The sequence below is a fragment of the Ciconia boyciana genome, chromosome 6, assembly GCF_034638445.1.
Source record: "Ciconia boyciana chromosome 6, ASM3463844v1, whole genome shotgun sequence".
NCBI lineage: Eukaryota > Metazoa > Chordata > Aves > Ciconiiformes > Ciconiidae > Ciconia > Ciconia boyciana.
The window spans coordinates 35174672-35463029 of NC_132939.1; the positions used below are offsets into that span (position 1 = coordinate 35174672).

Genomic DNA, 288358 nt, shown 5'->3' on the forward strand with positions numbered 1-288358 from the left:
AAAGTCTTAGGTTTAGGTCCTTGAGGTCTGAAACAAGCTTTTCATCTCCCAGTAAGCTGCTGCTTGATTTGAATGCAAAACTACAGGCAGGACAAGCATAGGCAGCCAGGCTTGCAACAACTCTCTCAACTTGAAATCTACCATCTTTTATATAGAAATTAAAACAGTAGGTTAAAAAAAAAACAACCCACATACACAAAAAGCTTGTAATACATATTTCGAGAAGGCTCAGTAGCCAAACCTTTTATTACCTAAAAACCCTTCTTCAAAAAAAGTTTAAAACAGTTTGTTAGAGTTGAAGATAATTAAGCCTCTCTAATCCTTGAACTGAGTTTCTCATTTCAGTATTACTGTTGCATGTTGACATAAAAGGCATTCTGAAACTACTTAAAGTAGTTTTACACCTGCACAGCTGATAATCCCTTTTGTGGCATAAGGGGCAAGAATTACATGGTAATACATATCTGGCTGTAGTCAGACTTGCTCCTTAATTGCCTATAAAACATTTATTTCCCCTTTGACATAAATTTACAGTTTTATATTACACAGGAAATTCAATCTGGACACATAAAAAGGCATTAGTTGCCTGTTTTGCATTATTACAGCTCTTCAAAATTCCTTTGGACAAAACACTGTTGTCTGTTACTAAAAGCATCCCATAAAAGATGCTTTAAGCACTAAACCAAAACCTTGTATTCGTCTCGGTAACTGTACAGGATAAGTGCAGGAACCCTGCAGAGGGAAGGAAAAGAGAGAATTTTTAAACTTTGAAACTCCAGGTTCAAAAGCTACAATACCTGTGGCAAATCTTAGCAATAAGCTAACACCAAAGATTCAGTAGTAAAGCAGTAAGTTTTAGTTCCTTTGGCTGTGACTGCAATTTTCCCCTTCATTCTCTTTCCATTTATCTAGCTTCAGTTTTCATTCAATGATCTGAAGGCTTACGGCTAAGCAGTGTTCTGTTTGCAGGCATCAAAGGGGAAAGGAAGACTTTGTCAGGGACTGCATTACATTCACATCCAACATTCTATGGAATATTATTTGTATGTAGTAATTGGGTTCTGTTGCTCACAGCCTTGCAAGCCACAGGAAGAAAAAAAAAAGTTTCACTTGATAGTTAGTTACCTTAGTAAACATTAGCAAGCCTGAAGCAATTTTGGTGCATCTCTAAGAAAAAGGATTCAAAATCAATTTTTAGTCTCATTTAAAGGTTAAGTAGTACCTTCAAGCTGAACATAGGTTTAAAGGAAATGTATTACAAGAAAATGTATTACAAATGAAACCCACAATAGGACATAAATACCCAGGTCTCGCTTAACTGTACCAGTCCATGCAACAGTCAAAAATTTGAGGCTTAAAACTGGATGTGTTTAAATCTAACAGGGAGACTACGAGTTGAACATAAATGTTTTTATGCTTAGAAAACAGAAACAGGCTTTACTGTGCATGTTGGGAGAGCATGCATTGTGTTTGCTTAAAGCTGGGCAATCTGTCAGCTGTGCCAGATTCCCACTGTATTCCTTCAAAGCAGGAGGAATTAAATGTGCCCATGAGTTTTAAAAGGCAAGCCGAGTCCCTCCCATGAGAAAAGAGGGTTACTATGTAGTAGAATAGCAGTATACCTGAATGTATATAGTTGTTTGCTCTTCAATTTTATGAAGAAAGCAGCAAATGAGGTAACAGTGGGAATACATTTTAGGATTTCTTCAAAAGGCTTATAAAAATGAAGAATTTACATGGCCAAAAACTTAAATGTTACCACAATAAGATGACCAATAAACTCTTCCCATAGTACTCAAGGAACTATACACATTTCCTGAATATTTCTTTTTTCCTCAGGGAGAGGGAAAGAGGAGGACAAATTAAGAGCAGCTTGTTTAGTAAAGTTTGAATGCAGAAATAATTGAGGTGTTTTATGTACCTGTAAGAGCTTAACAAATTTACCTCTTTTCCATTTTGATACTGTAAATTTCATCACAAATTGCTTGTAAGTATGAATATCTCTGTTTTGGCCATCGTGACACCAGTTGTCTCACAGTAGCATCAAAGGCTTGTCTATCACCATCAAACTAAGGAAAAAAAATGGCAAGGAACTATGACACAATCTTACATTCTCTCATTAAGGAAATACTTCTCCCGACAGGATTCAGTCTTCTGAACATTGTGTAGTGTCAATGCTCCTTAATTAAACAGGTTTCAAACAGAATTCATATAAACAACATGTGCAACTTGATTTTTTTAAAATTTTTTTAAGAAAATATATTGAGAATTTAGTGATCAGTTTCTAAACACATAGTTTAGTGATAAAAAGGCATAAGCCATGACAAGGGCTCTATCAGTTTTGCAATGCTGGACAGAGTATGAGAACTGTGGTGTAAGGGTGGTCAAGACTGAATGATGCAAGCTGATCATGTGCTTTTTTTTTTTTTTTTAAGTAAAAGGTGATAAAACTATCTCCATGATTTGGATAGACTGGATTAACTAAGTATTTTGAAAATATTTTCAAATGTTTCACTAGGGTCTGATTGCCAGACAAGCACTGCTTCAGAGCAGCAGATGAAAGTATGAAAGTACTAAATCCACTTCCAGGCTGGATGCCATTCTTGAATTAGGTTTTTTTGGGAGGTGGGGAGGCATCCATCTCTCTAATAAGAACTTCTGACTTTAAAGCTACTGCTGTCATTGGAGGAAAGAAAATAATTTTGTCTTTGGTGGTTTTTTTCCCCTCATCAAGCAGTTTGAGTTGTTAAAGGTGTCAGTGTAATACTTATACATCCCCTTTTTATCTTGGCTTCACTAAGAGATGTTTCAGCTACTGTACTCAAAACAATTGCCTCTGTGTTTTGGGTCCTTCATTAACAGCTTCAAGAAATGCCTTTGTTGAAACTGCTATAAATGCTTTTTGGTTTCTGAAAATGAACAGTAAAACTTAATTTCAGTTAACTATTCTTGGGAGAAAAAAAAATCAGAGCTTTGGATTAGGACTTCCTACTGGTATGTCTTGTTTAACATGGGCATTTGACAAAAATATTTTTCTAGCCTCAGTCAAGCTCCGTGGGTAAGAAAAATATCCTTTCAAGTTTTAAAATCTAATTCAAACTCTTCGAAGGAGAAAAACTACAGTGGGTGAGTTTTACATTCTACTTCATTAGGGACAGAATTTATCATCTATTGTTCAATTAGTGTTTTAACGACAATACTTAATTGCTTACCTCTAATGATAAGAAGTGTATCAGACTTGCTTTTGGCAGATCTACCTGTAAAAATACCATCAAGAAATCAATACTTAACAGTTCTTCTGTTATCAATTTGCCAACTAGAGATCAGCTATACTGAAGGGAGTCAGACTTTGATTTCCAAAGAAGCACTTGTGCTGATAGAACTGGGAATTTACCAAGGTTTTAAGCGTTTTAAACGAACTGTTCATGATAGATTCCATTATGGAAAGTTCCAAATAGGCGTAGGCAAATAGGCAGTATGTTTCCTGAAAAGCATATATCATTTTAAAGTCCTTTGACATGGTCAGCAAAATCCAAAAGCTATATACAAACAAAAGCTATGTTGGTTTAAATGTAAGAGCAAATCTAGCAGGAACAAGTTATTAAATCTATGACAGTTGTTAGCGTAAGTACAGCTTAAGAATTTACAACTAAGTATTTGTTAAATTTTGTTCTATGCAACTGTCCACACAGATAACTTTCAAGTATTAAAAGAAACATGCCATGGGCCTTGTTTAACCAGAAATTTGGTATCTCTAAAGTGAGGCTAGTGGCAGTGGTTTGTTCCAGATAGCAACTGCACCATCCAATTCAATTAAGAATTTGAAATTAATTCAGGCTTCTGCCAAATACTTACTGCTAAAATCTCGATCTCACTTGTTTTCTGTTGCAAGCTAGAAATGAATGTCTGAAGTCTTGTTTGCACCTGGCAACAAAAGATGGGCAAAAGTAAAATACACTGTTTCTGTGACAGAGGTTGGGAATGCTTATTTTCTATTTCATAGGTGATGAGAACAGAAGAGGCTGCTTCTAACACAAGATGTAGAACTACATCACATTTAAACTAAAATTCACATTTAATGTAATTTTGGTAACAATTCCACAATAATCCTTGATGAGTAAACAGGAAGGAGACTGGGGCTGAGCCACTCTTGCAGCAATGGTAAAGACTTGATAATACTGGTACTGTACTGAACCAGATAGAACTGCACATTACAATGTGAATTCTCACATATGTAGTAAAAACTGCCTTTCTGTTTCTGGGTGTTAGATAACTTTTCTGAGGAACGTGAGAACCTGTGACTGGATACAGTCAAACATCTCTAGCTGAAGAAGGACAACTGATTTGAAAGCCAAACCAAAGTGCGGGTCATGCCTTAACACTTTTTTCTAGAGCTATCTAGTAATCCTGCAGAGGTAGCACTTTACAAATGCAGTTGCAGCCTTGCACTACATTGTCTTTTGTAAAGAACCTGAAAACAGCAAGTCTGTTTAGCTCAAAGCTCAGAGAATAACATCCACTTCTTTATGTGGGTTCCAAGAACTATTTGTAGGCGGGATTTTTTTGTTGCACACCCAGATTTGGACTGAAAAGGGGGTAAGATTACAGTTGTTTTACCATGTACTCTAAATATCTTGAAGCCATTAATCCTATATGAGCAAACTCTGAAATTTGTTTCTAGCATAATTTAATCTTTTCTACATTATTATATCATCACATTTTAGGCAAGGTTGTTTTTTTTTTTTCAATCTGCAATTTTTTCTTAGGCCTTTAGTTTGAGGCAACATAATGAAATACAGAGTATCTGTTACAGGCATATTACAAATTAAAAGCATGCTGAACTTGCACTTAACATACTTCAACATTTATAAAAAAAAAGGAAAATTCCAGAACCATGGTTCCTACTAAAATAAGATTTCTAATATGTATGTGCAATGATGGCTGAGTCACGATGTCACAGATAATCCCCAAGATCCAAAATGTTGAAAAGGTGGTCTTTGCCTTCAACCTTTTGGGGTGTTCATAGTCTATTTTATGAATAAAGAACAAACAGGATATATTTGTGTAAGATGATAGTGAAAATATTAATTCTACCATTCCTTAAGGATCACATCTTAATACTTATGTGTGTGTACCTGAATTTCTTGACGACGCCTGGCACTGGCAGATAATTTTTCAGGAGCTATAACACTAACATTAGGCACTACAAGAGTTCCATGTGATTCAAATACACCTAAAATGCAAACATATAGTTTTAGATTATATTCTTTCTTTATACAAGAAGCAGCAGGAAACAGAAAATTCACAAATATTAATAAGGTAAGATAGTATAGGGTTTGAAAAGCTGCTAAAACCCCCCAAAGTCAGTCAAGTAGATAGGATAGTGAAACGTGCATGTAAATTCTCAAATGCTCACTTATAACTTTGGAGGACTGGTTGGTAAGACTAAGAAATTTGGTATTTTACATCAGTGTTCCCTGTGTTTTCCTTGACAAAACAAATAAACCCCAGCCCCCAGCTCCCCCAAACAACAGTAATTAAAATTTGAAATGGCTTATTTTGAAATCCAAATTGCCACTTCTGGTAATCACATACACACCCCACCCCCCCTGCAAGCCCCCTTTAAGTTAAGCATGGCCACCTCTGTCCCTCACTGTTGAGCAAGGGGGGGAAAAAGTTCTTCTTTAAAAACAACCACCACCACACACTGTATCAGTGCTTAATAAAATAATTATCAAAAATGCCAAACTTTATCCACACAACAAGTACTTAATATTATTCTTTATATACAAACTTCTATTATCAGACTAAGGAGTGCAAATCTGTAGCTGGAAATGTAAAGGCATTTTCATTTGAAGAAAAAAAAAATCTTAATAGAACAGTCAGTCAATGTACATGGGTCTCAACAGTGTAACAATCACAGGTCATGTCACTTTTCATCAAGATGACATTTAATTTCTCCCCAGCTAGGAAACATTCATGGTTTTTGGCTTTTTCGCCCTCCTGAATCACTGCATCAATGAATGCTTGTATGGGGAATATTCTGTCTGTTGGTCTGAGCACTTATTTTGTTAGTTTGGAAAAAATTTCAGTTTTAGATCACTTGGAACAACATTTGAGATTAGGAGGAGGTGTCTCTAACCACAGGCACTGCTAGAAAACATTTTCTTGCTCTGACTTTGGTAATACTTTTAAAATTGAGATTCCAGCAATATTTCCTTATAAAACAGTTTTTAAGCAGAAAGAGAAACAGTTTGTATGTTCTATAACTAGAGACTAAATACCTGAAATATTAGTAAACGATCCCTTTTGATTTGGTACTGAAAGATTATCTGAGGTTTCTCTAAAAATAAACAAAGACAGTTAGGGAAACAAATTTACAATAATGAAGAAATACTGTAATAAGACATGGTTTCAGATTACCATACAAACATATTTATTGCATTCCAACAGGTAAAGAAATGTATGGATACTTCCCAGCACATATCTGCAGATTAAATTCTATTCTGGAACAGACAGGAAATCATACAAAAATTATATTACAAAAATCAGATCCAGAAGGAATCTTTATGCTTCCTATGGATACAAAAAAAAATGTGCTCCCCATCATGCAGGAGTGATTTAGAGCCTAATACTAGAATATATTATGAGAATATTCTCTCTAAATTATTAATGTAGTCTACAACTTCTTACAGATTTCTATGAGATAATACTAAAGTATCAAAGTAATATTTATACCTGAGATCACACATATTCAAAGACGCTTTCACTAATTAGTTTGGATCCCTTTACTTTCCACATTCAGGATTCATTAACAAAGAAATCTCCCAGTGTTATTACAATCATAGTTGTTGCATTTCTCTGTTTAGTATTACCAAATACGGGTTTTTCTATATTCTTTTCTCAGGAACTAGAAATAAGGTAAACTTTAGAAAGAGTGATTTTCTTTCACAGCCTCCAATGGATCCTGTAGATGCGTAACAAAACACATGAGAACCAGGTTAGTTGTGAAGTTAAATGCCAAGACTGGCTGAGGCCAAAAAAAGGAGAAGAGGTGGGCAGCAGGAGATGTCAACCACCTGCACAAACTACTGCTTGAGTTAAGCATTTCCCAGCTTAACAATTTCCTTTATTGTTAAGTCTATTCAGAAATACTATGGATGTCAAATCTGTTAGTTTCTGAATTCTAGTTAGTGTGACTAAACCATGTCTGTTCCTGCTGCTAGTACATACATACATATATACGTACACACATATAAATGTAAATATATAATTATACACACATCTATAAAGGGATATGTGTGAATAACAAACAGCTATACTGCTTATGCACACAGGTGTGAATGTAGCCTCTCCTGTGATTTCCGTACTAACTTCTACTGGTGACAATAACCACTAATTTCAACAAAGATAGGATGATGGGGTGTTGCTGTGTACCCTGAGTCTTTGCCAGGTGTTACTTTCACTTGTGCCAGCCAAGTGTACAGGTGTGCTACAATTACACCTTCATTTTTACCATATCAACACTGCCTCAGAGTGAAAGGGATTTGCTGCTTTAATTCTTTGATTACACAGTACATTAATGTAATGACTTCTGGTCAGTAACAGGGACTCGCAGGCAGTCCTGCCATACAAACAATACTGGTGTTCTAGTAGCATTTGAGCTGGATAACCGCATGACCTTTTAATTTATGAAGCACTATGGATGTTTGAATGTAACAGCATCTAGGGAAATCAGTCTCTTTCTTAATCTCAGTAAAATTCTATAACCAAACCTTTTGCTTTCTTTTCCCCTCAAAATGAATTCAGCAAAGCTCTTATTCTTTATCAAATAAAATGAAGGTTTAACTGAGCGTATCTTAAAATTATTTCATTATAACAAACATACATTCACTTCTGATTTTTACTATTCACATTGACATGTTATGCTACTTACCTACTACATCTTTCATCACAGATTTTAGTTTTCAGTTTCTGGATCAGGTGATCTACTAAGTCAGATTCTAAAATCCTTTTCTCCGTCTGTCTGTCTTTCTCAAAGGATTTCACCTATGATGTAGTTCAGTGGTTCTTAAGATTGTTGATTCTTAAAATAGCATATGAATAAACTTATCAAATTTAATCAAAACCAAACTAGATTATTCACCCATTAAAGGTGAAGCAGTCAAAGGTAGGAAGCTATCATCATTACCAATCAATCACTACCAATTAAATCTTTGATTAGATTTTTTTTTTCCCCCAACCAAATAATTTCCTCTGCATTCCCAAAGCTTAAACTAGCTTGGCTACTTGTATTTAAATGTGATAATTTTTTAACAGAATGGTTTATAGGTACAAATACCATATTAATAATAGCATATTTGGTTTTAGCCTTTTTTTTAGTTGAGGAATTACATTAGAATAAGGCTTGCCTTTCAGTTTGCAAGAGTTAGACTCAAACATTCAAAATGTAGAATATCTGCTCCATCTTTACTGGGAAGAGATTAATCAGTAGCACCATCATTCAGCTCATTAGCATGTTCTTTGTTGGTTTTGCTTCAATAAAGCCATATTTAAAATAATGCTCTGCAATAGTCTTGTGGAAGACAGTGATGTGTCACATTCTCATCATCAAAATCTACCTGTTCATACTGTTATTGCACAGTTATTTGCTATCTGTTACAGTGACAAGGAGAGTGAATAACAAGTGAAAAATATTTTATAGTAATGCGCATTGGCTAGGTAACACGGTCACACCAGATGCTGCCAAATGGTTACGTTTTTTCAGTCAAAGAACGGATCTTTATTCAAAGAATAATGGTCTTTTTTGTAATGATCCAGAATCAAGAATATTTAAAAACTTTTTAACTTCTAAAAGGTACCAGAACCACAGGCTGCAGAGCACAGAAGGTGGCACTTCATGCTGTGACACAGTCCAGTCTTTCCATCTTAACCTGAGCTTCCAGAGATAAGGAGTGTGGTTCAGACTCTGCTTGTTTGAACTACATGAATTTTTTTTAGATGTATGTTTTAGTTATATTTGTTTTGTAACATGGAAAGCTGTCAACTGGAAAGATCTCTGAGTCAACTAATACATTTTGTAGATTCAAAGAAATTGGAGACAACAGAAGCCTTTTTCCACGTAAAGACACCGATGACTCAAAGTCAAGCAAAGTCTGCACTAATTTTTGGACTTTCCTAGAGGAAAGGAGGCCTGTGAATAACAGCGTTATGGAGGGATAAAAAGCAGGCTTCTTCAGCTACTACTTAGCAACTGAAACTGTGTTTACCTGAATTCCATCTACTTAAATACTTTATCGAAAATAATCATGATCTTAAAAAAAAAAAAATGTAGAACAACAGATTATAAATCTGAAACACCATCAAGCATTCTCTGGTTCCACACTTACCTTCACATGACTTCCTTCTTTATCTGACACAAGAGCCACATACGTAATCCCAGAGCATCTGCAATATTCCTGCAGTTCTTCCTGGGACTAAAATGGAAACAGGGGAAGGGGAATGGGACAGAAATTTGACAGATTATAAAATGATCACTGAAGTAATTCAGGTCTCCTGTCCTTAATTTAAATAACTTGATATGCAGCAGTTACACTGATTATATAAGCTTCTGAGAGAGGAAAACAAGTCCAGGAAGTGAAACTTCATTATGCATATATTTATCCACCTAATGCTCCTTAAAAATTGAAACCTGTCAAAGTCTACACTAGACAGAGAGAATGCCTAGGCCCTGAAGTCCTAGTTCCCGCGTGGAAGGGCTAGCTGGATCTAGAAGTGCAGGGTCTAGATAACTGTAAAAATGTGCAATGTAATGTCAATCAAACTGTTACCACCTCACTGTCTGCAACTTTCAGTAATAGCTCAGTTCTGCATGACTGGTAGTCTGTCATGAAAGCTGACTCCAGCTGGGTTTCATGTAAACCTGAGGCTGACTTACATCATTCTCAGTGCTGAGCTTACTGGAGGGCTTGCTATGTTGACTTAGCAGTGGGTTGCAGGATAGCCTTAGACAGAGGCAAGAACTACCCAAATCTTCATTCCTTAAGAATCGAAAAAAGAAGAGAACCCAGGGTAATCATAGAAAAAGCAAAATGATCTGGATTTTTTTTCAGTTCTGAAGGATTGAAACAGTCAGAAATGTTATGGCAAAAGATTACAAAAAAGTCAGTCAATTAAGTGAGTGAGCTCAAAACTGTCTGCTCTGCAGCACATGACTCAGAATGAGCAACTGCACAGTGTTTCTTTTGTTAGTCACCAACTGGCATACTTAAAGGCGAGCCAGACTCATAATCCTCAGATAACTGCCACCACTATTAAAAGGGACTTCAGCATTGCCATGTAGCTCACTACTTCAGTGAGGTAGTAGCGGCTAAAGGTCTGCTTGGTTTCAACTGGAGAAAAAAGGAGCACAACTCAGCTTGCCACTTTCTCTCCCTCCTACCACTTATCTCTTCAGGGACTACATGGGGACCCCATAGCGTATCTAGTAGCTCAGTTTACTAAACTGTTTTTCTAACAGTAGAATGATGTTAATATTCCCTCTGTGCCTGGTAGTCTTCAGCCATCTGGATATATTTAAAAGTTGATACTATTGTTTTGTTCCAGACATGCCCTTTATTAAGGATTAGCTCTTTAATCCAGGGATCCTACTTGCAGCCCTCATTGAAAGGAAAATTTATTGCCTTCACTGGTACAAAATATGCTTCTACTTTGAAGCATCCTCGCTTCACTTAATTGGAGCTAACTGGCCCCATTTTAAATTCATTAAGTGACTCTCCGCCTTGATATCAACAGGCGTTGGACTCCACACCCAGTGGATAACTGGGGAAGGTCACTTAATTCCTCTGTGCTCTGAGGAGTGCATAAAGATCCTCCGTCGCAGTTTTAAATACTCTGGGAGGTAGAGAGGAAGAATGCTGCAAGGCCAGTGAGACTTTCTTAACATTAATCCATCTGAATAGCACCCTACATGCTCAGTTTTATGAGTCTGTAACTCAATAAAAACTAGAAAAAATTGAAAAAGGATGGTCTCAGGCTGCACTAATCTTAGAGAACAACAATATACTTAACACACAGAGATAGAAATTCTACCTGGGACCAGTCGTACATTATTTCGGCTGGAATTCCTGCAGTCCAGAGTTTCTGAACAATATTGATAGCTCTACCCATTGACATCTGACCAGCACTTACAACCAGCAGGTCACACGAGCTGACAGAAACCTGAAGTGAAAGTAAAAACAAGGGGGACAATATTAGCCACAAGACCACCTTTTCCCCTTCATAAGGCAGTTAAAGTAACAAAGAAGGATAAATATACTAATATTTTTCAAAATGCATCAAGCTGAAAAAAAGGGGTTAGATCCACCTCTTTTTAGAGCCACAATCTACCTAAGCATGTTTGAAAGTCACTGAAGCTTAATCTTTGATGAAAAGCATCTGCACAGCCTCAACTTGCAAAGTATCCTAGCCTATTCTGTCCTTTCCTTCCCACTCTGCTTAGCAAGGTTAATTTATTCTTATAAAGAAAAGTTAATAAAATACACATTCCACAACCAAGTGAAATTGTGTGACACTATGCAAAATAGTCCATTTTAAGTTTCCTTCTATCTCCACCCTCTACACTTTTATAAAGGGAAAAGTGGTAGGGGCAAAGTAATACTCATTAGCTAAATATCCACAGTTGTACTCTTCCATCTGAAACAATTCACAGGCTGAGAAAAATGCCCCATTTAAATTAAAAATAAAAGGGTATAAAGCCTGAAGATCTTATCTTCCCCTAATTCTTATTTTACTAAGTAATTCTATGTAGAGAAACAAGAGGAAAACAGGTCATCTTGGTGTTTGCTGTCTATTTCAGTCTGGTATTATTTTGGAACACATCTGAACATCTTATTTTTTGCCCAGCTGTGGCTACAATTAGGTTACTGAACTGTCAGGAGTAAACAAACAAACAAAATCCCCCACCTCCCAAAAAACAGACTTACAGAATCCTCCACACTGGAAACAGCAGCAGTTATTTTATCTATAGCTATGCTGACTCCAACAGCTGAAGGAACTGGTCCTACCATCTGCGGCCCTCTAAATTGTGGAATCTCAAAACAAGACAAAAACAAAATGGAAGACCCAAATAGTTATCTCTGCAAAATGTCAGAAAGTTTTTTCATTTTTTCATGGTTTTTTAAAAAAAAATCTAAATGCATTAAAAGAGATGAGCACATACCAGATGATCATATCTGCCCCCGGCAGCAAGAATTTCAGGCACAGTTCTTTGTCGTCTTTTCACGTATGCTATAAACTGAAAGATAATACCGTTGTGCTGCTGTATTTTGTAAACTAGTCCCAGATTTATAGAAACCTGTAAAATAAAAATTAATATGTGTATAAGGCCTTTACCAATATTACCGGTTAATATAATTAATTTCCTATTAGCAGTATGGATTGAAAACACTGTTCTCACATAAGGAAGACATATGGAAGCACTCCTTATCTCCAAAACTTTAAAATACAATTAAAAATAAGGAAATGATGCTTTAATCTTAAAGCATCCCAAGAGACCTATAGCACAAAACCCAAACAGCAAGCCTCAAGGAAGGTGGAGGAGAGGAGGCTTTTAGTAGTCATCAGCTTTCTATATTTTTAAAATATTTGTAGTTTGTTTCAAAATTTAAAAAATTCCTTTATGCTCTAGGTAATGCCTTCAATCTTGGTTGGGGGAAAAAAGTCTGTGCGTCATTGGATAGAAATTAAGCCAGAGACTTCTGACTGGAAGAGGTCTTATTCTTAAAATGCATCTTTAAAAAAAAAAAAAAAATTAAAAAAATCAAAAATCAATGCCAGTATTATTACTTGCTAACAAAAGACACTGTGATGTGCTTTTTCTATTCTAAAATATCTTTACTTTGTTTTCTGGCAAATTACAGAGCCCAGCAGCCTATAAATCAATTTATTTATTAGCAGAGTATTTTACAAACCTGAAGTTTTATGCCAAGTTGCTTTAACAGACCAATGATTTCCTCTAAATCCTTCATGCCATGCTTCAACAGCTGAGTGACACCCGGCTTTTGTTTTATCATTGTGTTTAAAAACGGAAATACATTACTTGCTTCTCCCTTCTGCTCAATGAATCTGTAGAGTCGAGAAAGCTAAAAAAAAAAAAAAAAATAAAAAAAAGGTAGCACCACTGACAGGGCTCATAATAGGTCACATCTAAAAAAAAGAAAAATATTTTACTTGGTGCGAGTGAAATATCTGCCTTTTTTGCTTGTTTTGCCCAGCAGCCTATTTTTACCTAGTGAACTGAGGAAAGGAATGGACAGGCACAAGTCTCATCAGGGTGTCCAGAAGTTAACCTCAACTCTTTATGCACATTCATCAACATTTGCAGACTTTTTTTAAGTTTCTCTCAGTTTGTTTTACTAAATACCACTGTACAGTATTCTATTTACCCTTTAATTTTTTCCACAGTCTGAAAAACACGTTTAAAAGAACAAAGAAACTCAGACAGTTGCAATACTGACTTCCAGAGAGAAAAGAGAACAAAATCAGACTGCTTCTGAAGAGACTGATCTATTTTGAATAGCAGATGTAACAGTTTATTTTTCTTACTCTGGTTGATTGAATTGCAAAGTAAATAAAATATTACTGACTTACGGCAAGTTACAAGGAAATTAACACTGAATTAAAATTACTTACACTATTTGATGTGAGAGAAAGATTACAGAATTTGGCTTCTACTTCTCTTTTAGTTAGCTTTTCAGTCTACAAGAGAAACAGGTTTAAACGTATTCAACAACTGAGTTACCAAAAAAACCCAAACTACTATGCTGAGAAGAATTAAAACACAACTTTCCAATACCTTTAATTAAAGGTTGCATTTACAAACTGCAATAATACTGTAACAGAACAAAAACAGTAACTAACACATTTTCCACCAATCTTGTAGTGAGACCATATTCGGCTCGGTTTCAAGAAGCAACAAAAAGTATAAAAATACCAACTTTGTTGAAAAGCATTTCTGCATAAATACTGAAATGCTTATGTAAATTAATAAACGAAAAAAATAAAATGAAAGGAAATAAAAAAGACGTTTTGTTGGGATTTAAACACTACCTTAATTATTCAAATGAATTTCATCTCTTTTCTCTGCTTATAAGGTAGAAAAGACCAACATGATATTAAGATCCATTTTAAAGTTTTTATTGAATAACCTACCAGTTCTTCATTATACAGGTGAATCATTCTCTCATAAATACACATTTAAAAATAATCTTAAAACATCCCAATCTAGAAGCAATAGAAAAGTAATTAATCTAAGTTTACAGCCCAAAGATAGCCAGCCTTTTTATGTATCAACAGGATATTCCTTGTTATGCTGGCAATGGGCTGTTACTCATTGTTAGAGATACCTCCACAAAATAAGATACTCTGCAGTGATGATTACAGAGATTAGATTAATAACTAATATCTTACCACAGCATCATGCAGAATGATGTAGACTTGATTGAGTTTATCCTCTGGTATTCCACAGTGCAAAAGTATAGCTTTCAGTAAGGCAGTGTGGTTCAAGTAAATAGTGTAATTTCTTTCCTAACGAAGGGTAAAGAAAAAAAGGAAGGAAGAAAGAAAAAAGTTTTACTTGCATTCCATTGGGGGGAGGGGAGGGGCAGGGGAAGGTTTCCTAAACATTTAATAATAGTTTAAAACTAACTTCAGGCCTCTCCTTCCACCACCTACCTTCTACCACCTCACCTTCCATCTGTAACTAAAGAATGGCAAGGCTTGTCCCATTCTACAATAATCACTTGCCTGACAGAAGAAAGACGTTATTTCAATGGCACTGTAAAGATTCAATTAATATTTCCTTTGCACACAAACCTATGCTTCATTTTAAGTTTACCTACAAAACATATTTTTTATTTAAATGACAGTGTTCTGTAAGTGACTATCAATAAAATGTGAAAACAGTTCTGTACTTGTTAAGGGTAAAGGAACTATCCTTTTTAAACACATTAGACTAAATATTTACTTAGATTAAAATTTTAGGATGGAAAAGAGAGCAGAGGGGATGATTAGAGAATCTACCTGTAGCACTGAAAACTCTTGAATGATTTCTGAAATGGCATAAATTGTTTCTGCTACAGGCAAAAAGCTATTTCCAGTAGATGTAATGATGTCAAATGCACATTCTAGGAGTTCTTTGGGATGACAGCGGTCTAACCTCCGAGGTCTGAAAACTCGCTCTATACAGTATCTAAAGGAAACATTGAAGAATGAATCAGCATCTTCAGTGGTCACTGTCATAAAGCATGGCACCTGTGCAAAACGCCACCTCTATGTCCCTTACCTTTTCAAGTTTGAGATGTTATTTCTAGCTACAAATCTTGCAAATGGAATCTGAAAAACAAAATACATGAAAATTGTTGAAACAAAACATTGTCTGACTAGGCTCTGAAACTGGAGATGAATTACTACCGTGCAGTAACACTTGTACTCTCACATGTGCAATAATGCCTTAAATATTTGCCACAGCCAAGTAATATTAATCTAATCATCCCTGCTGCAAGTTTTAAATAAGAACACCCCCCCCAAGTCCTAGAAGAGCTTGGAAAGGGAGACAAGGACCTTTCTTAATTACCCTAATGCATGCAAAATGCGTCATAGACTATGAGCATATTAAAATGTACAAGTGGGTATTTTGCTGTTTACATGAAGATACAAAGGACTATTTTTTAATAAGTCTTTGGTCAACACATTTTCCAAAACAAGTAATTCCAACAGAAAGATCAATTTTGTAGATCCTGCACAAATCCTTAACTGTGAATCATATTGTATAGCTTGATGTTATAAATGCAAAGGAAGGGTGAGTCAAACTGACCTTTAATTAATGAAATGGAATACAAAAAGTCAGGTTCTTTAACCATTAATAATAAACAAAAAATATAACTTAAAGCATTTAGGTGTTAAATTAAGTGCAAGGTAATTAATTAGGCTAACATTGCATATAATTGGGTGTTACTGATAGAGGAATCCCAGACAGTAAAATCTGAACTGTGCAAACAGCAATTCCTCTCAAGAGTAGAATGATCCTTGACAACATCTGTTTGAGGAACGTAAAACTGGGCAGACTTTTACCCACATTCTCTATAAAGACATATAAATAAGAAAGGCATGAGAATATTAGAATTTTCACTGGTCGTTGGAAAAGTCTTGTCTCCTATATGCGCAAGAAAAAAAAACCCAAAACCACAAAAACATAAAACAAAACAGCAGTGACATTTATAACATTTATAATATGGCATTCTTTTCACTCATGTTTAAAAAAAAAAACAAAACAAAACAAAAACAAAAAAACAAACACAAAAACCCAGGACTTTTCTCTCTCTCTATTTCTTCCCTATGTGGTCAGGGCTCCATCTGCCAAGACCAGGAGTACAGCATTAAGGAATACAGGAACAGACACTGAAAGATACACTACTTCAGCAGTCAGAAGTATAAGCCTAAATCAAATTTGTGACTAGTGAACCAAAGGTATCTACAAACACCACAGCACTGTTCAAACCCAGCTTTGTCTGCAGATATGATACTACTTACTCTGAGGTCATAAGGAAGCATTACCAGCATCCCACTGTGATCCATGAAATATGAAGCTTCATTATGTTCGTATAGTTTTTTATTTCTGGGCATTAGCAGTGGAGTATGCAGCTTGATGGCTCCTGCACAAAACCAGTAAAATACTATTATCTCCTATTTCAGAAGTAACATCTGCTTTTTACAAGGTCATGAACAACCTTGCAGGGCATGATAGTCTCAACCAATACCTTTTAAATATTACATTATTTTAAGTGCCCTTAATAGACTTCCCTCTTCCACCGTTTAAAGAAAGCCATCAAACAAACTTTGATGTTCTATCTTGCACGCTTCTTGGGGCTCAGCAGGCAGCCCACAGAGAAACAGTGGAGAACTGCTAATTCCACAGCCCCAGCAGAATCCTCACCTTGCCCTCCCTCTTTAAACACCACCTTTCACAAAAGCATGCATACAAAACAGATGAGAAACTCTACAGATACCAGTAGTACTGTTTGGGTCTAGAGGCACTTCCATAGAGAATAAATATTGTTCAGACATGTTGCATCCTGTGTCACAAAAATGTACTAGAAGTGTTTATGGTTCACTTTAAAACCTCATAAATACCTTATTTTCTGGCTATATTTTGCAACCATCTACCTGTATGAATCCAATCTTCACTGAAACCTCACTATTAACCATAATATCACTAATCACTGAAAAATACTTTCCCATTTTAAATTCTCTACTGATCCTCAAACAGCTATTTTATTATAGAAGCTTTACTCATCAATTAGATTTCAACATAAAAATTTAGATCAGGGGAAAAAAAAAGCCCCAAATACAAGGAAATGCTTCTAACCGTTACAGACAGCAGATACAATCTAATGGAAAAAATATATACCCAAAACCCACAGGTTTTTTCCAAAAGAATGAAAACATTTCAATCTCTAAAATGCTGACAAACACTTTCCAAAGTCTGTCAAGCTTTAAATGGGGGGGAAGTAACTTCTCCTTACTTGACTTTGCACTTCTCAGTTTCTCATTCTTTTGTATTGCCAAACTCCGATCGTGCTTAATTTGATTATGAAATATTAGGAAATCTCCTAGTTTCTAGTTTAAAATTATCTATTTTTATATAAAATAGTATCATGAATGCCTATAAAACAATACATTTTATAACATTTCAAATGTGACAGTGTGTGCATAAATTTTCTTCCTCTCTTAAAAACTGATTTTAAGCAAATACTATTACTAATGACTGGATAGAGTCCTGGAAAGAAAAACCTTCAAAGACTATTAAAAACCAGGACACCAGCTCTGGCTCAGGAAGTTCCTGAACAGCAAATTATTGCTAACAGCAGTATCACTGAAAGTACCACTGTACACTTGCTCTGTTTCCACGCTCTTTCTTAGGCCATTCCCATTCTGGCTATGTTCAAAGAAATGTTACGGTGCTAAATGGATGCTTGGTCTTTCACTATAGAGCTATCCTTATACTCAGATCTAGATTTTATGTAACACTCCCTACCTCTAAAAGCTCACACAGACGTACCAGAACAACCAAATGCATTCAAAGATATAATTAAGATTTTCATTGTTCTTTCTGTAGAAAATTATTTGGATTTGAAGGTAAGAGCTATTACTGGCATGCCAAAATAACAGCAAAAAAAAAAGTAAAAATTCAAGTGATATGCAACTACTGAACATACTTTGACTCATGTGATAGCAGTAAAACCATTCCATTCTCTTAAATCCATTCAATCATGAAAAAGGAAATGCATGACTTTTGTAAACACACCCACCGTGTCTTTTAAATATCCGGCTGACAATCTCACATACATGCTGCTGTATCTTGGCTGCCCAAATAGAAAAACTACCCTGAAACCATCACAAATAAAAAGTACATATATAATTCATATGTCACCAACACTTCATGTAATATAGGCAATCATTCCATGTAATACAGGCAATAAGCATTCTGCTATCTCATCCCGCTATAATAAATTGTAATGCTTACATAATAAAAAAAATAACTACAGCTATACAAAGCGTTATTGTACTGTCACCTTGTATTTCTTTAGATTTAGAAAGATTTAAGAGTTGAGAAACCGAGGAGGATTACTTTGATTGCCATGATTAGAAAGGGAAGAAAACAGTCAGAGGCAACACATTCTGTCGGCAATCAGATGCAAGTACCATTAGTTTGACAGAAATTCAGAGTAAAGAAAGTAGTCATCTGGACGTAAGCTTAAAGCTTTAGCTGCTACAATCAAACACTGCTTGTTTCTTCATTGAAGAATGAATGTAAGGTTCAAATGGGAAGTGGTTATTCAAGCCCACATAGTACAGATTGTAACTTTAAATGGGAACTAACACACAGGTTAATCTTAAGAGATAATGCAATTCTCTCAAACATCTTAAGAGTTTACCTGTATAAACTTTTTAAATTAATATCCAACCCAGGAAAAACACCCCCATGTATCCCCTAAACACCTACAAACCTTCAGCATATCACTGTCATAGGTATAGTCTATAGCTGGAGATATACGCTGTGAAAATATCTGACTCATCATAGTCCGGTAGGCCTTTCCATCCACATTTGCTAAGGTATGGTGGAGTACTTCATGGAGTTCAGACTCTTCCATTTGTGGTGGTGGAAGATGTTCACTTTTTAACAGCTCCACAGCTGTGGGTCGTGCTGCAGGATCATGGTTCAGGAGCCATGTAATAACCAATCTCTACAAATTAAATAAAAATTTTATAGTTTAGAAAAATTTTATATATTAGCAGTATTTACAGCAAACTTCTTAGTCACATCACATTAATAAAAAAATTATAAGACTCTACAGGGGACAAAAAAAGCAGGATCTGAATCTTTGGGGTGGATATTCTTTGCTTATTAAATTCTAAATATCTTTTATTGTGTTATTATCTGAATAAAATTTACTAAAACACAAAAATTATTAGAAATGTGCCTCCTGGGATGACAAAATATGTAGTATCCTTTGTTGTTCTATGTTACACTAGCTCTGGCATGTCTTTATCAACAAAGTTAAGAGAAAGCAGAATCATGTGCATAACAACAAATATTTAAGAGTTACAGATATTAAAGAAGGGGGAATCTTCCTGGCATATTTCAGTAAACTGTACAAGATGGAAACATTTTTATGGTACTAGTAACAGGCAAACTGCTGTTTCACATGGGTAACAGACAAAAAGCTAATGCTAATGGTCGACAAGAGTCCACTAGCACAAGGAAAAAAGTTATCTAGATGGTCCAGAAAAGATTACACTGCTCCTTATCACTTCATTTCTCTGCCATGGAGGCATCCATAACAGCTCTTGGCAGGCCTTTTCAAACTCAGAACAGTCAATTTAGCTTGCATACCTCCGTGTTCTGTGACACAGATTTCTTTCAAAAGTTTAAGTTAAGAGTTAAACAATATAGTTGTCATTTGTCTGAGCCTAAAAAGTCAAAATTGTCCCTCAGAGCTTAAAAGGTATGCCAGTGAACTTTGCATTTCTTTATGACTATCCTCAGGGAATTTTGTGGGTAAGTATATTTCCGTGTCAACTTAGTATACTCTTCTGAGACTTTTTTTGTTTTTCCTTACTTTGGTCTAATGTCATGTAATAAGAACTTGGTAGAGATTACTAATTTAAAATGAAGGGGGAAAAAATTATAATTAACGTTTCTTGACAGGGAATACCTAACAGTTAAAATGTCTTCAAAATTACCTGCTTTGCATGCTTGACTTCATCAAAGTCTTTAGGAAATACAATAGTGGGCTACAAAAACAAAAACCACATTTGAATTATAACAGGCCATCCAGCTTGCTCAGGCTAGTCTTATTTTTAAGTTCTACATATTTAAACAGAGAAACTAAGCATTTTTATTGTCCATGGGGGAAAAACAAAGCAAAACAAAACCAAACCAGAAAAAAACCTACACGGTAAATTTAGTTTGAAGAGCTAAAAGGAAAAAGAATGTCACCAAAATGCTTTTATGATGTTTTATACAATGAAGATACAACCCATAATCACAAGCATTTACCAACTACAAATACCAACTGGATCCTGAGAGACACCCACCGGGTCTAAACCTGGGTGTACTAAAGCCACAATGTCTTTATCTGACATTTACACCTCTAATGTTTTGCACTATAAAAATTAATTTCACAGATAGAACACTGACTGATGGGAATACCATTAGGGAATCCACAGTGCATTAAGGGAATGTCAGTACCAGCTCCAATTTTATTCTTCACTTTTCATTACAGATTTTATAAACTTTTTTTTTTAAAGCATTCCCTGTGGAAACATTTTTACTATGTTTAGCATCCTTTTACTTCTCTTAACAAACTATTTGATGCACAGAGTGCACCTTACATACCTTTTATATCTGTGTACTTACTAGTCTTAGCTGACCAAGAACAAAGATCCTTTCTGATGCAGTAATCATGGGATGGTAAGACATTTCAAAGAATATTATGCCCAGGCTGAACAGGTCCACCTTCTAAGGAAGAAAAAAATGGAAACTTAAATGTAATGCCTGTGAATTTTCTGCAGAAGATGACAGCAGAGAAAAAAATAATGTTTTGGTTAAATTTCACAGTACATTACAGCTGGAGAAAGGGGTGGGGCTTTTTGTGGTTTTGTTTGGGGTGGGTTTTTTTGTTGTTGTTGTTTGTTTTGGTTTTTTTTAAAATTGTTTGTTAAATGACACAATGCATTAAGATTTGGTAGACTTCAATGCCTTCTATCATCACAGCACTGCCATGATGTAAAGAACTCCCACTTTGAAAACATTCTTGCTTTGAAATTCACCTCGTCTCTGCATATAAACAGGATCCTCTTTGATGAGAGAATGCACCCCAACCTCCCAAAATCACAGTCGAGGAATCCAGGAGAGCAATATATACTTCTGATGATGACATTTTACCTTAACTAAAGACTGTAAGATTTCTATCCTATTCATTTACCAAGGTCCTTCACGATTACCTGCTTTCAACTTGAAGTCACTAGCACCTAGTCATGGTCACAGCACAGGCAGAAAATCTGACTTGCCCACATGCTTCTATCCTTGGTCTCCTCTCAAAGGATTATCTCTCATTCCCTTGCTTATCACAGCAGTCCCACCACACCCTGCTCCACCTTGAATTCACCTTTTTTGAGCACAAATGACCTAAATTGTACCTGGTACCTTAGATTCCATGCTACCTTTTTATTAAGTCTACTCTAATCATACCTGATTGTATGTAGACTTAGTGCTTCCTTGGACCTCTGGGCTGACATACAGTGCGGTGCCAATCATCCCTGTCAAATTACCTACAAGGCAAAAGATGGAGAGTACTAGTTTCAAGAAAGTGGGAGAGAAATGCACCATCAAAGTCAAGAAAAACACTCACTCATCTTTTGTCCTCATTTCTTCTAGGTTGGAATGCAGTCCTTATTGAGACACACCCAGTCAAGAACAGTTTGCAAAACAGTTCTTACCTTCACATGTCAAGTATCTGTGTCTGTCTATAGTAGCTAAACCTATCTATTGCTTTACAGAATTGTAGTAGGTCAGCACACAAATGATATAACTAAATTTTACTTCCATTACACTAATCTTAAGACACAACGTACTAAAGTTTTCTCAAAACACAAAATTCAGCCTGTTACGGAAGGTGTCAGAAAAGCCCCAACCAAACAAAAATCCCTGAAGTCTTGAAATTGTCCTGCACAAGCAAGAGAACAGAAGTGCAGATGGAACAGGTACACAGGATCTCTATATACCTCACCATGAGAAAAGCACTGATCTATGGCAGAAGGCTAGCAGTGGCAGCAAATTCATTTTTAGATAACAGTAAAAACTGCCAGATTATATATAACATATCTACTCAAAAGTTGGTGGTTGTTTTTTTCCCCCAGTATAAAAGGTTTTATTTTCAAAGAACGAATGGAAGTTCTAACAGAGTATACAAGACTGCAGAATATAAGCGTTTGCTTAAAATCATTTAGAACAAGCTACTATGTAAACTAACCTGATGGGTCAGAAACAGCAGAACTATCCGAGTGATCTTGTTTGGAAACCACCTGAAATCAGGAAAACAGACATACTGTAAATGGCACTTGAAATGCTTCTGTTGGCTTTTCTTGCTTTGGTTGGCAGTACATGGTTTAATTCTAGAACCTTAGAAATAAAAAAGTTTATGGCATTCACAATATATACTCTAATAAGCACTATGCTTTTATGTTTTATTTTCATCTTTCATGTTATTACAACACCAAATTCAAGTTTTTTTCATTCACTTTCAGCTGTACTTACTGCATTTGCTGGATGATCTGTAGCTAAACCAAAATCACCAATTTTGACATGATCATCTGAATCTAAAAAAATGTTCACAGGTTTCAAGTCTCTGTGGATCATTCCCTGTTAGAGCAGGAGAACAAAAAAAAAAAAAAAAAGACCCACAGAATATTAAACAAACAACACAATTCAAAATAAAATTCTATAGTAGACTGGAAAATGGTACTACATACTTTTATTACAGTGGGAAATCTACTGCATTAAGACACTGATGATTAATTTTGAAGTAAGACTATAGCCCAGAAGCTTGAAACAATTTTGAGTGCCACCAGGCACCTAACAAAACGTTTCTAAAGGTGGTCAAAGGTGACAAAGGGAAAAATTTGAAGTGGTCCATATCAAATTCAAGTTTATGACAAGATTTCCTAAACCCCTAGAACAGATTAATAATGGAAAGGGCAAGGAATGAACCTTGCTAATAAACACCCAAAAATGAACAGAATATGAAGAAATTCATACAGAAAGAGGCATAACATAGATATTATGGACAGGTCATTAATTGTCATATTTACTAACCTTTTCATGGATGTAAGCTAACCCATCTAAAATTTCTCGGAAAAGCCTCCAAAGCCGACTGGTGTCTTCATATAATCCTTGGTCAATAGTATCCCTTAATGTACTCTTTTCACAGTACTCCATCTTCAGTTGTGCATATGTAGGGGATGGAGGGAAGAAAGAGCAGTTTTGTCAAGAAAAGAGATCATCAGTGACTTGTACCTGTGTGCATATTAACGCCGGTTCTGTAACACACATTTCAGGAGCAAGTAGTATCACCAAAACGTTCAGCTGTTCAGAATTTTCCTGAGAGCTGCCTTTTAGTTAGAAAACATGTATTCACTTACAGGTCCTATCCCATTTTCTGGGACAATGGTACAAGCTTGTAGAGTAGCATATTCTCTAACATAAATGTTAAAAACAAAATGAAACCAGCTAAGCCATAACGTATGTTTAAGCCAAACTTTAAAGAATCTCTGGCTTTATTGTACTTGGCGTCTTCAACTGCTTATATTATGAATATACATAACACATGCAAACAAACTTATTAAAATCTAATTCCATCTAATTGTATCTTCCTTCCATACAAGCTCTAGCATTAAGTGTGTTACAAAAAATTGCACATCACCACAGAACAGCTAGCTATGATAGCTGACTTCTCCCAGAAACAGTCTAACTCCTAACACAAAAGGAGATGTTACGTTGTCAGTAGTAAAGCCTGAAGCTGCAAACCTGCGGGAATTTTATTTTGTGCCTATTGTTAGGGCCATACAATGGCTTTGCAGATTACTGCTTTCTCTTAACGAAAGCGCATACACAATATAGTGCCTTTGAAGAGAATGAGGAAGTTTTCACATCTGTGAAATACAACTTCCCTCTGAAAGTTAACACAGTATACTTCAACACCACATTGGGAATTAACATAACCAAACTCAAGAACACCAGCTACATCATTAGGGGGTTGGGATAGATATTCTAAGCAAATAACAAGCACAAGACAAAACAATGCCTTGGAAACCATGGACTCAAAAAGGTTGGTTGGTTTGGTTCTTCTAAGGTTAGATCAGGAGTTGCCAACTTTTACTTGTACACAAGCAACAACAATGATCCCATTACATGCTATGGCACTACAAAACTTTGCTCTCTCCAGGCACAACTATAGAGCCTCGTGAGGCATAACAAGCCATGTGCGCTGCACAGTGCCTTCCACCAGTCAAACCTTTCAGAAAACCAGTCTACTGCAAAAACGACATTAAACTTAGTCTGATTTGCATTTTTTAAAGGTCATTACTTTTCTCATGAAAACCAGTAATTAATCTCTGCAGGTTGGAATAAACAGTATCCTTTTATCTGAAAACACAAGCACGTTTCTACCTGAATGTAAAGGTAATGCACTGTCTGAATGACTGGTGTCCTGTCTTCTCCTCCATGGCTATTCTTTTCATTGCCTTCTTCATCCTTTATCACAATAAAAGTAACAGAACAGTTAGCTACAGGAAGCTGTCCAAACTTGTTATGCATACTGCTATTTTTTAATGGCTGGAACGCATTGATGAGAACTCACCCTCTATGGCTAGGTTTGAATAACAGCAAAATAACATATTGACATTTTTGTAGCGCCACTACTTTTAAATAAACTAGAAAAACAGGTTTGACCCAACTCTCATTTTCAAGAGAACGAGTAATATTTTGCCACTATTAGACACTGGAGGAAAAACATTCCAGAAGATCTGGATGAAACCTAAATCTCAAAGTGTGTCACATTTAAAAAAAAATAAAAATTTGAAACTGAAATATACAAAGCTTACTTAATAGAATAATGCAACCCCCACCCCCAACCAACAATTTCGCTACAGTGTATATATATAGTGACAAAAAATGCACTATTATTAAATTATATGTGGAAAGTTTTCTCATGCCAATGTATATTACAACAGAAAGAGGAGGGAGATGAAGCTTTAATAAGAGCATTTTACAGATCATCAGGATTGGCAATGACAGATTCTAGATGCTGTAGAAAACCGTGCATTAGCTTTCTAGTGATACAGTGCACGACTGTGCACAGCAAGTGCCATGATACAAAATCTTAAAATAACTAAAACCTTACACATTATTCTGACTTCCTGTCTCTTTTTGACTGCTGGCAATATGTATTGTCACCACTTTTTGAAAGTTGTTAGTATGAGCAAATATATTGGTTTATATCATCTAAAAAGCAGAACAGAAATTCACCTTTCAGATCATGTGAGGCAATCCACATAGTTAGCTGATAAATCATGTACATACTGAAGCGTTAAACTCGCAATAACCAGGCTCACGACTATAAAGCGCAACTCACATTTAGCTCAATGAACACTATAGGAAACAGAATCCAGATCAGCTGCAGACTGATTTCTACAGAATTCAGGTCATGATGGCACATCATTTACTCTAATGAAATGTAACGTTATACAGTTTTGTACTTATAACAGAAGTGAAACAAAACTTCCCAACTGACCTGTTTGCTTGTCAAAGACTTTTACGATTTTTTAATTTTCACTAGCTTTATCTTTATACTTACTGGAGGATGATCTTTACTGTTTTCATCCTCATTATCAAAAATTATTTCACTTTCAGAATCTGTGGTTGGCCTGTTTAAAAAGAGAAAGAAGGAAAACAAAAAGTTTTGGGTACCAAGAAATATTTGCTAAGAAATCTGGAAACCATTTGTGGAAAAAGAAAATCTAAGCTTCTGCTGAAGATCTTCCAGATGCCATAAACAAAAAAGCAAAACAAAACAAACCCCCAAAAAGTATCCTGCTTGCAAAGCAACACTTCTTTTGACAGTCCAGTCTCTTAAAGAGAAGGTATATATTTGCATCAGTACAATTTAATTTCTATATTCAATAAGCAAAACTGAGGTAAGGTTACTTACTTGCTTAAACCAAAAAGACACCATGAGTGAAAGAACCACTCCATACACAGAGGCAAGTATGGAATATGTCAATAAAAATCAAAACAAAAAAGAAAGGACAAGTAAGGTATTTTTCAGGATTTGTAACCTTTCTGTTACTCTTTATTAAACACTTTACTCTCAAGGTTGGAAAAGACAGTCCAACATAAAGTAAACAGTCATACATTCTGACACAAATGATAAGAAACTTCTAGAAGCCTAAACCAAAATTTTCCTCATACAGTGACAGTTTTTAGCTACAACTTTTCCTCCCCCTGGCTATCTGACTGCTGGCAAATACACTGTTTTTGAACCAGGGGTCAGAACAAAAAAAGCAGTGAACTACTTCTGACAAAAGAAATGAGAATGATAAAAGACACAAACTTGGAAAAACCAATGCTGCTCAATGCAGCTACTTACAAAAATGAGTGTGAGAACACCCCATCGCCATCATCGTCGTCATCACTGGACTCCTGATCAGCTCCACTGAATTTGTTGCTGGAGGATCTTTCACACGAAGTACTCCACTCAACTGAACTTGTCAAAACTGGAGGAGGAGCATTAGCTTCCACATCATTTGTCTCCTCAGTGGTAAGTATGAAGAGACCGGCTTTGGTGGGCATTCTTTTTTCTTCGGTTGTTTCAGATGACACAGTGGGAACAGGACTTTCATGTTTTTCTATCCAAGCATTGTAATACCTCACAATATTCTCATGGTTCAAGCGGGAAACTAATGTTACTTCCCCTTTAATCCTCCGAAATTGCTTGCTAGCAGGGTTTATGCGGATACGTTTCACAGCATAATAGCAACCATCAAGCTTATTTCTCACCTGCAAAATTCAAATAAATCTAAAGTCAAATGCTTATAAATGCTTTACCAAGTAGAGCCAGAAGTAGAATAATTTAATGGAAAAGGAAGTTTTCCTTCCACCTGGGAAATGACTACAATTCAAATGCAAGCTTTCTCATACTGACGGGCTTCTCCCCAGACTCCCAGCAACCTCTTGCAAAACTTATTAGCCTATTCAATTCCAGACAAAAACCACAACACAGGCACAGCACACTAGAAGATAATAAATAAAACCATGCAAGCACTGACTATATTGTTTTGCTTCAGAGAAAACAAACACATCCCCAGAAAGGATTCCATAGAGGGAAATAATTTTTATACCATACCTTGATGACTGCTCCAAAAGCCCCTTTGCCGAGTAATTTTAGCTCTTCAAATTCATTGTAGTAGCGTGAAAATTGTCTCTGTGTTTCCGTGAAGAACGAAGCACTGGATATCTGACTGCTGGGTACAACTGTCTCGATGCAATCTATACCTGCCGAATCTGTAACAAGGATATCGGTCACCTCCACTGGCAGTATGGGGGTATGGGGATAAGGCACAAGGAACTGTCCAATAAGCATCAGGAAGAACATAACACCTAGATAACTTCAAGTGTAACTAAAACCTAAAATACAGAAGTGCTCTGCTCTGTAGAGTTAAGCTCTGGTACAAGCATAAACCTTAACACAGTTTTTAATTACTAACATTAGTTATGCTGGACAAAGAACATAACAAGGGAAGAACTCTCATTGGAACAGCATCTTCCAAGGACAAAGTTAAATCTGACATTTACACCATGCAGGAGGTGGATGAATTTACAGGTTTAATTAAAGCATCAGCTTCTTCTACTGATGAGACAACAGTAGTCAGTCCACCCCAGCTAGTCATTAATATAGAAGTTAAAGACCATACTAGCTTTTTAGTTAATGTAAAACACTTGTGCAGTCTTGTGAAGCTCTAGCACAGCTCAGTTCTTCTGTTACTGCAGGCATGTAGTCCACTTATTTAGCAAAATACGGAAAGAACCAAGTTTCTTACCATCTAGATTTTCTTCAGCTACAGGTATTTTCATTCGTGGAACGTTTATAAAACTATGTTGTAACAACTGCTGAGGAGTCCATCTTTCCTTATCTTCCAAGCAAACACATCTGTTAGCAAACCAAGAGGAGAACTGTTCAAAGACCTATTCCATATCAGGCCTAAATGTTCAGAGGTCTCCTTATATTTAAGAAATTATCACCTTTATCATTCAGATAGGAATCAGAAGCAAAGACAGACTAAATGATTTCCCCACAGTGACACACAAAGTTGGTTGCAGAGCAGAGAAGAAGAGAGCACCAGACCTGTTCTCCTGAATCCCAGATTAGCAGCCTGAGCCATGAGGGAGCAATCACCTCTTCTCTAAAAACTGTAACTAGCAACACAGGGGGATTTAGCTGTTCTTTCAAAAACTGTTCAAGTCTTTACAAAAATAAATAAATAAATAAATCAAAGACAAAAAGATACAGGAAGGCAACAAACATACTTTTCCAGAAAGTCTTGGAAGTCAGCAGGCAAATTGGTAGGAACAGCAACTGGATATTCCTTAGCGACTTGTCCCTGGCTGAGTGAAAGCAGAAGCAAGCCCAGACTCCATACATCTCCTTTTTTTCCAGGTTTGCTGGGAAGACCATCCTCACTAAAACGAACTTTGGTTTGCTCAAAAACATCTGCTTTGCAGATATCAGCTAAGCGCTTGGAAATGCTGTAGTCTGTCACCTTGATGTTTCCTTCAGCATCTACCAGGATACTGGAAGCACAGAGAACTTTGTGCACTACTGAATTAGTGTGCAAGTAGTCGAGAGCTGACAAGATCTGGGTCACATAATGGCGCAACTGCTCAATTGGAACTGGAGTTTCTTTGTGTAAGTATGTAGAAAGGCTGCAACCACTTATGTGCTCCACTAAAATGTCCACCACAATTGAATCCTCCCGTTCTTTAAGGTTCATACATTTATAATGTATTATGTTTGGGTGACTTAGCTTCGTCAGTGAGCTGAACTCTGTTTCTGCACCCTGAAGCTGTTAGAGAAACACAACATAACATGCATTGTGTCATATCTCATGAACACACCACTACTAAAAATATATAACATATACAAAATACATATAAAATATATGACATTCCCACCCTTTTCTGAAAAGAAAGTATTGTACACAAGGGGCAAGAACAACTTTGGTTTCTGCCAGGTAAGCTTGATTCCCTCTTTCTTCAGAATGTTAATAATTTATTATTTTATTTATGCATACTTGCAAATACACTTTCTTGCACTTATATTATTGTAAATGAACTCCTGAATACCTCAATACACCCATCCTCTTCTGTGGTGCAGATACTTTAAACACCAGCATTTTCAAGCTCATCACCACCCTCTCAAGTTTAATATAAACTAGCAGCCTCAAGAAAAGCACTGAACCCCACCTAACCTTTATTAAGCCAAATGCAAAATACGGGCATTACCTGTTTCTTACATTTCTCAATCTTTTCTGTTTCATGTGTTGTAAGAAACCTTCCCATCTTTTTTTGCCAGTGCAGAACCCACTCATATATTAAAACAAAGTCTCCACTGCGAATTTCCAAGGCATTGTAGACTGATTTACCAAGCTGTTCATCCTTGCCTATACATAAAAAGAAAGAAGAAGAACAGGGCTTCTTTTGTTTCGAAGGACTTGACAAGAGCTCCTGCAGATGCTAAATAAACACCAGTAAGCCTGCTTTCTACAATTTCAGAAACACAAACCTACTTACAGCTAAACAATATCCATACCTACACGGTAGGTATGGAAAATATCAGGCCTGATGAGACTGAGTGCTATGTAGCAGTAGTCAAATGAAAGCAATAGCACATTGGCAAAAAACTGCTACACATTTTAAAGAATTTCAGGTTTTAATAAACAGACACTCTTCCTGCTGAGCAAAGGACAAGCTCTACATGCAGTAACATAACTGTTCATCCTCAAACTGCAAAATAATAAAATTCTCTTTGCTGCAGAGACTTTCAGGCTGTTCATCCTGCCACTGAGGAAGTGCTACGTTGAAAACATTTGATGGTCCATTCATATGGGCACTTCATGGAGGCCTTTCAGCTCTGAAAGTCTCCTATCGTTGCCTGTATTTATGTTTTCACTAAAACCACTGCTTTTATGCCATTGCTACCAGCAGCGATGGAAGGAGAGTAAGTATGCATTTCTAACCTTGTGCCTACCACTGGTTTCACAAGTTACTGAAAGCTAAATGACTTCTTGCTTGGTAGCCATGTGTATCTAACAAGCTAGCTATTTAAAAGTAAATAGTTTTCAGTACTATTTTAGTTATGTAGAGAATATAAAATGTTGAGAAAGTGGGAGGCTTTTTTGGTATGGCTATTCAGTTATGTAATTGTATCCGGACAAGCAAATTTTTACTTAAAATAGTTCCAAGAAAATATAAAATATTTACCACAAAGTAACTTTTCCTATCACTCTCTCCCACTCTTGACTGTGACATTTCACGATCCACAACAATATTCTCTCCACCCTTGCTGCTTATACCTGTTAACGTTTAAGTTCTCCCTCTCGAAAAAAAAACCCACCACAGCCCAAACCCCAGTATTTCAAGCTGCAATTGTAACTTCGCTTACCTAGACATTTTCCTTTATGGACAATAAGTTGTCCAGCACCACTTGTGCTGAAGTTCAAAACTTCGTAATTTCCAGGGGACTCTTTGTTATTACTAACATAAAGCTGGCGTTCTCGTCTGCAATGTGAACAGAACATTTTTTCCAACCCAAAAAGATAGTGTTGCAGTCCCTAGTCCCTAAAGATATCAATTCCACAAGAGGATTAGCTTTCAGAGACTTTTGCATCCAATGATAACATCCATTAATTTCAAAGAAACTGAGTTAGTGCAAAGATGTATGTCTGATTAGAAATCCAGCATTTTAGCAGCAACATCATGCTGCACTGGGTCTCTATATTCAAAACCAGGAGTTGAATACACACCTTAAAACTTCCACGTCTTAAGATGACACTCGCAGTTGGGGGGGGAAGGGAAGGATTAAAAAAAGTCAACATACTACAGCTCTGAAAAATATGTAAGTTTGACTTGATTTGCATTCTCTTTCAAAACATTACAAAATGCAATTTTGGATGTTCATTCCAGCTTTAGCTTAATTATTTTTCCTAACTTAAAATAGGTTTCCCATTTGTCTCCTTTACTACTCTAAACACCTCCTTCAAGAAAATGGAAGTTTTGCAAAAACTTTCAAAGCAAGTATGATTAGGGTGTTTTTTCTGACATGCATATATGGAGCTGCACGTGAGATCAGAAAGAACTCAAGACCACTAACCCAAATCGACCTCCATTACTTCTTGGTACAACCTATTTCAAAATTAATAGCAATATCACCACTGCAAGAGTATCCTCCAAATAAATGCAATCTCATAGAGAGATCACAGGAGTATATGAATGGTAATGTAGAAGTTCTTTGAAAATACTTATTTAAAAAAAAAAAAAAGGTAAAAAGCACTACATAGAAAGGAGATGCCACAGGGAACTTCTTACAAGTGTGGTATAAAGAAAAATATACAAAGAAAGCATCTGGCTTTCTGAATTCAAATACGTTTTATAAATGAAATTATTTTAGATTTTAATATTCTAGAAATTTGTGTCCCAATAGCCAAAATTCCAGGCTTCATAAACAGATAAAAATATGGCACCACTCTTCTTGCGAAAACACACTTCAGAAAACTAAATATGTCTGGCTTTTACTTAACTCTACAATCATGGCATCATGAGAAGTTTCAATGTTTCAAAATCCTTTTTGATTATTTTCACCATTGTTAAAATAAGTAACTCTGCCTTTTTGGTTTTTTTTGTTTGTTTGGGTTGGTTTTGTTTTGTTTTTGTTTGTGGTTTTTTTTTTTTTTTAAATAAGGACATATAATGTAAGAATTCATGTGAAAAATTAATGTAAGTCCACTGTATGTGTTCTGCATTAAAGCATAGTAACTAACTTTTGAGACACTTGTCTTGTTCCACAAGCACAGACAGTCTTGTTTTGTTATACTAAGATTAGGAAGAGAGATTTATGGACCATCAAAACACTATACAGAAACAACTGCCAAATATGACTTGGGATAGGCACAAGGAAGAGATGGCAGCAAGACTCAAAGTAGGATAGATCAAAGAAGAACTTCTGCTTCAGGTATCTAGTGTTGCTGATAAATAATGTGAAAACAATTTTGAAGTCTATAGGCAAGAAAAAAAAACAGGAATACACTATTTCCATTAAAATAACAGTCCAAATAACAAGTCGCTGGCACAATCTGAATCAAAACTAGGAAAATTAATACCACGATAGCTCCACTGTCCTTGACAGTTATATCAGCTATGAACACAGGAAAGGGGGAAAAAAAAAAAGAAAATAATAGAAAAACAAAAACCCCAACCTACCTATATCATCACCAATCTTAACCTAGATGAGTTACGTACCAGCTAAAGAACCTTCCAATAACTCTAATCTTCCCTCCAGTAAGTTGCTCTGCAAATGCAATCAGCATTATCCAATTCTCCTACAGGCAACTTTACACTGGTGTATCCCTTCAGCAGATGTTTTGAGATGAACATTAGATTTAATTTATTGTGCTATTCCAAAACCTTCATTAACTGATTTAAAATAATTTTATTCTGCAATTGCCAACATGTTGCATACTTTTAAGAAACTAAGCAAGTCCTGGATATACCTTCCAATGATTGCCAAATACTTTCTAAGTTAAACTAAGGGCCAAGCTGACTCTCTTAATTGGAAAATTCCCAAGTTATCCATAGCACATGATTTAGTTAAACCATACCAAATGAAGAGGAAGGGGGGAATGACACCAAAACAAACAGCTGAGCAACATGGCACATTACTCTCTTGCCTTCAAATTTCACTTTGAAATCTAATGTTTGCACACAAAAAAAAAAAAAAATCCACATGCAAACTGACATACTTACTTTGAACGTCCAGCTGAATTTGGTCGGTGTTTATTGTTCACTTCATTTTCCATACAGCTCCCATTTAAACTGGAAGCAACTCTATATCCTGGAGTATCTCTCCTGTGAGAATTTTCTTGACTTGTCAGAGCAGCTATTTCCAAACGTTCCTATAAATTAGGAAGAACACCAAATAAGTACAGAAACTGCTCCTATCCTCAAAATATGTGAGTACTTGACTATTATTCTATAAAGTCACCTGGATCACAGGAGAAATAGGTTTTCATAATAAATGTACCTATGAGGGTGAGGAAGAAGTGCTGAGATTCAGAAAGTACTTTTCAGCGCTGTCCACGGGCAAGAACGTAAAGATTCTTTACAATGAAACCGGAAACATTACCATACTAGCTTTTTTTCTATGTCTGTTTGAAAATAGCCATCTCAGTACACTTAAGATGCTGATATATTAAACTATTTTCCCTTCAGTTGATTTTACTCCAGAAATAAACCCCACATAATCAAGAACCTATTTTAACCTAGATCTATTAGAAGCACTGGATGAGAAAAGATGTCCAGGACAATTCAGTCATGTAAATCTCTCAAATTTTTATAAGCATATGCTACAGTACTGGGAAGAAGTTATTGCAATGGTTTTTGCATGCCTGCTTGGATAGAATACCTGTTTGGCAATCTCTTTCTTTTTTCTTTCTTCTCTTTTCTCTTCCTCCCTTCTCTGAATCTCATTAAGGATTTCACGTTGCTGAAATGAATTTTGGTGTTGTTAGAGATGAACAGTACATGCAAAGCAACTGTTAATCTTACCCTGGTTTTAAAAAAAAAAAAAAGCTATGATGCTGATTTTTCTAAAGTGTTAAAGAGGACTTGTGGAGGATCTCACAAGAATAAAAAAAATAGAAGTAAAATTAGCTCTCCTGAGGAGGTTAACAGCATCAATTGTATGATACAGGAGAACGGAGTTGTAGACAACAGAACGTTACTTCTACAGACAGACCCAACAATAAAGTTTCATACACAGAGAAGAGAGGAATAAGCTAAAACATTCTTTTAAAAGAAGAGCTATTCTATCCATATTCCCACAGTGTGGGGACTCCACACTACTAGTCTCTGTGAGACTTAGATGAATCCCCTTGTTTCTACTGAAGAATGTGCACGGGTCCAAGGTCTCTTTAGATTAAATTTATTGTGCTCTAGAATTCTGTCATAGCAAACAATCCAGTCACCCTATGGGTGAAGGAAGGTATTACCTATCTGGCTAATACTTCCTAGTTTAAGATGGAACACACTTAACATATACATTCGCTTACACTTTTGTGTAAGGACTTCTTTATAAGTGATTTCGGTAAGATCAGGAATCAACATTTACGTTTGTTTCAGGTATAAATATTTCTCAGGGTTAAAACCACATCATTAAAATATTACAATTGCAGCAGCAGATAGTTCATATAGTACATATTGCTCAACTCATACTGACAGGTCTGACAAGTTAATAATTCATTAAAACCCACTGCTATGCAGGATGATTTACAAAATCATGATTGTTTATGTTATTTTAAGAATATGGGGTTATTCACACTTTAACATCTCTTACCTCCTGCTCCTCTCTTCTCTTAACTTCTTGTGCCCTACGCAATTCCTCCTGAGCCAGTCTTTCTTGTTCTTTTTGATGATTTTTTAGCATTTCTTCATGAAAAGACTTGGAAGGTGGTTTATTATACTCACTGAGAAATGACTGTACATGGTCGGCAAGTTCAAATATCATCACCTGAAAGAAAGTAAGTATGAATGACATGCACAGTTCAAAGAAAAAGTAGATCACATAGTAAAATGATACTCAACTTGAAAAAGCAATACAGCAGCAGCATGACTGCTGATTTTGTTACTTAGCAGGGAGAATTTACCATATTTCAGTATTTTTTGTCAGAACTATTTATTAATAAACTGTAACATGAGAAATCTCTGACCACAGCATCAATCGCAAAAATTACTGAAAGATGGCTAACTTCAAACATTTTCTTTATCTAAACAAATAAAATTAATAAAAAAATCCTTTTCTCATCTTTAGGCATATTTTTCTGTTCACAAAGATATGCGTTTATGACATATGAGCTACAACAGAATAAATCTTTTGCAATTGTCTATTATTGTATCTACTCCTATGAAATAGTTACTTATTTCACTGCTAACTCAAAATCCAATCCTTCCTCTGCAAACTAGCCCCCTCAGTTAGAACTGTAAAGCCACTTAAGGCATTCCACATTCATATAACCACAACTACTAAAATAAGAACGGTATTGAAAACTCAGATGAATTCTGCTACATGGCTTGCAAGGCTGGAACCAATTTTCAGTTACTGTTTACTTGAACTGGGTATGTACTGATGATCTATTGAGTGTCGGGGCTTAAGCTTTCATCGGTCTAGTAGCATCCCTTTATTAATTCAAGCAATCTATAGTTCTAATAGACCCTTATATCTCCAAAATTAAAGAACAGTACATCAGAAAGATGCATCCCAGCAGTCAGCAGCAGCACTGAGCAGGATTTGCATGTATAGGTGGAAAACAGCCAAACTACATTGTATCATCTGCCTGCAACAGGCTGACATTTAGAAGATTCTCAAACACTGAATCCCCTGCTTGAAAGTAAGAATGAAGCCAGGAGGCAATTCAGAAAAGAATAGCACAATATGCATATATCTGACATGTGCAAACTAAAATATCTTTCCCAGGTTACTACTCAGAAGGCAAGGCAATCGTGCATGCACACACATGTACAAAAAAAGGAGGAATCTCAATAATTAAAAAAACACAAACAATCTGCTGTTCGGTTTGACAGGTAACTGAGATATTTTCAAATTTTCCATATTGCAGAATACACTTTAATAAAGAATACCCGTCAAGGCAGAGAGAACAGTTATCTCCCTTTCCCAGCAGAGAAAGTAATGCAGGACTGCATTGTGTATGTCATTCATCAAAAATGTGTATCATATATGTAGCTCACAACTGTATCTACACATTGCTGGAGCAAGCATGATTCTAGCTTTGGAAATTAACATTAGGAAAACCTATGACACATTTGTAGCTCCTTTCAATGAGACCAGAAATCAGACTGGGATTTAAAGCCCTACAGGCCAATAGCTCTCCTGGGGTCAGTTGTGAGCAGACAAAGTATATATCACATGGTTTAGTGGTTACTTCAAGAATTTGAGCCTTGTATTTCCTATCAATTGTCCATAGCACAGTCGTTACAAAAAAGAAAAAAATTCCAGAATACACTGTTAAACCGCTAATTTCCAAAGATACTGAAAAAGTCACGGAAAATCTTGGTTATTGAACAGAACGAACAAAACAGTATCTGGCTAAAACAGTTCTTTTGGAAGTATCTGCAGAAAAATTGGCAATCAAAATAGAAGTACAGTATGCAAATGGAAAAAAGGCTTGATGTGGCAAGACTGAACAACAGGCAACCCCTGCCAAACCTGTAAAGTTGACAGGCTTAGGAAACTGAAAGCAGAATATTATCCCATTTCAGCATATAATAACTTCCACAGCTGTGTATTTCTCACTTTTAAAAAGGCAAATTGAGCGAATCAAATGTATTCATTCACCTGTAACATTTCCAAATAGTGATAAGAAAGATACTGTAAACCCTGCTTTCACCAAGAATTCAATGTTTGCTAGTAATTCTTTGAATCACTTCAGTCCGCAGCAACAATGGAAAGGTATTGTTAATACCACACATACCTGGCAACTTATAAAATCTCTTAAAATAGATACAAGTTCTAAGCTTCACATGATTCTCCATCTTTCCCTTTTTATCTTATTCAAGGGGGAAGTCAAGTATCACTGTTCCTAAACACAGCAGAAAAAAAGGCACAATGGCATGGAGTGACCGTGCTACAGCCACAGAAGTCAATTGTTGAGCTGGTGTTATAACTAAGCTTTCTCGCCCTTCAGTTCAGCATTAGATGAACAAGGTCACACTGAAAAAACTCCCCATGTAATTGCTGTTTGCTTAAATAGGTATAGCCACTTACAATATTCAAATTAATCTGAAAAGCGCAGAAAGCTCTCAGTTTTAGAGTTAGTATTACTTTTCATACTGTGAAATAACTCCGAGAATAACATGAACCTTTAAATCTGCCTTTAAACAGGGATAAAGCTTGCACTATTTATACATGCACTGTATTTTAAGAGTGTGCATATTCCGAACTTTCATTAATTAGCAACATTCTAAGAAAGAAAGTCTCTCCTTCCTTAGGAGCAATGCAACTTATACTTCCAGTGGGGATGCCTTCCATTATATTATACCACACATGTTTTTAGAACTATTTAGGTCCAGAGTATATTTCTCAAGGAAGTGAAAAGCTCTTACCTCTCCGCAGCGCTGTTTTGCCAGTTCAGCTAGTCTGGATTTTAATTCATTTATTTTCTCATTTGACAAGCCTTTTGAATTTTTTAGTTGTATTTCAGGGACACTGAGGGACAGCAACAAAACATAAAAAAGTCCTCATTAGAAAAACTGAGTGTAAGAAGCAACAGAATGTTGATAAAAACAGCGGGTGAGGGAAAAGGAATGGAGTTCATAATCACTTGGCAATTAGTCAATGCTCAAATAAGCAGTACATAAATATTACATCTACAATATAGAATAAAGCCAGAAATACTGTTTTATATTCCCTATATTCCTGGCTGCAGATTACCTGTCAGTTATACTTAACAGAAGAACTGCCAAAGAAACCCTGTGGACTCTTGTAATTCAGCTCTTAACCAGTAATTCACATAACAGTCCTTTAAAAATATTACTAGCATAACATTTAGGTGTTTAAAATCTATTTATCACCATTATACAGGTTACACAAACCTAAAGAAATATATGCAATAAATAAATAACAGCTAAATTTAAGAAATGTTTAAAATAAACAAGTAAAATGTCTGTAGCTATGCTACCTTAAATTAAAAAAAAATTAGAGTGGCTGTTAAGTCCCGTGTTACAGGGTATAAAGCACTTCCCTTGTGTACACTGCTCATGCCACAGCACAAACGGACAGGCTAAAGGAAGTTATGCTTTGGACACAACCAGTGGCATAAGAACTGAACAAAACGGGGCTCAGAGCAACACTTAACCCAGAAATTACTTGCCAACCCAAAATGCTGGGGTGGCCGATCACCTGCAATTCTTTTTACAATTCTCTATGGAGAACTCTTCCAAAAGGCTAATCCATCAGAAAACAGGAACAGCAGATTGCTTTAAAAATGAAGATTCAGTCCCTCTCTCAGCAGGTCATGAGCTGAAAAAGTTTAAAAAGGGCACTAAGACGCTAGCAGGTACACCTGTGTTTACATCTCTCCAAGCTAGAAATTGGGGCTGCAGTCTTGCAATGACAGATGCATCCCTATTATTCTCCATTGCACAAAAGACCGCATCCAATTCAGGTGCCTAGTTTTATAGTTGCCTATTATAAAATACCACAGGCTTAACAAATACTGACATGCAGAAAGCAAGAATAAGAGTGATTAATAAAACCACGTTTTTTTAACTTACACTTTACTATGGAAAACAGAGGAAAATGTTCAGAGAAAAAAGGTTATATTTTAATGTTCACTCACGTATCAGGGTAAGTATGTGGACACTTGACCCACAGATCAACTTTGGCATATACTTCATTATCACCAGTCAATCCCTGAGGATGCAGAACTAAATTAATTTCAGGAGGTTGTTGTACCTAAAATGGAAAACAAAAATTTGTATTTAAAAGGGTTTTTTGGTTTTAATGAAAGCACCCAACTCTCACAACCCATATTATATTGTTTCTTTTGTGTTTGTTTTAGATCACTAAAAAACACCAGTCAGTATTTTATTTTCTGACATGGCAACAGACTGTAACATCACATCTATATACACCTTGTGTGGCCAAACAAATGGATAGTAATTTTTTTGTATTTATATTTTTGGTTTTGGCATAAACCAGAATTTTAAAAAGTATTGCCCTTCCCCCCATCCTGTTCAAGTTGCCTACTCAAAATCAGAATAAAGTAAAACATGTCCACATAAACATTCTAACCCTTTTCTTTTCAATTAGAAAATTAATTTTTTTGGAAAAAAAAAAAAAACCCAGATCTTAGCAACATGACAAAGAGGCAGAAAAATAAGACCACATGGAATAACAAATACAGAAACAGGTTAAGAGATGGTCACTATCCCCTCTATTTTCCCCTTGCGTTTCCAGCAGGGAAAAGAACAGGTCAAGTCAAGAGGATGTCAGGTATGAATTTAATAGGGAGTGAGGTCTGCAACACTTCTGAAAACGCAGCAAATTGCTAACACTGTTCACATCAAACTCCATGAAAAAAAAAAAAGTTATAGGTTGCTGCAAGAATTTTAAGTTCAGATTTATGGCAGAAAAAAAGACAGCTGGGGCTACGATATATTTTGTGGAAACTAAAGACAAAAGAACATAAAAAGAAATGACAGTAGCAGTGAACTTGGGGAACTGAAAAGAACGACCGGTACAGGAAAACTCCAGGTACAGGAAAACAGTGCCACAGATGCAGCTGGAAAAAAAATTATCATTAGATATTGTGGACACGAAAGAGAAATGGAAAAGAGTAGCGAGTACTAGACCTGAGCATTAATTAGTTGTAATTAAAAAACCCAACTATAAAAATGAAAGTATGAAGTTATCATGGTAACAGCCACAGTTGGAGTAAACCACAGCATATAATAAATATGCAAAGATCAGCAACATGTATACCGATGAGATGAATTAATCAAGCAGGTATGCAATTAGTCGGTTAAGGGATGAATTAAGAGGCAATTTTAAAAAAATCTGACAATTAATTAAAATGCAAGTTATATGCACAGCATTAATTATAGTGCGAAAGCATCGATCTAGAGGATTAATTGCAAAGGCAGTCAGTTACACGGAAGTGGGGGAGGACAACGGGCAAACAATAAGAGGCAAGATGCGCCAGGCAAGAAATAGGAGGTCTTGACACCCGCGAGAAAGCACTGACCGCGTCCCCACCGCCCGCCCGCAGCCACCGCGAGCGCCACCACCCAGGCCCGCAAGTAAAAAGGACCCACTCTGCCTCCTGCCGCTTCCTGTCCACCTGGGAGGAAGGAGAACGAGCGGCTCTGGCTCCCCAGCGGTTAATGGGCGCAGGAAGCGCTAAACGAGACCGGCGACGAGGCCCCTGTACCGCCGCGCTCGGAGGGGCCAGGCGAGGGACAGCCCCGCGCCTGCGGACAGCGCGGCCGTGGGCAGGGCGCCCCACGCCCCAGCACCCGCGCAGGCAGCGCGCCGGCCGCGGGAGCCCCGCTCACTACCTTCCAGGCCTGGCTCTGCCGCAGATCCTGGAAGTCGTGCCCGTAAATGGACTCCAGCACCTGGAGCTCGTTCTCCTGCCGCAGCTGGTAGCTCTCCGCCGGCTCCGCGGCTGCCTCCGCCGGCAGCTGCTGTGCGCTGCTCGCCCGGGCCATGTCAGCTCCCCGCGCGGGGGCGGGCGGCAGCCATCGCGGGCGGCCCCGCGGCGCAGCCACCGTGGAAGTGGCGCCGGCCCAACGGCGGCCGCGCTCCGCCGCACCCCGGCACCGCCTCCGCGGCGGCGGGAGGAGGAGCCGGCGGGCAGGGGCCGCCCGGCCCCCCTCGGGGCCTGGTGGTGCGTCCGGTAACGGCGGCTGGGGGGAAAGGGCGAGGCCGGTCCCGCAGCCCTCGCAGGAGCTGTGTGCCGGGGTGCAGCGGGTTGACGGCGGCCTTGGCGCCGCGTTAGCCCCTGCCCTCACAGCTGCGTAGGCCCAGAGCAGCTGTGCCTTATAGAATCATAGAATATCTCAAGTTGCGAGGGACCCGTAAGGATCATCCAGTCCAACTCCCTGCTCCTCGCAGGACTACCTAAAACTGAACCATGTGACTAAAAGCATCGTCCAGATGCTCCTTGAACTCTTGACAGGCTTGATGCCGTGATCACTTCCCTGGGGAGCCTGTTGCAGTGACTGACCACCCTCTTGGTGAAGAACCTTTTCCTAATGTCCAGTCTGAACTTCCCCAAGATATGCATCGAAGTATATCTGCAAATACAGACATACGCACCAAATACAAGTAGTTACTGTGCGGATTTTTTTTATAGACCTTGAGAAAGATTTGCAAAAGGGAAAAAGAACCACAAAATTCAGAATGGATTTCATGTAGAGCTGGGCCAGGATACAAATCCATGTAGAAACTAAAAAAGTTTTTCTGCTGAGGATTGCTTTAGCGACTACTAGGAGGTGGAGTGTGAGCAGCCTTGCTCTCTGGCTGGCTGATCTCCAAACACAAAGTGAGGCCAGACCCTGTGAGCACTCCCTCAGCCTCTGGGTCTCCCTGGGGGGACTTGCCAGAGAGAGGCAGCTGGGGGTTGTCAGGGGAGCGGTGGTAAGCAGGGAAGAAAACGTGCTTTTCTTCAGTCACTTCATGTGGTAACTACTGAACAGAAGGATTGCCACAAGATGATGTAGCCTTTAAAGTTTTGGGATCTTGATGAAAAAACCCTAAGTAAATTCATACATACAAGCTCATCTATTAGGTATGTAATCCCCAGGCAAAGAAAAATGCTGCAGTAGTCTGTAGCTTGCTACCATACACCCATATACTATACTTGGGTGATTTCATTTGTTAGGAAACGTAGGAAACAAGTGTGGTCCACTGAAACTGAATGAACTGAATCTTGGAGTTTTCCTTCTGCCTTAGACCTAGTCATGTTCATACCAGGATCCCCATTAGTTATGTTATCATTCTGCTAAAGATCAAATTCCGTCATCTTAATTGAAAACAAGTAAAGTAAGTTTCAGAGCCATACTTGCATTAGTTTAAATCTCTACTGTCGCAGTAAGATGGGATCAATTTTTCTCTGCTTTTGTAATTGCATGAAAAATCTTCTGATGCTTCTCTTTAACTTACAAGGTTTATATCAATGGAGTTTTGGTGATCTTCACTTTACTCCCTGACCTTCGAGTACAGACTTTTTGTTATAAATAGACCACTTAAGGAGGGACTTACTCTAATGAATAGTTTCTATAGCCCTCAATTTGTCCTTCAGAAATTGAAAACTTGTTACATGCATACTTTTGTTTATCTTTGCATAATTCTTATGGTCCCAGCTGGGATTATAATTTATTTAATAATTGGTAGTTTCATAATGTCATTAGTATCTAACCAAAACCAAATCTTAAACTGTATCACTATTCTGATGCTGTTCTCTGTTCCTTACTATGTCTGGGAATGCCTGGAACGTGCCATTAGCTGTTCATCTTTTTTTTTTGTGGGAAATGCATGATCAAAGCTGTGTAGTGTTTATCTAACAACAACAGAGATCTGCTTTTGCACGGTCAAATGTGACCTGGGGCACTGTAATTGTCCACTAGGTTCTTGCACCTTCTTAGAAGTAACTGCTATATTTGAACCACTGGTGCAGTGGGGTATGCTCATCTATCAATTTGTATAAATAGTCTCTCTGTGTTAAAGACTAGAAACAAAAATTTCTAAGCCCCGGATTTATCTTCTCTCCCTCACAAAGAGACAGGAAGAATTGCCAATATGAAGATATGATGCGGTAAGTAATTAAGAAACTTCAGTAAAATTTTCTTTAACAGAAATTATGGGTTTAGACTTTCCCGCACATGGGAAACTTCTCCCGTGTTACATTGCATAACAAGGGGTGGGTCAGCTAACATTATGTATTGTTAAAGCTGCCTGACTGTTCCTGTTCTTCGTGACTCGGCAAATTTTTAACCAGTTGGGATGAAATGTTCTAGACCAGATGTCTACCTTAGGCTATTTTATTTTTTGCTCTTAATTTCTTCTACAATGATTCATTGTTTCCAAGAAGAAAGCCAGAGAAAAATAACATAATAAAAACATTCTGAGAATTTCTTTTTAAAAGTCTGGTATCCCAGCAGAAGTGTGAAAATTTGATGGGTGAGGGGGAAGAGACAACCTTTTTCAGTGCTGTGGCTTTGCTAGCTAGCCTTGTGAAAACCTGCATAAAGGAAACCAAATTATATTGGGAGGGGGAGAAGAAGTATTCACATGCTCCGCACAGATTTACTGGAGTACAATGAACATCACTGAAGAGTCCACCTGCCCTGAACATGTGCCAGACTGCATCTGGACAGAAGCTTCCCTTTCAAAATTTAAGACAGAATTTAAAACTCTCATGTCCCACAACATTAAAATTTAATTCTAGCCATTAAAATTCAATGATGTGGGATGTGAGAGTGTGCTTTCACTTCCCGCTGTGCATGGCAAGGGGAGGGGAGTCTCCCCAGGTGAAGTGCAGGAGAGAGGGGAAGGGTCCCAGAGAGAGGAGCTGAGGAAATGTGCCACTAGGTGAGGAATGATGCCTTGTTGGTGGCTGGGAGGTGGAAGGGAGCACGTCCGAGTCTGGTTACAGAGACTGGCCAAAACGGCCACAGAGATGTTGGGGGACCAAAAGGAAGAGGAAGCTGATGCAGGAGCGCCAGGAAACAAAGATGAGGGGAAAGCACAGTGGAAGCTGCTGATTATTGCCCGGGGAAAGTGAAAAAAACCTGGGACTGGCTGGACAAGGTGAATGAGTTGGGAGCAGGGGTGAGAGGAAAGGGTAGGCAGGTGAGTGAGCCTGGGGCCAGGCTAGGAGTGGGGAAGAGACATGAATTACTAGAAAGGAGCCTGAAACAATGAGCTGAGAGACTCTCACTCCCAGAGGAGAGGAGGCTGCAAAGGGCAGGGCGCGAACGCAGGGAGGCAGAAGCAGAGGTTGCACCAACAGCCTCCAGGGCCTGCAGTGGGATGGGGTGGTGGCAGTCCCTGCTTCCCTGTGGTCTGCAAATGTCTCTGAACCCACGGCACAGCACTCAGCTCTTTCCTGTATCATCTAAGTTCACAGGAGACAGGACATAGATGACAGAAATACATCTTGTCGGTTTGGGGTCCCTGAAAAAGCCTTGCTTTGCAGGGGTTGTACTCATGGGTAGCTGTTCTTCCAGGGGGCACTTCCAGATTTGCTGGCCAATGGCTGAAAAACCTTTTTTTGGTTGATTTTCAACTAGCTGTCCTAAAATCTTCAAATTAAAGGCAAATGTGCACCTGCTATATGGATGCACACTTTCTGCACAATTAAAACCCAAACTTATTATGCCTATAGGGGAGCTTTCCTGGACAATTAACTATTTTTTTAAAAATGTTTTAACAAATAATATGTATATATATAAGTTAGCACTGTCTTTTGAAATTATGTCTTCAGAGTACGGACCTGTTTTAAAATATCGGTTTAGAAATTCTGGCTTGCCAGCCGGCGGTTACCTCCCGAGGACGAGCTGCGGGCAGAGTGCCGTCCTGCCCGGCTGTGGCTACGCAGCTGCCGCCTCAGGCGCTTCCCGCCTGCCCCAGCAACGCCCGCCCCAGCGCTCCCGAGCAAAATGGCGGCCGTGCAGGCCCCCCCTGAGCGCCGCCGCGGCCACGTGATGGCGGCGCCCCGCGGGAGCGCGGCGGAGGCGGGAGCTCGGAGGCCCGTCCCGCCCCGCCGGGCCACCGCCTCCCGCGGGCGGCGGCGCTTGGCGGCTGTCCGCAGTGTGGAGTGGCGGGGCTGCGGGCAGCGGCAGTGCGGGGCAGGTCGGCGCCCGGGCCGGGATGTTGGCGCCCGTACGAGCAGGGGTATCACCGCCAGCCGCGCTTGGTGCGGGGCGCGCTCACAGGGGGTCACACAGGATCATGCGCAGGCTTTTTGGTTCATTGGAGGCTCGGGTGCCCTCCGCCTCGGAATTCAAAACCAAATTAATTTTCCCCGAGAAATAGCTGGAGTACAGTGGAAGCCATTGAGCAGGCATTTACTTCTCTGGACGCTGTCTAAGGGTCTTCTTGGCGTCCGGTGTCGTGCAGAGCAAGGAGGGACGTGGGAGGCAGCCGTGTCTCACCCCAGGAGGAGTGGGCAGAAGGAGAGAAGAGAGTGCTAGGAGATGTGCCACAGGGAAAGAGATGCCTTTCCTCTCTCAAGGTTGTGAGAAAAGCTAACGCCAAGGCTGAGAATGGAGTGGGGGGACAGAGCTTGTGGTCCATCAAGTTTTCCAAACCGGTTTTAATGTATAGTAAGTCCGTGTGCGTGTGAGCGTGTACGCGGCAGGTGCGAGGTGACCTTCTGGTGGGGTTAGGAGGGTGAGCCGTGGTGTGGACTGTAATTTCCTCATTCACGTTTATTGCAGTAGAACATGCTGAGGAAACGCTGTGGTATTGTGAAGCAAGAAATATGGGACAGCTAATCGCAAGGAGGAGCCTGCTTTATTTTCTGCTTTGCTTTGCTGGCTATTATGATTTACAAGGTAGAAATGTGCTTTCTGGGACACAGAAATGTGATGAAGATGCCTCTGAGTGTCAGAGACGGGACTTCATCCTCAGAAGCGCTTTTTTGCCTGTGGGCTCCATTCAGTCATTAAAGGCAGGGGCTCAATAACCTGTGGTTATTAAGTGGCAGCAAGGAAGGCAGGAGCTTCACCATGGGGTATGACAAAATCTGGATCTCGAGGAACGAAAGTGAGCATGGCCCATACCAGGCTGTCACCAGAGCTCTGGAGATGAGGAATGCCTCGGCTGGGCAGATGGTGTGGCAGGGTGGGAACGGCAGCGAGGCTGGCGCCGCGGAGAGCGAGGGGCACGGCGAAGAGCAGACCTACAGGCATTTCACTACCACCGTGCAAATTGTCATCTTCGTAGGCTCTTTGCTGGGTAAGTGGGTGTTGCTGGAGTTTTTTTGTTGATGTGGTTTGTTTATCCTTATGGACAGGGACTGCAGACCAATTGGTAACTAGCATCATTTGCTGCCTTAGTGACTCTTCTCTTTGCGTTTTACGTCTTCAGGTGTATGATTTCATGTTCCTTGTGGATTTCTGATGTGTAAAGGCTATTACTATAAAAAGTTAGCTATTCATCACAAATGAGAACTGGTACATTAGATGTATGTATCACTTAGTAAACTTTTCTATCAGAATTTAAATGGGCAAAAATTTAATGTGTTCATTATACCCTTATTTTCAACTGTAATGGGATCTGTTCTCTTTACCATAGAAAAGGGTGGGGAGTGTTTTAAACAAGTTTTACTGAATTTCTGTTTCACACTGCAGTAATTCTGCATTTTGTCCTGCAGATTTCAGATGAATCCTTTGGAAGTACTTTATGCTGTAAACATGTATAACCATGTGCAGTCTTGCCTACTTCTTACACTTAAATTAGGAATCATACACTTTAGATATGTGGTAGTAAACGAATAATATATGGCTGTATAACTTTACAAATGTCTGTACATTTGCTTTTTAGGTGCTTATAGTACATTGTTTTGTTAGGAATACATGTGAATTTCTTACAAAAAAAAAAAAGGCATTGGTGAGTCAATTTAGCACTGTTTGGGAGATCAATAAGCTGGATTTCAGTAAAATGCCACTACTATCTAAGTCATTCAAAGGTAGTGACTGGAAATGATGATGAGGCATTTCATACAAGGCTTGACTGAGAAAGTCTCCAGCTCTTTTAGGGGAGTTCAGTAGGACTTGGCTGATGGTCATTGGCTCTTATTATCAAGGCTTTGTTTTTGTTTTTCCTGATCTTGAGTAATGCTAAAATCCATTTCTGTGGTCATGGTAATTAATTCCAATATTGATTTCTTCTTGGTAATATTTAATATCAGTTAAATAATTTCTAAGAAGATGGTAAGGATAGTCTTGGAACAGTGTTGAGCTCTGGGCTCAGTGAGCAATAAACTTACTGGTTATTACTGTAATCACTGAGTCTTTTGGCCTCCATTATTCCTCTGTCCAGTGGGGGTAATCCTCATGGTTCTTGCTTTTTTTCTATTTAGCGCATAGGTAGTGTCGGGAAAGGACTCTCTTTCTCCATATGTTGGATAGTGCCTGGCACAAAATGATAGCCAGCAAATAGTGTCCTAAAAATAACAAATCTGGATGAGAAAAGTCAGAATTTTAGTTCTTTATCTTTTGGGTTTTGACCCTTAAGAGCGTACATTTGGGTCATACGTCCAGACTTACTTTCATGAGCATGGATCCTCAAATTTTATTTGAAGAAGAAAACAGACACTCTCATGTAACCATGCCTTCAGCAGCTAGGAGTTTTTAAAAACCAACCAACCAACCAAAAAATACAATATCTATAAATTTTGCAAGACTGCTGTAAGTCATGGTTTGGCAATTCTGCAATTTTCTTTCGAGAGGTGGACTCTGTGAAAAGATTTGGACCTGTTGTAAGGGGTTTATCTGCAGATTGGATGGCTGATAAAGCTTCTCCAGGCCTATCAAAGAGCAAAACAGGAGAGGAAATCATGTTTTTTTTAAATATGAAAATGCAGTAGTCCTATGACAAATGTTAGCAGTGGGCCTCATGAATTTACAGTGGTGGAAACCAATTTTAACTATTTTTTTGAAACTGCCTTTTTTTCAGTCTCCCTGCTGACCCGAAACACTATTTTAGGAGTGTTTATGACACATGCTATTACAACAGCTGAAAACTTGATAGTCTTTAAATTGTCTTCCCATATCATCCCTATGAATGTACTGCTATTCCCTCTTTACTGAATAGAAGCAAAGCCACAAAGAAGCTGAAGCCCTGATCTCCAGAAGGTCTCAGGGTTTCGGTGCCTGCATGCTCAACCCTCATACGTGCCAGAAGTTTTGCTTGTGCACGTGCTGCACACTATCTCTGCATCAGCAGGGGAGAACAACTTGATATTTACCTCACACTTACACTTGCACAAACACCGTTAATTCAGTTTACCTCTTCATTTTGTCTCTGCCATGGTCCTTAGAGCATGGGCGCCATCCAGGTCTTTTCTCCCTCTGTGAGCCCCTGAGCTGAGCTACAGAATAGCAGTTCTTTGGTCCAGTGAGTCTCAGGTTCCTTATTGCAGAGGGAAAATTAGGACTATCAAATTCCCCTTTGAGGAGAATTAGGACTATTCTTCCCCATAAAGCATGAGATGGGGGGCACTCTCCTCAGAGGTAGGATGCGTGGGTTTGAATCGTTTCTGGTTTAGGAGGATGTACAACTTATAGCTTCCACAGCGTCAGTGCCCTAGCCACTTGCTATTGGATAAAATAGCGCTACCCTTTTAAAAGGAAGAAATGATTTCTGCTTCCAGCTTGAAAGGGAACAAACGTGTATGCCTCAGTCTTGATAATGAATACTGGGGTCTGACATAAGCAGCAGTCTACAGCATGGAGAGGTCCAGGTCCTACAAGAAAGAAGAATCACAGTTGGGGTTGTGAATTTAATTTGGGTTCCTGCTGCGCAGAAAAATGTCATACTGATAGTCAGTTGTGAGAGAGATGTACACTATGTTTTTCTCTTCCATTTAAGACCCATATTTGAGACCTGTGGGGAGACTTGTAACAGTAGGAGAAATTCTTGTGTTAGTTTTCCCCGTGTTGTGAAAGGACAGTGAGTGTTTCATGATACCTGCTAAGGACAAGAAAGAGTTAAAGTGTTCTTCTTTGTGGTTGCTTTACAATACATTGAAAGCACATCCTCAATTTACTTACTTATTTTAGGTAGCAATAACAGTGATACTAGATTATAGAATTTTTGTTTGTCTTTAAAAGGGATTATCTAGTTGTGACAAGCTTGCCAAAGGTTGAAGTTGGATATGACCTCAACATGTACGTCAGAGGATCTAACTGGTAGAACCAACCAGAAGTATCAAGAAGAGGCTTGCTAACTGGCAGATTTTTTTCCTATTTTTTTTTGTCCTAATTTGTAGAAAGTTTTCATTGTTAAAAATTTCTGATTTTGTAAAGAATCAGATTATTCCATGTTTGGAATGGACAAAACATAACTATTAGTCTAAAACTCACTTATAATTTAGGGCGGTTAAAGATGAGAGTTCTTCAGATAACTTAGTCATGAGTTTCTGAGTTAACAAAGCTATAATGTGCTTAAATGCTACAGTTTTAAATAGCTGTTCCTGTGACTTTGAGTCTGTTTGCACAAACTTCCTACTGTTGCTTTTCCACTGCTTGTGTGGAAGTTCTTGCTTAGCAGACTACCTATGATTTTAATTTTCAAGGACTGAGGAATAAAATGGGGTAAACCTGCATCTCTATACTTTGAACCCAACTGGTACTACCCGTTATGCACTCCTTTGGCTGTAGCATACCACGAAGTTTCAGCACAAGACAGGAGGCATTGGAGGGAGGAATTTGGTCAATTTAGTTATCCTAATCAGCAGCTTGGTTTGCCTCTATGAAGGAAAGATTTACATTCAAGGCTTGGAAGCCATTTCTGTCTGTGATGCTTAGCTGAGCGCATGAACTGGGGAATTCTTCTGGGGAGCTTTAGATGCTTTGCACATGTTGATGAACTTATTTACCAAATGCACAAGTTGAGGTACCAAGTATGTATGAGACTAGAAGGCCTTGTTAACGCTGTCTTCCTGTGCAGCTCCATGGCTAGTAATAGCAGTTCTCAGAGTAATGGCATTTCCTAGCCTGTAAGCTATCGACGCAGGGTGGGGCTAGAATAAAACAGTGAAAATGCTTGCCGGTGGTGTTTCTCGTTCCACTGTTTGAACTGTACTTGGATCAGGGAGTGTGAAACATGTTTCAGAAAAAAACCCAAACATGTGGAACATGTTTCAGAAAAAAAAACAAACGTGCTGAACATCAGCAGAAGAACTAGGAAAAGACCCATGCGCTTCATTACCACTTTCCTTTTCTGATCCACACGTGTACTTGGTACTCCCTGAAATCAAGAGAGTGGGTGCCTCAGGAATGCTGGAATGACAAGTGCATGTGTAGAGATGTGTTTCTGGTGTGCGGTCAGGTGAGTTGCACTCAATAGTCTGCTTAGGCCATAGCTGTGCAGGTACAGTATGATTAAATCTGTTGCTTCTAAGAAAAGTTACTATAGGAGAATAGAAGCCAAAATAATTATGCTGCTTCTGTCAACTCTGTCATATGAATGACTGCTTTTTGGACCCCTTAATTGCCCCTAATTGGCTTAGCAAAAGGAAAGCTAATGTGTTGAATTTTGTGTGTAATGCAGCAACTGTCATTACCTTAAATATGAGGGAAAGTGAAAGGCACCAATGGGAAGAACTAGCTGATTTTACTGGCCACTGGAATGATGCAGACAAGACCAGTGTGACGTGAGAAGCAACACATGCTGTCAGTACTGATTCCCTTTGGTTGACTTAACCCTGTGTGGTAAAAGGTGTCAAGAGATTGGAGCTTTGCATGTCCTAACTTGTTTTGAAAGGATGTAGAAGTTGTCAGTGAAAGAACAAGAATGGTAGAGATTTGCTTTGAGATTGATTGCTTCACTTCCACTAATCCTGCACAGATCTATCTGCTCTGCAGTTCCCTGTGTATTCTGCCTGACTCAGGTTAGATAATTTTTTACTGTCTTGTGAGAACTGTAGGAACTGTTTTATTTTGTCTAACCTGTGTTTCAGGCCAGTTCCCTCCACCTATGCCACCAAATGGATGTGGCTAAGATGACGAAGTCAGGATTACTTGTGGAAGTGAATGATGATTTGCACTCATGGTAATACTGGCTAGGGTCCTTAGCTGGCAAATTCAAATGGCTACTATCGAAGGGATGGTGTTGTTCATGTGAAGTTGATAAAAGGAAGGATAAAATAAAATTTAGGTTTAGAACTACTGCCCTGTCAAATTACTAAAGTTTTGAAGATGGAGACCATATTCTCTATTCTCATGATTTTTTTTTGGAATGTTACCCTGTTTGACTGTCTCTGGGTTCTTGTTTCAGAGTCTTTCTACTGAGTCTGTCCACTTCACAATGTTATTCTGCCACCTATTGTCATAGTAGCAGAGTGCCATCAGTGATACAAATTCATAACAAAAGCACAGTTTTTCATGCAATTTCTGAAGTTGCTCCTCTTTGAGCAGGAGTAAAATTCTGCTTGGGATTTTTTTTTTCCTTGAAATAAAAAAAAGAGATTTGATGAGTTTTGCTGATTGTGTAGGGGTTTATTTGGAAGAGGACTGACAAGGACCATTGGAATGGTAGAGAAGGAAAATTTCTTGTGTTTCCATGTCCATGGGAAGTTGGTTCTCTTGGTGGAGAATAGTTAGGCTTCAGCTTTTGCATGATTTGTTGTGATCATAATGGTCAGCATGTCCCAGAGCAATGGAGGCCACTGATGGTTGTGCCCATGACTCTGTCATTGTGCTAGGTTGTCTGTACCTTTGCCATGTATGGATAGGGCTTGTTCTCACAGGGCAAGTACAGAAACCAGGAACTTCAGGAGCCTTTCAAGGGGAGACCAGTTTTTGTTGCCTGCTACTGTGGTGAAGAGAAGACTATGATTTGACTGACTGAGATCAATGGACCAGGAAAGTGAGATTCTGCTGGCTTCCCCCATAGTGACTAATAGACTGAGAGCTACATCTGGCTGTGCAGCTGTATCTGCATTGGCTTTACAGATAAGAGGACCCTAAGGTAAAGACATTTCTGCCATTTGAGAAGCATGCTGCACAGCAATTCTGTTATATTACCCTAGGAAAGTGTTTCTTGGTTTTTGTTTTCCGTTCTCCCCTTTCTGAGACCTGTGTAAACTGGGTGCGTTCTAGATTTTCTCTTGTTTGTTCTCTCATTGTGAAGATTGTATAGTGAGATGGAGCTCACGCAGTGATCTCACTCTTCCATTCTTTGGGGCATATCCCAGGCTGTTTGGGCCTCTAATATACAGAGCATGCTGTGAGGCTTAACTACAGCATGGTAGGACTGCCGCTAGCACTGCAATATGTTTCAGTAACGCACAGCAGAGCAGCCAGGCTGCAAAGGGTGATCACCAATGTTGTTGGTGTTACTCATCGCATGCTCACAGTCAGAAGAAATAGAGGCTTCAGATCTTTCAGTCTGAGGTCAAAGAGGTAGAGCAAAGTTTATAGGTTGTTTTTCATCGGATTTAAGAATTTAAATTTGTAACCTGACATTTATAGTATTTTTTAATTCAGATAATTTCTTCCCTCCACCCCCTCCTCCAGCATGAAAAGAAAACAGCAAAAAGCTCTAGTATATTCTTGGCTGCTATTCAAAAATGAATAAACAGTTTATGAAAATAGAGTATTTGAACATGGTAACTGTGAAAAAAGATTAGCTATTTGATTCAGAAGAATATGGAGTTACTACTTTTACTCTTGTGGCTGTCACTAGTTTGAAAAAGGATACATGTGGACAATGACTTTTAAATAGGCGACAACGTAACTGATGAATAGCAAATCAAAGATGCCTTTTTTTTTTTTAAAGCTTGGGGTGGCATAGGGCTCCTTTTCAAAGCGAGTAAATTTTTAATAGCTTCCTTTTTATCAAAGAATATTCTTGAGATCAGATTTGCAGTGAATATAAGAATAGAGCAATATTGCTCTACAAAGGATATTTTTCTCTTGCCATTAGAGGTAATCAATCTGCAGAGACTAAGTATTACTTTAGCACAGGAACCAGACCTTTGACAGAAGGAAGAGGGAGTATTACTTCTGAGCTTGGGCAGGGAGAGGTCGCTGGAGGTGGCTGCAGCTGCTTTCAGTTGAGTGCAAGCAGTGGGAGGGGATCTTGGAAATGAAGAAGAGGATCTCCAAAGAGCACTTGTAGCCAGCGTGCACAGTGAGCTTAGCTTGAAAGGGAGATAAAATTGAGGGGTGAAATGCAGTGGACAATAGCACCTTCTATTATTCTCAGGAGAAGGGAAAAGAAGACCAGGAATAACAGTTTTGAGGGAGATCAGGATATGGGCTCTGTCACTCTTAACATGGATTTTTCCACAGTTCACTTATTTACATACAAATTTACATACCATTAACTGCAGTTAAATGGGGGAGCTTATAGGAGTTGTGCTTTTACTGACTGAAGCATGGGTGTAGCTGAATGTTTGTGTCATGTTAGGCTTAGGCGAGATTATATCCCGTTATCATGGTTTGTAGTTTCTATTCTTTTCCTGTTTCCCAAGTCTGAGAATTGCATGTGCTCCTGAGGTTATTTGAGTCTGTTCACAATTTTCATTTTAGCCATGTAGATAAAACTACATGAATTTCTCCTTTAAAAAAATCATTCTTTTCAGACATTTAGGAGAAAAACCCCACACTAGACAATTGATGAAAATTATAATGAGAAAGAGGTGTCCTCAGTGCCAGTGTCTACTCCCCAGACTTAATATGCATCTTACAATTAGTAAACAATGCACAGAAAGTATCCCAAATAATTCCAATTCCAGGAAACTTTTCCAGATGTTGTAGATCAGTGCCTTAATTGGGCTTTGGGGAATGAGGCTCTTTGTTACTTGCTCTTTTGTCTTCCCAAACCTGTCCTGTACAGAAAGAAATTTAACTGGAAAGGCTGAGACTGCTCTGATACAGTTTGAACTCTATTCTTGTGGTTATAGCACTTTTTTGGAAGTTGTGGGTTGGAGTGGTTACCTCCTGGTTTCTAACCATCCTGCGATGATATCAAAGGGAGGTGTCCTTTGAAAGAAAACAGCGTGCTTTGAAACAGATACCAGATTTCCAAGTGAAAAGTGAGCCTTCCCAGGGTCCTGCAGGACAAGAAGAGGCAAGGCTTCAGGCTCGCCCCTTTTCCTGAGGATTTCTCCCATGAGCTGTTTGTCTCCAGCCTCTCCCTGCCCTTGAAACTGATTTTCATCTCCCTGTTTTGACATCTGTGCACAGAGTTGTAAAATGGAATTGTTACAGCACCTAATTTATAAAGGCATAGATCCCTTCTGGGATACAATCCTAAAGTAACTGGTGGTCTAGGTAACGTATTGGTAAAGGCAAATGTATACTAGCATAAGGAATAAATATTTGTGTCTTGGAATAGCTACCGGTGAAGATTGCCACAGGCATCTTCTATATAGAACGAAGCAGGGAATCTTGCAGATTAATGGCTAGACTGAGAGAATTTTTAAAGAACAAGGGGCACATCTGCAGTAGCTCCAGCAAAAATTTGTAGCCCTGCCCCCCAAAAGGGTAAAACCATCTGAGGGGAGGGAAGAAAAGGCCTGGGGATGGGAACGATGATGTTTTGTTATTACTGGTGTCACTCTTAGAAAAACTGAAATTGTTTTAGATGAAATCTTCTAAACCAGGCACTTTGCATAGATTAACTTTGTTGCTGATTAGCTGGAATAGTTTAAAGTTTGGCAAAGCAAAAAGTGACTGAAAATCAAGTCTAATAAGAAGCGTCAGGCAGATGTGATGATATGAATGGTAATATTTGCAAGTAATAATAATTGCATAGTAATAACATATTACGGTATCATAACATTACAGTAATAATTTTCCCCTGTACGTTTGTATGGGTGGTTCCAAGCCTCAGGAATAATGGCCCCCACAGCAGTAAGCCCAGTTCAGTTTGCACCCTTGATAAAGTCTGTCTGGAGAGGGTATTACGCTTTTGCTTTTTACGTGTTTTCAGGTGAACTATTCAGCAATTCTCTTTGGAAGAAAAATTGAGTTTGGGGGGCGGGTGCAGAAGAGGGGCTGTGAGAGCCTCTGCCGTCCCCGTTGCTATGGAGACCTGGCCTCTTCCTCTGCCTCAGCAGGGGCGGCTTGCCTGCCTTTGGCTGAGGGGCTGCTCAGACAGATAGCACCGCCGCGTTTTAAAAGAGAGGCACTGGGAAAATAACGGTTTGTCCAGTCTGGAAATGTGTGAGGTGCAGTGATTTATACCTGAAATGCAACTGCCTGATACTCTGGGGATACTGTATGCTAGAGCGTTCCTCAGGCACGTGCTGGGGGGTTAGCCGATGTCTTTAAACATCGTGTGTGTCGAGGATGTTAAACTGATCCCTATTTAGGGTGAAACTGATTGATACCAGTCATTTTACTGTCTGTAGTCCCCGTGTGAACACTTTAATGACAGCTATGAACCAGAGCTGTTTAACTAAGTGACTGGATGTCATATTTTGCTTTTCATTGTGAGTTACATTTGCTCAAATGCCAGCTGGTGTATATATAGCTGACTGTTTTGAACTTCAGTGAAAGTTTAGATACATCAAGATTTTTGTATTGGATATTATGGGCAGTAAGTTAATATTTCAGTCATGAATGAACCCAAGCACTTAGGAAGAATTTAAAATGGTGTTAGTTCTGTTACAGATCTCATTTATTGGCTTGCTATCGAGCAGGCACCATGAGCACTTAAATTAGGTTTTTATTCTTTTCTGTTCATCTTTAATAATTAATTTCTTATTCATGTGGTGATGGAAAAAGTAAGTTTGTCACTTATTGGGAACATTTTTCAAGATCTAGGAAATTGTATACTTTTCTCCCACTCATCCCCAGAAAAGATGCTGCTAAGTGTTTAGGTGTTGCTGAATCCCGTAGGCTCATAGAGATAAGCCTGCTGCAGCTCTGTGTCCTCAGGTCCAGCCATAGCAAGGCTGAGCACACATTCCCAAGAGGCACATATGCACACAATACATATGTACATATATGCATGAGCAGCCACACAGGCTGACACAGAAAGAAAATGCAGCACTCATGCAAACACAGAGAGCACCAATGGCCTCGTCCTCTTCCCCTCTCTGGCTGCTCAGGATGAAAGCCCATTAGTATAAAATACATAAGCATATATACATACGGACATCAGTATGGATCCCTTTGTAGTAGCTGGTCTTAGACACTCAGTTTACCCAGTAGCTGGCCCAGGATCCTCTGGTTTCCCAGTTGCCTCACACACAGACACACAGATGGAGACAGGTCTCTCCAGTTGCTGGCCTGGAACTATGACCTTACCAGTAGCTGACCTCCAAATCCCAAGGTGTCTCCAGTAGCTGGCTTGGACCTGCTGGTCCTTGACTAGCCAACTTTCAGAGCCCTCTTGTGCTCCCTGGTTATCTGGCCTAGACTTATGGCCCCACCAATACTTGTCTCCTAAGAATCTTATCCTACTTGCTGGCTAGTCTGGCTTGATGTTCAGTAGTGATTACACACTGACATACACGCCCACATGAATGCACACTCTCCTGTCTCTCCAGTCGTTGCCACCCTGATGTGTGGGCCCTGATGTCCAATGGTCTGACTCCAGTTACTGCACTTGGACCTCCATAGGCACACAGACCATGCAGTAGAGAGCCCCTCACGCATGAGAAGAGTTAGAAATGGAGTTGAATGAGAAGATGGGATAGACTGTGCATGGCCAGACAAGCGTACTGACCAAATGCCAGTTTATAGATGGCGTTTTTCCCCTTTTCCCTCTAGTCTCCCACACCTGTTCCTCCCCAAACCACCCTGAACTCTCCCTTTATCCACCTTTTTCGCCCTACCATAAACATCCCATAATAAGTTTTGTGCAATCCCAAAATGCTCATCCCCTGCATCCCACAGTGACTCCCTTACCACTGGGCTAAACCCCCTCAGTCTGGAAGGAGACCTGGAGAGCCTCTCCCACAGACTGATGGATGGGGCCACCCCTGGCCCATGGGGTGGAGACTCCCCTGCGACAGCCCCAGGAGGGGTTGGAGCAGGGGCTCCTTTCTCTGAGCAGGTTATTGGGGTTCCCCTGCCTGCTGCTGTGTCTCTTGGCTCCTTCGTCTTCATGGAGGCGAGCCTGTAATCACATTTGCTAAAATAAGCTACAGACTGCACTTCGTCTTGATAATTTGGGTATGATGAGGCTCTGAGACCATACAGTAGATTGTATATGTACTAGTGGCAAAGTCAATGTGAAGTGTTTTGCAGAGAAAAACAAAAGTGGATTTTATATACGTCCTGTATATATTTAAGGAAAAATTCCCAAATGATCAAGATAATGTTTTGTTTTCCTGCTGTACTTATTTTGATCCCTGCCCTGTACCCCCTGAGCCCATCACAGAATTTGTAAATGACTCTACATTCTTGGGTGTCCAGTATAGGTGGTCGCTGGGGCAAGAGCTGAACTGGAAGTCCAAAGACTTGGGACTTCTCTGTGTTATGTTTCCTATACTTGCTGTCTCAATATCTAACAAGGAAGGAGTTCTCAAAACGTTCTGAGAGTGGGCTAGGTACTGCTAGAAAGTTTGCAAACGACAGGAATACCAGTGAAACAATTATTGTATTGTATTGTACCTTCATTTCACTGCTGATTAAGTGCTATCCCTGTAGGAAGTACAGCCTCTTGCCTTCTGAACAGTACTGTTACATGTAAACCTTTTTTATTTTTAGCATCTTTAAATTAGATTTAGCAGCTGGAAGCAGGGACAAGAATTGGTGCCTTGTAGTCAGCCAGCTTCCATAGAAACATTGCTATAAGGAGAATATCCTGAATTGGAAGGCTGGCTGGATAAGAAGCCTCATAACCTCTCATGGTAAGGCATTAGATCAGCCAGACAATGCAAATGGCAATTATTGTAGCAATAAAAGCGGTAGTGAAGCTGAAATGGTGATGGCAGGGAGAGCTCTGATTGTCTTATTCTTTGCTCATGGTCTTTTGCTGTTGTTGGGGATTGCTGGGAAATTGCTGGGGACTGCTGCCTTTTTAAATGATTTATTAGTTATGATATTCAACACTGTAATTTACATTATTCTCCACCATGAATAGTCTGGCTTACTTCCTGACAAATATGGTCCTTCCTTCTGTTCTGCCAGTTCTCTTGGGAGGGAATAAAAGCCTGTAATTTTTTGGGGACAGAGACTCTGGTTTTAGTCTGCTTTTTTCTACCACCTTTGACGTACTCTCCTGTCTGTCAAAGCAATTCCATGCAAGAACTCAACAATTTATTCCAGAAGACTGATAAAATACGAAGTGATCTTGCTTCTCGTTCAACCTCTTGTATCTTTCTCTACATACCTTGTATCTTTCTCTACATACCTCTCTACATCACTTGGCTTGTGTTCAGACCCCAGAAGACCTTACTTTTGTTGTGTATCGGTATTTCTTACGGCGTAACTGGATCATTTCTCTGATACTGTAGAACAAACAACAAAGTCAGTCATACAAGGGGCTAAAATACATTTTCTACTGCTATTGCCTGAATTAATTAGAAAAAGTGGAAAATATTGAGTTAGGGTGGTTTTTGTTGTTGTTTCAATTTAATATCTGTAGTTTTAAGGAGCATCTAGAACAGCGGGTAGTCTGAATCACCTTTTCTGTTTGTTGTATTAGGATGTTTATTTCCCTTAGCCTTTTCAAGAGGAGCATTAGCTACAACCCCTTTGGGACTGTGTCAGTCTGAATCAGGTGCTCCTTTGTGCCTTTTGGCTTTCCCCAGCTTTTAGTTTAAATGTTTTCCTGCAATTTTCAGCCTGACTCCACTTTGGTTAAGGTACAGCCAGCCTGTCCTTCTTCTACAGGTCTGTCTTGTCCCGAAAGCTACCCCATTTCTTAATGTATCTAAAACGCCCTTCTCAGCATCACCATCTCATTCATGCATTGAGACTCCAGATCTCTGCCTGCCCTTAGCATATAGAGCTCTTAATTAAGTCTCTTAATGACAGTGGTTATGAAGGTCCTGGGCTTCAGTATCCTGGCTGATCACCTAAACTGAGCCTCCAGAACGTCCCGCTGACACTTCCCTGTGTTGCCGGTATTGATACAGACTGACCATTGACCTTGTTCCTCCTTGTGAGCTATTGGGAGATCCCAGGAGGTCCACTCCCTTTGCACCTGGCAGGCAAGTTACCGTGCAGTCTTTCCTCTCCGATGTCTCAAAGCCAGCTAGCTCTGTGCCTAGTAAAGCAACCTCCCGCCACTGCTGTTTCCTGTCCTTGGAGTCTTTTCTACTGCAGGTGCATCCAGTATGCAAGAGGACGCTCTTGCCCAGATGGATACTGTCCTTCCCTGAGACTCGCGTCCCCAGCAGAAGAGCTGCTGCAGTGGAGGTGAGACTATGCAGCAGTGTCCCTGTAGGCCTCATCTGGGACCTGTTTATTTCTCTTAGCTGTTCCAGTTTAGCCATTCCCACCTGAAGAGGATGAGGGCCAGGAACTCATAGAATCATAGAATCATTAAGGTTGGAAAAGACCTCTAAGATCATCAAGTCCAACCATCAATCCAACACCTCCATGCCTACTAAACCGTGTCCCGAAGTGCCATGTCTACATGTTTTTTGAACTCCTCCAGGGAGGGTGACTCCACCACCTCTCTGGGCAGCCTGTTCCAATGCTTGACCACCCTTTCAGTGAAGAAATTTTTCCTAATATCTTATCTAAACCTCTCCTGATGCAACTCCTTGTACTGTGCTCACACACGCACACAAAAAACCTGCCCCTGAATAGGTAATCACATGTGCTGCACTCCGGTCAGTAGCACTACCTGTTCCTGGACTTTGACTGGCACAGTGAGCTTAACGTGTTAGTTTTTTTAAAAGTTTTATTAGTTTAGCTTGTCTTTTGCTTCAGTGACTAAGATTGCTGTCCTCCTACTGTACTGTACCCTTTTTAAGAGGCTTAGTAGCGAAGTAAGATGTAGCCTATATGAGATAAACTGAGGAGTGCGTGCATGCACGTGTGGGTGAGCATGTGTGGAGAAGCAAGCTCATCTGTACCTTTGCCAGTGCAGGCTCCCAGTGCACTCTTCTGTCTTGGCTACCCCTGTTCACTACGCTCCTCTGGTTATTTAGCTTCTGCCTTTTGTCCTGTTGTCGCCTCCACCCCAGGTATGCTCAGCCCCCTTGTCAGGATCAAGGGACCACCTTGCAGATCTCTTTGCATCCCACCCTCTCACATCCTCCACAGCAGTCGCGTGGCAAACACTCAGAGCAGACTCAACAAACTCCCACTTACCCAAAGCACGTGGCCACCAGAGGAAGCAGGCCAGCCCCAAACTCACCAATCTTGCTTGCCTTCCCACTGTTCCTGTCTTTCCTGGGCAAAACAGCTCTGACACCTGCCCTGTTTGACTGGCCTTTGTTTGCTACATGTACTCCCACCACAGAGAGAGAAGCATTCATCATATTTTGTTTAGGGTGCACAAATACCCTGTGATGGCTGGATGTAGCATCCATCTGTTTTTTGCAGATACATCGTGTCTCCATCTTGTGTAGGTTAAGTCTGGGAAACTACACATGTGTACAGTAACACTGTGTATATGGCTACTAATCATCAGGAAATTGTAGTGGGATGTTGCCACATATACCACTCTTTAACATGTCCTTTTTTTTTGGAGCATGTTTTAAAAGATACAGTTCTTATTTTGCCTGCTTCACTCAAACATTGATGCATTAATTGAAAAAGGGAACATTGCAAGGAACATCATGTACAGGTCAGCAGAATTACTATAATACTCACAGAAAAAGCTGCAGAACTCGATAGTGTATTACAGAATGTTCTTTTACTTCACTTATAAAAATTTTTATCTATTATCCTTATTTTCATCCAGTACAGTTCTCTAGTGTTGATGCTAGATTTGGCTAAGTTCAGTATTCTATGTCTGCAATTTGATTTGAAAAAAGAAATAAATTGCCACCACACTAAAAATTTTCTGATTGTAACAAGCCTCTGTAATAGGACAGCAAAGACATCCTTTTGTTTTATTCAGTTTTTAAAACACAGCAGGCAGAAGAAAAGAATCTGGTTAAAGGAGATACTAAAACACCCATGCAGCTGGCAAAGGCTGATACTGCATGATGTGGTACCAGCCTTTGGAGACTTATTTTGATTATTTTAAGCATTTAAGAAAGTAAAATTGCACTTCAGGTTCCAAAGGAGCTGAAAAATACTGAACTACTCTTTGGATTCTGTTTCTCCAGTGATTTCTTAGAGCATAATGTGGACAGATCCAAATATGTAGCTGTCTCAGAATACCTTATATTTGCTGGGGCTAATCCAATGGTCAGAGGTGATTGCTTTGTGACCGAAAACGCAGGTTACATGGTCAAAGACATTTCTATGTGATAGGGTCTAAAACAAATTATATGTGGAAATGTCTAGGAAGGGCAAATAGAGCCCTAGAGCCTCTGGCATCTATATACGCTGCCAGTAAGTGGTCTTTTCTTCATTTAAGATCATTTAGAGAGCTAACAAAGATGGTAGCTATTTGCATAGTAGTCTGTTAACAATGTTACAATTACATGTATCTGAGCATCACTGATGAAGTGTTAACAGTCTCTGTCCATACATTCTACTATTTTCAGAGAGCAGGTAACTTCACAGTCCTGAGAATCTGATATCTGAAAGAGAACTTCTTTGATTTTTGTTTGGAGGGGTGGAGGGAGACCTGGTTCAGGTCTGTCCCTAGGTGAATTAGGGTGAGTTAGGCTGCTTGCAGGCTGTCTGCAGGGCTTCCCTGTGGACTGGGAGACAGGCAGGCCTTGAGTCTGCTTCAGTCTTTGGTCAAGGCCATCGTCACATATGGTATGGTCATATCTATCCGATAATACTGGTATGGAAGAATGAGACTGCTCCTTTTTTAAATTGTTGAAAACTGACTCTATAGGCTTTCTGTGCTGTATATCCAGCTTTAGTGCAAAAGTAGATTATCTCTGAGACTGGTGTGGCAACTTGGGCTGTGATGGCTGTCTTATGTTGCTGCAGGGTAGAAGGAACTTGTAAACCCAAGCAATAAGAATAGCTTGAACAGGAACTGATTCTACACACATCATACTGCAAGTGAATGGCTCTATGCAGTCTGTGTTGGAGCCTCAGGTGGCAAAAATGCTATTGCATTTCCATATATTCTCAGTTGCTTGCATAAAGTATAGCATGATCAATATACAGTAGCAGCAGCTCTTTAAATAAAGTAATTTTTGTTTATTTGTTTGCTTTTAAGGAATAGCATTTCTCAAATATCTTTGTTTTATTTTAGACATGGACTTGATGTGTTTGGCTTTACCACTGACTTACCCAAGCACGCTAAAGAAGAACCTGCTTTTGCTGTGCAACAAATGAAATCTGTTTATCTAGCCATCTTTTAAAGATGGGTTTTCTGGGAGAGATAGCAAATTATCCCAACAGGCCAGCCTTCCTGTTTAAAAAAAACCAAACAGTATCCATCTTTGTACACATTTTTGCTTTGCTAAGTAATAGGTGAGATTACTTACCTAATACATTATCTCTCATATCTAAGAGCAAAGCTTTTATCTGGTGTCTCTTCTTATTCAGGCAATACACTAGCTAATTTATACGTTATCATTTGTAAGCCGTGTTTACATACAAACTTGCATTCGTTTGCATAAACCTGCTTTAAATGATCACTCTTATTCAGTATCAGCACTTCTGTTCAGATTAAAATGAAATTAATGTTCAAGTGGCCTTTTGCACCTGGTACTGGACTATCAGCCATCCTGTGCTGAGGTGACACTTGAATGGAGCTACCACACCCTGGGGACAAGCATATTGGCATAGTGTGCTGAGGTTTTTTGGTGCCCGGCCTTATTAAGTGACAGGTGCTTTAACCACTTAGTTTAATCTGATAGCACAATCATTTCTCTTGAGCTTTGATACTTTTATAATTAAACTTGTTTAACATCTTTAATGTCACACACACAAGTGATTGCCACCAATGGAAAAAATCTCCTCTTCTTTCCCCCGCCTTCTCCAACCTCTTGTTTTGTAGCCTTCAGTTTAACACTGGGGGAAGAAAAAGACTTGGTGAATATCGAAGCAGGTAATAGCTGTTTAAATATCTGATGAGCATCTCCCAATCATATATGTACACAAAGCTTAGCAATGAATGATGTGCAGCTCTTACACCTTTTGAGGTGTGCTCCAGGCAGTGCTGAGTGTCATAAGTGTGTGTGGGAAACGGGGCATTGGAGTGGGTCCTGCTGAAAAGTACTGTTCTTGCTAGGGAAAAGCATAGTGAAAGTTATCATCAGCCTCATCATCTTCACCATCACCACCTGCTGCACTGGCAAGGACACCAAGGGGAGGACATTTGTCTTGAGACCCCATTGCTTCCCCTCCCTGTCACCATGGGGCAGAGTTTTTCCTATTTCTCTTCTCTCGCACTTTCTCTCCTATGTTTTCTTAATCTCTAAATTAACTTTGAAGTCCATGTATGCCATCAGCTATGGACCCCATGAATAAATTTTTGGGCATTTAAGCCAGTGTCAACATCCTTTGGGCAATGAATGGGAAGTGCTCAGACAGCACAGTTTCTGAATGTATTTCTGGTCTCTCATTCTAGCCAGTGGCCAGGCTCAGACTAGTCAAGATTATGTAACTTTGCTTTTTGCCATAACAATTTACTTCATGTCTATAATGCTTATAATTTATAGAGTGGTTTTGTTAGCTATGCCTTGAACTAATTTACTGTTCTTCTTCCTTGGCTTAATAATTTTAGTTAAGTATTAAACTCGAGATAAGCTTGTATTGTGCATTATGGATCAATATTTGGAATTGTGATTCCCCAGCATTTGGAAGCCTTGAACATGTCTGTATAAATCACTCTTCATTTTGCCTGAAGTTGTCTGAAGAGCTTATTATTTAGATTTCTGAAGTCCAAAGAGCAAAGGAGCTAGAGTAAAAGAAGCTAGAGTATGTGAAGGTAATAGCAGAAGGAGCAATGGTTGTGATGTGCATATATGTCCAAACAGCTGAAATTGTCAGAAATTATGAGTGAGTTCTGGCTGTCTGTCCTGAGAAGCCGTACAGATGGATGTTCACCATCTACTGAATATCAGGCTTAGGGAGTCATCCAGTAGAATCATTATCTGCTCTTGCAAAATTGGGCCATAAGTGACTTCCAAAGGTAATGTGGCTACTTAGGGAACCCTGTGATCTTATCTCAATACTCCTATTTCTCATCTATCATTCTAGTGGCCAGGTTGTACCTTTGGAAGCTCTAGAAATCAAATTTTCATATACTTTAGATTAAAAAAAACCAAACCACACACAAAACCCCCCTCACTTCTATTTTGCTTCAGCTAAGTTATTTTTAAAATAAATTTTGATTTGCAAAATGGTTCACTACATTGGAAGAATCTTAATTAGAAAATCCCTGCTGGCTGTTGAGTGCTTTCAGTTATTCCGATTAATCGGATACTACCACTGTGTGGAATAATTCTGTCATGACTTGGGGAGTCTTTTGAACAATTTGCTGCTGCTCAGGGGTTCCCGAAAGATTGATTATAAACTGAGACCATCACAGGAGCATGCAATAAGGAAAGTAATTCTGTGCTTTTTTAACTCTGACAGTTGCAAGCCTGTAAAGAACTGGAATAAAGACTGAAATCTGACTGTAGATATGGAGGTGAGTTACAGAAAATTACTTTGGTCTATGGAGAAGACAGCAGTCAGACTGAAGAGTTTCCTCACATCTCCTTTTTCCTGTAACCTTTTGACTCTGTTTTGTTGCTAAACCTCCTGAGTGCAATCAGAGATTTTTTTTTTGAGAATTGTCTTTTTGGCATGGTAACTACTGCAACAGCAGCATGTAATAGCAGTCACAGGTACTAGTAGTGTGTTAGTAGTCAGCAGGGAGTATTAAATTATAGACCTGTACTGCAGCAATACTTACGCAAGAAACACATGCTAGAAAGTGCCATATATTTCAGTGAAGCAGTGGGGAACCTTGGTTTGATCTTAAGTATAAATGAGAGCTTTTGATTTGTTGTATTTAACTTTCTTTAATGTTAGGAAACCAGACATAGAGATAGCTACTCCAGCTGGAATAGAGAGGGAGCTTCTCTGGTCAAAGTAAAAAAAGAAGCTATGTGCAGGTTAAGAGTAGATCCTGTGTGAGATACTTGCCATCTTTTTAATGTTCTCTCTCTTAAGGAGGAGGAAGGTGGCAGCACACAATGTTCAGTCTCTTTAACTGGAAAATAAAGTGACATAGGTCTGAGATCCACCCAAGAGACAGGGCAAGAGACAAGAGGCAGGCACACCTGTGGCGTAGCTGATGCCAGGACTGTGTGCCCAGCTCAGAGCTTGAATCCAGATGCTGGAGCCATGGGCAAGGGCTGGGGGTCCCAGCTGAGGTGGGTCAGGGCCCCTAAGGCCCTCATAGTCACCCCGTGTGAAATTTGCTTTTGCACATAATTGTAAAAAGCACGTGTGCAAGATTAATGTTAATACATGACATTATGTCTGTGTGAAGGTATGTCTGTAACCCTACTTTGAGTGTTAGTGGCAGTGGTTAGTGCTTGTCTGAACACCTTTCTGAGAGATAGAGGATGGCCTGCTTTCTGCCTTTCTTGCCCAATCTTGCCCAATCTACATCCCCACTTAAAAAGCTAAGAAAAGTAATAGGTGCGGTAGCTTCCTGAAAACCCATCAGACAGTGCAACCAGATTTGTAATATGCTTCCCTCTCCCTGCTTTGGTCACTCAGGCCCAGTACAGGAAAAAAGTATACTCTGCTCTCTGCAGCATCTTACACCCTCTGGTAACTGGTAAGAGAAAGCAACTGAAATCTCGGTGTGTGGCTGTTAGCACAAGCTGCACTGCCGACCCCAGGGCTGGCACGGCTGGAGAGGTGATGTGGGTGCTGAATCCCCTGTGCATGGGTGAGGAAACCAGCACCTGCGATCTGGCTTGCTTTCTCACTATTTGTCACGGTGAGGGCTGAGAGAGATTTCTGTGCTCTGTTACCTAAGAATCAAAGTCTTACACCGGGTAACAAGTGACACAGAAAGAGTAGTATTATAGTGAGGTGCAGAGAGAAAGGGTGTTGGAGTGGAAGAGGCTCCTTCTGCATAGAAGTATGTGTAGGAGAAAAGTGGATGGGGTTGTTACTTAGAGCCCCAATGTATTGGTGATGTTTCAGCAGGAAAGAGGGAGATTCCTGTATTTTGTTCTGTCTGGAAAAGAAGCATTTTGCTGATTTACTATCAGCTATTACCGTGAATCACTGTCTTAGATAAATAAAGCTGCTGGCCTCCCTATTTTGTGGGATGTTATACCAGATCATATGCTCTTGCATATGTTGATCTAATTTATGCTAAAGGCCTTGGTTACTTTTCATGAAGATTTTCATAGGAAGATTGACAGGGAAGTCAGTCACCAAAGCAAAATGTTTTCAAAATAGAAAAGGTGCTCAAAAGTTACAAATGTGACTTTATAACTGGCTGCCCTTTGATTTGTTTACTGCCACTAACAAGGACAGCAGCCTATATTTGTTGTAACATCTGAGTTCAGGAACTGTTGACAGATCTGAGTTTTCCTTTATGGGTCCAACTTGGACCTCAGAACTGTAACAAACAAAGTATGGGAGTTTGCTTTGGTTTTCCTTGCACAAATGAGTAGGTATCAGGAAACTCAGTGTCATGCCTGGAGCAATGGGACTGCTGTGTCCCATCTGTGTGGACTCAAGGTAGAGTGGAAGTATGCTGAAGTGTTTATCATCCTTTGCATCCAAAGGTATGAAGTCACAGATGTGATTTGTGCTTAGGAAACAAGCATTCAGACCCCTCATGGCTGTTTCTTGCTAAACAAAGTCTTTGTGGCATGTTACAGTACTGAGAGGGCTCATTTTGTAAGGTTCTTTTGTTCCAGCAGATTAATGAAGTTTGGGGTGGCCTAAAGCTTCTAAGAAAAGAAACGTTGGCCTGCCTTTCTAGTGGCGTTAAAACATTTTTCTGCATTTATATGCAGGTTTTTTCATGATAAAGGCAATTTTGTTCTGTAGAAAACATTGTTAAAGCTGTAAATTTGTAAATTTTCAACTTCTCCAGGGTAAAAAAGAGGTTGTCTTTAATCAAGTTAGTTTATTTTCAGTGTCTTATCCTTAGTTCAGTTGAGTTAACATGATTAGAACTAAGCCTCTCTTGGCCCAGTAAATATGGCAAGATTTTATTTTGAAAGGTGCAGAGTGAAGAATATGAGAGATTTCCCTAATATATTTGATTGTTACATGTTCCCCTGTTTTTTTAAAATGTATTTTTTGCTCAAGATCAGAAAAGTGTAAATCAGTTTTGTCCACAAAAAGCAAAATAGAGGACTCCAGATGATCCTGACACTGGTACCAAACAAAAAAAAAAAAGCAATTACACTGGAATTTTACCTCCACTTGCTCTGATTGCAGGCTGTGTGATATTGTGTGGAGCAAGTGCAATGATAATCCAAATAGATAAAATTAAGTTTAAAAGCACATGAGTAAAGGTTTTTAGGTAAATATGCTGGAAAGTGCCTATGAAAATAGCTAAGTACTATTATTCCATCCAGATGAACTGTGTACACACTACAGTGTTGACGCAGTATTTGTCTCAATGACAGCATCATTAGAGTCACAAAAGTTAGCTTTGAAGATTACTTAGTATTCACATTTGTCATAAACTCTGCTTTATTTTTCATTTTGTTTACTTGCATTTCAGTAAATATAAGAAATATCCTCCCAGGGTTGTGCTAAAGCAGATAAAAAAGAGCTCTTGTAAATAATAATACACATCAAAGAGTACTGAACAACTCTCATGTCCACGAGAGGTTTGTCTTTAGCCTGAAAGCTTCTCTTTCTCCCCCCCGCAACTTTTGCAGTTGGTTTAATAAAATATATTGTCTTCCGTACCATCTTTGCCTCTCATTACTTTGCAAAGCTGTGGTTCTTGTGGGTGTTTGTTGTACTGAAATGGTAACTTGAGATTTTTTTCTGCTTCATCCTCTGAAAAGACGCAAAGACCTCACCTGTAGAGCAAGTCCATGAAATGTACGTGACTACTCCAATATAGCTTTAGTAATAGGTACTGAAAATGTATTTGAAAAACCAAACCAAAACAAAACCATGAACTATTCAAATAGGGTAAAAATGGAAAACTAGTAAGTAAATTGAATTAATAATGTTCACACACATAACACTTGGCAGAAAGAGGATACATTTGGAGAAAAAAAATTAGCCACTAATATGTATTGTAGACAACAAACACAGCATGAAAACAGTCTTTGTAAATCTTCGTGTTTTTAAATGTGATAAAGAATTCTTAGAAACAAAAAATTACCCTAAAAGTATGTATGTGGACAAAGAGTAGGAGGCACACATTTCTTCTTCAACATTTGTTCTGTTTCCCAGCAACATGAAATTGGTAAAATAATAAGTTAACAAAACAAAAGTTAGAATAGAGGAAAGGGAATAATTTTAGTGCCAGTTGCATTGAATTACAGTTTTTATGTATTTTCAGAGCAGTGTGAATCCGGTAATTGTATTATCAGTGTTCATCTAAATGTGATGTTTGAAGGAAATAGGAATTTAACCAGATAATGCCTTCTGGTTCCTCTGGTAGGCTGCGGAGAGGAACACTGGGGTATGTTACCACTGATCACACTGAGGTGATGTTAGGTGATGCGAGGAATGAACTGTCAACACAAGAAGGGTCTGCTGGCAGCTTGGGCTAGGTCCTTTGTTGCAGGGAGAATTAAAAATGGTGATCAGATCAATACAGATCAGTCTCTGAGTTTGTGCCTCTGGGAGCCTAAAGCTATACTTCTATACTCCAAGTAGAATTTGAACTTGGCATGTGCAATATGCATACAGGGGGTAGTCTCTTCCTCTCTTCCTTTTTTTCCCCCTTTGTATTTCAGAGAAAAAAACCTGCCTCCCTCTTTTATGGGCGCCATTACTCATTAACCTGATGAAAAGGTTGAAAGAATAGAGGAAAAACTTTCCATCTTCTTCTGTTCAGTTGTCCGTAGCAGGGAGAATTAGAGATGACCTGCAAGTCCTGCTTTCCCATGACTGCTTGTGTCACAATCTTAGCAGGGTTGAGAAGGCAGTAAGGTAGCTTTATGATCATGTTCATCTAAATAAGTATTGGGACAGCCAAATTCATTGATAGTGGCCTGCTTGAAGGATGAAAAGTGGCTTCAGGTCTCAGTTTTGCATTTTGTTTTGGTTTTAGCTTTTCTAAGTAGGTTTATTTATAATGTAAGTCTCCTTGCATGTCCTACAGAGATTCCATCATCTCAGCAAAGGAAAGCTAGTTACGAAATATTTTACAACTAATTCATAAATCATGCAGCCTGGGATCAGTGGAATGACAAAAAGAAGGATATACAAAAATACTTCCCAATTAAGTCTGCTCATTTCCAAGGAATGGAAGTAGTCCTTTGGGTCATTCCTCAATTCTCTTACTGTATGGCATTATAAAATTTATTTTTAGTTTCCATTTTCTTTGCAGAGTATCATTATTATATCAGGTCACATTAAAAACGTATAGCCTTGAGAGAGTAGTGCCTTCCACTGACGTTTGTAAGGGAGTTCTCTGTACGCTAGCAGGCACATCTGTGGTATGTGGTTTCAAAACATTACAGAAGATAAAGCTACATGACTGCCATTAATACTGTAATGAGCCATGTGGCAGAAATCACTGGCCAAGTATTTGGCCTGGAAGAGAGTTGCTTTTCTTTTTTAAAAAAAACAAACCCAGACATATTGCAAATCAGATACAAAATAATTGATGCATTGTTTAGTTTAACCATTTAAACTCAGAAAAGGCTATTGACGTACTGGCAATATTTGCTGCTCTGTACTGCCAGATTAAGACTTGTAAGTAGGTTATTAAATAGCAATTCAATATCAGTAATTATTAATGTATATACAACCCAAACATTAATATTGCATTAATGTTTTTTGCATTTATGTATACACTAGATGCTTTATGAAAAATTTATCTAACTGTCATAGTTGTCACTTACATCTCTCTATTAGCATATTTTACCAATCAAGCTTGAAATGGTAAATTAACTTTTCCATCCTTGAAATACCAGAAGTTTTTGATTTATTTGCTGTTGGAACACTGAGACATGAACAAAAAATGAATATTCTCCACTAAAAATAATGGTATGGGAATCAGGGAAGTACTATGTCATGTAAATTCTGCTTTAGGATACAGGTGAGACACCCTTGCTCTCCTCAGTGTGCAGGTTCTGCTGTGGTCTGTTGAGCTACTCACACAAGCAATGGTAGAATGAGTCAGGGTTTAACAATGTGTCTTTGAGTTCTAGGTAATGGGGTTTTTTTTGCATCATTATAGTGCTAATTTTTGAAGTTAAATTTTTATTGAGTAGGCTCCAGAGGCAATTGTAGACTCTCAGTAAAATGCCGTGTGCTTTTTGTTTTTTCTTTCTTTACTTTCAATCTAGAACATCTACTGTTTTAATTTCAAGTTTGTTACTTTACTGATGAAGTCTTCTTCTACTGTGCTTTTGAAAAGAGTCTTCTTCTGAAGACACTTCTCATAAATCAAAGCTTTTAAAGCAGCGTCATAGTCTGTGGCACTCTTAACAGTGTTAGCATAAAGATCCAAATGGATCATGGATATGGCGCATCCACAGGTTTCTCCGTACATAGGAGTGTGTTGGCAGGACAGGGCAGAGGGTTGTCATATAGCTCCCTGTGCTGAGTATTTTTCTTTTTCTAGGAGAGCACTGGAGTGTTGCAGTCTGTCAGTAATAATTATCTTTAAAAAAAAAAAAAAAAGAAAATGGGATCACCATGATAGAATCTGAAAGAAGTCCATGTGCTAGTTTGCTAAAATGAAGACATCTTAATGAAGACATTTTGGAACACAGGTGGCTATTTTTCCTGCTGTATTTATACCATTTACAAAATAGGAAAGAGGTGTTATTACAATTACGCAATCTAAAATGACCATCACTGTGAAGCCCTGTGTTTGCTTACATTGAACTTGTCCTTAAAGCTTACAGAGTGATTCTAATGTAGTTTTCCCCAGGACACATCTGGTAGCAAACTGTTTAAAACGGTTACTGTCGATGAGTTGCCTCCCACTGGAAAATCAGGAGTTGAGGTAACCTCTGACAGTAGATTGTGCTGTTATTTGAGTGCCTCCTCATTAAGCATTACTTATGCTTGCATTGTCACTTTAACACCTGAACGGCTTATTACAACGTCTCTTAGAAAAAGAGAATTTCTGTAACGTCTTTCTCGTAATTTGTTTTTTAATAAAATGACCTACCCAGATTGAATTGACACAAGAAAAACAACTCATATACATATTCATCAGTTTGTATTTGAGATTCTTTTATAGTTTATTCTTAGTGTAACCACAGTGATTGTTTGCTTTTGGAACTTTAATGACAGTTTGGTAACTTACTTGTGAGTAGTTTTTCTGTTACATGACATTGTGCACCATGTACAATACTGTTTTTTGGGGTTTTTTTAAACAATCCTGTTTTTTTTTCCTTCTGCAGTTCATTTATCATATATTTTTGATGAGATTTGCTTGTTTCCAACACTAGTTTTATGTCTAGTTACTTATTTTAATAAAACAACCCAAATACGTTCCAAATCCAAACAATGCAACTGTGGGGTTTTTAGTTGTGGAAAGATTTTGCATTTGTATTTGTGAATGTATTTATTAAGTTGTTTTTGCAGTCATTGCTGATACAAATGAGTATAATCAGTGAAATAAAAGCTATCTAAAAATTCAAATAATCTTCCTCACAAATGAATAAAAAAGATAAGTTTTGAAGCAAATAAAATTTTGTCCATATAAAAAATAATAATGTGTCATTAAAAAAAGCTACATCTTCTGATAGCTTCTTAAAGTTTTCTTCTGAAAGTTAGCAAAAACAATTCAGTAAGGAACAATTTAGTTTTTCATGTGCAACAGCTCAAATTGACTAAGACCAGAAAAGATGCAGAACTGGTTTGGACTGCCTCTATCTGATGCAGTATTGTTACTGTGGTCTAAGGATATAAGCAAGGTAAAGGTTTCTGAGGAGGAATAATATATTTTATCCTACTGAGCGGTGTAGCTGGAAAAGAGCAGCTACATGAGGTGAGAAACAGACAAAAGAACTGTAAAATTGGGTATTGTGAAATTAAAAAGCCCTAGTAACATAATAGTGTGGTGCCCTTGGAGCAAAGACCAGTTTTTCTTTTAGGATGCTTTAATTGTAGCCTCGATTCTGCTCCCTGGTTAATTCCTGCCAGCTGCGCTGGGCTCTGGGCACGTGTAGCTGCGAGCAGTTGCTGAGACTATGCAACTGAGACCTTGTGAGTATAAGTTCAATATCATTCAAGCCTTTTTTCTTCATTCAAACTCCATCAGTGGGAATTATGTCCAAATTGCAAGGCATTGACATGTTTTGGGATTGGTGTTGGGTAATACCAGTATTACTTAGAAGGAGGTTCCTGTTTAACAAAATAAAAAAGCAAAACTAAATTTAAACTGGTATCTTAAATTCTACAATAATTTAGTGTAACGAAAATTGATGTGAAACCTTATGAAAGGGAAATATTATTTTATTTCTTACACAACACTGATTTCAGCCCTTATTCTCTCCCACATGCTCACAAGCACCTATGTGTGTGTTTAAACAGTCTGAATTACTTGTGTGGAATGGGGAAGATGACAATGAAATGGTTTTTGAACAGGTCTTTTAAACTTCTTAGGATTCAACAGTTACTGCAGGAGGATCTTCTGCCTCAGAGTCCTGCTTACTGTGATTCTTAATTACCCTCTGTAATTCCTTGGCAAGTTTGCTGCACCTTGTCTTTGTTCCATCGTTTTGGGAATCATAATTGCAGTCTGTCTTCCTGCTGAACAGGCAGGAGAGCAGTGACTGTACTGCTGTACTACAACCTCCTTGCCATTCTCCTGTATTACAGCACAAGTCCTCCACTGACAAGTCATCTCTGCTGTGGCCATTTCAGAGCACAGGCCTCCTGGTCTTGATGCAAACAGCACGTTCCTCCCTGTTTACTGGTTTTATTGCTGTCAGTGGTGTCCTTGTTTTATCAATACATGACATTCTTTTAACCCTTGCTTTATTGTTTCTTGTGATACTTTCACACACATTCGCTTCCATTCGTGTTTCATTCAGACTGATCTTAGTATTTCTGTTGCAGATCTCTACGGGCAAATCTCTAAATTCCTCAGAAAAGGATCCACACATTTTTCATGTATTTAGGTCACTAGTTGAAGTATGCTGAACACCTGTAGGTAAATTAACAAGAGCTTTTTCTTTGGCTCTGCTATCTTGGAAGACCTTTTGGATTTGCAATAGCAATTTTCCAGGGACTAGTAAAATATGCAAACTTAATCTTGCTTTTCATATTCACCTTGAAGAGTGCAAAATGTGTCTATGTTTCTTTCTAAGGTAACAAGACTAATTACATAGCTGTTACTTAAAATTGAAAATTTTGCATCCAGGCAGTAGAGTTACAAAGCCGAAGGGGTTTCATCAGTAAATGGACACCTTTTAGTTCCTTCATGGAAGAGCTGAAGTTGCTATAGATTTTTGGCATACATTTTTGTTGCTACTTCATCTGCAGAAGCCAAGAGAAATTGCTGGATTGTTTTTATTTTCTGTTTGTTTGTTTCCATATGGTATAGAGAGATCTGAAACATTTTAACCTGCTGACAGTGGATGATTCAGTCCAAGAGAGGAGCAATTACACAAATGTTTCATGCAAGCATTCCCAACCATTGTGACACGGTAATTTCTGTAGGAAAGCAAAAGGGAAGAAGTGGGTGAGAAATGTAGAAATACAAAAGACAACTGCTGAAATATAAATAATACATGCCTTGGTTTGTAGGGATAGGTGGGTTGAATGTTTAATAAGCAGAGGTCAATGATACAACAACTAACATCTTCATCATTTGTGGATTTACTGCCTGCGTCACAACAAGAAATGTTGCTTTTACAGATGACTGCAGAGAACAGATGCAAAATGCTGGAAAGCTTTGCTAATGAGCATGTATTTGTATATGTGTATAGGAAAACACAGCAAGCTGTAAGTGATTTGATACACCCACTGCTGATTCACCCCAATCAAACAAGTCACTGCCTGTATGCAGTCCTCTTTGGTGGAAGAGGTAGGATATGCATATATGGTTATTTTCTCTCATTTCTTATGGCAGCTGCTGTCTTTTATAGGGTTAGTTGTATGTAACGTGTCTTAGGTTCATTTAATTTTTACATGCATATGGCTAATGCATGGTAGACCTTATCAGGTTATAGATATGTAGCAAGACAATGAAATAATTTTTTAGTGTCAGAAAATAAAACTAGAAACTAATTTTAGGTTACGTTGTTCCGGCTTTGTATCAATTCTTTTCATATTGAAAAATCATATTGAAATCAGTTTGATTTTAATACGTTAATGGACGTCAAAATTCCATATATCAGCAAAAGATTCTCTTCAGCTGCATCTATCAGCAAAACCCAAGTTTAAAATCTTATACTGCATATCGATGATTGGTGAGGGAGTTTGTGTCATCAGCTCATGCTAGGTCATAAGCCCACACTAGTGCAAGGAAACATGGCAAAGTTTTGGCAGTGTTATGGCAGGTTTCAGCATAGAGTATCTTCTGCTGTGCCCATCAACTTATGAAGTCCAAATATGGATGGCTAATTGTATTTCTAACACTAGGGAAGAAAAGGAGACTCACAGTAAAAATGACCATGTTATTTTCCTTTTCCAGTAGGCCAGTCATCTGGATTCTTGGAAGGTTATAAGAAAACTTAAAAATTCTTTCCACACATCAGGGGTGTATTTGGGGTGAATGTTACACAGTTTTACAGCTTGTTTTACCCTCAAAACTATTTTGTTGCTAGAGGGTGTCTAGACCTAGAATTTTTAAAACTTTTCTTATTCTTAACGAAGGTCAAGAAAAAATTCACTATTTCTTCAGTTTGTGTAACTGAATCGGGTTCCCTTTACTTTAGTCAATCCTGGGCACTTGCATATGTCTCTGGATTTTGAGTCATCAGTCCTCATTAGACTACCCATTGGCCTTCCTGAGGAGGTACAAAATGTGGATCAAGCTGAATTTCTGGCTTTTTTTAATAAAAGGGAAGTGGTAAGCAATAATATTAATTTTTCATAGTGTTTTCTGTGAAGGCATTTGAAGGACGAATGATTGTGGCCCATTTCACTAAGCCCAATGCTATTCTGGGTTTAACAATGCTGTCTTGCAGAGAACAGACCTGGGAACAGCAGTGACTCTTGCTGGGAGGATTTTGAGCAAAGAAAAGGGAACTCAGTTATTAAAAGAGTAAAAGAAAGCAGACTGGAGAGTGGACACTACAGGGAGTTCTGTTATAGATGGGGGACTGTAGAAAAATGAGAGAGAGGAAATTTGGGGAGAGTGTCAATCAAAAATAGTTTTTGTAAGTGAAATGCTTGATCAACGAAATCTCAAATTTTACTTCTGAGCTCTGTATGTTTTAAGGAAAAAAAAAACAAACCAAAACCCCACCTCTGGCATTCAGTCAGGCCAGAAATGTCACTGTGATCTTGACAGTGAAGCACCTCGCCTGCCCTGAAGTATCCCATGGGAACACATCTCTTCCCTTTGGAAAGTTGGAATAAATCTGATTTGGCTCTGTAAATTTGTATTTCTTCAGTGAAATCCCTCACTCTGGTAACTAGACAGCATATTTGTCCATGTGATTTTTTTTTTTTTGGATAGTATTTGATTTAGGGTCATACTGATTTTTTCAGTTTATGACTCGTGGTGTTTCAGACATGTGTGTCAAAGTCCTCAGCTCTACTTTCTTCTTCCTAGCGAGTATTGTTTGAGTCCATTCACAGGGCTGGGAGGAGCGGAGAGAACCATTCATTGCAGAGTCAGCTGTGGAGGGAGGGGAAAAAAGCTTGTTTCTAAATATAACGTAAATTAATCCCACTGTGCAGGACATATTAAGCATACGTAATTTCTGTCTGAAGACATCTGTGTATAAAGAAACAAGAGCAAATATGCCCAACTGGTGACCTGGTGAATGGCTGCATGGCAAAACTATATAAAGAATAAAATTTTGTTTCTGATAACCTGGCACTTTGGAGAAAGGGAAGCACAGTCAAACTGATGCAGAAGTGACATCAGACCTTTCTTAGTTGTATAAAGCAAAAAAAGAGTCACAAGACTGTGGGGTAGGCCAGAAAATAATTTCTGCTCTATGAAATAGCTGTTACTATGGTGCCTTACAAACTCTGTAATTTCAGCTGCAACGGAGGATGAAAATTGATGCTAATGGGTAGGAATTTTTTTTTAATCAAGAGTGCAAGATAGCCTCAATTACCAAGGAAAATATAAAGTCTGTCTTCCAACTAGTAGTAATTACCACAGGCTTTTTAAATTGTGCTCCTCTGTTAAGTATCATTCATTTTAAATTGTGTGTATTTCTGCTTTTTTCCTCAATAAATAAGCCAGGGAAAATCAGCTAACCAGTAATTTAGTCAGATTGTCCAGTTGGTTCTATACTATTAGGCAGTATAGATCTCACATATCCACTATACTACAATATGGCACAGCAACTAATTTATTTTATAAGTTTTGTCGAGTGGGCAGCTGGAAAAGTATCAGATACAGAAAAAATAATTTTGCATAAGTACAATGTTGTTGGATCATGTCCGCGTTGTGTTCTGATGTAGTAGCATTTTGTATGCATATGAGGGTGAAGGCAGGAGGGAGTAAGACTCTGACCAGCACAGGAGGTTGTCAGGTCCAGAGTGGAAGATGGAAAGTTGTTCCTGTCTGCTGTGGATGCTGGAGCAGCTTACAGCCCACACCAAATGCTGGAGTTGCTCTGAAAGACATAAGTTTTTCCAAAGCCTCACAAGCGCAAAGCCATCAGTTTCTTCCTGGATCTGATATTGGCATGTCATGCAGAGAGGACAGGGGTCTTGCAGGTTTCTCCTGGAAGAACCTAGTAGGGACTGGGGCTGGCCCTGTAAATGAAGCAAAGTTGAGCCGCATCTGCAATGTGAAAAGTCACATCTTAGCGACCACATCTCCTTAACAGCACCAACATGCCTGCCTATGAATTGCAGGTGCATGTGGGTGAAGTCAGATAAAAAAGGAGCATCTGAAGAGATGTGTCTGGATTTACATAGCAAGGCTACCAACAGAAGTGGCTACTACAGGCTCTCTACAAACAAAGAGGTACTGGCAGATAGCACTGTTATTTAAAAACAAGTCTTAAACGTACTTGCTCCCTGTGTTCAGACTGCTATTTACAATTAGATTCAGTGCAGCGGTCAGGGGAGCTCAAGTAAATTGCTGTGTTGCTTGACATCACCTTGCTTAAGAAATGCTACTATCACATCCCCTCAGTTGTTTCATGACATACAGGTTCAAAATGGCCCTTTTCTGAGTTCTTTATAAAACAAAGGGACAAAAGCTATTCCTCTTGTACCAAGGATGATGAAGAACAGACAGATTGGCTGTTCAGAGAAATTACGAGCTTCACTTGCCCAGGCCTTGTAGTGTTTCGGTAACAACATCGGATTTACTCTCTGAGGGTGACTGGCACAAAGCCTGGTGTAAGAAAGGCCAGATGGTTCACTAGATGTGATACTTGGTTGGCAAAGGAGATGTAAGATCCAGTACTTCTGCTAATGATTTAATGTATACATTGATGATGTGGACATTCAATATTTTTACCTCTTCTGTATCTATTTCCTTCCTCTATAGAAGAGGTAAAAGCATTGGTCCCCATGTCATGGGGGCTCTCATCGTGGTCATGTAAGGTCCTTGGGTTTAAAAATTGTTATATTTTTGAAATAAGTAAAACAAGCTGGTCCCTTAGGCACTGTGATTCAAAAAGTTAATAACTTTGAAAAGATTTATATTCCTGTTATGGCTAGAGCAGTAAATCTGGACATTCTTTTTTCAGGTTTTTAATTTCCTAGGTTAGGTTTTAAAGGTAATGCTATACATTTGTCATATTTTCCTGATATGGGAACAATCCCAGGTCCTGAAGTTGCAGATGCAATATTCTTTAACCTTTTTTCCTTCCAAGTAGCTTGAAGAGTTTCAGGTTCTTTGAGGACATTGGTTTTAAAATAGAGGCAAGGAATTCAGACAAGTCAAGTGTACTTCAGCAAAATAAGCGGGTTTGGTTATTTTCTTGATTGGCTGAAATGATCGTGGCAGCTGTTGAAGGACTGTAGTTTATTGAAAGGGAGAAAATGATTGTTCCTGCCCAGAAATTCTATCCATTTAACGGGACAGTAAGTACAAAAAGTGAGGTGGGAAAAAGTGGCAGTGGGTATGAAGAATTGGAGAATTATCAGTGCAGCACTTTCTTATCTCCCTTCAGATAGGTATAGCTGAAAGAAATACAAGCAGGTATCCAAGACCTTTAGCATGATGCAGTTACTTTAGAATTTGCCTACAGACAATACATTTATAACATACTAAGGACAACAGTAAAAAAAGTCACAAATGGAATTACATTAATGATAATTTCCCATAGTGATTTTGACATTACAAATATCTTCATATCACAGAAGTTATGCTTACTGTAAGAACAATTTTCAATTTCTTCATATATGTTTTCTAACTTTACTCCACCTTCACAACAAGTCACAGTAGCTGCTGCCAGTGGATTGTGTAGGCAGGTGTTGGTCTTGGACTAGTCCTAGGCAAAACCGCAACAAAAGTGAGTGACTTACCTGTTCCTGCAAGAAAATCTTATATTCCCTTTCTGAGACTAAGCTGCTATGAACTATCTCCTTCCCTGAAATCTTTTCTACCTTGTAACTATACACTTTCTTGGAAACAGAAACCATGTACACAAGCATCACACTCTAAATGAAAGGAGTTCAATGTAATTTACATCTATGCTGAAACGCTCTGCAGGTAACTACTCTGTAGTGGGCAAATTTGTGCTTGATGTAGTTCAGTTGAACTGGGTTTGGTGACCAGAGCTGATAAATCTCTTACATAATTATACTTCTAAATCAATACTTATGATGTAAGTAGGAACATGTGAATGAGAATTCTGAGAATAGGAGTGAGAAACATTATCTTAAAGTTAAGGAGATCACCTGTTTTATGAAGGAAGAAAAAGGTTCGGTATACAGCAAACCTTGTTCCAAGGTAGTTCTCTTCCAGCAGACACTTCATCTTGGATATAAACCATTTTGTGGCACAAGTGCACACACTGAAAATGAAAGAAATAAGTTAAATCAACAACTTAAGTTATTGCCCACTCTTTTTAACTGGAGTGCAATCGTTATTTTATCACTGAATTTTGAAGTTGGTACCTAGAATGTTAAAAAAAGGTTTGATTTGGTTTCAGGAAGTTTACTTTTTGGTTTTGTTTTATGGTTTTTTTCATCTATAAAGGCAATTCTGTCAGTCTGATGACTATACTTTTTTAAACTAAAATATACAAGAATTATAAAGAATTACAAGAATTTGGCTCTGCTTGAGCAGGGGTTTGATCCAGATGATCTTCAGCGGTCCCTTCCAGCCTCAACCATTCTGTGATTCTGTGATAAAGTTACGCATTTCTTCAGACTATGTAAGCCAACATGTATCCTGTTCCCTCTGGAGAGGAATAAGTAAACAACATACATTTACATAAGGGTGTTTGATAGCTAGCTATCATGGGTTGCTAAAAATGTGTCCAGTGAACCGCTTTTTGAGTGAGGTTTGTCTTTTAACAGAATAAGTTCCGCGGAAAACACCTGCCTCAAAATAACCTCAGAAAATAATAAAACCTCAGAAAATAATAAAAAAGAGAGAGTTTGAAGGTTGGGAAATGTCATCATCCTGGTGTTTCAACAAGAGAAGTTTTTCCTGTTCATCATGTTGACAGAACCTGTGACTTTTTCAGTTAATTGTTCTTAATGGAAGGTTTTAATGGCTAAAGCCCAGTTTCTAACCTTTTTGCTGCTTCCTGCTTTGTTTTTTTATAAAGAGGGCTGCCAGCTCCTTCCCTGTAACACTGTGCAGAGCGTGGGTGGGGTACGCAGAGGCTCTCTGCTGGAAAGGACGGCATCCTGAGATCCCAAGAACCCCGCTCTGCATGGGAGGGAAATCAGCAAGCAGAGAAGGGCAAGCTGTGAGGAGGGGGATTTTGCTAGAGTGTGGACTTTGTTTTGATTCAATTACGTGCTGATTAATGTTAACAAAAATGTAAGATGAATGTCATACCCAGCTAATGGATTGGGTTCTGTGGGTTAATCGACAAAGAGCAGTGTTTCTTCTTTTTTTTTTCGGGTGACTGCATGGCAAATGCATTTGTTTTAGGTAACGGTCTCTGGTTTCCATGGGGATCATGCTTCTGCTTGTTAAAGGTATTATTAAGAATCTTTCACATAATTTGAATTATTGCTAAGAGCTAGTATTTCAAAACTGGCTCAGCTCTTGATGCCTGCATCAACACTTTGTGTCTGGCAGTGAAATCTGAGGAGGGTAAACTTGGAAGAGGAGCAAAAATATTTTTTGCTGCTTTGAATCAGACTTATGCAGTCTGATAGCATTTCATGCTCAGAGAACATTACTGCTTGCAGATGCGGTGAACTTGAAACACTATAAAGGCTTGAAAGATGTCTGGGCAGTATGCTGTGTTGGACTGTTGTATTTACTTTCTCAGTGTACTTCTGTGCTGTGTGGCTGCTTATCTGTGATATTTCTCAATTAAAAACAGATGTAGGGGATGACTGGAAACAACCACCCTTTCAATCTGAATACTGTGGAATTGGTATATAGTACCTGGAGATTTTATTGAATGTTGATAGTTGTGATAATATAAGAGGATAAAATGAACTGTTTGACCTTGTTTGGCAGGCTTTATACATGTGTTTGTTTCTAACGTGAAAAGAGCTGCTTCTCATGCAGTGGTTACCTATAATATTTCCTATTCCTCTTTTTTACTTGGAGAAATTTTCAAAGGCACAGACAAGCTGGATACTTACCTCCTGCTCATTCAGTCTGTGTACTGACAAGGTTGTCAACTAATGTCAGGTGTAGTAAGGGTTTTATGTAGACATAGCTCATTCTCTGAGAAGACCGAAGATATGCTTTTCCTTTTTAAATGAAAAACACTTCATTTTTTTCCTTTAGTGGTGGAATTCTGTACAACCAGTATGGGATATGCTTTGTCACATGTGATTGTTTATAAGTGACACTCATGTCCCAGGCAGTATTGACTTACAGGAAACAGCAAGATGCTATGTTTTCCAGCTGCTTGTTCACTCCAACTTTCCCTGCATGCCTCCCAGCTAACCAATACAATCCCGTTATGAAGTCTGAATCCAAGGTTATGTAGCCCTAGACCAGTTATCCAGCAGAAACACCTCAGAAACTAACCCATAGTAGAAAATCACAGCTTTGCCCACTGTGAGGATGTGCAACAGCCTAGTACAGTTGTAAGCCAAGGAGAATACTGGTGTTAGACTAGTTCAACAGTGAATGACTAATACATACAGAACAGAAAAGTGCCTCTAGACATTGTGAAAAGATTCAGAGCACAATTGCTATAATCCTTGTTGTATTACCTTGTTGCCTGGAACATTGTTATCCTCTTCCATGGAAAGGAGTTGCTGGGGAAAGGTGAGGAGCAGTAAAATGGGAAATGCAGTTTTGTTCTGAAGCTTCTTAATATTTAATGCTGTGCAAAGTTTCTGGTGTAATTTTTTCTCTGAGTGGGTGGCTTTGAGATGCATGAAGGGAAATACTTGATTTGAAGGCATCAGCAGAAAGAGCTACCAAGTCTATACTGCAGCTAATCTGGTTCGTCAGAGCAGCTTATTAATATACAAGTTACTCATAGTTGCAAGTGGAAAAAGAATGTTTCCCTGAGGGATATTCACTCTCTAATTTTCCAGTGTCCCAAGTAGACACTTCTGTCTCTTTATCCTTTTTTCCCCTTTCAGGCTCTGACTTTATTTTGTCTGTCTAAAGAGTTCTTCCTCACCACAGAACCAATATTTTTTTTACACTTTGTTCTTTCCACTTCCATTTAGGATTAGTCAGCACCAGAACTAATTTCATTTCCTTGTGACTCTCTGATGAGTAAATGACAATAGGACATAATTTGTAGAAGTAATTGAACAGTTGAGAATCTGGAGTCTTGAATGAAGCTCCTTTGTAGGACCCTGAAGAATATCTCAGGAGTTCTGTAGCAGCTTCTGAAGTATTAATGAAAAACCCTCTGATTTCTTTTATTTTTCCATTCTTCATTTATATTCATTCTAATGGAGGTGAAACTTGCTTTGGAAGTAAGGTTATAAAATCAATGCAATTCAAACTAGATGAAAGATTTAAATTAAAAAAAAAACAAACAACCCCCCAGCTTCTCCCCTACTCCATGGCATTGTAATAATATATTATTACTATGTGATAAGTACTTCTTTAATAACTGGAGAGTTAGAGATATTTTTGAAAGCAAGCGGTTTGACTGACTGAATATCTCCTAGCAACTTGGAAAACTTTAAATACAACTGATTGAATGCTGCCTGTGGAATATATTGTCAAGCCCAAAGCACCTGCCAAAACCAGATGATGATTCCATTCTTTAGAACACATCAGATAGTAAATACGTAACTCAGTATTTTGTCAGCTACCAAAAAGGAATTTGCATAAGACATGACACAATATATAGAAAATTGAATTCCAAATGATATTCAAGTGCTGCAGACTTAAATAGTACGTCTGTGAGGGAGATTTTAAAGTTAATACTGCATGCTTCTATTGAAACGGTGTTTTATCAAGAAGCTAAACTTGACTTTCTGGAATTTCTTGGTACTTGCCACTTAGTATACACATTGGCCATGTGAACAAGAATACGATCTTGCTGGCATTTTATGTGGGCAACTGTAGGAAAACTCTGCTCGGCAAATAAAAGCTTGGGGGTTTTTTATTGGTTAGAGGAAAAATCAAGCCAAAGAATGGTAGTGTCAACAGAGGGAAGTGTGGTGGACTGCAGCTGCCTTTTCATATCTCAATCAGCAGCTTAAGACGCTGTTTTCTCATTGTGTATATTTGTAGGTACCCTACAAAAACACTAAAAAATCTGACTGCCTTATAAATCAATTACACTTTAACTCAAAAGAGCTTCTGGTAAATGTCAACAATATATAGGATCAACAACATGTGGTTGTTGATATAGTCTGCAGTAAGAGCAACTTAACTTTTCTTGGAGGTAGGAAGCTAAACTCTGCATGCTGCCCAGCTGCAGCAGAGTAAATGGAGTTGTCTTGACAAGCAGTATTTTTATGCTGGTAGCTGTGCTTTGGTTGATCTGGTGGTACTGCACAGTACGTCTCCAGGACAAATAAAGGAGAACCACATTTTATTAAGATGATACTGGCTTTTACCATGTAGTTACTATTAGTGCAAAACAACTAGCTCACACACGAGCTGTGTGCTGGGCACAGCTGCATAATTTGGCCAATGCTGAGAATTTTACTAATTCACTAATACCTGTCATTCAGGACAATTTTTGCGTGGTGCACAGTGAACTGGATAACAAAGAATGATTGCAGTATTTCTTCAGTATGAAAATTTGAACATCGTTTAATCAGTCTCATGCACTGAACGATTACATTTTATTTTTGTCTTGGATTTGCCGTCTGGTAAGATGATTTAATGACTGTCTATTGCTTAGTGTCTTATGGAAAGAGACTAATAAAGTACATTAGAATTGATTGTAGGGGATAGTATCCCCTACAAGGGGATAGTATCATCAAAAGATATGTGCTCCACTAGAGATTTTTCTCCATTAAAACCACTGTGAAGAATTACTAGAGGGAGTTGTATAAAGTATGTTTGCTTTCATTTCTTTGTCGGATCGTTTCATAAAAGGGTGAATGCTTTCTGAAAATAACTCTGATGCCTTGTAAGTTTACAGAAAACCTTGTGAAACCCCTGCGAAAACTTTGCATGTTTTTGTGCTGTTTTTATGATGTTTATGTGACAAACATTTAGCTGAAACATTAGGCATCTTTCAGTTTCAATTGGACAACTTGCTTAGAAATATATGATCTGCACGTATCTTTAAAAGCGTGTCCTTCTAATTTGCTCTCGTCACCTTGCACATTCATCTGCTGCCTTCCAGTTTTAACACACTTTGAAAGTTTCTATTTCCTATTGTTGTCAGTGAGTCTTCAAATGCTCTGTCTGAAGACGGCACTAAAAACTTCAAGTGGTAGGTGCTGGAGCCTGAGCCAAAATGGTGTCTGTACAGGCATGGGTGGAAAGCCGCGACCAGATTACATGATGTAGAATGTGTGTGCCCCACTAGGCTGTGCTAGCAGAGATCCTCCTGCCTCCTTAGCTCTGCACTAGTACATCTCCATCTGCTTGGGTACCACAGAAAGTGTCTGCCACAGTGTCTGATCAGCGTAAGAGTTTGCTGCCACTTGTGTATCACCTGCCCTGGGAGGGTAAAGCCAGAGCCAAGAAGACGGGGAGCAAAGAAACCAAAAGAACGGGCTGTCTGCTAACTGCCCTCTCCCTCCTTAACATCACTCCCCTCTGCCTGTATAGACACGGGGGGAAAGGGACTTCTCACTCTGAGCAGACCAAGGCAGAACAAGAAAGAGCTATCGCTGAGCCAATGTGTGGTGTGGTTTCATGTATGTTGGGTCTGTGGAGCTGAGTGCACTCCAGGCGGTTTGCAGCAAGTGGTTAAGTACAGATGTGTGATTTCCACCGCCAGCCATCCTGGGCTGACCTGTCTTTGGGAGTCCTTCTGTGTGCTTAAAATGCACTTTGAGCAAATAAGCATTTCTGTGGTCATGTAGTGGGTGTCTGCATTTCCTTTACCTATAGTATTGCCTTTAACTTTTATTAATTGGAAGTGACCAAACCTTTGAGGATTGTGGGTGTTTTATGACATTCAAGATAAGACTTTAATATTAAATTCATCTTCATTTTTGCACAGGTCTAGTAAGCCTATTTTTTTCCTGGTAGCACTCTGGTTTTTTAATTAAAAAAAAGAAAGCAAACATCTTGCTAAAGACAGGTTTTTAAAGGAGAGATCAAATCCTATATTCTGAGAGTGAGTTTTCTGACATCTATGATGCATTAGAAGGGGTCCAGAGCTCCATGCAGTAAGAACAGATTGCTTCATTTACTCTTGTGCTGTTGCTGTGTGACTTAGACTCATAGGGAAATTTGCAATGGAAATTTTGTTTCTATGATATGACATTTCTTTCTGAGATCTGGGTAGAGTAAGATACAGTGATAGGGAAAAATAGTGTCTGAGCTAATGCTGGTTTCTCTCTGTACTTCTGCTCCACTGCCATCCATTCGCCGTATTTGAAACAAATGTGTAGGGCTTGAATATCCAAAACAGTGGGCCGCATTCTGTGTGTACTTTTGTGAAGTTATGTGCACCAAATCTTTTTTTTTTTTTTGCCTGTCCCATCTTCTGGATGTGGCTTCACACAGGCCCATCTGTGCCCTTGAAGTGGCCAGTGGAAAGAAGAGCGAGCTGCTGTGATCCACTTACACACAAACAGATTAAAACAATATGTTTATGTTTACTTACAGTGTATTTTTATCTTTAAAAAACAATTATGTACTAGTTAATAAATATGAGGGCTTTAGCAAATTTCTATATTTGAGTACTCAGGAGATGGCTCATTTAATGCAGGGGTCAACATAAACATCTAAAAACATGGTCTGGATAGCCTGCTTAAGTATTTGCCTCTGAGATTCCCTAATTCATTCATTACTGGATGCTGCGAGGAGATAGCTGGGGAGTAATTGTTTTCAGTCAACTGATTTATAAAGGCACTAGCCATTACTCAGACTTTTTAGTTTGGGCAGTATGGTGGTTCAAATCAGTGACTCGTGGCAAACTCCAAACAAGTACTTTTATTTGCAGTACTAGGGAACATTCAAATCTGTTAAAATTATTGCTGTTGGGTTTTGGGGTGGTTGTTTGGTTGGGTTTTTTTTTTCTTTGTTTATCCTTCCTGTCTCTACTCACAGGTAACATCATGGTGCTGTGGTCAACTTGCAGAACATCGGTACTTAAATCTGTAACAAACCGATTTATTAAGAATTTGGCCTGCTCGGGGATCTGTGCCAGCCTAGTCTGTGTGCCTTTTGACATTGCTCTTAGTGCCAGTCCACACTGCTGCTGGTGGATCTATACGATGCTCTTCTGCAGAATCGCCAAGTTTCTGCACAAAGTCTTCTGCTCAGTGACCATCCTTAGTTTTCCAGCCATTGCTCTTGACAGGTAAGAGAGAAAATTTGCCAGGATCCTTGATTTTTCTTTCTTCTTTCTCCCTTTGAAACCCTTTTCTTCCTTTCATATTAGTCTTGTAAATGCTGTTTAGTGTTGCCTTACACCATTACATGAACTGCTCTAGTTCCAGTGCTTTGCTCACAGTGTACAGCTTCTTTCCAGAATGTACTGCGATACATACTCATCTTTGTAACATTGAAAACCTTTGTTTTTCAGGTTACTCTGATATCTCTGAACATTTATAAAGGACTTTGAGTCTATAGATTTATCTTCAGAGAAGTTTTTATCCTTTCTTTCTTCTTGTTAATGATTTTTGTTCAGTAATGGAACTTGAAGCCAGACAACGTCAGACTATAGACAAGGTGCACATTTTTAACTGTGGAAGTTGAAAGCCATTGCCTGTTGGAAGAATTTAACAATGCCTGAGGTAGATTGTCCATCAATTTAAAATTTCAAATATAGATTTGTTTTAAACAAACCCAAACTATTAATACAACCAGAATTAATTCAGAGAGGTTTTGTATGTAGAAGGTCAGTTAAAACAGAAGTGGCCCTTTGGACTGCCTGAGTTTTTGGATTCCATTCATTTTGCTTATCATTAGCAGTCACTGATCCCACCTAAATGCACAGCTCTATCATCTTGACAGTGACTGTAAGTTAGATATTTTTAAGGAAGGGTAGGTACTGGTTTAATACAGTTTACATTACTGAAACAGTGGATTTATACATGTTGGACAAAATTATTGTTAGTCTGTTATCATGTCTCACCACAGAATACGTAAGCTCTACAAAAACAAACTGTATACCTGATAAAGTGATACGTCTCTTACTTTAATGTTAATGTCTTGATAAATGCAGTATCACTATTTGTAATGCACACCAGTGTTGCCACTGGAGCAGCATATCATTTGCCCTTCACCAGTAAAACTTGTGATCTTCCTCACAAAAAGCAAAACTGCTACCACTTATAATGATAAGCGTAAAAGGATAGGTGTCTCATGAAAAGTCTGTGAACTTAGAAGTCTACAGTAGTAAGCAAACAATGAAACAGTGCCTGAAATTTGAAGTGCGTGTCAGAGATGCACTTTTTTTTTTTAATGCATACAGAACGTTCAGTGTTTGACTACTCTTTTGCTCAGGGCCTTGCCAACCAGAGCTTGTGCAAAACAAAACTCCATTGTACTTCCAGTAGATGGGTACATGTAATTTGTGACCAACAGCTTTTTCCAAATATCCAGAGGAAAAATCTATCATAAAGCAGCTTTTCAGATTAACTATGAGTCTGGCTTTTCAATGCGACATATCTATGCCTCCATCATGTTTTCTGAAATTTTGTGCTGTGTGCAATATACTGTCCAGTGTACAAGTAAGTAAATGGTGAAATCTTCAAAATAGTGTTCATGCACATCAGCCAAAGTGATATAGTCCCAATTATTGAAAGAATTGTTCACCACCAGTAATGTGATCCTGAAGTTTGAATATTCAAATTTTTTTTCTACAGACAGATGTGCAAAGGCAGACCCTTGGGTTTTTTTTTTTCTCTTATAAGCAGGTAGTCAGTTGGCAACCCAGTTAGGGATTTGGGGCATTATGCTCAGACAGCTCCTGAGAGGCTTCGCATAAGCACTATGCTCATTGTAGGCTTCACCCTTTGCATTGTATCAGTTCTATTTTTTAATTTTCTTTTTTTTTTGACAGGTACTACTCTGTTTTATACCCTCTGGAAAGAAAAATATCTGATGCAAAATCCCGAGACCTGGTTATCTATATCTGGGCCCATGCAATAGTGGCCAGCATTCCAGTATTTGCTGTGACCAATGTGTCTGATATTTATGCCATGTCCACCTGTTCTGAATCTTGGAGTTACTCTCTTGGGCACCTGATATACGTCATCATCTATAACATCACCACTGTGATTGTACCAGTGGCTGTGGTATTTCTCTTTATGATTCTTATTCGCAGGGCACTGAGTGCCAGCCAGAAGAAAAAAGTCATCATAGCTGCCTTAAGGACCCCTCAGAATACAATTTCTATCCCTTATGCCTCCCAGCGAGAAGCTGAGCTTCATGCCATGCTGCTTTCCATGGTTATGATATTTATTTTCTGCAGCGTCCCTTATGTGACTTTGGTGATTTACCGCACCATACTCAATATTTCAGATATTTCAGTTTTCTTGCTCCTCACTGCCATTTGGTTGCCCAAGGTCTCTTTGCTGGCCAATCCTTTGTTATTTTTAACTGTTAACAAATCAGTACGGAAGTGCGTAGTGGGGACAATAGTACAGCTGCACCGAAGGTATAGCAGGAGAAACATTGTCAGCTCAGGTGGTGTTGCAGATGCTAATCTGGAGCCCAGTGTCCGTTCGGGGAGCCAGCTTCTGGAGATGTTTCATATCGGGCAACAACAAATCTTCAGGCCAACGGAAGATGAGGAGAATGAGACCAAATCCATTGGCTCTGGTGATTTTCAGCAGAAAGAAATTCCTACCACCAGTTTAGAGGTAGGAGAGACTTTGGTTCACAAATTTATACCACAGACGATTGCAGACTCTGCAGCTCAGGTGGCACCAGCTGTGCCCACAGAAGCTGATATGGTAAATGCCAAGTATTCCATGCAGTTTGGTTTTGGACCTTTTGAGCTGCCTCCACAGTGGCTGTCAGAAAACCGAAACAGTAAGAAGCGGCTCCTGCCTCCTTTGGGGAATACCCCTGAAGAGCTAATCCAGACAAAACAGCCTAAGTGTAAAGCAGAAAGAAAAATCAGCAGAAACAATAAAGTCAGTATCTTTCCCAAGGTGGATTCTTAGTAAGAGCAGGAGCTTTAAGTGACGGAGGAAGGTCACCTTCTATATTATATGTGTGATCCCATGGATCTTTGTTATGCTGAAATTTGTTACAGGCTGATTTTTTTGTGCCAAATGTAATTTAAGCAAACGAACAAAGAAAACGGAAACATATATACAAGTATTCTTTATTAATTTGTTTTCATGAAAATAAGATATCAAAAGATGGTGATTCTTAGTTTTATCTGTGAAATCCCTACAATGATACCTGCCTGATTAACTTTCAAAAAGTACACATGGCTTTGGCAACACTTTATATGTCTGAAGTATGGAAATACAGCAGTCAGTTTGCTGGAAAACCTCATGTTGTATTAAAATGGACTGGGTATCAAAGTAACTTAGTAGGAAAGGCTATAGGGAGCAGAAGACTTGCAAAATGGGTAAGTCCTAACCTCCTGTAAATGGACACAGCAAGGTACTGGACATTTCATTAATGAATTAAGATGGACTACTAAGTATATCTATTTTCTGTTAAGCCCATTTCTTAAATCAGTGTTAAAAATAAAACTTGCTGGACTTTTTGCACAAATTAGTTACCAAGTATCTGCCAAACATCTAAAATTTTAAAAACCTAAACCACTATTTTTTGGCTTAAAACTTCAGCAAAGCCAAGGATACCCAAATCGTCATGTGTGTCAAACCTGAGAAAGACCTTTGTTTTAAAAAAACATGTATTATTGTAGTTTTAAGTAAAAACTGGATTGGAGACCATGCAGGACAAATCCTGACTCCAGTAAACAAGTATGTATGTGCCAAGGGCATAAATAGAACACTTTGGTCTTGTGATAAAGGGCATATACAAATGTCCCAACAGTGTAATGTATGTATTGTGTAAGTAACCAAGGGGTCAACCTTAAAATAGACTCATCTGCTGGTGCACTCTGATGTTTCCTTATGGGAAAGCTAGCAAATGAAAGAAATGGGTCAGAAATGCTAGTAGCCTTGTACTGCACTGTGGAGTGAGGAAGCTGATAACAGACCCCAAAAGGCAAGGTTTGTTAATACCATTGCTCTACTATTGTCAGAGGTAAGGAGGTTTTCCTTCTACCTTCGCAGATAGAGATACCAACCATCCTACGCCACTCGTCTCACAGACTAGACCAACCAGTATATGAACATGAGACTTTCAAATCTGGTGCCTAATTCCTGAGTGAATCAGAGTCATGCCATCCCTGGTATCAGCACACCAGCCTTTCTATGAGAGTTCAGGCATTGTACTGCAGCTTGCCCCCTGCATCATCACAGGCATATTGTCTCGTTTATACTGAGTGTGAATTTTAAACTATATCAGTCTGTTAGATGACCTGAAACTGTTGTAACCCTGGCATTTTAATCATTGTTCAGTTGCAAGTTGTCTTTCCTTCTGCCTTATCTGCATTCACTGTTGTCTCTGTGGATAGTTTCTTAAAAGCACAATCTAGTAACATCTGTGTACTCCTTGTGGTTCTCCTGTACTTTAGCCCTTTGGTGCATGCTGAACCTTTACCTGTAGTTACTGCCTGTTTATGAAAGTACTTTTCTTTAAAGCATACTTTTAAAAGGACAAGGTGAAGAATCTTGCCAAGTTCACAGTAACTTACTAAATCCAACCAGTTAATGTTAAAAGCGAGAAAAAATTCTGCTGAAGCAGAATTTGGAGATGTACCTGTTCTTCCTTTGACATGTTTGAAGAAAGTCAGCAGCTTCCGATGGCTCCAAGGTGGTGGATTTCTACAAGGCATTAAAAGCAAATGTTTTAATAAAAATGTATTGAAAAAAAAGTTTATAAGTTACTGTGTAGATTATGTTTTTCTCCATTTCCTCTTTGGTTTCAGTGCTCTTCAGTTCTTGCTAGTTGAAGAACTTCTCAGCTTGGGAGTGAGGAGCAGTCTTCAGTGTGTCCAGATGGGTGGTGGGAACCCCAGCTGCCCTGCTTCTTAGATACAGAGATGAGAAGGCAGACATAGCTTGCCTGAAATCAGACAGAAGAAATATTCCAGGAAAAGGTGTTCTCTTCTGAGAAGTACCATAGCAGACATTTTTTTAAAGTGTTGATAAAAAGTAATTTGAGTGGGTTTTTTTCCAAAGTTAGTGAAAGAAGAGATGCCATTCAAAAAATCCTGAAAACCTCAAAAGCAAAGTATGAGTTATAGATTCCTTATGAATGTTGGTTAAATTTAATATGTATGGCCCACTTACATATAGATACTGGTCAAAGTATCTGTGATTAATGAATGTGTTTTTTGATTTAATGATTTTGAATTAATGAATGGATAAATGGTTACTCAGATCTGAACTCCCTTTGAGGAAAGCAAACTTAGTCTTAGTTTTGCCCCTGTCAACTCTCATGCTGAATGAAATGCCAATGATAAATTCACAGAGCCAAACTGCATAGAATTTAGTTTTATCATATCTGGAAAGCAAGGGGTTTGTGGTGGTTTTTGACTGTTGAGATAAAAATATCTTTTTCTTTCAAAGAGAACACATGTAAAAACTTGCTTGTATTTTTTTAGCAGATTGTATCTGAAGACATTGAAACCTTTCACCAAGAAATTAACTAAGGTGGTTTTCCATACCTGAAGAATTATTTGGGAACGTTTTATTTTAGTCCCTCTTTCAACAGTTTATCCATGTGAATGTTTAAGGAAAGTGGAAAAAATACAAAAAAGCATGTCTTTGCATAGAAAAAAAAAATCTGTGTAAAATTCATAATACAGCCTCTGTGCTAGAATTGTCACCAAAACCCAGTAATTCAGGAGATTCTTTATGCAAGATGGAATATTTGACTTGTAGAGCTTGATTTTTAACTTCATCTAAGACAGTGGTAACTTTGAGTCATTACTGCTGTCTGTCGGCTTGTTGTTCAAATGATTTCTACTGGGCAAAATGTTCTCCAGCATCCAGTATGAAAAAAAAAAATCAAGACTTGTTTTCCTCTTTATCATAATGTTAAAGATAAGTAAAAGGGGGTTTTTGTTATGATGATTGTTTTTAACCACCACAAGTGTTGGTTAATTTTTCTCTCCAGATTATTGATGAAAGAAAGTGAAGTAAAAAGCAAAACTGTGTGAATTGAAGAAGTGAAAGCTTGGGGTAATGAGGCCTCTGCAAATAGATTTAAAGGATAAATCTTACTACTGGAGAATAAATTTGGAGGAAGGAAAGTTAAAACTCATTATTCTGGCACTTAGGGGGGAAAAACAGAAAATGGAGCTCGTATTAAACCTTTAAAAAGGAGGAAAAGACTATGGGGACAATGCCAATTTACTGTTCCTAGGTATCCTCAAGAAATAGTTAAATTCAAACAAACATCATGTAAAAATTAAAAAAAGAAAAAACCGCACACAGTCCTTCAGCACCAAATAATGCTGTATTGGTTAGCTACTTGGCAACAATGTATTTTGCACAACAGGATGAACTTCCAGAGAAAAGCAGTTGTTTTTTAGAAACTCCCCAATAATTCTACTCTATAACAGATGTAATTGTTATTAAGCTGCAGTAATTTAATGAATGCATTTGTTCTGGTTTTAAAAATAAAATACACCTATAGATAACGTTTTGCAGAAAAGGCTGGCTGGATTTCTGTAGCGAGTTTTCTTCTATTTTCCTCCCTGTTTCCTGGGAAAATATTCCTGTATCAGTGGGTTGTATCTTGAAGAACGGAGAGGAAAAGTCAGGCTGTGGTTCCAGATCAGTAGGACTGAGACTTAGCAGCTGGTTCTAGCTAAACAGGAGCTGTCCCATAAGCTGCTGTGAAGGTAACCAGCTCTGGAGGTGATTACATGTCCACCAGAACTCAGGTAGTTCCTCTCGTTCATGTCACCTGACCTTGCACTGCATAATTTGATAAAGAATGTAAACCTAAAAAAAAAAGCAAAATCCCTGCCTTCTAATCTTACTTGATATAAGTTACTGTGTAATTGTGCTTTAACCTTTGCAGGAGTCAGTATGAGATAATCAATGGTTTTCATTGGTTGTTTTTTTTTTTTTTTTTGGCCATAAAGGACTCCTCCCCCCCCAAAGATATGGTTGAAGTCATTGCTTTCAAACTTAAAACATTCTTACGTCTTCAAAAGACTGCTTCTTATTTTAGTTGAAGTGACTTTCTCTGTGCAAAGTAGGGATATTAGCAGGATTTCTAAACGAGTTATAATGATGTCTTTGACTATCAAACTGGGGCCACAAGGTTAGTCACTGCAATCTTTGGTAATCTGTAATTCAAGGACAGTTTAGGAAAACACAACACAACAAAACAAAACACATCTTGTAGAAAATCACAGAACACCAGATGCAGATGCACTCACAAGCAAGTCGATTCTCTCCTCCCCTGGAGGACATAGAGGGGGAACAGCAGGAACCAGCCCAAAGCGATCTTCGTTCCAGGACTATTTTTAAGCTGCTAAACCAGCCAAAGGTGGTGAAGAGTACGCAGAGGCTGATTTTTATGACTGCTTTCTTCAGGGACAACAATACAAGACTGGGATGCAGAAGCATTCTGGATCTCAGTGAAAGCCCCTCAGCACATGCATAGGAGCAGTTCGCTTGTTTCTTCTGAGGAGAAAGTGGACACTTTTTTAAAGAAAGCATAAGAAATATCAAGTCAGATCCAATTCCTGAATACACATTTGTTAATGCAAACCAGGGTTTCTCTACACAGCTGTTCTTTTGCATCCTGAGGTTCCCTATGGCTAAACGTAACGCACTGAGATGGTGACTTACTCCAAAAACTCCTTTGTGCACAGTACTTACCTAAGCAGTATTCTTCTTCTTTGCCTCAATTTTCTGGAAGACTAAACCCTCTACTTTTTGTCTGGATCATATCCTAAGCCATGGAAGAAGGTCCTTAGACACCCGTAGGATCTCATTCTTCTGGTCCCCTTGCACCTGTTCGGTAGCAAACTCCAACACACTGCACCTCATGGCACTGAGACATTCCAGCACAACACAGTCCATTTTGATCTCCTGCTTCCTGAACTCCGTTGTTTGCCAGCAGCAGAAGGTGTGGCAGCATGGAAGACAGTCTTGTCGAGGCAGGACCTTTCCCAATGCAGGTCAAAGAATGAAAACCTGGCTTTATTAAACACAATGGAAGCTTTACCATTGACTCTGGACTTAGCATTTTAGTTCAGCCTTTCCTCCTTGGCTGACAGATTACTATGCTGTATCACTATTGCTGATGCAGCACACTGCAGAACTCTACTCATCCTCACTGAGGGTTTCTGGAAAAGTTGGAATATGGCCCAAAATTCCTGGCTTTTTGCCCTTGACTTGGTACGCACCAATCAAAAGATATTAATACATTATCTATTTGTCCTTTGCAAGAAAAGGGTCTGTTTATTCCCCTAACATTTAGGGGAATTAATATAATGAAAATTAGCTGTGCTTGTCCTGATCTGAGTACTAGAACTGTTACAGTCTACCTTAAAAATATTGCCTGTGGTAAAGGAAAGCTACTTCAGGCGAGTACACAGAAGAGTATTAAAAATATCAAAGACAAATAACTAATAAGCATTAAACAAAGTCTTCATAATTTGCCCTCCAACCTGTATGAGACAAAGTGTTTTGGCCACCTATTTATGTATTAAAACACTGTTCAGCAGAGGAGTATGAAGATAAGCAGTAGTAACGGGAACAAGTTCCCCCTATTTTTCCCCCTCATGTATGTTTCTTCTTGACTGGATTAGGGAGAAAAGGATAAATGAATTCTGTTACTATGGTGACTGTGTTCTGAGTATCAAGACAGCTTGTCTAAATGTGTCTTCATCATGTTGTAACCTATCTTTTAGGATGAAAAGCACATCTTGGAGTGCTTTTCTTGCTGTACCCTTCTTAGACACAAGAGCTTTCTCTAATTCAACCTTTTTTTTTTTTAATCATCATACTCCAGAGAAGTATCTGGTTTATCATGGAACAAAACTGACCTATTCCCAGAAAGGCAAAAAAGGAAATCGCACACTTTGTTCTGCTTTTCTAGTTCAAACTTCATTATAAGTACACCTGCCACCTGTAGCAATATTTGAGATTCTGTAATATTTAATGATGTTTACAAAGTTCAGTCCTCTTACTGAAGACTCCTATGGCCTGATCTGCAGGATTGGAGGTGAACTCTATGAACCTCTTCTTTTCCTCTCTGGGTCTTCTAGGACACATAACACTCACAGATTGTAAGATCAACTGTGGTTTGCAATATCCCTGCTAAGCCATTATTATTAACCCTCAGGTGTGACAGCCTCATTGAAAACCTTCACTGATTCTACATGGAGAAGCAGCAGTTCCTGCACCACTTTCAAAGGAGTCTTATGTCCATTTTTTACCAAACGCAGAGCTGGACACTCTCCTTTCATGAGCTCTTCTGAGGTTGTAGGCAGTCTGTAATATGGGAAGCTGATAGCAAGTCAAATTCTGTCAGCTGTTAAGCATATACACTCTACTGTAGAAAGAAATAAATATTGGGGAATTTATGCCTAGCTGCTTTCCAAATCTCATTATTCAAAGCTAATATAATTCCTAGTACAGCAAAAGCCAGATTTTAGTTTAGCTAGTTCTGAACTAGATTGTCCATTCTACTGCTTTCTCATTGTCATTACTGGCCTTAAATACTCAACTTGTGGATGTAACCATTCAATCTTCTATTTTCGCTTCAAATCATGATGTGCACCATCTGGAAAGCACCGCACATTCCAAACACCACTATGGTATTGCATTAGCAACCACAGGATTTACGTTAGAATTTTAACATACCTGGAGCTCAGCATGCTTAGGAAGGAGGCTAAAATACACATGGTTCACTAGTGTATTTTCTGTATTTGTCTTCAGCTCTTAACTGTAAACCACATTGCATTGTTACTACACTAACTACCAGGAAAAATTGTTGTTCTCTTAATGGCACTTCCAGGAATATGACAGTAAAATGCCATACACTATAAGCATCAATAAAAACTCTTCTGCAGACAGCAAATACATGCCCCCAAAGTAACATTTATTTTGGCAGAAAAATTTGTCAGTCAAAGTCTTACTTTGAACAAGATGCAATTTGTTTCTTCTAAATTTTTGCCACCAGTGAAAACCTGATTTTTACTTATGTGGATATCAAAGAAAGTTGTAGAGGCCAGTAACTGCCTCTACAGTTTTTACAAGTTAATCAGAACACAGGAATTAATCCTCACATCCTACTTAAATGTAGAAAAGAAATAGAAAGGGATGGGACTAGGCAGGTAATTAGACTCCCCTTATTAATTAAATTCCTTATTAACAGGTGAATACTCAGGTAAAAAAATGATGACCACGGTATTAGTTTTAATGAGTTTATTTAAAAGTCACTCAACTATCCTTGTTTACAAGTGAACATGACACAATTTATGCAGGAGACTAGACAAACAGACCACCAAAAGAAACAATGATAATTAACAGCATAGATATATTGTTTAAAAGGCTCAATACAATAACTTTTTTCTGTTGGATTACACTTCAAAAACTATTCTTTTACTAAAGTGAGAAAGACAGCGCCTATAAGAATTATGCTGTCGTGAAAATGGTTGCAACTCACGTCTACAACACCCTAGCTATCAGGTTTGGACGCCGACTCTAAAGGAAAGCCCTCTTACTGAGCCCCGCACACCCCCGACTTGGGGCCGGGGCCGGGGCGCAGGGCGCAGGCCTCCGCACCACCGGCCGGGGACGCGAGCACCCACCGCTTCTCACCGACATTTTGGAAAATGCAAGTTTTAAGCTCCGTATCCGCATGCCACTTACTCCGCTGACAGCACACACTTGCTAGAAGCGACCCATCTTTTAAGACGCCGTTCCCGTTGTGCGTGCTCAGCGGCGCGCGCCCCCGGGCCCAGACAGCTGAGGGCCTCGGCGGCCGCACGCATCAGCGCCAGGGAAGGACGAGCCTCCCCCGGACACCGCCACCCGCCGGCGGGACGCCCACCGCCACCGCGTGTCCCGGTGACCGTCTCAGCCGCGCTCACAGACCGGCTCTCTCTTTCCCACTCCTCGGCGCTGCCCACCGCAGCCCGGCCCCGCCACCCAGACACGGGCACTCCAGCAGCAGCGCCGCGGTCCCGCCGCCGCGGCAACGCGCCCAGCACAGCCCAACTATCTGCGGGGGGGAAGGGTGGAGAAGGACGCTCTCCATTCAGCATTTCTCTCTACCCGGACGGAGAAGACAGGCTTCAGTGGGGTTATCAGGGGCTTAGACTTCGTGAGCAAGTGAGAGCTCGATTATATTTGCACCTCTGAGAACAGGCTAAGAACAGCTCCTCCACCATTACCCCCGTCCCGGTGGTGGTACTGCCCCAATTTACGAGGGGAATCCTGCAATTATCGCGAGACTTCGGTGAGCTGGTCGTCATGGGAACGGCGGCAACGGCGGCAGTGAAGCCTCCGCTGGCTCCCGCGCTGCCGCCCTCCCGCGGTAAGGACGGGGCGGCCACGGGGTGCCGGGCCCTGGCGGGGGTGCCGGCCACAGGCGCTCCCGCCGGCCACAGGCGCTCCCGGGCGGGGAGGGCTCAGCCCCGCCGCCCTCTTTCAGGCGGGGCTATCAGAGCTGCCGCTCTGCCGGGCAGCAGTCCCGTCAGGGCAGCGCCCGGGGCTCCTCTTGCGAGCAAGGGAAGGGGCTTCCTCTCTGTCTGTTGAAACCTCTTGTAAGATTATTTTTTGTTAGTTTGTATGTTTGGTTTTTTGTTCCGGAATCCTTCGGGTCTCAGCTGTTGATTATCTTTGGCTGCTTCTTTTATGTTCTTTTGGGTCTTTTGCACTTGCTTTTCCACCCGCCCCGGGAAAGTGACAGGAGCTCTTAAAAAGCCCTCAGACGTTGTGGAACACCCGCCGATGGCAGAGGCCTAGAGGTGGCCAGAACCCGTCAGAGGGTCGGTGGGCTTCCAGGCTGGCCCTTGCCGGCAGTTGAGTGAGCGGGCGCGGGCGGCGGCGCTTGGAGGCCGTTGCGGAGCAGCTCCCGGGGCCGCCGCCGCCGCCGCGGGCGTCCGCCAGCACCTCCCGGTGCTGTAACTGCATCCGTCCTGGCTGCGAGTGGTAAACGGTGTGAAGGGGCCTCTTCACGGAATGAGCCTGAGCTTCACGAGTTGAAATGAATGAACGAACGTACGTTTCTCTTCTTCGTCTCTGCCCGCTTCTTTGTACTGTGTCATGATGTTGTGGACCTGTGTACGGGACTCACGTTTGTCCTGTTTCTTGTGCTGAAATAAAAAGTTGTATTCGCTTGGGCCTTCTGGAAATTTCCAGTGCATATCACACACTCAGATACGTAATTCCTGTGAATTCATGCAGTTTTTGCAGAGAACCGTGCATTTCTATTGTTTAAACTCAAAATTGAATTGGGACTGGGAATGTGATCATTTGGATTTGGGAACTCGCCCCATTTGGAACTACTGAATATAAAAAGCTTTTGGCTGCTTTATTTGATATGTTCAAGATGCCTATAAAATACCCTCATTCCTTTGTTGATGCTAACTTTGCTAGTCCCATGTTTTAAAAAAAAAAAAGAAAAAAAATAGAGCCATGACTTTTCCTTTGTTGTGAGACTACTTTTAAGATTTAATCAATTTGAAGTCTCTTTGACAGTAAGCACATTTGAATGCTTTGATTGGCTTGATGATATAAATATATATTTGTACATATATTAAAAAGTGAGTGGCTAGCTAGTCTATAGTGGAAAGACCTCTCAAGACTGAATTGCGAGAAAGGATTTGAAACTTGTTTAATCTACATCTGAAATATTACTGTGCTTGTGTTGCTTTATTATGACACTGACAGTTTGAAAGGCTGTTTTTGGGTTTTTCCCAATTTTAGGTCACAATGGATATTACAATGGGGAGCTTGGATAAAATTTCAAGGCCTGCATCTAGCTCAAGGGCTTATCCTAATTGTAGATCTTTAAGTACATCTATGGAGTTATTAACACCAGAGCCACGTTTGCCAAAGGTAATTATTTTCCCCTTCAGCAGGTTAGAAACTCTATGCATAATTCTTCTTAGTACAATGCCAAAGAAATAAGATTCTGCTTTTTTAGCTTCATATAGAGTTTTGGGCTCCGCAGGTGTGGTAAGGGGTTATGTGAAAGTTCATGAATGGGGGCTGCTCCTTATGCATGCATGGAATGTTGTCTAATTTTATTTTTCTGAATATGTGTTACTTTTATATTTGCCACAAAAAGGGCTATTCAGCACTACAACATGGAAAACTTGGTTGTCTTCTTTATATTTAATCAGATTATTAAATAAATTCTATTTTAAGGAAAAACATTTGAAATTCTGGCAACAATGTGTAGATACACAGCTGTAGGCTGTTGATGCATGAGCCAGTATGTGCGTAGTTTCACTTCCATCCCATTTGTGCTTTTAAATTCGAGTTCGAATAAAAATTATTTTGCTTATTAAAAGGAAGCATTTGAGCAATCCTTACAAGTTGCATTTTTGACTACAAGGCTCTATCAGGGTATGTTTGAGTCAAGTTTAAAAAAAATTCATAGTATTCCAAGAAATATTTCAGCTCCAGGGATTCAACAAAGTTCGTTGGAAGTAGGTGTTCATCCATCCTCTGAAAAAATTAATATTGGGGTTTAACTTAATTTTGGGAATGGGATATGGTTGTTGGGATGTAGGAACTGGGACTTGAGAATTAGAGATTTAGATTGATTTACTTAGATTAGTCCAATTGTATTGTGCCTCTGTTCACTTGTCTGTAGAATGGGATCATACCTAGATGCTTCACAGAAGTATTAAAATATTTTTTTACAGGTTCACAGTCAGGTATTAAGGTTAACATCAGATAACTCTGAATCAAAGTTCTGACCTGTACATCATAGGCTATTGCATGAAAATTGCAGTCTCTTGAGACTGGTGAATTAAGCATAAGCTTTTCAGCCCTTCAAAGACTATAAAAAACTATAGTATGAGCAAGAGATTTGGATGCTACCTGGTGCAGAGCACCCACAGTGGCAGGAAATGGATGAGGCTGTTGTACACACAGACTCTTAACTGGTTGGCTGTACCCTCTGCTGCAGAATAAATGGCATAAACCTTTAGAATAATTTCCTAGCCTGGCAATCCCAAATCTGGCAGTCTGTGGAATGATGATCTTGAGAATCAATGTGATATCTAAGAAACAGAACTCTGTATCAGATCTGAAAATGGTTATTTTATTTAAGAAGTAGTCTGCAGTCTTGTATAGAATTGTTGTTAGCCTTTGTGATAGTATGTGATTATTGTGATTATCTTTTTCTTCCCCCCAAGGATTTCTGTTTTTATGTTAGTAATTAATTTGCATTTCATAGATTGATTCACTGGTCAGTTTGGCTGGTAGTCATCAAAGAGGCAGTCTAGAAGACTGCTGTCCAGAAGAAAACAAAGGTGATGACAGAGAGAAATCTGATGTCAAGGAAGTAAGAACAGATCAGCAAACCACAGTGGAGAGTACGACCTTTCTTCAGAAGCGTATACTGAATCCCAACGAGTTGTCAGGTGTGGGAATGACTAACACTTTCTTGTGTTGTGGCTAGACCAAATATCATGTTTGTATAGTTTGGGTAAAATTCTATTGGTGGAGGGAAAAGAAGATGCAAATAGGTAAAATTAGAAGAGAAGGAGGTGTCAAAAATCATACCTTCACTTCTCTTCATTATTTTGAATCCATCTTTGAAGGAAATATAGTGGTAATGGCAGTGATAACACAGGGTATGTCTTGTGGCATCTAAGCTGTGACCTGCATCTTGGTGATAGCCTAAAAGATCAGGAGAAACCATCTGCATGTGTTCCATGGAACCATGTTAGAAAGTGTTTTCAGTAAGGTGTTTTTATCAAACTCTTCAGAGAGATCATGATCATTTGTTAGAAACTTTGTATCCTAATAATGGTCCACCAGTCCAAAAAATTGGAAATTATGGTTGTAAATTATAGTATTTAACAACTGAACAATGCTAATACTAATAACATACTTTAAATACAAATATGCAATATCTCATTTTAATGAAAGCACTTGTAGAAGTGCTTCAGATGCCATTGTTTTGCCATTCTATAAATGGTAATAAATTAACTTTCTAGAGTTCCGACTACTTAAAAATAGAGAATTGAAGGTATAAAAATAGAGAATGTGAAGCAGGAAGTTTGGATACCTTCTTCAAGTTTAGATAGATTTCATGACAGAATTGAGTTCAAAAGAAATCCCTTGATTCCTGCTCCTATGTTTAACATGAGTGCTGGTGTACTAGTACATACCATTTTTTAAACCAGTAGTCCACTGCAGAGCCTCTGTGGGGAATCCCTAACTGACAAAAATGTTTTTTGGTGTCTTAATTGTAAACATTTCAAATAGTATATTAAAAACTTTATTTCACATCTATTTTATTGTGAAATACTTCTTCTGTGTTTTTCAGGATGTATCTCTAATTCAGATTCTGGAGATGATAGCACTGAAACACAGACTTTGAAATTCTGTGAACCTTCCCAAGAAAAACTAAGTAATGCAAAAGCAGGTATTACTTTTCAGGTGTATAAAGTGAACAGTGCAATAAAACTTTTTTTTTCCTTGTTAATGCTTCTAGGAGGGTTTGGGATCATAGTGCATTTGTGTGTATATTATATAGTTATAAAGAAATATTACAAATTGAAAATGTATATGCATTGTGGTATTCAAGAGGTGTTGGATGAATTCTTTATTTCAAGATTATTTTATTACAGGATATTCACTTTCTTTAATGATATGATAGTATTTGAGTTATACATACAGATTTGGTCAATCTAGTAAGGCAGAAACCAGTGATGATTCTATCTAGTGCAGCAGTGCTGGTCATCGAACATAATATTCATTTCTTCAGAACAGAAATAGGATAGAACACAACTTCAAAGCTTCAGTCAGTAGTTTTAGGTCCAAATCCATCTGCTGGGTTCAGGCTAGTTGAAATAAGTCCTCTTTTTTTATCTTCTGTCCTTGGGACTTCCCTGGAGCTCAGTTAGATTTTTATAGCTCTCTGCTTGTTGGAACTCTTTTTTTCTCTTTTTATGGCACAAAGTACACTGATGCATCACAGTAAATGCTTGGGATCAGTGGATGTGTAAAGCATTTGACCTCAAAAGATTAGAAAATGAAAAAGTATTGCAGGACTCCAAAACTTGGAAGTCTGTGGGCTAGGGATAGTTTTACAAATGTTTCCTCTACTATGGAACAAGTGTTTCCTCTTGCTATGGAAGCTAAGTTTGACTAGAGAAGAGGGCAGAGCATGAGGATGCTATAGGAAGGGGAAAAGCTAAAAGTGATCAGAAATTGTAATCTGCATCTTTAGGAAAAAAAGACACAATGCAGAAATCTATTTTAATTAGATAATGTTAGTTTCCATAATGTTTCACCATCTCTATTTTTCAAAACAACATTTTTCTACAACCAGTATCAGAATCTGGTTTGGCTGAGATATAAGTCAAGACTGAAACTTCTATAACATTTAGAAGTAGAGATATTACAGAGTGTCTCTTAACCCCAGAATTATTGATTTTAATGAATGACATTTCAACATGTATTCTACTAGTCAGCCTGAAGAAATAATTTTTTATTTTTAAGCTTATTTGTCTGTGATTTTTGCTGATACGGTGGAGATGATGTCATTCTTCCATTATAAATTTGAATCGAATCACTTACCCAAAATGGGGGGCTCTTCCTCCCCCTCACCCCCATATCCAACTGCTATAGCTAAGAGTTTGATTCAGTGTTCTGTTACAAAGACTTCTAAATTTTTCCCTGCTACAAACAGGTTTAGAAATGAATATGAATATGATATATATGCTTGAGAATAATTGTACTCCTGTCTATGCTTGTTATCAAATTACTTGTACTGCTTTTTAGGTTTTTTTTAAAGTTGAAATGCTTCAAGCTAACATTAATTTTAAATCTATTCTACAGCAAACTCTTCCAACTTGGAAGATTCTGAAGAAACAGACGTAGATCCTCAGATGCAAGCAGCTATAAAGAAAATGAATAAACTTGACGCAATACTGGCAAAAAAACATTTTAAGGAGAGAGCAATTAAAAAACAAGGCAAAGAAATGAGGGCAAAGCTCTGGGAAGAACTTCAGGTTAGAAGTATTCTGCTTATTTTGTAAATAGTGTATCTTAGAGTGCTGTCTTACAGAATTATCATATTTCAGATGCATTCTTTTATTAAATAACTCACAGTTGGCTGATTAAAGTGAAGAAATTGATCTTAAAAAGTAACTTTGAATAGGTTTTAATATATATTGGCTAGGCAGGCTTTGAAAGAAGGCTGTGGTCCTTAAAAATTGGTATGACCAATAGCCAAATATACAGCTCTCCAGGTATGGGTTACTAGCAGTCTTATGCTTGAGCTCGCTACTTGCAGGTATGATAAGGCGTGACAAGAGGTAACATCTGTGAACCCAGACCTAAAAGAGTTTATTCTGCTCTAGTGTGACCGTTCTTAGGCCCATCTCTTTCAGTACTGTCTATTATTGAAGAAGTTAGAGATGCCCCCTGAAGAAGGCACGAGAACATTACAGCACAAATTCCCTCACGTTATTCTTATCCTGGTCTCTAGCAGTTAAATGTCACTTTAAGCCTTGAAACATGAGATTTAGTATTTCCTCTACGGTTAAGTATTGTATAATTTACATGAACGCAAATGTCAGTTGCTAAAAAGACATGATTGCAGTTGGTTTGACTGCATCATAATTTCAGTGGATTTGGATTGAGAGCTATATACACAATACAGAACTTCTTTGTCTTGTGAAATGTATCTCCATGTAAGACACAATATATAAGAGGCTTTAAAGTTCCACCATGCCTTTATCATAACTTTAGGAGATGTTAAGATGGCCTCAAGAAGAAAGCAAAGTGGTAAGTAAATGTTGCCACTGAACAAGGAATTTTTAATAGGGTCCTAAGTTCATTAGACCTGATAAGCAGACACCGTATTTTGTTTTAAAGTGTTTACTTTAAAGTAAATATATGCATGTATCTGTATATTTATGCTTTATTTATTTTGAATAGTCTATCAGTACCACTGGAAGCCATGAGGAGATGGAAAACACAAAACTTTTTTTAGCTTTGATCTCATCGTGGCAGGGTACAGCTGGTAAGTAAGAAAGAGAAGTAAATACCTTGATGTAATTATCCTATATTTTGATTAATAGTTATATTTTTGTTGGATACTATAAAAATAAAGCTTTCAAACCCTTACAATAAAATAATATTTGCATGCAAAAGTACATCAAGGGAATATTTGAAAAATTAACTGAAATATTTTTTGCATTATGACAAATGTAGAAGTTGTACTTTAACATTAATTTTGTTTATAGAAAATGTATTTTTTCAAAGAACTGGCTACTCTAGAAGGGTAGAAATCCAGGATAAGTAAAGCTTGCATTTTTCAAGTTGATGGCAAACACAGATGATTTCAGAAAGGACGCATGACTGATAACACTGGTAAATTAAAGCAATGATAGCAGGTATAGGGAAAACGAAGAGTGGAAACCTGCTGAAAAACTTGGATCTCTTTACCATTTTGGAACATCTGGGCAATAAGCAAGGAATTCAAAATTGCTTTGGTAAACAAACAAAATAATGAAGTTACCAATGTGTGGTTACTGGTGGTCTTAGTGAGAGAGTTCACCAGGCTGGAGTACTTGGTGTAGGAAGGGCAGGCAGTTAAAAAAGATTAGGCCTAAAAACGTTGCTTAGAAGCTCTAGGGATATGGGCCCTGCCACACGTATATCTTGGAGAAAATTGTCATGTGGGAGTGGAAGAGAGAATGGGAAGGAAGCAATGGCAATGCCATGGTAAGGATCTCATCATATGACAGGTCCAGAGGGAGGGAAATCCTGAGTCTTTTTAGGAATTGTTAACAGAAGAACCAAAAGAATGGGACCAAATTATGATACTAAGTATTGAGTTATATGTTGGAAAACGATACAGGAAGATGCATGCACAGCCCAGCTCTTGGAACATGGTCCAAAAGGGAGTATGGGTCATTTACATTAAATTTGATACTGATTATGTTACATTTAATTCACTTCTAAAAGAATTTAAGATTCTGAATGTGAGAGATAATTTGATTAAAAGGCATCATCACATAATATAGAGTGGGATTCTAAGGAAAAGGTGTGAATATGAAACATGAGCTTAGTTTTTTTTAATTGGCTTTTTTCCTGAGAATTCTAGGGAAGAAAATTTAGGATAGATGGCAATTTTAAAAAGTGAAACTGTGTTAAAGGTGTGCTAGCAGACTATTCTCAGGAAGAAAAGACCAGGAAGTCCGATAAGATAATTTCCGAGTTTCATCATGATATGACAATGAAGACAAAAATATTCAAAGTGAAAATGAACACACTGATAAGAATAAGCGTTTGCATTTTAGTCTTTTAGTAAAAATCACTTCCATCTTAAGAAGCATTTAACGCACCACATTCTATAGCTGCATTAAAAGTAGATAAATGACTAAGGAAAGATTGAGTTCTTTAACAGGAAAGGTAAACAAATAGTTAATGATATAGAGAAATGTGGAATGTGATACATAACAAAAAAAGACTAACTATGATCCAAATTACAATGAATACCAATAATGTAAAACTATAGGTAGAATAGGGAAAGAAAAGTTAAAAAACTATTTAGAAATGTTTTCTCTACTGAGTCAGAAGGACACAATTCTGTTGGAGTTCTAAAGCAAGTGGTTGAAGCACATTCTGAAGTATTGGTAGTTTTCTTCAAGAATGCACAGAGGATGTGCATGCTCTCAGGGATCTGGAATAAGAAAATATTGGGTATTTTAAAATGTCCTCCTTTTTCTTTCTGTGGCTAGACTCTTACTGGTGGAGACACTGGAACAAACTGTAGGGATTCTGCTCACAATGTCTTTATTGGGAGGGGCAGGGGGAACAAAACCAGACTGAATTTGTCAAGAATATACCACATCAAAACTGCTCGAGAGTGGTTTTAAAAAATTTGCTGTTTGAATACTCTGTCTCGGTGCTTGAGTTCTCAGAGTTGTGTCAATCATATGCACATTTTGCATCCTGTCCTTCATCTGTATACCTTGGTTGAAAGAGTTTCTTGGTTCAAAGGAAACAGAATTGTGGTGCATCCTGTCTTTTTTCTTGTTGGGGAGAGAACAAGGATTTGAGGTCTGAATGGTTATTGCTGAGGAAAATTCTGAGCTTGAATGTTGGAATTATGTGCATAATAATGGTAGCAATGTGTAGTTAAAACATTTCAACAAAACGCGTTATTACAAGCTAACCTGCATTTATTTCTATGCTAAAGTTTGGGTTATTAAGGGAAGAACACAGTTTGATACGGGTGATATTTAAAAAGTCTCCAGTAGATGTCAGGATATAGTAAAAAAACAGTAGGCAAGCAAGACTATATGGTTGTTAATGAACTCCATGCTTTAATTCCTCTTTTATTTCAAACATAATTCCTTTCTGTAGAGATCACATGCATCATATGGGTTCTGGTGTTAGCCGTACTGGCAAAACTGCATAGTTTAGATTTATATTTTTCCTCCAGCTTGATCTTTATCTTGAATTTTCTGTGACATGCTAGTGCCTTACTCTTCAGGTCTTATTTACTTATTTATTTAAATGAGTGCCCTGATAGCTGCCCTGGTTGATACTGAAATGGAATGCAATTCATATATTTTGCTTTTCAGACCTTGAATTTGATAAAGAGCTCTATTAAATAAATTATATAGGGGAGCTATTTAGTTATAGCTTTTAATGTGGCTGTGAAATCAAACACAAGTTCTGGGTACAAAATCATTAATAACTTATGTGTCCCAGCCTCTCAGGAATAAAAAAACCTCTGACATGGTCATGGCAGAAATGTAAATCAGGATTAATTAAACAGCCTTAAATTCATTTCCCTGTGCTCTGTGTAACAAAATCATACTTTCAGTTGAGTGCATGAAACTTCATTATTGCAGGATGTTGGTTGTTTTTTTCGTTGTGAAAAACACTTTTTTCTAGACTATACCCTTGACCTAAGCCACTTGGAAGTTAATAATTCATGCACAGGCAGACACCAACTGTGAAAATCTGGATACTTTATTCTCATTTAAACTTCTACATGACTTGCCACATGGTGTCTGCAGAGGCTTTTGAACTTTAGGGCCTTGGGCTGTATCTTCTGTAATGTAATTATTTGTCTTGTATGGGCAGTAGTTGTTAAAAACAAAACCACAGCCATATGAAACAGCACAATTATTCATGAGGCACACCTTACACTTTTTCCCTTTCTTTATTTTTTGAGAAATATGGTGGTGATGTAATTTATCCAAGTAAATTTCTTTAACTTTCATGTGTGAGATCTTATAGTATGATACACATGAAACTAGATCTTCTTTAAATACATTTCAATGCAATTTTACTGAAAAAATTCTTTGCAGATCCCTCCCATGCTAAAGAAGATGAAATATGTACTTCAGTATTTCACACACAGATTAATCTAGAAGATTATGATTGCCATAAACCCCAACATAATCAGGGTAAGCTTTATTAATTGTATACTTTGTATTTCTAGATGTGGCAAAACAACAGGTACAATGGGTGGGTAATGAAGACTTGGACTCTGTGGCTAGGGCAATGAAATCAGGAAAAGCAAGGTTGCTTAGTGGAATGGCAACAGTTCTAATTTTTTCACAAACGATGAAGGAGAATAATTTTGTTTGTACTTATCTAAAACATTTTACTCAACATGCTAAGAAAATCTTTACTTTCAGGTTTATAAAACTTTTTTTCTTTCATTGCAAAATGATGAGGTGTGTGACTGATTAATTGTAAAATGTATCACTGGTTCTTCATGGAAATTCTTTAAAAACTTGTCTTTGCCGTTATTCTAAGGTACTGTAACTTTCATTAATAGGCTTATATTCAAGAAACCATCTAAAAATTAAAAGTGGTGCTGTATACAGTTTCAACTGTTCTGTAATTTTTTTGTTTTCAGGAGAAATTCTGTGGATGTTGTGACAAACCTAAATCTTCAGACAACTCATTTTATATTTTGTTACACTGATCATTGTAAATGCTGCGTTGCTTTTATGGATTATGTACTTTCTGGCAAAAATCAAACATCTGTGCTGATTATTCTAGACATCACTTTGTTTATGTGCACTGAATAGAGGTGTCAAATGCTGGTAGTAGTGTAATGTGTCCAACACTTCAAAATAAATGGAATCGTGCTTTTGTGCCTCTGTTCTTTCCCTATTTGAAATTTAAATTTGTACGGTTGAGTAACTTCTCACATGTGTTGTGACATAAGAAGAATAGCTTCAGCTGCCTTTGCTATCAGCTGCAATTGTTTATTTCTTTGTCATCTACCATTCTATGTAAACAGGTGGAATCTTATCTTCCTGGTGACTGCCTAAGATGACAAGGATATTATAAATGGGTGTTTCTCAAGGTTGGACCATTGATGGCAGCAGAATCTCTGCACTTTTTTTGAATGTGACTGCATGTTTTAACTTTTCAAACCTGGACCTCACCTCCCTTATCATTTTATCACTTGTCTTAGTCCACCAGTATGTGACCTGAACTTTGTGTTACTAAATGTTTCTTCACACTAGGTTGGAACAGTGCTGTGCTTTTGATTTCTCTGTCTTCCTACCATGTGTCTTCATTCCTCCCTTAAAATGAAGCTTGACCCTCATGTTTCCACCTTCACACTTTCTCAGTTGTGCTGAAGTGTCCTTGAATAGCAATGGCAGGTTTCATTACCAGTATTCAGGACAGCAATGACTTCTAAAGCTGCCAGTACAGGTATAGTTGGGAGTTGCTGTTGCTTGCACTATTTTGAGATGTTCTACATTCTTTTAGTTTGGGAACATGTGAAATAGAGATCACTTACAACTTATGAGCAATAAATTACTTAAATGACTTTTTCTGCTGGAGGCTTTTCATATGGTTTCTGAATAGCTAAGACTTACTGTTTTGGTTGCTTTTGGATTTCTGTGCAACAGTTGTCATAAAGGCAGACCCTGAACAAGAGGGGCTTAACTTGTGAAGAATGTATGTATTAGTTTTATAATATTACCTTAGCAGTCTTATCAAGATTTGTACCAAATCTTTGAAATTTCTATCAAATCTACTAAAACTTGTATGCAAAATTTGTTGAGCTGCAGTCTCTTTTACTTACCCATGGCAATCTTCAGTGTATTACTTGTCGCAGTGATCCATGTCGGTCCCTTCTTTACTTGAATGTTCTGAGGTGTTCTGTATGATGGCTCCCTCTCAAAAATGCTTATTCTACAGTTAGAGAAAGATCTAGCTTAAAAGTAATGTTTCATATATGTTGCGTCTTATGTTGGTGTTTGGTGTGTTTTGCTCGTTTCAGGATACAACTTGTCATGTTTATATTGATTGGTAAATTCTTATATGATCCAGTTCCTTGATATATTCAAGATGTTACCTGGTAATGTTAAAGATAGTTTGGGATGCTTTCAGTAAACAGTTGTGCATTTGAACTGTGACAGGGTTTTCTTGGTTAGATCTAACACCTCAGTCCTTTAAGGTTTACTTGCAATTTGAGAGTAAGTCTGATTGGTGAGAATGTTGCGCAGTTTTTTTGTCCACAGTGTGTAAAAGGATGCACAGAATTTATTTTGTATCTTTGGGAGTTTGCTTTCAATCTACTCAGTCTGAAAAAGAGTTACTTCCATGTAAATATCCGTAGCCTATCTTCTGTTATCTAACATGTTAAATAGATTTTTTTTTTTTTTTGTAGACAAATAGCCCACCCATTTTTCAAATCTCTACTTTCCAGAAAAGCTAAAAGTACCATACCTACCTTTGAAGTAGTTTTTGAGACTTAGAAGTTGGTTGTATTTGCTTAGGCTTGTTATTTAATATGATAAATATTTGCTGTTCATAAAGGAATTGCTGTTTTAAAACTGGTAAAAGTCTTTGAAAAATGGAATATGTGCCCATTTTTGTATGATGGATGTCAGAATATCATGCGGCTGTTTGTTTAATAGCTTTAGAGCTCTACGACGAGTTTTATTTTTAAACAAAATTTGTTTTATAAGCCATGTTATAATAATATCAACTATATCATCTGTTCTTCAGCTGTTTTATTTTAAAAAATGTACTTGATATGTCTCCAAATAGTTCTGTGGTTTTCAAAAAAATTATTGTCTGGTTTTGTACTGATGATAAAACTGAAACAATGATAGAGTTCGAAGGAATGCCGTGGCTTTTAAAGCTGCCATGTTTAACATTTTTGAGGTCAGAAATCTAAAAGTATTTTAGCCTTCCCAACGTTGAATGATCTCATATAAAAAAAGCTTAAAACTGAGATTAGATTTTGACAATAGTTATATTTTAAATATAGCAGTATAGTTTAAATAAATAATGAAAACAAAAGTTTGTCTATCCACTTTATATGTTTGTTAAAGTTTTAAATGGGATTGCTGTTGTTATAGCTCTCATTGAATCAGAAAAGGAATGATCATAACTTAGCAACTTTTCTTCCTCAAACTTCAGATTATCCAAGTGAAATAGAAACAAATGAATTTCTTAATCAAGCAGAAAAAATGCATAGCAAAAGTAAAAACAATCAGGATTTCATTAAAAAGAACATTGAGGTAAGCATTAGAGCATAAAATCATTAACATTAACTAAAAAAAAGTATATAAGTACTTCTGGAGACAGTTGGGTTTCTTTATCAGGAACATTAAAAGCTAATTAGGCATAAATGAAAAAAATCTTCCTGTTCAACATTGTTATTATGGCAGAGTACTGTATAAGATAGTTCTCATCTTGGATGCTTATATTGGTGGGGATAATACTGCTTCTATGTATTTTCTAAAGAGTACTGGAAATTAAATTGTTCTGTTTGTGCCTGGACATAGCTTGTTTTGGGGACAAATATTTCCAAAGACTTTCTTTAAATGTATTTACTGTTAAGTTAAAGGAAGACGTTTATCAAGTCATATCAAAGACTGTTATAAGATTATAAATTTATTATATGTAGGCTGCTAGATTTTTCTGTCAGAGTGATAATTTGTATTATGGCAATAAGCAAGATTTGGATGTTAATTTCACAGTTCAAAAACTTAGTTTTGGTGCTGTTTGACTTAATGGAGTTCTAAAGTTTGTTTATTTTTTCTTTTTGTAAATATTTCAGCTAGCAAAGGATTCAGGAAACCAGATTGTTATGCTTGAGGGAGAAAGGAAAAGGTTAATTGAACTATTGAAAGATACAGAAGATGGAATTGAATTGCCAGATTTTGAGGTATGGCAACTTTAATTTGTACTGTCTGGCTGTATTTGACTTATTTGTACAGTAAATCTAAATTTGATTTGGTTTTAGTGTTACCATGAAGTAACCTACTGAGATATGAGAGAAATTTGGACAAATCCAATTGGCTTTGTCTCCAAGAATGGCTTTTCTTTGGCTTCTTTCTTAATTTTACTAACACTTGGACATGCCTGGCCCCAGAAAAACAGCAGAACTTAAAAGAAAAGTTAGACACAGGTGCAAGGAGCCTTAGAAGCACACTCAGAGAAGAAGATGACCTATTTTCTCTGCATAAAATGTGAAGCTGCTGCCTGTCAATCTAAGTGGCTAGTGCTGTAGTCTCTGGTAGAAGGGCCAGCAACTACTTCAAAAAAACTCCCAAGAGTTTTTTTTGAGGACGTGAACTTCAGAATGCAGCAGTTGGGGAAATACACATTGATGAAGCCTATGTGTCCATTTAGAAAGATAGCATGACATCTTTGTGTGGCTTCCAGCTCATTCTGAAAAGTATACAGCTAAAGTCTGCTTAAGTATACTGCAGTGGATAGCAAGCGCTGAAGTAGATAGAAATACCTCTCCTCATGGAGAGTAAAAAAGTGTTTGATTGTCCCACCAGTCACTGTTTCTAGGAGAGTCCATGCCACAAAATGATTCCCAGTAACATGAAGATGTCAAATAGTCTTTTGATCTCCCAGTTGCTAGGAGACAGCCTTTATTTCTTACTACTTTGAGGGGAATGTTGCAGTGAAGGAGTTCTCAGGGGCTGTGTTGTTTTACAGGAGTAATCATAAGGCTGCTAGGAGGGGAAGATAAAATTTTGTTTAAAAAATGAATCATACTAGGAACTTACAGTACTTTTCAACTATATGTGGTATTAAATACGCTAAAGATATGTGTTTTCATAGAATGAACATCCTCAAACTATGTAAACTTGATATAACACTTCAAGAAAACTGCATTTTAATAAATAAGACGAAATATTGGGAAAATGCTTGCTTTGTGTAAAGAAATTAGGTGACCTTTCTAATTTGTTTTACATTAAAATGTACATTATGTTGTCTGTAGTAATGTTACCAACTTTTTCACAACATCTGTAAGTATACACTGAATGACAGTACCTAAGAATAAAGATGTGAACTTTGTGTAGAATGAACAAAATATATCCAAGGTCCAGTTTCTGTTTAATTTATACAGCTAAAAATGATCTGGAGTAAATTATTTTTCAGTAGGTTAAATAACTTGTGTGAGAGAAAGAAACAAAAGCAAATGCAATGTATTGTTTTTTTATTATTCTCTCTTCCCATATTCTACTTCAAGTTATTTTCTAATAAGGTGGTGAAGACATCCAAGAGGTGATGCTCTTCATTACTCTTTTCTAAAAATGTGTCTAAAATCCGTCTTTATAAATTACTGTTTCAGGATATGGGGTAAGGAGTGAGTTCAGGATTTTCTTCATCTGAACCCAAACTGGTTATGGAAACAAAGAACTAACCTATCCATGGTTTGTGACATTAAACAAATCTGTAATTTACCCAACTTCACTGTCATTTCTAGGTCAAAACTCTTTTGGTCTGTGGTCCAAAACTTTTCTCTTTACTCTAGGGAAACTAGTAAATATACGCTATGTTTTGGCATTTTCAGAGCTTTGTGGGGCAAATATAAGTGAAGTAGTCCATATCAGTCAGGTAAACCTGATGGACAAATGACTGAGATTATATAAATGTGCAGTATTTTAACAGTAACTATTCTTTCACAATTAGTAAGCTAAAGCACAGAAAGCAGAAGCACAGAAAACATAACCTTTGCTGGTCATTGATATGCAAAGGTTTAAAACTATCAGCCACACTCAGTGCTTGTGTTCATGAGACGAAAAACTTCGACTTCTGTAAAATTGCACCAGTTTTCCTGTTGACCTGACATTTGTTCCCTCGCTTTACATAGAAAGCTTGTTTAATTTTTTTAGACATGAACACCGAGCTTGCAGATTGACTTATTTATCTGCGTAAATTACTCATCAGTTAATGACGTTGCACAGAGATGTTTGACTTAGCTGACATAGGTTAGCATTAAAAAATGCAGTGGAAGACTCTTTGGTCTAATGTTGATCTACTGGTTAAGAGAGTTGATTTTTATTGTACTTTTAATTTGTTTGCATATTAGAAGAACAAAGTTAAAGCTCACTAGATCATTATTTAATTAATCTTTTGTCTGTGCATTTAGGAAAAGATTCAAGGTATTCTATTAGATATGCTTGCAACAGGTTTGGCATTATAATCCCACGTAAGGGTGACAAAATGTTCACTTCATGCAGCCTTTGAATAGGAAGAAACTGTAGGGAGAGGGTTGTAGGGTTTTTGTTTGTTTTTGTTTTTCTCCTCTTGTTGGAAGGGTTGGTGTTTGATTAACAATACCATCTCTTCTGTTCTTCTTTCCTGAATAAGGACATGTTTCAATTTGAGGAGGTGGTCCTTCATTTGATAAACCTCAGCATTTAAAGATGTGAAGATGTTTTAAACAGCCTTCTGTTAGTAAACGTCATAGCTTTCTAACCTAGAGAACAGTGGCTGTTTTTAGAATTTATTATTTTACTGATTGCAAAAGTCTTCTCTCACAATATGTAGTTATTGGGTTTTCTTTTTCTTTAAGCTAGTGTCCTTCACAAAATGTAGCTTTTATGCAGAATAGCTAATGCAAATTCTGACTAGCAATGTGTACCTTTTTTCCACCAATTCTCAAAGCATCAAGGCAATGGAAAAGTATAACATTTTCCCAAATTCTGCATTTGGCACAAGTTACTATCATGTGGGCATGATCTCTATAGAGATTTTAGTATTTATATCTGATATTAAATAGATCACTAACAGGACATGTGTTGCTGTATGTTCTTGATACAATGGACAAGAATGGAAATAGTAATTTGTGGGTTAGTCTAGTCTGTAATAGATCATCTCTTTAAAGAAAACAGCTCCTAAATCTGCCAAAGTAGAATAAAATAAAGGATATGTAGTTACTTAAACCTGTCTAGTCTGGAGATGGATTCTTCCTCTCCCACATTTGAATTATATTATGGGTGAGGCGTTTCCTGTGGCTGCTTTATAACAAAGATCATGAGGAAATTATCAGCTAATGAGTAATCTAGACTGCTTCAAACTGGCCCAGGTAACTGTCCAGCTGATGACCACTTTAATCTTATTTCATTCTGACTTTTAAAAAGCTGTTGCAACCACATTGGCTAATGTAATGTTTTGGAGGTTATCAATCATGGCTATGCTGTATGAATTCTTCTGCATAGTGTAATGTGGATTAGATAACTTCATTTGACTCGTACTACTAAATATGTCAAATATCCAAACAGCACTTCTCACTTTTTTAAAAAACTGTTTTATGAGTATTTAAAATATTTTAGAAGTACATATTCATGCTAATCTAATTGTCAAAGCTGCAGGAGTATAATTTGTTTCAGATGTTCCACAGTAATAAGCACTGACTGTGCTGTTATAAAAGTATTGTTCTGAGTTAACGCACAGGAAACATTGACAGGACAGAAGCTTATTTTCCAAGCAAAGCCATCCTGAAAATACAAAAGAGAATGTGTGAGTCCATTTAACCCTGGAGTAAAGCCACTAATGGAGTGATTTGGATACTTGGAGCATGGGATATGAGACCATGGAATAAAGACACTAAGCTGTAGCTAATGAGCCTAGTTGCAGCTCAAATGACTCCTATAGAGTCAATTCTGTGTGTTTGCGCTGTGCTCTTCAGTGTCTGTGAGTAGGGGGTGGTTAACGTGGCACAAGTGTGGTACCATGTTGGATACTTATGATGGTCACTGTCGCACCTGAACAGATGCTTCCACAAAGCTGGCAAGCTTCGAGACATTTCTGAGTGGCTCTTCTGGAATCAGGTCATGTCTGGTCAGGCTTGCTAGTTGTGTCATCATACTTGTATGAGAAAGCATTAGAAGAACTGATTTTGTTTCACAAAAGAGATGAGTTTTTTTTTTCCCCCCTTTAAATTTAGTATGGAGGTAATTTATGACAGTTGTTTGGGGTATGCTTTTTTTCTTTTTGCAACCAATGTGCCTTAGGGTAATGGGGATGAACCAGGGATCACCTCATAGCAGTGGTATTGTAATTGGAAGCTGATATTTCCTCCTCTTGCGTGGATGCGGCTGCTTGAATAGCCAGAGGACTAATCTGGAAGCTGTAAAGGAGTGGTGGACATGAATCCCTTGCAAGGCAGATGTTGAAATCTTACGGCAGGTGCTGGCCCTCTTCTGTTAGGAAAAAGAAAGGAAAACAGCAATACACTCATGCCCTCCCCCACGTCCCTGCCCTGCCATTCTAAGGTCCTACCTGATATTTCTTTGGGGTCAGGTCAGAGATGTAATCTGCTAGTGTCATTCCCAGTGAATGGTGGTTATGCAGACTTGGCTTCCCTGAGTGTTAGATAGGAGTGCCATGTTGTGGTGGAGAACCTGCATCTGTTTGTGAATATGAGCTCATTTGTTTGGGTTAAGTGGGCCAAGCTCACTCATAATATGCAACCGTCTGTACTAGGAGCACATATTCATATTGGTTAGTCAGGTGTTACTGCTATCAAGAGGAAAAAGTAATGTAAATCATGATCACTCTGTCTCTCCCAGTGTTTCTGTGATAACATACTGGGGCTCTAGAAGGGCAGCAGCTACTCATCTCAGAGCAGTTCCTTTACTTTCCTATGGATGCCTTGTTTTCTTGTCTGGTGATGCATTGCAAGTGTCACATTACATCTCATACCCTTATTTTGAGATTTGGCTCCAGGTGGTTTCTGCCCTAGCATCAACCTCTGCAGTTTCATTCCAAGCCTGGTTTTGGTCAGGTTTTTTCTCTTTTTGACTCATCAGATGGAAAGTGGTTGTCCTTTTAGACATAGCTGCTGATTGTATTTCCTTCTTTGACTTGTACAGGAGTCTGTTGCTTCCACTTCCTTCAGAGGACAACAGAGAGTAGTGTATTGTGTTCCACTTTATTTGGACTTGTAACGTGCTGCTGTGCAGGTGTGATTGAGTGTGTACCAGAACAGATGTCTCGCTGCATTTGCTGCCAGACTTTGAGATGCAAGTTCATTGGGGGAGTTTGACAAGATGTGTTCAGTGTAGTTGAGAATGTCTCATTTTTATGCCTGTTGACTTGCATTTGTCTTTTTTAAAAGCAAAAAATACCTTGCTGTCTCAAGTTTGCTATATTGTCAACTCTCTGTACAGTTCCTTGGACCTATGCTGTAATATGATGTCTCCAGAATAAGTGTGCAAACAAGGAGTGCTGAGACCCAAGGCATAACAGAAGTGATTTAGGATGATGTTGAGGATAGTTCTAGTGCAGTTTGAGGGCTGTGCTTTTCCACTTCAATATTAGCATTGAAAATGTGAGCTTAGAGCATGTCCTTTGTGTTTTCTGTCTTAGGACTGGTGGATCTGCATCTGCCAGATGCTTTCTTCTTCATCTCTATCATCTGCACTGTCTTGCAAAGGAGCACAACACTCCTAAAATTGATTTTCATGTCAGTGGCATCATAAAGTGATGCTTACTGTGCAGCACTGGACAGCAAGATCTATATGCAAGTTAGACCGTGACAATAAATTATTCCTTCAAAAGGGAGCTGAGACTGTTATATTGAACAAATACAGAAACTGCAACAAGGGAAGAGTTTGCATCCATGGAAGGGAGCTGTGGTAGGCATGGCATGGCATAGCATGGTATGAGACTATTTGACTAACTTGGCTAAGAGGCTATAAAGCGAGATGCATCATTAAGGAAAAGGGGTTAGCTATCCAAAGTGCTTCTCTTGGGCGTAAAGAGAACTTGATCAAGGGAGTTGTATAACCTTCAGAAGAATGGATAGGGAACATGGAAGCTGTGTGATTGCTCTTTTGCCAGCTGGCATGGAGGTGAGGCATCTGGCTTTAAGCAATTTTATTTCAGGGCTTCTGAGTGAGGACACAGGCTTTGGACTTTTATAGAAATAAGTAAAATAATAACAGAAGTCTGTTTAGGTTAACACAACACCTTTTTTGCTATTATATTTTAACAATATATGTAGATACATGCGCTTTCTAAAAATAAAATTAAATATTTATTTTTTTAAGTCCATTTAAGTTGCTGCTTGGTTATATTTAAAAATGAAAAATGTATGCCTCTAATTGTTCTGTCTATATTTGCTTTTGAGTGTGCTTGGTGCATGAATATTGGCAGATTTCAGCTATATACCGAGATGGATGAAAACTTACATTTTATTCTTAAGTATGGCTTATTTGAAAAATAAATACACTAATGTGTAACTGCCTTTAAAGTCTGTTTCTTTTGGGAATGAGGATTAAATATTTTCTGTATCTTTCAATAGGAGGGTGTATCTGACTGGGTAGCACGGGGAGAAGGGTACACACCTGAACCAATGGAATTTCATCACCTAAATGAGATAGACATTAAGCTTCAAGTACTACTATCTGATGGGGTTTTTTCTGCGATTTCCAGCTCTTGCGCAAAACCTCCAAGCCAGATTTATCAGGTATATTACGGAACAGAGTTTATGTTGTAGGTTTGTTGTTTGAAGTGTGTGTTGAGATCTGTTGTAAATGAAAATACAGCATGCATCCATATTTGTATTTTTTGCATTTTTCTTTAGTTATTTTCTATTTGTTTTCAAAGTATATGTGTTAAAGAATGAAGTGAAATCTTTGGCTATAGAAATCGTACAGAAAAATAGTATGTTGCTATTTTGAGTGGTATATAATTCAAGGACTGTCTTGTTTTTAACATTTGTTGATTCCACACTTTCAACAAGAAATTTCATATGCAGGAATTGGTAACTCCAACATTTTTAACTGCATGAGGGCCTCAGTGGTTTTGTCAGCATAGTAACACATTACCCATGATAATTCATCTTGGGGAATTAGAATTAGATTCCTTCTTATCTCAGGATGCCAAAACTGCCTCTTCATTTATGATCTGAAAGATAAAGCAATTATCAATAAGCAATGTTAAAAGACTGTAGAAAATCGATTTAAGTTGTATGTCCCTTGTTTTTAATGGCCTTTGTCTTTTTCCCTTGCCAGCAGTATTAAGAACCTTTGGGATCTCAGCCTTGAGAAATGGTTGTTTGAATTTTGTACATAGAAGACTCCAATTTATCCCATACCCCAGTAATGTTGCCCCTGATATAATGGGGGAAATACAACATAAAATACCATAATTCCTATTTTGCACTAATTTGCACAAAACTTGTTTACTTCTGTAAGATTTACAGTTTTTAGCCAGAACGGGTATATCAGAGGCCCTGTAAGAGTGTACGTTGGCAAAACTATGTTTTTAGTTACCAATGTACAAGAAATAGCTCTTTGAATGGCTAAAATAACTATGGGATTTTTTTCTTTTTCTAAACAGCACTTTAATGTCATTTTTTGTATTGACTTCTTTCTGAACTTCAGGTTTTGTTTTACCTATAGTAGTATTTTCTGTTGCTCTGACATTTCCAGAGGAGTGGCATTTTGATGTTGATCATTTACCAACTGGGGTTTAAAGTGTGAAACAGCGACTCCCTCTATAGAATGAATAATCACTTACGCAAATGCAGTTGTTACCCAATAATTTCAGGTTCACGGACCTGAGCTTGCCAATGATTGCTGGATCTTGTGTTCACTGTTATGAGACATCAGACTCAAGTTAGTGCGACTGCCTATGATAATGAACACACTGGGAATGTTTGTCTAAGTGGTTGTTGCTGCTTACTTTTCAGGTAAAAGCTCGGAAGTATTTGAATACAAATTTGCGTTTATGTGTATGCTTATTGAAGAGTAATGCATTATCTTTTTGAATAATATTAAACTTAACAACCAAAACCAGATAGTTAATTCCATAAATTACCCTTCATTAGTGAAAAAGCAAGATGCCCTTCAACTTTGTTTTGCAGAATAGAAAAGGTTTTTAGACATTGTAGTTGCAGGAAACACTTACAGGATTCCATTTGTCGTTTTTTGTTTTGTTCAGATAAATTTAAACATGTGAGCCATTTCAATGAAAGCTACCAAAGCATGGGACTATTTAAAGGTGGCTTTATAAATGTAGAGAAAGAGCTAAACAGAATAAATATAAGTTGAAGTAAGCAGGAGGCTTTAGTTATTTAAAACTGGGCTTAGAAGGACACGTTGCATAAATCCAAAACTAATTAAGAAAAAATCACAACAAAACAAACAACAAGAGCAAAGCATCCCACTCTGCAGCTAGCTAATTCCAGAAGTGTCTTGATTTCCAGGTGCCTTCCCAAAATCCCCTAGGTGCCTTCATTCCTGCTTCTCTGCGTGTCCAGAGCTGCTGCTCTCAGCAGAGGACAGGGTGTCTAGTGGCTGCCTTAGTTGCATTGTGATCCAGACTTTAGACAAATCAATGTTAAGTTCTTCATGAAGCCTGATTTGATAGGTGCAATCTGATTGTATCTGGCGCTGTGACATGACTGGGCTTGTTTATATTTACATAGAATTTCAGCTGCTAAATTTTTTTTAATGGGAAGTGGAGGAGACAATAGTTGTCTCAACTTTCAGGAACTTGACTGCTTACTGTGGAAGCTTCATACCAGGTCTAGCCTTTAGTCCTATGTTCTTGGTTATGGTTATTTTTGTTTTGGTAGGTAAATAATCACTCTTCAATTCATACGTAGAGCAATAACAAGAGGTCAAGTTCTGAATTTGGTTATGCGAGTTCATTCTCAACACATTTTGTTTTCAAAGTCCTTTAACAGTTGCTTTTTCAAAAAAACAGGAAGTAACATGCAGCAGTAGCTGAGAAATTAGTGAGTATTTTGAGTTTAGAGAGCTTCCTGTCAAAAGACATGAAAAATGACTTTTTTTTTACAAGTAGTTGTTCTAAGTTCATTGCTGCTCATGGTCTTTTTAAAACAGCCTTGTTTATCACGATCAATATCCCTTAATATTGTTATAAACTGGAAGTTTTAATGAATTTGCTTTTTAAAAAACTTGTTATTATTCTTGAAGCATCAGTTCTGATATCAGAAAACAGGTGGGTCACAGAGCAATATCAGAATTCTTTGTACTGAATGTCTTTTGGAACCTGATCAAAGGCAACTGATACCTACACAGAAAGGGTCTGAAGAAATTAATTGAATTATGCTTTTGCTAAAAGAAGATCTTGTTTTGTGATATGTTAGCATGAATGCCACATGCAAGACAAAGGCAGAGGGAGAGTCGAGTATGGTATAATGCATTAGTGATGGGCAACATAGGTAAAAATTGTTAGTGTGTAAATCATCTGCTTGGATTTTCATTTAGCATTTTAGCAGTAATTAAGAGTTGCATATCATAAAGCTGCACATTCTTTTCTTCCAAGAATTGCATTAGATACAACTTTCAAAATGCAAACACTTAATCACCACTGGCTCAATGGGAGAGCTGCTTTTTGCCACTGGTAGATACTTTGGCAGGATATAGGATCTATGCTCTGACTCTGAAATCTTTAACAACTGGCTTCAATTATCCTACAGTACCATAGCTGAGCTGTTACAGAGGAGCATACAGATTCATCTTTTTGTGCAATGAGTCCAGCTGGATTCAGAATGCTTTTCCATGACTAATGTTCTCTTTTACATGGAAATGTTTCTCATCAGAACTGTATTTCTCTCTGAAACATTTCTTTGTTCTGGTGCCAACTTAATTAAATACTTAAAAATGCTTCTATCTTACTTAATATTTTTGGGAAGAGCAAATAAGTTGAATGTAATCCTGGAAGAGACAGCAAAATGGTAGGATGAAGAATATGAAGTGTAAGACTGTGTGATGAGTACAGTTACCAGCTTGAAAAACTGGAAAACTACCTGAAAATAAAAGGAAATGGAGATAGTGTTTAAAGAAACAATAATATCTGTCTGCTTGATTGTCTTATAAAGATAATTACTTTAATGTTGTGTATTACCTTGATGAGTTCTTTCATACCTGATTGGGTTTCTTTTATCAGAAAAATATTCCATTTTTCAATTATAGCAGTAGACCATAGTTAATAGTTTTTTAAACTAAATAAATACTCAAGATGATAAAAAATTCTGAAGATACACTAATGTTTCAATTAATAAACTCTTTGATAGCCTATACTCTATGCCTGTACTTCACCAAAACAGATGATTTTGACAGGTATCTCTGTTTCAGGGCATGGTTAGAAGCAGGTTAATAAGCTGATCAGCCAGTTCTGTGGCTCAAGAAGATTGTATGACACTAATAGCTTTCATTAGGTGGGATTTTGTTTTTATTTATTTATAGAATTTTGGAGAAAAGGGTGTGCAACAAATAGTTTTAGCCATTTCAAATACTGGATATTTCTGTTTTGCATTACGATCGTTACAGCTTTGGCTGTTGCTAAGTACTTATATCTTTCCTTGTGTAACATATCTAACAGTTCTATTTTCTACCTTATCTTTAAGATTTTTAGATCTTATGAATCTCAAATGGACTTCCAGTACCTACACGTGCTATATAATTGAAACATAAAATGTTTTGAAGCATTTGAAACATTGACAATAAAATGTTTTCTGTGATATAACACTTCCTGTGTTTATTTCATGATATCTTGAGAAAAATATTAAAAAATTAGTAAGTAGGGAAAAGTCTTAACTTTGCTCATGTGGTGTGAGTTCTGATCAGTTACTATTCAGGGATGAGAGAAATGAGACTGTAAGAACTGCTTTCTGTGAAAGCAGCAGCTTAATGCTCCACAGTGGTCAGATATCAAACAGACTATTAGGAACAATTATGAAAGGAATACAGGATGAAGCAGAAAATATCAGTGTGCTGCTGTACACATCTGTAGTGCACCATATAGCTTGACTATTGTGCAGTTGTGGTCCCCACATCTCATAACCAGTACAGAAAAAATGGAAAACTGGTTACCAGAATGCTCAGAAGTGTAGAATGGTTTCTATGCAAGGAGTGACTTACACAGAGACATTCTTCAGTTTGGAAAAAAGGATTAAGAGGGAATGTGTTTGAAGTGTGCAAAATCATGCTGATCAGAGAGAGAGTAAATAGCATCTCATCTAAATAGAATTATATCAGTTGTGGATGTTGACATTGGAGAAATATTGAAACAAGTACTTTTTACTTCTGTTTTCTGGCAAATGTTCATAGTTCAAGTTTTATTCAGCACTCTCTGGTAAGAATTGTTTAGCTATCATGGTAGAGAAGTTTATGGAGAGGTTTTAGTCATCATGTTTATCTGAGTTAAGAATTTCTTTTGATAGAACAATATTGTCTTACTAGAGAAGCAACCAGGCTTAAAATCATACTGAGTGTGATAAAAGGAAAAGTAACTTATGATACATAGTTTTCCTAAAGTTTGAAGAGGTTGCTCATAAGTGTTTGCAGCAGCTGAGCTGTCTGTAAAATGAAATGTATGCCTGACTATTTGAAAGACTAGGACAGAGATCTGCATAAAGCTTTGCTTCAGAAGTATGTGTGGAAAAGAAAGTAAAAAATTAGAAGGTAGTAACTTTTTTGATTTTGTGACTCCTCTCACTGTCACCTTTTTAAATCTAGCTGGTATTGCAGCAATAATATTTTCAGAGATGCTGTTTGCAGTTTGAGGTCTGTTCTTCATTGAAGGCTGAGTTCATATAAAAATATCAACAAGTAGTCCATGCATACAACCCCTGAAATAAAATACTGGGAATTGTAATATAGTATTTAGTGACTTCTCAGTACCACTAGTTGCATACTCTTATATGTGTATTCATAACACTGCTTTTTGAAACAAATCATAACTGCAGCTCTGATCCATGCTGAGCACTAACTGCTCACAGGGCAATGTCTGTATATGCACAGATCAAAAGATTGGATTTAGAAATGTAACTGCAAAAATAGGTATAACTTTTTTTTTTTTAAAGAAAAAGAAATATGTTGCCATCATCTTCCTCCCTGCCCTTCCTTGAACAATTTCACTTGCGTTAAAATCGCTGGAAGAACAAAGCCATGTAAAAGCAGTTCCTCTTATTAGAGGGAGCTTCAGTTGTTATACTTCGAGCTGGTTTGCCAGCTCTATATTTATGTTGCAGATATAAAGGTCATATCCTTGTTTCATGTATTAATAAACACAAGTTAAATAAGTCCTTTGGTTTTTTATGTTCTGTATAGATGTCAGTCTTTTCTTGCCATTGGGCATCATATTTAATTAAAAAACCTCTCTCTGTATTTACAAGCCTAGCTTTAGACACTCAATATTAAGAATTTGGCTTTAGGTGGCCTACCTTAAACTTCACTCCAGTTTGGAGAGATTCTAGTTATTAACAGATGGTGCTGTTTATCTCTCTCTCTGTTATAGGAAAATTTACTAGCATTGCGGTACTCCCAACTATTGCTGATAGTAAATATATGTTCAAAGATTTGTACTGCATTAAAATAAGTTTATTTTCAGGCAACTAATAGTTTGGTTTAAATGTCAGAACTCATAGATTTGTTTGATGTTTAGAAAAAGTTGTTTACAGATGCTCGCAATTTTTTATATATTGTGGTTGAGAAATTTTCCGTTGAATGTTAAATTGCAAAGGTTGTTTTTCTTCCCAATTAGACACGCTACTTAATTCTTTTCCTTGTCTGTGTTTATTAAGATTGCTTGAGCTGCTTCTGAAAATAAGAATGAATAGAGTATGTTTTTATTAAATGGTTGCTCGTGTTCCTTTGGGTTGAATTGACTAACAGGGAGGTTTTTGGTTGTTTTTTTCCCCTCTACCATTATTCAGATTCCTTGGGTTCTTCTATAGGATCTTTGGTGTGCAAGAGAAAGCCCTGTTTTTTTCCAATTACAACATAACTTTGCTTTTTTGCCAATACTTGTAATTCTTAATGATCTAAATTATGTGTAATATTGAACCTTGAATGTATTCAGGACTGATACAAACTTCAGAATCTGATCCAAAGCTACTGAAGGATGTGAGAATGTGTAACTCAAATCTTTAATAATGGTTGTGCATCTAACTCCAACTTACAGAGAGAGGGTTATTTCTCATTTACTGTGATATCTAGTAAACAAAACCTACAGTCATTTCAGTTCAGTTCTTCCTTTCCCTTCTGGCCTAACTGATCCCAGTATGGTTAATAGGAGCAAGCTTTGAACCCTTCATTCAGTCTCCCTGATTCTCAGTGCATTTTTATTGTTGTAGTAGAATTTGAGCATCAAAGTATTAGCTCTGGAGACTAAGAAATTAGTCTTAAAATGCAAAGGGGAATAATTCTTTTACTGGAGTAAGTCCAGCCTGATGATTAGCTATTGTATTTGTATTTGAAAATGTGCATAATGAAAATTATGCATTTGCCAAATTTGAAATTGACACATTATTCTAAACATTTCAATGTTTTGCTGATAGAAATCAAAAGAATGTTCGTCTGGCTTTGAAGCAATATAAAGTAATGTGTTTAATTTCTACCTATTCTTCCTTTTGTCAGGAGTCTCTGGTTTATGCAAACAGAAGCCTAGAAGCAGTTCCAGGTGAAAAGGTTCTGCGAGACAATAAGGAACAACGTGATCAACAAAATCGCCTGAAAGAAATAGATCATCAGCTGAAATCCCTAGAGAGAAATCTTGTAAGTCTCCTATTTTTGTCGTATTTTTTTTCCCCCTCAGTTTGAAAACTTTGGAGTTTATCATTCTGTGTGTCCTAAAATAAAATCAAATTCTGCAACCTTGTGTAAATTCCTGAAGGAATCCTCAAAGAAATATACAAGCAAAAGTCTCAAATAATTTTTCTTAATCTGGGAAACATATTTTTCAGTCGTAATGCATGTTTCCTATTAACATAGTGTCTTTCAAAGTGAAAGAAATTATTCTCATCTCTTCCTCCCCAGAAGGGGATAGCATAAAGAATCATATATAAATACATCCTAAAAGGATTTTTTTATGGCTCATATAATTCATTGTTCTTTGAAGGACCAGGTCTGGTGGGAATGTTGTATACACTAAGTTATTGTGTAATTTAGTTTTGCTGAATTCATTTAGTGTATTTTTGTAATTTAATTTTCATTTAATACATGAATTTCATAGGTGCAAGGACCTTTAGGAGCATGTAAGTAAAATGGTAGTAAAAAATCATTATTGTTTTAGAGTAAGGACATCACATCTCATCCTTATTGCTGCTTTGAGAAAAGGCAACTTAAAATCCACGAGGATCCTATTGTTAACCTAGTAGGCAGAGATTATGTTTATTTCTAAGTCATAGAGCTAGGACTGACAAATGAAAACTTACGTGCCTCTCTCAAGTAATATATTACTATTCTTTTCTCTTTCAGTGAAATTTATTACATTATTCTCAAGTTACAATATGGAAATTTAACTAAAAACTAGTGACAGGGGAACCTCAAGGACTTCAGGAATCTTTTACTCGTTTTTAAATATACACTGTAAACGTGCTGTTTGATCTGTGCTGAAAGAGCTACAAAGCAGCCTATACAGAGGAGAACTAGGGAGAAAATATGTAAAACATCAAAAAACAGATTAATTCAAAAGGAGAGTCCTAAGATGATACAGTTATCACTTGTTTAGCCTGAAAGCCAATGTTGGTATTTGGTTTTACGTTATATCTCTCATAGATCTTCTTAAGAGCACAGGAAGAAAATATATCCATCCCCCCCCCCCCCCGCTCCCCTAACTTATGTACATAACTTTGAAGGTTTGCCTTGCTCAGGTGAAGTCAGGAATGAAACTGCTGAAGACTCAAAAGAACATTATTGCATTACTGACCTGGCAGTAGAGGTTAAAACCTGGCTATATATGCATATTTTTAAGATTTTTAACATCTTTGTTTAGTGTTGTTTTTCTGCTTTGAGATGAGAAAGCTTTTGTTTCTCCATAGAATGTGCTATGTGGAGAAGACAAACTACTACAGTAGCGTACAAGAGACTGAAGTGAGATGACAGCTGGCATGGGTAACCTCATGAAGCTGGATTTTTACTAGCAAACCCCAAGTATTTTGGTACATTAGCAAGAGGCATCAGTATAGGTAATTGACATAAGAGGTGACCAAATGAAGGTGGTGGTGACTGGGAATAGTAAGCATGGATTTACCAAGGGTAAGTCATGCTTGACCAACCTCATTGCCGCCTTTGATGAAATGACTAGATCTGCTCTGTAAGCTGGAGGTCAGGGCTGCCACTCACTGGGAGTTAGGCTGGAGGAGTGGGCTGACAGGAACCATATGAAATTCATCAAGGACAAATGTAGAGTTCTGCATTAGAGAGGAATAACTCCCTCTAGCAGTGCAAGGTGGAGCCTGGCTGACCAGGGAGCAGCCCTGCTGAAAAGGACCTGGCATTATTGTGGACAACAGACTACACATGAGCCAGCAGTGTGCCCTGCAGTGGTGAAGGTTAACAGGGTACTTGGCTGTGTCAGCATGAGCATAGCCAATAGATTAAGGGAAGTAATTACTCCCATTTACCTGGTACTCATTAGACTGTGTCTAGAGTATTGCATCCAGTTTGGGGCTCCCCAGTAAAGAAAGGTGTTGACACACCTGAGCAAGTTCAGCAGCGGGCCACCAAGATGATTTGGGGCTAAAGCACTTGACCTGTGAGGCTGAGAAGACTTGGTTTGTTTAACCTGGAGAAGAGGTGGCTCAGGTGGACCTAACAGTAGCTTTACAATAGCAAACAGGATGTTATAGAGAAGACAGAGCTGTAGTATCTTTACTGAGTTACATGGTGGGCTAACAAGAGACAATATTCATAAATTGAAACAGGGAGGTGCCAACTGGATTTAAAGGGGAAAAAAAATATCTCAGGGTAATTAAGAATAGGAAGCAGGTTGCATGGAAAGATTGTGAAATCTCAATCCCTGAAAATTGTACAGACTTGGCTGGACAAAGCCGTAAGGCATTTGATCTGATCTCACAGCTGACCCTGCTTTGAGCAAGAGGTTGGACTAGAGACCTCCTGACACGCCCCCCCCTCCCCAGTCTGGTTATTTTTTGATTCTACAAGGAAAAGGATCAAGAATTTTTATGCATTTCTCAGGTGGTAATCTTTCTTTGTTATTGCTACATTGAAGGAAAATTAGTAATTTTTCATGGCTGGGTGTTGTAGACATTTGTTTCTTGTGTGTAGCTGACTTTAGTGTTTTTCATGTAGTCATAAAAACATTAATATATGAGTTTGTTGTGTCAGACCAAAAATCCATGTAGTCTACCTTTATCTTGTGGAGGTCTTTATTCAGTAGTAGGCTTACCTTCTGCAGTAATCAGAGTTAGGACAAATACTGTTCCAGCTACCTTTTATCGCCCTCAAAAAGGGATCTCCAGTGCAGATCAAAAGCTTTGTGATTCAGATAGCAGCAATAACCGCAGTGGTATAATCTCAATTACTGATAGCACTGTCACTACAGTTGCAAAAACTTCAGCCACTATCTATGTATGCAGGGTTTATGCTGGCAGTGCTGGAACTGCACGGCCATTATGATTAGACTTCTAGCAGGTTTAAAGCTAATTTGGATACAACTACATAACTATGTGCCGTCCAGTCTTTGGTTTGAAAAAAAAAAAAAAAGGCTAATTGACACATTCTTCCTGATGTCAGTTAATTTTACATACTTAATGGAGTATAGGGACAAAGAATTCAGACAAGGAGATAGTGATCGCTTTAGAGGCTGCTCACTTGTTTGTGTGTGTGTGTGTGTGAGACTACAGTAGGCAGCATATTTAGCTCTTATCTGTTCACAGTGCCAAAACAATAGTAGAACTTCCATTTTAATACACTTCTCTATTGTGTTAGGCAGTTAAAAGATGGGAGGCAAATAGCTGGAGGAATTCTGTGGAACTTCAGTATATTGAATAGGTTAATGGGTAAACAGATAAAATAAGTGTGCATATTTTCATCTTTTCCTAGTCATTGACCTTTATATCACTTTTTGTCACTACTGACCTTGTTCATGAAGCAAACACAATCTGAGGAAGTGCGTCTGGGAACTGTGTGATAGTCTACAGCAGGCCTGGGAAATGCAGTGGGCTGCTGACTCATTCAAATATTTTGTGTATAAATGGGTCAGTTCCAAGTCTTGGTTGAGTTATAGCAGTATTGTTTGGTATCACATTACACGCAGACTTGCAACATACCACACATTTTTCCTTGGCTAGACTGTGTATATTTAGAACTCTAAATCAATAGACTGTAATGTTAATTTACAGTGTTTATAAACATAGAATATGTCCTCTGTACCAATGCGTAACTCATGGCCAGACTAGCATTGCTGTGTGCTATGCAGCACCTGGTAAGGCTTCTTCAGGTAGACATACTGTGTCTTCTTATCCGTTGCTGCTCTGTAGCATGACTCTGAGATCATAGCATATGGATATGAAATATTTGTGCATTAGGTCCTCTGCGAGATACTTTGGTTGCCACTGTAAATAAAGAAGTATTCAACTCTGAATGAAAGCAGGTTTTTCCTTCTAACAGTAAAGTAAAATATATAGAAAATGTACACTTTTTTGTGTGAACAAAGAACAGCCTTCAGGAAATACTGCTTTTTAGTTTTGTGTCCTTGATACCTTCTAATCTTATTTCTGGAAAATACAGTTATTATTAGAGAAGACTGGAAAAAACAGCATGGTATCTCCTTCTGATACAACATACATAATTGAATCAAATTTTTCTTATTTGGTGTGGGAATGTCTAAAAATCAGGTAACTCTTGCGCAATGTGGATTGGGCGCCTTGTTTCTATAGCAAAGTAATATTCTAGCCATCAATTCTGTAACAATGTTAGCAGCAAAACTGCTCTCTGCCAGGAAACTGCATGATGAAAAGCTAAACTGGATGCTGGGGTTGAGGGGGGCCGTACGTAGATGGCATGTTTCCAGAATAATTTAATTATTTCTGGAAATACTGTTCGTTATTCAATAGGTGGCACTCTTCACTGTATGTCAGAGGAAGAATGCCTAGGCATCGTTCTAGGGGATATTATTACTGGTGAAAACGTTGTCATTTCTGTGGTATAAAATACAGGTTGTGAGAGATTGCCTCTCAGTTTTGGCAAGATTCCAGGTGTGCAGCTTTTAACTTTCAGTTATTCTTCTAGCTTAGCTAATTAAATTGTCTGTTTAAAATTCACATTGCATTTAAATTTCTCTGTTACTCTTTCCTAAACCACTGTAATTCTCTGTGTAAAATTGGAAATAAATTCTCTGCTCTGAGTAGAGGAGGTGATTTGTCAGCAGTTAGGAATGTTATTTCTGAGTGCATGGTTATACTGGGCTTTATAATTTTAAAATATAGTATTTTACAAATTTAATGTCTGAGACATGACTTTTTAAAATGTATTTTAAAAAAATCGCTCAGATAAAATCTTTTCTTGTTGTTGTTGTTTCTTTTGTTTGTTTGTTTTTGTTTCCTAGGTGGAAATTATGGATAGTTTAACTAAGCAGAATTTAGCTCTGTGTGTTAGGGAGTAACTTACAGTAGGTATAAAGGTAAATTTATTAATATTTTTTTGTGTGTGTGTATAGTAGAATGCTGTATTTCTTCCACTACTGAAAATGAATTATTCAAATGGATTTGTATAATGATAGCTTTACTCTGACCTTCTCTTCAAGGGGGAGGAATACATTCATCATATTTACGGAGCAGACTATTTAGTAGGTGCTGGCTTCTGAAATTTTAACATTTATGGATTCCTCCACTACACCTTACCTCATGTGCTGTGATACTTCATGGTTTCAGCTAAGTCGGGGACTGAGCACACAAAACAAGGCTGGAAAAGAAGACTTTAATGTACTTTACAATCGATATGAAAAACAGAAAAATGTGCTAAGTATAATGCTTGAAGTAATGAAATGAAGGGCTTTGGAATCTGAGTTCCTCCTTTATTTTGAAAAAATTGTCCCCAGTGAATTAATATACCAAAGAATGTATTGTATGCATTGTTGAAATGCATTGTGAAATTTCAATCCAACTGAAATGTATCTGTACTGTGTTTTCTGGGCCCTTGCTGAATTTCTTTTAGGTTTTAGTTTGACCTTAGTTCACTTGTTCTTCATTTGAAACCATGGCTGACTCTCTCCACATTCTTTCATCTTTCAGTTTCCTGGAAACCATTGAGCTTATCTTTGTTTTGTGAATTGCATTGTTAACTGCTGCTTCAAAAAAAAATGTTCAGCTGCCAAATGCGTGTTGCTGAGCATTAATGAAAAGAATTTTATATAGAAAAAATAATAAATGTAGTTATTTTTCAGTTGTGGCTTCTACTAGTTGGCCGTTTGCAATAATCCAGTAGCATGTTTGATGTGTTGAATTTCTTCATGGCAGATGGTAGGTTAAAATGCACATCCAGGCAAGCTGTTAAGTAAGATAGTTTCACCTTTGCTGGCTATATCTGTGTTTATTTCAAATGTCTTACACTGGAAGCTGATTCTTTCCTGCCAAAATTTAGCCACAGATGCCTGTTTGGGGATTTTGGTTAAATATATAAATTAAAAAATACTTCAAATGCATATTGAATATATATGCATATAATTGTGTGTGTACACACACATATATATAAATAGTGTTACCTCTTAGCATGACTGAGATACTGGTACCTACTTTTAAAAAAAGTCTGATAACTTGCAGTAAGTACTTTTAAAACACAAGCTAAATCTAGTTTGCCTAGTCTTAAATTTAAATTTATCATCAGATGTCCATACATCTTTAGGAATTATTTTTTCACAAGTTTATGCAATTTAGTGGCCAAACACAATACGTGATTGTTAATTATTGAGGTCTTTTATATAAAATAATATGAAATTACACACATTCTGTTATCTGAATAGCTGAACTTTGCAGGAAGGTGAGCAATTGGTGTAGATGGTGAAGAATAAAAATACAAAACCAGTAAATATATCAATGCTGTCAAGAGCTTTGATTACCTGCAGGAGCTTACTCCAAAAGGCACGATTCTTATCTTCTTGATGTGGAGTAATGTTCTGAGGTTTCCTCCCCCACAGATATACAAAATAAATTATTGTTTAGTGCCGGAGAAAGTCTCGCAAAGCATTTCATGGTTTACCCTGCATCAGGATGATGAGGCATTTTGTTGTTATACATAATTTTATTCCAGCTTTTTCCCTGAAACGGATTGAATTCAATGCACCTGATCCTGAGTCTGTATTAGGCAACTTCCAGAAAAGAATAATTTGTTCCTGACTTCTACCATAACTCCTTTCTTCCCCTTTAAAGAGAAGAAGAGGGCAAGATAAAGTCCTGCCATGTATTTGGAGAGTAATTTGTCGACTGGACAATCCTGTAATATGGTTTTCAATCACGGTGGCTGCAGAAATGAATTGCTAATACTTTTGACCACAGGAACATAGCCATATTTTTTACTACTTTGTGCATTGATAGTCCTTCTAGGTTCTTCTGATACGCTGTGCAGTAACATATAAATAGCAAACATCTTTATTTCAGTTCACATAATATCATGTAGTGGCTGGTTTCTGAATACGCATATCTGTGTCCATAAAAGTAGAACTTTTTAAATAAAATATTTTCATAACACATTTGGTGCATTTCATTGCACCAAATAAAGGGGAAAAGAACAACTTATCTAAATAAGGTTGAGATGTACCACTTTCTACATTATTCCTTCAGAAAGTATCTACCAGGTCCTCAAGTTGCTTGCCAAGTTGTTGCCAAGCTTCAGACAGATCTTGTTTGTTCAAGTTTTACAATAATTTGTTCTTATTACATGATTCTACAAAATTGTTTCAGAATGAAATGTGGTAGCATTTCCACCTGGGAGAAAATATTGGTGTGAAAACCTTATTTTCTTCATTTAACAACTACTACACACATGAAGAGAGCAATAAGATTAGTAGCAGATTGATAAAATTTAAATATTTCACTCACATGATTAAAATAAATTTCCTATTTATTGATTGTTTTTCACAGTACTGTGGACAAGAATGAAGCAGCTGCTAAAAGTAGATTTCAAATTATAATAAATAATTTGAAAACTATAAATTACATTAAGACTTAATATAATTTAATAATTTTTAATACATGTTATTTTTTAATACTAAATTATATCAAAATATTAATCAGTTAAAATAATAATGATGCTTCTAGTTTATATGGAAAATTATTAAGATAATATTTATGTAGATGCTGGAGCCAGTTAAATTGAACTACATCCATGATGGTAACTGCCATCATGCCATCTTGATTCATAAGTATTAGTTATGCATTGATACTGCCTATGAGAAATCACTGCTGGAATTTGATACCTGCAATGAGACCTGTTTTAAACATAATAGGTTTCTAGTTAAGAATGATCACATTCTCTGTCAATTCAATGTGCTGATCCTCCTTCTCCCGGAATGTAGAGAGTTTCCAGTTAAGACAATGACTCTGCTAATCATTTGCCCCTGAACATGTAGGAGAAAACTGAGAAACGTCTCCCTTCTTGTACTTCTCTCAGCTAATTTTGAACAAAGGAAGCCCTTTGTCTTCCCCCCCCCCCCCCCAACCACTTTATTTGTTCCCATTCTCTTTCCCAATGTCTTGCCTATGATCTCATTTTCTTCTGTAGAGTTGAGCTTTCTCATCTTTTTTTTCTCCTATATCATCTTAAAATAACAAACAAACCATCTTTGACTACCCACCCATCTCTAAATTAATGTAGTACTATTTATAGTCATTGTTTGATCTCCTTTAGTTTTGTGTCTCTAACATGATTTAAGCTTAACTGGAACTGCACTACTTTCTTAATTGTCTTTATTTATAAACGGCATTTGACACCATCAAACGGATTCTTATTGGAAATGTGTTTTGTCTTAGATGATGACAGAATTCATGAAAACTGATTTGCTTCTATGCTCTTATTATTCGTTCAGTATATCCTTTGTCACACCCTCTGACCTCAACAAATACAATATAACAGTGTTCTTGTATTTGCTTATTACTTTTTTTACTATGCCATCCTTTTATCTGCCCCCTGACCTCTCTCACCAGCATGTCTAAAACAGGTTGCATGTATCCACTTGCAAGGCCCTTTTCCATTCCTTCTTAACTCCCCTTTCTCTCAACCTGTCATCTTTAGTTCATGGTTGAGATAAATACATGGCTTCAAAGCAGGACAGTGCCCTTCATCACCCGGTTGTTATATTTTCAAACAATTCCATATTGCTCTGCTTCCCTCATGCCTAAAGCCTTTTCACACACTTTCCAGTGAATTGATGAGAATTGTATTTCTGGTTTAAGACAGTCAAGCATATTGATCAGTGGAGTTTCAGTGTTTTCCTGGTACTTGACTACCTGTGTATATGTAGCTTTTGTATGGATATACTTACAAATTTGTTTGGGATTTTCTTTTCTCCTTTCTCTTCATGAGTTTGTACAACATCTAGCACCACCGTTCAATGCAATGACTATGGTTTCTAGCTGTGGTGGTATTAAAATAATGATTAACAAATTCTCTGGTTTGTACAGATGTCCACAGCATAAAATTGTCATCATTGAAGTGTGCGTGCCCTTTTGAGGCAAGGAGAAGGTGTTTACTTGTGGTTAGACATCTCTATGGCAAACTTAGGAGTTCCTCATTCCTTGCTGCCAGTTAGCACTGTTCTTTAATCTCTGTAAGAAAGAAGCCTTGTTTTTCTTGGCCTGCTTGCACACTGTGCACTGAAGAGGAATAGTCAGGGAAAAGGCTCTGTTTCTCTGCAAGTGTTGTAGGGGAAGGCTATGTTTCTACTTTGCCCTAAGATGCCACATTCAAAAAGGTGTAGTTTATCCTTTATGGGTGAGTATTAACATCTTGATCTTTTGATGAGTACCATACAAGTGCATCTTTCTATCTTAGGGTTGACCATTATGTAATTTAGAGTCTGCAGTAAATGTCAACATAGACATTTTTTGGCTGTAAATTTATCTTATATATGTGTGTCTGTATGTCTGCATGTACAAACTGTGTAGCAGAGCTTTAATCTTTTCTTGAGACACTTTAACTTGTTAGGCCAGGATGGATGTGTAATCAAACAACATCTCTCAAAGTGGAGGATGTAAAGTACATAGCAGATGCATAGGGTGCTGATACGCTTGTAAACTACATCAAACTATTTGACAGCCACATGGAGCTCCTAAGCCAAAAACATCTTAAATGTCCTAGCAGGATGTGACTTTTATTATAAATATTTGTAATATTAGTGTTGACATGTCATGTATTTCAGTTTAAGCTATACAATCATTTATGCATTTTCACCTATAAAAGGCAATAGTATTAAAGAAAAAAGTTATTTTCAGTATGATTCGTAACAGTATACAAATTCCATTAAATCTATAAATAAGATGGATATTACAATTCATATAGTAATACAAACTGATGGCATACTGTGATAAATCTGATAATCAGAGGTTTACGACAAAGCTTAGTTGAAAGCTAGAAGTATTTTTGATGGATTTTTGGCTTCTAGAAACAGTTTCCTGAGGTGACAACAGCAGTATTTCTAGCATGAATGCAATAATTTTCTTTTCAGAAACACTGTAATCCTGTTTACAGAGTCAAACAAAGTTGGTTTGAGAAAAGCTTTGAAAGTTTTGTCTCATTGATCTAAATAGTCTAATTACACACCATATTTTTTAGTTAAGCTGCACAGTGCAGGCCAGTATCAAAAAATACTTAGGAAGTTGGGATGTCCCTTTTCCAGAAAATCTTCACTTAAAATATTCCCTCTCATTAGAATCTGAAGAGCTAAGGGCATATAAACTTTTGATGGAAAAATTACGTAGATACCTAACATACTGCTGCTGAGTATTCATACTGGTTGCCAGTTTGGCAGAGGTGGGCATCTTGTGGCCTATCTCATGCATAAGTCAGTTTTTTAATTCCCAGACTGAGCTTTGTCTATGGGCTCTGTTTGCTGGACATGCTCGGAGCATGCCAACCCAAGCAGCCATAAGTACAAAGCATGTTACCAGCCATGATCAAGATTATGCCCGTTTTCTTTCAGAAACACAACCTAGGAAGTTCGCATCTGTCTTAGAGTACTTCTCCGCTTTCTTCAGCCTCAACAATTTCATCCCAGTACCTTTGTCTCCATTTTCCTTCACATAAGGGAGTGACCCAACCCCTACATCATTCTTTTGTAAGTTTGAGAGGAGGAAGGACATAATCTCTCCAGTGGTGAAATTAAGATATTCATCCCGGAACACAAAATCAGGGCCAAACCAGCATAAATTAGAAGGACGATATTTCTCTAGCCCAGTGATGGGCAGGATGCTCCTCTGGAAGAGAAGAAGGTTCTGAGCACTGCTTGTACAGACTTTGATTCTCTCATGCAAAATGCATAAACAAATTATTGTGTGGGGACTAGGAACTTCCTTTTTGCAGATGACAGTCTAGATCTAGATGAATGATTTCTAACACCATGAATTTTGTTTTTCCTAGTGCTTTGTTTCAGGGCTATGGTAAAGAGAGTTTTTATTCAGACTTGCCTATATCCTTGTCATCGAGGTCTCCCCTCATAAAAAGGGGAAGTAGGCTGAGACTTAGAAATCACTTTCTGGGCATGTACTTTTGTAATGATGAAGGGCAAGTGTAATTGTCATCACACAAACTGATTGTGTGTACCTAACAGGCATGGCCACATACTTTGTGATAAATCCTAATCTTTAACACAGTCCTCTGATTCTGAAAGAAGCAGGGTTGTGGGTACTTCTCTTTGGCTCTTTTCTGTTGTCTGATTTAGTTTTAGTTTTGATTTCCCCTTCCCCCATTATCTCTTCATTTTGGCACTGTTCTGCTTACAAATATTGAGAAATGTACATTGGTACATAATACTGCATGATAGTGATCCTTCTTTACAAGTTTTCGCTTCTAGAGTACTTATTTATGGAGATATGCTTACTAAATGGTGTGTTACCTTTAGTTTCACCTATTCACGTAGTACCTAAAAAAAGAAGCCCATTACAATAAGTTGACATTGGAAGACTGAAGATACTGACTGGACTTTAAGAAATGTTTTCCTCTCCTTCTTAATATGACCCATTTTTATTTTTCTACTTGGTAATTATATTTAGGAGAGAATAGGTTTATTTGAATTCCTTCCATAGAAGTCATCCCATACTTTTAAATTATTCCTTCAAGAGTACTTGTACTATATCTTCACAGGCTCTTTTTTTTAAAAAAAAAAAAAAAAAATTTAAAGAGTAAACCAAATAATGTAGTCAGTTCTTTTTCCCAAATACAAAATTAAACACACCTCCATATCAAGAATCTCCCTTTGTTTGTCCTCTGTGACTGCCCTTTTTTTTAGAGCACCTCCATATTATTCATGTGGTTGTCTTAATTTTCTGACGTGCAGGGGGCTCCCCATCCCTTTCTGGTGGGTTCTAGTTGTCATTCATACCTTGGTCATATAGTCTTTTCTGCCTGGACTATTGATAGTCTTTGGTTAGAGGGTATATATTTTTCTTCTGAGTGAATTTATCTTCTTTAATGCCTTATTGCAAAGTAGTGTAATTATACTGTGGTGTATAGATATTTGTATGTATCGAACACTAAACAATATGTGTTGCTAAGAAGAGTATTTAACTTTAAATGTTCTGAATAGTTTCACTTTTTGTTATGTTCATGGGAAAAAAGATTAAAACTGGATAACTGCTTATACAAACATGAACGTGTGGTTGTAGCAGACCTTTTTTCTTCCTAGCTGCTTTTCTTTCTGTAAATCAAAGCTTTCCTTCAAAGAAATCTCAAGGAAAAGTGGTGTCTCTCAGCAGGGAGTCTTCATTCTACAGGAAACAAACATTTTGTGCCTGTCCTCTGCTATTGGCTTAAGTGTAATAGAAGCTTATTAAGAGAGTGCTGGAAGCTCCTGGTTTGTGAGGAGCAGTCTACAGGACTTCACCCTTTTTGTTGAAGCCATGTGTAGTATTTTCTCAATTTCATAGAATCTTCTTATTGAAGAAGCTCTTGCCAATGCAGGTTTTCGCAGTTAGTGCTCTTTCTATTAAAGATTCATATATTAGGATAAGAAAGTTTGCATATAAATATAGCACATTTTACAAGTTTTTGGATTTATCAGATATTTAACAGGTATGCCTGTGTAATTGGGAAAGTAATTAGAGTTGTTTATTGCTAGAATTGTCACTCATATGCAATATCTTGTACTAATTTTTCAAGATAATTGATTGGGGAAATAAGATCCAGTATAAATACTGACAAGTGTTTTTATTACTAGTATTTTTAGGGGCAAAGCTAGAAAGCAGTAATGAGGGAAGTGTCTTCAAAGTGATAGCAACAAGCAGCTAAGAATTCTTAGTGTAATAAAGGAGCAAAAGAACAGTGACCTTTTTGGTATTATTATATGAAGGTATTATTTGGTATTATTATATAAAGGAAGTCATTGTGGCCTATGTTTGTAAGAGTAATTTCAAGTACAGTGAGGTAATGGATTCAGGGTACTTTCTCAGAAAAGCAGGTCTTTAACTTGAACTTATATAATAATAATAAAAAACTTGAATTATGTGAATTCAAGAAATGGCAAAAGTAAGTCTTATATAGAATGTAGAGAGTATGGTCTGATTTGTGAAGAAAGATTAGAAATAATAATTATGCATATATTAATCAAACTCTTTACGAATGATACACATAGAGTGTAACCTGTAATTAGATCAGGAGTATAGATATGAAGCATGGAGAGAAATAAGTGGTGTGTAATGAATTCATGCAACCAATCATTATGCAAACAAACATCTTTCCAGCTGTAAATATTAAGAAAACTGAATTCTCACTGTTTGAAATTATTGTATGAGTAACTGATAGCTGCTTTATTCTGTCTCATTACCAAGTGACTTCCAGTGACTGTCTAGTTTCTGAAGGTGAAGCAGTGTTGCTTGTTTTGAATGGGTACACCTATCAAATAATTTTTGATTGGAGGAGGAGGAGGGAGGATTTGTGCCATGTGAATTAATCTTTTAGTATAAGTTCCGATACAGAAATGGCCTTTTAACTTTTCTTTGTATTATTTGTTTTTCAATTACCTGTACTTCCTTATCTGACAATTTGTTTCTTAAACCTTTATAGTAGAATGTTTCTGGGTTTTTTTTATGAAGCTTTGGTACTGAAGCTAGGAGTTTCAGGTGCAATACATTAAAGCTAAAAAAATAAAGCATAGTATTGGAAGCTGAATTGATAACATCAGCAGGAAAATCAGTGGCAAATTTAGATTCCTTATGTTAATTACATGTTTTTATTCTCATAAAAATTAACAGAAGATAAATTAGATTGAATTTGTTCTATTATTACATGCTATAGGAATTGCATTTTTTTTAATGCAAAGGTTGCTTAATAAGTGGATGTTCTTAGTAGGAAAAGTAATATCTGTATCTTGCTTGTTTTAATACCAGGGGTTCACAACAGAATTTAGTTACAGAGAAAAGTGAGTGAGCAAATCTTTTAATTAACCTCCATGATTATGCACCATGCCCTCTTCATTAAATAGATCTAACAGGGAGAAAAGCCAGTTGTTTCTAATAATTTTCTAGTGCTTTTGTGGTTTGTATACTTCAGTGTTCTGAAGGTCGGATAGAACTACCAGACCATAAAATCCAGCCAGCGAGAGATCTGGAGCTAAGAGAGCTCAAGGATTTATTAAGTGATGTGAAACTCTATTGTTTTGTGCATGTGTTACATAATTGCTGTCAATGCAAGGCTGTTAAAATTCCCTGCTAGTAATAACACAAATACCATTTTATAGCTTCAAGAGGAGATAAAAGAAGTTTCTTAGTCAGCACTTCAACAATATCACAGCACATGTCAGTTTTATTATTCTGGGGCCTTCAGTTTTGGCAGATGCTCTCCATTCTGGCTGTGGTAATTACCATATAAATTAAGCAGTGAAATAAGCTGAGTGCAGCCTTATCCCTGCTGCCTGTAACCAGGTTGCAAGTACCACAGTGTGAAACAGGCATAATTCAGGCTGATTATATTTAGAAGGCCACATTTTGAAATGCTGGGCCTTTATCTCTATTCATGTCAATTTTAAAAGTAAATTGAAGCTGTTTAGTTGCTGTGCAAACAGAAGGATCATTCTTTCTCCGCAAGGTACTCTCCATAATAGCATTCCAGGAATTAGTTTAATCCATCCAGGTTTGATTCATAGCCACTAATTATATTTCAGCATACATTCTAATGCTTCAAATTATATGTGTCCTTACTTTAATGAGTTGTAACTAGTCCTTAAATTGGGAGCTTTGCACTTTTATACCTAACAGGCTTTACTTTGAATTTTATGGGATTAAACCACTATGGAAAGTCTAGGAAAGTGAGCTGAAATGAGTGGATTTGTTTTCTTTTGCTTTGTGTTTTTTTTCAAATTCAGTTAATTCTGCTCATTTGGGAAGCCTTGGAAATTTTTAAATCGAGTCCAAATGCAAATTCCTCAGATGATAGTGATAAACCAGCCATTTTCCTCGATGTGATAAGTAACTGCATGTGTCAACAGTGGGCAAAGAAAATAAAGACGATGTGCACGACTGATGCTTTTTAAAATCAGAAAAATTGTGTTGGAAAATAAAAGCCTCAAAAGAAAAATAGTGTGTTATGTCATTATTTTTTTTTTCTGGTATTGCATTACAGAAGTCAAAGCATTTTAGAGAACTGGATACGTTATGAATGGTGCAGTGGACACAAAGAAACATAGCCAGGATCTCAGTGAGCTGGTGACAAAGTCGCTGATGTAACTGCAATCTTTTGATTTAAATTCTTCTTTTAAATTTGGTGTCATGGAAAGAAAGAGAGCAGAAACTCGAGCCATCAGTGTTAGGCTACAGTTAATTATCTTTTGCTTTACTAGACTATTTTCTCTATAGATAAAATGTGAACCTGCAAAACTGTTTGCTGCTTCAGAGATAACTTCTGATCTTTTAATAAGATGGAAAGTAAAATTAGGGATTTTGATTCTTGTGCTTACTTTTCACCTCTGAGGGATAAGTTACAAGATATTATTTGAAGTTATTACATTTATAAAAAGTGTCTTTATTATATTCAAAACAGAATAAAATTAGAGTTCCTATCTCCTCAATTTTCAAGGTACTTTTGGAATAAAACTTGTTTTCCCTCTTTTGATGATTTTCTTTGAGTATAGGACTTGGATTTCCTTTAACATTCTTGACATGGAATGGCAGTGTGAGCAGTGAAACAGAACTGAAATAGGATTTTTAATCTTTAAATATCAGAATTGTGTTTAACTATAGTAGAAATAAACACCAATTCCAGAACCAATTCCAGTTCAACTAATTTTATTATTCCTACTTAAACTCCTCTTTGGTGTCAGGTATTTCTTTTTCTGCCAGTTGTATGTTGTCTTGTCTTTCCTTTCCTGCTTGTCTTGTCTTTCCTTTCCTGCTTGTCTTTCCTGCATTGCTCAACAGTTGACTGACTTATTTTTCTAACTGACAATTTAGGTAGTTTCATGCAGCACTTCAATGTCCTTTAGAAACAAAGGTGCTACATAAAAATAAGCTGTTATTTGAATAGCTTGATTTTGAATTGTTAAATATTTGAATTGTTAAATATTAGGGAAATCTTTGTGAGCATATTGAATACATTTTGATATAGTTAAACAAGGAGAAGAGGCACCTCCAATCTACCAGACAGATGGTACATGACATTAAATGACTTTTTCTGTTTTGGAGAATCCTATCTTTTTCTCATTTTTTGTAAGCCCTTTCTGAGGAGAAGAGAAAATTAGATAAACCATTTCAATAATTATTTTCTGTAGGTGTATCTGCTCTATATATTGTGATTAATTCTTACTATATAATTACCTTCATTAGGGCTCTTTTGTATTTGCATTTTCTTAGAGATTAAATCAATTAAGACATGCTGTAATCCCACAGAATCTTTAGAGAATTCATGGAGGAGTGGTCATAGAGATCTGCCTGGGCAGAGTAATTTTGAAATTTAATGCTGAAGTTACTACTTGGTTTTGATACTCAGACCTTTCAGTAAATGCTCAGTTTAGCAGCCATGCCTGGAATGTCTGGTTTGGTAAGACCTGCACGAAAGTATTTTCTGTGGTTGACAGAAATGATGTGAGAACACAGCTAGCAGTGGATAAAAACAATTAATTGATGCTGAGAATATGGGAAGGGAAGACCTTGGTTAACCATTAGAGATGTGTCACAGTTAAAGTTTGATACACTGTTGAGCTTGCTTCACAAGCAAATACATAAAATAAAACAACTCCAAGCTACTAATTATATTATACTACTTGACTTATTATTTGGATTTTTGCCAGGTAGAAAATGATTAGGCTAAATCTTACTTGTACTTTCACAGTTGACCTCCCTGTAATTCCATGGAGGGGAAAAAAAACCCAAACCCAAAACCCATGGGAAATAATACTTCATGGGGAAAAATGTGTTTGAGTATTGGCAAACTTAATATTGCTTGTGGAAAAACTGCATTCCACCACCATCCTTCACTCTTAAATGTTATTAATTCACAACTTTACTTGTCATTCCTTTACCAAAAATACTTGTAAATACAAGTAAAATACTTATTACACGTGGCACTGAGTATTTGAACCGGGTAACCAAGACATTGGTAGAATCTATTACAGTAACTCCAGAGACTGGATTATTTGGAAAGTGCTCTTGACAGCTTTAGCTGTTGCTTTTCCATCTCCACTGTCTCTCAGGCTTTCTATTTGTATTCTCTTTATTATTATTTGTAGTACTTCTCTTTGCATCTCATAGTGTGCAAGTGGACTCACCATGCTAAGCAAGGCAATGGTAGATCTTAGCACCTACTTGTAGAGTTAGGATGCTACCACCTATGGTTCTGTGCTGTTACTCTTATGTTTAGTCAGTTTTGAATATGGAGTAATACTGTATACTTTCATAAATTCCATTGAGCACGCAAATAACCTGAAACAAATTTCACTGTGAGGACAACAGATTTTAATGTGCAATTTTAATCTTGATTTATCATTTTCCCTCATTTTGTTTCTAGAACACAGCACACAGCAAACACTTTCTAATGCAGTTTGTTCTTAATCTTTTCCATTTTAAACCATTTCTGTGGTTTACCTAGTAATAGCTTATTTGAAACTATGAGCTGACAGGTGATGTGCAAATTCACTAACTATATAAACTTTAAGGTTAGGTTAAATTAAGTAGTGTTGATATACACTTTTGGTACAGGATACCAGAATCTCATGCAGAAATACAGTGAACTCATTTATGTTTTGATGAAGCCTAGAGAGAACAGTCAAGTTATGTGTTAATTCGTCTGCATACATCTTTAGGCCTTACTAGGTCATTTTTCACTAAAAAGGAAAAATTGCTGCCTTCAAAAAGCCTACACTCCTCTTCTAAATGTGACCAAATGTGATGTAGACAAAAGGAAACAAACTGTACGAAGTAAAGACGGGAATGACTTTGAGCTCTTTAATACCATGAAACTGCTAATGTCTTTAATTAAAGTTTTAAAAGAGGGTAGAAGCAAGTAAAACAATATAGTATAAGAACAATATAATGTGCAAGATTGAAAAATTGTGCCCATTCGTGCAGATTTTATGGTATAGCAAGCTAAATTTTGAATTTAGTGATTTTAACAATTGGTCTGGCTGAACTAGCTAAACATTGTCTATAGGACAGCATTTCAAGTGCAGTCTAATTAATCATTAACACAACTTTGTGAAATGAATGCCCCCTGCAATGAGTTTTCTTCATTTACACAACAGCCTGTTGTCAGCCACAGCTGAAAATTGTAGGTAGTTTCTGCTTTGAAGCAAAACATTCAATTCTTGGTTACTTGTTATTGCAAGAAAAAAGAGAAAAAATGTCTTAATCACACTTAAAGATTAATTTGGACTGAAATTGCAGGAATGTTCTTTGAATCATTCTTGCATAGCTGTCTAGTGTAAAATGCTTTAAAGTAGCTAACATGCATATTTCAACTTGGTGAACTAGTATTACATTGGCACAAAAAAATGCAGTCTGTAAATAATTAAACTGATTAAAACAAGAATAAACTAGATTTCTTTTAGTACTGAGATCATACTTTTGAAAGCTGATGTTCTCTCAGCCTTTTGAGTTTCTTTTTGTCAAGAAAAGGGAAGTCTGCCCAAAGTTCTCTGTACTGCCAGATTCTTCACAGAATCCCTATGTACAGAAAGCGAAGTGGCTTATGCATATTGCTCTACTCTGAAGGTTTTAACTCTAGATGCGGAGTTAGGCAGGTGTCAGATAAGTTCAGAGAGGGAGATTCCTTGCATAAGATCATTTATAAGTCCATATATTAATTTTTTCCATAGGTAATTAAGATTTTTTTTCCTGAATGATCTGGTAATTCATATTCTATTAAAACAATACATAAGTGCTTAAATCATTACAAGAATGATCACTATAGAAAATCTTGATGTTATATAAACAAGTGCACAATGCAAGAAAGTAGGATTCATTTAGTTTAATGTAGCCATAGTCCTGTATGTGGATTCATGTGCTGTCTGTGAATGCTGTTTGTGCTTGGGCATCAGGTTGCCTAAGAGGTACATTTAAAAAAAAGAAAAACCAAACCTCATGCAGTTTCATAGTTTATACTTGATATACTTAAGGGACCAGCTAAAGTCTAAGTCAATTTAAGGTTCTAAGCTAAAGCTAGTGATAATCTATTGTCATTAATGCCATTAATAACATTAAAAAGTCTGGTAGACTGATTTTTTACCAATTTACCTTCTGAAGAACTAGAGAGCTGTCCTTTCATTTTGAGCAGAATACTGTTGTTCTATATTTTGAGTACATTATTGCTTGGATAAAATAACAACTCTTTCATTCTGAGGCCCATCTAGTTTCAAGGAATGTCATTTATGTGGTAATTTCCTTCAGCATTTATTGCCTGTCTAAATCTTGAATGAATCAAATGGAATATATTACCTGTGGCATAGATTTTAAAATAAGATCATCTTGAATATCTCTTTGGAGGGGAGGATATAGCCTGATACTCTGCTGCTTCTCATGCTTTCTTAAAACTTTGTAAATTAGACATTCAGAATTACTGCTTCTTTTGAAAACCAATAATTTTATTTAGATATAAACATACATGCATAATAATCTTTACAGGTAAACTAGCTAATTGTTTAATGAGCTATAATCTTTATGGGTTTTGGAACAGAGTTTATCATCAATGTTCAAGCTGGAGAATCAAGAGCCTTATTCTTTGTTATGTTCTGGTATTGATGTGACTGAGAAAGAGTGGAATATCTATTTGAACAAAAAGATTCCAAACCAAATTAATTTTCTTGAAAACGTTTATCTTCTTCCGCTTTGTAGATATTTTGTGTTTGAGCACAGTAGTTTTTGCAATGAATTCTGGAATAGAAAACTAGCGATAATAGAAACAGTGGCCTTGTATCTTGGACTTCTCTAGTGACCTGATAATATACAAGTTGTTCAAAACATTTATCTAAACATCACAAATATTTTAGTTCAACATAGAAAGTATCAGATACATAGCTTTGAAATAAACTGAAATAACTTAAAAAAAAAAAAGGTTCTTCTTCCATGTAGTATGGTTTTGACTAAGAAGGTTTTCATAGAATCATAGAATCATTTGGGTTGGAAAAGACCCTTAAAATCATTGAGTTCAACCGCAAACCTAACACTGCCAAGTCCCACTAAGCCGTGTCCCTAAGTGCCACATCTACATGTCTTTTAAATACCCCCAGGGATGGTGACTCCACCACTTCCCTGGGCAGCCTGTTCCAATGCTTGATAACCCCTTCGGTGAAGAAATTTTTCCTAATATCTGACTTAAATGTCTCCTGGCACAACTTGAGGCCATTTCCTCTCGTCCTTTCACTTGTCACTTGGGAGAAGAAACCTGCGCCCACCTCACTACAACCTCCTTTCAGGTAGCTGTAGAGAGCAATAAGGTCTCCCCTCAGCCTCCTTTTCTCCAGGCTAAACAACCCCAGTTCCCTCAGCTGCTCCTCACAAGACTTCTGCTCTGGACCCTTCACCTGGTTCCTTGCTCTTTGATTCTGAATGACTTCTCTTAAACAGTAAAGTTATCAATAAAATAAAATACTTACTGTGATAAGTCAAAAGGTGTATGTAGTGTTTGAACATTAATAATACCTCAGTTGTGCAAAGCAGTAAGGAAAAAGAACTAGCCATTCAAAATATAATACTTAGGCTGAAACAGCGTTACAATACAGAACACAATGAATTATGTATATTTAGCTCAGTACAGTATCTATTTTGTATCTTTTAATTTTTTCAGAGTTAATACTTAGGTTACTTAGGTTACTGTTTTTGTTGGAAAAAGGGAATATGGGTGACAAAACTATTAAAGCTATCATTATATAGAAGATGTTAGAAATAGTTTTCCTCTCGGGTTGCCATAATTCTCTTTTCATTCTGACAGATTTATCAGAACCATTCCTATAAAGATATAGTAGTAGGAAATGTCCTAGGCTTATTTTCTGTGGAAGCGATAACAATGTATACAAGTCACAAACATGTTATTCTTATGTTATTGTTTATAAAAGCAGGATGATAGTTTGGCTCGGGGGTGTGAAATGTCAATAGTTCATCTCTAGCTTTTGGCATCCTTTAATTATGGCTATGGTTTATTGACATATATCTGCACAACACAGTCTTTAATAAAATGGGAAACCTTGCTATAAGTGGGGTTTTGTTAGTGTGACAAGTAGACTAAACAGTGAAGGAGATTAAGTGTTAAGAATTCATACTGGATTTCAAAGTGTTTTACTTCAGAGAAATGTTATTGAGTTCTCTTTCATATCATATATGAAAGACATATAATGATATATAATGATATTTCTAGACATAACTTTTTTCTCACTTTTGTTTTCAATTGTTTTCTTTCTTCAGAACAAACATAATAGCTCTGTTTAAAATATGTGGTCAGTATTTGTGTATTTGGATGCTTCTGTGGTGTAGATTAAGTTTCATAGATGTTTCCATGATGTACTTGCATTTACTGTGAAGCGGTAAAATGAGTGGTTTTGTTTGTCATAATTATGTGCACATGCTTAAGATTGTTCAAGCACACATAGAAAATTTTACTTATTTCATATTTTAAGGTTTGTCATTCTTTCTTCACTACTTAAATCAATATTATAAAGTCTGATCCCACAGGTCCATGCTTGTAATATGAATTCAAAGAAATATTTATGATTTAATTTAGTCCTGTGTGTATTTAGGATTAGGCCTGTAATTTGCATTACTGGAAATTATGAAAGTGACAGAAAAATACATAATTCATTATTGTGGCCTATGCCTAGGAGAAAATTTTTAAAAGTAATTCAACAAAAGGTTTAGACCATTTCAGAGATTGCTTAATGTAGCAAAAATACATACTTCTAGGAGAAAAGTGCAATTTTCTGGTTCCATAGAGTAAGTGGAATACTTTGATTTTTAGATTTTCTTTATGACAATAACTTAATCATGAGCTTGCTCCTGTTACACTAAAAACTGGACAGAAATATTATGACGGTCCTATGTGTGAAGTTTGAGTTCTGTGTGATTTTTAAATTATCATTAGATGAGCTTTGTACACATACATGTGTATTTAGATGTGTATGCTAGCTTAGAATGCTGTCTTGCCTAGTCAGGCAACAGAAACCAGGGCTGAATTTTCAAAACACTATCATACCACTAAACTGTGCATACAGCACATATGCTGTGTGCAGAGACATTTTCTCATGCGAAATAATGTTTGCATATGTAGTTACTGCTTTTAACGTAGTAACGTGGAGATTTGCATTCACAATAGGAAAGTGCCCCTTCTGTATACATAACAAATTAGATGCATAACTCTAATCATGTGAAAAGAGTTTTTGCATGACCAGATGAGACATTGCAAGGTAGCTATAGCCCCCTGAGATGGCTGACTGTGAAAACAGCCAGTGAAAACAGTGAAAAAGACAGTGAAAACAGGATAGATATTCCTTTGTTTCTGTTTTGGTAGTTGTCTGTTATATTTGGTCATTTTGTAAATCTGACTTTAAAAAGTTTGTTTTATCTCTTTAGTGGTCAAGGAGTATCAGTCTTCTGATATGTAAATCATATCATTGCTTAAGCAATGGTTCATATGCATAAATTTTGTATAAAGGAATAAGAAACTTTTTTGCTATAGGGGTATTTTTTGGCTGGATGTGGTTTCTACCTATACTGTTTAGATGTACTATTACTGATCTACTTTAAGACCAACTATTTTCTCCTTTTATGGGAAACAGATGGAATGTCTGGAATTCCACTTACAAAAAGGAATCTGTATCCTGCTGAGTAATAGCAGGACGGTTGTCTTTTCTTTTTTTTTTTTTTTTTTTCCTAACTGCAGATGTAAAATTCAATACCAAAGGCACGCAAAATATTGAAGGTGATTTACTGCTAAGATTTAATATTGTTTCTTAAATTACATAGCTATAAGGAGTATATCTGTCTGCAGGATTAATTTCATGAGATGTAGCTTAATCTTTTGTTGGAGAAATATATTTTTAAAAAGAAGAAATAAAAGTCATAAATTTAAATCTTTCAATTGCTCATATTATTAGCACTTTTTATTTTGTGTATTTATTGCTGTTTATAAGCATTTGTTACATGCATGTGTACTTCCTCTGACTTTAGCAAGTTTAGGTACACAATGCAAATACAATTCCAACACATTGCTGAATGTGTTTTGCTTATGTTGATGACAGCGGAAACTGGAGATGCTCAGAAACTTGTTGAAAGATATAGGTTTATTGTATTCTTAAGAAATTTAAATACAATATTCTTAAGACTTAAATATCACACACTTACGAAACTGCAATGAGCCAAAAATGTAGGTCCACTTGCATCACTAACAGTAATATAAATAAGCAGTGCATATAACCTCTTCTTACAAACTAGACATGTATCATTATTTTAAGGAGATGATAGTTTATATTTACCCAGCAAAATCCCTGTCATCTTTTTCATTGATAGCATTTTGTTGGTATTATTTCCTGGTTTTCAGCTTTCTCTCAGAAGAAAAATGTGGTATTTAGATGAAGATGCTGAAAATAATACATTAAAAGAACGCCAAGCCATTATTCAGTGTGAAGCAGATATTCTGTGGTGAAAGAGCAATTACCCTGTAGTTAATACTTCAAAGTCACGTGGATTTTGAATAAAATTAATATGAACTCTGTGACTGCATCCCCTGGATTTTAAAATTTTAGCACATAATTGTAATTTTTATAATGAATTTAACTCTTAATTTTCTTCTTTAATAAAATACTTGGGTTGGCAGGTGGAAGTGATATGACCAGTTTTTATGTTACTAACATTAAAAATATTTATTTGAACACCATTTTTATGTTGTCAGATACCCAATTTTAAATATGAAGTCCTATATAAAAACTTTTGAGCACTTGTTTGGCTTTTTTAATATTAACGACAAATAGAGACAGAAAATAAGGCAGATGAGTTGTTGACTACTGTTCAGAAGTACACCATATAAATGCACAGTCCATATTTTTTTTTTAAATTTAGAAGGAAATCTTCAGAAGTAGTTTAGGTTTTGGATAAGCACGGGAATACTCACTCTCATTTTCTTCTACAACCCTCTGGTTGTAGAAATTGCAGTGCTAATCTGTTAAGGACATCTAGCAGTTGGGAAAATCGCAGGTCCCTAGGAAATAGAGTTAGCAAATGCATTTTTTTTTTCCATGTTGGGAGAACTTTCAAATTTACAATATTATTAGTTGTAAACTCTGGGTACAAAGTACTAGTATAGGATCACGATACACTGCAATGCATGTTGTGTCAAATTTTGAATAACATTTGAGTACATAAGCACTCCGTCTTCTATTATTGTTCATATTTTTAGGAATCCTTTTAATAACATCTGGAATTTTTACAAACATCAGGAGAAAAAGTGTGGGAGAGCAATACTTAACTTGCGCCAATTATATGTCTAAAGTCAAACACTTCATGACTGAATAAGTAGCAATGAGGTGTATGCACTGTTTCAAAGGAGGAAATATTTCTGGGGCTGGAGATTTTTTAGAGTGATTAAAACATACAGCTCATGCTGAAGTCATTGGAATATGGTTGCCTAATTAGTTTTTATAAATCTTATTGTATAGGGTTAAAATACTTGGTTTCTAGATCTGTTTCTTTGTGTAATTGATAATGATGATTCTATTAGGACTACCTTACTGAGTCGTCTAGACCCCTATACTCAAGTCAGAACATGGGTACTTAACTGGTTACCAGTTTGCCTCCTTTTTGTAGTTTGATTTATTGCCCTTTGATAGCTTCCATAGATTTTTGGTTTTGGCTTTTTAGACTATTTCAGGGAAATAAGTTTATTTCACTACTTTATTTCTGTGTTTAAATAATGAGTATATTGCCATGTCAGTAAATCATGCTCAATAAATTCAAGTGGTTAAAGTCCAGAAGGAGGAGTACTATGTAGGTGCTCTTAAATAAAGAATAAGACTTTTGGAGAGAATGCTGTCATATTGGGGGGAAAAAAAACCCCCAAACAACCCACCACATTTTCTCTTAACTAGTTCTCTGTGGCTGAGGGCACATTCTTACTGAACATTTTAGAAGTCATTCTAGGTATGAAATGTCTATGAGAAGTTTGTGATTGGAAGTCATCCAAGAAACACTGTGCCATAAAGGAAGCCTGAATAAATATAGTTATATTACTGGCTTTGATTATTAAATATAACATTATCATGTTAAAAGCATTGTAATACTAGCCAGAGTGAAAGGGGATACAAATACAACTCTATCCATTTGTCCTATTATTTCTTATCCTGGTAGAGCACACTAGTTAACAAGAGGCTCAGAGCATTCATTTGGTGTAGGTGACACCATTATAGGGAACATTCAGCATTCATACTGTTTTCTGAAAGTTTGTTTTTTGCTGCTTGTTTTTAGCGTGACTTGCCTTTTTTTTTTTAGTGCAGGGTTGCCTCTTGCGCTTTGTCTTTTTTCCCACAGGTGATTTCAGGTGGTAAAGTAGAATGGCAATGGATGAGGTGAGCAGAGCTGTGGCTTCTGATTCATGGCTCTTGATGGAATTTTTAGGCAAATCAACTGTTTTGATGAAGTGGAAAATAGTTTTTGGTGTGTGTGTGTCCCCTTCTCAAATTTGAGTTGTGTAATATTTCTTAGTATTTCCCACATCAACTTCTGTTTGCCTATTCTGATATCATTCTTTTCCTCTTCACCTCTTTCTCTGCTTTCCCCACAATAGCGATGGTCTCTTTTGAGTTGTTATCAAACTGTTATGATGGTTACAACTCACTCATTCCTTCATTTCTTACAATATCTTTCCATCATTAGCAGTGTCTCATGCTTTGTGTTGTCTCCTTTAGTTTCTGTAGCTTCCCTCTTTGATCCCTGCGTGCCCCTTCTCGTCCATGTCTCCTGCAAGAAACTTCTGATTTCTAGCCACTGTAGAAACTAGCCTTTGTAGAGAAGATAGAGAGGGGAGTGTAAGAATAGATGAGCAAAGTATAGAATCTTCTTTGAGCTCTTTTTCTCCCTGTGTTGCAGAGAAGGAGACAGAATCAGAATGGGAAATACTTTCCCTACTCTCACTACCTTCTTAAAAGCACTTTTTTCCCAGTAGGGAAACAGTTTGACAATCTGTACCCAGACCAAATGAGCAGGCCTGATTAGGTTTTCCAAGCAATTAGAAAAATAAGTGTTAGAATTCTGTTTCAAAGATTTGGATCTTCAAATCAGCATCTAGATTAATTACAAATCGGGAATAAAAGATCATAATCTATTTTATGAAAAGGTTTGCTTTGTGCAATGATTTTTATAAATATTGCTCTCAAAATTTCTGACTGCCATTCAACTGGATGATTTTCTTAATTGTCATTGACATTGGAGATCTTTATATTTATTTGAAATTGTAAATTACAACATATTTGTGGGTGTGGTAAAAAGGGAAAGAGAGTTAACTGAAGGCTTGAAATAAAAAAATCTGTTTAAAAATAGAAGTTGTTATTACTGAATCCTTCAACAAGGTATAAAAGCGTTCATATCTAATAAATCAGAGCCATTATCTATTACAACCGTATTTTATATAATTGGTTTGCTACTGGATTTCTGAGAATAGTAGAATACTCTTTCTGCAATTCTTGAAATTTAAAATCTCCCCTTCAGGTCAATCCAAGCACACCACTTTCCATGCTTCTTTAAAACACAGCACAAATCCCTGTTTGGTTAAAGCTCCACTGAGGCTGTATACATTTATTCCACTTGTAGTCTGTAAAGCTTTTAAATTCAAGAACCTTTTAGTTGCCATTAGTGAGACTGGATTCAAAACCAGGTGGCAGAGATGAATAGACAATGTCTGTGAACAATGCTTTGTTGAATTCCACATCACAATACCTACCCTGATGAGATTCTTTTCTTCATACTGAAATAAGAATTAAATAGCGCACAGTGGATCACTGAATAATGCTTTAAGAAATATTAAAAAAAATATATGTGAAGTTATTCTTTTGGTATCTTTGTCTGTTTCTTTGTTGTCTAAACTCAAACTGTTTTTAATCCTTTAATCCCTGTTGTTTCTTGCATTATTGCTCTCAATGCACCATACATTGTTATTTCTGCCCAACTTCCCTTCAATGAGAAAGGCTTGGTCCATTGTCACTTCTAACTTCATATTGTGGGGAAGTATTGTGAGTATCGACTACAGAGATTTTTTTTTATTTGGAGTACTACTGTGATTATTAATATAGCTGTATTTTTTCTTGCTTCTCTTCAGTCTTTATGAGCATGAACCTGCGACTGGGTACTGAAATTGGTATTTGTCCTGAATGCTCGCCTCTCTAGAATATGTGACTCTGGGGGAGGAAAATTCCTCTACTGTGACATCAGTTAATGGCATTGTGTTGTATAGTAAGCATGAATGGCAGAAATCCAGCCAGTCAGAGGAGGCATGTAACTTCAGGTTCTTTTGTTGTGATAGTCAGAGTTGGTTTAAACTGGATATAAAGCTTTGGTTAGTGCATAAAATTCCATCACTTTAGAAAATGAAATATGATTTAGCCACTAATTGGAGATGGGAGGGGATATGGACACTTTCTTGAGAGTCTAGATTTTACATAGTCATAGGCTCCTAGCTTGGGTAATGTATTTCCAGAGAACAGGATGAAACTGGGAAGCATTTTTTACGTAGGTGACCTTCTTCTGTTTGTAGTGATTATAAAGTACAGTATAAAAAGTGTTCGTGTCAAGTTTTAAGATGATGCCAAATGGGGGGGAGGGGGAGCGCGACACCAGTCAATACACTTGAGAGCAGGGCTGCCATCCAGAGAAACTCCAGCAAGCTGGAGGAATGGGCCAACAGAAACTTCATTAAATTCAGCAGGGGTAAAAGCAAAGTCCTTCACCTGGGAAAGAACTGCCAACATCAGTACAGGCTGGGGCGCTACCGGCTGGGAAGCAGCTCCACTGAAAAGGACCTGGGGGTCCTGGTGGACAGGGGGGTCAAGCTGCACGGGAGCCAGCAGTGTGCCTTGGCAGCAAAGAAGGCCAACAGCATCCTGGACTGTATTCACAAGAGAAGAGCCAGGAGGGTGAGAGAAGTGATCAGCACCTTGGCTCAACACTTGTTAGACCACATCTAGATTTTCTGTACAGTTCTGGATGCCCCAGTTCAGGAAAGATCACTAAACTGCAACACAGAGAAATCTGGGGGCTGGAGGACTTGCCTTGTGAGGAGAGGCTGAGGTAACTGGTCTTGTTTAGCTTGAAGAAGAGCTGGCTACTGATAGCAACCTTGGAACACCTTTGAGAATCCAAGGCTCTTCATGGTGGTAGGACAAGAGACCATGGGCATACTGTGAAACAAGAGATTCAGACTGGATGAAAAAAAGAGCTTTTTCATAATGAAATCAGTCAAGTGGTGGAACAGGTTGCCCAGAGAGGTGGTGCCATCTCCATCCTTGGAGGTTTTCATGTCCCAGCTGGGTAAAACCCTGAGTAACCTGGTCAAAATTTCCATTTGAGCCAGAGCAAAGGAGAAAGATGGTTCTGGATATCCTGAGGAGTAACTGAGGGCTAACAGACCACCTCTGCTAGCTAGATGAAGATCAAGTCAAATTGAGAGCTCCTCTAATATGACAAAGCTAAAATCAGAAGCAAGAGGTTAGGGCTCTGAGTATATATTAAATGCAACTGAGGAACTGAAGAATCACTTCCATAATTGTCTTCGATTTGCCTTTTGGAGTATTTAGTTCTTCATATGTTCACATCATCTGAATATGAATAAATGGGTAGTCTTAAAATCCATTGACTAACTAAACATTTGAAGTTCTTCAACTTATTTCTGAAATGAAAGTTCATTTCTTTATCTACTTATTTGGAGGTTTCATTTGATATGACAGTAATTTTAACATCAGGTTTGTTTATAATAATTGTTAAATTCTCTGCATATGATTACTTAATATTTTCTTGTTTAAAATGATTTATTTTAATTTTCTGTCTTGTTTTTGTATTTATAAACACTGAGAGCATTGTCTACTACCACTTATGTTACTGTCCACTTTACAGATTTTTGCTTCTCCAACTTTGGGCAAATTTCCTTCTTTTTTGAGGGCAAACTTGAATGAAATGTATTGCTGCATTTCAGCATGTTCACTGGAAGTTGGGAATACTTCACATGCAATTGTTGCCTTCTCCCAGAAATAATTCTTATTACTCTAAATTTCTACATCTTAAATTAAGGGGAGATGTATTTACAAGGTGTCAGTCCACCATGGTACTTCATTTTGTGTTTTGCAAAGAAAAAGCTTCGTGTTTGAATGCTTGCCCATTTATCTCTCAATAAATAGTTGCTGAGGAATGCTGCAAGGCTCTGCAGGTTTTTTTAAAAAAAAGTAAGAGATTGAAACCTGTATTGGGTATTCTCCAATTATAATCCACTCTTACCTTATTTAAACTCAAATCAAACTTGCTGGTTGCCCTGCCTAGTGGCTGTCAACCTAGGGCATTATGAAGGTGAAAACATTTCTAGCAAATGAGAGCCAAGTTGGATAGGAATGGCTTTCCTCACGTTACTGCATTCATATGTTTATCAATGTTTTTTATATATAAAGATTTACCCCCTTCCTCCAATTTATAATACAATTAATAAAGCCCTACTGACCTCTATTTTGCTTAGGCTTAATGCTTGGCACTTTTAAATCACTTTTACTGTCTCTTACCACGTTTAACAAAAAAAGAAACCAACCACTAAACGTAACCCTTCACAGATGTTAGCAGGGTTATAGCACAGTTGTTTTAATAGAGCACAGCAACAGCTTTGTTGCAGGAAATGAGGGCAAATATCTCTTCCAGTGGAAACTATGGGAAGAATTTAAATAGAAAGAATATTACCCAAACTAGAATTTGGTTTTTTAGGTGGTAAACCTAAAACCTGTATGCTTAAAGTGCTAAGGGATCTCTCTAGCACAGCTGTTAAAAAACCCAATTTTAGGTCTCTTTCCAAATAAGGCTGGTCATATTATAGAACCTCTGTATGTCTCTGTAGGACAAAGACCCATTCAAAAAGTCAGCTAGGTCATGAACCAGGAGTTAATCAGATCTCTCTTGTACAAATTCTGAGTTGAAGTTGATTCTGCTTATAGCATGCAAGATCACACAGATGGTAGGTTTCTTTTCTGCTGTATTTATGTCAAGTGATATTAAATCTTTGAATTTGAATATTCCCTCTGATGGTATCCTCAGGTTTGTGATATCCATCTTTAACTTACTTTTGGAAAAAAATTCCAGTATAATTTACTATCACTTCAACCATTTAGTCTTTCTAACTATTTTGGCATCTTTCTCATTAGTAATAGGTGATGTGAGTGTTAGTGCAGAAAAAGCCAAGGTATGGCTGATGTTTTAAAAAGAAGTTTAAAATAAACTGCCAAATTTTAACACATTTTTGAACATGACAAAGTGGTACATTTGTTAAAATATTAATTCTGATTTATTCTTCTGTATTCCTACTAATTAGTGAGAGAGTTACAAGGGGAATTAGGTTGCAATATATTCATGAGTACATCCACTGCCACAGTATATTCAAAACCCAAAGATTCCAGCTGGTTAGAAAAGTTTGCAATATCAGCATTAACAGGAAAAACTAGCCACTGCAATTTCTGATCTCATCAGAAGGCAGATTGTATTCCACCTCTAATTAACCACCTGTTGAGATTAAGAATAGGTATGCTGTCCAGGCAGGAAGTGAAGATGAAAACCCAGCATTTGAGAAAGAGGAGTTATACCTCACCAAACACTGTGAAGATCTTGAATCTGCATTGCAGAGGCACCAACAGGTAGTGGTAGTTGATGGTTCCATCCTGAGAGCAGTTAGCAGTGCTCTCACCAGCCTAAGGTACTTGTCTGGCAGGTGAACTGCTGCTTTCTAGGATTTTTGATGTGAGGTATTGCTGAAAGGCTGTTGAGAGTCATCAGATGACCCCTGCTCTATGCTTATCCATATAGGTTGCTGTTGCCAAGAGTGCTTTTAATTTTTGACCATAGGATGATGTTTCACAAGCTACTCATAAAGTAATGAGGGGCAGAATGAGCGATGGAAGTCCACAGGTAAACAGAAATGGCAACTTGGGAATTGGTCGAGAAATGAGAGTGGGTATGTTTCTTGAGAACTGTTGGGGTGGGGGGGTGCAGGAGCAATACGGTAGGTAGGTGGATGTTAGGTAAGTGTACTGTTGCAAGAATAATGCTGAATAAATAATATAATAGGAAGTCTTAATACATCATTAAGGTATGTGACAGAATTGATATGATTTAGTGAGAATTCATATGAGTGGAATATTACTATAATGGGGTATAGCCTTTTCAAAGACAGGCCAAAGAATCAGGAGGAAAAAGCATATGTATCAAAAATTTAGAGGAAACTGGAGTTATTGAATGATCTGGTAAATTCTGAAGGGAAAACAAGATAAAGTCAAAATGAGCAGACCACCACAGAAGATGAATAAATGGATGCAGCATTTTGTGAGCAGTTAGCAAAACAATCTAGAATTTGGTGGTATGGAGAAATTTTTAATTACCCAGCTATCCTTTGAGAAAGGTATAATAGAGTAAGTTTAACAAGCATTCACTGGTGACTTTTTTTTTTCTTTTAGTAATGTCATAGTTCTTTTTTGTTTGGGGTTTTGTTTTGTTTTTTTTTTTTATAAGGAAAAAGAAAGCAACCTGCTGGAAAGTTTCTATAGATGTAATTTTAAATAGTGAGAAACCAGCTAGGAATGGGTAAGTGAAAGGCAACTTGATTGATGTGACAGTGAAATGATAGTACTCACAATGTTTAGCAAAGAAAACAAATAGAAACAGTGGATGTCAAGAAGCAGACTCTGAGAACTAATAGAACTAAAGATCTCAGGAGAATAAGGATTGAAAGGAAAGCTTTTTAAAAAACAACAACCCTCCCACCCCCCCTAACTTTCAAACTCATTTGAGAATGGAAAGGTCACAAGTGAAGGTAATCCAATTGAAAAGGAAGAATTGGGACTCACTTGTTGACTTCAAACACACTAAGATAGCATATAAAAAAGACTAATAATGTTGCATTAGTAAGGGTGAATATAAAAGAAAACATCAGTTTAGAGAGATAATTATTTCAAAAAGAGTAAGGCGCATATGAGCTAAAATGAGCAAGATATGTCAAGGAAAGCAACATGTATGTTAGAAATTCCTTGCACTAAAAGGAGGATCAATATCCACCATTCAGTAAAGATCTCTTTAAAGTCTCTTTAAAGTCGCGCTGAGGACAAAGTTTGTAACGCTTTTTTTTTACATCAGTCTTTGCTAAAAAATTTGTCTACAAGTGCTAACCTTACTATTTCTAGTATCAGTGGACTAGCATCTCTATCCATAACTAAAAAATCCGGGGTAGATTCTGTACATAGACTGGGTGTTTTCAAATTATCTGTTTGAAGGACCTCATCAAACTCAAATTACTGCATGAAGAAATCTCAGAAATATTTATAGTCAGAATTAAAGATGGCCACAAGAGTGGTTACTGAGAGACTGGAAATGGCAAAAGTGGCGCTTTTTTAAAAAATAAGGAAAAAATAACAAGGATGCAACAGCAAACAGATTTGTCAAGAAAAATAATATCAAGACAAAGGACTTCTTCCTATGACCGGGTATCAGACAGAGGCCATCTAGATAGAAACAATAGATTGAAGTTGGGTTCAAATCTATTTACACAAGCAGGCTAGAAATATTAATGGTTCACTGGCAGAATGTGAGTGAAATGTGGCTCTGGAGGGCTTTGTCTGTGGCTCAGTTTTATTCCAAATTTTCATTTATGACCTGGAAATTGAAATGAGCACTATGCTTATTAATTTTTGGTAGCATGACGTTGACAGACATGTCAATGTCCTAAAAAATGAGGATTGTATAGAAATGGTCTAAAAAAAGTTAGGATGCAGTTCAACAAGGTGCTGTGATTAGAAATAACAGCACAAATACAAAGGAGAATAACCGTTTAGGTGGAAAGTTTCTCAGGTTTATAGCATATCATGAACTGCATGAGTTATATCATGTTGCAAAAAATGTGAAACATCATACTGTGGTGTATAAAAATTAAGATATATTTCTGCTCTATGCAGGTTTGTTAGGTCTCAGTTGGAATCCCACATTCTGTTACGTGAACCTTAGTAAAAGAGCTGTGGACCATTTGCTGAGAGTGCAGAGGAGAGCATCAAACAATGGGTAGATGCCTAGATCACAGACCTAGAAAATACCTAAATCAATATGGAAAGAATAGGGGTGAGTTGGAATGAATGAGAGAACTCTTGGGAGGATGTGGTAACAGTCTTCAAGTATGCGCTTCTGCAAAGTGGGAGGGAAGAAATTGTTTCTATAGTGAAAAAACAAAAGAGTAATTGTGCTTGATTTGAAGAAGAAAAAATCCAGATTAAATATTAAGAAAACAATAAATAGCTAGGGTTTTTATGTAACCTCCATCCACTAGAGGCCTGAAAAGAGATAAGACAAAAGTGGTATTGGAAATGGCATGAGGATAATTAAATATTTCTGGAGGGCTTGGAATAGGTGATCTCTTGCAGTGATTTTTTATGTTTGTTTTCAAAATGTCTAATTTTCTATATGGGCAAAAGGAGATGTCACAAAATTTCTTACAAGTTAGAGCTAGGTGCACTCACAACATGGCAGACAATAGTAATAGGGAAACTGCAATCCTCAAAGGAATTTGTTATTATAAGACCTGGAGTGGATATGCCACGTAAGATTTATTATGGGGAGGCTACAGTTCCCTTAGATTGTCAGTACATCTGTACCTGTAAAATGCTGAATACAAACTATTGTACATCTGAAGGCAATCCAATAACAGTCATCTGTGAAATGTGTGTAAAACATCCTCAGGTAGTAAAGAAGAGAATTAAGATAAGCATTCTTTCACTAAAAGAAGATAGATCAACATGTACTGTGTAATGTAATTTATTTTTTATGGTGTGTTAACAGTCCGTATAACATTGCTAAGTAAATGTTTTCCTTTATGTTCTTTACCTTTTATTCAATTTCAAATTCTGTTGCATTTGAAAGCATTAAGTATGGATTTGATTCTTTGAGCAGTCATGAAGCCTCAATAAAAGTTAAAAATGCTTCGCATCTCAGGATATGCAGTATTAACTTAACCTGAGACCTGGAATTGGTTTCATAACGTGAACACCTTATTGTTATATAATGAATCACTGAGGAAAAAATGTAACCCTGGTACAGAACAGTATTTCCCAATTCATTAAATTTCTCATTGTCAAAGAAAACTCATAGAATTAGTAATCAGTGAGAGAAACTTCCCATTTTTGTAGTAATATTTAAGGAGACAGGGAGAAAAGCAATAGGGACAATGACTTTGAAGAAGTCAATTGAGTAGTAGTGTTAATTTATAGTTTCGTGAATAAAATTAGAGCTTTCAGCCAAAGTTGAGAGGCTTAAAATAATCTTTGAGCTATATGATTCACTTGGATTTCATGATGGGATATAGCAGGCATCAATTTAGTTTTATTGCGCAGATGTCATATGTCTAGACTCTTTTACTAGAAATCTCTGGAGTTTTCCTAACTTGCAATCTGGGGCTTGTTCTTTGAGGTTGAAGAAAGAAACACTGTGAACTGGAGGAGGTTGCGGCTCTTAAGTCACTTGCCTGACACTGTGGGAACAGACATGATATTTATCACAAATCCATTAAGTGCTTGGTAAATTAGCTGCCCTTAAAACCATCTGGAGGAAAAAAAAAAAAAAAAGTATATTTGAGGGTAGCGATCAGCAAGACTGGCAGAGAGGCCTCATTGTCCCGAGAAGGCTGGGAGATAAAGCAGAAGTATGCAATTTCTGTATGGATTAATGCAACAGTAAGAATATGAGTAATGTATCGCTCTGTGCCATCTCTCGCTCTAGAGAGTCCAGAAGTATGGCTACAGCAGTCGTACTAGAACTGATAACGGAGCTGTCATTAGAATGGATTCACCATGGACTGCAAATGCTGTCTGGGAGATCCTGAATAGATTCCATAATAGCTGGCCCAAGTTGAGTTCTCTGTTGCCGTGGTTTTCCTGCTAACAGCTGTTTTCAAGATAGATTGTATATGGCTTGACAAACAGCAGCCATCCCGTTGGATGGCAGTCCAGACACAACTTTAGACTTGCATATGCATTTGATATATTTGACACAGAGCAGTTTTGTACTAAAAAGTTCTTGGTAAATGTTTAACTTGACAACAAATTGCAGTGTAAAACTCAGATGAATTTCATCCATTCTTTCATGTACTTAAAATTTAAGTTATCTGTCTGGTTTTTTTGAAGCTTTGTTTTGCTAGCCATCTTATGTAATGCAACAATTGGCTGATGATTTTGGTTTTTTAGAGTAGTCGAGCAAATAGTAACTTTAGCAAGCCCAGAAAAGGATGTAAATGTTTGTGAACAATGTGTTGTTAAAATGTTATGATGATTTACTGAGACTGTTAAAGGAAAATTAACTTGGTGCTAGGAGATGAAATGTGAGATAGTCTTCCTTGTGCTCATTGATGGTGGCACATATTGTTTCAGTTTTTTAAGGAAGAGCTTTAAAATCCTGTGTTGGTTAAGCGTATTAAATTCCTGGCATTGTGTGAATTTTTTTCAGACACTCCTTTGTAAGTATTTCAAGTTTATTGTACTTTAACTAGAATCAGAATGCAATTGGTGGAAACTAGTTCACAAATAATGCTTCACAAGCATTATTTTCATATCTTTTCTTGCAGAAAAAAAAAAGAGATGGGTACAAATTGAAATACAAGATGTTCCTTTTCTTTTAAACATAAGGGGAAAAAAAAACCAACCTGTAAGAGTGACTGAACACTGGAACAGGTGGCTAAGAGGTTGTGGAGTCTCCATCCTGAAAGGGAGTCAGAACCTGACTGGACGCAGCCCTGAGCAACCTACTCTAGTTGACTTCGCTTTGAGCAGGGTGTTAAGACTAGGCAATCTCCAGAGAGATTGCCAAGAGTCTTCCAACTTCAGCTATGCAATGATTCTGTGATCTATATCTGATAAAATGTATTCATATCTTTGAAGAAATCTGACTAAATATTTGATGTCTACTTACATTAGCTTCTTTGAAACAAATGATTTTTGTATTTCTCTATTTTTTTATACTTTTTAATTATTTTATTGGACATACTATATTGGTTGACTGTTTCATGCTGAATAAAAACAGACAAGCCCAGTATTTTTAATGTTTATCAAGAAAGGAGGAAATGCTTTAAAAGCATTAATATGAGGCTTTTGGTTACCATGTGTAGGAACAGCATACTTCACATCTTTTTTCTACAAATTACGTAATGGTAGTGTCTAATGATAGTAATCCTTGACTTTTGGGATAAGGTGCATGTCTGCAAATTGTAAGAGTGGAATTTTGTCTAGATATGTTTATCTTTTGGGGGGCAAATACCCTAGGTAAAAGTGCTAGAGGCTATATAGGAAACCTAAAGGTCTTGTGTTTTACAGGAAAAAAATCCTATCAAGCAGGGAAATACAAGTAGGTATGCTTTACAAGAATTTCTCTTATATGCAGATGTCAAGGGAGGTGATGAGTAGAAGGGTCAAACTACAGTGGGCCACTCTGTAATGGTTCTGAATGGCCTTGCTGCCGAGCAACCCCTTGAACAAGCCAAAGTTAGAAAGGAAAGGAAGTTTTTTAAAACCTTTTGCCCTTTACCTTCCATAGGCTGTGAGTTCCTTGATGCTATTAAAAGATCCATCATATAATCTCACATCTGGATATTGTCTGTGGCTCCACTCAAGCTCCTTGTAGTTATATGACAGAAATACTGAAATATGCAGGTGCAAAGAGCATGTCAATATGCCATGGCATTATGCCAATATGCCATGTTCAAAATGTAATGTTCTCTTCAGATAGTACTGTAAAATGTGCAAGCTAATTGCATTCAGAAAGCTACCTTTGGCACTCATCTTTAGGAATGGTTTTAGTATGTTTAGTAATGCTCTAATTTTAATTACAGTTCTGTACTTTTATGGTGTCAGACATACTGTGCAATAGGGGCTGTGTAGATAGTTGGCAATTGTAGGATATATAGCAGTCAGGATTAAATAGCAATAAAGGATTCACTGAACTACACTAACAAATCAGATGTGACTACAGTCTGTGTCACTGCATATGCAGAGATTAGAAGATGCGTGCTGATGAATAGGATGTAGTCCATTTGCTTATGTTATTTTTCTTTGTGTGAGGTAAGTGAAGAGAAAATGATAGTATAACTATATGGACCTAAATTATATGAAATATTTTATGAAGCCAGTAATAATTGAGGAGGTTGAATTAAACATTCCTTCATTTTTATGATGTATGTTACCTCTCATTTTTAGCTCTGTTCATCAGTGTTTTCCTCTTTCCATTATTTTTAGTAATCTTACCATTATATGGTTCTCAATAAAATATTTTGCTTTAATGTTCAAGAAATGTAACATTTAATCACTTGCAGTGTCCTACTGTTTCTAATTTCTGTTTTCAGAAGAAATATAGAATGCAGTTTTCATTGTTTGACTTTTTTTGTGCTTACCTTTCTCAAACTCTTTTTTTTTTTTTGCTGTAATCTCAATTTTGCAATCACTTGTGTAAATAAAACCACAGCATTGTGTGAAGTGATTTGTAGGTCTGAGTTCTCATTCTGAGTGTATACAATATTGCACAGCTTGCCCATATTAGTATTCATGCTTGCCATCATATAATATTTTTTATTCAAGGAACTCAGAGCTCTCCAGTCAAGCTTTTTGACTGAACCTTAAATAGTAATTTTTGTCCCTTAAATAGTAATTTTTTTCAGATAGATAAAATGAGATACAGTAAATGGCTGAACAGAAAAACTTTAATAGAAAAGTCAGGAATGGAAAGTGGATGGTAAACATAATTTACCCTTTTATGAGTACAGTATCTTTGGTCTTTACTTCATGCATGACAGAAACTGTATATAGAACTTTTAGTAGCAATTGAAGTTTAGCATGTTAAACTCCTCTTGTTTAATTTGTCGCAGCTTCAGAATAGCCACAGCTGTTTTTTAAATTTAGGATCAGGTTCACTTTTGTGTTAGGACAAGAGATTGAATAAGATGGATTGTTAGTTCCCTGACTCTCAAACTGTTCTTGTCCCAAGAACTGTTGGCACCTTTTATGCAGTGCTCTAACTTCAGACAGGCATGGCTTTATACTGTAGCTATAACTAGACGTAAATGCTCGAAGCAGGGCAAGGCTTTCTGTCCCCTCTTTGTTACACTATGTCCCTTTTTGCATAGGCAGTAGAGTACTTGGCCCTTGGGGCTGTCCAAAAGCCAGAAGATTCCCTCCTGGTAGAACTCTCAACCAAGTACTGCTCATCGGACATAAAGAGGCTTCATTTGGAGAAGGGAAGCTGTCCTTTTAGTTCTTATCCCATTATATTTGTTGTATTAACAAATATCCACCACTCCTTTTTTTTTTTTTTTCCCCCAGAATAACCTTTTAAAGTTTTCAGCATAACTTTTTTCCTGTGTCATGAGAAAAATAAATCTTAAGTTCCTCATTATAGAAATTATTAGAATTCTTTGATGAGTCTTGTTATTATTCCCGGATGTTTTTAAAAGACGGAGTTTTTTCCATATGGTTCATTTCATGAACATATGGGTCTGTTTTGTGGTTTTGGGAGATACGGTGATCCAGATTTTCTCTGCATGTCCTAGAGTCAAATACTGGGATTTTAAAAAATTATATAATTGACTACCTAATACTGCATAATAGGAATTTGCATTATATGCATCCACTTGACTTACTAACTTATTCTTAATTCTTTATTATTTTGTACTGTTTTCATTTGCAGCCTCTTCCTGTGCCCATCCTGATATTTCTGGGTTTGTGAATAAGCCAGTAAATGATTAAATTAATTCATTAGGGTGCGTGGTGGGTATATGCATACATACTTGCACACCCTCACCCCCACTCCACATATATAGATATAAATCAAGAGAGTGAGAGAGACTTAAATCACTGATTCCTTTTCATTAGTGAGACTTGTTTGGTTGGTTGGTTTTTTAAACAAGATGTGAATTTCTATGAAGTAGGCCCTAGGAACATCATGAGAGAAAGATGGGTACAATGGCTTAGCTAACGCTCTGCCCTCCCACCTTGGGCAAGTCAGGTAAAGCTGTATTGAGTGAATGTATGTTAATTCCTGGGCTTTCTCTGCAGTTCAGGGTGAGGATTATGGGGTTTAGAATAATATTCAGAGCAGCGAGTTTACTGAGCTGGGAACTGCCTAAGGCTAACTTATTAGAGCAAAAAAGTCCCCAGAACCCAAACCTGTCTGGACTCTCACCCTTTCCAGAGCTTAGGTATTTTATGTGGGCTCCAGTCAGGTGCCTTTGTCTTCTTAAGATCTAAAACCTAGAGGAACTTTGTAAAGCTAGGCACACTTAAAACATTTTTGTTTCAAACAAGGAAGAGCTCTTCTAATTACTCCATATATCTGATGGTTCAAACATTTGCCTAGCAAGGGTAGAACTAAATTTAGTTCTTTGTAAGCCCGCTGTCTCAAACTACATCTGTGATCTTCTAAGAGAAAACCATCCATCCTCAATAAGCTATAGAATAGATTCAGTGCAGTACTATTCATGGCTGTCGTTGCAACTGGGCTCTATTATGTGAGGAGAGCCAAGCCAAAGAGAGCATGCCTGAAAAGGTGCAAAATGTTATGACCTAGTGCTTAGCACATCCAGCTCTGAGCAGGGAGACTGAAGTACCTTAATGCCCTTTCCCAAGAGTGACTTGAGGAAAAAATACAAAAATACTTAAGTCATTTCCCTCCCCTTGTTATTCTCTCCGTACCCCATTTTATGGCTTTTTAGCATGGGGACTCACAGCTTATTGCTTCCACTAGCCAATATTAAACTGGCTAGTTTAATATTGGCTAGTCACATAAAACTACAAATGAATGACCCATGTAAGGAATATACTTCCAATAATGCATAAAGTAAAACATAGACTGCATCAAATGCATCAGGTGCATTAAAAGAATTCCCGTATGTACTTAGTACTGTAAGGGGATACATGCATGAACAGATTCCACAAGGCAAGAAAAAGTTGGTTGTGTCTCCTGCCAGGCAGACCAGTGAGATCCACAACAATTCATTCTTAAAATTCCAGAAGGAATGGATTTCTGATGTCTCTGAAAAGGATAGAATATCATTGTGTGGCTCAGAACCATGATGTGTCTTTCTTCAATTAAAACTCATCCATTTTAGCAGTTAGATATAGCTCTCAAATTGTGCCATCCAGGCTGGTATACATACATGTAATCACATTGTAGAGGCTATACTACTACACAGCATCATCCTTCCAGATTGCAGCTGTATCCAGTCTTGGTATTTATGTAGATTTGTGTCTCTAACAACAACAGGGTAGACATTTATGTATGTTTTTATTATCGTCATTAGCATAAAAATAATCAGATACTTAGGACTTCTATCTCTTCTAGTATGCTCTTATTGCATCTTATGCAGTATAATAGTGCTAGAAACTGCTGCTAAACTATGTGTTTTCAGAAGTGTATATCTTTCTGTGAACATCTGTTATACTTGTCTTAGCTCGATCTATGAACTGTGTTTCAATCAGATCCTTCGTACGTTTAACTGGAATAATTTGCCTATCTATCCTGAAACTCCTTTAAAACTTTGAAATATTAATAAGCTTAATGGAAACACATGTTAACCTAAGCAGTGAGGGTCCTTGGTTAAAGAAGTTACGACTTTTAAATATTTGTCCTCCACCCTAAGCTTCTACTTTTTGTTTCAAAAAATATGATCTGTTCTTTTCTCGATGTGTTTCAACAGGAACTCTCTATCTGAATTAGCCTAATGAATAAGGAGCTTTCTGCGAACTGCCTAGAAGATGCACACAAAAACTTGACTGTGTCATTGCCTACTGATTCAGTAGCTGTGATTCCACATAACTGAGAGTAGTGTAGTGTCCTCTAAAACCAACAATGTCATCATTAATTCATCAGAAACACAGCTGTGAACTTTGGTTGGTTTTTTTTACCAAAGCAACCAGGCAAAAACATTCCAATGTGCAGTAAAGAAAGTTCCAAGCAACTGGGGTGCACAGCGCTTTGTGTTTAAGCCATTGACCTTGTAATGTGATCACACAGACTTTTTGTAAATTAATCTTTCAGATCTTATGAGTGACATGTGAACTTTGACTTCATGGGCAAAAGACAGACTCCAGCTCCAGTAGAGTCACCTGTATCCCAAATGCATGATAAATTTACATAACTTTCTTTTGAAAAACCTGAGTCTTTTGGTGCTTTTATGTCTTTTAGTAGGGAAATATTAGACTTTTTTTTCCTTTTTGTGCAGTGGTCTACATCATTGAGTATAAATGGGATTGTCCCAAGCTTCATTTAGATACATATTTTAGCTATTCCTATAGCAATTATACCTTTCAAACTGCAAAACATTAACTTTTCTGTGAGCTGCACACAGCTGTACTATTTTACATTTTGGTAATTTGTTTGTTGTTTCTAGAATTGTATTAATTTCCTTAAAAGTAAAATTTCTCAGAATCAGTGTTTACGCAGCTGTCTTGAAATACATTTTACATACAAGCATGTTCGACAGAAAATGGGTGAAAAATTCAAACACTAAAATATTCCTGTATCATCAAGACATTATTTTTTAAACAGTGAGTCTTTTTACTATAAAGCCCTTAGATTTCTACATGAGCATAATTATTTTTTGTCCCTGGTGCAGGAAAGCTGGTATGCTTATGCTTAGTAGATGCTATTTCGGCTGTCTGGTTTCCTGTACATCTGTCACTTGGCTTGTGGCATTCTCTTTGGTGATGAGAAGTAAGTACAGGAGCCTGCCCAGTGCAGTTGTGTGACCTGTCGAATGCCATCATTGCTTCTAGTTACAAACACTCTTATTATAAAACACTTAGCCATCTCTTATTTACCAGGCATGGGTTTACCAGGAGATGAGTAAGTGGAGGGAGGGAAACACGCATACTACAATGTTGCATTATGTACCTATTGACCCATAGCTTCCATAGTCAAATCAACCTACTGTCTCTGTAAAGTGAGTAAAGGCTTGCTTTTTATCTGTATGCAGATACATAGACCTGTGCTTCTGATTACACAAACCAGGATAATAACAATAAGGAACTGCAACATTTTGAATGCATGTGCTTTTCTAGGTGTCTCTGTTCTGGAGCATGAGAAAGGATCTGCGACTGAGAAAAAGAACAGCAGAAGATGCTGAAAGGGGTTTTTATTTCTAAGGCCTAGAGAATTAAAAACTATCATAAATTTAGTGGCAGAAAGTAACTGTGAGGTTTTTCCTCATCCCCCCCAGAAGAAAAAGAAGGAGGCTGGCTCTCCTACCCGGTCTTATAATGCTTATACTGTTTCTAGTTTGGCAAGGACATAAAATGCATGGATTTTAGTTATAATAATAGAAGAAATTTATCATGCCAGTAGGACTATGGTCATTGGTACTGTTGCACATTAACTATATGTGTTAGACAAGCCTGAGGAAAAACTATAAGGGTTTTAATAAATGATCAAAACTAAGGTTTACTTTAACAACTAGACCTGCTGAAGAGTGACCTTTGTAGTTAGACAAAAAATGAATAATATTATCATTTCACACTTCTAATTTTTTAAAAAACAGCTGTCAAACATCAAGTAATAAAAATTGTTTTAATAACAACTTGTTGTATCTCAGTCTTAGCTTTTTTTGTTGTTACGTGGTAAATGTAAATTTTCTGGTAATGTGTATTTGAATATTTCAAGGTCGAACTCCTGTTCTTGTACTTACTGAAAGGATCCGCCCCCCTTCCTCAAAATCGAGAACGGGTGCAGGCAGGCTTGAAACTCCAAATAAAATGTTTTCCCTGGGGCAATATTGTTCATCGCATTCTTACTAAAGGCTTTCAGTTTTTTGTTTTGAATGGAAATAGAAGAGCCAGATGCAGGTATCTCATTTCAAAATACCCTTCCATTCTTTAGAAAAGAAAAAGATTCTTCATTATTCTCTTTCTTTTTTAAAAATGTTTTTTCAGCACTCCATAAAATATATGCCCACATTGACAAGTACAGCTGCAACCTGATGTTCCCAATAGAAAAGTTGCACTTGCTCTGTGGCAACAAGCCCCACGAACACAAAAAGTAGATCAAATTCTTTATCAGTTCTTTCTCTGCCCTCTCATAAGCAGAGACTGAGATGCGTCAAAACTGTCCCTACCCTTACTCATTTATCTATACTCATGTACAGTGATTTTTCTCTAAAAGGCAATGACAATTTAATAGATTTTAGATGGGATGTTCCTTAGTGTAATTATTCATGCTGTGAATTGAAAGGGTCAGAAACATTTCATGAGCAGTACATGGGAACCTGATTTTTTTTCTTTTTTTAGGAGACTTAACAGTCCTGCCATTGTGAGGTAGGATTCCATATTTACAATTCACATAACTACAAATATTGCCAACTTCTCTTTCTTTTTTCCCCAAGTTGTGTAATTTTTGTTACTGTTAAAGCTCTAGATTTTTGCAGTGCCATGATTGCACTAGAATCTTTGCTCCTATTAAAAAAGAGACAAACCCAAGCCTTTCTTTAAACCTGTAGCAATTAAAAGATCAAAACAAGAAGAAATTACAGTTTCAGATGTACTAGGCCTGGTATTTTCGGAGAGGTGTCCTGGCTCTCAGTGTTTGAGTGCTTGCATTTTCCAATACATGGCAATACTGTACAAGCTTTTATTGAGGTTGTAGGATGAAGTACAACAACAAGACAATGAAAGCTAAGCCAGTGTGATACATTACGGGTCTTGTTGTTGAAAACTAGGTGTCTTTACAATTCTGTACTTTGACATATTTCTCAGAAACGTGTTTCTGAAAAGTAGTGCCTTATATACCTTTTTCTAATCCTCTGTGATTTACCAAATTTATGTTGTAATACGGATCTCTACTTCTTCCCATTTATTCTCTTTTTGCTTAGTATCCTTTGAATTGTGTTGTCAGAAAGGTTTCAATTTTAAAACAATAATTTGTAAGCAAAACTCGAAATGTTTTTTTCTTTAGATGTTAGCTGGGTTGAATTACAATCTGAAGTGCCGGTGTCTCTCTGCCACCTGTGTGGACCTTGGGAACTACAGTTAACAGCAGTACTTGGCTGAGGCTCTTGGTTTAGGTGGCATGAATATGAAACAAAGAGAGGAACTCTATTATCTGTATTTAATGCAGAGTCAAAAAGTCTGTAAGAAAACCACATTTATAAAAGAAACTGTGTGCTTTTTTTCTTAATTTGGATGATTGAGATTGTACACTACCTGTATTACTTCACTAGAGAACACTGCGGGTTTATTATTCCGCATACAGCAGAACTTCCTTCCTAACATACTTCTGCTATTGGGAGGGGATATTTCCATCTCCAAAATATATATCACAGGTGAGGTTTACCATATACATATATATGTTATATGGAAGAAGTCAGTATTCAGAGGTGTGTGTTGCGATTGGTACACAGGGCCAATTAGTAAGACTCAGTTTAAAAGATACCCCTAAAGAATATCAAGAAATATGGTCTGAACTCCTAGAATACATAAACTATTATTTTGTTCTTTTTTTAAGCTTCTGCCTACAGCTGCTTTTGGTGAGTCTTCGTGGCTCACTGCTCCTTGGGCCAGTCCTTATTTTTAGCGAGACTAAACTACACCTAACTACGTAGGTCATCTAGATCATGTGTTTGTGGCTTCCCTGTTTTCCTTCTTATTGGATGGAGGCATTTTGTTAGTTTTATTGGTGTTTTAGCACTTGCAGTGAAGTTTCTTACGTTATGAAGAAAAAAATCTCCGTGACCTTAGTTTTATTACTGTTTATATTTTCTGTTCCCTGAATAGATTGTGGACCCGTAATATTCTTAAAATCTTAAAAGATACTTTGTTGCAGAGTTTTAAAAGGTCTATAATAAGTTAGTGAGGTACCATTATGCTACACTGTATCTATTTCTTGGAAAAATAAAAGCCTACATGACCAAAAGGAGAAAAATAAATGGGTTTTTGTAACAGAAAACAGCTGCAACCACATCAAGGCATTTTTGTCTACTCTACTGGCTTTGCTGAAAATTAAAGCCACAACTTAATAATATTCAAGGAAGATAGTTCTATGGAATAAAATCTGCTAAATGCTTAATAACAAACAGTTAAAAACACAAAACAGGATACTTAGGAAACTGTTTTTGAATGCTAAATAGCCTAGATTGCAGAAGTTCTGCTTCTTCAGTAGAGGCTAGAAAATGAAAGTCTTATTCAGAATGATGGATTGAAATACCAGATCAGGAATTTGTGTCTTATGTTTTCACACATATGTTCAGTGTGTTCAAATAAAACCAGCTTGCTTTCTAACCTAAGAATACTGGAAAGTGTAGGAAATCAAGTGCTCTAAAACCAGGGAGCTATCCATTTGTTGAGGAAGATTTTAGAAATGAGAGAAAAAATTATACAGTGACTCATATATAGTACAATGCTGAGTTTTTTCTATCTACAAATGCATTAGATTAGATGAGCTAAATGTTGAACTAATCTGAAGTTAGAAGAGCTGAATTCTTGCAAAACATCTGTTGACAGCCTCGGAGTAGATGGATTTTAAATTCAATGTGATTTAAATCAGAGACTTTAATCATAGTTTAGTATTTAAATCAAGGGGGGGTTACATCATGATTCATGCAGCTTTTAAAATTCCTAAACTTTTAAATTATTTTTCTATAGAATGGTTGACTCTTATTGTTTAGTGACTACTAGTATATGTTAAATATGCCCATTACATTGTCCGTACCTCTTTGCCCTAGCCAAGAAAATATACTCTATGCACATTTAATTACACAGTTTAATGTATGTTTACTTAGAATAGTAATTCTTACCTTTTGTTCTATTAAAGATACTGAATACAATTTTTTCCTTTGTTGATTCCTGCTTACTAGAAATTTATGCCCTGCTGCTTATGATGGAAGCTGGAGTATAATTCAGTAGCAAGACAACAGTGCTTAAAAACTATTGAAACTTAACTAATGAAGTTTTTTATTATACAACATATACAAAAGTCAAATATGCTATACAATTACAGCCAGGATTTGGATCTTAGGGCAAGAGGTATGAGAACCCTACAAATATTGCTTGCAGTTAGGGAGGAGAATAGAATAACATTATAACATTTTAGGATATCTCTTGGACAGAACCAGATTTCATTATGATGTGGGAAATGTTTTTAAAAAAATAAATAGCCCTGTTTAAAGCTGCTTGCTTTCTTGTTAAAAGGAAGTATTACCTGCAGTTAGTGGATTGATCCTATTGCTTGAAAAGTCTCCATGATTTTAGAATACTACATCTCTTCTTGCATTTGTTTTTATTTGTCATCAGAAGACCAAAACTAGTTGCTTGCTCTTCCAGCTCATTTGGCTTCTCAAATTCATATGAAACAGGATTGAGCTAAAGAAAACAGAGTAAATTCAAATGCATAAAATATCTCTTAGTACCTCTGAAAGAGACTATAATTATCAAAATTTGGCTTATCGATTCATTGATCTCGGCAGACTCAGCTACTGAGGTAGTAACAATTCCCAGTCACTAATGAAACTGTCTTTATGACTTGTTTTTGTTTGAATATAATTTTTTATTTAATGTATAATAGTTTATGTTTTAGGAAGGTCAGACTTTACCAGATTTAGCCATAGTTTGACACTCACCAGTATTTTAGGAAAGATTAGTTAAATAGGAAAAATAGCTCTAATTTAATTCAAAATTATTTCTATTATCCTTTATTTGCTTTTGTATTTAGGTATTATACACAATACATTCAGAATTTCCTTTGATATTCCTTTGTCAACCACTTGTTTTGTTGTGTAAAACCTACTATTTATCAGTTAATTGGGTAATAAAATATAGGAGGTTTTGTAACAGTTTTACTGTTTTGTAACAGTAAATCAAAACTCACTTTGCTTTCCTTTTTAACATGATGCATAAGTCTTATGTTATATTAGCTCCTAAAATGACAGAAAAAGCCAGCATGCTAATGGAAATACTGATTTTAATGAGTTATATTTGATATTTTAACTGCTTAGGTTTGAATCCAGTACTGTTTAGGTTATAAAGGTTACAAATACTATATTTGGTTCAGTTAATGAAAATGGAGCTTCAAAGTCATAATCTTCCTCTAATGCATATATGCATATATAGGCAATTGAGAAAAATAATTATGTAGAGTAACCTTCAATTACTTTAAAAGTATTAATTTTTTAGTAATACATACATGCCTGATAGGAATGTTAGAAACTTCAGACCTGTGTGACATTTTCAAATTTTGTTAAAACTTTGGTGAGGACATACAAATTTAGATTTTGGTGTCCATGGGTGAAAACTTCATTGCTAATATGCAGGCACCTAGAAGATGTTATATAACCTGTAGATCAAAACTGCCATGAAATGAAGCTAAAATTGAAAGTAAGCTTCAGAAAAGGAAAGGTAAAAAGTATGACTTGTAGCAATTCAGAGATAAAGCTTTTTGGATCTTTACAAGTTATAAAATTATTTCCATATGCTTCCAAGAAGAAATTCATGCTTACAGCCATCGAAACCTCTTCATTATATCCTAGTGTAGTACCATGCAAACTCTGCAGCTGCAAGTAATGTAGCTTAGCATCTATGGTACCAACTGAGAAGAAAATGATTGTAAAAGATATTTTAGCTTCCTTTTTTTTCCTAATTCTGTCAGCTCCGGCAACCAGTTGCTTTCTCTTTCTAAAGTCTACAGGGTGTGGCATAGCTGATGAAGCAGTTTTTCATTATTTGCACATTCAAACCGCAAGCAATTGACTGGATATTTTTGAGAAAGATAAAATAAAAACAAGTATTATTCCTCTTTGTAATGACTAAAATATGCATGTTTAAATTAGTTTTGCCTGCAAGAACTTGTCATAATTATTTTTACTTGTATAACCTGTAGGCTATCTTAAAAATCACAGAGAAATGAACTGCTGCAATTACCATGTCTCTTTTTCACAATTTTCACCTACTTTTCTTTGTGTCTCTTGCCTAGATATTTCTGTCCTTTCTGCCTTCTGTCTCGCAGCAGCAGCAGCTACAGAAAATTGACTACCAGACCTTTTCATTCTGCCCTTACACAAACAGAAAGAGTGGAAAAAATAAAGAGAAGGGAAAATGTAACTAACAGAAGGAAAGATAGCAGAAGGAGGAAAAGAGCAAAAGCAGGAGATTTTCTCCTATGGCTCAGGAATCCTGTTCATTCTTAAAGATTTATGTCTTTCCTGAAACAGTACAGAATTCCCCAAACCCACCCAAACTAGACATAAGCACAGGACCACCAGATGGTTAATCATGATTGTACCAGAAGGAGCTCTTAATTTCTGAATCCATTCTTTAGCTTCCAGTCTTAACTTTAACACCATCAAATCAATACACATTACTGTCCTCCCCAGAAACACGCTCACTGAGTTGTAAGCATGGTTTTGATCTACTCTAGTTACATTTTCTCTCATTACATTCTGAAATAACTCTTCTGAAATAGCTTTACAGAGGAAATATTAACTTTTTTCTTTCACAGTCTTTAAGCTCTTTCTCATAACATAGTGTTTTTAAAACAAGCAAGCAAGCGCTAAAAGCCGAAACATGATGTGCTGGACACTTAAGAATTTCTTTGTAAAAGTGGATGTATGGGTCTCTGTACTGGGTCTGGCTGGGTTGGAGTTAATTTTCTTCATAGCAGCTGGTATGGTGCTCTGTTTTGGATTTGTGACCAAAACAATGCTGATGATAACACACCCATGTTTCAGCTGTTGCTGAGCAGTATTTGCACAGCATCAGGGCCTTCTCTGCCCCCCCAGTGAATAGATTGGGGATGTGCAGTACGCTGGGAGGGGACACAACGAGGTAGATGACCCAAACTAACCAAAGAGATGTTCCCTGCCATATAACATCATGCACAGCAATAAAAAGGGAAAAGAGGGGGTTCTAGAAAGTTACCCATCTTTTGCTCAGGAACTGGCTGGGCATTGGTCTACCCATGGGAGATGGTGAGTGATTGCCTTTGGATCACTTGTTTTGTTTTCTTTCTCTCTTCTTTCCCATCTCCTTTGCTTATTAAACAATTTTTATCTTGATCCACAAGTTTTATTGCTTTTACTCTTCCTTTCCTCTTCCCCTGTCCCACCTGGGCATGGGGGTGGGGACTGAGCAAGCAGCTGTGTGGTGCTTATCTGCCTACTGGGGTTAACCCACAACAATCTCATAAGGACATATTCCCATAATTTAAATTAGTTTTCAAGTTATGGACATCAACCCTGACTTCTGTGGTGCAAAAGAACTTCGAGCTTTTAGCATTTCTGGAAATTGTAAGAAGCTCTTTCACAGTGACGTGATGTGTCTGGTTTTGTATGCAGCATATTAATAGTATTCCACAGTAGCCCTGACCAGTACTGTGCATAGACAAGTGCATGGTGCTTCGGTGTGATGCATAAAGGTGAGACCTTGGAGCTGATGGTGCATGTTGAGTTGAGTCCTGTGGAGATACAAGGCAAGGATTGCCTTTTCAAAGCACAATAGAGCTGTTTGAGAAACTATTAATAAGTTGTGAAATAACTAAAACTTACAAAACCTTCCTGTGCTGATTAGTCAAAAATCTGAATGTTGTCTCAATAGATCAGTGTACTCTTAAAATTGAGTTTTTTCATCAGGAAGAGCACCGTTACTTTAGAATTGACTGATGCAGTCCTACACATCAGTAAAAATGTAAGTAAATTAGAGCATCACAGTAAATTGTTTCAAGCAAATAAAGTTTCATGAGAACTGTTGATTGTAATACTTTCAGATTAAGCAACAAAGTATACATGTTTATAGACATGCCAGCTACATGAGTCCTTAAATAGTCCTAGCGTATTCATTTACTGTGTGTCGTTTTATGATTATTTACTATAATTGGAAATAATTCTGACATTCTCCCCATGATTATTTACTATAATTAGAAATAATCCTGACATATTAGCTTTCTCCCCATGCTAAAATCTGATAAGGTCTTTCAGTGTTAGTCTGTTTCTCTTACTGTGTAGATGTGGAAAACAAGCCTAAAGCTTTGAACTTGCAAGCCTGTAGTCGCAGCAGGTCTGTCCACAGTGACCTACAAGTTTGCATTCCTACCACATGCAGTAAGGTCTTCTCTATAGACCCATGTCACCGAGGAATTCAGCAAGGAACAAGAAATCTTCAGCCAGAGAAGGGCCACAAGTGTGTGAAAAACTAGCCACACATAAACAGTAAAGGTCATTAGCAGGCTCTTAAACTCCTGGCTAGGAATTAGTTTTTTGGATCATTAACAGTAAAAAGCCTAGGAAATGAATAGGACTCGGTGTCCTATTAAAAATTAGCCAGAACAATTAAAAGCTTTTCTAATTTCTAATGGGAACCAGACCTAATAGCTCAAGCGGGCTGTTTCTGCATTTTGAATTACATTAATTTTATATCCTTGTATTTTTAAAGAAATATCTTGAAGTATTTTTCTGTATAGGAGTTGTAAATTATTTACAGTGAGGGCAGTGAAAGCTTGGGAGAAGCAGAATCTAGTGTCTCCCTAAGACTGTGTTACTAATTCCAAGTCTTGTGACTGTAACTAGTACAGTTAGCTGTGACAGGATTTCTTCTGGTGTGTGCAAATGTATACTTTGCAAATTCCTAATACAGTTGCTGTATTATGCAATCCCATGAGTTAAAATGCTCATTTGGTTGCAAATGCACAGCCTTTTTTGGTGTGAGGTGTCTCTCCTTAGGGTATTACATGTTTCCCTAAACTTGGTTTTCTGATTTCAACAGCAGCCTTTCTGCTTTCATTTCAATGTAAATTTCTTCCTGCTGAGTGGATGACTGATGGCTATTTAAGAGCTATCTTCTCTTCTACTGTATATTTTTCCTTAACCCTAAAATGACTTTGGCACAAGAAAATTGCCAACAGTGAGCCTTCAGTATTTTAAAATGTAATTTTTTGAGAGGTACATTAAATACTTTCTCTTTCCTTATCTTTGCATCCTTGCAAGGATGTCTTACAAAACAATCCAAAGGGGGGAAGAGATAAAGAAAGAACAAAAATAAGTTATGTTTTACACTGTCTGCTTTGCCTGCACGCCTGCCACTCTGGAGGAAAACAAGCCCACAAGTTACCAAACTTCTTCACTCTATAGCTGTTATACTCATTTCCCTCCCCATTTGCCTTAGGCTCTAAATCTCCCCACCTAGCCCTCTGGTAATCATCAAGGTAATCTATGAAGTAATTGTCAATACTAACCATATGATTTTCCTGAAAGGAAAAAAAGAAAAAATTAAGTTTGGACAAGGAAAAGTAGATTGCAGCTAAATGGGGTGGGAATGGGGGAATAAAAGGACAAAAGAAAGGCAGTGTTGTCTCACAAACGGACTTCTTACCCGGTGTGCAACACCCAATACGCTCATAGAGCTGAGATGATCTGTTTATTTCAAGTTTTGCACAAGACCGGGTGCTAGGTGGTAGCTCCACCGGATAACTGTTGATAAATGACTTTATTCAGTACAGGCTATTAAGAGAACGCCAATGTGAATATAATACTCCAGTTTTGCTGGTCAGGAAGCCCTGAACACAGAGTATCGGTTGGTACAGGATTTAAGATAAATTAACCGGATTACAGTTGATGTGCATCCAGTAGTTCCAAATCCATACACTCTGTTATCATCAATACCTGAGAATAACGTATATTTTACAATACTGGATCTGAAGGATGCTTTCTTTTGTATACCTCTGGAAGAAGAAAGTCAGAAATTGTTCATGTTCAAAGGGAAAGTCCAATCACTGGAAGAAAAGTCCAGCTCTGCTGGACTCATGCTACCCCAGGGATTTAAGAACAGCCCTACCTTGTTTGGTAATGTACTAGCTAAAGAACTAGAAGACTGGCAAGGTGAACATCCTTCTGTTACTTTACTACAGTATGTAGATGATATATTAATAGGGACTGCCTCAGAACAAGAATGCAAAAGAACCACTATTGATCTGTTAAATTTCTTGGGACTTGCTGGGTACAGAGTATCACAAAAGTAAGCCCAGATTGTGCAAACAACTGTGGAATACCTGGGTTTTGAAGTTTCACGGGGCGAAAGACCTGTTAATACATCAGCACAAAAGGCTGAGATTGTTGCACTAACCAGAGCACTGGAATTGTCTGAAAATATGAAAGTAAACATATATATGGACTCAAAATATGCCTTTGGAGTGATACATGCCCATGGAGCCATATGGAAAGAAAGAAGATTGTTATCTTCCCAAGGAACTCCAATTAAACATGGACAGGCAATTTTAAATTTATTACAGGCCATTCTGAAGCCAAAGGAAGTGTCTGTAACGCAAGGTAAAGCCCATCAGAAAGGGCAAACATATTATTAGTGGAAATCGAAAAGCTGACGAGGCAGCAAAAAGGGCAGCTTGCACAGATTCTAAGGTGGGGGCTTTAATTCCCACTGGAAGAATTTTACTAGAGCCTCCAACATATTCGGAAAAGGGCAATCAATTAGCAAAACTTTTAAACTGTACCAAAACCCAGGATGGATGGTGGACAACTGATACTGGACAAATAATAGTCACAGCCCCACTAATGAGGGAATTAATAAAGAAGACTCATCAAGAAACCCATATGGGAGCAGATGCAGTAATAGCAGACATCATACGATATGCCATAGGACCAAGAATGCAAAAATTAGCTAATGCTATTGTAAAGCATACTCCAAGAACAATCCAAAAATACAGAAGATACCTTCTCCAGGACAGGTTAAAGGGGAACAAACTCCAGGGGAGTACTGGCAAATGGATTTCTCTGAGTTACTGTGCTGGTTTTGGCTGGGATAGAGTTAATTTTCTTTGTAGTAGCTAGTATGGGGCTATGTTTTGGATTTGTGCTGGAAACAGTGGTGATACCACACTGATGTTTTAGTTGTTGCTAAGTAATGTTTGCACTAGTCAAGGACTTTTCAGCTTCCCATGCTCTGCCAGGTGCACAAGGAGTTGGGAGGGGACACAGCCAGGACAGCTGACCCCAGCTGGCCAAAGGGCTATTCCATACCATATGGCGTCATGTTCAGTATATAAAGCTGGGGAAGAAGAAGGAAGGAGGGGACGTTCGGAGTGCTGGTGTTTGTCTTCCCAAGTAACCATTACGCGTGATGCAGCCCTGCTTTCCTGGAGATGGCTGAACACCTGCCTGCCCATGGGAAGTAGTGAATTAGTTCCTTGCTTTGCTTTGCCTGCGCGTGTGGCTTTTGCTTTCCCTATTAAACTGTCTTTATCTCAACCCACCAGTTTTCTCACTTTTACCCTGCTGATTCTCTCCCCCATCCCACCAGGGGGGAGTGAGCAAGCGGCTGTGTGGGGCTTAGTTGCCAGCTGGGGTTAAACCACAACAGTTACCTAGGTGTAATCAATTTAAATACTTGTTGGTATTAGTGGGTACCTTTTCTGGATGGCCAGAAGCTTTTCCTTGCTGAACCAACAAAGCTAGAGAGGTAGTTAGAATACTGTTGAAAGAAATAATCCCTAGATTTGGTATCCCTGAAGGAATAGCTTCAGATAACAGGCACCATTTTATTGCTAAAACTGTACAAGAAGTTGCTAAGTTTTTACAATTTGATTGGAATTTACATACTCCGTGGAGATCGCAATCCAGTGGGGTAGTAGAGCGGATGAATCAAACTTGAAAGAGACAAATTTTGAAATTATGCCAGGAAACTCAAATGAAATGGATAGAAGTTCTACCTATAGCATTGCTAAGAATCAGGATTACTCCTAGATTTGGGGAAGGGGTTAGTCCTTTTGAAATTCTGTATGGTAAACCATATCCTGTAAATAAATTAACAGGAAGGAGTGATCAAATGCATGTCAGTGGAGACCAAGCACTGACTGAATATTTGCTGTCCTTGGGGCATACTTTATCTTCCCTTCACTGGTACCTGAATGAGAGAACACCTGTTCCGCTAGACACTCCAGTACATACCTTTCAACCAGGAGACCAAGCCTCTGTCTGAACCTGGAAAGATGAACCTTTGAAAGAATGCTGGAAGGGACCATATTTAGTGTTACTAATTACCCCCACCGCTATTAAAATAAAAGGAATAGATTCTTGGATTCACTACACGCGGGTGAAAACCTCCCATCCGAAAGAGTGGACATTGAGAGAAACAGCACCTTTGAAATTGAAGCTGGCTTGGAATTAAATGAACTGCACTTGGACTCAGATAGAATTCATAGCCCATATAAATTGTGTTCAAAGGGAATTATTTCTGTATTTTCTTATAATATTGGGAACAATGATATTATTAACATATCTTTGTAAATATACTGAATTCTTTAAGCTAGAGAGTGAAGGAAATAGAGGGAATGATATCCCTCTTCTGCCTAATGATATTTCTATGCAAAATAGAATGGCCTTAGACATGCTCCTGACTTCACAAGGAGGAGTCTGTACAATGTTAAACACTGGTTGTTGTGTTTACGTTGACCAGAGTGGACGAATCTTGACCGATCTAAACGAAATTTGGCAACAAACTAAAATTTTACATGAAATTCAAAAGGATGATACTTCCTTAGGATTTGAAGAGACCTGGAGATGGATGACCACTTAGTTCCCTGATTTGAGACCGTGGGTAAAGAGGTTGTTGGGCATAATACTGATTGGATTAAGCATCTTTGTATGTCTGTATGTGTTACTACAATGCACCTGCAGATGTTGCTTACCATTCGCTAAGCAACCTGAGGAGAAAGTGAGACTTATCTAAGAAATATTCTTAGATAGTCTCAAAGGGGGGAATTGTAGTCAGATTCAGTGTTATACAGGTATACGTGGAAGGTCGGTCTGATCTAAATTTTTAGGTGTGAGAAGTATACTAGAGCTGGTGGAAGGCCAAGACTTACGTAAAGTTTATAAGGGGGATTCAGACCAGGATGTGGAATGTCTAATCAAAAATTATTGTCCTTGGGAGTGAAACACATCCTGGAGAAATATGTAAGCTAATTAAGATGTTTTGGGAGCAATCTGAAACTACTAGTAGAAGTGTGATAAGAAGCACCCTCATGCAAACTATCCTCATTATAATACTAAAAATCACACCCCTTGAGCTGGAGACCCCAGCCCAAGCAGAGACCCCTCACCTTTGGGCATGCATAGAATGTTGAAGTGGTACTGTAGCTTTAGGAAAGAGATGAGAAAATGTAGACCAATAGAAAACTGCTTTGCATAATTACTTATGCATATGTATAACTAGACTGTATAAATGAACGAGCGATGTGCTAGCTTTGTGGAGCTACCACCTAGCACCCGGTCTTGTGCAAAACTTGAAATAAACTGATATCTCGGCTCTGTGTGCATATTGGGTGTTGCACACCGGGTAACAAACTCTGTTTGTGAGACAGCAGCAGGACAAGATGATCTTCCTCACTATGTTCATTTTGTACTCAGTCATTCATTTACACCAGATGCAGAATTCCTTTCTGCAGTGAGTGAATTGCCCTGTCATTAACATAAAATTAGCTCCAAATGATCTTGGCCAAGAGCTTTGAAATATGTTAGTATACAACCACACACTCAAAAACATGTGGGAATCCATGTGGGTTTCCAGATGTGAGAATCTTCTGTGATACAAATATAGTTGTGTTTACGTAGCGTAATATTCTGCTCTGTGGATATACTCCAGATGCAGCTGTGCTACCAGTAGTGGTATAACTATGTTACTGTGGTGCTCTGCTTGAGTGAATGCATCTTGTTTCTTCAAGTGAGTCCATTCTAGTAATGACTACTTGTAAACAGACATTGTCCTGCAAGTTAAAATACTCCTTCAAAGAAATGTAAGGAACTCAGCGCGGGCTAGTAGATTAGATCGAGAGTGAAAATTTGAACAATTCCATGTTCCATTTTTGATTTGTCCTGTGTTTTGCTACTAATTGTTTTTCCCTGTCTGACTTATCTTTCATCAGTGAGCACTTTCTGCACTAGGATTAAAATTTAAAAGCCTGAGAAAAGTTTGAAGAGGTCATAATTTTTTCTTTGTTATCTAAATAAGTGCTTAAGGTTGTGGTTTGATTTCAGTTATATTATTAAAAGAACATTGATTGATACCAGGATTAGCTGAATCTCAATATAATTACCTGATTTTATGTTCATCTAACTAAGGCTGTCTACACACAATGGCAGTCTGTCAATGCTCTTTTTTTTGTTTGTTTAAAAGCCCCCCTTAACATCCCAATTTCTTTAATGCAGTTGTGTAGGAACTGTATGTGCAGGAAGCGAACTCAAAGTGTCTTTGGGAAGGAAACTGGTCTGTGCAGCAAAGGACTAGTAGGTTGAATAAATCCATAAAACTGCGTTTAAGTACATCAGCTAGTGCCTGAACTGTAATCAGTCTATAGTAGTGGTTATTAGCTATTATTAATGTTTGAACATGTAGATACAGAATGGTGACTGAAAGTAACCTAAAATGTCTTTCTTGTTCACTTTGTAGTGTCACCTTGTAATTTTTAATAGCCACAACAAGTTTTACAAAGAAAAACTATTTCCTGACTGAGTGAAAACTGTCCCCATTCATGAACATCAATAATCAGTTTTCAGGAGTAATCCGTACACCCTGTGCTACTTAGGCTGCGATCTCATCATGTCATATACATCAAACAGCGTCATATCACTCCTGTAGTTGAATAAGATAACTTCAGGGGAAAAAAAATCAGCTAGACATCTGATATTGATCTTTCCTCTGAAGTAACACTAGCTCCATGCTCTAGCACAATGTAAAGTAAATTCTGTGTAATAGTCATTACATAGTGAATAAAATTGTTGTTTGACATAAATCACTGCAGCCTTAGGGAGTTCATCAGATTGTCAACTGATCCTTTATCTCTTGGAGGTTGGGTAAAACCGAGGTTTTGATTGTAGAAAGCATCTTTTTCCATTAAATGTTGCATAGTATCTATAACATTTATAATATGTATTATTATATCTCCTATATTTCATATTTTATGGCAAATGTATTATGCATATCTAAAATATGTCTTGTACTTTTCATTATAATCTTTAAATTGTCAGGGAGTATTGTGCTTCTCTATTACCAAGGAGCATTAAGGATTGTAAAGGCTAGAAATAACTCCCCATTGCAAACCTCTCTAAGCAAAATATCCTTTGCTATTCTTCACCATTACCAGCTAATATCAGTCATTATCTTTAATATCAAATTTTAAGAAATGTCCAGTAAAGGAAACCTGCATGATAAAAATGATGGGAGTGTGCCACTGTCTGAATAAGAAATTGACTGAAAAGATACATCTGTGAGCTATCCAAGCAGTGACAGTTTGTAGAAAGCAGTAAAACTGTCGTACAGAAGATGGGGCTTTCTTCTGTCACGTGGCATGGGACACGCTTGACGTGGTAGGTCTTGTAGATGAGTAACTGATGTGCTTTTTGTCACATGGTTGAGAGAGGCTATGTTGCATTTCTGCAGTGAGAGGCTGGGAAAACTTCAGTCAATATGTGACAACCTTTGTGGGCTGGTGCTGTCCAAAACCATTTTTGACCCCAGTTGCATCGCCCCAACATCTGAAAGTCTTTTAGCGATGTGCTGTTTTGCTTTCAGTAACTAAAATCTTAAAGTGGGTGTGTCTGTATGTATACACAACAAACCAAGATATATGAAAAAGTATGTGCTTTGGTAATGAAAAAGCAGTGATATCTAGTGGAAGACTAAGCAAAATCAAAGCCTCTCAGTGCCTTTTGGACATGAGACTTCTTTCCTAACTTTCAGCATCTAATCTATCTAGAACTTGGTGAAGATGTTACATAAATGATGTGATTATGTAAATGTATATTTAAATTCAGTTTGAACTGAAAAATGTTTATATCAGTTTAAGAGTTCTGCCAGTGCTTTTGTATCTCTCAAACTGTTTTATGGCGCTGCTTTTCATTAATTATATTTTGACAGAAGAAATTCTTGCCCTTTTTATTTTCAGACTGAGGAACAAACGGGCCTCTCTGAAGAGCAGCTTAAGACCCTTCTGGAAGAATGTATGCAGCCTCAGAGAACAATAAGCAACGTTACCATGCCAAAGTCTCAGGAATCTCTTTCTTGTGGATTAAGTCCCCCTTGTTACACAAGTCAAGACTCCACTCTTCACTCCACATCTACTCTTTCCAAAATGTTAGTTGAAGACCATATTGTAGGGATGTTAACGGCTCAGGAAAAGGCTGGACTCGAAGACAAAAGCTTATGTGTTAATGCAGAGAGTGAAATCCCTGGCTACTATATCAGCAAAGCATTGGCTGATAGTCCCTTATCAAAGGATTCACTGGCCCAAACAGAGGAACCTGATGACCTAGAAGGTTTACAGAAGATGGGAGATAAGAGTATTACTGAAGGTTACTTTATGTCAAGAGCACTCAACACAAAAAGGTTGAAGAAACCTTCTTTCTTGGGTGAACCATTATATTGCATCAGCATGAACAATGAGCCATCCACAGAGGCTGACATTCTCAGCATACCACTGCAAACCAAAGGAGGTGAGACTCTTAACAACCCTTTAGAATAGGCTTTTGATTATGATGAAAAAAACCAAGCAGGTTCTCACCAAAGGTATGCAGCAATACACACTGATTATTATGGTGGGGCAAGGATGTACTTTTATAAAACATAAAACTGTGCCAAAAATAATACACACAAAATAACAGAATGTTTATTAAAATTCTTGCCCTGACATAATTGACTATAAGACTAGGACTCTTACAAAATATAATATTGATGTTGATTAATTCTGTCAACTGGAAAACAGTGTTAACAACACATATGGATTATCTTTTTGGTAGTAGAAAGTCATGTTCACTGTTAGGTGGAGAGCAAATATTCTCCCAGTAGTTGGTATAACAATTCACACAAAAATCCAAGTGTTTCTTGAATGTTTTTAATAAGGTAAACTTGGTAGTATAGAAACAAACATGACCCAGCTATATTAAAAATAATAAATTGCTTTTAGGGAGCTCAAATTTACACATAGAAGATAACAAACTGAATAAATGTTGCATAATTTCTATAAATTACTTTTAGTTCCGTAGAAGAAAGAATAGGCTTTAACCAGCAAAAAATTAAATTCAACCTATCTGCTATTATAAAAAGATTTTTGAAACATCTCTATTTTTCATGTCCTTTACTTGAATGCAATTACATAGTGATATTGTAATCTAAATCTACATTTAGATTTTTAGCCTAAGACCACTTTTTCTGGAAAGCAAACTGTTCAAATAAGCCAGATTTTAGGTAGGTACATCTACATCTTTCACTTCTTTCATAAAAGTTGTGACAGTGTGAAGTTGTTTGTGATTAAAGTGCTATAGTTTAGTTGTATTAGAAATCAATAAATTTTGCTAGGTTTGTCAAGCTAGATCTTTGTTATACTGGTAAGCTGAATTTGGAGAAACATTTTTTCACATTCATTGGTAATTTAGAAGAACATCTTATTACGTCTTTACTAAGTTACCATTTCTTAATTATGATCACAACTGTTTCTTTGATTGTTTGTACTTAACCTTTCTACAGTGAAGGGAATGTTCATTTAAAAAAAAAAAAAATTTAAATTTAAAGTGATTCCACCTATCAGAAAGCAAGAAGGCTTGTTATTGCTGTTTTTACACTGCCAGACAAACCTGGTATCCAGACTCACCTGCCATATTTGCCCTTTATGAGATTTAGGCCATAGCTGCAATAGGAAGAAAATAGAAATACAATACCTGTAGAAAAGGTTGGGTGGGGTTTTTTTGGTAGGTTAGTTTTCAGCTAACTTCACATGCCAGCTTTGCTCATCATGTAGATGCAAGCATCAGAAGAGTGGAGCAAGGGAAGAAGGAAGTGGTCTGCCCCAGAGGAGGGTGGGGTGGCAGTGGTGGTGATGGGGAACACCACAGAGAACCACCTCTGCCAGGGGCAACCTGATCTCATGCAGGATTAACATGACTACATACTACACCACCAGTCTTCTTCAGCAACCGACAGTGAGAAAAACTCAAGTTCGACTTGCTGCCTTCACATGAATTAAAGTTCACCTTTAGTCTGAACCAATGTAGTACAGTCAGAGTCAAGTGTGACTCAGCCCCAACTACCGTCTCTCTTTATTAGTGTATTTTAAGATGGGATGTGTTAAATCAAGCAAAACATCATGCACTGTAGCCACTATGTAGTGAAGTGAGCAGGTAATTGTTCATACCTGTTGCGGTAGACATAGTCACTATGAGGTAATTTTATTGCACAAGAGAGAAAGGAGACTTCAGCTAGTAAGTAAATTTCCATGTGGGACATTTCATGGTAAAAGTCTTTAAAGTGAATGTGTTAACCTTTATCACAGAATGAATAAGGTGTTTCGATGATCTGTTTTCAGTAGTGGCTGAGTAATGTTCAACCATATAGACCTCAAATCTGTATGGTTAATAAACATCTTGTATTTATGGCCATTTTGCTTACCAAATATTTTTGGGGGGACGGGGCGGGGGGGACGGGGAAGTGTTCTGAATTTTCAGAGTCTCTAAATATTTTCATTTTTACTAAAAACCTAAAAATAAAACCAAGGATATCATTACAGATATCATTACCTCATCAGGCTTTGAGTCTTTGTGTCAGTGTCTGATTTTTAAAAATGGTGTGAGCAGGTAAACTTTAGGCACAATAAAAGTAAGTAAGTGCAAAATAAAACCCACGTCAGAGGTTAGTAATTGTTTTTACATTAGTGCCAAATATTTTGCAGTTATCCATAAGTTTAATTATATTCAGATTTATTGTATTCCATTAATATTACTCTAATGCTAAAACATGTCCAAAATTAGCATTTAAATAGACGGCAGTCCATTCTTATTATTTTTGTCAATGTACTGCTTATGAGAAAGTGTAAGCATAAACCAGAAAACCCTGATACCTTTCCATGGAATTAGTTACCCATAAAGGTGACTCAGTTCCGTCTTAAGCAATTACTCCTGGCCCTAAGCCAAAGGTGGTGATTTTTATCAAATTTGTAAAGTTGCCTGATGTATTCTATAGGTGAGCTTGTTGTTAGTTCAGACATGATTAGATGTGCTAATTGTATGGAGGAATGGAGATCCCAGTGGAGTCCAGTTTAAGGCAAATACATCTGCAGATGAAGGCGTCAGCTGTATTTTTATTTTCAGGAGACATTTACATAGTTGAGCTTGGTTATGGTCTTAATTCTAAAGGACATTTAGACATATTTGCATAATCTTCTGTAAACAGTTTCATTTTCTGGCCTGCTACACATGGTTTAAACTCTGTAGTGCTGTGTAAGCAAACAAAACTGTGTTTGTGTGAAACGGGCTTAGCAGAATTTCGGTTTCGCAGTTATGGTACTGTAGTCTGTGATATAGATTTACTGTAATACATTGTTTAAGGAAAGCATAATTATTAACATAATTCATATATATATATTTTTTTAATATATATATATATCTGAAGGAAACTCTCATGTGCCTTCAGAGATAAGTAATTCCTGCTTCTTGGAAGAAGCAGTAATTTGCGTCAGAATCATACGCATGTAAATATAGGTGATGTTTACTGAGATAAACAGAAGCCAGACTTACCCATATATGGATATGAAAAGGTTCTTATTTCTCAGTTGTATGAGCCAATTGGTAATTAATTCCAGCTCTTTTTCTTTTTTTTGGCTGTATTAAGTTTTAAGTAGAAGTTGTATCACAAACCGCTGTTGCTTTTTCCTCTTGCAAATAATATTGTGCTTGCAGCAGTTCAGCATATGATTCTTTTCTTTTTTACAGATGATATGAAGATTGAACGTTGAGGGGAGAGTAATTATATGCTTCTTTACACAACGGTTTTTCGAAAATGTGGTTTTCAGACACTCTGAAGGCAATGAATTGCCATCATTGAAAACTGTTCCATGAGGTGATTTATTCTTAAGAGATAATTATTATTATCATTATCATATATTGTTGCAGTTTGATTTCAAAATAAACTCTTGGACTTCATTAAATTTCCTGGAAGTGTTCTATCTAATAAATAAATGTACATATGCATTTGTGTAGCTGTGTGTCTGGTAGACGTGCGTGTCTTTGTGAAAAATATAAATTACAACTTGCAAAGTTCCATTTCTACTGATGAGACTTTATTAGAACGGATGTGAAACGTATATAAGAATTTTATCTTTCCTCCTTTACACACACTCTACTTTTTTCATGAAGTTAGCTAAAACCTAACCTCCATTATCCCAGGACAGTTTGCTGGAGCTTGCAGCCTGTCTGACTGCTGAGCCCTGACTCAGTGCAGGACCCAAATACATACGCAATCTTCTGCCCCGGGGCTGTCCGCTGCGCTGCTGGTTTGATCGAAGGTAAAGACTTGCACAAGTCCTCTGCTGGATCAGAGCATCTGCACCAGTCTCTCAGCTGCGTCCGATTCTTCATCCTGCGAAGAGTGCACCCATACAGCAAACAATCTTACCCTCTGGTTAAGAAGTGTAACGAAGTGATGAAAGATCGCAGTCCCTTGTGAAGGCTTGGTGCGAATAAAAGTGGAGTTCAGAAGTTTGCCCTAGCCCTTACTGGATTGTGAAACCTTACAGTAATGGCTAGCTGGGGGGAGGGTAATACAGCTGGTTTGTGTTTGAGATAATAATAAAAATTCATTACAAGTTTTTGCTTGTCTACTCTTTAACTACTGTTTCTCCTGAATTTTATACTTATTTACTAAGCTGATGGTTAGTTTTTCATTTCATGCACTGTAGTGTCGGAATAAGAAGAAATTATTAAAAAAACATGGTTCTCTTTTAAAGGCTTTTTTTGGGGGGGAGGGAGAGATATTCTAGCAAAGAAAACTCAATAGATTTTCCCACTGCCAAGCTCTCATTTGACACAAGCTAAAAGGACAAATTCTTTCTCAGCTACTATACTAGCCATTTAACATTCAACAAGAAAAGACGTATGGATACAATGTTAACTAGACAATGGCTGCGTTATGGCATAGGGTTTGCCTGAACTAATCTGAATATTTAAGTTAATGCACATATTGGCCAGATTTTAATCTCATTTATGGAGTTGCCAGTCTGAGTGGCTGTACACTCCTGAGGAAGTGGTAATCGTGTGGATATAAGAGAGATCAGAATCTAACCTACTTTTGTTTAATTAAAAATGCAAATGGAACACTATATTTGTGATAAGCAAGTGCTATTTATTGTTTTATTTTCTGATATTTTTACTGGTTTTGCAACAGCAGTAACAAATCCATGGATACTGGGTGTTCTGCGTAGTCCCATTGCTCTGCATAGGATTGCTGTAAGCACATTGCATGGAGCTTTGCAGATCTCACCTAGATGTATTTCTCATCTTCCTTAAAAATTTTAAGTCTGTGTCATAATTTCTGTACCATAAATGTAATCAAAGCAATACTGACAAAGTTTTTTCAAGAGTATTTTCTGTGGCCATATGATATCCGTACAGGACTGTCCACTGGCTGTGATCTTTCCACAGTCCCGTTATTTTCGCATGGAATTCATGTTTTATAGAGCCCTTCTCAAAAACAGTGTTGAAGTGCTTGGATAGTTTTTGAAGAAAACTGAGTTCTGTTTCAAGTTTATATGTAGAATTTCTACAATGTATATTAAGAGAAATAATTAATTCTTACTTTTCTGGTGTATTTTGTTATCTTAAATCTCTCACTGTTATGAAAAAGCTTTTCCTAGCACCCTCAAGGAAGAGCCTGTTGCTGACTAAGCCTTACAATATTCCTGAAGCCACTAATACAACTTTTTATTCACATCTGGCATTTCAGGGATAAGCAGGCAAGTTTGAATGACTATTAACTTGAAGAGTATATTCCGACAGGAACTCTATTACTTCACTTCAGGTCTTGGGAAGTGCCGAGCACCCTGCACCAGTTGTAGTCACTGCAAACCACAGGGACCTAGTGGTTTCCAAAGGTGCTTAGGGTCAGTACTCAAACTCAGAGACTGTGTCAAAAATTAGTGACCTAATATTTATCTGTGCTTGGTTTCTACTGCATTATATTAAATAACAGGTTCTTGGGGAAGATTTTATTTCTTGCTTGATGTTACAGGTGAAATATCAATTCAAGCTCTCCTTTATTTATTGATTTTCAGTTTTAAGTAAAACTGTAGGAAATAAAATTATTTTGTAAAGCATGTTTATTGGTACGAGGTACAGAATAACAGAGATATTATATAAAATATAATGACAAGGTCATTTCCTGAGACTTCATCAATATCAGGGTAAAAGGAAAGCTGAGCGCAGGAGAGGATTCATGGGTTTTTCTTTGTTTTTCCAGTGTCTCTTTGTTGTGACCTGCAATAACCCCTCCGTCGAGCTTGCCACTGGAATTCCAGCTGCACTGGAATGTGGCGGCTTCTCCTCAGGGAGTGATGCAGCAGTGGTGATTAAGATATTTAAACGATTTTTCATTTCAGACTAACGCAGGATTTGGAAACAGGTTTTCCAAAATACATACTTTCAGTCAGCGTAAGTTGTATTTGGTAAAAAAGTCTGACAACTAGCTTCTTTACAGTCTTTCCTAGCTCTGTTCATCCCAAAACACAGCGGAGCACAGGAGACTGATTTTGAAAGGTATTGTTCTGACTTTGGGCTTTGAGATCTGTTTTATATTGAGGAATAAGAAATTTTGTGTGTGCATGTAGGTTTGTGCTGTTTTGTGCTCCTTATTTCCCACTATGATTTTACAGCACATGATGATAGAGAATTTTGTTCCAAAAATTTAATATTGGTGAAAGCAACATACCTATGAAGAGAAAATTTTGGTGTGCTTGCATCTATTCGCAGAGCCATATATGACCAAACCATTCTGCCATTGTCACTGAGACTCCTCAGTAATATACATACATACAGTGCTGATGTTCATGGGGGCCAGTGCTCAGCTCTTGATCCTGATTTACTCCAGTGGGTATGTTTCGATGCTGCATGGTTTGCCCTTTTAAATTACAAACTCCATAGCGTTTTCCTCTGAAAGAGGAACATAAGGGCGATTCAATCATTTTCATGAACCATATCTGTATATATATAAGTATATATAAATTATATGTATTAATTTCATATATCATATATAATATAGACTATAAATAAATATATTTGAATAGGATGATTTAAAGAACTATACTGTTGATTTCAGTATACTGTAATGGTACGAGAAGTTCAGTCCACATTTAGATTTATTATGCAGGTTTAGAGCAGTTGAGGGTCTTTTCCATTTCAAAGAGAAGTGACAGACTAAATATCCTGATTTTTTTTTTTTTAAAGTTTGTTGACCATAGACAACAATGATAAAAGGAGTGAAGTTATTCTTATATGTCCAGAATTCAAGTTTAACTTAAAGTAATTCTATCAAGGGGTGAAAAAACTTCCAGCTTCACCATAAAAAAAAAGAAAAAGAAGAGGAAAACACCCCACAAAAATTCTCAGCCAGATGCTTTTTTCCCAAGCCAGATGACGGCTGGTGTCTGCTTTGGGGATCTGTAGTGCATGTTTTCCCTCTCACTTCCCGAGCAGAACTCCTGCAGGGTGAGTGGACGTGCTGAGCACAGAGTGAAAATAGGCTGTGCAAAAATGATCTGCTGCATAGATCAGAGAGGAAAGGGCTGCTTAAACGTGTCATCAGAGTAGCAAGGACTAGTCTAGAAGTGTGCAAAACTATGCCACTAATTCATGGGCTAGAAAGGGTGCAATTTTACCTCCCAGTCAGGGAGGGATAGGTGAGAGGCTGTTGTTTGCAGCTCAGTTTTGGTAATTTCAATGATAAGAATTTTTAGATGTTATTAAACCCCCCTATTTTCTAGATAAAATTTCAGCAAATAATATGAGAATGCCCCTCTTCTCTTTGGTTCGCTTCTTAGAAAGCCTTTCTAACCACAGCTTTAAATGAGATCTCTCTTTTGCTTTTTAGGTGCAAAATCCGCTGCACTCTTTGCAGTTCCAAGAGTGCTTCCTCCCCCAGTTACAACAAAAGAGCCCCACCTCTGGGAATCTCACAGTTTGAAGGGTAGACAAGGTGGTTTGGCAGATGCTTGGGAAGTTGTTAAATTAGGAAGGTTTTTGAAATCTAGGAAAAATAATAACTGTGATTTCTTTTTTTTTTTTTATTTTCAACAGATTTATTTATTGAGAAATAATTGCTCTTTTATTTGTAGCTAGATTTAAAGGTCAGGAAAGCTGTTTCCTTTTTAAACAGAATAGAGGCGCTTGAATACTACTAATGCTATAACCTACAGTTATCCAATTATACGTTTCATTGAGGGATTGGCTGGAATCCAGGTGCAGTAGTTAGAATAAAAGGCTCCCTGTCATTTAAGTCTATGTGAAATCGTTCACTGCTTGCAACTGAATCTGCAGTACCTTATCTATTATGCTTTAAAAAAAAAAAAGGCAAACTGGAATGCTTACAAGTGTGTATTAATTTCTAGAGTGCTCAAGTGCATGAATACTTTTGATTTACAGGCAGGTATTCTGTATTTAGAACTTTTTTTTTCCCCCCACTTAAAAATGTGCTATCTTCTTGGGGAAATACTGTTCAATGGCATTATTTTCCTATTGTTTGCTTTGTGTATTTGGTATGCATAGTTTTGGTGGGAAGGGCATTGCCAGAGGCATTCTACCCTAATGTTACAATAACACTAAAATGGTCTCTCCATACGCATTTTGTGAGTGGAGTCAGCAAGGGAGACTGACACAGTATCCAAGCAGCACTCAGTTTAGCTCTTGTATGTGTTGCCTAGGCTAGCAGTTCTTGACTTTGAAAGCAGTTGAAAAATTAAAGACAAATGATGGCTGGGATTTGTCTAAATTTGAAAATCCAAGTTTCTCTGTGGTAGTTGCCTAATTTTATGGATTTCCTATGGAAGATTTTATCTTTAAGACTTTCTTGCCAAACATTTTTCTCTAATGAGGTCTCTTCCTCTTGTCATAACTCTGCTTAAATATTCATACAACTTTGTGCACCTGTTCTTTCTCTCTTGGAAAAGATGAGAAATAAGAGCTAGAAATCCCCTTGTGGTTATATTAAGATGCTCTCTTCTATAATCTCAGCAATTCTTTCCAAAATGAATTTATGTTGAAAATCAACCAATTACTGTACTACAGGTTTCACTACAAAATCATGGCAATAGCAGTAAAAAGTGCAATGTTGTCATTAAGATGCAGATCTTGCTACAGTTATCTCAGTCTTTATCTCCGCAGGTTATCAATATCTACAGGTTAAACTACTACACCTCTTGAACACAGGTTTCATGCAGATGACCACTTGAAAACTTAAGCTACTGTATTTGCATGGGCTCTGAGAGGAGCGTGCTATGGTTAAGAAAACATTGCACTCTCTGCAGTAGCATGAAACTCAAAGATTATTTGTGCAAAAAAGTTGGCCAAGTACCCAATAACACTAGAAGTGGCATGCATTAGTTGGTACACTTAAGTGTCCCACTGATGAGTCTCCAGGGAGCTGGGAACAGCATATTTCCTGCAGGCTTTACCTACGGAGTTTTTCCCCTGTGGAGCGTGGCCATTTTCCATACTCTTCCTGTTTAGTTTTTCTTTGACAGTTGGTTTTTTTGGGGAAGTATAGGCCTAACTTAGCTCATCTATAGCTCTTTCTTGTGTCCTATTGTATTCAACACTCCCCAGGTAACAAGTGGGTGCACTTAACCTATGGGTTAACATAAGGCATATGGCTTGCCTTTATTATTCTAAGGCATGTATCATCCCCAATTCAGATGCTACACTGATATAAGCTACATAAATGCATGCAATACATTAGCACAAAACTTTGGCTTGGGCTCAGACAAGGTCATTGGAATGGGCTGCCAAGGCTATCTTCCCCCACATCAGCAGCAGTTCTCTTCTTTAAACTTCTGGATAGACCTACATATAGCCATATATAGATATATCTGTTCATATAACTGATTGGCTTTCTAAATCCAGAGTATCTCATTCTTCCTGCAAGTACAGTAAAGAGAGATTTCTCCAGGTGGGAACTTTCTTTGCTTTTTGTAGTTCTTGCTCTTCTTAGTGCCCCTGGGAGGCAAGAAGAGAATTTGAGACCAGAACTGCAGGACATTTGGTACAGCAGGCCCAGATGGGTTACACTGATGGTACACTCCCACAAGAGACTACCACGTCTCACTCCAGAGAAGCGAAGCAGACAATCCTGTAACTGGTTAGGGCAGAAATTCAGCAGCCACTCATATTTTGGAAGGAACAGGTCAGGAGTTCTTTGTCTTTTTTCTCCTTGTTCTCAGTGGGATAAAATAAAATATACAGGACTGTCCTCAAAAGTTTAGTGACAGAAAAATAGGAAAAAACTTCATAGAACAGGACTCTTCATCCTCAGGAAAAGTAGATGTAGAGATTAATTTTGTATACCTGCAGGACCTCCTAAATACACTTCTCATGAGGATTAACACTCCTAATATAGCACCTGGCTTTGGTAAAGGGCTCATGAGACAACAAACTGCTGCTGTAAGTAAAGACTGAGCAACTCATCTTAACTGCTCTTCTTTTTAGCAGCACGTTCCAGCAGTTGACACAGTGCCACATCATCAGCTTTTTGATCACACTAGCAGTCTCAGTCTAGAATAGATATTAACAGATATTGATCTGCCCCTGCAGATAGCCATCATGCTGTCTCTTTTCACGTGAAAGAAAGAAAGAGGTAGGCCTGGCTGGGGATGATTGAAATCCCTTAAAGATTGTTTCACCTTGTGGCTGCATGAAAGGCAGCATGGCTGTGTCTACACTTACAGAAGTCTTCAGTGAAACCTTCAGAATCAAACGTGCTACCAGAATCCATGCTACCTAACTGTAGACAAGTGTTATACCTGGGGTGAAAGCTCAGGTGCATCCCCTCAGCATAGTTTGAATGTATTTTAATGTAAAGACTGTAGAGATGTCTTGCTTTTAAGCCAAATTTGACATGAGTAATATATCAGTGATCCACAGAATTATTACAAAGCATGAATAAAACTAGAACACAAAGGTGTAAATATAAATGTCCATGGTGGTTTATTGTTCTTTGTATGTAAGAAGCTTTATTGTACACCTTACACAACTTTAAAATGGAAAATGGTTAAAAATGTTTAAAAAGCATTTTCTTAGAAAATTATGCTAGCAAAAACATTGGGAGGAGGGAAGCAAAAAATCTTCAGTTCAGTGTGCAAACATTTTATAAAAATAGAAATACTAACTCTACAGGTAGCATTTCATGATAAATTATTTAAATAGCATATCTACACAATTATGTGATTAACTATTACAATGGCAATGAGAAAAATAATTTATAAAAATACAAGCAATGGTATACAAGATGACAGGAAAAAATATAACACAACATCAGAAATTGTATTTGACTTTTTTCCAATGCCATTTCCTTACTGGGAATACATTTTCTGCAAAGAAGTTTTGACTATGTACAGCATTAACTTTAGTACTACAGTAGCTTTAAAGTTTGTTAGACATTTGAACTCTGCTTAATCCAAAGGTTTTTCTCAGTCACACAACAATGAGGTAATATTTGTACGTAAAACTTTCACTGTGTTCATTTCTTTTCCTTTTTTGAAAAGACAAGGAAATATTATAGGTATAAGGATGCTGCCCCTTCTGTTGGGGAAAACAGTCTTTTAATGTACATCAAGCCCTCTCCCTCTTTTGCAAGGAGCTTCTGAAATTCCATCTAGTCCATGAAGAATTCCATCTTTTGTAGCTGCACATTACTAGTGACAATAATTAGTGTGCAGCAGCACAAACAGCCGGTTTGAATGGTTACTGATTGTGCCTCTCTCTGCAATCACCTCAGGGCAGGTATTCTGGTTTTGTGTCAGGCCCACTGACCAGTGGTAAAGCACTGCAGACATTTCCCAGCACTAAATAACCGCTAAGATGGTAAATGGCATTCCCTCTTCTCTAGCACTATGGATGAGACAGGAACTGCTACCATCTAAAGGAACTTGGGTTTTAGCACTGCAGAACAGTTGCCTGCCAGGCTACCGATGGCCTTGCACAAAGAAAGGAAAAGCCAACATTGAGCTCAGACTGAGAAAAACAAACATCCCATTCCCCACCCCACTACTTCTCCCTGCACCTCAAAGCCTTTATGGGAAAACCGTTCTTTGTAACAAATACATCACCACTATCTGCTCCAGACAAGATTTTTTTCCCAACTAAAACCCCTCTAGGTTCAATATAGAACAGAGTTAATAAATAATCTGTATTTACAATCTTACAGTCATGAAGACTTGTAACAATGATTAAGTGGATAGTCTTGACGCATTTCTTGTTTTAATCAATAATTCCTCAGTCATAACATCAAAGATAGGTAAAAATAAATATTTTACAATTTCAGTATTTTATCTACAGGCCCCTTCCCCTCCCCTCCAAAGAAGCGAGGGGTTTAAAGCATCTATGGCATGTAGAAAAGGAATGTTTTCATTACTATTATTTTTGTGCCTTTTTAACCATAAAAAGTGAAGCACATGCTGGTTTCCTGAAGGACAGCACAATGCTAGCTGAGATGGCGGTGCTTTCTGGCACCATATCCGAAAGAAAACATGTAAAGGTAAGAAAGATCTGCATCTAATCAGGAAAAAACAGAATCTACTTGTAAATCCCAGTTCTCCCAAAGCTGGTATGATCCAGTGTGCCAGTTTTTATCTTCTTTGCCCCACCCACCATGGAAATCAGTTTTAGGATATCTGTTTTGTCCTGTGTAATAGAGCAGCTGATCTAGCTCACCACAAATAGAACAAGGCTGTGTTTTCATCTGAAAGATATGACTTATAAAATGATAATCATTTCTCCAAGTTAAATGGATGTAAACCAAGGTAGCGCAGCCCTCATTAAAAAAATTCCTCTCCCCCATAGACAAAAAAAGACTTAAGAGTTCACCCTCCCACCCAAAAACCCTTTTCCCCACACAATGAAAGGTCTTCAGTTTAAGTAGTCCACAGCACATCCAAAGATGTTCTTTTTACAAAATGCTACTCCATGGGACCTCCAGTTAGAGAGGCAGTGACACTGCACTGTGATAAACAGCAAACAAATGTCTTTCCTACTGAAAGAAGTGTTCTTGTTCAGTGAAGACAATTCTCATTTGCAAGACACATTTGTTTCCTTCCACTTCAGCAGAGGTCAGATACCAAGGATGTTCTCACTTTCATTCTCTCAAAAGCATTCTCTTGAGGCAGGTCATGTGTTTCGAGTCCACATTTACGCAGAAAGAAGAAAGGAAGGAATGATATAATGGTCCCAGGATTTGTAAGGCTAAACGTTTCAGAAGGTGCAATACCAGCATTTTTAAATAGTCTCTGGATCCAATAACCTTGTGATTATGGATCTGTGAATAAAAAAATTAAGATATTTAAATATTTCTGTGTATTATGCATAATTGTCTAAGCCATTAATGCCTAGAGACATTTGTAAAGAACATATTGGTAAAGAAAACAGAGTGCTTAGGTACTTTCTTGAATTAGACTTCAGAATCTAGTCTATGTAACCATTGCATAATGAAGTCACAATTTAAGAAGACTAGGGCACCTGGAACTGGTCATATGCACTTACCTCCACTGAACTGCAAGAGTGCAGTATATGGACAGCCTTCTACTTTGCTTACTTTTAAGCAAATCAGTTTTTTGCATGTCAAACACTACTCTTGCTTGCTAAAGTCAAGATTTTGCATTTTCACCTTGGACTTTGTCAGCTGTATTGAATCCTTCTGGTCAGCATTTTAAAGGAGATTCAAGATATATTTCCTATCTGGAACTTAATATGGATTTCTGATACTTTGAAATAACAGTATAGAAATATACTTAGATTTTATACATTTAAACTTTTAACTGTGAAGAGTTTATCAAGAAGGTGTCCTGTTTCTGCCTGCAGAACTCACTTGAGATTGAGCCATGAAAGATGATGAGTGAACTTCCCCTCTTAGCTCTTATTTCTTAATCCATTCTATTTTTCTTGAGAGCAGCTTTTTCAAATCAATTCATTTATATAGGATCTCTTAAATACAATGTCTTCCTTACCTCTGCATTCATATTTAAGATCTGAGAAGAACACCATTTCTTGAGAGAAGACAAATAATCCTAGCCGACCACCAGCATAGGTTTTATCATAGATTGGTCCTGAGTCTGCCATGATTTTCTTCCCTTCATACATTACAACCCTACAAAGAGACAATAGGTCAGCCATCTTTGACAAGCTTCTGCTAGGTTAATTTTTACAGATATCTGCTTTCCTTGTGATAATTACTTCAGGTAAAAGATGATGCTCACCTGATGTAACCAGTCTTTGGTCTATGGCTAAGACGCCATCTGTATGCAGTGAAGTCTTTCCAGCCTATGTGACGAGGGTCATGCCACAGAGTTCTCACCTATGAAAGAACATTTTATTAGCCAAAGGCCTGAGAAAACAACCATTATTTTGACATGAAGGTGCCTCGACAGTCATCATTTTGACTAGTAAAGGCTTAAAGTAAGTCATTAGGCTCTGTAATGGTGTCTTTTGAAGTCAACTGCATTTAAATTGACTTTTAAATAAGTAAATAGGAAACTACTCCACAATTCCAGAAACAATTGATTCACTGGTGCTGGAAAGCCTGTCCGCAGCATGCAATCCTGTTAATTTCATAGAATATTTTGCATGACTGGGGATAATTAAAGAGTTATTGGTCTTTGCCAAGAAGACTATACCATTCTGATCAGCATGTACAGACCTTCTGTAAGTGTCTAAATTGTTGGAAGAACAGCCTGCCTTACAGTGCAGAAGAGTAGGTTAAAGTGCCACTCTTACCTGGCCAGGAGTGTTTCCTGTGTGCCACAGAGCATTACGAAGGTGTTCTCCTGGACCGGTGGTGGAATTCACAACTTTGATGGAGAGACCCGAGTAGCCTTGAGCTTTGGTTGGTGTGGAGTCCCAATAAGACTGGGTGATCTGCTTCCACATGACGACATAGAAACGACTGCTAGATTGGTAGCCAAATACAAAGCCAGCATAATCATCATCCCTTTCTGTATTGATGAAGAAGGTGCCACTGAAGTCCACAGCATTGAATTCATCAAAACCTATGGGGGCATTAAAGGAGAAAGTTTTAGGTGCTGCTCTTCTGCGATTCTTAAACAACTCCTTAATAGTTTCTCAGGTTCTCCTCCTCCCCCCACCTAAAAACAAACAGTGTAATGCCTGTTAGATTTAAAGGTTTCCCCTTACCGACTGCAAGGCCAGGGTCGCAGTTGACTGTCTGAACCAGTTCTTTACCCTGGTGACGAACAACCCAGTTTGGATCGTTTTGGGATGTTCCTTTGGGATCCAGGGGAATCATCTGAAATCTTCGGAAGTCAGTCTCACTAATGTCCACATTTTCAGGGCAGATATCATCAATGTCTGGCACACTGTCTTGGTCAAAGTCATCTTTGCAAGCATCTCCACGTCCATCACCTGCAGGACACAAGTAATTTCACCATTATATCACCATTGCTGTTTGCTTCTGAGTCTTACAACTTAGAGTTGAAGTCTTAATTGCAGATCTCTGACTGCCCAGGTACTTCTGGCAGACATACTACAGAAGCCACAACAGCTCCTGTATAAATGCCCTTTCACTTCAGCCTGATAGTGACTTAGGAATTAGCTGGATATGTGGTCATTTTTACATTGCTCCTTACTCCTGAGGAGCACTATAACAACAGTACAGACATTCTATCTTTTTGTTACTTGGAAGTTTTGTCCAGCCTTAGTGTGGAAAAAAAATGCAGCATCAAACTATTGGAAGATACTCTTAAAGCGTTACTATGATACTGGTCATCTTACCATCAGAATCAGCTTGATCAGGGTTGGCAACCAATCTGCAGTTATCTTTGTCATCAGGGATACCATCATTGTCATCATCATGGTCACAGGCATCACCTTTTCCATCCTTGTCATGGTCAGCTTGATTGGCATTGGGCACATAGGGGCAGTTATCAAGATTATTTTGATGGCCATCTTCATCTATGTCCTGGTTGTTGTCGCATTGATCACCTATGCGGTCAGAATCAGTGTCTTCCTAAGAAAGGGAAGAAAAAAAAAAGAACATTTTAAAAAGCCACTTAAAAAAAGGCTGAAATAGGAGTCTTAATAGCTAGAATTAATTGGGATTTCTGCTTGCTTTAGCAAGAGCCAAGATAGATGTAGTGCGGTATTAGGATTAATACATGCTTAAGGCTGCCTGTACTAACTGCTTTTGGACTGCTTTAGTGTTGCCCTGGTTTTAGTTTGAATCTAGAGCAGCAGAAAGCAGCGTGGTCATCAACTTCTCTTCTCCCTTCTGCCGTGTGACTATTCTGTCACTAGTCTACCATACTGGACACAGGGTACTTTACCTCCCACCTTCTCTGGCAGCTCCCTGGTTCCAAGGGCCAGATAAGGGTAGGATTACTTTGTACCTAGCCAGTAGAAACTGTAACATTAAAACATAGTCTAACAAGTCTTGGTTTTACAGCTTCCACACCATATCATAATTTTCTTGATCATAAAAGCCTATAATGCTCTTCATGTCCCTTGACTTAGTCAAGACAATTATTCCCTTAGTGGTCAAAGACTGCATGAACTACTGTGCCTGCTGATCACATATTTTAGCCAGTCATTTGCTTAGTCAGCTTCTGAAATAAGAAAGACCATCCAGTCATCCCTGAGGCTGCCTCAAGGTTTAGTCTAGTAGTCTTGTCAACACTGGTGGATGACCCTGGGTGTTGGTGTAGACAGAAGGCATACCACAGTTTGAATAGCTATTAATTCTGCTGTTTGAAATCTAATATCTATGCTTCTAGAACTTGATTAGAAAAGTGTTTGAAAACCCATTGGAGTCTTATATTAAGATTTCAAAGTGTTAAGAGAAACACTGCCTGAAAGGATCTTCAGGCACTTTCCAGCCTCAGGTGGGGAAGCAGTAAAGCAAGCGACAAAGACTAAGGAATTTTGTATTATCTGTTTAAGTCCTTCAAGTAACACTGCTTTTAGGCTACATGACCATACTACACTAGATTCCACTGATTTGCAACAGCTTTTCTAACCCTTCAAACATTCCAGTTATGTCCCTGAAGCTATTAAACTTAGACTTGTACTTGACAGGATAGCACAGGCTTTATCTACTTCTGCCTTCAAACATTTTTGAACGAGTAAGTTGTGTGAGAGGCTGGATCCCCATAGATTTTTATGAAGGGGAGTTTTAAAAATGTCAGAATACACCTTTTCCTTAGAGAAAAGCAACCTGTCCTGCCTTCAACTTACTGGTAGGAAAATTATCTTTTTAAATGCAGTTGTTTTGCACTTAAGGACAAAGACTAAAGAGTGACTTTGTGGTTAAGTGAACACAGCACTACAGGCTATGAAGAAGGTAGTTCCTACCTTCCTAGGTTTCATACAGTGCTTCCAGGAATTTCATATCCTCACTATGAGAATCACCACAACTGACAAACCTGAGAAATGTTTAGGAGACTGCTACATGCAGTAGTCTCTCAGATCTTCACTAGAGTTACTTTTCAGAAAATACCTAGCAGCTGTTTGAACTGTGAGGGCATGTTATTTGATATACAGGCACCATTTGGCAAATTAATATGAATGATTTGTGACAAGTCAAATTTAAGCTGTAATTTGTTCTTCAAATATTTTCTACAATATGCAACATACTATATTTTATAATACCAGTCTTCTATTTATATAATGCAAATCCCCTACCTGGTCAGGATTGTGTTCCAGTGGACAGTTATCACACTGATCTCCAACACCATCCAAGTCTGTATCCCTCTGGTCTACATTGTAGACATATTGGCAGTTGTCCCTTTCATTAAGGACCCCTGCAAAATTAAGGAGAGTTCATGAATGAAAGTCAGACACCTGAACGCTGCAAAGGACTGTATAAAGCCACCACACACTTCTTGAGATATTTTTGAAGGCATTTTGAGCAGCATTTGAAAGCTTTGAAACTTGACTCATCACTAGCTCTGCCACATGCTTCTGTTCCTACTGCCTGCAAGAATAGAGCTAGAATTTAACTGTGCCAAAGTGTGTATATTTAAAAGCAAATCTCCATCAGCTATAACTGTTACTTCAGTAGTCTTTATGCCCTGAAACCACCAGAGGAGAACTTGTGCGTCCAGGGATGAAATTCTGGTAGGAAATCAGTGGTACATTGGGTACATTTGATTAATCTGTGATTAGAAAACCATCTAAAGGAGTGATTAGAGGCCACCTACCATCTCCATCAATATCCACTGCACATGCATCTCCTTCTCCATTGTTGTCAGTGTCAGTTTGATCAGGGTTGTGATTGTAGGGGCAGTTATCACAGCGGTCACCAACATCATCCCTGTCATAGTCATACTGCTGTGGGTTGTAGATGAATGGACAGTTGTCCTGCAAGAGCGAGAAAGAAGTCAAGCTTTAAAAAGAGGCAAGTTAAAGCTTTAACCAGATTCTGCTTATGCTTGTACCGCTTATGAAAGGCAGGGATGCAGTTAAAACTGGAATGTTTCTATCTCAAAACACCCCGTTGCTTGCACAAGTGTAGGAATGGCTGAATAAAAATGAAGGTTCACTTCCAAAGCTCAACCAGCTGCAGAAAGTTTGTCTGCATAGTTATGCATATCTAAAGGTTTCTAGGATAGCTGTCAGTACCAGCAATTTCCTATGGTCCTCTCAAGATCAAGGTCAGAAGCTAGACCCCAGCCTTAGGAAGGGGAATGGGAGAGCTACATTCTCAAATGGTGTTCTTTTGTGTTGTCTTACCCGGTCATCAGGAATACCATCATCGTCGTCATCATTGTCACAGGCATCACCAATCCCATCCTTATCATAGTCTTCCTGCCCAGAGTTGGGCAGATTAGGGCAGTTATCCTAGAAAGGAGAAAGTACACAGATGTGTTCACTCCTGGCATGATTACAATAGGGATTTTAGCAGGTAAGATCTAACCATTAGGCAAAAATCATAATGCCTCAAATCAGGTAGGCATTATCTTACTGTAATTCTCTCAATTTTAGCTAGTCATTACTGTGAAGATAAGTCTTAGAAAACCATAGTTCAAATAATTTTTAAAGCAAAGATGTGGCAGCTTTTGAGAATTTTATCCTCTTTTTCTTGCCCTGGAGATAGATATCTGTCAGAGCAAAGCTGATATAGGTACAGCCTAAACTAGAGTCTTCCTAGAAGATTTATAACAAACACTTATAATTGTGTCAGGCTTCATTTTTTTCCATGTTGCAGGAATATCTAAAGCAACAGCAAGAGCCTCCTAGCAATACCTTGACAATGGTATCCCTAAACAGAGGGGTATTTTACCAGTTTTATTTGCAGAAAGGATAGTTTAATAGCTCTAACTAGATACTTGCTTTATACCTCAAACCTAACATATTTTGTATATTTCTCAGATACAGGCTGTTACAACACTAGATGGGAAAACAGGATAAACTTACTTTTTTACAGTGGTAAGTGGCATTTGCAACACAAACAAGGTTCTCATTTGGCCATCCATCCAAGTCAGTATCTTCTCCACAGATTATGCCATTGCCAGCATAGCCTGGTTTACATTCACAGCGATACATGGGGTCACTGAAGTGGCCAAGGTAATTGCATTTGGCATTCTTGTTGCAGTCATGTGTTCCATCTGTGCATGGATTACGTGGCTTGCAGACCTAGAAGACCACACAGAAATTAAATCCACTGGAAACATCTTTTTATCCCTCATTTTTCTGCAGAGATTCAAATAAAACATGGAGAATGCATGCTTGTTTTGATCAGAGATCCTTCAGTCAGAAAAAAAGGAAAAGCCTCATACATTACTTTCTTCCACTCTCCAACTCCAGTAGCAGTCTTAGCACTAATTATTATTTTTCTTGTTCAAACCTTATTTATTTTCAAATGGAACCAAGCACTAAAATATCTAAGGCACATATTATTGGATCATAAGTGAATACTGATTAAATTACTCTCCTAGAATTATGTATAATATCCATGGCTGAGGAGGACAGTGATTTTTAAAAGTCATTTTGAACTCCAATAGAAACTGCTTAATGCTCCTCCTGTTCTGAATCACAGAGGATGGTGTTTTATTAAATGTACCAAGTCCTTCTTCCCTGAAATACATAGGTGCTTTCTGTTGTTTAGAAACTTTGTGAGATTTCATAACCCAGAACAGTTCTCAAGTTGACAATACCTGTTTGTTAGCCATGGCATCCTCAACACTGCGACCGAATGGCTGTGTCCCAGTGAAACGTGGTGGACAAGGCAGACAGTTGTACCCAGGTTCAGTATTCTCACACCTGTGCACACCGTTGAAGACAAAGCAGGCATCAGGAACCTCTTTGCACTGAAATACAAGTTTGAGATAGAGGAGAACAACAGTTAGCATTAAGACACCGGGATTTTATTCTCCTTTCCCATTTTCTTTCACTCCCTTTCAAGGAACAAACTCTAGTCTTCTTACCTCATCAATATCTTGGCAGTGGACACCATCACCATGGTAGCCAGCAGGACAGGCACCACACTTCCAGGAACCATCAGGGGAGCTGGTACATGTAGTCCCCGCAAAGCAGGGATTAGACAGACACCCATCTGAGAAACAAATGAGAAAGTGTTAAGATGAGGGACACTTACCATGCTGCTACAGTATTGTATTTGGCCGATATGCTGGTTTAAAATTCTAGCAACTTGTGTTTTACAGACTTATGTCAAATTTCTTAATCAGTATTTTTGAGATTGTCCACAACCTTCAGATGTTTATGGGAAAATGGACTCACCAATTGGACAGTCCTGTTTGTTGCAGACCTGAGTCCCTGTAGCTTCACCTACGCAAGTCTTCCCACCATACTGAGGCTCAGGATTATTGCAGAGACGGCTACGTTTTTGAAGTCCTCCTCCACATGTCACTGTGCAAGCATCCCATGGAGACCATGGTCCCCAGTTGCCATTAACTAAAGGGAGACAGAAGTTAGAAGACACGTATAGCTTTAAATTCAGTGGTACAACTGGTTTCTACCTAAGGCCTATTTTGTAGTGAGAGCACTTGAGACATCCTTCAGGCACAAATGACAGAATTAACAGACTCCATGGAAGAGCCATAGAAAACAGTTTAGTTTTATCAAAAACTAACCTGTGAGGTTTTACCTAGCCCACCTCTAATTTTAAAGAGAGAAGATTATATAGCAACTACTCAGGAGGTTCACTGTTTAAGCTACCAAATAGTAGCTACCACCTGGACATACTTACTTGGGCAAGGATCTTTCTGGCAGGATTTGTTTTCTCTCGCCTCACCCTCACAAGGTTTGCCATTCAGCTGTGGTACTGGAGAGTTGCAGAGACGAATTCTAGTGATGATGCCCGTGCCACAAGTGACAGAACATGATGACCATGGTGACCAGTGACTCCAGCCACCATCCTGTTTAACTACAAGAGAGAGATGTCTGTTATTAATAGAGTTTCTGAAGAACAGACTTCAGCTGCACAGCACGTAGGATATAGCCAGTACCAGAACTGTACCAAAGACTCCATACATATTGGATAGGCTCAGCACCGTCACAGATCAAGTCGTTTTGTCACTAGAGAAATTGCATACCTAAACTGGCCTCAAATTTTGTCCTGGGAGCAGTGCCCAAACATGCTTATTTACTGCATTAGCTATCTGCTCCCCTTTACCTGATTAATACAAGTCCTTAAAGCTAGAAGCCAACGCTCCATCCCAGTGCGAGAGCTACATGGTAATCTTTGCTGTTAACATTAAGCCAATAAAAGCGGCCTGTGTTTTATTACCAGTGTGAGTAGATTAAGTACTTACATCTCTTATCGCACTCCTGAAGGTGGCAAGTCCGAGTCTGTACAGAAGACCCTTCACAGCGGTTATTGAGACTGTCACAGGATCGCCCTCTCTGCTGAATCCCATTCCCACAGGTCACAGAACATGAAGTCCATTCAGACCAAGGAGACCATCCATCATCTGCATAGTCGCTAGCTGCAGAGGGATACAGCTTTGTTACAGCTCTGAATAAGTCTCCAGGTACATGTTTTTCCATAGTCTTTTCTCCCACTCCTCTCTCCACAAAAAAGGACACAACTGTCCTCAAAACCCACATGCATCTTCCTTTCTTGTGCAAGATAAAGGCCATGAACTCAAATGTTTCAGTGCTCACATGCATCACCTAAGTGATTAATGTCAAAGAGGCATCAGGCTAACCTTACTCCAGTCATGCAGGGTTATATCCAGTTGTGGTATACTTTAGAGCAGCATGTGTCTAGTTAGATGAAGCCAACTGCTATAGAAGTGTGAAGGTATTAAGTACTTACGCCAGCATCGGGGGCAGCACTCCCCATCAGGCACAGTGGCATTGGAACAAGGCATGAGAGGACAGGACACTTTCCGGCATATGGTGGCAGAGTTCTATAAAGAATTGTGAGAATTGCAATAAGCAAGTGGAATATAAGCAATGTCTGGAGTCTGCTTAAATGATAAAGAGATCTTTTCTGCAGCACTTAAAGACTCAACAGCACATCTAAAGCAGAGACCCTTGTATTTAGAGCTAATACAGCCCAAGGGTAGTCCCAGGTATTATTAGTCAAGCTTCACCTCATTCCCATTCTCACCCATTATTTTTCAGTCAAGAGCGGAAGTATTTTGGTTTTGCAGAAGTTGATCAGGAGTAGCTACCAGATGCTGGCTAAAGTAAAAGACTATCACGTGATACCCAAAGTATAAGGTCAGACTTCAAGGGAATGAAACAAGAATGAGAAGCCAACTTTCTTCTCAGTTAATATGGATTTAAGCTGATTATGTGGTAAAGATAAAATGGGTTTAGTGGACTCTGCTCAAGAGCCATGAAATCTATAACTTATACTTAGAGGTCTTTGATCTTTAAGCCAAGCAGGCAGGGTAAGAACACCCACCTCCAATCTCAATGACAGCTAAAGGGCAGCCTGTAGTTTTGCTTCTTGAAGGTAGCAGCTTGGTTGGAAGAATGCTCTTATGATTACTATTTTAATCTCCCCAAGCGAACGACTACATTAAGGCAATTACAGCTAACATTGAGTAAGAGGGTTGGTAGGAAAAAGGCAAATGCAGAAGTCACAGTATCATTTGCTGACTACAAGACAGAAACATGTAGAGACCTGTAGAAGCAGATGCAGAACTTGGTGAGACACCTTGGACTGCATGCGTACAAATACTCAGCATTTAGTTTCTACGCAGTAGCAGGGTAGTTAACCCACTCTTTGGTAGACTGGTACTCCAAGATGCTTTTGCTAAGGCATACTTACAGTTAAAGGAAGCAAACAGAGTTTAAAGAAACTCTGAAACTGTGTGTTTTGGTGTACTTTTACAACATTCTGCAGAAGCAGAACACAAAGCATAAATATCCTGCCAGGTGATCCTGGGATTTCAACAGCTAAACTGAAATCTGGAAGGGATTGCTGTTCCATATAATCTGTAACAGCTAATGGGACACAGCTAGAAGCATTTGTTAGATAAAGAAAAACCCTGTAAGTTTAAGAGCCTTTACTGAGTACTAGACTGTCTTTTCCTACTAAGCTAGCAGGAGGTTCAGTGAGGACAGAAGGTGGATCTAAAGTATTCCAGGGAGCAAAGCTGACAGGACTACAAATTTGTTCTATCAATGCTGACTTTTAGTTTACTCATGGACTTATGTAAAGAATACAGGCATTCCCCAAATTAAGGAACTAGAAGTGTGTTAACAGCTGTGTCAGAGTGATGTTTTGTATAATTTTCTAAAACACTACTGTTGTAACACTATGAAATTTATACCAGAGATCTAGTAGGATGAAATAAACTGAATAATTCTCTGGCTACTGTAGTATGCCCAGTTCTTTGTAGGATTCACTCTAACAAAGACTGCCATTTAGAAATATCTGTTAATTTCAACTCATGAATTTATATACTGAGGATTTATGAATCTGAGGAATCTTACCTGGCAGGTACATTCAGTGCAGCTGTCAATAGTCCACTCTTCTTTATTTTTGTGCAAGATTCCGTTATGAATGCATACTCCAGGAGTGATCTGGACCACTTTGGCAATGAGTTCATTTTCTTCGGTCTTGGGGGGGAGGGAGAGGAGGCAGGGGAGAGAAGCAGAGAGAAGATATTTAGAAGTTAATACAGAAAACACTCTTTTCCACAAAAGTCAGAGTAAAGTTATTACTGTTTATCCAGGCTCTCAAAGGGCAGCTTATCATTCATCCACTAAGTGCCAGTTAATGAAAGGTATCATGAATTTAACCAACACTCACCACTTTGCGAACTCTGTCTTGAAGTGTTGTAACCATGGACCGGAGCCCTTGCAGTTCCACAAACATATTTGTTAGCTCATCACAGGAAAAACCACAGACTGCTTGGATGTCCTTTGTTTTATGGCCAATGTAATTAGTGCGGATAGCTGGGCTGGAACCATTGATGGGGTTGTCCAAAGTAATGATCGCACTAGTGGCTAAGAGACAAAAACACACATAAAGCAAATGCATTTTTTACCATGTGCATTTATCATTCCAGGGTAACACCTGCTAAACAGCTGCCACCAGATTCATTAGGGTGCCTGCGGAAGTATAATCTTATTTCTTATGCAATGTGGATTTGCATGTCAGCATACTTCCGAGTTCTGTTTCAACTTGTCTTTCTAACATAATGAGAAATCTTATTTTTAATAGGTCATTGGATTCAGAAGATCGCAAACTTACAGCTGGAGCAGCCTTTGTTCCTCAGGATAGTGTCCAGAGTTGTTCCAAACACAAACCGCACATTCTGCAGTAGTCCCTGTGGACAGAGGAAGAATTACAGCTACTTGCAGCGACTGCAAGGGAAGGAAGTACAACTTGCATGGAGAGAGAGCTTGTAGGCACTTAAGGTCACATAAGATCATTAAGAATAATTTCATGACAGACAGATGGCAAAGTGAAACACATTGCTTTATTCTCCTTAATGATAACAAGCCCTGCTTCCTAACATTCTCATTCTTTACCACAAGGACCTGGCAACTCTCCAGGCAGGAAGGAAAAAACCATGAATTTCTGAATCTTGTATAAGCAGCTGAGCAATGACACTACAACTACCTGTTTGGAAGCTTCAGTGCCTTCTTAGTGCTGCAAGAGTTCTATCCCTGCAAATCTAATGCTTCACCCTTCAGTCTCCATTATTAAAGTTTTGTAGATTTACAGGTGGTCCGTATCAGATGTACACAAACTAGTCAGTGGTGGAACAGTTTCTCCCTATTACCCATGTCTTTGTAGCTATTTAGGCTGGTTGAGTAGCTAATGCACCTTCAAGGCAGATGACTGAAAATACTAGGCAAAAACATAAGTGAAAGTCTTACCTGGAAGTTGTCATTGACTCCCCCTTTGGCAATACGGAGCCTGGCACTGCTAGCCAGGTCCCTAGTGAAGATGTTCTGGATGGGGATGTCCAGTTCAGCATTCTCCATTTTCTCACACCCCACGTAGAGCTGAGCCCGGTCCTCCTGCACAAACAGGGTGATATTCTTCCAATGTCCTGTAGCTAGCAAGGCATCCTCTACTGACACTAACTGCTGCTTGCCATCACCAGAAAGGCTCAGGTCCAGGGTGCCTGCCTTGCCATTTGATACTAGACTGAAGACATGACCAGAGCCATCTTTCTGTTCCACAGACAGCAGCGTGCCTCTACTCTTCTTGGCTTGCCGGAGAGTGGCCAGGAGGATGAAGCCCTTCTCAGCATGGATGGCATCTAATAAGTCTTGGAACTTGGAGTCAGGAACAGCAGGGATGCGACTGGCATCTTCAATGCGGTAAGCGGGGCTGGAGGATTCTGGTCCCTTCACCAGGTGCACCCCGGGTGCCCGGCGCCCAGCTCCCTTCCGAATGAAGCCGATGAGTTCAAAGAGATCAAAGACGCTGTTATCATCACTCCTGGACTCTGCAGAAAGATCAGAACAAGCTTCATGAGCAAGGGACAGAAGAGGGTGAGTAGGTGCCTATCTCCTAGAACTGCTTAACGTATTCGCTCGTGGTGCACATCGTGCAAGGTACATTAGAGCACAGACAGTAGCTCTGATGGTACGGCAGTCCCACCAGGAGCTGCAGTGCAGCAGTACACGTGCATTCTTGTACAGGAGCAGTCGGCACAGGAGTGCCAGGTACCTGCTGAGTGACACACAAAGGTAGCAGCTGTTCCGGCACCTCATTAGACTCTAGCAGAAGAGAAATGGACAGCAGAAGCCCATATGGAAATACTCCTATGCTAGGATACAACAAAGTGAGCTTGCTTAGTCCAGCTGGGTGACAGCAAGCACAGTAGCAGCTTCTCTATAGCACCGCAATAGCAGCCTACTGCTACACTCCTTCTTCAGCCAGTTCCTACATCACATTCCCCCTTTCCTCTGCCCAACACAGAGGAGGACAAGCTATGCACTGAAGTCCTGGAGACTCTGCATTTCTATTTCTGAAGGTTACACAAATTCCACACCAGATAAAGTTTCCTGTTCCCAGCTAGCTGATGCTCAGGTTAAAAAGTTTTTGTTCAGTGAAAGTTTTGGCACTCTTCACCACTGAGCACAGTTCAGTTGCCTAAACAGACACCAAGAAATGTTTTCTCTTCCCCCCCCCCCTTCCCTGACTGCTCCGAGTACCAGCACAGAGCTGGTCTTACCTGCAGTGCGCTTGGCCTCCGAGACACCGAGCATGAGGAGGAAGAAGAGAACAGTCGCTGGCCCCATGGCAAAGGTCTGTCTCTGAACCAGCCTGGGGACAGGCACAAGGAAGAAGGTCACCGCGCTGCCGTCGCACCCAGGACCCGCCGCCCGGCTCACCGGCCCCAGCGGCTCCCGAGGCTCCCCGGCGGCGGGAAGGCTGCGCAGCGGGAGGCAGCGGGGCGCGGGCAGGTGCCCCCCGCCCCCCTCGGAGGGGACAGCGAGCGCGGCGGGAGCGGCTTCAGCACTTACCTCCGGGGAGAGCGATCCGGGCGGGCAGCGCCGGTCTCCCGCGCCTCCGCGTACCGGCGACTAATATCCTCGGGCAGCCCTCGACTTGTCCCGGCGAGGGAGGGCGGGCGAGCAGCGGCGCCTCGTCGGGGCGGGCGGAGCGGTGGGTCCCGGGCGCGGCGGCGGGCGGCGAGCGGCGGGAGCAGCGCTGCCGGGGCACTGCGGGCGCCGGGCGCCGCGCGCGCCTTTAAAGGGTGGCTCGCATTCCTCGGCGCGCGGCGGGCCAATCAGCGGCGGCGGGGCAGGAAGCGGGAGGCGGGTGCCGGGTGGCCCCGCGGCCAGAGACAACTTTCCACAGGGGCCGGGGGCGGGGACGGGCCCGCTGCCGCTGCCGCCGCCGCCGCCGCCGCGCCCCGCCGGCCGGGGGAGCGGGCGGCCGCCGCGCCACTGCTGACGGGCGGCGCCGCGCCCGGCTGCGCCGCGTGGGGGCGCCCCGCGAGCTCGTACGGCGGTTGTCCGGCAGGGCCCGCGCGCCGCTCCTCGGCCCCGCGCCGGGCGCGACGCCGCCGGCTGCCCGTCGCCTCCCCGCCAGCCGCGGGGAGCCGCGGCGAGGCCGTCGGGGGCCCTTGTCCCCCGAACCTGCGGTGAACCGCGTCTGGCACCCGTTCCGGGCCTGCCCCGCTGCCCGCCCGGCGTCCCGGGCCTGCCCTCCGGCCCCTTGTCTCCCGGCCGGTCGCGCTGCCCTTAGCCCCGCGCTGAGGGGTAAGGGTGTCCTGGCCGTGCCGTGTCCGCCAGCCCACCGTACCCCTGCGGCCGGCGGGCACCCCGGGAGGAGCGCTTGAGGGGGCGCAGCCCGCCGCAGGTGTCTGCGGGCGGCCCGCTGGGACGTAGAGGAGAGGGGTGCCTAAACGCCACTACCTCCGGCTGTCTGGAGTCACTTAATTAAAGCAATCTTCACTTAATTAACTTAATTCACTTAATGAAAAGCTTCTCTTCCTGCCCACTGGTCGCAATGCACAGCACTCGGGACATTGGGTCCACAAAAGGGGGAATAACGTAAGTCCTCGTTAGCTCTTTCTGTCCACCCTTGGAAAGAACGCGGGCCGGGTGGCGTGGGGGAAGAGAGGGGAACGATGGCGGGTGAGGAGGGCAGGCTGGAGGAACCGGGGGGCCTGGCGCCTTCTCCTTCCCACTCCCCCTCTCCTTGTCACTATAGAAGAGTGCAAGGGAATGACCCTTGGTTAACAACTTCGCTTCAGGAATGAAATGACTAACACTGTACTGCAGCTAAGAATCTCCCGTAGTGGCTTTGTTTAATGAACAAAATGACTAATGCTGCTTCAGCCCAGAATTTCCCATGTAATCCGGATTTCAGGTAAGAGGAAAGCTTGTAAGGGTTAAAAAGGCAGGTTCTCTACGTCGTGTCATACTCTGTATGACCAAAAGTGACTTGAGTGTGTGAAACAGCTCTGAAGTAATTGAATTCCAAAAATGGTTAATTCCTCTGCATTCCCCGGCCTTTGTATGCTTGGCATGTGCTCCTGTGGAAAGCTGAGTGTCAGTGAACGAGAAGGATCTCGTCAGGCAATTGCGTGTGCTTGGAGTGAGCTTGGCAACCCTGAGCAGTGACTGAGTTGGACTCTAAACTGAACTGTGTAAAACACATCAGGCAATCGGACTGGCTAATGTATGAGGAGGCATTGCTGCTCTACAGATTATCCCAGGAAATGCTTTGGGAAATTCTTGACCCAAAGAATGAGATAGCTGCAGAATTGTGTATATTAGGGTAAAGCCAAAATGATTGTCTGCCCTTTTAACTTAAGAGATAGAGTATACCATCTGAAGTAGGCCTCTTTATTGTATAATGATTCATAGAAGAAAAACCTCAAGTGTCTCAAGATAAAAAACTGAGAGAGAAGAGAGATGATGGTAACAATGAGAGCCCTGCCAGGAAAAAAAAAATCAGCAAGAGAGAGAGCAAGCAAGAAAGAGACACTGACTGCTCCTACCTGGACAGGTTTAATTGACAGGTAGTTGTAATTCTTAGTGGTCAGCCCACTAAGCCCTTTATATACCAGTGAGTTTCTCTGATGGATTGTCTCATGGAAGCCAAAGGGGCTTGCTGCTCATATGAGCTTGTGTCTTGGAGCCTGGGGTGTTACGATCAAGCTTTTCTTCATGTGGCAGTAAGTCAAGCCGAGGTTAGATTTGAAAGACAGTGAGAGAACCTCTAAAGTGGTTTTACATTAAGTGAGGAGATTGAGGCCAGCAACCAGGAACCGTCGACTTAAAAATGAAAAATAATGTCCAAAATTTGTCTCTTATTTCATCCAAAGGTGTGTGGATGAATCTGTAATCTTTTGTCAGAATACACCTGCTTGATGGGTATTGTGAGATTTTGTAATTTGGACCCATCTTTAAAATGTAAATAATGCCTTTAAAACATGAATTCAACTTTGAACTATCTGATTACACCAGAAATACACCACAATGATTGAGGTCAAAATCTGACCGATAATTTCAGCATGCCCTACACTTCTAGGTTCAAATTCTTATCACAGTGTGTAAACCTAGCTTTGTTGACTTCTGTGGAGCTAATACCAGTTTACACCCTTATAGCTGATGCTGGAATTTGACACTTAGATCTGCTCTTGTAGGCAAGATATGACTGACTTGTTGAAACACTTTTAGTGGAATTTACCTGTTGTCATTTGGATGTGTTCAAGAATGTGAGCTCTGTTAAAACTGGTAGCCGGGTCTTGGGAGTGCACGGATATTTTATGTGATTAATCCGTCATTCACTTTCTTGCCATGAATCCTGGAGTCAGATCCTTTCCTTACTTTCTCTTGAGTTCAGGGTCCTTTTATATTTTCATTGAATATTCATTGCAGAATATACTTACAAGTCCAAAGCTTCTTAGTATTACTTCATTTGAGATTGTAAAAAATAGTAGTTGGAAAAAAGTAATGGATATACAGTAAGTATTCGGGAGAACACTGATAATGGTTTCACTTCTGTGAGTGTAAATGTGGTCTCACTCCGTTGTAGTCATTGGCTCCGACTTAGTTAATATGTTCACGATACCCTCAGAATTTGAATAATTAATTTCTGTTGCAGTACCATTAATTTAATTAGTGATATATGCAGAATTAATTTGGACTCTTGCAGTTATTGTACACAGAATGATTTTGCTTACTGCATAAAGCCTTCAGTGAAAAATGTCAGAGCTTTTTATAAACTCTTTATTGACTTAAACAGATTAATTTGTGTGAACTTTTCTCTAGTTAAGACCTTCTGTCTAGAATCTCTTTATAATGTTATCCCCTAGCACACAGAAAGAGATTTTTTTCTTTTCATTTAAAGTTACATAAATAGAAAAAAGAATCTTAATAATCTATGCTGAAACTATAATTTAGGGGTAATAGGGCAGACAATGTACATTGGAATGATGCTACTGAAATGCATGATATTAAAACAATTCACACCAGTTTATCTGCTATGTTTTAGTCACATAGCAGGAAAGCTTTAAAAATATACAATATACCTTTTTATAAAGATATAAAGTATATGAATATAAACATAAATATATAAAATATCAACTTCATGGCACAGCATTGAAGATAAGAGAGCTGGGTTGTTTATTATTATCATTTTACAATTTAGCAAAGATCTAAAAAGTTTTTGTGATGCACAAAATTCTTTTGGCTTGTTTTTGGTGGAATTAATTTTTGCCTACTATCTGAAAGGTAGACTTTTAGTCCAGGTTTGCTGCTTAGGTCCTTCCTCTGTTAAATAGAATCTTCAGAAGATCTCATTTATTTTAAGACGATATAAATCCCCTCCTAGAGGTGCTTTGTGCTTCCTAAAGAAACAGCTAACCAGTTTAGTTTTAGTGGCTAAAGTCAGGTGAGGAGGATCTCACCATGGACGACCTGTGGCGTATCCTCTGTAGGCATTTATTGTGCTGTCACTAAGGAAGCTAATGGTTAGCTCCCAGAGGAGATAGATACCTGTTGGAGGAGTGCAGATTTGAATGCAGGGCATAACCCTTTCCCTCTGGGGTGGAATCCATGACATTGTTGTTCAGCAAATCTATGTCATGTCTGTGAAAGAGTCACTCGACATAAATTACAGTTAAAAAATATGTTGGTGCATACGTGCTTGACAAGGATACCCTGCTTACCGGTGTTCTTTCTTTGCAAGCATATTCCCTATGCAAACCAGGGCTGTAAGCTGCCTGCATACACAAATTGGATTGGATACTTTTTGTCTTTGAAGTTCTTGCATCAAATGCAGACCTGTTCCCATATCAAAAAATGTGTGGGAAATAGCAGTGTCTGATTAATGGATAGCTAGCTTACTGAGCTGAGCCTTAACTCCTTAATAAGCAGAGATATTTGTAGCTGAATTTCTTCTGAATTATAATGGGCGTGCAGTACATTTGTTTACTATTAGTGAGATTTTGGGGTTGGCAAAAGGTACTCCAGTTTGATGAGAAGAATATTCTTTAGAGGAATTAACTGTAGCGATGCGATTTTCTTACAGGAGTTGCATACAGATTTGTACTACTGTAATACCAGAGAAAAAGTGAAGCTGTTCCATAATTTTTAAGCCTTTTTTCCTTAGAAGGAAGAAGCATATATTTTTAAGAAATAGTTAGAATTTGCAGTATGAAGCAAAAAATATTCCCCCCACTCTATTCCCAAAACTAAAAACGTTTACTGTACTTCAAAGTTCAAGTGGGTTTCCTTTGTCTATGAAGGAATAAAGAGGAAAAAACCTAGTATTCCCTACCAAAAGGCTTTTTCATGTAGTTCCTTTGTCAGCAGTGGATCAAAGGTAACCTTATATATAGGCACCCCGTCTCTGCCTCAGTAAAGTACTTCTAGTGAGTGAATCATTAGAGCATGTATTCAAATTCGAGCGCGTGGTAGAGTTTCCTCAGTTTTCATTAGAATTCAGAGCATACTTGTGGACATGCATTTTCAAATGTTTTACTCAGCAGAGGTGAGCGTAAGTACGTATGTTTGTACGTTTATATACTGGGACCTTTGATCCCATGAAGTGAATGAAAGCTGCTCGTTTGCATCCGTTAGCAGTCTGTGTCCCAGTGTGTTTTTGTGTGTTGTAAACAAGCAGCTGCAGAGCTTATATTCCTCTCAAGATAATCACAGATGAAGTGAAAAAGAGACTTAAGTTTATGTTCACCTATCAAACAGAGAATCTCTCATCTCCAGCATTAACTTCGTATTACACAATCAGGCAAGATTCGATTATACACAAGACAGAACATATACATTTTACCACAACATGAAACCACATTTGAACAAAATGCCATATCATATACAAACCTTTACTCTGTTCTTTTCTTCTTTTAATTAGGCAGAAGCAATCAATTATTCATGGGTCCAATATAGCACTCTTAATAATGCCATTACTTAATATTGCATAATATCTTTTAAGCAGCAGGGAACAAGGTATTGAAAGATCTGTGCAATACGTAGCTGTGTGTTGCTGGCAGTCATGTGGTACAGAAAGTGAATAATAGGTATATTAAAAAAGGACTGTGCTGTCATTACACAACTTGAGAGATATGCATTTAAAATAACTAACAGGAGTGATGAATAGACAGTAATGTGCTCCTGAGAAGGAAGATTAACTTTGTGCCAGGAAGTGATGTGCCTGGGAGTTTCTTAAAGGCCAATTGCTTAAAATGTAGTGTCTAGAAGGGACTGAAATATAAAATAAAAAGCCTGTTTTGTAATTTCCAAAGTCCTCTCCATGTTATCACAACATATGTAGCTGTCTGCTTTTTTCTACTTTCACGAAAAGCATCCTATATTACAGTTTATCTGTGTTATGAACTTGGTCTAGGTTAACAAGATAAGGCAAATGCTGAACTTCACTGTTGAGCTGTAAAATAAAAAGTACTGGCATTTAGTCATTCCCTTATTCTGCAGAAGTGTCTGCAGCAGTTTGACGCAGCAGCTGTTGCACAATGTGCATGTACAGAGTAACAGCAGACACTTTAGGAATAACACAGACTGGAAGAGATTCTATTTCATGTTGAGGAAGGAGACTGAATAACAAAATTGCCTGGTATAGTTATTTGCAGGCTTTTATTACAAACAATGCCTTGGGGGCAGGGAAGTAAGATGCCTTGCCAAGAAATTATTTTGAGCAAACAGAGTGATCTATGAAGTTTATGACTAAGAATCCTTGACACGCCCCAGTTGAAACTCCCATGCAGTCTGCTACTTAATGGAACTGCAAGCTGCATAATGTACATACATAAGATGAAAAGTGCATAGAAAATATGGGCACATTTCTTGCAATTTCAGATTGTGTCTAGCCTTTTCTTTGTCCCAGAGGTCATAACAGCAGTGTTGAATCCTGCAAAGCCTTTCTCATTCCTGCAATTTTTAGATACATCATTAGCCCCATTGACTTGCTTAAATGAATAAGGACTACTAGATGAATAAAGTTCTTCAGGATCAGGTTCTTACACTGCTTTATTAGAAGTGCAGCCTGCTGTGACTCATGCCTTCTAAATTCTAATCACATATAGCATAATACCTATAGCAATGACAGTCATCTTCCAAATTGTGTCACATTAATTACTATTGGCAATGGGAGGAAATATTGAGAAAGTTGTCTTTGCAGTTTGTTTGATACCATGGTGTTGCCTAGCTGCACAGCATGTGGAGTAGAGTAAGCTGTTCTGGAGAGAGTCATCCAGGAGATAAACAAATGTGATGTGTAGCACATACCTCCCTCTCTCCCCTGAAAAAATAAAACTGATCTTTCCCACTATCCAGTCACCTCTACATTCACTGAAACAAAACTTCTTAGAATATCTGAAATAGGACAATCTGGCAACTCCCAGTAACATTAGAGAAACCAAATAATTTGATCTTTAGTGAGGAAAACTTCCTATGGCTCTTTTGAGGCTAAAGGCTTGGTCTACAAAAAAGAACTAAAGCACAAGCACTGCTCTACAACAATTCTGCCTAGGGACGCTTTCACTCAATATTAGGAAAGTCCTCTAGGAAATGACTGTGGGACATGTGGGCCCTAAATGCACAGCCTAGCTATTCTTTTATAGCCTCTTTTTGTTAGCAAGCACCTCAGTCTAACAAACACGGCAGTGGAAATAGTTGCTACGACCTGAGAACGTAGACATCCAAATTACTTTATCTTTGATTTGAATGAAGTGGAGTTAGTAGGAGTAGATTTTTTTGCCTCATTTTGTAAGGAAATGAGGCATGTGTGGTCACAGTCTATGTCTGTTTGGCTACATCTGTGTAACAGACTGCTCTCTTCCCCCCCACCCGATAACTTTAAATCTGTTTTCAAACACAGTCAAACACAAATTTGACAGAGGAGCAGAAATCTTAAGGAAGTTCTAATGAGTCACATGAAAATTGGCAGCTGGGTAAAGAAAGACAACCCAAATTACACAGGTAAAGGTGTCAGTCAGCTGCTTCTATGAACCAGTCAGCTGCCAGATGGCCAGTCAGCTGCTCCATCCATGCTTTTTATTTGCACGCACTCTTAACCAGCCCCAATGTTTTGCTTCTTTATTCCCAGATGCAGATGAAGTAAGCTGGGAACTGAGGACATAGAGTAGATAGATGAGGTTGTCAATATGAGGAGGAACTGGGGCTGTCAAATGGCATCTCAGAGCACAGAGAGCTAGAGAGGTGAGATGAGAAGATATGCAACATGGCATACAAGTACAAAGAAACCCAAACTACTACTTGTTTTTGTAAAAATTCTGTGTTGTAGACAGTATTCTAGTATGATAGTAGCAATGCAAGGGAAAATAGAAAAATGGGGTTGAGATCTCAGATGATTGTCTGTCTAATCCAGTCTTCTACAATAAACCAGGCTCAAGTGTAGCAGGTCATCCCAAAGAGATAATTGCCCAACCTGGTTTTGTAAACTTTTTGTTCAGTAAAATTCGACAGCTTCCCCACGCAGTTTGCTTACACCTCTCTACTTGTAGAGGTGCTATCATAATACGTTTTTCTTTATTGCAAATTGCTCTGATTTCTTCTTGTCCTTCCTTCAGTGGACGTAGAGAGAGATTGATTACTGTCCCCTTACAAGCAATCTTTCATGCATGAAAGCCTGCTATCATGTCTCCCCTCAGTCTTCTAGACTAAACAAACCCAATTTCTTAAATCTCTCTTCGTAGGTTATATTTTCTGAACCTCTTCTTCTCCACTTTGGACTTTATCCAGCTTTTCTTCAGCTTTTTGAAAAGCATGGTAACAAAAACTCTTATGCAATGCAATGTTCCAGCTGAAATCTTAATAAGACTTAGTGAAGAAAAATAATCACTGTCTTTTATATAGAATATTCCTGGTGGCATATGCTGGCATGACAGTGGTCTACTTTTTCTTTCCTTTAATTTTAGTTTTGCAACAGTGTCATATCATTAATCTGTATTCTGCCTGTGGTTTAATACAGGCCTCAAGTCTTGTCAATGTTTTTTGTTGTCTTGCCAGTTATTTTCACATTGTATTTCATTTCTTGTTCCTAAGTACAGGACTTGGTCTTCACTGTGATGAATTTCACCTTAGCTATTTTGCATACAAGACTGTTTACAGGCTAGAGCTCTTTGTATCTGAACATGGTTTTAGCCAACTTTGCCAAGGTAGCCAACTTGGCCAAGGTAAGTGAAGACCAAGAATCTGATATACCTGCACAGAGCAAGCCAGGAAAGCTTATCTTCAGTTTTGAAATTATTATCAGTATTACAGCATTTATTACAGAAGTATTCAAGAATATTCTTTAAATATTTGTGGAGAGTTATATTGTTCAGTTGCAGGGGTGGAAATTAGAGGCATGAAGGTTTTGACAGTAACATTTTAAAAAACAGCCAGTGCAGGTTTTGTGTTCCCGCAAAACAGCCTTAGATGTATCAGCCAAATGTAAGTGATTTGCTTCCTAAGAATAAGCCTGATTTCCTGCAATGATGAAGGCATCCAAACTTGCAGGCTGTTTGGAAAATTTTGACCAAAGGAACCTATCTGAAAACATCAAGCCAAGGCAGAAACTGGAATGTAATTTGAGTGTCTGTATCTACGAGTGCACACTATCTGATGTCTTGGCAAAGGGTCTGAAGTAAAATATACAGCCTTGCAGCTATGCTTATTAACTCAGGCACAGCACTAACCGGCAGTGTCTCTATACCACAGCTGGTGCATGTCTAGCTGGCTCAGTCTATGAGTGGAGTTAACACAAGACTATCTATCTCCATTGTCCATTTAGGCAAACACTGAATCTTTGTTTTCAGTCTTATCCTCAATGGGTAGATGAAGCACTGTACTGCCTCACACTGGCAGCCTAATATTTTTCACGAGTGGTAAATATCAAGATTTGAGGATACCAACTGCAATTTTCTCTTAGGAGCCTTTACCTACCTGAAATTTCCCTGTGCAGAGTGGTGCTAAATGTACTTATTAAAAGAGCTGATTCATCAATGCAGACATATTCCTGTAGATTGCTAACTGTTGCATGCATGTGTGCACATCCAGTATCCTTGCTCACATGCTCAGGCATGTACAGATTTAAAAGGCATCGGTCTTGATCCAAAGTGCCTGTCCTTTTTGGACATTTTTAATTCTTTCTTTCTGCTTTTCTCTCTCATCACTGAATTTACTTCTTAAGAAACGACTGTAGGAACTGTTTGAATTCCAGTATACATATTTTCCTCTTACGGCCCTTCCTACAAGCATACTCCATATGCTAAGAGCCCTAAAAACCAAATACTGGCTTTGTGGCTGTGAACAACTTTTTTGCCACGCTAAAGAGAGAATATTTTTTAACATACAGATGCAAGAAAACCAGAACTGCTAGAACATATTTCAGAACATGAACAATAGTCACAAGCCAGGGATAAAGCCTCCAATTCACTTGCAGAAACATAAGCAGATAAAATATGTATATATTGCATTTAATAAAGTATATATCCTCAGGGAGAGATAAACAGAGTATTTCTGCTTTTAGATAAAAATAGACAAAAATATTAAAATCAGGAAGACATTTAGTTTCTGGGGTTAATAAATCTGCGTGTAGCTTTTCAGTTCGTCATATGCTAGAACCCCCCCTTGTATTGCTGAATAAATCAGTCTGTGTTGCTTTGTGTTTGACAAGATGTTTATTTCTGAGCCATATACTCTGAGCCATGATACTCCATACAAAATAACCACTCTATGAACAAGTAGGAAGTCATGTTTAATCAGAGCTTTCAGGAGACAGAAACTAAAAAGGCAGTGGAATGTGTGATTGGCATGAAAAAGCAGGCATTTTCCTTCGTGCCTTCCTTTTTTCTCTGTTGGAAGATGTTATTTGAGGTCAGATAGCCCATGCAGGCTGAAGAAAAAAAAGCCCATAAATCCAAGCCCCATTGCCTATGATACGTTAAGGAAAGGCATGTTTGTGAAGAAATTCTCTGAGCAGCTCGGGTCTCTGGATTTTGGAAGCAAGCAACTAAATAGATGAACTTAAACTGGAAACAGGGAATTCTGCACACCTTTTTGCACCCCATCTTGCGTGACCATAACGTTGTGAGAGAGGATTAGCTTTAACAAATTAGAATGTGATAGTAGCCAGATGTTGCTGTACCAGTTATGACCATGATTTTGGGACCTGACCCTGAATGAGCTAGCTGCTATAGACTACATCATGATCTGCATGTTTTTCAGGCATAGTAGATGGTCAGTCAAAACACTCTTTTTCTTCTTTAATGACATCCTTATTAAGGGGAACAGATTGCTAGCCACATCTTATTCTGATGAGAAGTTTTCTTCATTCAAAAAAGACATTCTGTGTCTTGAACGTCTTCATATATAAACAAGATACTGAGTATATTAATAGGTTAAAGAGGACTGTATAACTGAATGCACACAACTGAAATGCAGAAAGTATGTATATAAAGGTTATGGGGTTTTTAACTGGCATACCACTTGGAACCACAAAAGGGAAATTTTGACAGTATTTATAAGGCGCACATTGATACATTTATGGGGGGAATGCTAACTCATGTGTGGTAATTCATCTGCTTTTAGAGCTTGTTGGCTTATTACTTTCTCCCTGTAAACGATGCTTTAAGAACACTAGCTTGTAGTTGTTTCATCATACAAGGATGTTAGCGACACCAAGAGTATTTTCATTTATTACCTTTTCATAGTTAAAGCATTTTTATAATTGCAAAACTCCTCTTTAATTACCATTGTTTTTTCTACAGTGGGAAGCTCACCCTGTTTTGGAATGTCGGTTTTGTACTTAATTCTTTGCCTTCCCAGCTTGTGTAATTCTGCATAGGCAATTATTAAAATGTAAACTTGTCTGGTAGCAAAACAACCACAGAGGTTTCCCCATAAAGATAAGTAACTGTAGAGTCAGGTAGGAAATGAAAAATTTGAACTTGAGTGGGAAAAAGGAAGAGAAGAGAACATTTGTGGGAACATTTGGTGGGAATACAAAGGATGAACAGCCTACACATCTGGGCCTTGCCATTCACTTGCCTTGCCTGCCATGTAGCAAGCCAAATCAGGTTTCCATACCTTACATCACCCATCTGTTCAATGAGAACCATAGCACAAACAGGATAGTCATGAAATATATATAGCATATCAAAGATATGATGCTGTTGTGAATTCAAAGAGTTTGAAAAAAATGTACCTCTGTCAAATAATACATTGCTTTTACAGATTCCACCAGACTTCTATTTACCCATTTCAGTCAAAAGCCAGCAGGAAAAAGAGTGTAATGAGTTGTACTAGTTCTTTACAAAACTGCTTTAAAAAACAATGCTGTTGGCATTGGAAGAGGTGAGGAGGCTTCAGCTGAACTGCATTAGCAAAGTTTAAACCTTATGCAGGTGTCTGGAGTGAGGTAAGGAGACATGGCCAAGAACTGAAGCCTCAGGGAAGTTTCTGGAGGGTGGGATATTGAAGATGACTCTGAGAGCAGGACTAGGTAGAAGAGGGCTGGGCCTTTTTTTTTTTATTTTTTTAAATTTTTTAAAAATTTGTATGTAAGCTCTTTTGTGCTTTGAAATGCTTTATATCTCTTGCACAAAAACCTTGCAAAGGGAAATACTTTTGATTAAGGATTTGACAATAATGATGGGCCTGCTGCTTTTTGCACGCTTCATATTTTTAAGGCAGAAATTAGTTGCTATCCTTGGTCCAGAATTTAACTGGGTCTTTTGCAGGCTTCTGATTCTGCATTCTCTGCTCAGCGTCTTGCTGGGGTCCATTTAAACAGTATAACCTAGCTCTAACTGCCAGGCTACTAACAGTCCCCCTCCTGGGGTATATCTTTAGGGGTATAGAGAGTTACCAATGAGGACAGGAATAGCAAGTTGTTATGAACAGCCTGGACTCTGATTCTGAATGACCGTCTGAACCATGCTTACAGGGGCTCATTGTTATTGTCTCCTCCTTTCTGAGTGTTCATATAGGATGTGAGGCTAAGAAAATCACAGGGAGTGATACTGGAGTGTTAATCTAGTAAGACCAGAAAGCTGATATGTGTGGGTATAGTGAACTTTTTTGGCCTGATGATCAAGTGACAGAATTAACTTTTTTCCTGTGATTTGTATTTTGCTTTGGGTTATGTTCTGTTTCCAAGTTTTCAGTGAGAAAGGCATTTGTTCATCAGAGCTTAGTTTTTGGCTGGAAATGGAACTCATTATTGAAATTCTAGCAAAGAGTATGGCTAGATGTATGATGGAAAACCGTAGTCATTGGTGTGACCAATTTGTCTGAAAACCTACCACACAACAGTGAGTGATGTACAGTGGGGTCTGGAGTGAGACACTGTACACCCTAAACTCATAAAAAGCTTTAATATTCTCATGAACATTAGGTAAATGATCTCATGATCATTAGGTAAAAAGGAGTATCTGCAGCCATATGGCATGGGATTATATAAGTTTATTATATAAAGAAATGCACAAGGAAAATGAGGTAACTTTTTTCTGAAGGATAAGCTTTGCAGCTACTGTCAGAGCTATATTGTTGCTCTCTTCTGGTCCATTCATGCCTACAGTCATAGGCTTTATTTAATTTATTGAAGCTATGAGCAAATATACATGTTTTCTCAGGATTTGCAACCAAACTGAATGCATTCCCAAGAGTTCCCAAGAGGTTTCACGTCTAAAATATTCACGTAAATCTCCAGTCATGGGAATGCTTAACCAAAATACTGTAAAGGCCATTTTACTAAGGAAAAAACCAAAGTAAACTCATTTTGTGTACTGGAGATTCCTCGCAGTGATGAGAGTTGGCACATGCAATGGTGTTAGGAAAGGAAAACAAGCATGCACAATATAAAGTATTTAGAATGACTAGGCTTTTCATTTTGTTTATCATTTCAAAGATTAGCTAATCTCTGTACAGAGAGGAAAAAAAATAGAAAAGAGAAGCCATAGTTTTGTTATAAAATTGTTTCAGGAAAACCAACTACTTTAAATTTTCTTCCTTTCTGTGCATGAGTACAAATAAATGCCTGGCTGTATAGGTAGTCTGGGAGTGGTACAAGTACAGCATGTGCTTATAGGGTGTGCATGGTACAAATGCACTTTAAGAACTGTCTATAGACACAGTATTAATTTAATGAATACTGTCAGCTAGAGTGTTAAGTGCAGTCTGCTTACTGAAACATTTGGAATCTGCACTGCTGAGAATGTGACCTAAAAAAGTTGCCTTTAGACTTTTATATAACCTCATCTTGACCTGGCTGCATTTCAGCTGAAGTTTTCAACAGTCAGTAACTTACACTCTTTCATGTGAGCAGCAGGGAAGACTTCAGACTGAGGGACAGCAAGTAGAGAAATTAATTGTCTAAAAAAGAGAGGAGGAAAAGGATGGAATGAGGAAAACATGACAACAGAATTGCTGTGAAACTTGGTGACGATGACAGTAAGATTATTCTTATTGTTTGGTTTTACCCCGGGCCCCATAAAACTTTAATCCAGTCATGTGGGGAAAGGAAAGTAGATTACTGTAGAAATTATTCATACAAAAGAACATACACTAGAACATGCTTTCCTAGCAAAAGAGTTTGGGATCAGCACTGAGAATGTGCAGAATGGGAACAAATATTTGTTTTTGAAAAGATCTCAGAAAGAAATACAAAATAATCCTCTTGAGACGGGAGGGGTATCACGGACAGTATGAGTGTGTCATACCATATAAAGAGTAGAGTGGTTACTTGTGTGTTGCAATGGCCAGAATAACGAATAGTTGCTATGTTGCTAGAGAACAATACTGGTTATTTTTCCTCTGGTGGTGGTCTTTTTTTTTTTTTTTATTATTTTTTTCTGTCAGGTTTAGAATCTGGTACTATCTCTGATAATTTGTTTGAGGGGTAAATGTAGCTGCAAAGAGCAAGACTCTTTGCAGTTGTATGAAATCCTTAACAGGTTTTTCTACAAAAAACCTTAACCAACCCAGCTTTTCATTTTGGCACAGATGCAATCATTAATTGGGTTTTGTTGCTGTTAGTAAATTGAGCAAGATAGCATTATGCTTTTTGAGCCAAGGTTATTGTTCCAAATAAAAGTCTGTTTTGAAGTTCCATTTGGGTCAGAAGTTGGTATCCATTCAAAGGAGATGGGAACACATAAAATGAGAAAAGATAGTAAAATTCTTTAAAATGCTTGAATCATCTTGGGCTCACAAAGGGTTTGTGTAGGTGAAACCTCCTCCAATTTTTTCACCTGTACCTTTCGGTATAAGAAAGCTTCAAACATTGCTCGACCTTGTTTTTTGGTGGCATTTTGCTGGAGCATTGATGGTCTAATGTGACTTATGGCTTTAATCCAATGACTTGCAGAAGCATGTAGAAACTGAAGGTCAACATATTTTTTGGAGATGGAAATTTTGGCTCTGAAGTCCTTCTAGGTAGTTTTGGCACATGTTCCCTGTGGTCTAGAGTGCCACACTTACTTATGTGTTATTTGTATGTCCTGGACATAAATGACCAGACTTGTATACTGTCCCCAAGGGAGGCCTTTGCCATGTCTTTTACAATGTCATTGACCTTGCTTAGCTAGAAATAAACTGACAAATACACACTGACACTCATAATTATTTAAAATGATATGACTTATCACTCAATGTGGCAAAGAGAATTAGTCTTTTAATTTTTTCTCCAGCCATGTACTTTTTGATCACCTTGTGATGGGATAGTCAAAGGTCAAAATGCCATCCTTCAATTCAGTCATCGTATTGCCACTGGAAAATCTCCTTGCAATAAAGGACTCTTCCTAACTGCTGCTTACTCAGAAATTTCTTAATGTGTTAACACCAGCAAGTGCTCCTTGTAAGTATCTTCTGTATGTGAATTAACAAGATGTCTTAATCTCTTTCCTAGTCAGGATTTTAGAGAAGGGGCCCATGTGACACTGAGCATTTATACTTTAAGTGTCTGAAAATTACATGCAACTTCTGTCATTAAGAAACTTGGCTTCTATCCCTGTTAAAGGAAGTGATATATTCTGATGATAGACTCAAAAGAAATATGACCTCAGCTAGGTATTTGCTATTTACGTAGACAGGGAAGACTGATGCAGGATCTTACACTGGTCAAAATTAGGTTTAAAGAATTAGGATCACAAAATGCCATGCGTGAAGTAAAGGTTTTCTTGGTGAGGTGCCAAAGATGTCATGGCTGAGATTCCCAGAAAAAGGTGAAATTCAGTCCTGTGGCATTTTGTTCTGTTTTCAGTGTATACAGGTTTTATGATGAAATTTCTGGGGCCACAAAGTTTCTGTATTCCAGAATTCTTCAAGACATGTGTGTTCTTTCACACACACACGTATGCGCACACACATATCCATACCCTCCAGAAGAATCAACACAGCATGTCATCAGCCTGTCAGGATTACATTCATTAGATGTTAATTTTTGTTCCTGACCTCTACCCACCCCCTCTTCTTTAATTTTCATTGTGAAGAAGCAGCTGTGATGGTGGGGTTATTCCTGGATTAGTTGAGCTCTTTAACATATTGTCTATGGCTTTGTTTACCTCGCAAGAATCATTGAGCCTGAGCTGAGTCCCGTAGCAGTGTCACAGAGCACAATGGCCTGGCATGAGCAGTAGGCACAAAAACTCAGGACTATTAGCCTGGCATAGGGAATGGCAATGGGGAAATGCTGCTGGCAGGTTGAGCTGGCAAGAGATTGAGAGCTGCTGCCAAAAAAACAGCAGGGACCAATTTCTGCAAAAGATCAGAATGGCCTGCCTGAGGAAACTACTGTGTCCATCTATCCTGTGATAGATACTAGGAGTGATCTCAAAATCTAGTCCAATTGGTTTTGAAGAGCAGAAGAAAATAGCTCTTCAAGTTGCACTGTCCAATTGTGGACCTGGATAACAGGAGAAATAGTCTTCAGCACAACAGAGATCAATCTAAAGCTCTTTACTTAGGTGATCCTCCTCCTGTTCTGCCAGTTCCCAGCTCCTGGGCCTGGAGGACATCACTGAAGATTTAGATCATGGACAGTTTTCACTGTGGAGACCTCGGTATGGAGTGAGGTTTATGTTTTAAGTTCCAATAGCAACTGCAGAAATATGGATGTCTATTTGGCACATTTATCCCATTTCTGTTCTGGGCTGTGGTATAAATTTATCCTTGGGCTGAATCATTGCCCATACTCATAGTGTGGTTCTTGATCCTTTTTTTTTTTTTTCTTTTTTTCTTCACTGGGAACTGTGCAAAAGGCCTACAGTTCGGAGTCAGGATCTTGCATCTTCCCTCCCTAATGTCCTTGAATGCTTACTCTGAGAGCTGTGATTTGTGAGCTAATTTAAAGTTAGATTTTAATGTTTAAATTTACAACCAACCTCCCCCTCAAAATAGCCACTTGCAGTCATGACTAAGAGCCTCATATCAGCCTATTGTTTTTTATCTTGGGAAGTGAAAATACCGATTCCTAGCATGGGAGATGGCAATTGTTAGTTATGCACTGAATTTTCTTTCATTCTTCTCCCTCCAAATGTCATAGAAACCAAACTTATTTCATTTTGTCCCAATGCGGATTTTTTTCTGAGAGGCTATTTGGATTTGACTGTGACCACAGTACTCTTGGCAGGCTTATAATAGACCTATAAACTCCCCAGTTGTAAGCGGCTGTTGGATGAAAGCGTTAGTTTAAAGAATAGTTTCAGGGTATTCGTAGAAAATTCTGAAAGTCATCTTACCCAGCAGATTTTCACACAGTGGGTTTTGCATCACTGTCACAGTTTCCCCCATGATTTCCCCATATAATCCATTTGAGTATGAATGTTATTAACGTATCTTTGTTTATAATTGTCTTCAAGGCAAAAATGTGGAAGGATTGCAATTCCAGAATGTTTTAAATCCAAATAACATGACCAAAGAAAAGTCTGGAAAACAAGGGGGAAAATCAACACTGAGGAAAAAAAGAAGGCTGCTAGCAAGATGAGGAAGGGGACTGCACCTCCCAGAGCTTTTGCTGAGCCCTACCAGTCCCAGCCTGCTCCTCTGGGCTTCTCCAACATGACTTCTTGCTGATACGCAAGTCTGGAGGGAGGGTGAGGAGTATTTGAAGCATGGAGAGGAATTTGTCTGGATTCAAAGCCACTCACAGCCACTGGAAGTCTCCCACTGGCTTCAATGAAGCTCCTGAGTGAACCTTCACTTCCAAACAGAATAAATGGCTTTGTTTTAGGCTAGCACGTTGTAGTGGATCACTCATCCCTTTGTTGCAGTGTGCACAGCAGAACTGTTTGTTCCAGAAATGAGCCTAAATCCTAAATGCCAGATCCAGATTCAGCCTTTCCTGAAGTTCACGGGTGTTCCTGTCCAGCAGCTGCACCAAATCCCTGCCCTCTTGCCATAACCAGTATCTGTCCCCCTCTGTCTCTGGAGGAGCAATGCTATTGACTAGCACTGCCATTGTGCACATCACAGAAAGCTAACAAACTCAGAAGTCAAATTTTAAAAAGTCTTAATTTTGCCCAAGAAAATGAAACTGAAAAACACACTTCACCCCCTCTTCTCCTGGCCAAAAAAATCTAATTATGAACTGCTGTCTCAAATTTATTTCAATTCTGTGCAAGTGACTTTACCAGGCAGGACTTTGGGGCGTTTTCAGTTTGCAGGCTAGTTGTTTACTAAATCTTACAGTGTTTGCCTTTTCCTTGAGAACAAGCTAAAGCTGGGAGTGTGAGTGTGCTGGGAGATTTAGTGCATCTGGCAGCTGCAAAATAATGATTCTCAGCCAATGTGTTTATGAAAGAACAAGGTGAAGAAAAAGTTACAAAGTATATAGTAATAAACAGCATGGTTCCAGTGTTGTCCTTTTCCAAGCAACTGTTACAGTATATGGCATTAGTGAACAAACCTTAGATTGGTATTAAACTTTCACAAAAGGTTTGACAGAGCTCTGCCTCTTCTTGCACTCTTCTGACCTTACATGTAGCTGGCTTGATTCATGTCTTGCTCATTTGCGATTTCCCTCTGTGAGATCAACATTTTTTATCATCAGCAACTAGCTTACATATTTCAGCGAAATCTGCTAATTTTGCTTCTTGGCAAAGTAACAGAAAATTGGCCTCAGAATTTATGAAGAGCTGGAAGAGATAACATTTTTGTGTGACAGGATCAGGGCACATTGTCCCTTTGAGCTAAGTCATTCAGTGGTGGAAATATAGCCTGGCCCGTCTACACCGACACGTCTCCTGTGCCAATTTTGTATGCAGGTACCAAAGTCAAAGCAAAAGCTTGATTTCCAAACAAAACCAAAGAAAACATTCATCTTGTAAACCTGCAGTGAGCCATCAGCATCTTCCAGGCACTTCAGTCAGACTCCGAAGGGAACCACGTCCTTCTGGCTTCAGGCATTTCTCTCTTCCCCACAGCTTCCCTTTCCTTGCTCATCAGTTGGACAGACTTCCCTGAGTTTTCACAAAGTCAAACTCACACACCCCTAGGAAGAGGGGCTGGGAGAAAGCATTTGCACATAATAGTCCATTGGTAGTTTAGTCGCTGATGTGGTATAGGGACAAGAAATGATGCTATTGACAATAGCATGTGATTGATAGAATTTATTTTTTCATTTGCTTTTCATTTATGCAATGTGGCCAGATGTAGCTAGGACAGATCCCTTACAAATCATCAGTAAATTAGTGTCTACACCAAACAGTGGCTGAAGGTTTAAATAATCTAGCACACTGCTCTGAAATGTTGCTTATCATGTTTTTCTTTCACAGCTTTTGTGGTACCCTTCAGGTTAGGGTTAGATTACTCACTCAGGATATTTTTTCTGCTTCCCAATCTATGGTATGTGTCTGCTTACTTTTAAATAAATGCTAAAGCTGTTAATGATCAGTCAGACACCAGTGCAAAAGTTCAAGTCCTGAAATGTCCATTCCTTTCTCTCTGTCTATTGTCACTTTAAGTGGACTGAGGAAGCCTGTAGTTTGTTACTGCTGTTTCTGAGTGAGACTTTAAAAGTCTAAATGCATTCAGATGTGTTGAGTAAGGCTCAGAAGAAATGTTGTCCTGACAGTATTTTAGATGGAAGCTATTTTAAAGTTAATTTCCTTTCAGTATCAGGCTCTTTGGCTTGTCAAGGTTAAATGTGTATACATTGACATGTATGATATGGGATTGTCGTGTTTCTGCGGTCTCATCCAGAACTGAAATGACCATATGCTTCAGCTGTAGCATTATGCCCAAGTATTAGCGAGGTACTTTGGTACAGAGAGGATTATTGGGAAATTATGAACTCATTGCAAAATCTCTGCAGGTATAAGAAGTAAAAGAAATCTATGAAAGATTAATTAATATTATTCCATTCTGATATATGTAATTTAACTAACATTGTTTTATATCCTGGAGGCAAAAATATTTTTCTTTCTGTGTCATATAAAAGGCCTTCCAGAATGGATTAATGCAAGTCTTCAGTACATATTCATGAATCCTTGCTCCCCAAAGAGCTAATGAACTGATTTCTGGTTTACATTCTCTCTGTATGACAGCAACATTTGAACTACATCACATTGAAAATGCAAGAGTCATAGAAATGACAGATGGAAATTACTTACTAGATCTCTGAGTTCTTCCATTAGCATGGCACAAGGTCATCCTTCAACATGTCACCATAATGCTGAGATAATTCATTTTCTCCCCTTTAGGATACTACTTTATATATAAAAAAAATCAGACAATGAATTCTTCCCTAAAGCTCAACAGGTGTCCCTGAAGTCTGGTACTCCCTTGAGTAGGACAAGCCTTTGGAAAACGAAATGAACACAACAAAACTAAGCTTTCCTAAAACAGGAGGTTTTCAACAAGTCTGATGACTAAAAGAACCTTCCCTAAACCCCCAGAGATCCTTCTGCCTGCCAAAAATCCTCCCACCTCAGCTTCCCACAAACTTAAAGTAGCAAATAATTTAAAAATTGTTTTCCATGAGAAACTTTTCTGATTTACTTAAATGTTGCAGAACCAAATACTCCTCCATTTGAAGTATCTTTTGAAGGGACACATGAAAATGTTTTCTATTAAAGATCCATGCTAAATGGATTGTTATGCCTACTTTCCGGCACGATGCAGAGTCTTACTTGCTTCTGTTGTTACTTTTAAACTTCCTAATTCTATAAAATGTGAAAATTCAAGACCATTTATTATTATATGCCTGAGACTGAAAATGCATAGGCATGACTTCACCTTTGAATACTGTATGGTTTAAAGCAAACGTTCTAAAAATAATTTAACTTTGCCCTCTGAAAATCATTAATGACCTTCAATTCCAGATGAGTGATTCAGTTAGCAATGTTGGAGACCACAGGTATGAAACCAAAATGGAGTAGGAATCCAGTGAGTGCTGCCCTATCCATTGACACTGCCTTATACCAGTGCCTCTTGTAGGGCTAACACGTTTTTCCCTTGGTGCTAAAACATTTTTTCTTCTGATTTTAAACAAAAGTATGATCTCAATTATTTGGCAAGTCCTTAAAGATGTTATTCTGCACTTAATAAGGAGAGGGTAATAATTCTGGTGATTTTTTTCCGCAGTTTACCATTACTAACTTCTGAGCATAATCCCTGCATGAAATGTTAAGGCTCAGTAGAATGCATCCTTTTTCAATACTACTGTGTCATGGAAAATGCTGTTACTGTGCATTGTTAGGCAGTGCTTCCATCTTCCATACCATCTTGTCTGCCTCTCACAGCTTAATGAATCGATTCCTGAATGATTTAAAGACACTTTATAGAAGAGCCTGTGCCATCTTGGAAGAAATGCAAATTGATTGTATCAACACAGTTATTTTGTCATAATTGGTGATATGCTCAAAATTACTTTTAGAAAATTGAAAAAAACTATCTGTAGATCTTCCTCACTACTCAGCTCAGATCTAATTTCAGAAACATTTTCTAAAAGTGATCCAGAATAATTTTGAACAAGTGAAGAATCACTGAAATCGGCATGATAAATGCTATTGGAAAACGAATATGTTTTGAGCTAAACTAGATTCCCGCCCCCCACCCCCGCGAAGGACAGAAAAACATAGTGCAAGAAAATGAGGCTGTTTGCCTTTTTAGCATTCCATTGTCTGTAGAGCATGGCAGTAATCTGATATACAGCTGACCTAGTCCCATGCTACCGTATAGGGCTTGATGGAACTGCAGTTCAAGGCTCTGCTCTTTGCTCCCAGGCTGGCTTTGTGCTCAGTCTCTTGGTGCTCTGCGTTACATCCTTAGCCAATTCAGCAGCAGTATTACACATGCTCACGAGGGAATCTCTGTGCAGCCTTTCTTGCTAGGAAGGGTAGGCTGCCTCATATGAGACCTTGCATGTGGGAGGAGTACACAAAAGAATAGGATGATTCAGAGTCCTTAGAGAAGCAAAATGTAACAGCAGACTGATTGTTGGAGCTCTGTCTGGGCAAACTGGGCTTGATTCCTGATATGGCAGTGCAAAACCATAGCCAGCTTGTTGATGATCTTCCCATCAGACTTGCATTTGACTTCCAGCCTTTACAGTGCTAAGAGGCTGTAGGGTTGTCTTTGTTGGAGGAGATGAAAACAAACAAGCCAATTCCAAGTTTTGGTTCAATCCAATTGCCATAGTAGCTGCTTGTTTTTATTTTAAAAGGTTTGGCTTGGTAGTGTCTTTTTTCTTTCTTCCTCCCCCCTTTTTTTTAAATAAGTATTAATAGGGCATGTAAATATTTCCATGTACTGCTTTGGCATTTGTAGTTCAACCTCAGCCCTTGTGTCAGCTTACGCTTCCAAGACATGAATATCTGCACTATCATAAGAAAGGAGGTGAGGTTACAGGTTTCCTTGAGGACATGCAACATCAGGAGGCTCATGAAAAGTTCCCACAGGAATTTCAAGAAATCGCAACCCTTTTCTGGCTCAGTAAAGTCCTGCTTGTGCTTGAGTCAACCCAATCTTTTGTAAGGCCTCATATTTCTGGAAAAGCTATCTTTTCCAGAATGAACAACATCTGCTTGCACCAGTGCCCATTTTCTGTAAAGAACTTCTGGTTGTTTTATGGCTTTCCCATATATATCCCATGTCTAAAGCAGAAGGATGACTGGAGGTATCCCAGTGTCTGTCACACAGTATGTTAACACCAGAAAGCTACATGATTTCAGCAGAGGAGATATAGGAACTTTAGATCAAGTTGTATTACTGGAATAACCATTATAGATGTTATAATTGTTTTCATAGGTATATAGAAAAATTAAGTGCAGATATATTTTTCTATATTTGTCACCATTTGCTCCATTAAATCAGGCTATAGCATCAGGTGAGTCAATATTTTCATTGTTATTTTAATCAGAATATGTTCATATAAATAAATAAGCCAAGATACTCTTTCCCTTGTAGTGGATCTTGGTTCCTGCAGTTTCCACTGAGACTCCAGTTGAGTCAGTAAAGCGTATACCACCAATACTACAGTTTTGCATACGGATTTAATTTTGAGGCTTAATATGGAGAGTGAGTGATATGACTATTTAGTCTTTTCTGAGTTGGTAACTTATTTAAGGCAGGAGATGCTTTTTGTGTTCCCTGAAATAGTAATTGTGGGACCAACCAGTGCATTGTGATTCTCCAATTTTTAAAATATCAGGGTAATTTAAGATTTTGTATTAGATAATGCTGGAACCTCTTAGTTTTATCTTCATTTTATGTGAATATTCCTCGTAGTGATGCTAGATGTTTTAGGGGGTCCAGTCAGATCCAGTGGTCTGGATCTACATTAATTAAATACTCCCACCCACAAACTAAAAACTATGAAAAAGCTATACAAAGAATTCAAAAAATAAGAGAGTGACAACCTAGACAATGGTAGCACCAATATTGGGTTTAGCATATGAGTAAATATTTGCTGAAGAAAAATTCCCCTACATTTGTTCTCATTGATTTTTGCCTGTTTTGAGCCAAAGACTTAAAGTCCATTGGCTTTGATGTTTGCTGTATCACAGACCTTGGCGTTACTAATTCCTTGATGCCATGGGAAAGTACCTGCCTGTCAGAGGTGGAATTTTACCTGCTGGTAAAGAGTCTCCAGGGTATGTTCTGGGCTCCCTCAGGTACCCTGACCCAGCTCTTTTCCTTGTCCTAAAGCAAGCAGTTGATGCCAGAAGAGAAAGCATCAGGAGAACACAAAACTTTTAACTCAGGTGTCTTCTGAAATATCAACTTTCATCCAGGGCAGTCTTTGGGGATCTCGCATACGGAACTTCTGAATAAGCACAAGCAAATTTTAATAAAGGAAGACATTTAATGGCCGTTATGGTATGAATAATGTTTTTTCCCTTGGGGTAGATCTGTTATCACCAAATGGTAGAAAAGAGACTAGTTATCGATCTCACTAGAGATGGCTGCACAAGCCCTCATTTGAATGGACAGCATCCCGGGAGGTGATGTAATTCTGAACTGCCTCGAGTTGTTGCAAATACGTTAAATAGGAGGCTGAACAGGCCAATACAAATCCTTCTTCACCCCAAGGTTCAAAGTCTTAGAGGAGCAGAATACAACTGTAGCCAATGACTGGCTGGCTGGAGAAGGAGCCCTCAGAGTCTGTAACATCAGCACCATCACACCATCAGCAGCCAGAACTCCAGTTTGAGAACCAGGTGTAGTACAAGGTCAAGAAGGCAAAGTTTAGGGCAGAAGCAGTGCATAGGGTGGTGTTAATGAGCTGATGCATCAACTCAATGGATAGCTAAGGAGTTCCACAAGGAGGTCTGCCTGTTCCTGCCTTCTACCCCAGAGATTTACTTGCAAGGAGTACAGTCAGCTTTGCATGTTCTTAGACATATTATGGACTTGGAGAGACATGAAGATAGTGGATTCGAACTCAGCGGCATTGTTGTGTTTTTCTGGCAAGTCTTTTCTTAATCAGTATAAATGATTTCCATCTACAGCAGAATTGAATCCAGACCAGAACAGAGGATCTCAGTCTGCTCATTCTGTGGGAGGGCTCAGATTGGGATGTGGCTCCAGCCTTTTTGGCTTAAACCCATTTTTTGTCTGTGTTGTGGTTTTATGAGTTGATATAGCAAATATGTGACATTTGCTCTCCTTTTTCTTCTCTTGGAGTTTTTAGAGAGACGAGAGTTCCCGCTGTAGTATAAGGCAGAAAACAACTGAAGAAGTCTGAATAATAATGGGCATTCTGTGCAGAAATCTCCATGCCTGGAGACCAACAATTATTTGCAGCCTCCTAAAGGTTAAGGATGTGATGGATGTTAATGCATAGACATTTGTGGTTGTTCATGAGACAGTCCCTTTTGGGGAAGAGCAGAGACACAAATGTCATTTTCCCCAGTGGATGTTACCAAGCTAAGAAGTCCCTTTCTATATCTCAGGAGTTTCTAAAAGGACTCCATTACTAGCACAAAGAAGCAGTCTTACTAAAGAGTCTCATTACAGTAATATGAAAGATCAGATTGAGTTCAGACAAGTTCTTTCTGGTAGTTATTTGGAAACATGAAAATGTTGTCTAAAAAGGAAGTTTAAAGATTGGACACACAGTCCTGGTGTTTTTAGTCAGATCGAGATCTGACTTTGATATTACAAGTTTAGTGCTTAGAGACCCCTGATACCATCCCTCCATCTGGGACAGCACGATCTCTTTAAAAATACATTTGCTAGGCAACATATCCATCTGCTCACGACTGCAGAGAGGAAATAGTTTGGATTCTGGAGAAAAGCTTCAAATACGAAAAGCAGCAGGTAGACTACTGATGTGTTAGGAAATTGTCAGTATTGCATTGTAAGTGGGATTCATCACATCCAGTTTTAGGCAACTGTAAGTTAGGCATCTAATCTAATCCAGTTGCCTGGGCATCTCTTCTATACAGTAGAGAGACATGGACACTTCCAGCAACTCATCTCTTTGAAAGATAGTGCCTAGGATAGCTGGAAGGATTCACTTGCTGGGTGGTCCTGTCTCTTTCCAGGGGTTATAGAGGTAACGTGGAAAACTAATATGGGCTAGACACCTAGATTTTAGATTAACTGAATTCCTCCCTATATTTCTTCCCATTGTGGTGTGGAGAGGTAGTGCCTCAGCTGATACAGATGCTGTGGAATGTATTAAGTTGAATGAAGCTGGTCAGGAGTGGTGGTCTAATCATTTGTGCATCAAAGTCTGCGACACTGTATATTTCACTTAAAAAGTCAGAACAGGTAAGCAAACAGTGCCATACTAAAGCATGAAACACACTCCTGTCTGAGCAACTGGAACATTATCTGACCACTTAAAATTCCTCAGAGCTGTGCAGCTGTTACAAGTGTAATGGTTAAAAGCAGTCCCATGTCCTTTAAGACTAACAGGTTTAGATATCTTGATTTCTAAAACTGCCTACAATACTTTTGTGTTATGCTTTTGATGGGTTCTATGTTTGTTGAACTTGTAATATTGTCACCCATGTCACCTTGGTGGACACTAATTGTCATAAGTCACCAACTTCAGGGCCTATCCACAGCATTGTCTCAATAAACAGGGCATTTATGTAGAGCTTAGGCCTTTATGCTGGGCCTTTGTGTAGCTTTGGAAGGTAAGGAACAAGAAAAGATGGATACTGAAGAGACTGATTTTTTTTACTTTTTTGTATTTCTTAGTAATAAGCAACAGGTGAGAATTCATCCCTTCCTTTCTCCCCAGGGTATTTGAAATATAAACAGAATCAACTTTTTGCAGAATACTTTTCTCTGTTGTTTTATTTCCTTCATGAGATGTCAGAAGCAATTAAAAAGAAGAGAAGTTGGAACAGTTCCCTTTTGGCCAGAGCCAACTTCACTCATGCTACAGTGACCTGGCTCTAACTGATACTTCCTTTGCTGCCAAATATTCCAGATAGGCATCTAAATTCAGTAAAGAAGTACTACAGTGTGTGTATAAGCCTCTTACATGCTGCTGGTGCATCTGCTCTGTTTTACCTGCTAAAAATGACAGCAGCATTGAACTGCTGCAGTTCAAAGTCTTGTCAACACTGTAGCACTCAGAACCTGTCTTACGAAGATATTATGCAAAATGCAAAGAAATAACGCTCAGCTACATATGTCAACCTTCAAACCTCTACCAGTCTTCATACACTTGCATATATCTCCTTGATCCGTAGTCATGTTCTGAGAATGGGATTGAGCTGTGTTGCATATTTTACATTATGTTTAAGCTAAGGAAACCATTTTTCCCTCATCTTGATTGCTTGTATTCTTAGAACGGGGTTTGAAAGGCAGTGGATAAACATGCACTGATAATTTTGCACTTAGATTTCTGTGTATACTGTCCTGTGTATACTGTGTATACTGTCAGAATCCTGTCCGCACATCCTGCTGCCATTGGCATATATGAGTTAAATATTATCTGCTATGCTTAGGCAAGTAAAGTTTCCTGCTGGCAAAGGCAGGAATTTGAGGTAGAAAGTAAAATTTCTCAGGTAAAACTAAGGGTAATTTTGGTGAATGCTTTGAAGTCCCTTGGCAAGCACTGTGGTACAGAGTTTGTTACATCCAGATGGCTGGTATTATAGCATAAAAACTGAGATAAATATACCCCAATTTAAAAGGAATAGATGATTCTAAATGCACTTAGATAGCTCACCAGTGTCAAGGGAAAGCTTCCAAATACAAAATATCCAACTGGGTAAGGTAGGAAATTACAGTGATGCATTGTCATGTTACCAATTTTTTCCCTAGAAAATACTTTGCATTTCCTCCTATAAAGTTGATGATATAGCTTGGCCTTCACCAAGGAGATTGCTTTTAGACACCAGTTTTGTCTGTATGGAGAAAATACTGATGTGACAGACCTGTCAAACTGAATCTAACCAAATTTTCCTCTACGAATATCAGCATGCTTTAGCTGACCTCAGCAGAACAGTATGGATTCTTACCAACAGCAGACATGGTGCATTCTTGAGAATATCCCTTAGTTCAACTTGGTTTTATCCAGAAGCCTAAATGCTGGATCGGTTTGCTGGAAGCCATCTAAAGAGCTCTTACATCTTCAGGTACCATACAGAGCTCCCTGTTTATCACTCAGCACTTTTACTATAGGCTAGCCAAAGACTAGCCAAGCTTGTACTTGTTTTGTGCACTTCCCCCTCAACTAATTTCTTAATGTTTTTTCTGTGAAGACCAGGACTTGGTAAATACTAGCATGTGGCATGTTCTATAGCTGGATCTGTGTTGCCACCTCTGCAGTACATCTCCATGATAGATGCCTCAACTGTTATATCTCAGCTATGTGGTAGCTAGGCAGAATTTCAAGGCAGAAAGAGTTACATGCAGATGTCTGTGGAAAGATGGTAATGCACTGCTTGCTGTCACTGGAGAGTTCTCAGTCTTATGTACATATTTCAGAGGTAGGTACTTCCCTTTAGAGAATTTCCAGTAGGGAAGAGACAACAAGCCTACAATTATTTCTGTTTTAATTTATTATTTAAACAAGTGTTTCTGATGCAGATGTAATTTCTCAATTTGTGATTTATTATTTCACCTGTCTTTAAATAAGAATGCCAGCATATTGCCACTGGGAGAATCGAGGTGTCTTGTTTAATTTTAATTTGTACAGCGTGCTAGCTTTGGTAGCCTCCACTGAAAGGCTTTTGGCTTTCCACAGTAATATTTTGCCATAACTACCAGGCACATCTATGTCTTCTATAGGAGCTGGAATTTAGGAATAGCAGTACTTTTCCCTTTGTCTAGTGGCCCAGATGGTACAGGCAGCTATTTTTCCCTGTACTGAATTTTTACATTTGGTGCTGAAACTGAGCACCTCTTCATGCCCACTTGCCCCTTAAAATAAGGCTTATGATAAAGATTTACATGATGGATAAGTGAGGGCATTCTGAAAGTGATTTATTTTCATGCCTGGAAGAACATGACACATCCACAGGTTAGCTACTAATCTACTGATTTTTATGCAGAACTCCCTTTTGCCCATATGTCAACACTGTTAGAGTTATGAAGTTGAATACCTGTTAGGAAGCACCAGAGCTTAGGTTGGCTCTTTATTCTTACTTTGTGCTTTTTTTTGGCATATGCATTTCCAAAGTTTTTCATAATTGTTAATTATCCTTTAATTTTACTGCTAACAAAATAATAAATAAAAAGTACTTGAATAACATTGCAGGGAAGAAAATATCCAATGCTATTTCTGAAGCAAATACGAATAGATATTATCTTAGCTCAGGGTATACTCTTCCAGTAGCTGATAAAGAAAGGAATTTTCCTCCTTTCCATAATGGAAAACATCATTGTTAGTTCTGAATTTGGTCAGAGCTGGTTTTTATTTTCTTACTAAAATGCTCATTAAATATAATTTTATAAAACTATAAATTCTGATTTTGATTAAATGGAAGCCGTTCTTTTTTCAGCTTAGTTTGTACTTTTTAGCTTTCACAACAGAAAATATTTCCTTGGTTTCTCACATAATTTTGAGGAAAATTATCTTTTCCAGACAGATGTTTTGAGAGCTCCAAAAGGATCAAAAAATGACCAGAATGTCCCTTAAAGTGTTTGGATTCCAGAATGGTGCTACACAATTACTATGTTATTACCACTTTACAAAAAGATAGTATTTGTTGAAAATTGCTCCTATGTAGCATTTTAAAGCTGCTAGATTTGAAGATTTTTTATAACATAAAGGATGTACCTGCATATGTTACTTAATCTGCAGGAGGGCATTACCACAGTAACACAAGTATACAAAAAAGTAAGAGTAGCATGTGAAGTAACTTAAAAAAAGAGAGCAAGAGTGTCTTGTCCCACCTTTCACTTTAAAGTGTAATAGCCAAAGGATAGGTACACAGTAAAATAATATATGTCAAAAGTACTTTTGGCATCTGTTCTTTATTGATGAGAATAATATTTATTACCATCTGGATTTCCTAATTCATTTTTCTGATACTGCTTATCTGGGGTTGCCATAGGACACAAACAGCTGGATTAAATTCCATCATGTTGTGTCACTGTGACTCATTTATTTTTTGTTATCTGTGAAAATTTCTTGTTGTAAATAACGTCTCAGTCTTTCCCCTTCTGAAATACTTTGCTTTCTTGCAGAACTAGTATGGTCTGTCTTTCTGTCTGTATTCCTCTCTATCTCTCGCCTTTCTATGTTCCTTCTTTTTGTTATTTTCCTCTCTCTCAGATTCCCTCTCCCTTTTCCTCTTTTTCTCTCCTGTTTCTTAGCTCAGCAAATGCTAAGTAGCTTTATAGATATGTTTTAACCTCATCTGTCGGATCTAAACATATGTTTAATATTGCCCAAATAATAATAATAATAACACATTTTGTAATGTGAGAGGTTAGTTAAACTTCATTTAAGCTTCCCAACTGATATTTCAGCCCACTTAATTCAGAAACTTTGACCTGATGACATTGGGACAGGGCTTTATGGCTGATTCCCTGGAACTATATAGCTACATGAACATATAAGGGATGGAACATTTTATGGTTATTAGGATGCCTAATGTATTGGCTGTCTTCAAGCTTTTGTAGAGTGTCTGAAGCCCAATAGTCCTGTATAAGATTGTAGTACCTACATGCAAAAGAAATAATTGCAGAAATGTGATTTATGAGTCAAATATGAAGAGTCATAATGAATGCTATCTTGACTATATTTCTTCTCTACTAGGCCAACATCAATGATTGCTGTTTTAAAAAACTGTTTTATTCTAGAACTAAATCATACACACAGCACTTCCTTTGAAACTGTGGTAGGTTTTTTTTTGCAAACTGGATATTTTAGGAGTATCAATTCCGATGTAGCTGGAAGTCTTTCAAAAATGTAGATTCAAATCTGCCTCAGATTTTGGGTCAGACCACAGTGTGGCCATTTTGTGCATATTTATTTGAAAAATGCTATTTTTTTTCATTGCCAATGGCAAAAGCTAAAAGGAGATTCCTTGTCTGTTTCATGAGAGGGGACTTCTGACAATGAAAATGGTTATTGTTCCACTGCAGGATCTTAGTCTTGCACAGATATTTTGCTTTCAAAGGTTTTACTCAAATTTTATATATTTTTAATCTTGCAAAGCAGCATGCAACATGTTGCTGCAAACATAATAGATACTATTCTAATCACTCAGGACTACTGTTTTAATATACGATTGAGTAAAGAGACATTCCTTTAGGTCAGCTACTACAAAACAGGGGGGAAGACTCTGAATTTGGGGCAGAAATCCTTGACTGCAGTTTGACTCTTATCCACACCTGAAGAGGTCCAGCTTTTCTGTGGTGCTCTAAAATCCATCTGAATGTCATCTAACCTTCCCTGTACTTCTCCCAAAGGTATGTCTCTGGAAATGACCCATATAGGCATAAATGCACCTATTGCAAAGGAACGGATCCGGTAGCTCTGCAAGGTGCTTCTGTATGGGCTGTGATGGGAGCTGGGTGTTACCGCAGCATCGTAAGGGCATCGAGTTAAATATGTAATCATGGAGGGGGAGCAGAATGCAGGACTAGCTCTGGTGCTGTTTATGGAGGTCAAAGCTGAGGCACAGAGGATGTGGACATATTCTGGGCAAAGCCAACCTGACTCTCTCTAAGTGTCTAGGGAAGAGATGGAGGAACTGACTGGGGAGACAAACAGATCTAGAGAGATAGATGTTGTTGGTATGTCAACAAGAACAAACTGGCATTATCTAGGTCATTGTAAAGGGATCAATAACCTTATATTGGGTGAGAGAACAGTCACTGCATCCTAGGTGCAAGCCAGGAAGGATTTATCTTGGGAACAAATAAATGTAAGCATGCATGCAGGAGGTGGTATTAGTGTAGTCTACTGCATGTACGGAAAACTGGTATTAAAGATGCAAACTAATTCTGTCATCAACTGTGGAAGCGGAAAGGAAAATGAGGACTTGTGAAAATACATGCACTCCATGCTGCTTCTTAAGCTAGCGCTAGTGTTACAGTGTTTTCAGAAGCAGCCAACAATTCTAAAAAATATAACTGGCCTAGGAGATGTTTCCTGCATGGGTTATGACAATATTTAGTGCAGAGAATTTGCAAAGCCTCTTGAAAATATGAGTACAGCATCTGGCTACCATGGATGGAAAAGGGGAAGGAGTGTTGCAAACGCACATCAATGGTGGTACTTTGCAGCTTCATCCTAGTTTAGAATCATAGAATAGTTTAGTTTGGAAAAGACCCTTAAGATCATCAAGTCCAACTGTTAACCTAGCACTGCCAAGTCCACCCCTAAACCATGTCCCTAAGCACCACATCTACTCGTCTTTTAAATACCTCCAGGGATGGTGACTCAACCACTTCCCTGGGCAGCCTGTTCCAATACTTGATAACCCTTTCAGTGAAGTAAAATTTCCTAATATCCAATCGAAACCTCCCCTGGTGCAACCTGAGACCATTCCCTCTCATTCTATCACTTGTTACCTGGGAGAAGAGACCAACCCCCACTTCGCTACAACCTCCTTTCAGGTAGTTGTAGAGAGCAATAAGGTCTCCCCTCAGCCTCCTTTTCTCCAGGCTAAACAACCCCAGTTCCCTCAGCCGCTCCTCACAAGACTTCTGCTCCAGACCCTTCACCAGCTTTGTTGCCCTTCTCTGGACATGCTCCAGCACCTCCATGTCTCTCTTGTAGTGAGGGGCCCAAAACTGAACACAGTATTCGAGGTGCAGCCTCACCAGTGCCAAGTACAGGGGGACGATCACTTCCCTAGTCCTGCTGGCCACAGTATTTTTGATACAAGCCAGGATGCCATTGGCCTTCTTGGCCACCTGGGCACACTGCCAGATCATATTCAGGCGGCTGTCGACCAACACTCCCAGGTCCTTTTCTGCCAGGCAGCTTTCCAGCCACTCTTCCTCAAGCCTGTAGCGTTGCATGGGGTTGTTGTGACCCAAGTGCAGGACCTTGCACTTAGCCATGTTGAATCTCATACAATTGGCCTTGGCCCATCAATCCAGCCTGTCCAGGTCCCTCTGTAGAGCCTTCCTACCCTCAAGCAGATCAACACTCCCACCCAACTTGGTGTTGTCTGCAAACTTACTGAGGGTGCACTCAATCCCTTCATCCAGATCATTGATAAAGATATTAAAGAGAACTGGCCTCAATACTGAGCCCTGGGGAACACCACTTGTGACTGGCTGCCAACTGGATTTAACACCATTCACCACCACTCTTTGGGCCTGGCCATCCAGCCAGTTTTTTACCCAGCGAAGTGTACCCCCGTCCAAGCCATGAGCAGACAGTTTCTCCAGGAGAATGCGTGGGAAACAGTGTCAAAGGCTTTACTAAAGTCTAGGTAGACAACATCCACAGCCTTTCCCTCATCCACTAAGCAGGTCACCTTGTCATAGAAGGAGATCAGGTTGGTCAAGCAGGACCTGCCTTTCATAAACCCATGCTGACTGGGCCTGAGCACCTGCTTGTCCTGTACATGCCGTGCGATGGCACTCAAGATGATCTGCTCCATAACCTTTCCCAGCACTGAGGTCAGGCTGACAAGCCTGTAGTTCCCCGGATCCTCCTTCTGGCCCTTCTTGTAGATGGGTGTCACATTTGCTAACCTCCAGTCAACCGTGACCTCCCCAGTTAGCCAGGACTGCTGGTAAATGATGGAGAGTGGCTTGGTGGGCACTTCTGCCAGCTCCCTCAGTACCCTTGGGTGGATCCCATCCGGCCCCATAGACTTGTGAGAGTCTAAGTGGTGTAGCAGGTCACTAACCATTTCCCCTTGGATTACGGGGGCTTCATTCTGCTCCCTGTCCCTGTCTTCCAGCTCCGGGGGCTGGGTGTCTGGAGAACAGCTGGTCTTACTAGTAAAGACTGAGGCAAAGAAGGCATTAAGTACCTCAGCCTTTTCCTCATCCTTTGTCACTATGTTTTCCCCCTACATCCAATAAAGGATGGAGATTCTCCTTAGCCTTCCTTGTGTTGCTAATATATTTATAGAAACATTTTTTATTGTCTTTTACGGCAGTAGCCAGATTAAGTTCTAGCTGGGCTTTGGCCCTTCTAATTTTCCCCCTGCATGACCTCACGACCTCTTTGTAGTCCTCCTGAGTTGCCTGCTCCTTCTTCCAAAGGTCATAAACTCTCCTTTTTTTCCTGAGTTCTAGCCAAAGCTCTCTGTTCAGCCAGGCCGGTCTTCTTTCCCACCGGCTTGTCTTCTGGCACATGGGGACGGCCTGCTCCTGCACCTTTAAGATTTCCTTCTTGAAGAATGTCCAGCCTTCCTGGACTCCTTTGCCCTTCAGGGCTGCCTCCCAAGGGACTCTGTCAACCAGGCTCCTAAACAGGCTGAAGTCTGCCCTCTGGAAGTCCAAGGAGGCAGTTCTGCTGACTCCCCTCCTTACTTCTCCAAGAATCGAAAACTCTATCATTTTGTCATCGCTATGCCCAAGAGAGCCTCCAGCCATCACATCACCCACAAGTCCTTCTCTGTTCACAAGCAACAGGTCCAGTGGGGCACCTTCCCTAGTTGGCTCACTCACCAGCTGTGTTATCTTCCACACACTGCAGGAACCTCCTAGACTCTTTCTGCTCTGCTGTATTGTATTTCCAGCAGACATCTGGTAAGCTGAAGTCCCCCATGAGAACAAGGGCTATTGATTGTGAGACTTCTCCCAGATGCTTATAGAATATTTCATCTGCCTCTTCATCCTGGTTGGGTGGTCTATAACAGACTCCCACCATGATATCTGCCTTGTTGGCCTTTCCCCTGATTCCTACCCATAAACACTCAACCCTATTGTCACCATCATTAAGCTCTAGACAATCAAAACACTCCCTAACATCATCCTGTTCAGCATCCTGTTTATACTGGCCTGAATTTTATTCCACTCCTGGGTAATGATGCTAGAGAACATCTCATGAAACAGGAACTTGAATCACTCTGTCAGGTTTCTCAGCAGTGTAAACTTCCCCTTTGTCGTGCTCTCACTGGTTGCTTACTATCCCATTCAGTCCTTAATCCCCTCATAATTCACAAGATGATGAAGTAGCTCCTTGTAGAATGATGCTTTCCTATTGGCCATTTTGTTCTGCTTGGCTCTCTAACAGGTGATGTCACATGAGGAGAATCTGGAACTGGAAAATTTAAATAAAATTCATTATAGTGCTTCATTAGAAAAACAAAACCGGATTGAGGTTAGGTTGTTAAATGGTATAAACTGAGCTACAATCTACAGTATACAGTCTTCTCCTGTATACACAATCTACATTATACAAGACCTTTTTTGTTTTGCTGCTCCACTCAGATGTTAATGATACTTATCCCATTGACCATAGACATGCATGCATTTGAGAACCTGAGAACCATGCTGATTTGATGATTTTTGAGTTGGGATTTTTTTTTGTGTGTTGAGGTTTGGGTTTTTTTGGAGGGGTTTTGTGCTAATTGAAAGAGCAGATATTTCTTCTAACTAAAATTATCAAGTTTTGAGTTGATAGAACTAGAAGAAAACATTTATTGACAGTCAGTCAGACATGTGGCTGCCCAGGTTCTTTCAAAAAAATTTATCTTTCCCCAAAAGATATACACATATAAATAGTGAAAGGAGCAGTGACTGGCCAAAGCAGGTGCACGTACAAATTTTATCTTTATGGTATATTCTAAGAGGTACTGAAATATGCCTTTATCACTGTGGTTACAAAGATGAGGGGAAGGTTGTTTATTGGTTAGGGTTACCTTTGGCTATTTCTGAGAGTCAGCAAAGTAAATAGAAGGGACGATTAATATGCTCCCATAACAAGTTTACTACATAAGGCCATGGCAAGAATTCACAGTCACTTCTTAGGACAGATGTTCATTGTAAGCATTGTAAGCCAAGCAATGGCTACTCAATATTTTTTCAATGAAATACGTTCTTTATATTTCTCTGGCATCCCTCCCCACCAACTCATTTTACTTTTTAACCCTGTCACTGATTGTTCTTACTTGTATTTAATTTTTTCTGAGATCCAAGGTTTTTTTATGTGTTTTTACTGATCCTAATATTTTTGGTGCTGCTTAGTGAACTCCTCTACAACAAATGAAAAGTATTCGAAAGAAAGAAAGGAAGGACTTTTTTTCCTGGGGTATCATTACAGTAGCAGTCATAGTCAGAGGCCAGTCTCTCTGCAGCCTCTCTTGAAGCCTGGGACAAGGCTGCTGAGAGGATCCCACAGTGGAGGCAGAGCTGGGATGCTGAGGAGAGCACTCTGCTGTCACCACAGTGTGTCCTGCTTGACATTAGAACAAACATAGCAAGGGGTAAGAATTTTACTCAGGAGCTGCAGAGATCTGTAGTTAACATGAGTGTTTCTATGTACTGAGGAGTACCTATCTGCATAAGGGATAGAAACAGACACCTCAGCATTTATGCAGTTTGGCAGCCAACAGAAGTAAACATAATGTCTTATTTCTTTGATTTCAAAAAGAGAGAAATATATTCTACAGGGTTCTAAGGCCTACATTCTGCTACATCTAAGCTCTGCATTAAGTTTTAAATGCTACTTGTCTTTACAGTCTGAGTACAACCCTTGAACTATGTTTGACATCCTTCTCTTTGAGTGTCAGGTGCGCTGGTCCCTACCTATGCGATGACTGGAAGAGCAGGCAGCACAGAGGGAAATGCCACTGAGCAGACTGGTATAATATTTCTTTTAAGCCTTACTTAATGAGAAAACTTGTCTCACAAATTAAGCTTGGAGGAAAAGCAAGAATTAAGCCTTTCTTTTAGCTTTATGACATAACTTAGTAAAATAAGCACAAAAGCAAGTGTTCAATTGTCTTTAGAATTTCTTTTACTACTTGTAAAGGTATAATTTCCCGTCCTGTATCATGTCACAAAACAAAGCCAAGTTCAGATAAGGAGTTATTAAACACTGAATTTTCCTCTTATTAAAAACTGAGCAGAATGAATTACAAGGGACTTTCCATAATGACAGGCTAAGGACATGCTCTGAACTCCTTGTGTGGGATCTTGGCAGAGATTTTCCAGGAGTGCTTCTGTGAACTAATTCTGTTCTTCCATGAGAGTATGTAGAATCAGGAAAGGAAATGTACAGGAGTCAATTGTGTGCAAAAATAGCAGTAGAGGCTGTTGCAAAGAAGATTTCTTCCCTAGTGTTGGTGTATTGTAACTACACTTGACGTGCCAGATTTATTCCTGCTGGAAATTAGTTGGAATATTCTGTCAAATCATTTTAGTGTCAAGTCACATAGGGATTTTAATATCAAATTCTAAAGTGCTTGAAGACTTTAGGGAGAAAGGTACTGTATCTTCTAAATACCAACTAGTTGTACTATTCTGAGTTTATTTCAGAAGTTCTTGTCAGAGCCTTAGTGATTAAAACCTCACCTTGATACCAGGTTCTACTTCCATGATGACACCAGGGCGACAACAGCAGCAGTACTTTCTGATGGATGAGCAAAATCAAACGAAATAGCATCCAACATAAGAACTGACACCCCCCCCCAAAAAAAAAAAAAAAGAGAGAAAAAAAACCTTGCTGCTTTTTTTCCTAGGCTTTCAAAAGCATGATTGACCTTTTTTTGTTTTCTTTTCAAATGGAACTATTAGATGTGCTGAGCTAGCATGAAAACATTGCTTCTATTATTATTTCTAGGTTCACTTTGCAAGGTTCCTATCTCACGAAAGGGCATTATTATCACATTGGATTTGTTGGGCTCTGCTTGGAACTCCCAGCCATGAACCAAACACAAAGATCTTACAATGTAGTTGAGACAGCAGCAAATAGAAGATGACAAAAATGACCCTAGCTTTGGGTAGCAAAAATTACTTTTGGAGTTCAAAGCTCCACTATGCTTTTCTGTCTGCTTGTTGCAGTTCAGACATTCCCCTTCTACCAATGTGTGCTTGTGACTGTACTGTTGCTCCCACTTGCCCTGCATCTGCTTGTTTTGGCAGTTTTGACGGCAGAGAATGCCGGGCCTCTTTCATGTGGTTTGTGTCACATGTGCTGCTGTGCGAGACACGCGTGGCTCTTTGGGAGCATTCGCCGCTTGCTGCTTCGCATGCTCTCTTGTACGCTTCCTCTGCAGATGGCTCTCCTGGCTCCCATGGACCGTATGTTTTTTCAGTTTCTTTTAATGTGTGTACACTCACCCCATGCAGTTCCAATGAAGTATGTGTTGTTTATTTCCTCTGCTGTCCAGCTCTGAAGGTTTAGATCTAGGGAGGCAATCACTGACACTAAGTGCAAGAACAATCCTTAACACAACCTATTCTTTTCCTGGGATGCTTATTCTTCTCTCTCTTGGAAGTGTGGAAGTCTCCACTTCTTCTGTTTTTAATCCTGTAGTGACTAATTTTAGCTATCTTGCCACCAGGCATCCGTTGTCCGTGGAGGGAGGCGGATGAGATATCCTCCCAAGGCAGGCATCTAAGATAGGTGGACTGAGTTGCCTCTCTCAGATGACTTTCGTTTCTCTCCCCATTGACGCAGAGGAAGCCTAGATGACAAACCTACGCTAATTGGCCCACTTTGAGATAGTAATATCTAGGTGAGATATATCCCTTTGCAGGGACCCAGCCTTCATAGTGGTATGCACGAATGCTATATGCTTGCAAACTGCTGGCTGGGATTTTTTTCATCAGCTAATCCTCTTATCATCACTTTCCATACTGCCTTACCCATCAGGACAGAGTGGAGAGCTGACTGTCAGCAGAGGGGCATGTGAGTATAAAAAATAAGGACTAAGAGCTTCCTTCCAAGTGGGTCAGTTCCAGACTCCCGCAAGGCATTTCTTCACTATATGAAACAGAGTAACAGAGTGGCCTAGGTAAGAAGGGCAGGGTATTGGTGAGAAAGCAGGGCAAAAAAACCCAAACCTGATAAACAGAAAAACCCTGGAACAGCAGGAGGAAAAACATCTGATGCAGAATATTTCAAATGCAGGTGGGAGATTTAGCAAATCCCTATAGTCAGGACTAGAAGTGGAAGCTGAGAAAGGTCAGGCTTTTTACAATGTTAGTGGTCCCCTTGACTTACTTCCTGAAAAAGCTGAATGTGTGCCATATGCTTTACTTATACCAAGAGCTATTCATTCCCCATCAAGACTGATGTTTTTATTAACAACTTTGCTGTTTTCGTTCAAGAGCAAAACTATCAGAACCCAGATACCAATGGTAAGTTTAAAGCATTTCTGCTGATTCATGAGATTTCTCCACAAATTGTTTTCAGAATTTGTACCACTTCTATATTTACAGGTGTGCATTAGGTAAACTAACCAGCCACATATGTGAGAAAGAAGGCTTCCTCACATCAGATTTTGGTAGAGCTGTTAAAATATTCCAGATTTTTACATCCTGAAATAGTATTGAATAGATCAAATAGAACAGTAGCAGCAGCAAGATTTTTATTTTGGCTGTTGTCCAGCAGTAAGAAAAATCATATAGATACAGACTACTTCTCATTTTCCTTGGGTTTAGCAAGCTGATCCTGTGTATGAAGTATGTATGATAGTCCCATCACATGCCAGTGGGATCTGCACATGGACCAACTGCACAATCTGTTCCCACATGTAGGGCGCAAGGGCTAGAGAAACACTGGCATTGCCCTAACTCTGCAAATCCATAATTCTTGCAACATAAGGCAAAGAGCACGAGGCAATAAATGTGGGTCTGTGAGATGTGGGAGAAACGACAGGCTTGGAAAGGTGGTTTCTATCATTGCTCTGGTAAGAGAGCAACAATAGTAAGAGAGGTATGATATGTAAGGGCAGACTTACACTGCTTCATTTCCAGTTTGGTCTGTATCCATCTCTTAGGAGTTTCCTGTACGAAGCTGTTGAAAAAAAATCCTGCATAGTGTGAATTATATGTAAGGATCCAGTCCTATGCTCATGCAGCATCCTGTTGTAGTCACTGGAAGTCAAGCCTGTAAAAGAGGCAAGACTGGGCATGTAATCTCCCTTTAAAAAATGCTCTTTCTTTCCCTGAAAATTGATTAAAAATAAAATAAAAACTAGTGTTCTTTGCCACTGGCATCAGCTCTACAGGGCATCAAAGCAACTGACTGCTCGTAATCTCTAGACATTTCCTGACTGACTGCAAAGGTCATCTTGGAGTGAGCTGGGGAAACTGAAAAAGAGTTATCTGAAGGCCAAATAAGGTGAAAGTTGCTGTGGCTAAAGTTCAAGTTTATTTACACAGAATAAAAAAAGAGAAGTGAAAAGTTTGCTGACTTACTTTTATTTTAGAAGCTTTGGAGCAGTTTGTGTAGAACAGAATGAAAGGTAAAAAAAAGAAGTGGAATATACAGTGATATAATAGAAATAGCAGTTAATGATTGTCACTGGCAATTTTTTGTTATTTATCTCGTTCTAACCCAGACAGCGATATCCGTGATGTTGCTGTTATTTTCTATCTTAAGAAATCTTTGTGGTTGGGACGTTCTCTGTCTTTCCTCTCAGAAAAATTGCTTAGCACAGTCTTGCCACTATGGAAAGAATATAAAAGCTCTGTACAAGCAGTGAAATGAAGGAAGTACAGTTTCATGTAGGTTTATGTTCTAGTTTATGTTTATAACCTAATCCTCAACACCAAAATAATCTTAGATTCTCCTGCATTCCTTACAGCGTCCCACAGACTAGTGACAGCAAGCGTGCTGCATATTTGGGTCTCAAACCCTCTGCTGACTGGCTCATTATCTGCTGCCAACCAGAATACAAAATAGCTGAATTCTGCTTGCCGGTCTCTCCCAGGGTACTATTTTGAGTCTCTCTCTTCTATCCACTTTAATGAATTTTGTAAAAAGTCGCCTGTCTTTAAGATGTCCACTCCAAGTTCAAACTTGCCTGAAGATGGCCAGGAGGATCAAAAGAACCTGGGGTGAGTGCAGACAGACAGTGAAATATCTTGATCACTTAGTTATCCCTTCTCTAGAAAACCAGACCAAAGATAATGTCAGGTTATTGTTCACTCTGGAGATTATTGGTTAGCTGTGGCTATTGATAGAAAACAATTCATGAGCATTCATCAACCTGTCATAACCACTAAGCAAGATTAAACCAATAGGTTGATTTAAATCTCAAAATTATAAATTTTATTCTTTATAAATAGCATTGAACCTTATGCTTGCTTCCACAGATGCCCAGCAATTCCCTTGCTAATAGCTTGTTAGTCACGCCTTGGTCCCTGTTTGTTGGAAGCAACATGTTCTCGTGAACAAGATGCTGGAACGGACCCAAGAGCTCTGGATTAGATTTCCAGCTCTGTCTCCTGTGATCACTCTTGGTCTGTTTTCCTTCTTTTGACTGCTAAAATCACCATGCTTGTGTCATACATAGGGGGCCCCCAGTCTCACCTTGAAGCTTACTTGTATCACACTTACATTGCAAGTTTGCAGGTGATCTTGACCATGGGTTACAGGGAATTTCAGTAGATACTGCTAATGAGCTTGAACATTCTGTCAATCATTCTTGGGCCACAAATCAATCCAGTCTTCCTGTTGCAGAGACTCCTGTTCTCTGCAGTGATATAATTGTCTATATATGAAAAAAAAGGATGAAGTTTTAATTTTTAAAAGCTAATGTCCCAGGATGATACTAAAATGAATAAACACAAATATAACCAAAACATTCCAAAGTTTGTAAACTTTCACTAGAATATAGTGTTGTTGTTCTGGTTTAATAGACGATAAATAACAAAAGCGTCCTTGCATTGAAACATACATGATAATACAAATAAGACTGATAAAATTTCTGTATTTTATTGACTATTTATTTATTTTTTAACATGGATCAGCTATAAAGGAGAACAGGACTCCAGTGTTCCTGTATGTTTGTTTTGACTACTGTGGTAACTACAATTTAAACTGTCACCTTAGGAGAAAACCTGTTTTGAGTCTTCAGGGAAGGAAAGTTCAGCAGTTTGTTTTCACACAGGAGATTACTCTTCTAAGGGATAGTATTAGTATCAAGAACCCTAATTGCTGGATAATTCCTTATTTCATTATGACTTACTTTGTAGGTTTTTTGGATTCTGTCTAGAAATAATCCTCAAATTTAATTGTGATTTGGAGCCAGAACTGATAAAAAGGGACACACTAAAGATAGTTCAGATAAGATATACTGGTGAAAACAGTTTCCTCTGTAGCGCAGCAGCATGCAGTAGTCACAGCAAAGCTTCCATTGGCATAATCATTAATATTAAAAAAACCTGTTTGTATTGTAGGTTGGACACATTAATATCTTAGGACTGAACATATAGCACCAGATATTCAAAACTCTTGTTCAGCTTATTTATATTAATTGATTGATGCTGCACTCTTGTAACAGTGATCACGAAAAAAATTCATAGCGTTGCATGAAACTGATTGCAACAAAGAATCTAACACACTACTATGCTACAGGCCTCACAGAACTGCTAAAATCTGGCACCACTTGGGTCCCTGCTTTATTAAATGTTTTACAAACCCAAGAAATTAAATAGTCCCTGTCTTAAGAGCCCTCTAATCTAAGCAGTTACACCGGCATGGATGACGTTCTTCCTGGAATGCCACATGGCTTGATTACACAAGTGTGTAACATAGCCCTTTCCTACACATATGCTTGTGCTCCATTGAGACACCTTTGGCAGAAAAGAAAGTGTCAAGGACACAAGAGACACATCTTCTTGCCAGACATTCTTAGTTTTTCTCCTACTGCTTCCAACCCCGTTTCCGTTAACTGAGATAAAACAGTGGTAAATGATATCTTTGCGCAAATGTAATAGATGACTGGATATTGCTAAGAACTTGAACTCTACTCGTCAAAAACAACCAGAACCACAGAGGAGCACAGAAGGGATCTTGCTCTGCTGACTGTGATTTCATCCTGCAAACAACGAGCCTTACGTAGGTTCTTCATGTGATTTTAGTCCTGTTTCCTGCTGGCCAGCTTGCTATGAACAGGCTGATTTTTCTGAATTTGTGAACTGTTTGCAGCTATTGAACAAAGACTGCATCCAGTACTAAAGAGAGACTTCAGATGAATATTCACCTACTTATGTGACACCCATAGCCGGTGGGTTCTTTAGGAGCTGCTTACAACAGCTATTCATTCACTATTTACCATATGAGTTGCAGGTTTGACTGGCAAAGGTGTAAGGTATGGTAATGGAGCTTCAGCATTTACAGCATATGTCTTGCCCTTACCCTGTTGACCAAAGAAGTGAAGAGAAATATGAAGGAGGAGTGACAGAGCTTTCATTTAAGCTTATTCATGTCAGACCATGCCAGTCACAGCTGCCAGACTGTTCTGAAAACATTAAGCGAGAGAGAGACTGAAAGTGAGTTATCCATGTTGTTGCATCATTGCATGTCTAGGAATGGCAAGCTTTTGAATTCCAGGAAACCATTTTATGTTACATCAAAATAGCAGTGTTTAGAGAGTTTAACAAAAGGGTTGGGTTTTTTGTTTTGTTTTGTTTTAAATCTTTATAAAGAGAATGCAAAATATCTGGGCTCAGGGCTAAGGTGAAAGAAGGTGTTGAGAATATGCTTCAGGAGGAAATACAAATGGAAGGAAATCTCTGATCTTATTTCTGTTGATAGAAAGCAGGACCAAACCCGTTATCTGAATTGTATAAATGTGAGGAAAAAAACATGGTAGTAAGCACAAAGAATGAATGAGTAGGTCTATTGAGATTGCTAAGGTCTAGTGTTTCTTCAAAGTTAAACAATTTGTAGCAAGAACAGCAGTGAGGATTTTTCTTTCTCTGTAGTTCAATGAAATAGCAAGAGAAGGCTCAAAGATGCCTCTGTCATCCAGGATTCCCATCTTGTGTCACTTTTAACTGGCAAGTAGCTGGTAGAAAAGGGAAGGCTATGAGAAAGCAGTGAAGAAGGGAATGGTGAAAGAAATAAGTAGAAAGGCTAAAAAAGGAGAGGAGGGGATTAAAAGATAGATGGAAAAGGGGAAAAAGATGGATCAAATCAAAAAAGACTAGCAGATGGAGCCCCAGCAACACTGGCCTGCTAAAGCACCCATGTTTTCTAAAGCTATTTTCATCAGCATGCTGAGCTTGCATCTTGTCTTGTGTGGTCCTAACAGCTTTTGAATTGTTTCTCGGGGACTTGGAGGCTTTCTATAGAGCTCAGTGGAACCACGGGAATAGACACTAGCTGAAGGCCCCTCCCATGAATTCTCAAACATCTGATCACTAGGATTTAATTCTGAGAAGTTATTACAACAGGAAAGTATGCTTCAGAGTCCTCTGGTTCCTTACAGGGACATTACTAAAATATTATGTGCATGGGCAGAACTCAAGACAGAAACAGGTCATATCTGTAGAAGGTATTTAGTTCTATACGCCCTTGCTTAAGCTTGTAGTATGCTGTTGCAAAATTGCATATAAGAGAAAAGCACTTTTCACTATAATGCACATAGTAACAGCACGCCAACAAATGGTATAAACAGTGCAGGTGGCAAAGCCCTACCCTAGTTAGTGTTAAAGATACACAGTGCCCCAAGAGCAGGATTGCTGTACCAAATGTCAATGTCTATGATATATTAAGTCATTTTGGGAAAACAAAAGAGCACCTCTCTAACAGGTACAGATGCAAACACATGCAAAAATCCCTCTTAGAACTAACAATCCTCTGAGCCCTTCCTTCACTCTACCCCAAGGCCCCTTTTGACCTCCAGACTGGTGAAAATGGCTTTTTCCCTTGGTTTAATACAATGAATGCAGAACAGATGGCAATCATGAGCCCAGTCATGGGCTTTGATTCCTACTGATCTCTACTTTTTATCCTTTGTCTATTTTACATTCATGAGTGGCTTGCACAAATTTTGCCCAAGTATTCTTTTTATTGTATAAAATGATAAGTAAGGATAAATCACAGCAGGGAGAGAATTTTGCCTGATTTAAGGCTCTATTTTCCATACCAAAGACAGAAATGGCAGAATTTAATAAATACTGGTGATTTCACATGAGTTCCTGTCTCTGACTAAATTTTTGTGGCTGGCTGTTGCACAGGTGTTGTGCATGCAGTGAGTGGCAAGGGAAGGGCTAAGTGGTGAGCCTTGAGGGTCCCACGCTGGCTACTGTGATTGCTGTGGGGGCCAGAGGGAGCTGATCCTGGTGGGAGCAGGTGTGGCTGTGCTTAGAGAGGTGACTTACTGCCTTCTCCAGCAGCGAGAACAGCCAGTGCTTAGGAGAGCTTCTCTCTGGGTGAGCTGAAGTGGGACCTTGTTTCTGGGGGAAAGAGGAAGCTTAGCCACACCTGGAAGTCTCCAAGAACATCTGTGTCTTCTGAGGTCCTACCCCGCAGCACAGGGTGAGTGGAAAGTCTGCAGACATGCTTTCAACTGAGCCATAGGTGGACTGGAGTAGCTTTGCTCATCCCTCATGTTTCCTGGTTGTGGAAAAATGAAACTTGTTATGTGACTCTCTCTTGGTAGGAGGCAGATGGACTTGTGTGTAGAAGTGGAGGAATCCAAGCAGTTGCAGTCAGCCCAAGTAATTGAACAGAGCCCAGCTTTGGAGGAAACTTGTGGGACTCTTACGTCAGGTACTGTGCTGGAGCTGGGCTGCAGTAACTGCAGGCTACGTGTCTCACAACTGTAGTAATTGGGAACCGGCTGTCTGACCTGTTACTGCTTGCAGGTACAACTAGTTCAGGCTCTGCCACATATTCTGCTAGGGGCTCAGCAGAGCTGAAAACAACTGGTATCTGCTTTTTCAGGTAGGCGTATGGGGCAAGAAGTCGCAGTCCTAGTTCGAACTTGAAGTCGGAGTGGGGGGGAACAGCAAATTACTCTGGAAGAAAAAGGTAAAACTCTGGTAATAAACTTTGGGGCCTATTGTTGTCTGAGGGTGGACCTGTGCACGTTTGGCTGTGAATCCACAGGTGTATAGCAGGGTGTTAGGAGTTGGTACTCGGAATACAAAGAACGTGGTTCTCTGTAGGACCAATATGAATCTTATTGTTAATTACTGATGGCTTTTTTGTTTTGGAGTCTTTGTCACAAGTCTTTTATGAGCTTGATTTCAGAGGAGATAAGGATACAGAGTGTGACCAAATTGAGCTGTACTTCCAAGACACTCTTGCATGCTTTGCTGTCTTGGATATTCCACCTCACTCATGTACCAGAGCAGAATGGCTGCTGTACAGCAGAGAAGCATTGCTGCCTCTGGAGAGAGGTCATGGTTCTCACTTTTACTCTAAATGTTTACATATATATATATGTGTGTTGGTAGCTAATAGCGCTTCTTACTTCAGCTTCCTCCCCCTGGCAGGCTGCTGTTTGGTCCTCCCAAAGCTGTCTCTTGTGCAGGCTGAACAAGGCCCGTTCCCTCAGCGTCTCCTCGCTGGGCAAGTGCTCCAGCCTCCAACCATCTTGGTGGCTCTCTGCTGAACTCTCTGCAGTTTATTGATGTCTTTCATACACCGTGGGGCCTGGAACTGGATGCAGGATCTAGATATGGTCTAACAAGTGCTCTGAGTAGAGGGAGTGATCATTTCCCTTGGTCTTCTGGCTCTGCTCCTGTGAATACGGCCCAGGATGCTGTTGGCCTTCTCTGCTGGCAGGGCACACTGCTAGCACATGTGCTGCTTGACCCCCCTCCCTGTCTACCAGGTCCTTTTCAGCAGTGCTGGTTCCCAGTCAGTCAGTCTCTGCCTCCATTGGTGCAAGAGTCTCTTCCTTCCCAGCTGCCGGTCTTTCCATTTGTCCTTGTTGAATTTTATGAAGTTTCTGTCAGTTCTTTCCTCCAGCCTGCTGAGGTCTCTCTGGATGGAAGCCCTGCCCTCAAGTGTGTTGACTGGTTTCCGCCAGTTTGGTGCCATCTGCAAACTTGACAAAAACCCATTTGTTCCATTGTGTCCTCCAGTTTGTTGATGAAGATGTTAAACAGGATGATCCCAGGATAGACCCCTGCTGTTCACCCATCTAGCCATCCACTTATTCAGACAGTAATGTCCCTACTTGTGCCCAAGAATATTGTGAGAGAGAGTGCTTGAAAGCCTTGATAAAGTTGAGGTAACTGACATCCTCTGCTCCCCCTCATCCACAAATCCAGTCATCTTATCATAGAAGACAATCAGATGGGTCAGGCATTATTCACCATTGGTAAATCCATGCCTTTGCCTCTTCACAAGTAGAAGCAGTCATTGCTTGCATGAAACACCCACTCCAAGTAACCAAAGGGAGTTTATACCAGTTTTATGAGAGGAGAGAAGCTGCTTTTTATGTATCTTAAACTGCTCAGTCACTTCAGTGATGTGATTGTCCTGTGATGATTGTTCATAAAGTTATAAATATCCTGTAGGGAGCTGTTTCAGGCTTACTACAGATTCAGGCAGACGCTAATGAATTGGTTACCTGCATTCATAGCAGTAAGCTATGAAAAAGACCTTAAGGTTTGGATTTTGGGCACAAGTGGAGTCAAGCGCTAGATAACATTTTGCCAGACTGCTCTGAAAACAATGGTTTTACCGCTTTTTTTTTTTTTTTTTGAAGAGTGGAAATAACTCCTCTTTAACAAGTAGAAGGCGGCTTTGGTATTTTCAGGGAAATGGTATGTAAGTACATGCAAGAGAAATAGAGGTTTATTTATGCTATTGCATAACCTGACAAGCTTTGTGGTTAGATACCCTATTTCTGTTCATTATTAGACTGGAATGTGATGTGCTAACCAGAAAGTAATCATCTTCTGCCCAAAAAGCTTTCTGGGAGTTTGAACTGTGCCAATTTACTTCCTCCATGGTTCTCATCATTCAGGTATCTGTGTGCTAAGTGAAGTAAATAGACACTTCACAGATTTTGGAAGGTCCTCTCTTCACTCGACATAAAGCCTTGAAACTGTGACTCGCTAAATTAAAGAGAGTACTCAGTCAGATGCACTGAATGGCATCCAAACGAGGCAGTTCTTGCTTCACAGAAAAGTGCATGAACAGAAGTTAATGTATTTAAACCTTCATAAAGCATGTAATAGGAATGCTAAGGAGCAGAAAGAGGAGCGCTTCAGGGACAAATACATGATCTATCTAGGTTTGGGATGTATATGCTAAGTAACCTATCACGTGCCACATGTCCTGAAGCAGCCCTACAGTGTTTTTTCTCTAACGAGTGCTTTATTGAAGTTGTCCTTTGCTTTCAGCTTTGTGACTGCCAGCTTGTCTCCTCTTCCCAAACATCACATTCTGGCAGCTTTTGTATCTCTGCACAAAGGTTGCAGCAACTTTGATTCCATGTCCTCGACCACAGTCTGCCATCTTGTATGGTCCCTTCAGCATCCAGCCTGAAGGAACTCATGGAGGAACAGGCATAATAACCAGTGATACTACTTCTAAAAAATCCTTTCTATTAATGCTCTTTCCCCCATGTTTTCTGTAAGTTGCATGACTTCTCTAGATCATGTTTTGGAGTAGATGCTGTGTGATGTTTTTCTCCCCCTTCTAGTTCTTTCTTTCCTGCTTAAAAACGTGAAGAAAAAAGTACCCTCTCATGTACTTTTAAGGAATGTTTTATCTTACTGGACTTGTGGTTACATCTGTCTCTGTAGATACAGAGAAAGGAGCAAGACAAAGCAACAGGGACTTGTAAGGACAAAACCCAAGTGTTTCCAGGGTTGTAAGAACAAATCTGATGAAAATTGCTAGTGAGCCCCAACTGTGGAGGAGAAACTGCAAAAATCCAATAGTTGCAGTGGCAGGAAGCCTGAAACTTCAAGCTAGAATTCTCTCTAATGCAAAATTGCCCCCCCCCCCCCCTTTTTTTTTTTTTGTTAGCACCTCTTCAAGTCAAAGTACAGCATTAGGTAGGGCTCCACAAGAGAACCTGCCAGTCTTCAGTGGCTGAGTGTTATCTATAGATATATGGGTATATAGATATTTTTAGAAATAAAATGGTTTTAATCCAAAGTGAAAGTTCACACCCTCTTTCTTTAAAAAATGAACTCTGAAAACTTGTCATAACACGATTGATATTTTCATTATGTTTGCTTCACCTATTAGTTTGAGAACTGCCAGTACCCTGCTCTAGGATTTAAATAAAATCTGTAGTCTGGACATAGTAGTCTGGAAAGGAAAACAGATAATTAGGAGACAGAAGGAGAATTGGTAAGAATCCTGTCTGGAGAGGAAAAAAACAGGAGAGGAAGGGGTATACTTGGGTATTGATTTGAGAGGCTTACGGTGTGAACAACCAGTAATGAATTTTGTGTGTGTGTGTTGTCTAATTCACTAGTGGAATTTGTCATACCTTGTTTCTCGTACGTGAATGTCTCTTTCACAGGTTCAGATTTCCAGTATGATTTTAATTAGCATAGTAAAATTTCAGTGAGGTTGCACAGTTTTGAAGTCCATAACTTCTCAGTACTGTTCACCCCTGCTGTGTTGAATAGCTTGGGTATCATACTGTAATAAAGTGTAATGGGGGTTGCTTATTTACTTTCTTTGTCTTTTGAAGTAGATAACAGTTGCATAGTAGATGAATATTCAGCATGGGTTGATTGTTTCTGCATAGCATTAAAACAGCAGCCCACTGGAATATATTATTAGAATGTCCTTCTTAATATTTAGCACAGCAGAATGTGATTAAACACTGCATTTATTATGATAATGACCAAAGAGTGAAAATTATATGCTGTATTATAGACTTTCATTTTTACAAATTGCAAGCTCTTGATTTCATTTTTGATGTTTTTGTCATTTGTTCCCTTTTGGAATCATTTGATCGTCATGACGCATATATCCTGAGCTTCCTTGCTTCACTATTTTAAGTGTCGCATAGTCAAGAAGAAGCCTTAAGAGACACATATACTCTGGGACAGAATATTTAAAAATCTCATTAAGACATCAGTTCCTTAAAAAAAAAAAAAAAATTAAAAAAATTCTTTCTCTTGGCCCAAATCCATGGCAATATTTGCCCTGCAGTACACACTGAAGTGTTAGTCTTTGTACGTGTGAAATTGGTGAGGTCTCAAGCACTGGAATGAATTAGTGTAGTACGCATAGCGACATTCCTTTCATCAGAGAGTGGGCAGCAGCCTGGAAAACTTGATGAGTTAAAGGGGAAGCATGTATGGGAGCATGTTGCACGTCATAGGAAGTTACAGCCCATGTTTCTACATATAAGGCCACAGTTCCGGTGGAAGCAGAGTATCTGCAGAAAAACATCACAAAAAAAAAACCCCCATCATTGAATCTTTGAACATTCCCAGATTACATCTGTACATTTTCCAACAAACAATTGGCCTACATGTTTCCCTGAAATACGGAGATTCTTTGATTGTGCAGTCATGCCTTGGCTGATGGGAGGCTTCCTGTGAAATCTGTAAATCATCAGTACTGAGATAATTTAAATAATCTTTTTAGGTTTTCTTTTTGTTAGCTATGTAAAAATATGTGTTCTCCCAAACAGGACATGTCCCTAGAGCATTAATGCATTTATATACAATGTTACAGCTGTTGCACTGGATCGGAAATGGTTAGTGACTGAGGAACTGGCAAGAATAAAAGGAGAACAGTGATGGTTTGGTGACTGCTTGTTATTTATAAGTAGCAGCTGCATTTCCTTTTCCTTCAGTTATATGTGTTGTTTTCCAAATGAACTAGTTAAATCCCATCTTACCCATCTGATGATCTTAAAGGTTTTTTTCCTAGAGCTCAGCTAATAAACCGATGACTTCTGCCTAGCTCTCAGTCTATTCTCAACTGGAAGTAATTTCTGTTCTTCACGTCAGGCTCGGAAGAAGAGGATGACCAAACAGTTGTTGAACTCTGCTTTTACCCCAGAGGCAAAACCTGTCTGCTTAGAGATGATAAATGCAAGGAGATGCCATGGGGAAAACTGTGTTGTGGCTTGCTATGCTGCCTCTAGAGAGGACTTCAGTCTGCAGTGTTGGTATTCTAGAACCTTTAATTAACAATCAATTAAGAAAGAGATTACTTATTTAAAACAGAAGAAAATGTTAGTTGTGGAGTCCTTTGGATTTAAGTGTTTTACCTGAAGCCAAGTGAATGGACCAGCAGTGGAAATAGGCTGCGGTAAATTCTTGGCCACCACATTTGTCACCCCACATGTCACAGGAGTAAATGTGTTGACAGATGAGTTGCAGAAAATCTTGCTTGGTGGTTTGAAAAACTAAAGCCCTAGTGCTCCCATTGCATGTTGGAGGTTGCTGTTTCCACAACAGGGTCAGTGGGAGAGAATGATCTAGTTCTGCAGCTTGGAGGAAACAGCCAGACTTTGTACTGGGAAGGCTGACGTGTGTGCTCGTGTTCTGTCCCACTGCTTGCTGTGGAAAGAGTACTGCCGTGAGGCTGGAGCTCCGTTTGACAGAGCTCACCTGTTAGTATATTAAGACTAAGAAACCTTACTGTGATTACTTGGATGTTTGTCATTCTGTGTTAAGGTCTGATTCAGAAAAGCACTCCTGATTAAAATGATACTCCAGCTAGTATCCAATACTGTTTGAATCAGTTTGGGTGGTATTGTATATTTAATCAATGTCAGGCTTAATTGCTTTTTTGACACAGAGCCTAAATCTACCATGGTATGTTAGTAATACCAGTGACTACATAAAGTGAAATTCTTTTATGGGTAGCACAGCTGCATCACTTTCATGGATGTTTTACAATACAACTCTTGAAATAGAAATCTTACCAAACATCCTGAAATATAATTCAGTTCGTAAATTGAACACGACTTCAAAGAACTCAAGTGTACAAATGTACAGCAGCTCAAGATGTAGCATGACCTTAAGTAGTAAAACTTTTGACCATTTTAAGTTTTAAAATATCACAGAATCGTTTAGGTTGGAAAAGACCTTTAAGATCATCAAGTCCAACATTAACCTAGCACTGCCAAGTCTGCCACTAAACCATGTCCCTAAGCACCACATCTACATGTCTTTTAAATACCTCCAGGGATGGTAACTCAACCATATATCTCTCTATATCGACCTTGATTTGAGCAAAACATGCTGCTGTGATATAGTTATGAGGTGGTGAAGAGCTACTTTTGTACTGAAAATTAGAATCTTCAGACTGCATTTATCTTTTGTTCTCTAATATCCACTTCTTATGATTTCTGTATTTCAGAAGAGTAGCATGGTGAACAGAATCTACTAATTTGTTCACCAGGTATCTTTGTTGTTTGCATAATGTTGCTAATGTGGAGTTGCTTGATGAAAAGGTTCATAGCGGTCTATTAAAATATGACTTAATAATAGTAAAATGCTGTGATAAATCAGGTCTTTTTGCTTGCAGCTTTTGGTAGTAGGATATTCTTTTTATTTAAGTGGTGGATATGATAACATGACTTAGTGAATTCCAGGGTCTGGATTATTACAGCTGTGATTCCAAACCTCAAGAAACAAAAACCAAAACCTCAAGAAATTCTGTACCCGAGGCTAAAATAATGTTGTGCAGACAGCATGAACTCAAGAAACCTTTGTTTTAATAAATAAAAAGACAAGGCAGTGAATTGTCACAATTTTTTTTTCCCCCCCTTGGTTCTGCTTATTATGACTGACTAATGTTAGCCATTAATGAACAGGAAGAACTTCCCCATACATGGTTTAAGCAGTTGAATATGTTGACTCATCTGTGGTGAATGCATCATGCCATGACTTATCCATGTTATATATAGATGTATAGTTGGGATTCCTGATGCATGAATAATCATTGATGAACTTCTCGTAACCAAAGGCTGTAGCTGTGGAAAGGAAACGTCCCAATTACTGTCTGTAAGACCTGGACTTCACCTGTGAATGACCACATCATAAAAATTTGGATATAAATAACAAAGTTATTTTGCGAAACTTTGCTTCTTTTTATTCTTCAAAAGAGTCCATTTCACACTAACGTTCTCAAAGCCATTCTTTTCCTTCTACTGCCTCCTTGCTCCAGGATGGCTTAGTGCCAAGTCATGTAATGAGTAAGGGCTGCAGTTACCTTTTTTTATTCTAGTGAGATTAACTGCTAGCAGTATACACAAGACTCCAGGATCGCCATCTTCCTGCATAAGAAAAGATGAGACTTTTTGAAGTTACTAGTTTGTTTTTTGCGTTTCAGAAAGACCTTGTGTGGTAATGTGGGTATTAAAAATGGCTGACTTGGTCTGCAGCCAGCTATGTCTATATGTCTTCTACTTTATGCTGTAACAGATGGTGTGTTCAGTTCCCTTCTCTGAAGTACCTCGCATGCTGACTTACAGCACACAGCTTGATTATTGGTAACTTCTCCCTCCGCAAACTATACCAATCTTGTCTGGCTTGATATCGTGACAGACAGTTGTGATGACATCCGAGGTGACTCTTGCCTTTCAATGGCTATTCTTTCCTTTGCACCAGAAGATGTTTGGTTTTAGTCTGTTGATTAATTTTCTGTCAGTAAGATTTACTGAAAAAACTTCTGAAGGTATAGAAAAATGCCAAAATTCTTACAGGAATGTTAGTATACTGGAAATTCTTTTTCATCACATAGGAAATTAGACTTTCTAACCAGGTGGGGGATGGCTAAAACCACTCAGTCTTCTGTCTGTGACCTGTAGTGAACTGAGGCTGTGATAAATAGGTCAAGCTCTTTCCAGTATCCAACTCCTCCTTTTTTCTTGCCCAACCGAAGAGTAAAATAGCTGTTTCCCAGAAGCGAAATGTTTTTTAATCCTGTTGTGTGAACGACATTATGATTCCATTGCTTTGTTTAAAAAAAAAAATAAAAAAAAATTCCGGGAGCAACTCATTAAAGAAGGTCATCAGAGGAACAGTGCCTTAGCAGACTCACTGGAGAACTTGCAGTCCTTCTCTGTTTGTGGCTTAGCGCGGTTGGAGGAGTCTGGCGTGCAGATGGTGTGTTGCAGAGCTTTGTCAGGCAGAGATAGCGAGGAGGCCAAGAGAGTCTAGAAAGAATGACAAAGCAGGATGAGCAGAACTAACGTCTTAAAGATGCCTTACACATGCTCTCACCATATGAGATTGTGTCAGATGTTCTCTCATGTGCGTTTACAAATAATTTGGTGAAATGGATTATTTGGAGAGACTTTAGGGAAAAAGTTTTACTCTGTAAAAGGTTTCTGTAACTTCGATCTTGACTCTTCTTCTTCACACGTTTCTCTTTCTGTGAGTTTAGTTCTTGTGTGTTAAGAGCTTTGACTAAAGGTGATGTAAATACTATTCTTGTGAACGACTCCAGTCTTTTGAAGAGTAATGAAAGTCATATTTGCTTTGGTGGCAACAGGCCCGGGCTGTGTTTATTTGAAGTGTTTCTCATTTTCCAGTGTGAGGCAGAAGTCTTCATTTTGCCAGGATTGTTATAAAAACCACGTTGATATCCAGGATATATGTTGCCTACTATCTAAGGGGCCTTGAAAAATTGATAAAAATGTTGGGCTGGTAGGAAACCACTGTGATCAGTTTTTGTATAAGCCCATGAATTTTATGAAATTGGTGTTTGAAAAGCATAAAACTGGAAGAAGGAGGATTTGGATATCTGAGGAAAGCAGAAAAGTATCTTTTATGTTGTACTCCATTTTGTATTTAGAAGAAATGATAATATATCTCTTTAAATGCAATGATAAACTCGAGTACCTTGCTGTCAGCTAGCAGGAGAGTCTCTGATTTAGTGCTTGTTTGCATTCTTGACGGTTCTGTAAAAATAAAGATGGGATATTTGGTGCAAAATTTTATTTTACCAGGGGTATAGGTATTCACTCTCTTATACTGATGTTCTTTTCCTATGTGACCTTAAGAATTATAAGAAAAAGAAAACTGAGGCCTATCACTGTTTGCCTTTAACTTCCATCAGTCTGATTTAAATGCAGATTTAAGAGAAGATTTTGACTGAACCAAGAGTGTTTGGCTCTCCAAATTCCATAGTAGCAAATGCCTAATAGTAGTCTGGAGAAAATTTCATTATCTTCCTTCCTGTTTTGGAAAACAAAACCAACTATCTGGTATATGCTAGACGCATTTTTAGGCAATACTGAATGTGTTGCTGGTGCAGTATGATAGCAGCCAGAAATACAGTAGGTGCACCTGTCACTTCTTGTGTGGCTTAGTTATAGTATACTGGAAAATAAGTCAGTTAATACAATAAACTGTTTTGTAGTACAATGCTCTTCATGCTTTCTGTTGTGCTGCATCCCATAGCTGGGAGGAGTGTCCCATAAACATCCTCAAGGTCACCTTCAACTCTGGCCACCAGACTTTATTTTTCCATGATATCCTCAACTTCCCACCCCGCCCCAATAACCTTTCAACTTCTGGTTTGCTAAGATTAATTTCTTTCACATCTACTAGTCTTACTGCTTTATTGTATTCCTAGCCTTCCAGCTCCTCTTGTATTTTCTCCATGCTCTACAGCAATTATTAAGAATATATCTTTTATAAGACTCCTCCGTAAGTGACTAACATATGGGAAAACACAAATCTTTAATTCCTTTCCATATCTTTCAGTTTTCCCATCACTTTTGGTTTTCCTTCAGGATATATTAAAATGACACATTAGCACAAGTGTTTCAGAACTGGATACCTCTGAATACTGTTACATCACACAGATCCTGTGAAGAGCAAATACCACTGTAAATCTGTGGAAGGAGCTCCTTTCCTTCTCTTCTAGATTAGATTTGGGTTTTTTGGTTTTATTTTTGTTTGGTGTTTTTTTTAAGTTTGTTTTAGATATTTGCAGTACCACCACAAAGCACAGCTGAAGTATTCAAGGCAATCATTGTCACAATTGGCATGATCTTTTCTATTGTTTTCTAAACTTTTAATTTCTCAGGTAACAAGCAGCAAGCCTACTGCATCACTTTTAAGTCTTTCTGTTCTCATGTTGTCCTCAATTTTTTCCCCTTTTTGGGTGAATATGAGGTCTCCCTGATTGCATTGAAGATCTGAGTCTTTTGACAAAACTCTATTAAAGTGATGTTTGGCAGATTATTTAAATGGTGTTTCCTTTAGTTATGAAATTGCGTTCATTCCTTGAAAGGAATTAAACATCTCAGAATAAGTGTCTTTCAAATTTGATCATCTTGCTATCCAGTGAAAACAAGCACTTTGCCAAAATTGTTAATATAAATGAATATAAACTTGAGTAGTATTTGTGCAGAAGGTACAGGGACTCTTGTAGGTAGACAGGGTACTAGGGCTGTCAGATGAAGATGGTTGCAGTCTGAAAACATTGTCCAATTTAAATAGCTTAAGAATTGTGCTTGTTACTCAAGATGGCCAGATAGCCAAAGGATACAAGTCATCATTATTTCATTGCCTTAGTGATTCTATGCCAGTTTACACCATGGGCCAATCTCCTCCAACTATCTCTGTCTATACTGTAACTCAGTAACTAAAAAAGTAAGGACATTACTTATAAATCTTCATGCAAAAGAAGAGCTGAAAGGAAACAGCTTAATGTAGATGCAATTTATATTGCATTTAATCAAATGTCAGAGCAATCATCAAATAAATGATCTATGGCTTCTATTTACTCAGTACTTTGTAGTATGCAGTGAGTTTTTGGAATGGCTGAGTGTTACAAGAATGTTCCTCAAATAATCCATCTAAGAGGAACACCAGCGCTTTTAAGTAACAGCAGCAGTCAGCTCCAGTGGATATACAGCCAAGCATTTCAGTAGTCTTTTGGCTTTCCTTGGTGTTACAGATCTGAGATCACTTTACAACAATCCATATCAGGTAGATTGCTATTTTTGTTCCTATTCTATGAATTGTATGTGGCACAGATGTTAACTGATTTGCTCCAGGCCGTATATTAAAAGCCCAGCTGTGCTCATTTCTAGTCTGAGTGGTCCCATTATGACAGTGTTTGCATGATCAAATGTTCTTCAACTTCTGTAAGGTGGACATGATTTTGGCAAACCCTATAGCAACTTCAAACTGGATACCATTGGCCTAATTTTCTAGAAATGTAACTCAGTACAGCTTGACTGAGGCCTTAGCTGGTGTTTCTCCTTCATTTAGGCTGATAACTTTGCTTTTATATTCAAGGTCACATTATGACCCTGACATTAAGTGGAAATGATTACAGTAATGGAGTTGATAAGCCCTCTCCCTTGTCTGTTCCTTGCAAAATTAACAGCCATACTGCGTGCATAGCAGCTAGCTGCTTAATCTGTTTTGTAGCATCTGGCCAGCTGCTCTGTTTTGAGGAATTTCAGGGGGAAAAAAGCCCTGATAGGTGATCTGAAATAAAGAAAGAAGAAAAATCTAGAGGTGTTTTTATACTTTCCTTCTAGAAGCTGGCTGATTAACCTTCCTATCAAATTATTATCTTTAAACCTGTGATTTCTTGTATGCATCCCATTCTGCAAAAGAAATTTAATCTGTCTATGTCCTGCTTATTGTGAGAGACATCAATCTCAACCAGCAACTACTTTTTTTTTTCCCTTTTTTCTCCTTTTTTGGCAGTAAGATTGGAATCTGGACCTAGATTGCAAGTAAATTTTGTGTCTTTTTCATATCAAGCCCTCTACAGAGGGTCAAACCAGCACTGCTCTGTGTGTGGGTGGATGGGAGGAAACGCACTGAAGGAAGTCGCAGGCCAGTGTGGGAGTCAGATGAGTGGGCTAAATGATCATTTGCCCTTTCTCCTCTTATCTTCAGAGAATTTTGAATCCTCCATCTAAAGCTGAAGCTTTGGCAATTCTCTCTTTTTGCTACCATTTGATGATTATTTGTTGCTGAGGGTAAATATCTTATTAATGTATTTATCAGAAGAGATTGGGAAGGGGGGTTCTGGTGTGAAGGGAAGCTAATGGGAGAGAAAAAAGCAGTTTTCTCTTCTGCTTGCCTAATTTGTTTCACTTTTCCTACATTAGTATCCAAAACCAGCTGCTGTCATAGGTCAAAGGGGAAATTTGACTCAATTTCACGTTTTTGCAGCCTGAGTTCCATCCACGTGCTCAACAGCATTTTGATAGGCAAAGCGTGGGGCGGTGAAGAACCTGGGGGCACAGCTTGGGAGAAACAGCAAATGCTGGGAAAAAAAACACAAACAAACCAACCCCAAAACAGAATGGAGACAGTTTTGTCTTTTTTCATGGAAAAAAAACCCCAGTCTTTTGGAGGACTAGTAGTTAGAGGGAACATTTGAATCTAGATTGATTAGCAATATAAGAGGTAGCTACTATGTAGATTTAGAAGGATGTCAGAAAAGATAGTCCTTATAATTATTTGAGGGGGATTAGATATTATAAAAATGTAGCAGTGATATAGAATATTTGAATAAGGTAGGAATACTTATTATTTTTAGATATTTGTATAAACATAATCACCTTAGAATTTGCTTCTACAGTATGGGTTGCTGTGTTGTGTATAGATGTTCAATGTTTAATCATACACAGTAAATTGAAAATGTGTAATAATGCAGCCTTGTGTTGTAAGGATGTGTAGGAAAATTCAGGTTGGAAAGGATCTCAGGAAATCTCTAGCCCAATCTCTTGCTCAAAGCAGGGTCAACTATGAGGTCAGTAACCAAGTAGCTCAGGGCTTTATCAATTCTTGTATTGAAAACATCTGATGCTGGAGATGACACAACCTCTCTGGGTAACCTGCTCCACTGCCTGACTGTCCTCATGGTGAAGAAGATCTTCCTTATATCCAGTCTGGACCTCTCTTGTTTCAAATGATGCTTCTTGTCTCTTGTCCTCCCTCTATGCACCACTATGAAGAGACAGGCTCTGTCATCTTGATACCTGGCTCCCCCCTCCAGGTACTGGCAGGCTGCTGTCAGGTCCTCTCCCAAAGCTGCCTCTTGTGCAGGCTGAACAAGCCTGATTCCCTCACCTCACTGGGAAGTGCCCCAGCCCCAACCATCTTGGTGGCTCTCTGCTGAACTCGCTGCAGTTTATCAATGTCTCTCCTGTATTGGGAAGCCCAAAAGGTATTACCATAAGGAGAACAGAAAATGAGACTGTGCTTTACCAGTTCCTTGTTTATGTTGAATTATGTTTCTTCCTTTTTATCCTCTACTGATGCAGGACATCAGTTGTTCCTTTTATTTTTTTATTTTTTAAGGCTTTCTTTGGTTTAATGGCTATTTAGGTCCTTGCTTCTTCACTGCTTGGTTTTGACCAACAAATTGATGATAAAACTTTTAAAATTTGAGGTGCTGTGCTCTCTTTTCCCCGCTACAGTGGATGTACTAAGACGAGGGCTGGGCATGAGATGTATTATTACCCAATACTTGGTTTACAGACCCCAATGTTATGTAAGAATGTTACATGACAATAAATAGACAGCTCTACTCATTTCAGCATTCTCCCATTGCCAGAAATAGTTTTAGGGCACTCCAGCAAGATTTCACTTTTCCTTTCTCTCAATCTGCAGAATCCACACTAATTATCTGTCCTTTGCTTGTAACTTTTTAACAGTAAGGGCATCTTACTGATGTTGCGCATGTCTTGCATTCTTAACTGACCAGCAGTAATGGGAAAACCTTTCCAGGAACTGAAAAATCTCTCACCTTTGTCAGCCTGTGAACAAGCCTGTTCTGAGTCTCTTGTGGATCATGCATGTGATGGCATATAATAAAGCCTAACTGTGGAACTTGGACCAGCTTTCTGATCCTGCTTGAAGTAGAAGGCAGCCTATCAACCCTGGCTCATCAAGTGCACTTGAACTGTAGGGAAGATTCCTCTAAAGCCTCGAGTCAGCTTCCTTGGGAACCCTATGCTTGACTCTAAAGATGGCACTACCTCACGTTTCCCCACACCCACGTTTTTCGCACCTTTCATCATGTCACATGTACGTCCAGGTCCAGCTCATTTCTGTTTTACTGCATCTGCTCAGTTTTATCTCATTTTGCCAAAGTCAACACTTCTACACTAGAAAGAACAGTGACAGAAATGACAGAAATACTGTGAAAATCTGGGCTAGGGGGAAAAACCCACCATATGTCAGCTGTGATATCCTAGTTGCTTGGGATCCAGCTGTCTCTGAATGTCCCATTCTCAGAACGACTGTGGGTTCATAGCCGGAGTTCACAAGTTAGCAGTGCTGCTTCCCTCTACTTAGAGTTTTCATGATTTTGGCAATGCTACATGACATCATGTGGAGCTTAGCAGAACTCTGGAGAACACAAAGGATAAACTCCAGAGTCGTAAAGTGAGCGGTTTCATTGCTGCTCCTGTGGCTGACCTGCATAATGCTGGGTGCACCCTTGTCCCTATAAATTGTCCTTCACACTGCAAGAGCTTTGTTTAGAGAGTAAGTGAGCTGGCTTAACTGCTGTTCGAAGGCTTAAATTTACTGTAACAGTAAACTTTTTGCCTTTGTTGAAAAAAGTTGAATTGTCTAGAAACTGAAAAAGATTTAAGAGCAAAAGAGGTATAGTATATTAATATAAAAGTATACATACAAAATCTTGCAGGCTCAGTTTTCATAAGAGACGGCCTGGAATAAGTTGGTTTTTTTCATGCTAAATATAAGCTGAGTATTTTGCTGCTGCTGTGACCTTGCTTGACTTGATCTAATATGCTATATTTCAGTTGGGGTTTTTTGTGATGTAAAAAAGGGTATGCATATTTCAGTAATGCTGTCATTCAGAAACCTCATGCCTTTATAAGCCATTCCCTATTTTTGGCTAAGGATTGTGTGGAGGGTGGGTGACACCAGAACTTGATGATCTACCCAGTACGTTCTGTACTTTGAACAAAAACTGCAAAAACCCTTCCTCTGAGATCAGTTTGAACTATTTCAAGCATCTATTAACATAAATTAAATAGTAGTATGGATACTCTCTTCTGAACCATCTACATGTGTTATACTTTGAACTAATGTATTTTAAACAAGCATTGCACAACGCAGAAGCCATGGAAAGGCTTTTGACTTGGGATCCCCAAATGTTCAACATACCTTTGGCCATGAATGTCACCTTTAAAATCCTGGAAGTGTTCCTTACAGTGTGCTCCATTTATTTTTTTTGGCGTGTGGGAGATGTTGACTTCAAACTGAGTGGCTGAAATGACCTTCTGAATTCAGCTTGAAATGATTAAGCTGACATCCTCTATCCAGTCTTCAAGCACCGCAGTCTACAATACTAAGTACTGACATTTCAGCTGGCATTCTTGACTAACTTCATGGGCAAGAACATAGACTGTAGACTGCTTTCCTGTAGAGAAGGTCTTTTTAGGCTTGCACCAGCACTGAAAAGGACCTAGTCCAGTAAGAGGTTAACAATGGCTTGTCATACTAATAGTGTGGTAGCTTATGGAGGCTTGCTTTTCTACTGCCTGCAAAACCTAGTTTTGTGGAAAAATGGGTTTTCTACATTTTTTTTTTTTTAACTGTGTGTTCACATGTTTCTTTAGGAGGTTTAATAGCGTTTGTGATTTAACTGTGCTTCAACAACATGAATGTTGCCCTTTAGAGACAAATGCAAGAGAAGCAGTTCCTGGCTGCTCTCCAGCATAAAACCAAAGCCATTTCTGAGAAACTCTTGTTGCTATCAGCTAGACTGTCTGGAGTGCTTTCACCCTCTGCTACTGAGTAAGATAAGGAAAATTTGGTCCAGATACTGCAGAGGAAAAAAGGAGCGCGTGCTCAAGAAGTGAAGTTTTTCTGTGAGTCTTACCCCTATGTGCCGAAAAATGAGACTCACAATTTGCTCGTTGAACTAATGGACCTTTGGCTCTATAGCAGCAGTAGGTTCCCATGACTGGTGTAAAGGCCTCTGAGTCTTCAGTTCTCCTTTCTGTGAACCTATTACTGATCATCTCAGTAAAAAGATGAAAACAGCACTAACAAAACTGAAAAAGGAAGATACTGATAATAAAAAGGAGACAAAAGTATAATTTACACAGAGGTCTTGTGATTCCTTGCAAAATACGTACACATTATGAATTTATAAATTGAATTAAGACTTTCCTTTTCTATTTCTGATCTCAGTGATACTACAGATGACTTTTAATCTGGATTTGACAAAATCCCTAAATCACAGCTTCAGAATACATAGTGTCACACTGTAAAGGAGTAAAAAAATTTAAGACCTTTTCAAAGAGCCGTAAACAAAAGGCTAAAAAGAGCTGATTAAAGATATCTGTCTCCTTCTGGAGATAGAGTGAGCTAACCTAAGCATGCAATAGTCATAGTAAGAGAACAATTTATGACCACCTACCTTACCAGTTGTGAAATGGAGTAAGGAAAAAGAGATTCCACCAAGACAGTATAAATTACTACAAAGTACAAAGACAGCACCAACAAATTGGTTTGGGAAAGTTAAGGAGCAGCTCAAATTTTCCTTTCCAATTTCAGCTCTTGAACTAAGGAGAACTAAATGTTTTTTTTTCTTTACTCCAGTTTCCTCCTTTCCAGGAATGCCCTGTACTACAGAATCCAACAGGAAAGAGATCAACTTTTTTTCAGAGAATTTGGGCAAGTCTGTATGGAAACTATTTTAAATATTTGAAAAATAGAATGGACATTAATAATCTAGAATTCTTTATGTAAATTTTAAATCTCTGAATACTGCAGTTTCACTTAAACCTTCTGAAGAAATGTATCATTTATTTAAAAAATAAGGACTTCTAGGCCTTTCATTTAAGAGCTGATTTGTCATAAAAATGCAAATAAATATGATGAATGGCTGAAACACTGTGAGAAAGGCTTTCCTTGAATCACTGATGAAGGCAAAAAAAAATCCAAAACCTTTTACAGAGATCTCTATAGAAAGCTGGACCTGTTGAATTTTCTAACAATTTTCTAGGTCTAGAAAATTCTAATAACTACCTACTTGCAAATAATGGAAACTTTTTGAAATATTTTATTCATGGGGATTTTTGTACAATCCAAGGTGATTGTTGAGCTGAATGAGGAAAGCATGAATAATGCAGGTTTAAACAGGTCTTTAAATCCATGTACAATGGCTTCAGAATACATTAATGCATTTCTAATAACCACTCTATAAACTTCTGAGAACATCTGAATGAATGAATTTTTCAATGCTTCTTACAAATGGTGATCAGTACACTTGTCACTGTCCACCTTTTCCTTCATGTAAGGCTTTAAATTATTCAGATTCCATCTTTAGACTGTTCTCCATTCTTTGACTTTAAAACTGCGTCCTGTGCTTGTAGTACTCTTAGAAATAGGAACTTTTTTTTTTGTCACTTTGGCTTTTGTGTTTGACAAATGACCTCTTCCCCATTGTTTTTGAATCAGTTAATGGCACATGTGGCTGTCTATTTAATGCTATCTTCAACTTATTACAATGTATGATCATGAAAACCATTGTTATTAACTTTACAGCATCATCAGTTACAGCTGCACTTTTCTATAACTGTTCATGAATTATTTTTGTAGAGCTTGCTTATTGAACCCAAGGCACTGTTTTATGCTGTGTCTCTAAATAAAAGTAGATCTTACATAATGTAAAATAAAACCTCTGAGCAAAATAATATATTTAAGAAGAAAAGATTTTCAGGTTTCAACATAATCATCTCTGTGGGACTAAACGTACACCCACATTTGTCAAGACAAAGACTGTGTAAGCATTACTTTGTGCTTTTAACCTTTGGTTCTTGCATGACCTCTATGGGAATGCTCATCGACAACTTGTATTGCTGACTTTAAGAAATGGTGTCAGGAAGCAGCTGCATGGCAGAAAATACCTTCCTTGCATGTTTAGGTTTTCTAGGCTATAATCTTGCAAGCATAATTCTGCAAGGCTACTGATGTGGTATAACTCACTCAGACTTTTCATCTCAGTTTGTAGATATGGATAGGCAAAATTGGCTCAATACGTATTTTGGTTGCTTATGTGTCTTGGGAAGAACTTGAGACCAAGCTCCTATGAGATCTAAAGACTGACTGAAGATATAAATTAAAATTCACCTTCAGTAAATATTGCAGAATCTAGCACTCAGTTGCTTTTGAGTAGGAAATATTTAATGCAAGTATTTTGTAAACAACAGAGAAAATATTTACAATGAAAATGCAGTTAAAAGTTTGATTTTTTTTTTTTTTAAAGGAAACTGTGAAAGGTTTTGGAAAAACCCAACAAATTCAGTACAAAAATTTTTTCAAGTGATTGTAAGGGCCAAATATTTTTGAAATTGTATAAAATACACTTGAATTCACTGTTAACATTGTGTATTTTGCCTGTGTCTTGTCAGGATGAATTCAGGATGAATTGCAGAGGCATAGGTGGTGTCCTAGTATATTTAAATTGTATTTACAATTTATCTGAAGTTTTGCTTGTGCTAAGCCCCAGTGTTTTCAGTAGAAAACTAATAACTTGGAGTGAATTTGGAGTACTTTTCCAATTCTTGCTAGACTATAAGTCAAAGGAGCAGAAAACTTTTAAACTTTTAAGTCTAGGCCACCTTATGGAAATTTTAGCAAGAGAAAAATGGAAACTAAGCGAGGTTGAAAGAAAATGAGAAATAAGAATTGGTTATTTTAAAAGAAACTGCATTGACAGAAAAGGGCAAAGGATTAGACACACAGACATCTCTTTGGAGCTAATACACCTCTTCAGGTCTCATGCTTAAAAGCTTTGCAGGAATGGAAATGTAATGTTGGGAGAAGAAGCCCTAGCTGAGAAGCTGTGTGTTGACCCAGCAAAAACTTGATTCAGTTATGTTATTTAAGGCTTAGAAACCCCCATCTCAAAACTACTTTATGTATAATGGAAATGGATATAATCACTTTGCTTCTTCATGCAGAAAAGGCAAGAATACTATTGCATAAGAGTGAAAGGTTAGGATAAATGTTCCAAAACTGTTAATGAATACATAACCTTTTTGAAATGTTACACTGCATGTAAAATGATACTTGCTTACCAGTGTAAGTCTTTGTGCACGTAGGATGACATTAAATCTTTAATGAGTAGGATACTGGAAAAATGGAAAGGAACTGTAAACTAAATATAGATCACTGATCTTCAGTGATGGAAACAACATCAGGCATGTTTTTACTGGAATCGTATTAAATATGATTCTGTCTTTTTCCCTAAAAATCAAATCTGTCTGTGACCCAACAGGACATATCCAAGGCAGGATTAAATGCCTTCTGATATTGTATGAGGATTTTTCAGGAATTACTTTTTGAAATGATACATTGGATTTATTTTTTTATCCCACAGATGGAAAACATGTCTTTCCTTTTAAGAGAACAAATCTTTTATTTCCTTTGTGAATTATGGTTTTGGAACTATCCACGTCACCTTGGTAGTCTTCATTGCTTTATAAAGGATTCCACTCTGCACTTGAGAAAGCAAGAGCTAAATATCTTCCTAGTTTAAATATTGCTATTTGAATGAAGGGAAGGCCTGATGAACAGGATGCTAGTTAACTGGGCTTGTTAGTTTGTTATTAACATTTATTAAGAATGTTTCATTCAGTCTGGCATGGGTTCCATTGATGAAAGAAAGGTATCACAAAGCATGCTAGAATTAAGAATATCCTATGAACTTTCCTCTCCAGATCCAAATCTGTGTGTAAATCATGGTTCAAGAGTGATAAATTGTTTCTGGAGAGCACAAATTTAGGCATTTGCCTATTTTTTTTCATTGTTTGCTGAAATTTTAGTTGTACCAGGATTACCTGTTAATGGTTAAGGTATACATGGGACTTTTTTTCTTTCTCCCCCCTCCCCTGTGAATCTTTAAAGCAATGAAGAAATTAGTCGTTGAATATATATCTAATGTAATTCCTACATGCTTCACCAAACTCTCTGACACAAGTTGTGGCTATTCAGCCGCACAGCTTAACCTAAGCTGTTCCCAGCCTGTGTCACCTCTCCACTATGCTTGCTTAGCTCTTTGTATGTATGTGTGGAGTGCCAGATGATCAAACTGATGCAGGTTAAAATAACCTTGGGGAATAGAGGAGTACAGGAGGGGTTGGTTTTCACCCAGAAAACCAACAGGTGAAGTAATCTAGATGTCACTCAAGTCAAGAAAGTGATTCATATGTGGAGCAGAGTTGCAAGGACTGCTAAAACCAGCTGCAGCTAGTTGTAGAATGATGGCCTTGAATCTTGTGGAAACCTGATACCTAATGTTTCTTTGCCTTCTCCCATCTTGACATCAGTTAACTGGAGTATTTTCCTCAGTCTCTTAAAAGAAGCTTACTTCTACTTGAATTCTTCTCCAAGCAGCCCTTAGCTTTGTGGACTCATGGGATCCCTGGCATAACTCTCAGATTAGGAGGAGGGTTAGTGTTTTGAGAAAGTCAAAAGCTACAGTAAAAGAAAGTCTAGCCCATAGGTTGAAACTCAAGCCATGGGCACCATGAACCACCAGGACATCCAGCACATAAGCTATTCAGTGATGATCTAAAGTGATGAGAGAGGAATATGTAAGTATAGTTGAACACTGATGATAGCAGAAAAAAAATTGCAAAACAAAAGAATGTGTGTGAAGGTGAATGTATATAAAGAAATTATCATGTTAAATTATGTCTGACAGCAGGGAACAGACGAAAAAAATTCTCCACAGATGATGAAATTTGGAGTTATTGGTGTAAACTGGAACAGCACCCCTGAGTTCACTAAACTTACTCCACATTATACTAGCTGGCTTTCTGAACAACTGTGTTACAAAATGTTAATAGCATAATTAAAATTGAAGCACACTGCCAAGGGAAAATCTTAACAGCTTTTTTGTTGTCCCCTCTCTCTTTCTCTTCCTCCAAAATGCTAGGATCTGAGGTCATCCTGTTCTGATGAAAAATTGAGTACCATGTTTAATTTTAGCACTGGAGACAAGGTTTGATTAAAACCATGAACTGAATGCGTACAGCCCTGCAGAGGCCCTGAGATCAATAGGAGTCAGGGACAGCAGCTTCAGAGATGGAGCTGCTGAGGAGCTCTTCAGCCCTCTGTCTTCAGAGATGGCCGTTTCCATATGCATTGGCTGTTTGTTGTTAAGTACTGGCATCACCTCGCTGCTCTGAGTGGTCTGCAGCTCTCAGTTGGAGCTGTGACAAAAGCATTGCTTCAAGTATAAAGAGATCACGTAGACCATTAAGTGTTCTTGGATGTGGCTGTATTCTCAGCCTTTCAGTGACTTGCAAATACGTTATACCCAAATCAGGCGTGGCGTCTTCATAGTCCTTGAAAAAGGACACTGTAGAAGCTCCTGATGATGGTTTTTAGAAGGATTTTATTGGAATGTGTTCATAACTTCGTTATAAAATTATTGTAAGTAAAATAAAATTTAAAGCAGTCTTTCCCTACCACTTAAAAAAAACCCTGTTCCCCTGTGTTTCTGGAAATAGTACAATAGCATCAGGGTGGTTCAGGTGGTATTATTTTCTCAGAGCAGTATTTTTTATAAGCAAGGGTGCTTTCCCAGTGTTCACAGACATGGAGAACTAAAAGTAAAGAGCTCTTGTTTCATTATCATTAAATGCAGCAGACTAACTTGACTTTTTCTTATTACACAGAGAAATTTAATCTAAACAATGCAAATTAAAAAAAAATGTACATAGAATATTTAATGAACCAACCAGTGAGGTTAACATAGAAAAAATCCAGATAGCCAAACAGCAGTTAGCAGCTAATAATACTATTGCTAAAATAGTACTGAGACCCCCTGCTCTTTTTATAAGTTTATGCCTGATTGAATAATAGAGTATACTATGAGAAGTATAGTGTGTGCACACTAAACCACTGTGATCAGACATAAAGAATTGCAGGACAAAATGGCATCAATCGACATTTTATGAATAGGATAGCCCCAAGCCTTGATTCAAACACACATGTCTACAAAAAATACTGCTCTTTCCTCGGTTTTGAGGGCTGTCAAGTGTGAATTATACAGTTGCAAGATAAGCAACCACATACATGAGAGCTCCATCATGCCCTAAAGCATCCAGTACATGACTGGGCCTGTATTCCTGGCTGTACTTCAGGGTTAAAGGATCACTGATAAATCAAGACAAGCAGCATTTCCTTGTTATCTTTTCCAGGTGACAAACTGAATGGGCTGTGAATATCACAGACTTGCTGGATGCTCAGAAGGCACCTCAGAAACTGAAAGTAGCCTAGAGTCACAAAAATTCTTTCTCCTCACTCCAACAATATTTTTGTTACCTGTTATTATAGCAGAGATCTGCTCTAATATTCTTGACTAGCTGCTATTGATACTGATTTTTTTTAACAGATTTTTCTAATTCCTGTATCGAGCAGGGAGGCTAACAGTAATAAAATAATAAGTATCTGAGGAGCTCAACATGTATTTTTATATACAATTCAGAGTGATCCAAAGGTTTTCTCCAAGGGAGCCTGAGCAATCTTATGCTTTGGGAGTTTGCTTTGTTCATTAGAATTTAACAAGAATCAACATAACAGCATCCATGCTATTGGTAAATATAATTTAGCTTTTGGAAGGAGTAATTTAAAACATTTTAGAGAAGTAGAAAGTGAAAATCACAATGCATAGGGTTCTATTTTTTTGTGGTTAAGAAGTAATTTATGCCAGTAGCATTTGAATTAAATATCACCATTTTCTTATTCAAGACTTTTGGAGGGTCATTTGTCTTTGAAAACATGGGCCAAAAAATTCCAGACACCACCTAAGGTGAATAGTAGCAAGCAAAAAAATTAGTCAGGAGCCACTGTACCAGTAGATGGTTTGGAGTATTTGATTTCAGGTATTGGGCTCACCAGCTGTAAAAATGATTGAACTGAGCTATAATACTATTCATGGTTTATTTTCCTCTTTCTGTGAAAGCGTTGAAAGCAAAATATACATTCAAATGATCACTCAGACCCTGCAAAAGGCGTTAGACTTTTTCCTGGAAATAGGCATCTCCTGATCTAGCTGTTGCAGGTGACTTCTCCCCCCGCAGCCAAAAGGTTGTCTCAAAGACCCCTTTATGGAGGAGACCACAAGTAATACTGTGAAACATTCCTGCTCTCCTGCTTTACAGTCTCTGTAAACAAACATTAGCTTAGATCAGAGAGTGTGGACACAAGATAACCCCTTCTGCAAACAGGGTAAGACTTCTAAAGCTAACACAGCAAATATGTTGTCTCTCTCCCTGGGCCTTTCACTCAGGAGAAGGGAGTCTCCTCATAACTCAGCAGTCAAAGGATTCCTTGATGTGTTTGAGTCTCTATGCTGAGATCCCTGCTCAGTGACATGGGAATGTTTAGAAGCTCCAGCTTTGTGAGGTTGAAGTGTCAGGTCAGGCTGAGACATGATTTACAAAGTTTGCCAAGACTGTGTCTGATCCCGGAGTGCCTGTGGAACAACCAAAATAGTACATCTGATGTACTGACGTGCATATAACACTGGAAGGGTGAGTGTCTTTGATTGCATAAAGGGGTACTTTGCAGACTCCTGTGCCTGTGACTCAGAGCAGATACTTTCCAAATGTCTGGGACCTATTCTTTTAGAAGAAAAAAATACACAGCATTTTCCTTTTATAAGCCCAAAGGAACATTTCACAATAAAAAAAAAAATACTTTTTTTTTAAACCAACTCACACTGTTATTTTTAATGTGGCTCTGAGCTGCTGATTAAGAGCCTAATCCAACTCTTACTGAAGTAAGGGGAGTCTTTGACTGTCTTTAACAGAAATAGATGTGGCTTAGAAAATGCAAAATTATTGAATGGGTATATTGTTAAAAGGACCCTTGTGCTTTATTTGTGTATATCCTTCTTGCATTTTGCTTCACAGTAGTTCTTTTGGCTTGCCTCTCGTACAAGAATCCTTTGGGTACTGGTTCTTTTCTCTTTACTGCTTTCATTCTTAACTAGGATTTTAAATTATGAGGGGATTATGAAAGACCTAGTCCCAAAGTAGGAATCTAAAGTTTGGTGCCTTTATCCATGTATAAGTTACTTTTATATAAGACAGGAATGTCCTGATTTTCCCTGTAGTGCTAGCACTGCAGGAAACAACTGAAATTATGGGGAGAAATAGATGGGTTTTTTTTAATTGGGTTAAATCTCCATTTGTTTAAGTAGACAGCTAGGCAACAGTTATTCTTGGGTGAGGCTTTTTAAAACCACTGTAAAGAAAGGGTAATGTGGAGTAACAGAAGAATATCTTTAAGTTGTTGTTAGTGGTGTCATCAGACTCCTCTACCTCTGAGTTAATCCAGTCAGTAGAGCCAAGGGTCCATCACCAGTTTCTGCTTCCCCATGCTCTAAGTTCATCAGAGCTTGGGAACTCCAGAGTTCAGAGCCTCCATCATCTAATGTTGATGATTTTAAAGGGGAAAATGAATGAGCTATTTCTTCTTTTAAACTAAGCGCAAGTGGTTTGATGTCTGTGAAATTGTTTTATGTTGAAGATTTTTTTCCCTCACATAACCACCTAGTCTTTCTATCAGATAGTGCTCTGATATTCCATCCCAAGTATTCAAAGCTTATTTTCATTAAACAACAAGGTTTTGATAAAAACAGAAAAAGATATTCTATCCTAAATCTTTTCATAAGAAGGGTCCACAAATTTGCAGAGTTGAAAATAGAGCATGCCATACATAAAAACCTTATGTGGCTGGATGTGAGCCTTCATGGACATAGAATTCCTAAACCTGTGTTAACACAGTTCTTGCAGTAAATTGCTTTGGAGTCTATTTCCATGATCATATGATCTTCATTAGCTTGTCCCTGGCCAGATCTGTTGAGGAACACCTGGAACACCTGTTGAGGTAGCTACAAGTTTTTCAAAGCTGCCACTCAAAGAGCAGCATTGAAAATGTCAAGGTTCTGCTCAGAGCCGTCATGCTGCAAAAGCAGGCAGTCCTGTGAAAGTGAAACCATACTTAGTAGGTGGTATTAAGTGTGTTTTTTTCTCAGAGCCAACAATCTTCTTAACCCTCGAATCATATAAAATCTGAGATTAAATCAATGCAATCTCCCCACAAAAACACTTTCCAAACACATCAGGCTGCAGCACCCTAGTAGTTCTGCAAACTACTGAAACTAGCTATGTGGCTTTGATTTTTTTTTTTATTTAGAAAATTGCACGGAGCTTTTTTCACTTGGCGACTCTTTCTAGTGAGCTGAGCTTATCTGCTTCAGCTCTGTGCAGTAGGTAAGAGAATGCCCTGCTTAAACATCTTGGGAATTGATACATAAATCTGTTTTATCTTTGTTTCCTTTATCTCACTTCCAGCAAAAAGTCAAATGTAAGAAGCTATACACAAGGCCAATTTCAGGATATATCCCCAACAGCTACTGTTATTTCAGCAGAAGCTTTTAGTCAAAGACAATATCGTCTAGACAAAAAGAGTCAGTTTGCTTTTTCTTTAAACAAAAATAAACTCTAAAAATTTAAAAAGCATTATGGGGTCTGGCCGAAACTAACAAAAGCTAAGTAATTCTGAGATAAGGATGACTGAGTTGGAGCAACTTTACTCAATTCATGCTGGTCAGAAGGACACAAGTGTATCGCTAGGCAGCCAGAATTAACTTTGACTTGAAAGGTAGAGCTTTGCTTTTCACTTAAGGTCTCCTTTTTATTTTTCTTTTGATACCCTTGCTACCTTGAGCTCCAGAGCTTTTGATATTTTGGGGTAAAGGTGTTATGACTAATGGGAAGTAGTTCACATACATCAGCTGCAGCAATAAGAGTTAGCTTCAGTGATTCTAAAGGCTAATGAGGTCTCTCATGATTTGTGCATATCCATTATTAAGTATTTCAAACGTCTTCAGTGGCTATTTCCTACACCATTTATAACTACTATGTAACGATATGATTCTTAAATTTGACAAGATGCCACCAAGTATCTACAAAATTCTGTTATTTTCTGTTCAGTTCTATTGAATTTTTCCATGGGACCCATGCACTGCTGGGAGGAAAAAAAAGGGTCAGTATCTCAATTATGGTGAAAAAAAAAAAAAGTGGAAGTGCATAAGTAAACCCTAGGGCACTAGACAACATTTTCAGCGTCACAAAAATGTTCATGTTAAAGAGCATAATATCTCTTTATATCTGAAAAACTTTTAAAGCGTACCGGTGGTGACTTTGTTAGCTTCTGACCAAAACTAGTGTGTGCAATGCAGAGAATTTGGCTCCCGTATTAGCTTAACCTGGTTTTTGCCAGTTTTATTTAGCCGGATATGTTCTCCGAACAGTTTATAGGGCTGACCCACAAAAAGTTACATCAATTGTTGCAGGCTGTGGTGTGGGAATGCTCTTAAGACCAAAATGTTCTTAAGACAGAATTGCTACATCCAGCTCTCATATAATGAAATTACAACCTCAGCATCAATATCAGCTTTTTTTATCCAGCAGTGCTCTCACTGTGGAGTTGACTGTGGTTATGACCCAAAGATTTCCTCTAGTATTAGCTTTGTCCTTATGCAACCACTCATGACTATAATGCTGCATCTAACAGGAATAGGCTGGTCATTTGGGAACAAAGGGTATTAGGTGGTCAGGCTGTAAGATCGCATTAAAACAGTTTGTCAGCAGTAATACCGTCATGCAGTGTACCTCAAGTGAAATTTTGTAGTATGACTTCTCTCATGTATCTTACATCAGTAGTTAAATTCAGTCATATTTGCAGTGAAGAAATACACACATCTTTCCTGATTGGCTTTTATCTAGGTTTCCCCTTTACCCAGCTCCCATTCACAGGGGAACAACCCTCTTCTCCAAACACGGTGATGCTTTAGACTTGACTAGCTAGCCTGGTTTGCGCTGTAAATTAGAGATTACTAAGTACTAACTTCATGTAGGATAATAATTTTCAGTGAAGAAACTGGCCAAGACATTTATGTGTTCATAGTGATCTGGCTGCCTCCCTGCTGCTGTTTTCCCTGAATAATCATGAGCTTGAAGGAACCTTTGGAGATCATCTCGTCCAACCCTTCCTGCTCAAATCAAGGTCAGCTAGGGTAGGTTGCTCAGGGTTGTGTCCATTTGGTTCTCAATATCTTCAAGGATGGAGATTTCAGTTTGTGGCCATTGCTTCAAGTACTTTCACTGTGGCTCTGTCATCTTTACTCCCACTGTCAGGTATTTGTGCACATTGATACGATTCCCTCCTAAGTCTGCTCTTTTCCAGCTGAACAGTCCCAGCACTCTCAACCACTCCTTGTATGAGAGATGCTATATGAGAGGTGCTCCAATTTCTTAATGATCTTTGTGGCCCTTTGTTGGACTCGCTCTGTGTCCCTCTTATACTGGACTCAGCACTCCTGATGTGGTCTCATCAGTGCTGATTAGAGGGGAAGGATCACCTCCTTCAGCCTGCTGGAGATGCTGTTCCTAATGCAGCCCAGGAGGCTGTTGGCCGCCTTTGCTGCAAAGGGCGCATTGCTGGCTCATGTCCAAAAAAAGTGTTGAATGTGACAAAATGTTTAAACACTTACTAAACAAATTCAGTGGAAATTTTAAAACTGCTTGTTTTGCTGAAGAACAAAGGGATGTTTCCAGAAGTTTTACCAGTATTAGGTGGATTTCAAGTGCATTCGTATGTGATTTTATTTTATTTTATTTTTTTTCCCCAGCACAACTACTCATGCCTTGGTTTGGCTACTGTAGTGATTATCTATCTAACAATCCAGCACTGGAGTCATCAGGATATCTTCTACACTAATATGTATAAAAGGAGAGGAGGAGAACTCTAGGTGTTCCATGTTGCACCTGCTTGCAAAAAAGTCAAAGAAAGGCTAAGATCTGCTTTTTATCTCCACCTGTCACTATCCCTTGTTTCTCCTTTCTTATTCTCAGAGATGAGGCCATGGAAGACAGTGTGGTCCTGTGCTTGCAATGTTCGCAATCATTTGACAGCAAGTCACGTAGAACCAGATTTTAATATTATTTATATGCTGGCCTGCTTCTTTAATAGCTAAGTAGTGTTAAACAACTGTCGTGGTTGTTTTTTTTTTTTTCCCTCCATGTGCCTCAGTTTTCCATCTGTAAAATGCAAGCAAGTATATGTCCTTACTACAGAGGAGCAAATCAGAAACTATGAAAAGCAACTTTTAACAAAATAGCGAATCTTTTCTCTTTCTACTTTTTGGACTCCGTCTTGTTCTGAAATGGAAACTTTGTCAAAATAATGCTTCACTCTAGTACCAGGATTTAATCTTACTACTTAAACTCTCTGGATTTTAAAGATTTTCTAATTAAATTTGTTCAAAGTTTTCCCTCAGGACAAACTGAGTAGGATCTTCAGGGTCTAATCCGTTATTTTGTATTGATATTCTTTAAATCTCTTGAGGGTACGTTGCTCTTAAATGCATGTTTGTTTTCATACACTAATACCACAGAAGGGCTTATCTTTAATAATATTTTTATTAGACTATCTGTTTTATCATTTTTAATATTTAAAACATCTAATTAATTTACAGAGTGGTAACTCTTTCACCCCTTTTAACCAGTCACTCTATGTGAAAAAGACAAGATTTTATTAGGAAGGACTTAGACCTATCCTGCCCCTGCTAATTTTAGTAGGAGAAGAACTCCTCAACTCTGAAAAGTCAGGCTCCTTGGGCCTTCTCTAAAGTCAATTGAAGTCCATACTTTATTGAGCCCTCAAACTGGAGGTCTTAGTGCTTATCCTGCAACAATTAAAGGGAAGTCAACCTATCCCATAGGCTGCAGTCTGTATTAAATGTTTATCTTTATAATTTTGATTTTTTTTTTGTGCTTGTATTTGAATTGACTGATGTTCAGTTTGCTTTTCAGAGTGACCTTTGTAAGAAATGTGAGCAAAAATTTCTCGTTGTTTTTAATTTCTGTGTATTAAGCACATTTGTCCTAGCTCATTTTCCTCCTTCTCCTTCTCATTGCACTACCTCCTATGCAGTGTGTCTCATGACATTTTTGTAGTATTTCACATCTGCTTTTCCTCTTTGTGGACCAATGAATAACCTCACACTGCTGCCTCTACACTCTGCTGTGCTGAACTAACCATTTTTGAAGGGCATTCTCCCATCAGTGCACATTTCTAATAAATCATGGCCCTTTTTACTATGTTTGTTTGGATTGATGGTATATTTTGAAAGTAAGTTACCTCTTTGTGCTGTTATTGAAATTATTATTTTTTATTCTTGACACTTTGGAAGAAATAAATTAGCTGGCTGTAATGTTTGATAATTCTTATTATGTTCACACTATTATTTGCCAATTTTCATTAGACTAAGCAGACTGAAGGTCTAACATTGCTGAGTTTTGAATGTGTCAAAGATTCTAATTGATTCCCTAAATTTTTTTGGACGTTTCTAGCCCTGTTAGTATACGAGTAGCAGTCCTACAAGGTATTGCGGGAGTGTTGATCTGCTTGAGGGTAGGAAGGCTCTACAGAGGGACCTGGACAGGCTGGATTGGTGGGCCACGGCCAATTGTATGAGGTTCAACATGGCTAAGTGCCAGGTCCTGCACTTGGGTCACAACAACCCCATGCAACGCTACAGGCTTGGGGAAGAGTGGCTGGAAAGCTGCCTGGCAGAAAAGGACCTGGGAGTGTTGGTCGACAGCCGCCTGAATATGATCTGGCAGTGTGCCCAGGTGGCCAAGAAAGCCAATGGCATCCTGGCTTGTATCAAAACCAGCGTGGCCAGCAGGACTAGGGAAGTGATTGTCCCCCTGTACTCGGCACTGGTGAGGCCGCACCTCAAATACTGTGTTCAGTTTTGGGCCCCTCACTACAAGAGAGACATGGAGGTGCTGGAGCGTGTCCAGAGAAGGGCAACAAAGCTGGTGAAAGGTCTAGAGCAGAAGTCCTGTGAGGAGCGGCTGAGGGAACTGGGGTTGTTTAGCCTGGAGAAAAGGAGGCTGAGGGGAGACCTTATTGCTCTCTACAGCTACCTGAAAGGAGGTTGTAGCGAGGTGGGGGTCGGTCTCTTCTCCCAGGTAACAAGTGATAGGATGAGAGGAAATGGCCTCAAGTTGCACCATGGGAGGTTTAGACTGGATATTAGGAAATTTTATTTCACTGAAAGGGTTATCAAGCATTGGAACAGGCTGCCCAGTGAAGTGGTTGAGTCGCCATCCCTGGAAGTATTTAAAAGACGTTTGGATGAGGTGCTTAGGGACATGGTGTAGTGGTGGTCTTGGTAGTGTTAGGTTTACAGTTGGACTTGATGATCTTAAAGGTCTTTTCCAACCTATACGATTCTGTGATTCTGTATTTGCTGTTCCCTCACTAATTGTTTTACCTAAGATTGTGCCATACCTGCTTGGCAAAACCTTGTTCGTTTCTCTTGGTCCTTAATCTTTGTCTTTTTCTCATGATGTTGTGTCATAGAGCTCTTTCAGCATCCAGGTCTTTTCAAAATGCTTTAAAACATATTCATTTACCCTAGTTCTTATGTCTTTGTGCCATACTCTGCAATTTTACATTTACAGATGTAATAAAACTGGCAGACATGAATTTCCTAATTATGACATCTCTTTTCTACACTGAATTCCCAGATTTATACCTGAATTATGGATTTTAAAAAAGTGTGACAGACTATACATCTATTTTATTATTCAGCTAGATAAATACATTTGCTGTGTATCTTTCTCTATATGTGCCTAAATTAGATGACAGTAGTGTTTTCAACAAGACACTAGTTAGGCTAGAACTAGGTTTAGAACCACAGAGTATTAAGCAAGGAACTGCAAACTGCTTAAATATTTCGGTACACAAAACCTCTTGAGTAGTTGCCACATCCTCTGTTAATTCAGATTGTGGAAAAGGCTTGTCATTTAAACCATTGTTAATAAGGTTTGTTTTCTGATGGGCTGCAACTCCTGGATGAAAAATAGCCCCAGTGAAACCAAAGATAATTTGTTTTCATTTGAAGTCATTGTCATCATTTTCTAACAGAACTGAACTCTAATAGAAAACTCAGTTTTCGTCTTCTCAGATTGGAAAACCAAGGCCTTATTGGCATTTATGCTTGAATGCCTTTGTATCACTCTAGTGGTCTAAAGGACTCTCAGCATGGATGGGAAGAAAGGCTTCTGGGGGTTATAAAGAATATTAATACTATACAAAGCAAAATAAAAAAATTATAAAGTATATTTTTTGCAAAATGAGGAGTATCAAAATAAAATGCAGTGCTTTGCTGAAAGCAATAACTCATTTCAGAGCAATGAAAATTTGAGTCAGAATAGGTATGCCTTCACTATACCTGATGAGGGAGAACATAAGTAAAATCAAGGCCTCCTGGAAAATTCTCTAGTTTCGTCTTTGACAAGGCACTAAAACATTCACCCTTTTAAAAAACCCAAAAGCTCCTTCTTAGACTTATCTGTATTCTGGAGATGCATGTCCAAGCCTAATGACCTGTAGAAGCAAAACAAAAACCTGATTGAGAAATGAGTTAACTAAAGTAAAAACCCACAAAAAGCTTTTCTATTTAAAAAAAAGTAATAATTTGTGACATTCAATGACTTTATTTTTTTTCCATAATCTAACCCTCCTGTTTCTGCTATCACAAAATGGCATCATAGATCTCTAGATCTGCAAGACTAAATATTGCTCAGTGTCGACATCAGGCCAGGGTTATTTTCTGAGAGAAATTTTGTATTTAGGGGGAAGGTAGAAAGCATTTTTGTGGCATGCTGATGTTTGGAAAACAATGGTTGTTTAGAATTGCTCAGAGGACTGGAATGTCAGAAGTAGTCTGAGAGAAAATGGATTTGTTGGCAGAAGGCAGACAAAGTGGTCAAAGCCATGTGCTAAGTGTGGTTTGTGACATGGCTTTTTGATTTGCCCTATACCTAGTACTAGCACACCTGCGGATCTGGTTAATGTGCAATACTATGAAGCTGTCTCCATAGGCTGTAGAATTTTAAAATGTACATTTTAAATGTACATTGTCATAGCCAGCAGCCACATCTTAAATTCCTGTAACATTATCAGTGTATCTAGAAAAGATTCAAAAAACTTTTTGGCTGACAGAAATTTTGAATTGTCAGTAAACTTGATTTGCAGAAAGCTTTTTCAACATGTTTTTCCAACTTCTTGCGCACGATGAAAAGCTGTGGGTTTTGAAATGAATAATATACAAGATGGCTTTAGTTTAAACAACACTGGAAGTTCCAGCCTGCAGGATTCTTGGTGGGGCTTCAGTGAATGATCTTATTGGAAATAGATTAGTTCCATAAACCTAAATTTTGAAATAGGAAGAATAATACTAAGTGCAACTAGACTGCAAAAGTAAAAATCCAACCACAATTATATCAAGGCAGCAGTGGACAAGTATCATCTGTTTTTCACTTACAAGTTCAAGCAAATCCTCAACTATTTCAGAAAAAATCTTGGGTTTTCAAACCAGAAGGTTGTTGATAAAGGGAGAAGATTGGGGCACTTTGCTCTCTGGTAAAATACTCCAATGGCTTCTTCAATTAGATAACTGGAATGGTGTTTTGCATAAAGAGTAAGATTGCTTAAGAAGGTCTTTCTTTGATATCAGACACAAGAAAAGCAATCACATGCAAAATTTGAAAGTAGCTGAGATTTAACCTGGCTTTGATATAATTAAATGCTCTGAGCTGAGTTTTGGTAAGGATTTGTGACTTTTTTTTTTAACAGAATCATGTCTGCTTATGTTTTTATGTGGAAAATGTGTAAAACTTGGAAGGGGAAAAAAAAAAGACATAGCTTTTTATTTCTCATACTTTTAAATTTGGTTGAATCCCAGACGCAAAATAGTATTCAGGAAATGTGATGGTATCTTGGGAGAAGCAAGAATAAGTTTTACATTGACTCTTGGAAAATGAAAAAAACCTTTTTCAGATTGCTCTGCTATGTTAACCAGCATCTGCTACATCAGAGTAGATGAATGAATGAATGTTGCAGAACATGAACCTACCCATCTAGGGCTTTGGGGATGCTTAACTCTTGTTTGCTAACTTGCAAAAAACTTAGCTGTGTCAACTTTTTTGCCAGTCCCTTCTTTATACAGCTGCTGTGCTCAAAGAAACATGATACTGCTGTGGAGAACCAGACAGTATCATTATCTTGTCTCTCTGATTATCTAGTTTTTCTCACTAGGTGATAAACAGGCATGTGTGTGGATACAGTAAGAAAGGAGCAAATGATTCAATATGAACACTGTTGTGAAGCAAAGTGGTGCTCAGGCTATTGTATACCCAGGGGTTAGCCGAATCTTGAGTTTGTTCAGAACTAAGGAAATACAAGTGCGGCTTGTGGAACAACCTTTTCCTGCTCTGCAGAAACTATGGCTGAGATTGTAGGCCATCTGTGCAGACTTGCTAACACTTGGGTCTTACTTCTCTTTAATTTGATTTACACAGCTTTTATAGCTGTCTTCCTCCAGGAAGTCACTAGTGGTATCTTGCATGTCTTTCTAATTAAGCCA

General features: G+C 38.3%; 4 protein-coding genes and 1 long non-coding RNA gene across 19 annotated transcripts; 3 read left to right on the plus strand and 2 right to left on the minus strand.

Moving 5' to 3' along the window:
• Positions 1-221: 221 nt before the first annotated feature.
• Positions 222-41006, minus strand: EIF2AK4 (eukaryotic translation initiation factor 2 alpha kinase 4). Of its 6 annotated transcripts, XM_072865838.1 has the most exons (39): positions 40523-40867; positions 38803-38918; positions 37568-37670; positions 34785-34958; positions 33855-33935; positions 33197-33345; positions 30840-30955; positions 29681-29838; positions 28706-29241; positions 28219-28328; positions 27525-27682; positions 26769-27178; positions 25977-26046; positions 24791-24874; positions 23438-23560; positions 22880-22984; positions 22596-22647; positions 21815-21894; positions 20981-21082; positions 20305-20355; positions 19068-19304; positions 18369-18444; positions 16591-16712; positions 15344-15393; positions 15082-15250; positions 14470-14586; positions 13693-13758; positions 12972-13142; positions 12221-12355; positions 11985-12092; positions 11092-11220; positions 9390-9476; positions 7937-8049; positions 6285-6343; positions 5136-5233; positions 3856-3924; positions 3213-3257; positions 1945-2069; positions 227-732 (listed from the first exon to the last, which is right to left on the minus strand). In XM_072865838.1, exons 1-39 carry the CDS (start codon positions 40673-40675, stop codon positions 678-680), a joined length of 4962 nt encoding a protein of 1653 aa, XP_072721939.1. In that variant the 5' UTR covers positions 40676-40867; the 3' UTR covers positions 227-677. The 6 variants fall into 6 exon arrangements, with proteins under 6 accessions (XP_072721940.1, XP_072721939.1, XP_072721944.1 ...); XM_072865839.1 differs by lacking the exon at positions 1945-2069 and having other exon boundaries at positions 222-732; positions 40523-41006; XM_072865843.1 differs by lacking the exons at positions 33855-33935; positions 34785-34958; positions 37568-37670; positions 38803-38918; positions 40523-40867 and having other exon boundaries at positions 229-732; positions 30840-31015; positions 33197-33328.
• A 1714-nt stretch (positions 41007-42720) lies between these two features.
• Positions 42721-90698, plus strand: GPR176 (G protein-coupled receptor 176). Of its 7 annotated transcripts, none has more exons than XM_072865667.1 (4): positions 44746-45305; positions 45410-45929; positions 85722-85974; positions 87682-90698. In XM_072865667.1, exons 2-4 carry the CDS (start codon positions 45701-45703, stop codon positions 88787-88789), a joined length of 1590 nt encoding a protein of 529 aa, XP_072721768.1. In that variant the 5' UTR covers positions 44746-45305; positions 45410-45700; the 3' UTR covers positions 88790-90698. The 7 variants fall into 7 exon arrangements, with proteins under 7 accessions (XP_072721774.1, XP_072721768.1, XP_072721767.1 ...); XM_072865666.1 differs by having other exon boundaries at positions 44746-45295; XM_072865669.1 differs by having other exon boundaries at positions 44746-45295; positions 45413-45929.
• Positions 90699-97161: 6463 nt separating this feature from the next.
• FSIP1 (fibrous sheath interacting protein 1) lies at positions 97162-187345 on the plus strand. 4 transcript variants are annotated; one of them, XR_012042983.1, is made up of 14 exons: positions 97168-97909; positions 98618-98749; positions 100101-100287; positions 101199-101297; positions 102716-102888; positions 103820-103904; positions 107212-107310; positions 110303-110403; positions 110946-111053; positions 117441-117605; positions 124534-124671; positions 182703-183249; positions 186517-186643; positions 186970-187345. XR_012042983.1 is itself a non-coding variant. In XM_072864403.1 (13 exons), the coding sequence occupies exons 2-13, from the start codon at positions 98624-98626 to the stop codon at positions 186537-186539; spliced, it is 1851 nt and encodes a 616-aa protein (XP_072720504.1). In that variant the 5' UTR covers positions 97162-97223; positions 98618-98623; the 3' UTR covers positions 186540-187345. The 4 variants fall into 4 exon arrangements, 3 of the variants coding, with proteins under 3 accessions (XP_072720504.1, XP_072720503.1, XP_072720505.1); XM_072864403.1 differs by having other exon boundaries at positions 97162-97223; positions 186517-187345; XM_072864402.1 differs by having other exon boundaries at positions 186517-187345.
• Positions 187346-193747: 6402 nt separating this feature from the next.
• THBS1 (thrombospondin 1) lies at positions 193748-209912 on the minus strand. The gene is made up of 22 exons (XM_072866139.1): positions 209698-209912; positions 209406-209497; positions 208096-208673; positions 207464-207539; positions 207020-207216; positions 206701-206826; positions 205067-205160; positions 204561-204734; positions 203996-204172; positions 203527-203700; positions 203214-203341; positions 202944-203096; positions 202204-202422; positions 201520-201627; positions 200988-201147; positions 200470-200588; positions 198565-198799; positions 197968-198195; positions 197551-197822; positions 197034-197131; positions 196785-196924; positions 193748-196096 (listed from the first exon to the last, which is right to left on the minus strand). Exons 2-22 carry the CDS (start codon positions 209470-209472, stop codon positions 196089-196091), a joined length of 3531 nt encoding a protein of 1176 aa, XP_072722240.1. The 5' UTR covers positions 209473-209497; positions 209698-209912; the 3' UTR covers positions 193748-196088.
• A 37814-nt stretch (positions 209913-247726) lies between these two features.
• Positions 247727-257292, plus strand: LOC140653612 (uncharacterized). Its single transcript, XR_012043170.1, has 5 exons — positions 247727-247855; positions 254302-254443; positions 254568-254677; positions 254852-254938; positions 257269-257292. It is a non-coding gene; the product is annotated as an uncharacterized lncRNA (long non-coding RNA).
• The last annotated feature ends 31066 nt before the right edge of the window (positions 257293-288358 follow it).

Bases quoted from the DNA above. Each gene is read 5' to 3' on its own strand.
- EIF2AK4 (XM_072865838.1), bottom strand. From the start codon at position 40,675: ATGGCCCGGGCGAGCAGCGCACAGCAGCTGCCGGCGGAGGCAGCCGCG. The intron at 15,394-16,590 runs GTAAGTAGTATC...TTTGTTTTTCAG, and splicing joins TGCTTCCTTATGACCTCAGA to ATTCCATTTGCAAGATTTGT. The intron at 12,093-12,220 runs GTATGTGCTCAT...TCTTGTTTTGAG, and splicing joins GGGGCAGATATGATCATCTG to ATTCCACAATTTAGAGGGCC.
- GPR176 (XM_072865667.1), top strand. From the start codon at position 45,701: ATGGGGTATGACAAAATCTGGATCTCGAGGAACGAAAGTGAGCATGGC. The intron at 45,930-85,721 runs GTAAGTGGGTGT...CTCTACTCACAG, and splicing joins CTTCGTAGGCTCTTTGCTGG to GTAACATCATGGTGCTGTGG. The intron at 85,975-87,681 runs GTAAGAGAGAAA...TTTTTTTGACAG, and splicing joins CCAGCCATTGCTCTTGACAG to GTACTACTCTGTTTTATACC.
- FSIP1 (XM_072864403.1), top strand. From the start codon at position 98,624: ATGGATATTACAATGGGGAGCTTGGATAAAATTTCAAGGCCTGCATCT. The intron at 111,054-117,440 runs GTATGGCAACTT...ATCTTTCAATAG, and splicing joins TTGAATTGCCAGATTTTGAG to GAGGGTGTATCTGACTGGGT. The intron at 117,606-124,533 runs GTATATTACGGA...TCCTTTTGTCAG, and splicing joins CTCCAAGCCAGATTTATCAG to GAGTCTCTGGTTTATGCAAA.
- THBS1 (XM_072866139.1), bottom strand. From the start codon at position 209,472: ATGGGGCCAGCGACTGTTCTCTTCTTCCTCCTCATGCTCGGTGTCTCG. The intron at 204,735-205,066 runs GTAAGTACTTAA...ATCCCTCTGCAG, and splicing joins GTGCTGCCCCCGATGCTGGC to CTAGCGACTATGCAGATGAT. The intron at 203,097-203,213 runs GTAAGAAGACTA...CTTGTATTTCAG, and splicing joins ACTGCCAAGATATTGATGAG to TGCAAAGAGGTTCCTGATGC.